The 213,162-nt window shown below is 40.1% G+C and overlaps 12 protein-coding genes and 1 long non-coding RNA gene across 36 annotated transcripts; 7 read left to right on the forward strand and 6 right to left on the reverse strand.

The window, feature by feature from the left end:
• The first annotated feature begins 22,045 nt into the window (after positions 1-22,045).
• Positions 22,046-27,797, forward strand: LOC105059150 (uncharacterized). 2 transcript variants are annotated; one of them, XR_012137598.1, is made up of 3 exons: positions 22,046-24,093; positions 26,795-27,379; positions 27,503-27,797. XR_012137598.1 is itself a non-coding variant. In XM_010942371.4 (2 exons), the coding sequence occupies exons 1-2, from the start codon at positions 22,444-22,446 to the stop codon at positions 27,158-27,160; spliced, it is 2,016 nt and encodes a 671-aa protein (XP_010940673.1). In that variant the 5' UTR covers positions 22,046-22,443; the 3' UTR covers positions 27,161-27,797. The 2 variants fall into 2 exon arrangements, 1 of the variants encoding a protein (XP_010940673.1); XM_010942371.4 differs by having other exon boundaries at positions 26,795-27,797.
• A 1,441-nt stretch (positions 27,798-29,238) lies between these two features.
• LOC105059151 (GDT1-like protein 2, chloroplastic) lies at positions 29,239-35,154 on the forward strand. The gene is made up of 10 exons (XM_010942372.4): positions 29,239-29,501; positions 30,249-30,408; positions 30,551-30,734; positions 31,724-31,771; positions 32,699-32,795; positions 33,149-33,309; positions 34,155-34,220; positions 34,435-34,485; positions 34,603-34,707; positions 34,824-35,154. The coding sequence occupies exons 1-10, from the start codon at positions 29,384-29,386 to the stop codon at positions 34,887-34,889; spliced, it is 1,056 nt and encodes a 351-aa protein (XP_010940674.1). The 5' UTR covers positions 29,239-29,383; the 3' UTR covers positions 34,890-35,154.
• A 9,250-nt stretch (positions 35,155-44,404) lies between these two features.
• Positions 44,405-49,204, forward strand: LOC105059243 (uncharacterized). 3 transcript variants are annotated; one of them, XR_012137523.1, is made up of 9 exons: positions 44,412-44,601; positions 44,703-45,156; positions 45,976-46,077; positions 46,364-46,429; positions 46,520-46,585; positions 46,717-47,145; positions 47,557-47,620; positions 48,548-48,709; positions 48,815-48,940. XR_012137523.1 is itself a non-coding variant. In XM_029268632.2 (8 exons), exons 1-8 carry the CDS (start codon positions 44,522-44,524, stop codon positions 49,000-49,002), a joined length of 1,449 nt encoding a protein of 482 aa, XP_029124465.1. In that variant the 5' UTR covers positions 44,405-44,521; the 3' UTR covers positions 49,003-49,204. The 3 variants fall into 3 exon arrangements, 2 of the variants coding, with proteins under 2 accessions (XP_029124465.1, XP_073106185.1); XM_029268632.2 differs by lacking the exon at positions 48,548-48,709 and having other exon boundaries at positions 44,405-44,601; positions 48,815-49,204; XM_073250084.1 differs by lacking the exon at positions 48,815-48,940 and having other exon boundaries at positions 48,548-48,798.
• A 2,757-nt stretch (positions 49,205-51,961) lies between these two features.
• LOC105059153 (tetraspanin-18) lies at positions 51,962-60,109 on the forward strand. 5 transcript variants are annotated; one of them, XR_834235.4, is made up of 7 exons: positions 51,962-52,300; positions 52,675-52,774; positions 56,777-56,857; positions 56,967-57,071; positions 57,808-58,002; positions 59,545-59,703; positions 59,847-60,109. XR_834235.4 is itself a non-coding variant. In XM_010942373.4 (6 exons), exons 1-6 carry the CDS (start codon positions 52,137-52,139, stop codon positions 59,922-59,924), a joined length of 723 nt encoding a protein of 240 aa, XP_010940675.1. In that variant the 5' UTR covers positions 51,962-52,136; the 3' UTR covers positions 59,925-60,109. The 5 variants fall into 5 exon arrangements, 2 of the variants coding, with proteins under 2 accessions (XP_010940675.1, XP_010940676.1); XR_012137452.1 differs by lacking the exon at positions 59,847-60,109 and adding an exon at positions 59,014-59,400 and having other exon boundaries at positions 59,545-59,689; XR_834236.4 differs by lacking the exon at positions 59,847-60,109 and adding an exon at positions 59,014-59,217 and having other exon boundaries at positions 59,545-59,686.
• A 2,685-nt stretch (positions 60,110-62,794) lies between these two features.
• On the reverse strand, positions 62,795-68,721 carry LOC105059154 (uncharacterized). Of its 2 annotated transcripts, XM_010942377.4 has the most exons (6): positions 68,482-68,721; positions 66,974-67,301; positions 66,189-66,268; positions 64,241-66,073; positions 63,728-63,881; positions 62,795-63,654 (listed from the first exon to the last, which is right to left on the reverse strand). In XM_010942377.4, exons 2-6 carry the CDS (start codon positions 67,101-67,103, stop codon positions 62,987-62,989), a joined length of 2,865 nt encoding a protein of 954 aa, XP_010940679.1. In that variant the 5' UTR covers positions 67,104-67,301; positions 68,482-68,721; the 3' UTR covers positions 62,795-62,986. The 2 variants fall into 2 exon arrangements, with proteins under 2 accessions (XP_010940679.1, XP_010940678.1); XM_010942376.4 differs by lacking the exon at positions 68,482-68,721 and having other exon boundaries at positions 63,728-63,884; positions 66,974-67,296.
• A 3,727-nt stretch (positions 68,722-72,448) lies between these two features.
• LOC105059156 (monothiol glutaredoxin-S10) lies at positions 72,449-87,071 on the forward strand. Of its 3 annotated transcripts, none has more exons than XR_834238.4 (6): positions 72,449-72,774; positions 72,865-72,938; positions 76,432-76,506; positions 78,475-78,501; positions 79,037-79,181; positions 86,849-87,071. XR_834238.4 is itself a non-coding variant. In XM_010942378.4 (6 exons), exons 1-5 carry the CDS (start codon positions 72,494-72,496, stop codon positions 79,120-79,122), a joined length of 543 nt encoding a protein of 180 aa, XP_010940680.1. In that variant the 5' UTR covers positions 72,454-72,493; the 3' UTR covers positions 79,123-79,171; positions 86,849-87,071. The 3 variants fall into 3 exon arrangements, 1 of the variants encoding a protein (XP_010940680.1); XR_834239.4 differs by having other exon boundaries at positions 72,454-72,774; positions 86,844-87,071; XM_010942378.4 differs by having other exon boundaries at positions 72,454-72,774; positions 79,037-79,171.
• Positions 85,921-94,409, reverse strand: LOC105059157 (uncharacterized). Of its 2 annotated transcripts, none has more exons than XR_012137574.1 (7): positions 94,082-94,409; positions 93,955-93,979; positions 93,337-93,465; positions 89,152-89,308; positions 87,054-87,314; positions 86,267-86,960; positions 85,921-86,168 (listed from the first exon to the last, which is right to left on the reverse strand). It is a non-coding gene; the product is annotated as an uncharacterized lncRNA (long non-coding RNA). The 2 variants fall into 2 exon arrangements; XR_012137573.1 differs by having other exon boundaries at positions 87,054-87,385; positions 94,082-94,408.
• A 1,831-nt stretch (positions 94,410-96,240) lies between these two features.
• LOC105059158 (CLIP-associated protein) lies at positions 96,241-121,250 on the reverse strand. Its single transcript, XM_010942379.4, has 21 exons — positions 120,709-121,250; positions 119,518-119,673; positions 119,326-119,388; positions 117,535-117,603; positions 117,214-117,379; positions 116,635-116,796; positions 114,466-114,563; positions 113,574-113,648; positions 113,418-113,486; positions 113,265-113,350; positions 113,058-113,175; positions 108,554-108,652; positions 108,105-108,465; positions 106,156-107,960; positions 105,960-106,061; positions 103,435-103,539; positions 103,224-103,298; positions 103,072-103,140; positions 102,890-102,958; positions 99,876-99,977; positions 96,241-96,721 (listed from the first exon to the last, which is right to left on the reverse strand). Exons 1-21 carry the CDS (start codon positions 121,039-121,041, stop codon positions 96,560-96,562), a joined length of 4,344 nt encoding a protein of 1,447 aa, XP_010940681.1. The 5' UTR covers positions 121,042-121,250; the 3' UTR covers positions 96,241-96,559.
• A 1,770-nt stretch (positions 121,251-123,020) lies between these two features.
• On the reverse strand, positions 123,021-134,946 carry LOC105059159 (uncharacterized). 7 transcript variants are annotated; one of them, XR_012137608.1, is made up of 17 exons: positions 134,715-134,946; positions 134,524-134,633; positions 134,307-134,406; positions 132,129-132,452; positions 131,936-132,009; positions 131,173-131,266; positions 130,846-130,888; positions 128,847-128,909; positions 127,785-128,014; positions 126,563-126,683; positions 126,377-126,477; positions 126,146-126,259; positions 125,793-125,963; positions 125,559-125,705; positions 125,333-125,478; positions 123,634-123,865; positions 123,021-123,473 (listed from the first exon to the last, which is right to left on the reverse strand). XR_012137608.1 is itself a non-coding variant. In XM_010942382.4 (17 exons), exons 1-17 carry the CDS (start codon positions 134,729-134,731, stop codon positions 123,714-123,716), a joined length of 1,926 nt encoding a protein of 641 aa, XP_010940684.1. In that variant the 5' UTR covers positions 134,732-134,946; the 3' UTR covers positions 123,021-123,713. The 7 variants fall into 7 exon arrangements, 5 of the variants coding, with proteins under 5 accessions (XP_010940684.1, XP_073106484.1, XP_010940683.1 ...); XR_012137607.1 differs by having other exon boundaries at positions 123,589-123,865; XM_010942382.4 differs by having other exon boundaries at positions 123,021-123,865; positions 132,129-132,302; positions 132,384-132,452.
• A 4,357-nt stretch (positions 134,947-139,303) lies between these two features.
• LOC105059161 (GDSL esterase/lipase At5g33370) lies at positions 139,304-143,303 on the forward strand. Its single transcript, XM_010942383.3, has 5 exons — positions 139,304-139,589; positions 139,772-139,899; positions 139,976-140,218; positions 141,743-141,995; positions 142,854-143,303. Exons 1-5 carry the CDS (start codon positions 139,352-139,354, stop codon positions 143,084-143,086), a joined length of 1,095 nt encoding a protein of 364 aa, XP_010940685.1. The 5' UTR covers positions 139,304-139,351; the 3' UTR covers positions 143,087-143,303.
• A 27,414-nt stretch (positions 143,304-170,717) lies between these two features.
• Positions 170,718-173,328, reverse strand: LOC105059162 (putative laccase-9). Its single transcript, XM_073250119.1, has 6 exons — positions 173,248-173,328; positions 172,796-172,947; positions 172,408-172,652; positions 172,031-172,159; positions 170,963-171,919; positions 170,718-170,848 (listed from the first exon to the last, which is right to left on the reverse strand). The coding sequence occupies exons 1-6, from the start codon at positions 173,326-173,328 to the stop codon at positions 170,718-170,720; spliced, it is 1,695 nt and encodes a 564-aa protein (XP_073106220.1).
• A 4,390-nt stretch (positions 173,329-177,718) lies between these two features.
• Positions 177,719-180,343, reverse strand: LOC105059244 (putative laccase-9). Its single transcript, XM_073250120.1, has 6 exons — positions 180,263-180,343; positions 179,807-179,958; positions 179,419-179,663; positions 179,040-179,168; positions 177,964-178,920; positions 177,719-177,849 (listed from the first exon to the last, which is right to left on the reverse strand). Exons 1-6 carry the CDS (start codon positions 180,341-180,343, stop codon positions 177,719-177,721), a joined length of 1,695 nt encoding a protein of 564 aa, XP_073106221.1.
• A 4,258-nt stretch (positions 180,344-184,601) lies between these two features.
• On the forward strand, positions 184,602-204,412 carry LOC105059163 (haloacid dehalogenase-like hydrolase domain-containing protein At2g33255). 7 transcript variants are annotated; one of them, XR_012137539.1, is made up of 6 exons: positions 184,608-185,035; positions 185,791-185,833; positions 186,473-186,533; positions 188,189-188,323; positions 191,936-192,208; positions 192,308-192,611. XR_012137539.1 is itself a non-coding variant. In XM_073250132.1 (5 exons), the coding sequence occupies exons 1-5, from the start codon at positions 184,660-184,662 to the stop codon at positions 195,658-195,660; spliced, it is 1,083 nt and encodes a 360-aa protein (XP_073106233.1). In that variant the 5' UTR covers positions 184,602-184,659; the 3' UTR covers positions 195,661-195,788. The 7 variants fall into 7 exon arrangements, 6 of the variants coding, with proteins under 6 accessions (XP_073106233.1, XP_073106234.1, XP_073106236.1 ...); XM_073250132.1 differs by lacking the exons at positions 191,936-192,208; positions 192,308-192,611 and adding an exon at positions 195,193-195,788 and having other exon boundaries at positions 184,602-185,035; XM_073250133.1 differs by lacking the exons at positions 191,936-192,208; positions 192,308-192,611 and adding an exon at positions 204,077-204,412 and having other exon boundaries at positions 184,603-185,035.
• The last annotated feature ends 8,750 nt before the right edge of the window (positions 204,413-213,162 follow it).

Genomic DNA, 213,162 nt, shown 5'->3' on the forward strand with positions numbered 1-213,162 from the left:
GAGGACTTCCACGGCTCTGATGAATATCGGGAGGAACTTTTGGAGAGCGGCTTCCTCTCGTATCGAGTGGGGTACAAGGATGCTCGGGAAGCCGTTCGAAACCTATACCCGGAGCTAGATCTCGGCAGCATCGTCCCCCCAGAGTCGGAGGGCCAAGCTACTGGTGAGGTGGCCGACCCGTCGTCGGGAGATCGCACTATCATGGTGGAGGCCGATGCAGACCAGGCTGCCGAAGGACAGGCGGCTCCGACCCCTGACGCTAACCCAACCCGAGTGGATACGCCGATCACCCCAGGTCTTCTCCCGGTAGAGGAAGCCGACTCCGGTGATTAGTCAGAGTATGTTTTGTTTTTACTTTTGTTTGATGTACTTGCAGTCGGGCTTCGGCCCATTTTTGTAAACTCCGTTCAAGCTTGAATGAAATCGAAAATATATTTTTCTAACTTTCTCTCTTACTTGAATTGCTTGATGTGCTTGGAATGTATGTTTCGCCGAAACACCTTTGAACGTATAAGTCGTAGGCCCGACGCAATAGGTAAGATCCCAGATAGCTAGCCGGGACAGTTGGTGGCACGCGCGCCATGTTAAAGGTGGAGCGAGCCCCGATTTTTGATCGGCCTCCCGACTGTCGTATGACCCGACAGTCGAGAGATTAAGTCGAGCGCCCGTTGCCCAGACATAAGTCGGGCATGTTCGTCGAGTCGGGCATAGTTCTTTGACCCGATTATCTCGTAGGGTCAAGTAGTTGAACGATGTCTGACGCGTTTAGTAGATGACAAGTAGGTCATCCATTGTCCGATTCTCTGTCGGGCGTATGCGTCGCGACGTGCGGTAAACGGTGGTAAGTCGAATACCCTTCGACCGGCCGTGACCTGGTCGGTGCGTTGCGAATGCGACATTGGTCGCGTTGGCTTTTTGCCTTTCTCAACCGGGGCCAAGTCGGCAAGTTAGCCGTCGCCTTGCTCGGGTGCTGGCTGAGGAAGGGGCGCGGCTTAAACTTAGGGGGGTTCCATCGCCATCGTCGGGCTTCCACCAAAGTAGATATGTCGGTCGTCGTAAGAGTCCGATGCACCGTCGACAGTTGGGCCATAGATTTCTAGTGGAATGCTGGGCTCAAGTCGCGGCGTCGAGGTTTGGACTACTAGCGAGCACCGACGCACCGTTGGAGAGTCGAGATTGTAGACTCCGAAGTTTTGAAGCTAAGTTTGTATTCTGAACAAGGGCACACAAAGTTTACTGGTAGTACAACTTTAGATTGTCGGCATTTCAAGTCCGAAGAATGGTGCTTCCTTCTAGAGTCTCCAGTCGGTAAGCTCTCAGTCCGTAGGTGTCCGCTATCTTGTAGGGTCCTTCCCAGTTCGGAGCCAACTTCCTCTGGTCTAGAGGCTTCGAAACTTCTACTTTTCTTAAGACCAAGTCTCCGGGCCTGAAAAGCTTCGGCTTAACCTTGTTGTTATAGTATCGGGCCACTCTCTGTCGGTAGGAAGCCATGCGGAGTTGAGCCTCACACCGGAGTTCGGGTAGGAGGTCCAGATCGGCTCTCCGACATTCGGAGTTACCCGATTCTTGGTACTGCTCGACTCTAGTCGATGGTAGCCTGATCTCGAGCGGGATCATTGCCTCCGACCCATAGGCCAGGTTGAAAGGAGATTCTTCGATCGAGACACGGGGTGTCATTCGGTACGCCCATAAGATGGAATTCAATTCTTCGACCCAAAGGCCTTTGGCTTTATTCAGTCGGGTCTTTAGTCCATGCAGAATAGTCTGATTGGTCACCTCGACTTCGCCATTGGACTGTGGGTGCCCGACCGAGGTCAGTCGGTGCATGATATGAAATCTTGCGTAGAACTCCCGAAAGTCCCGATTGTCGAATTGTCGTCCATTGTCAGTAATAATGGTGTGCGGTAGTCCGAACCTAAAGATGATAGACTTTTGGATGAAGTCTTCCATCTTTCGCTTGGTGATCTACGCCAGAGGTTCGGCTTCTACCCACTTAGTGAAGTAGTCGATTGTGACGATTATGAACTTCCTTTGGTCAGATGTCGGAGGGAAAGGATCGAGTATGTCGATCTGCCACTGGGCGAAAGGCCATGGGGCGACAATAGGAGTGATTTGGCTGACTGATCGGTGTTGTATGTTGATGTACCTCTGGCATGACTCACACCTCCGAACCAACTCAGCCGCGTCCTTTCTCATGGTGGGCCAGTAATAACCCTGCCGTAGGACTTTGTAGGCCAAGGATTTGCCTCCCAAGTGGTTTTCACAGATCCCTTCACATATTTCTCTGAGCACATAGTCCGCGTCAGTCGGTCCCCAGCACCTGAGCAAGGGAAGGGAGAACGACCTTTTGTAGAGTCGGCCATCCATTATCACGTATTGGGAGGCCACCCATCGGAGTCGTTTGGCTTCCATGGGATCTTCAGGACTGGTTCCGTCGGTCAGATACCGTACGATCGGATCCATCCAGCTTGGTTCGATCGCCAGTTGCAGCACTTCTTCGATCCTGTCGATGCTGGGCTGGTCGAGACTCGCCACCAGTGTCCGACCCAGGGCATCGTAGGCTGATGTCGCAAGCCTGGAGAGTGCATCGGCCCGAGCGTACTCCGACCTGGGAATATGGGAGATCTCGAAATACTTGAGGTGTGTCACGAGATCTCTCACCTTCTGGAGATATTTTGCCATGGTCGGATCTCGCGCTTCAAAGTCGCCTTTAACTTGTCCCACGATCAGCTGAGAGTCGGAGAAGACTCTGAGGCTGTCGATCCCGAGCTCCTTCACTACTCTCAAGCCAGCGAGGAGTGCTTCGTACTCGGCTTGATTATTAGAGGCTTTAAAGTCGAACCAGAGAGCGTATTCGATAACCACTCTCTTTGAGTTGGTGAGCAGGAACCCGGCTCCGCTCCCTCAAGCATTGGAGGCTCTGTCGATGTGCAACACCCAGTTAGACCCGGGGTCAGGTTCGGAGATTGCAACTTCTCTGAGGCTCCCGCCTTCCGATCCTTGGTCGGTTGTCGGGCACTCTGCAACAAAGTCAGCCAAGACCTGGGCTTTCAAGGCTGGTCTTGGTTGGTACTGAATGTCGAACTCACTCAACTTCATTGTCCATTTCGTCAGTCATCCTGATGTGTCGGGATGGCGCAAGATCGCCCTCAAGGGCTGGTCGGTGAGGACCACGATAGCGTGCGTTTAGAAATACGGGCGGAGTCATTGTGCGGACACGATCAAGGCGAATATCATTTTCTCCGTCTTTGAGTATCGGGCTTCGACTGCGTGGAGCACTTTGCTGGTGTAATATATGGGCTGGTGAACTCGGCTCTCGTTCTCCCGGACGAGCACCGAGCTAACCACCTCTGGGGAGGTTGCCAAATAGAAGTACAGTATTTCTCCGACTACCGACTTTACAAACAACGATGGGGAGGCCAGGTACCTTTTCAGATCCTCGAAGGCCTGCCGGCACTCTTCCGGCCAAGAGAAGTCCTTCGCATGTCTCAGGGTCTTGAAGAATGGGAGGCATCTCTCTGTCGACCGAGAGATGAATCGGCTGAGTGCAATGATCCTTCCGTTAAGCTGCTGGACCTCCTTCTTGGTGTCCGGGTGCCGCATGTCGATGATTGCCTTTATCTTCTCAAGGTTAGCCTCAATTCCTCGTTGAGAAACGAGAAACCCGAGAAACTTTTCTGAAGTCACCCCGAAGGCGCACTTAATCAGATTTAACCTCATCTGATGTCGTCGAAGAGTGTGAAAAGTCTCTTCGAGGTCTTAGATATGGTCTGAGGTCTGCGTATTTTTCACCAGCATGTCATCCACGTACACCTCCATGTTGCACCCGATTTGGTCCTTGAAGACCTTATTGACGAGTCACTGGTAGGTGGCCCCGGTATTCTTCAATCCGAAGGGCTTTATCCTGTAGCAATAAAGGCCCTTCGCGGTCATAAAGGCTCTGTGCTCCTCGTCTTCAGGCGCCATCCCGATCTGATTGTATCCGACAAAGGCGTCCATGAAGCTGAGCAGTCGATGCCCGGACTTCGCGTCTACCAGCTGGTCGATTTTTGAAAGTGGAAAGCTATCCTTCGGGCAGGCACGATTTAGGTTGGTATAGTCAATGCAGATCCTCCACCTCCCGTTGTCCTTTTTTACCATGACAACATTGGCGAGCCAATCGGGGTACGTGGTTTCTCTGATGAAGCCCACCTTGAGTAGCTTGTCCACTTCCTCGTCGATGGCCTTCTGTCTTTCAGGAGCGAAAGATCGCTTCTTCTGCCTCACCGGCCTCACTCCACGGTTGATGTTGAGTCGGTGAGTCATCATCTCCGGGGGGATGCCCGACATATCCACTGCCGATCAAGCGAATACGTCGGTATTGGCCTTCAGCAGCTCCACTAGCTGTCGTTGCTCGGAATCGGATAATTGGGACCCGACCCAGACCACTCGTTCGGAATTCTCTGCTATCGGGATGGGAACAAGCTGTTCGGCCGGTTCGCCCCATTCTTCCTCTCCCTGCTGGTCCAACTTGTCGGCTGTCAGGGAGTCCTTCACTTCATTACTTCGAGCAGAGATCTAGAAGCATCATTGAGCGAGTTGTTGATCCCCGTGCATCTCTCCGACTCCGCTTTTGATCGAAAACCGAACCAGCAGGTGGTACGTCGAGACTATAGCTTTGAGGGCATTTAGCCCAGGTCTTCCAAGTATGGCATTGTAGGCCGAAGGTACTTAGACGACCGCAAAAGTTAAGTGGACGGTGCTTTGTTGTGGTTCGGTTCTGGCTGTCACGGGAAGAGTAACTTCTCCTTCCACCGTGACAGCCTCCCCGACGAAACCCTCCAGGGGCGTGGAGACTCTTTCGAGCCGATCAGCCGACAGTCGCATTCGGGAAAAGGTCGAGTAAAACAAAATATTAGTCGAACTTCCATTATCAACAAAGATCCTTCTTACATCATAATTTGCTATTGTTGCTGAGACAACAACAGCATCGTAATGGAGAGTTTGGATTCTCCGAGCATCCTCATCTGTAAAAGTAATTACATCATCTTGGCGTAGCTTCTTCGTCGGCTTCCCTCCAATAGTCGTCCCTGGGTCCAGTCGTTTGGAGATCATGTTGATGACCCCGGCCGTGGGCTGATTGTTCGTCGCCTCCTCAGGTGGTTGGGGTCGTCGGTCGGGGACAGGTCGAGTCGGCGGTTTCCTTCAGAATTTTTTGAGATATCCTCGACGTATGAGGGCCTCGATTTCATCCTTGAGTTGGATGCACTGCTCGGTGTTGTGGCCGTGGCTTCGATGAAATCGACAGTACTTTCGTCGGTCGAGGTCCTTTGCCTTCAAAGGTGGAGACCATCGCAGATATTCTTTCCCTTCGATCTCCATCAAAAACTGCACACGAGGAGCAGAGAGAGGAGTATAGGAGTCATACCTAGGATGCATCGGCCTCAGACTCTGCCGTCGAGGTGATCTCGAGCTCCATCGTTCAGGTGAGACATGTCTGTTGGATGGGGGCCTGCTAGGCTCGACAGGAGCCCGACCTTTCCTTCGCTTCTCCTTCGGACCCTTGACTTCAGTCAGGCACCGGTCGGAAGCTCCTTCGTCTGCGCGCATATATTTGTATGCGCGCTCCAACAATTCGACGTATGTCCGGAGGAGGATCTTATCCAAGGAGTATGTAAAACGGGACCCCCTTAGCCCCCTCTTCATGGCTGAGATAGCCATGTCTTCATTGAGGTCCCGAACCTCGAGCATGGCCGCGTTGAATCGCGTCACAAAGTATCGGAGCGTCTCATTTTCTCCCTGCTTGAGGGAAAAAAAGCTGTTCGAGGTTCGTGGGGGCTTCCGGCTAGTGCTGAAATGGGCCACGAAAGCATGTTCGAGCTAACCGAAGGAGTGAATGCTTCCTGAACGGAGGTCGGAGTACCAGACCCTGACGGCCTTGCGAACTATGGCGGGAAAGCCGATGCAGAGAAGGGCATCGGTTGCCCCTTGGATCGTCATGAGAGCCTTATAGCTCTCCATATGGTCAACTGGGTCAGTGGAGCCGTCGTAGGGCTCCACATGAGGCATCTTGAACCAACTAGGGATCGGCTCGTTGTGGATGAGTCGGGAGAGAGGTTGGGCGGTCTGAAAGTCGACGTCGTTCGAGGACTTCTGTCCGTCCACCTGCATTTGGGCAAGCCGACGGTCGATTTCTTCGAACCTGCGTTCGTAGTCGTCGGCCCGTCGGTGCTGAGAGACCCTGGGGGTGGAGTCTCCTAACGAATCTGAGAGGGAGGCAGACGGTGTTTGCGGTCGCTTTTCCTTCCTTGCTCGCTTCAGCTGGGAAGGAGACGGTCGTCGGGACTGGTGGGAATCATGCCATGTCCGCCTTTCTCCCTCTCGGTGGGAGTGCTGTGACGGCTGCTCCTGAGGAGGGGACGGAGACCGACGCGGACGTCGGCGGCTGCTCCTGGAGGGCATCGGGTGTGCCGCCGGTTGCTCCACCGGCGAGTGCGGCAACCGAGTTGATTGTTGTTGAAGGCTCTTGACCGCGTCCATCAGCACGGTCATCTGCCGCACGATCGCCGTGATCTGCGCTTCCGTGGTCACCACAGGATGCGGAGAGATAGGTTCCGCCATGGAGGGTGGAGGAGAGGCCTTTTCCCGGCGGAAAGAGTGCCTCGTCGATCCGATGGCCCTCGATCGCTGAGCCCTGGTTCTTGTCATTTCGAAAGGGTGTTTCGAGTTCTGTGGGGGTCGTGATCCCTATCTCCCCCTACCTGACGCACCAAATCTGTTGCGGCCAATCTCTTCGTCGTCTGGTCGCCGGGAACGAGCACCTGCAAGGAAAGTCCGCACTGACCGGAGATGCCTCCGGCGGGGACCCTCCGACGGTCAATCAGAGAGGAGATTAGGCAACAGTAGAAAAGAATCAGGAGAGCTCAGCGAGAGAGAGAGAGAGCTAGAGAGGGGGAGAGTCAGGGGTTTTGAAAGAATCTCCTCTGCAGCACTGTTGCCTTCCCCGTTTTATAGTAGAGTGCGGCATGACGCCGTCATTAATGGCGCAGACAATTGGGGGAGTTGTCAAGTCGCCGGAGGCTGTCAGAGTCGCTGCGAATTGTCAAATCACCGTGAGCCCTCACATCGCTGGGATTAATCTATGTCCTTGGCAGGACAATGTCCCAGGGCGGCTATGCCGCATGTTTTTTTCAGGACGGCGGCCCTCAGCAGTCGTACGGTGTTTGGGAGAGCCGACCGACCATACGTCGGCATTTGGTTGTGGGATGTCGGGTGAAGACCCAGGGACCCTCCGACGGTCAATCTGACGCGTTGCAAGAGTCGGAGGAGACTCTGTCGTTCGGCCAGTCGGGAACGAAAAAGGTCTGCCCGACCAACATACCTTCGGTCGAACAGTGTCGGCAGTCATCGGTCGTTGCGGTCGGTAGAATCGGGCGCCGGCCAGATGGGTCCGACGGTGAGTCGGCGTGAGAGGGACCGATCGGTATATCCCAACACCTTGTACTTTAACAACCCACACCACAGAAAACAAGCTGCCTGATCCCAAAGATGAATATACATACAGAGGTTTAAAATTTTGTATCTCAAACCAATACAGCTGATTAGAGAGCGACAACATTATGCTACACAAAATGAAATATTTGGCTATGCTAGAAATTCCTTATAGGCTTTCTCTTTGATACATGTAGAATCAGATGCTCAATTGAAAACCATATGGGCATCGATCATGTTAAGCAATATGATGCCGAATAACCAAAAGGATGTACCTTCTGGTACTTGGATTAATGTAGAAATCATGAGGCTAAAGACATTTAAGGTTTAAAAGGTTTTAAAAAAGCCAGAGTTGAAGCAATATAGTTGATAAATCTGAGTTTTGGACTGAAGTGGGCTTGAGATTAAGCTCTCTTATAAAGTACACTGTTAAATGACAAGGGCAGAGTGGGGGTAATAATATTAAGGAGTTAAATTTGGTGTTAATGAATGTGTTACGAGAGAACAGGGTCTGCATCTTACGTTGTTGGTATTATATAGAAACTATTAACTTAGTTAGGGCCGAACTACATATAATTTCAAGCAGATTTATATTGGTAAGGAACAAAGTACACCATATAACTGTAAGAAATGTAATTAAGTTACCTCAACCAGAGCAAGATTGTCCATGTTAGGAGAGCTTAACACCTTTGCTGCAAAAGGTTAATCAGGTGTCCTATAAGGGAGTTAGTTTACAGAATGGCAAACTAAAAAAATCTAGAGATGTTCAGAGATGTGAGCAAGTTAAGCATTTGTTGCAATGAAAGAAAATTTCTATGGTGCATTTAGTTTTAAAAGTAATACCGTGTCTTACTCGGCAGCAGAGGTGGTAATTGAAAAACTTTTGTTGTACCAGGCTAAAACAGGTCTCAGAGCAAGTATGTCCTTTGGATCATTATAGATTTTGACAGCATATATTGCCTGTTTGTAGACTATAACAAAGAGAAGCATAAAACCTACAAGGAAAGTTACTCGCGGTTTGCAACTCCAGTTGAAGTAAGATCTATCTGACTGATTTGCAACTCTAGAAAATTTTACATGCTAGTGGTCTGACCCACTAGACCATGACATGTGGATTTATCTAGAAAAGTGCTGAGGCTTTAATAAGATTGCTGGTTTCGTACACTTGGCACTCAATGCATCCACCGCATGCAGCAAACGAAATCCCGACATACGTCCAAGGTTTTCTCTTATGACACAAACTATTTTGAGCCTTCATACGTGGTCTCGAGTCCTGTTGAATATACTATCCATTATTGGGGCATCCTATAAAATATATTATTTTTCATAAAAATATATATTCATTAGCGTTGCCCTTGCTTAAAAAGGGGCAACAAGAGAAGCATTGAGAGCTTGTTTATCAGAAGAGGATCAAAGCCATCAATGCTTTCACTTCCCATGATCATAATGATTCATGCTTCTGTTTTTGTGCATCATTACATGTGCTCTGTAGCCTGCACTAGTTGCAGAAACAAAATGAAAAGCAGCTCAACATGGGCAAGATAGTTTAGCTATGGAATGGAGGAAAAAAAAATTTATTTTATGTAAAATAATTCTCCACCTCAAAGTGCCAAGTTAATTACTTATAATTCCTATGATAATTCTTGCAGTCTTGGCTTTGACTCTCAAAAATCTGAGTTGTTGATCCCCGCTGTATAATTAAACATGAGCAAGAATGGAAAAGCTTGACAACAGATTGTAGATTATAGTCTTAGTGGAATAACTTTGGAAGCAAATTTTCTAATGGAGTATGTTGGGATATACCGACCGACCTCTGTATGCCGACTTATCCTCGGACCTGTCCAGCCGACGTCCGACTCTACCGACCGACGACTCCGACAATGACTGCCAACAAGGACAGCCGACAATATGCAGCCGAAGGTATGTCGGTCGAACAGACCCATACTATTTTCGACCGGTCGAACCCAAATCACCGACTCACTGTCGGGGGTTGCAGCCGACGTCCAACTTCCGCAAGGCACCATACCAGCCGACGGTGTCTCCGGGTCATTACCCGACGTCCCAGCAGCCAAATACCGACGTATGGTCGGCCAGCCCATCCAAACGCCGTACGACCGCTATGGACAGTTGTCCTGTCAAGGATATGCGGCATGACCACCTTGGGGCATTGTCCTGTCAAGGACACAGATTGATCCCAGTGACTTGACAACCCACGATGATTTGACAGCCCCCGACGATTTGACAACTTCTCAGTTGTCTGCACCATTAATGAGGGGATCATATCGCATTCCACTATAAAACGGGGTAAGGCAACAGTCTTAGTAAGTCCTGATGTCCGGAAGTTCTAAGTTTCGAGAAGCACCTCTAAGCTCTCGAGCTCTCTTTCTCTCTCTCCCGTTGAGCCCCTGATTTTCCACTGTTGCCTAGTCTCCTCTCTGACTTGATCGTCGAAGGGTCCCCGCCGGAGGCATCTCCAGTCTGTGAGAACTTTTCTTGCAGGTGCGCGACATCGGCGATCGGACGATGGGGGGATTAGCCACAACAGATTTGACGCGCCAGGTAGGGGTATTCGACAGAGGTAAGCCAGCGAGCTCCACAGAACTTGAAAAACCTCTCGAAATGACGAAAATCAGAGCTCAGCGATTGAGAGCTACCGGGTCGGCGAGGCGCTCTTCCCGTCGGGAAGAGGCCCCTCCTTAACCATCCATGGCGGAGCCCAGCTCTTCGCACTCGGTGGTAACCACAGAGGCGCAGATCGCGGCGATCGTGCGGCAGATGACCGTTTTGACGGATGCGGTCAAAAACCTCCAACAGCAACCGACTTAGTTGCCGCAACTATAGGCGGAACAATCGACGGTGCACCCTCTGCCGTCCAGAAGCAGCCGCCGATGTCCGCGTCAACTTCCGTCTCCTCCTCAAAGGCAGCCATCTCAGTGCTCCCACTGAGAAGGGGCGAGGCGGCCATAGCATGACACTCACCAGTCTCGGCGTCCTTCTCCTTCCCTACTGGAGCGGGCGAGGAAGGAGAAGCGACCGCGGACACCGTCCGTCTCACTCTCAAGCTCGTCGGGAGGTTCGACCCCTGGAGTTTCACAACACTGACGGTTGGACGACTACGAACGTAAGTTCGAAGAAATCGACCGCTGGCTTGCCCAACTCCAGGCGGATGGTCAGAAGTCTTCGAACGACGTTGACTTTCGAACCACCCAATCTCTCTCTCGATTTGTTCTCGATGAACCGATCTCCAGTTGGTTCAAGATGCCTCATGTGGAGCCTTACGACGGCTCCACCGATCCAGTTGATCATCTGGAGAGCTACAAGGCTCTCATGACAATTCAGGGGGCAACCGATGCCCTCCTTTGCATCGGCTTCCCTGCCACGCTCCGTAAAGCTGCCAGGGCATGGTACTCTGGCCTCTGCTCAGGGAGTATCTACTTCTTCGGACAGCTCGAGCATTCTTTCGTGGCCCACTTCAACACCAGCCGGAAGCCACCGCGAACCTCGGACAGTCTTTTCACCTTCAAACAGGGAGAAAACGAGACGCTCCGATATTTTATGGCCCGATTCAATGCGGCCACACTTGAGGTCCGGGACCTCAACGAAGACATGGCTATCTCAGCCATGAAGAGGGGGCTAAGGGGGTCCCAGTTCACATATTCCTTGGACAAGACCCTCCCCCAGACATATGTCGAATTGCTGGAGCGCGCATACAAATACATGTGTGGACGAAGGAGCTTCCGACCGGCGCCTGACCGAAGGTACGGGCCAAAAGACGAAGCGGAAGAAAAATCGGGCTACTGCTGAACCCAACTGATAAACGGGTCTCGCCCCGACGACGGAGCCCGAGATCGCCCCGACGTCGGAGTCCGAGACCGACGCATCACAGGTATGACTCCTACACTCCTCTCTCTGCTCCTCGTGCGCAGATTTTGATGGAGATTGAAGGAGCAGAATACCTACGACGGCCCCTGCCTCTGAAGGCAAAGGACCTCAACCAGAGAAAAAACTGTCGGTTCCATCGGGGCCAAGGTCACACCACCGAGCAATGCATCCAACTCAAGGATGAAATAGAGGCCCTCATATGACGAGGGTATCTCGAAAAGTACCGAAGGGATCTACCGGCTCGGTCCCTTCCTGACCAACAACCCCAACCGACTGAAGAGGCAGCGAATAATCAGCCACGGCTAGGGTCATCAACATGATCTCCAAACGACTGGATCGGGGGACGACTGCCGAAGAGGAGTCGACGAAGAGGCCGCGTCAGGATAATGTAATCTTCTTCACAGATGAGGATGCTCAGAGAATCCAAACTCTCCATGATGACGCTGTTGTTGTCTCGACGATGATAGCGAACTATGATGTAAAAAAGATTCTTGTTGATAATGGAAGCTCCACTAATATTTTATTTTACTCAGTCTTTTTCCAAATGCGACTGCCGACCGACAGACTCAGGAGAGTCTCTACGCCCCTAGTGGGTTTCGCCGGAGAAGTCGTCACGGTGGAAGGAGAAATTATTCTTTTCGTGACAGCTGAGATCGAACCACAGCAAAGCACTGTCCACATGACATTCACGGTCGTCCAAGTACCTTCGGCCTACAACGTCATACTTGGAAGACCCGGACTAAATGCCCTCAAGGCGATAGTCTCGACATACCACTTTCTGGTCCGATTTTCGACTAAAAACGGAGCCGGAGAAATACGCGGGGATCAACAACTCACCTGGTAGTACTTCCAAATCTCCACTCAAAGCAATGAATCAAAAGACTCCCTGACGGTCGACAAGCTGGACCAAGGGGAAGAGGAGGAGCGGGGTGAACTGGCTGAATAGCTGATTTCCATCCCGATGATCAAGAATCCTAAACAGGTCGTCTGGGTCGGGTCGCAGTTGTCCGATCTGGAGCAACGGCAGCTGATAGAGCTTTTGAAAGCTAACACTGACGTATTCGCTTGGTCGGCAGCGGATATGTCCGGCATACCTTCAGAAATAATAACTCACCGACTCAACATCGCCCCTAGTGTAAAGCCGGTGAGACAGAAGAAACGAACCTTCACCCCCGAAAGACAGAAGACCATCGATGAGGAAGTGGACAAGCTACTCGAGACGGGCTTCATCAGAGAAATCATATATCCCGACTGGCTCGCAAATATCGTCATGATGAAGAAAGCCAACGAAAAGTGGAGGATCTGCATCGATTACACCGACTTGAATCGGGCCTGCCCGAAGGATAGCTTCCCCCTACCGAAGATCGACCAATTGGTGGATGCGACGTCCGGTTATCGACTGCTCAGCTTCATGGATACTTTCACCGGTATAACCTGATCCGGATGGCACCCGAGGATGAAGAGCATACGGCCTTCGTGACCACCAAGGGCCACTATCACTTCAAAGTGATGCCCTTCGGTCTGAAGAATGTCGGGGCCACCTACCAACGCCTCATCAACAAGATCTTCAAAGATCAAATCGGGCAAAATATGGAGGTGTACGTGGACGACATGTTAGTGAAGACCGCACAGGCTTCAAATCATGTCCAAAACTTGTAGGAAACCTTCGCACTCTTCGGTGACATCGGATGAAGCTAAATCCGACTAAGTGTGCCTTCGAGGTAGCTTCAGGAAAGTTTCTCGGGTTTCTCATTTCTCAACGCAGAATTGAGGCCAACCCCGAGAAGATAAAGGCGATCATCGACATGCGGCACCTAAACACTAAAAAAGAGGTGCAGCACCTTAACGGAAAGGTCATCGTGCTCAGCCGATTCACCTCTCGGTCGGTTGAGAGATGTCTCCCGTTCTTTAAAATCCTGAGGCAGATGAAAGACTTTTCTTGGTCGAATGAGTGCCGGCAAGCCTTCGAAGGTTTGAAGAAGTACCTGGCTTCTCCGCCCCTGCTTGTAAAGTCAGAGGTCGGAGAAATATTGTACCTTTATTTGGCCACCATCCCGGAGGCTGCCAGTTCGGTCCTCGTCCGGGAGAACAAGAATCGAACTCACCAGCCCGTATATTACACCAGCAAAGTGCTCTACGGGACTGAAACTCGATACTCGAGGGCGGAGAAGATGATATTTACCTTGGTCATATCCGCGCAATGACTCTGTCCGTATTTCCAAGCACACGCCATCGTGGTCTTCACCAACGCGCCCCTGAGGGCGATCCTCCACTATCCCAACACATCAGGACGACTGGCAAAGTGGGTGGTGAGGCTGAGCGAGTTTGACATCTAGTACCAACCACGACCTGCTTTGAAAGCCCAAGTCTTGGCTGACTTTATTGCGGAATGCCTGACAGCCGACCAAATATCGGAAGGTGGGAGCTCCAAAGAAGCTGCGACTTCTGAATTTGACCCCGGGTCAACCTGGGTGTTACATATAGATGGAGCTTCCAATGCCCAAGGGAGTGGGGCCGGATTCCTGCTCACCAGCTCAGAGGGAGTGGTTACCGAGTATGCCCCTCGATTCAACTTCAAAGCTTCCAATAATCAAGCCGAGTATGAAGTACTTCTCACCGGCTTGAGAGTGGTGAAGGAGCTCAGGATCGACAGCCTCAGATCCTTCTCCGACTCTCAGCTGATTGTGGGGCAAGTCAAAGGCGAATTCGAAGCGCGAGACCCGACCATGATGAAATATTTCTAGAAGGTGAGAGATCTCGTGGCACACCTCAAGTATTTCGAGATCTCCCACATTCCCAGGTCAGAGAATGCTCGGGTCGATGTGCTCTCCAGGCTTATGACATCTGCCTATGGCACTTTGGGCCGAACACTTGTGGAGAGTCTCGAGCAACCAAGCATCGACAGGGCTGAGGAGGTACTACAACTGACGACCGAGCCAAGCTGGATGGATCCGATCGTTCAGTACCTGACTGATAGAACCAGCCCCGAAGATCCCGTGGAAGCCAAGCGACTCCGGTGGGTGGCCTCCCAGTATGTAGTGATGGATGGATGACTTTACAAAAGGTCGTTCTCTCTCCCCTTGCTACGGTGCCTGGGGCCGACGGACGCGGACTACGCATTCAGGGAGGTGCATGAAGGGATCTGCGGGAGTTACCTGGGGGGCAAATCCTTGGCCTACAAAGTCCTACGACAAGGTTACTACTGGCCCACCATGAAGAAAGATGCGGCTGACCTGGTTCGGAGGTGCGAGCCATGTCAAAAGTATGCGAACTTACAACCCCGGCCCGCCAACCAACTAACTGCCATTGTCGTCCTATGGCCCTTCGCCCAATGGGAGATCGATATACTCGGCCCTTGCCCTCCGACATCCGGCCAAAGAAAGTTTATAGTTGTCGCGATCGACTACTTCACCAAGTGGGTGGAGGCCGAACCTCTGGTGCAAATTATCGAGCGTAAGATAGAAGACTTTGTCCAGAAGTCCATCATCTTTAGGTTCGGACTACCGCACACCATCATCACCGACAATGGGCGACAGTTCGACAACAATGATTTCAGGAAGTTTTGTGCGAGATTTTATATCACGCACAGACTGACCTCGATCGGCCATCCACAGTCCAACGGGGAAGTCGAAGTCACCAACCGAACCATTCTGCATGGGCTGAAGACTCGACTGAATGAAGCCAGAGACCTCTAGATCGAAGAGTTGCATTCGATCCTGTGGACATACCGAACGACACCCCGAGTCCCGACCGGAGAATCTCCTTTCAACCTGGCCTATGGGACGGAGGCAATGATCCCACTAGAGATCGGGCTACCATCAACTAGAGTTGAGCAATACTGTGAACCGAGCAACTTCGAGTGTCGGAGAGCTGACTTAGACCTCCTGTCCGAGCTCTGACGCGAGGCTCAACTCCGTATGGCTTTCTACAGATAAAGAGTGGCCCGATACTACAATACTAAAGTCAGGCCAAAATCTTTCGGACCCGGAGACCTGGTTTTGAAAAAGGCGGAAGTCTCGAAGCCTCAGGATCAAGAAAAACTATCCCCAAACTGGGAAGGACCCTACAAGATTGCAGACACCTGCAGGTCAGACACCTACCGACTTGAAATCCTGGAAGGGACGGCCATTCCTCGGATCTGGAATGCTGACAACCTGAAGTCGTATTACCAATGAACTTTGTATGCCCTTCCTGCTCGGAATATAATACAATTTCAAAACTCTGGAGTCTACAAAGTTTGGCTCCCCGCCGAAGTTTGGCTCCCCATCGAAAATACGGGCCTCGATGTCCCGACTTGGTCCCTGTATTTCGATGGGAATCTATGACTCGATCGTCGAATCTACGACTCGATCATCGAATCTACGACTCGATCGCCGAATCTGCGACTCGATCGTCGAATCTGCGACTTGATCGTCGAATCTACGCCGAGCCTACGGCTCGATCGCCGAACCAACGGCCTTCACGTCTGAAGGCAAAGAGCTTCGACCAACGCGACTGGCTAACTTGCCCACTTAGCTTTAACTGAGAAGGGCAAAATACCGAGACAATCGTGACGTACCCGCCCGACCAAGGTCCGGGCAACGGATATTCGACTTACGATATACCGACTTGGTTACGATCGATCGAATGATATTCAGCTTGCCACCGCTTATCATACGCCATGATGTACCCACCCGACCAAGATCCGGGCAACGGGTATTTGATTTACGACATACCGACTTGGTTACGACCGATCGAAGGATATTCGACTTGCCATCGTTTATCATGCACCGCGATGTACCCGTCCGACCAAAATTCGGACAACGGATATTCGACTTACGACAAACCGACTTGGTCACGATCGGATGAAGAATATTCGGCTTGCCACTGTTTATCATGCATCTCGACGTGCACACCCGACCAAGGGTCGGACAACGGATATTCGACTCTTCATTGTTATCCTATCCGTATACGTCGGACACTACTCGACCATCTGACTCTACGGAATGATCATGCCAACGGGCTACGTTCGCCAATCGATCAACACTCGGCCTGACGTACATGCCCGACCAAGGTCCGGATGGCGGACGTTAGACCCTACCAAACATCCTAGCGAGATATGTCGGAGCTATGACCTATGCACTCAGAGATGGTTCGGACGATCAAACACATTCAACCACACATGGAAAAAAGTGTGAAAAGTCTTTGATTTTGCTAAGTTAAAGTTGGGCCGAAGCCGGATTACAAAATTGAGTCGAAGTCCGGTTACAAAAAGTGAGACGAAATCCGATTACAAATATCAAAGACTGAACAGAAAAAAGAAATACAAAGATAACGGGCAAATGCCCCGACTATTCGTCGGAGTCGACTTCTTGCATCGGGTGGACTTCGGGAGCAACCGGCGTGACCGCTCAGGTCGGGGAGGGACCAGGGGTTGGAGCCGCCTCATCCTCGGTAACTCGTTCCATCGGCAGTGGGTCGGCCTCTTCCTCTGCGGCTTGGTCCTCCGACCTTGGAGGAAAGATGCCGCTCAAGTCGAGCTCCGGGTGCAGACTCTGAATCGCATCCCGGGCATCCTCATACCCCACCCGATAGGAGGTGAAGCCGCTCTCGAGGAGCTCCTCTCGGTACTCATCCGAGCCACGAAAGTCCTCCACCGCCCGACTCAGTGCCTCCTTGGCCGACTCCGCCTCCACCTTCGCTATGTCGGCGTCGGCTTGGGCGGAGGACAAGTTCTCCTCGGCCTTGGCCAGGTTCTCCAGGCTAATGCGGAGCTGTTTGCGCTCGACCTCGAGCTCCCTGATGCAGCCGTCCCACTCCCACCGCAGTCGGTGGACGGAGCGGGTCTTGCACTGGATCTGCTCACGAGCCGACTGAAGCTCGGCCTCTGAGGCGGCTAGGCCGTTACTAAGTCGGGAGATCTCCTCCTCGAGCCTAGCCTCACGGTCGACCGACTGCTTCAGCTGGTCGACCAGCGTCGCCTTCTCAGCCTCGACGATCTCAGCCTTTTTCTTCCAGACTGCCCGAAAGTCGCCGAACCTCCGATACCTGGCCTCCAGCTCGGACATATTGTAAATCAGCTGTCGATAGAAGGTCGGTTGTCAAAAAACTGAACTGATAGAAAATAATAATGAAGAGGAAAGAGGAAGAAGAGGAGCTCACCTGGATCATAGTCGGATAAAAGGAAGAAAGCATGTCGGTCACCAACCGACTCTTCATGATCTCCCGATCGGTCGGGAGAATGGTTGCCTGGCACAACCTCCTGGCCAAATCATGGTTGGCCAGGGCCGACGCTCCTTCGGGAAGCTGAACGTCGGATGATGCGGCGCGGCCGGCCGACCTTGTGTCATCGCCCGATGCCATCGGAGCCTTCCCTCGCTCGGCCGCCCAGGCCCGAAAATCAGAGAGGGACGGGAAGCTCGAGCTTGACTGGGTCCCTCCCGAGGCCGCGACGGCCCTCGCCGTAGGTCGTTCGGGCTCACGTGCTTCAGCCCGAACCTCTTCAGTGGGTGGGGGAGCCGACGCTCCTTCGACTGCCTCCTCAGTCGCCCATTCCTCGAACGGTGCTCCGGGTGGCACCGTCGGTGCCGACAGGGTGATGATCGGCTCGTAGCCCGATGCACGTTCGGTGTCGGGCTGCACTGCCACCGTCGCAATGTTAGTCGGCGATGCTATCTGAGGCCTCTTGGGAGGCCGCGAAGGTCCGACCCCGGGCGCCGGTTTCTTCCTCGCCGCATGTTGCCAAATGTCAACGTCGGTCAGCCTCACTCTTGGCGGCATCCCTGCAATTTCAACAATGGGTCAGTGCAAGTCCAAAGACGGATAGAAAAGACAAAAGGACGACCGACAGACTGAGATGTACCTAAATGGAGAATCGAACTCAGGCCGACGTCGTACAGAGCTTGCTCGGTGACGAGCTCCCTCTGCTTCGGCACCAACACATCCTTCAGCCGGTGAAAGTCCTCTCGATCTCCGTCCTCCACCCGACTGTTTTTGTTCGACTGGATCCGAGGGTCGCCCCAACGGGAAGGAAACCCCCAAGGTAGCGAAAAGGAAGCAAAGAAAAATTAGTTCTTCTACCCGTGGATCGACGATGGAAGATCGGTGATGAACGAAAGACCCTTCTGGGGATTGAAGAATCACCACCCTCGGGCTTTTGGATGGGGTCGGAGGACGAAGAACGTCTGAAAGAGAGAAATACGAGGAAAGATCGGCAAAAGCCGACATAGCAGAGCAAAACTGATTATTAATCGGACTGAGTTCGGCGCCAGTTGCGTCGGACAAAGCCCGTAGTATTCTAAGACGTTCCGGACGAACTCCAGAATCAGAAAGCGAAGACCTACCCAAAGGTCCTCGACGTAGAAGGCCACCTGACCCGGAGGCGGATTGTTAACCCGACCCTTGATCCCAGGGGCGAAGAGTCCGAACTGCTCTGGGATACCGTACTGCTCCTTGAGCCGTTCAACGTTCTGCCCCGAAAGTGAAGAAGCCTCCACCTCCGGGGTCGATCGAGAATCGTCGGTCGGGTTTCCCGACTGACTTCCTCGAGGAGAGGTCCTAGCCATTACGCTAGCCCCAAAAAGAAGAACAAAGAGAAAAATGGAAAAGAAGAAAGGAGGCAAAGAAACAGGCACAGAAAAGAAAACTTCAAGAAGAATTTTCGAAGGGAGAGCACGGAGATAATTACTTGGAACTGGGGGACAAGTCGACAAGGCCTCAGCGATAGAAATGGATTTACAGCAAAAGTAAAGTTTTGGATGTAAGTGGCCGCATATATATAAGGCCCTTCAACGGTCGAGATGAAAGCACGCCGGACGAGGGCTTCCCAGATGCCGACATGTGGCAGCACCTGGGCCCTTCCTCGATCCGACGGTTCGACACACCTGCCCCCGGATCGAGCCACATCACCTCCATTTGCGTGAACAGTTCCGGCCCAATGGCCCCTTGACACATGGTGAAAAAAATCGCATCTCAAAATTCGTTAACCAACGACGGTTCGTGTTCCCAAGGAGACGGCGGTTCATGTTCCCAAAGAGACGGCAGTTCGCATTCCCAAGGAGACGGCGGTCCATGTTCCCAAGAAGACGGCAGTTCACGTTCCTAATGGGACGTCCGACACCGGATCGTTCGTTGATACGGTCGCCAGAGTCGGAGCATGATGTGATGGATAACTACTCCTTTTGCCTAAAGCCATCGCCCATGTGGAAACGCTGGTCAATACGACATCCGACTCAGGAGTGGAGGGGGGCAGCTGTTAGGATATACCGACCGACCCCTGTACGCCGACTTACCCTCGGACCTGTCCGACCGACGTCCGACTCTACCGACCGACGACTCTATCGACCGACGACTCCGACAATGACTGCCAACAAGGGCTGCCGACAATATACAGTCAAAGGTATGTCGGCCGAACAGACCCATACTGTTTCCGACCGGTCGAGCGATCGAGCCCAAATCACCGACTCACTGTTAGAGGTGGCAGCCGACATCCGACTTCTGCAAGGCACCAGACCAGCCGACGGTGTCTCCAGATCATTACCCGACGTCCCGGCAGCCGGATACCGACGTATGGTCGACCAGCCCACCCAAATGCCGTACGACCGCTATGGGCAGTTGTCCTGTCAAGAACATGCGGCATGGCCACTCTGGGGCATTATCCTGTCAAGGACACAGATTGATCCCAGTGACTTGACAGCCCACGGCGATTTGACAGTCCAAGGCGATTTGACAACTCCTCAGTTGTCTGTACCATTAATGAGGGGACCATATCGCATTCCACTATAAAACGGGGTAAGGCAACAGTCTTGGTAAGTCCTGAAGTTCGGAAGTTCTAAGTTTCGAGAAGCGCCTCTAAGCTCTCGAGCTCTCTTTCTCTCTCTCGTTGAGCCCCTGATTTTTTATTGTTGCCTAGTCTTCTCTCTGACTTAACCATCGGAGGATCTCCGTCGGAGGCATCTTCGGTCTGTGAGAACTTTTCTTGCAGGTGTACGACACCGACGATTGGGCGATGGGGGGATTGGCCGCAACAAAGTGCCTATTTGCAGTTGTCACATTCTATTCAAATACTCTACATTTCATAAAATTTTCTAGACATGACCAGAATGGCTACATGGCGAAAATGAAATGCACTGCAGGGGTGGTACCCAAGTTTAGGGTATAATTTCTCCCCTGCGCGAAAGCTCATGGTTCCATCATTTTCATAATTTTATCAGCACAGGCAAAATAACATTTTAACTAGTCCATTGTCATCCTACAATACCAATTCTGTCGCTCACGTAGCTCTGAAGACCCTTTTTTAAAAGAGAAAGGAGGAACAGTGGCATCTTTGACCCTCCCAGGAAAAGGAACTCTTTGCAGTCTTCCCCTGACTCGTCCCAATAATTCAAGTTCTTTTTATGCCTGCTCTTGCTTTCGGTCAGCCTCGATGTGAGGATGGAAAGAACCTTAACCAAACGGTTCAAGACCATGGGACTAGCAACGGTGGTCCCCGGGACACAATACTTCCCGCGCCCAAACAAAGTTGTGAAAATTCAAAGCGCGAAGAGACCTAGGCCGTCTGATCTTTGGATTCTGTTTCACGTGTGGAGCCCGAACAGCAGAATAATCTATTCACAAGTGCGCGACCAACACGTATCCATGAGTCTCTGGAAACGTCACCTCCTTTTAAATCGTTTATGTGACCGTACTACGGTGCGAGTACCTCCCAAGCTGGGCCGACACGTTGCCAGAAAATCCACTAGGCAGAGGACGGAATCCTCACGGACCAGCGTATCGAACATCAAACAGCAAATATTTTATTCAACACGTGTCGTACGGAATCCGAAGCGGATCCGTGTACGCAGGGACGTTAGAACTTGGGCGGAGGGAAAACCGAAAAATCGGGAAAATAATGGGCTGCCCCGTGAAACGCCACGCAAAAAGGAACGAACCAATTTACCCCGTTGTTTTGATGGCAAAGCTGTCGTCGATGGAAACCGGAAAAGCAGACGAGGAAGCACCGACCCAAACCCAAATGTATAGTCAAAAAAAAATTAATGTTTATATGAACAGTATCTATTTGAATTTATTTTTATATTTAAATTAATTTAAATATATATAAAAATTTAAAAATTTAAATAATATTTATATTTATATACATATCTATTGGGAATAAATAAATATGAATATAAATAAACAATCATTCAAATCATATTTGAATATTCGAATATACATATAACTTTATATATTTTTATATAAATTTTAATAATTTTTAAAAATAATATATAATTATATAAATATATTATTAATTAAATTTATTATGTATTTAATAATATTTTTAATTTTATAATTATAATATTTAATTATATAACTTATATTCGTAATTGCATCGATATTTTGTGTCTGAATTATATCCTCGTCAGTTTCAAATAAATATAAATATAAATTTTTATATTTAAAAAATATTTATATTAATATTTTATTGATTAAATATAAAATATAAATATGATCAAATAAGATAAATATAAATATGAATATATTAATATTCGATCTTAACCCAATCTAATAACAGGCCCAATGATTTGTATATTTTTAGCATATCTTAATTTAAAAAAAAAAAAAAGTACGTCTAGCAGTATTTGAAAATGGGTTGGTATCCCTTTGCGTGGCTTCCTGGGGAGCATAGCCCTCATAAAACTTTCCTCTGCGTCCCTTCCCGTCTCCCTCTCCCTCTCCCTCTCCGTCCCTTTTCCCCATGTCCTCCTTTATAAAATGAGCGCTATCATCTTTTTGTTCTTTAGCCACATCCAATTCCAGCCTCCGCCTCCTCCTCCTCCAAAGTCAAGAACACCAGACAAAGAGTAATGTAAATTTCTATCTCTAAGTTACCTCTTCCTTTTCCTTCTCTTTCCTTTAAGAACTTCCCTTATTCTCCCTTTCTTGATTCCTCTGTCTCTTTCTCTCTCCATATCTTCTCATATTTTGGCCTTCATCTCTATATATATTATGTAAACCCAGTTCTTGGCTTCAATCTTTTTTACTTCTTTCTTGGGGAAAATTATGTTATCATTGGGCTGAAGAGGAGAGCTTGTTGGTTCCCTCTCAAGAGACGAAAAGAAAAGAAAAAAAAAAAGAATGGCCGGAATCGATGCATCCAAGTACTTGCACAGCCCTGCCCACAAGGCCGTCCTGGCCCGCGACTACGACGCCCTAAGGTCCATCATCTCTTCCCTGCCCCGCCTCGCCGAGCCCACCGAGATCCGTACCGAAGCGGACTCCTTCGCCGAGGAGGCCAAGGCCGACGTCATCTCCGCCGCTCTCGACCGCCGCGACGTCCCCAACCGCGAGACCCCTCTCCACCTCGCCGTCCGCCTCGGCGACGCCACCGCCGCCGAGATCCTCATCGCCGCTGGAGCTGACTGGAGCCTCCACAACGAGCAGGGCTGGAGCGCCCTCCACGAGGCCATCTGCGCCCGCGAGGAGCACATCGCCCGCATCATCGTCCGCCACCACCAGCCCCAGGCCTGGGCCAAGTGGTGCCGCCGCCTCCCCCGCGTCATCGCTACCATGCGGAGAATGAGAGACTTCTACATGGAGATCACCTTCCATTTCGAGAGCTCCGTCATCCCTTTCATCTCAAGAATCGCCCCATCCGACACCTACAAGATCTGGAAGAGGGGCTCCAATCTGCGGGCCGACATGACGCTTTCCGGATTCGATGGATTCAAGATTCAGCGGGCCAACCAGAGCGTTCTCTTCCTCGGGGAGGGCTCGGAGGACGGCAAGGTGTCTTCCGGATCGCTGTGCATCGTCTCGCATAAGGATAAGGAGGTGGTGAATGCTCTCGATGGCGCCGGAGCGCCGGCGAGCGACGCCGAGGTCCAGCAAGAAGTCTCGGCCATGTCCAAGACGAATATCGTCCGGCCGGGGATCGACGTGACGCGGGCTGTGCTGCTGCCGCAGCTGACCTGGAGGCGGCAGGAGCGCTCGGAGGCCGTCGGCTCGTGGAAGGCGAAGGTGTATGACATGCATCATGTGGTCGTGAGCGTCAAGTCCCGGCGCGTTCCCCGTGCGGCGGCGGCCAACGATGAGGAGGCCGTCATCTCTTCTTCCAATGACAATGAGACGGACAACAATGAGTATGAGGGTATCTTGACCGCTGAGGAGCGGAAGCAATTGGAAATCGCTTTGAAAATGGAGTCGCTCGATACGATTGACGAAGATCTCTCCGATGACTTAGTCGGGCACCGGAGGAGTTGCTACGAGCCGAAAGAAATTCCAGTGGACAATGCGAGCAGCTGTGGCATTGATGGAAGGAAGCAAGATAAGATATGGTGGCTCGGCGACCAGGGAAAGAAGGGAGATCATAATCACCACAAGCTGGATTTGCAGCAGAAGATGGCACCGCCAAGAAGCTCGCTTTGTATAGATGAGAAGGTGAGTGACCTCCTTGGGGATTCTCCAGCCAGGACTAGTAGTAGGCAGGGAAGGCATTCCATAGAGATTGCCTGCTGTAGGGAGGACCTAGAAGAGGCAAGGGACAGGGATTCGAAGAAATCTTCAGCGAATTTAGCGAATGGGGGTCGACGGAAAAAGGGTAACCAAGAGAAAGAGAGCGAGTTCAAGAGAGGTTTGACTCCTGTTCTCTGGCTATCTCCCAACTTTCCACTGAGGACTGAGGAGCTTCTGCCGCTGCTTGACATACTTTCGAATAAGGTGAAAGCTATACGTCGTTTGAGGGAACTACTAACTACAAAACTTCCTTCCGGGACTTTTCCAGTCAAGGTATGTCATAAAGATATATGTTGAATGCGTCTTTTGATTATCTTTAATGACTTGCTCAGCAAACAGTCTCCGTATCCATTGTTTGTGATGATAATCCTTCCTGCATCCTTCTTTAATCACTAGCTGTAGTTTCATCATACTAGCTGTAATAGGTCATGTCTTTTGGGAACTTCTATAGATTAGTAACCGCCATTTCTGTATCTGCCAATTCTTTTTGTGATATATTGTATCTTTAGATAGATCTTTGCGTGTTGCTATCAGTATGTTTTAGTAGAACATGCGTGCTTCAAATAATCAACTTTTATCTTGATTTTTAGACAGCCTTTGTCTTCAGCGAAAATAATTTGTGACTTGCAAGACAAGTACTTGATCACACTGATTTGCATGCTAAAATGCATGCCTTCATGATGGTGCACATATATGCGGATGAGAGAGTTCCATTAACATCTTTCACATCATTTTGAGGTACCCTGAGTAGAGAAAAAGGGGAGATGTTTAAGTTTTTGATGGTTGATAAATGCTTGACTTTTCTAATCTAATTTTTCGTTTTCATAGTGGATCTCGCTAGCATGTCAATTTAAGATGGAATTCTAAGACAGCTATGCTGTTAATCAGCAAAGTATTTTGCATATTCTTCTCACTATGTATCTGCCATCTGTTCCTTATACAAGAAACTGCTTGTTTCCCGCCCGCCTTTGTATGCATAGCTTTCCATCCTTGTGTAGTCATTGATTTCCATACCTTTTTGGTTTAATCCATCTCTGCAGGTAATCTTCAAAAATTGGAACATCAGAAATTCCTCGGATAACAACATAAAGCTACTATTTGCACTTTCATGTCTGTTTTAATATGAAAAATCCAGAACAGTCATTCTCTGCAGCCTTTTTATATTAGGTGCTCTTCTTGATATGTGGATGACTCTCTTTCCTTGCTTCTATTGAACTACTTTGGAAGGAGGTGCAGCCAAGGAAATAAATAGCCTAAACAGATGCTAGAGAAATGCTAGTTCTAGGCAGATGGATTGGTCATCCACATGTTATGAACCAGTAAATTGACACGAACCAGTAATTTTCTGTAGGGCTTACCTGATAGATATTGGAGAACAAGGAAAAAGATTCTTTGTGGATGAACTTGGAAAAAAGATGCTTTGTTCACGAACCATTATTGGTTCACCTTTAGAGATACAGTGTTTGAACTTAGAATTTTGCAGCCGAGTTTTTATAGGGCTACGGACATAGATATGGCCAGAGCTATCACTGATTTCTGGTTTGGGGCAAATTTGTACTAAGTTTAGTGCAGCAGCACATGCGTATCATGTTTTTGTCTTCTCATGGCGGCAATATGTGGAATTTAAGAAGGCTTGTTGCTGTCTATCCTTGAATACAGAATTTGGTAAACCTGTTGTGTTTACCTTTGGTATTATTTTGATTACAAGATTCTAGTCTGAATCCATTGTAGGTCACCTTTATGTGGGAGAACTTTCTTTATGCCCTTATGATTTCTCGCATCTGTGGTCAAGCTGAGCAAATGATATTATTGGCTGGAAATATTTGGGAGGCTTTAGTCTGTCAGTTGAGTTGGTCCTCTGTGTTCTTTAGTCGGCTTCTCAGGTTTTGTTTACATGATCTTTAAATTTTGGGATTCGCTGGGGGTTCTGTTAGGGGTTGGAACTTGGAAGTGTCCTAATTGGTAAATAAATGACTTCAAGCATGCACTACCAGGCCGCAGGGAAAGGAATGAATGGAGTACCAGGTTCTTAAAAGGTTTTTATATTCTGTAGAAGGTTGTTATTGGGAGGTAGCTAACTAGGAATTTATTATAAGTTTTAGATATAAAGCAGGTTTGATGAACCGGTTTGTGTTAGAGAAGCATGGCTTGTGAAATCACACTGGGGTCCTTAACTGGGAGAAAAAGTTTGCTCTGTTTCTTGAGTTCAGAATTGGAACTAATCCACATTTGATGGCACTATTTGACAGGATGTTAGTTGTGATGGCCGGCGACCACAATTATGGAGGAATTTATTACATATAGAAATAACTAGCATGACAACAGTAATTTGCATTTTCAAAGAGTGCTACATTGTTAATAAGGTTAGGAAGAGACCTTTAGACCTTCCCTTTTTTGTAGTAAAAAATTTTTGCTTGGTTATTGTGTAAACGTTTGAATGGCTAGCTTATTTTATGATAGGATCTTTGTACGACCAATTAGAGGAGCTATTGATCACCCAGATTTTTGTAGTTGCAAAGTTTAAGTTATTCTTCTTTTGTTACCCTGCTTCAGGCCAGATTTTGTATTTAAATCAGGTTATCATTAGCAACCTTGAATATATGACACAAGTATATCAGTGGGGTGAAGTGTAAATGACTGGGCTTTGCTTATTGTTTGAAGTGGTATGCGTGGACTATTGGATGCTTGTGAACCCATGGTCAATTCGCAGTGCTATGTCTTCTGTATTGAATATTTCGCTTAATGTGGACTAGGCTTAAACCAGGCCTGTTATCTTTAATCGCATACTCCATGGCCTTTTCATCTAGTTTGATGCAGGTCATGAAATCCAGCAGTGGATTTATCATGCGTTAGATTCTGCAACTTTGCATTTCCCTTTGAGCTCTTTTTCTTCCTGTAAATTTACGAATCTCCCAATCATTTTATTTCTGATGTTCTTTCACGCAGCCCCTGAGTAAATGGTAGTTATTTTCAGGTTGCCATTCCAGTTGTGCCGACCATAAGAGTCCTGGTCACATTTACCAAGTTCGAAGAATTACAGCCATTGGAAGATTTCTCCACACCACCTTCAAGTCCTGTGAAGAACTACCCGAGTAAAAAACTACCCTCAAGTTCATGGCTTCAGTGGATGAAGGGATCCTCCCATCAGAAGAAATCGTCAAAATCATCTGGATCCAGCAACCATGTTGAAAATATCCAGGACCCTTTCCTGATACCCCCAGATTATACTTGGATATCACCTGAAGCAAAGAAAAAGAAGTTGCAGGAGAATAAAAGCAAATCTAAGAAGAGGCTAGGCAAAACGAGACAGGGGCCTGAATCTGTGAGAGAGGAGCGGTGACCGGACATGACCATGTCAGCTCCATGGGAAGATGCTAGTTGGAAGTAAATTCCTGGGCTATCTGTGTTCAATGCGAGATGAAATCCTTAAGCCTTCTGGGGATAGGTAATGTAAAGCATCTGGAAACTGATTTTGACCAACGTTAGTGAGATTTGTCGGCGCATTCTTTCTGATAATGAACGATTCCCTGCGGTGTAATTTTTCACCGGCATTGTTTCGGTGAGCGTCTCTCTCTTGTCCTTGCTCAATACGAACAAATTTTCAATTTTGGATACTTGGATTTAGCCATTTAGTCGATTTGCTCTGATAATTTGGCTAAATTATGTGGATCCTAATCTTCAGCACAAATACACGAGCAACCTTTCATCAGTGAAACTTTTGCACCCGTACAATTAGGAGGGAGCCATATGAGTGCTAGAAGAACTTGGATCATCAAAGTTGGAACAGACCACGGGAACACTGCAAGAAAGTTATTTTCACGTGAGGATGTTGTTGCGAGTTCTTGTATATTGTCTCACTTTAACTTCTGTGAACATTGATTTTCTTTTCCCAATCCAGTGTTGTTCAGGTTTCTTTCTCCGGTATCGTCGTCATGTGATCATTCTACTGCCAACCCTTTTTGGTCTTGGGTAAAATAATACCAACCTTTTCTATGTCGCAGTGTGCTGCATTTCCTCCATATTGACGTTAACCCCCGTCTCGTATGTGACGCGCAACCTCTCTCTCTCTCTCTCTCTCAAAAGTGATAATTATGTGTGATATGCGGTCTGGTCTCTCGTTCTTTCTCATGCGAACGCAATTTTTTTTTTTTGGGTAAAGTGGACTGAAGTTTATATTAGAATAAAAGAAACAGAATCAAAATAAAAAGAGTAATACACCATATAGAAAACACCCTCCCTTGCAGAATGGTTGCGTGACCGGGTGTCGCGGGCCTATCCATAAAAACAATGTCACGGGTCTAACATGTCTTCGAGGTTGCAGTTTGACCTGCCTCAAAGCCTTGCATGCACCACGCATATTTAAGCCATCAGGTACAACGGCTGCGCCATCATCATGGTCGCCACCACCCCATCACCCTTGCCCATCGTTATCGTTATTGTATCTCCACCACCACTATAGAATTTTATAATATTAATTATCCAAATATCTTTACTTTAGTATTTAGCCATTTCTAAAGATAGGGGTATTTTTGTAGTTCATAATATTTTCTAGTTATGATACCTTATATTTGCTTTTGATGCGACTAAGAAGAGGATAGAGAAAATCTAATTCAAAATTTTAAATCTGAATTTCTGAAAATAAATATTAAGAATTCTGAAATGAAAATTCTCACAGGTTTTCATACTTCAGCAGTTGATCCATATTTCCATAGCCAACTCTCACTCCTCTTATGTGTTTTTTGAAGTTTTAATTATATATATATATTTTTGAGAGAGAGAGAGACATGGTGACATGGATATTTGGATGTTTAGAAATTCAACTTTGTTAAGTAGAGGAGAGTGATCCATGATTCTTGAGGGATTAGAGAGAATAGGGGACTGCAGCTTTTGAGAGACTTTTTGTTCAAAATGTAAATATACTGATAAACGAGAAGAAAAACGATAACTCTGCTTAGCATGGGGAATAAATAAATAAATTCGAACCACGAAGTGGAATCCAAACAGAAAATTTTAATTATCATAATTATTAGTATTATACATGTACAGTTCTCCTGGTATGGAAAGAGTCTAAAATGCTAAAACTAAAATTGGCCCTCTCCTATCAGAATAATACTAAAATAATAGCATCAAAGGTAGAGAAGGGACTAATTTGGAAAGATTTGATGAGGATGATGATGATTAATAAAAGGCACCAGTGCGACTGGTGGGACAGATTGAAGTATGAGTGGCACCTAAACCGGGCACCGGTGAACGTATCTGCAACGTTTTTTTTTTTTTTCCAAAAAAAAAAAAAAACATTATCTTTGCTGTGCAATATGCAATTGAAATTTAGCGACTTAGCTTCATCTTTCCTCTCCCTCGTCCTTCCGGTTGCCAGTGGTCTCTTCGAACATATATTTAAGAAAAATAAAAATAAAATTCGCATAAACAAGATTAAAGGAAAGCAAAAAAAAAAAAAAAGAAAGAAAGAAAAGGAAAGAAAACAATAATGAGGGATAGGGTTAGAGTTGAGGGGGAGATAAGATAGGAATGCTAATCTAGGAAATAAGCCGAGAAGGAGAAGATGCTAGGCGGCAATCTCCAGTTCCAAGTGCTCTCCAGTGGGAGACCCCCTCCTCTAACCTTCTTCGGCTGGTCCCACTATCTTCTTGATCGAAGATCCCGGACGAATTCCATCTCCTGTAAGGCTACTCCTCCTTTGCTCTTCTTCCCCCTTTTTTTTTTCGGTAAATAATTCTTCTTCCCTCTTTAGTTTCAAATTATCAGTTGCGGAGTCTAAATCTTTTGCCATCTTAATTACTGGACCCAGTTAAATTCTTGTAACTTCTAATTGCTAATTGAGCTGAGCAAGTAAAATCTCCCAGATTCGTCATATGTATTGCTAAAAGTTTGTAATTCTACCCTCTTGGATAACAAATTTCTTACTGCTCAAATATAAATCTACTGTCTTTGCAATTCCTGACGCTATTTTAATTTCGTAACATGGATTTCTATGTACTAGTAGATGAAATAAAATAGAGAAGCTTGTAATTTCATCATAGATGGTGTCAAAAGCTCAAATCTTTGCTTTATTTGACAGCGTGCGTTTGTGTGTATTGAAAAAAAAAAAAAAGGAGAATCTCCGTAGCTTCTCTATTTTTACTGTCTTTGCAATTCCTGACGCTATTTTAATTTTGTAACATGGATTTCTATGTACTAGTAGATGAAATAAAATAGAGAAGCTTGCAATTTCATCATAGATGGTGTTAAAAGCTCAAATCTTTGCTTTATTTGACAGCGTGCGTTTGTGTGTATTGAAAAAAAAAAAAAGGAGAATCTCCGTAGCTTCTCTATTTTTTCTCCCCCTATATCTATATTTTGCAATGTGATAGCGGGTTATCGCTTCAGAGATAACGGTTGTAAATTAGTAAAAGCTTGCTTGTTTGCAGTAAGATATAGATGCATACCAAGGTCGAAATCAACCAGTCATATAATCAGAGCTCAAGCATCCAATGTCAATATCGGAGCTGGGAGCTATGGAGGAGAACGAGAAGCAGACAGTCACAGGAATCTAATGGATGGTTCCATGAGTGAGACTTCATCTAAACCGTGAGTTGTTCTTCGTTATTCTAAGTGCTCATCTTTTTCTTTTCATCAGCAGTAATTAAAAAAAAAAAAAAAGAACGTTAATCTTTTTCAGTAGTGTATACAAATGGCAGAGCAAGCTCACGTATAACTTATGAAATGGCAGAGAGAAACCTCTATCAGGAGTTCGTTACCAGCTATCTATTGCTGCTGTGCTACTTGTGTGCACAGTAGCATTTTCACTTGTTGTTTTCTTGAAGGGAGGCCATTCTGCACTTGTCGCGGCGGTTGCAAAATCAGGCTTCACAGCTGCATTCACATTGATATTTGTTTCTGAAATTGGGGACAAGGTGATCAACTCACATCAACTCGTTTCTTTCTTCTATCTGTTTTGATGAAACACTGCTTGACCTAATTTACCTCAAGAACTACTTGTTCATACTTACCCCTGCAAAAGCTTGCCATACTGTTATTGGTTCTTGAGTATGCATGTGTACTTCAACATGGATTATGTCTAGTTCATTCTCTAACTAGTTTCCTACAACTATTCTTATGTAAAGTATAAAAGTAATGTGCTTTTCTTGCCCATTCTCTTATAATTTTGAAGCATAAAATAGTGTGCTTTTATTGCCATGCACCTCCTGAGTTTTGGTTTTCACAAATAAAGAAATTTTCTTGAATCTTTCTTCATGAATATATAGATAAAAATTCATGGGCCATTTTTATTTAAAAAAAAATTGTAAATACTGAATCTTACATATAGGTTGAATCATATGCCTCTATAATGCTTGTAGTTGTAATCCAATGCTTAATGACATTTAGTTCTATTAAGCTTGTAGCTTTTTGCTTGTTGCATAGTTATCTATATCTGAATTATTTGGTTCAAAAACATTCAGAAATTACAGAAATCATCAATACCTTGACCCATGTAGTTTCAGATGCTCATATCACAATTCCAATGGGCATGGTCCATCTAAGTGCTTGCTCATCAATTTTAGGATTCCAGCTGGGACACCTGACTATAGGCACATGTTGAAAAATTTGTAAGCATTTTAAGTTGTATTTACATTGATCTGAATGTATTAAAATGCATTCCCTTGTGTTTGCATAATGAGGCGTTCCATGATGTGATATTATATCAGTATTTACCTTAAAATTTTCAAATGCTATCAAGACTTTAGTGCTATTGATAAAATTTTGGGATTTCTAAATATGTGTTGGATGGTAGTTTTATGGCCTGATATCTTGAGTATGTGTCTTTCTAAAATTGTCATAATTTAGATGATTATTTGTACAAAGAAGATCATCCTTATATCTTTCGTGCTTATTGTTGTTGCAGACTTTTTTCATTGCTGCATTGTTGGCTATGCAATACGACAAGGCACTGGTATATGATTCAACCTGTTAATGTTTGTTTTATCTTCTTAGTTGTGGTCTTGCTTTACTTGTCTATCCTTTTTTCCTATTTACAACCGTGTCTCTGTTGAGAATCTTAGCATCAGTTTAGTGTTTGAAAGTTAAGAAAAGCATCAATGATGAGATCCAACATGCAATTAAATTGTCTCTAAAACAAAATGATACTGTTTACATACATATATAGGCATACTTAGACACACAAGAACACATTTCATCATAAATAATCAACATGGAATCCCCTATTATGATTGTTTTCCACTGGCTATTTTGTCCATTTACCATGGTTGGTGGAACAAGGACTGCCAAAATCTAAACAATTCAATAATGGGAACATGTAATGTGAAAATATGATACTAAAGACTTTCTAGCCCCTCTGCTACTCCACAAAACTGGCTTACAGTTTGATTCATTGCTTTGGATTCATATCATGATCTATAAGCTAAATTCTTAATGCCTAAACAGGATACTAAGAATACTTATTTTGATTGCATCCCTTAATCAGCCACTTATTTTCAAGGAGATAATTATTACTCTTGAATCTCCTAAAGGATAGGATACATAAGGATCTTGTATTTTGTTGATGATAAATGAGACACCACACTCTGAGAAGTCTACATTTCAAGGATATGTAAACTATGAAAGAGGAGTGTGATACGTTCATCAGTTATTGCTAGTTCTAAGGCATGCCTTACCGTTTAATACCTCATCAACTAATTAAGAATATGTAGAAATAGCAAATCAGAAAATCAATGTTTTGCAGTATGGGAGTTCAACCATAGGTTAATATTCTTATACTGTTTGCTTTATCATGCTATCTCTTGCAAAAGTTTATTTAACTAATATTTTTCTATATTAAAGCTCTTTTTCTTTATATTTATGGTTTCTTGCCCATGAGCAGGTTCTATTTGGATCAATGGGTGCTCTTTCACTTATGACAGTCTTATCTGTGGTAATAGGACGGATTTGTCAATCTGTACCAGCACAGTTCCAGACAAGTAAGTTATGAACTATTGGTATATCCATTGAGGAATCAAGAGGATAAAAATCAATAAAGTTTGAAGTAAGAAAAAAAATAATTTATCAGATCTAGAGAAACCTGTTAATGGATATTATTTTTCTATATAAGTCATTCTAGAAGTTAACTAGATGCTTAAATATGACAAACAACTTTTCTGTCATCCAATTTTTGGTTTAACAGATAGATGCAAGTTCTTGAGCTCCTAATCCCTCCATCTTGTGTCATGGATTTTTATTTTTGTAACACATGAATTTCCTTATCATGTTTCTGTTTTGGTCAATTCAAATGTCTACTTACTTGTAATGTTGCTTACAATGAGAACCTTTTTAGCTTTGCCAATTGGAGAGTATGCGGCAGTAGCACTTCTTACATTCTTCGGTCTCAAGTCAATAAAAAATGCATGGGAACTTCCGTCAGATTTAAGTACTAATGATAAAGAGAGTTCTGACCTTGGAGAGCTTGTTGAAGCCAAGGAGCTTGTGAAGGAAAAGGTTAGTTGCCCTACAGAGCCTGAGAAGCGTTCCTCCCCTTTTCTTCTATACATACGCGCGCGCGCACACATAATATACATATATATGTATCCATATATATATATACACATAATATACATATATATATACACATACATATATATACATACATATATGCATATACAAACATACATATACATACATATATGCATATACATACATACAGATACATACATCCATGCATTTACATACATACATACATACAGATACATACATATGCATACATACATACATACATACAGATACATACATATACATACATACATGCAGATACATATATATATATATATATATATATATATATATATATATATATATTCAAGTGTATTTGTGGAAGTGTAGACGCCATGCTTGTGCATGTTAAATGATAACATAAATGCAAAACTCATGCTTCACTTTATCATGTATTCATTCTCAGTTAGCAAAATGGAGCCAAGGCCCTCTAAAATAATGAATTTTCCATATATGGCATACCCTACTCTAAAACTTATGTCAGTTACAAGTGTCTGTGACAGAGATTACTCTTCTGTGGTTTGACAAAAATATATATATATTTTTTGAGTGTTAACATGGGAAGAGTTGACTATGATAATCACCAGCTTACATTTAGTAGTTTGCTCTGTAACAACATGGATTATTTACCCATATGCTCTGTAAGTAAACTAGCCTACTTTTCTATGTAATCCTTGTTATTCCAGATTGACTTCACATAGCTAGTACCATGTTTCCTTCAATTGTTAATTGTAAGAAATTGCTTGTTGTAACATTTGCGCTTATATGATAGATGTCATGTTGAATGCCTTCAGGTAGCCAAGAAGCTCACTAATCCTCTTGAACTCCTTTGGAAGTCCTTCAGCCTTGTGTTTTTCGCGGTGAGCAACCTCTTTTAATTTTCATACATCATTTTCAAAAATCAAAATGAACAAGCATGCATTTATGTTAGCTCGAGCAGAACTTAGATATGAAGTAGAATAGGGATTAAGTTCTTGGCATGATGCCATGGTGATGCTAATGTCACAAATGAGCTTTTGGATTCATTCATTGATTATCATCTTCCAAACTTTAAATTATGAAACCATTTTTCAGGAATGGGGTGATAGGTCAATGCTAGCTACAATTGCTCTGGGTGCTGCACAGGTCCGGTCATGTGAATGCACCTTTTATACTTTATATATATATCATTTATTGTGGCAAGCATCATCTTTTTTCTGGTAGGACGGTATCAGTAACTTCAATTTCATGTTCTTTCTGTAGTCTCCTTGGGGTGTAGCTAGTGGAGCCATTGCCGGTCACCTTTTTGCAACATCAATTGCAATATTAGGTGGAGCTTTTCTAGCCAAATACATTTCAGAGAAACTGGTAGAACTACTAAAACCCTTTTTTTATGTTTATTACATGCTTTGTTTTATGCTTGCAAGTGAATGCTATGTTCTGGAAATGTGTTTATCTGTTCATATGGAATTTTCTATGATCAGGTTGGTTATTTTGGTGGATTACTTTTTCTAATTTTCGCGGTGGCTACACTTTTTGGAGTTTTCTAATTCAAAGAGTGCAAACAAAATCATTATTTAGCCTTCAAAGGAATAATCCGTGTTCCAAGAAAAAAAAAAAATGTTGCAGCACAGCAGGAGAATGGTTGGACGACCCTGAGGAATATGGTTTTCTCCAAGAATGCATGAGGTTGTACTTCAAAATATGTATGAAAAGTAGTTTCTTTATATCAGAATCTGGTTGCTACTGTGTTATTGTATTTGCCAAAGTATTGTATTAATTCTTTTTAATGGAATGGAGAGACATTAATCAAAAGCTTTGTATTGAAATGCATGAGCAATTTGGTGTCACATAAGTCGGTTTGTTATTGTTTGATATCTGACTGCTGAGTAGTGAGAGCCCATATAACATTTGGAAAATTGGGCACTACGTATTACTATAAATATTGAAACCATTAAAGGACTTGAATATCTGAAGAATGGACTGGCGCAAATCATCTTATATTTTTATTGCCCTGACTTTTTCGTAGAGTTGGTGCATATAGTCCCGTCCCTAAAATTCTGAATTCTGCCTATTTATTTTGACTGGTAGGAACGTGTCCCATGAAATGAGGATACTTCAGCTTGCATTCTGTCATCTTTCCGCTTGATTCAAGGATTCCACATAATCACCCCCGCCATTTGGTCCAGCTCCCGGTTTTTCGTTGGGCCTGTGAAGGATTTTACTGTATCGCACGAAAATACCAAATCTGGTCAATGAGAAAGGAAATGCTAACCCATATCTGAAAAATAGTGGAGTTTGAATGATTTCAAAAGAATGATCGTGAACAAAAAGTTAGCTGTTACATGACTGGTAACTTGTGTTTGTGATTCATGGGGTCTGGTGGATGGTAATAACTGTTTGGCAGGTGTAACGTCATAAGCAAACAATTGCTGGACTATAGTACAAGGGTTAATATCCTTGGCTGACACTATAGCGTGAGGCGGAATTCTTCTTTGTACACCAGAGCGGTATAGAACATCCGAAGTGGAGTACACCGTCTCATGTGATTGATCTATATAGTTATCATTTTTTAATACGTATTTAAGATTTACAGTTTGATTTTTTCATTAAAAAATTTTATACGGTAAAAATCTCTCTATCTTTTAAAAAAATTATGACATTTTATGTCCATATTATGACATCCTGCATCTATAATATGCACAAGATGTTATAATTTTTTCTAAAGAATAAAAGTATTTTCATCATTCAAAATTTTCAAATGAAAAATCCAACCCGCAGGCATTAAATATACGTTGAAAAATGAGTGGACAAAAATATTCTTCTCATATTATGATATTTGAGGTCATATTATGACATTCTCGGCTATATTATACCACAAGATGTCATAGTTTTTTTCAAAAGATAAGACTATTTTCGACATACAAAATTTTTAAATGAAAAAACCGACCTACGGACATTAAATGCACGTTAGAAAGTGGTGAATACATGGACTAATCGGATGACGCGGTACACTCTATGTCAGATTTTCTACTCTACCCACGGTGCACAAAGAATTTCTCGCAGCGTGAGTATTAATTTGGAGGTTTTTTTAGAGTGGATGCTGGAGTGATTTTGGTCTGCTTATTGATATATATATATATTTTTCTGCAATAGATAATGGGCAAGATGAATGCGAACATCTTCTGATTTATAAAATGTTTTGCTTGAATTTATTTTTATTCATAAATATATTTAGGGTACTTGGTTGGGAAGAATAGAGGTTTAGAACAAGAATTAGAATGTGTGACTCCCATTTTAATCATTTGATTAGAAAAAGTTTCATTCTGACTTTGATTTCAAGGTGGAATGGGAATGACTCAATTTATCTAAAACTCAATCTCCACTCTTCCATATAGATTCAAATTTTGATTTTGATTTTGATTTTGATCATGAATTAAATATTCAGAAGATTTGATTATTTCGATTTCCATTTCAATCCATTTCAATTTCAATTTTGGTTACGAACCAAATACCCCTTGCTTCTTTGTTAAGAATATGAATGGGAGTCAGGCAATGGACACTAAAGAAAAACTATGGGGCTTCTACCGAAAAAAAAAAAAAGAAAAGAAAAACTATGGAGAAGTATGTCAAAATAATATACCTTCAAACAAAAGTCAAATTTTTCTTTTTTATTTTTCTCATTTTTCCCGGTTAGGGTGTGCAAATCAACTCCATATCTTTTAGAAAGTTTATTTTCCCAGTTTGTTTAGTTCAATCGAGTTGTAGGGTTTCCATCAAAAATAGGAGACCACAACTCCACCAATTTTTTTTTTGGAGAGGGGTGGAGGAAGGGAGGGTGTTAGTTTGATAAGGGATAGTAAAATCAATCCAACCCAAATTCGGTCAAATCTGAAAAATAAGATTTGATCGGATTTGGATAAAACCCAAAAACTGTAACATGAATATAAATAGTACTGTTTTCTACCCAAATCTGAATCCAAACCTGACACGAATCTATGAATATGGATAATATCCAAATCCATATCCGAATATATATGTTTATAATTCTGTTTTGGTTGATAATATTTATAAAATTATTTTGATTATTTATATATTCTATATTGAATTATAATTTTATTTTTATGTTTGATTTTTAAAAATCTGGACTTATAAATTATGTTCCATGTTGAATTGGTAATTTTATTTTGATTGATAATATGGATAAAATTATTTTGGTTGTTTTTTTTTTTGGATATCGGATAGGCATGGGGTGGATATGGATTGGGTATGGAAAAATGGATTACTCGTGGATATGTCCGAATCTATTGGGTATGGGGATGTGTATCTCTTTTCTTATCCGATCGGGTATCCGATAAGATTTGAGTATAAGATATTAAGTTCGGATTTGAGAATGGATAGTATAATATCTGATCCAAATCTTACTCATTGCCATCCCTAAATTTGATATTGGCATATCAGTTTATATATACGTATATTTTTTTGTTGTTTGTTTTGATTTAGCTAGATATATTATATTTTGTCAGCTCATGGTAATTCAACTTCCAATGTATCAGATGTTTCTCAAGTCCCCGTGCTGCCGGCCATCACCGAAATCCAGAATCGCATACCGAGCAGCAAGAAAAGACGAAAATCACATACCCTTATAGCCAATAACAGAATCGATAGAGATATACTTTGATGCGAAAAGATAAGTTTTGCGGGGATGAAAAATAAATTGCCAAGTGGTGGAAGAAGGGAACGGCGTGCACCGCCTAAATGCCCGAAAAGGGACAACAGCCTGAGAGCCCCTAGCAAACCCTCTTTCAGACGCTCACAGCTTTACAATGTGTCTGATTTGCACGGACATCCAAGAAGATCACACTTATACATCCTGTGGCTTCCTTTACAAGGCCACCGCTAGAGTTCCTGTGGCAAATCGTAGGTTTTGTTATCTTCAAAGAGGGGCACAGGCTGTGACCTATACATTAAGTTAGGAATGGTAAATTACGACCCAATCTATCCAATCGGTCCGTAACTTACCTACTTTATATATATTGGTGTGACATAATTAAATTAATTTATCTAAATTTATTTATTAAATAATTTAGATTCAAATTTAAATTTTTGATTTATATAATCTATTATGATCCATTTAATAGATGAGTTGGATCATGATCTAATCTATTTAATTTATTTAAAATCTATTTAAATCATTTTAATTCTACTCGTTGAAGGTCGGTAGTTAACCAGCTCCACCTAACCAATTTAAACCATTTAACATCCATATAATTTATGTGACTGTTTGGTCTGATTTTTCTCATTTATTACATAGGTCACGCATAAAGCTGACCCTAACCAACGAGGGTTTGGTTGAGCAGCCCCACAAGGTCTCCATAACTAATATTGCATGTCATGTTTAATGCTCTATTCATGCTTGTATAAAAGATGTTTGATTCTTCATGACATTTATTTTATTTTAAAATATCTTGTTGATGCAGATAGGACAATAATTGTATTTTCTGGTGCAACACCAGAACAATTTACGAACCTGATTGGCAACAGGTGCGGTACATTCATCCAGACTACGGAGGTGGATAAGTAAAACATATTGGCTTCACTCATTTTGTACTATATGCTTAGCCCACCATTGATGCTACAGCGTCACGATAGATCAACACAGATAATTATATCTGTTGGATCATATTTCATCCATTTGATGATATATTCACTTCCGCAGACGTGGCAGATATTCGGTACCATGGTATGAGCGCCCAAAATACAAGATCAGGATCATATCATGTGGCCTAGGCGATACCATAGACATCAACGTCTAGCCGACCATTTGCATCAGGATGGCAATCTGTTTAGGACCGTTCATCGATGTCTCATCGATCCCATCTTTTTCTCTTTACAAGCCATCTATAAAATTGGACACTCTTCGAAATCTCGGACACACGAATCTTATGGGCAATAAGCTTTGCAGCAGTCTACCAACATCTACTGCTTCATCGGACGTAGGTGACAGACCATGCAACTAAACCTTCGACACCTATCATCTTTACTCTGACAGTCACTATCTCAAATTCGATAAATGCCAACCATCTAGCAAGTCTCCTCGGACAAAAAAAGAGGAAGTTAGGAGAAAAATGAAAGGTTCTGGACTCACTTTTACTCCATCTTTCTCTACTGCTCTCCCTTTTCGATCGAGATACTGAATTGATCATCGAAGGGTTCTTGCCGGAGAACCTACCACCTTCTTCTCCAATATTCATAGATTTTCTTTGTAGGTCTGTGATGTTCTAATCGTAGACCAACTACTCCAATTAGACAGAGGCCAATACCATCTGGTCCGGCTACTCTTGCCACACCATCTAGTTAGAGAGGCGCAACAATAATATCATTTGTTCCATAAATAATTGAATGAATTATGATGGTACCATGATCCTAAGCCTCAACTTATTTTATGAAAGAGAATAATTAAATCTTGAAGCGTAGCTCGTTAGGTAGTTGAGCTGAGTAGCTTCAAGCTTCGGCTTATTTTGTACAAGTCAAATGTGTTCAAGTTAGGCACATCCATGGGTCAAACTCTAAATGAATTTTTAGCTTCGCTTGCTTTCCAACAAAACAAGCATGTTATTAGGGTTCGCTTAAGGTGTTCGTGAAGAGCTTGATCCATTAGTCTGCAACCATTGAACACTATAGGAGCCTGAGCCTTCCCCCGACTTAAGTGTGCCCATCCTGTTTATTTGCTTGTATGAAGTATAATACTGAAAGTTAGATGATTGGCATCGCCTCTTGGTGTTTGATTTACTAGTTTCGTGGTGCGCAAAGCATGGTCCATAGGTGGATTGGCTGACGATAGCCCCTCTCTTTCGAGGGGGAGCATGGATTGTATGGCTGGGCACCATATCAAACATCTTGTCTCCTTTTATAAGCTATATTCATGTATTCATCTCGATGATTAAGATAGTGTGTTGCGGTCAAGGGCTTATAACTCGACATATCAGATATTATCCTTCAAAAAGTACTTCATATAGGAAGGATGATTTCTTTCTATATAAGCTAGTTTTTTTTGACACAATCAATATAGGACTAATGATATCCTCCCTTCTATATCACAACATAGCCTTCTAATCAAACAGGCATCTATGCATGAATGGAAGGTGTCCTCCTCATTATTTTTACTACAGACTGTGTACAAATAGAAGGAGTCTCACAGTTGTAAGGGTGGTCCCCTATTTGATACGTTATTATTACGATCAAAAGTTCGTGACTCCGCACGCAAGGTATTGTCGCTTTAATCCATGAAACTTACAATTTTATCCTTCAAAAATTATCTTACATGATAAGGGTGATCTTTTTTTATATAAATTAATTTTTTTTTTAACTTACAACCAACATGTTGCTAATGATGTTTTTTTTTTTTTCCTACGCTATAATACAGTGAATGGTCATGCCGGGATATAATTTCTTCTTTCCCAAAGGGTAGGAGGGAAACAAACACCAGGAATATTGAGCGGATAGAATGTGTTACACGCACACAAAAATAAAAAAAGAAAAAAAGAAACATAAAGAAGCGGATAGGACACGTTGCACGTATTCAAACCGGAAGCAAATGGCAGGGGAGATTACGCAGTTGCACACTACGTTCAACATTCCTACACGCGTCCGGTTGACAGAACCTTGCCTTCAGAACTTTGTCGTCCGATTCCCCATGCATACTTTCGTGTGCAATCAACGTTGCAGGAGACCGACGAACGCGCCCACAACCGTTCCCTCCTTTTCCGCCGCCCTTCCCTTCCCGTGCCTCATCCGCAAACGGATCACGGAACTTTCCCTCGCCTTGCACGGCGGCAGAAACGGCATGGCAGGTGTTATTTACAATGTAAAAAAGCGAGGTTCATGTCAGCAGCTGTTAAGATGAGCAATACGATCGTTGACCAGATGATATTGACTATCTAGATAATCATTATTATTTAACCACTACTCTAGCATAACAAATTTTGTATAATAAATATTAAAAATTTTATTTTACATTTTCATTATTTGTCTCAATAAAATTTTTATTGAAAAATGCTATGGAACTGATCATTTACACAAAAGTTTTCCTTATTGACATAATACTGACATCTCATTTTGGGTAAATTGACTACCATCTGTCAATGAATCCATTTTGGATTGAACCAATCTTCTGGTATCACGTTAATATAAAAAATTATGTGCCAGTAGTTGGCGCTATATAACATGTGCTTATCTATTTTATTTAGTAAACAATCATTTTACTAAATAAAAAATCCTCCATTTATTATTATAAAACTAATAACAATTTCTATAACATCTAATGTTTCATTTTTAATAAAATCATATGTCCAAACTAGTTTGACAAATAAGTGGAATAATAATTGACATTTTTACTATAATTATGAGAAATTTTCAAAAGTATTTTTTGTTTAGAGATATTGGCATTATCAAATTAGTATTTCAGTTATTATTGAAGCCACCAAATGTAAATCATATGCTCCAAAATTAATAGTTTCATTACAATTAACATATTTATGCACTTCACTCTTGAATTATGTTTATTTTAAACTAAATTATAGATTTACTATTGGAAAATGAATGGTTGTTGTGAGAAAAATAACAAGCAAACTAGTTTTGGCCCTGTATACCAAATAACAGAACTTTTCAATGTACAATATTCAAATTGGAACAACAAAAATATCAGTTGTTAATCATCATTTTATTATAATAATAGTGATTTAGTTACATGGTTAAATAATAATCATTTTTAATAAAACAGATTATAACGGCCCTTGGAATAATACCATGACGGCCGTTATTTCAAGCCGTTCTGTGGCAAATCTAACAGAAAACGGGCCCAGGTGATCTGATCCTTTGAATCAAGTCGGCTCGAAGAGAGAGAAGCAGCACTAATATAACAATAAAAGTAATAATAATTTAACAGCAAAAGTAGTGCAACAAGACTCCATGCTCCTTCCCAACGAAAATAAAGCTGACACGAATCCAATTCTCCTCTCTGATTTCATCTAACTCATCCATCTATCGGCCCCGTCACCCCTCTACCTTTTTCTACTGCTAATCTCGTGGTCGTCGTGTTTGGATATATATATATATATACACGAGCGCGACGCGCGCCACGGATACGTCCGTCCATCGAGTGTTTTATCCAATTAATTTTTAAAAAAAAGTTATTTATAAAAATATTTTAAATTTTAATTTATTTATTAAAATAATATAAATATAATATAATATAATTTTGAATGATGCTATATCACTCATCTTCTTCTTCCTATTTTTTACATAGATGATGAAAAAAAAAATCAAATCAAATCATATTTTTTAAAACGTCATTTGAAATGTCATTTTTAAAAACGTCATTTGATTTGACGATTTTATTTTTTTAAAAAAAATAAATAAATAAAAATAAAAATTTTAAATTTATAAAAAATAAAAATTATAATTTTGATTAAAATAAAAATCATCATTTCAAATTAATATCCCCATTTCAAATTATCTTTTTAAAAAAATATCTAAAAAAAATTGATGTAAAAAAAAAATATATCATAAAAAAAGAATTAAAAAAAAATAAAAATTATAATTCTAAATTTTAAGAAAATAAAAATTTTAATTTTAATTCAAATAAAAATCATCATTTCAAATTACAATCCTCTTTTCAAATTAATTTTTTTAAAAAAATATCATAAAAGAAGAAAAAAATAAGAAAAAAATAAAAATTATAATTTAAAAATTTTAAAAATAAAAATTTTAATTTTAATTCAAATAAAAAATATTATTTTAAATTATTTTCTCTATTTAAAATTAAATTTTTTAAAAAAATATCCAAAAAATCTTTAAAAAATAAAAAAAAGAAAAAATACCATAAAAAAGAAAAAATCAGAAGGAAATGAGAAAAAAATAAAAATTATAATTTTAAATTTATAAAAATAAAAATTTTAATTTCAATTCAAATAAAAAACATCATTTCAAATTACTTTTTCCATTTCAAATTAATTTTTTTAAAAAATATCTAAAAAAATCTTTAAAAATAAAAAAAATAAAAAATACCATAAAAAAGGAAAAAAATAAAAAAATGGGAAGAAAATAAAAATTATAATCTTGAATTTAAAGAGAATTAAAAATTAAGCATATTCTATTTATTTTCTTCCCATTTTTTTCAATTTTTTTATGGTATTTTTTATTTTTTTATTTTTAAAGATTTTTTTAGATATTTTTTAAAAAAATTAATTTGAAATGGGGAAAGTAATTTGAAATGATGTTTTTTGTTTGAATTAAAATTAAAATTTTTATTTTTTTAAATTTAAAATTATAATTTTTATTTTTTCTCATTTCTTTCTAATTTTTCCTTTTTTATGGTATTTTTTATTTTTTTTAATTTTTAAAGATTTTTTTGGCATATTTTTTTAAAAAAATTAATTTTAAATGGAGAAAATAATTTGAAATGATATTTTTTATTTGAATTAAAATTAAAATTTTTATTTTTTAAAAATTAAAATTAAAATTTTTATTTTTTTCATTTTTTCCTTCTTTTATGATATTTTTGTAAAAAAATTAATTTGAAAAGGAATTGTAATTTGAAATGATGATTTTTATTTGAATTAAAATTAAAATTTTTATTTTTTTAAATTTAGAATTATAATTTTTATTTTTTTAATTCTTTTTTTATAATATTTTTTATTTTTTTTTACACCAATTTTTTTTAGATATCTTTAAAAAGATAACTTGAAACGGGGATACTAATTTAAAATAATATTTTTATTTTAATCAAAAGCAATCTATTTTTATTTTTTTAGAAATTTAAAATTTTAATTTTAATTTTTTAATTTTTTTATTTTTTTGAAAAAAATAAAATCGGTAAATCAAATAGCATTTTTTAAAACATCCTTTTCACAAACGAAATTTCAAATGACGTTTTAAAAAATATCATTTAATTTAATGATTTTATTTTTTTTTTCATCATCTATTTAAAAAATGAAAGAAAAAGATAGATGATGTGGCATCATAAAATGTCATTCAAAATGATGTTTTATCATGTTTGCATTATTTTGATAAATAAATTAAAAATTAAATTATTTTTATAAATAATTTTTTTTTAATTAATTAGATAGAGCACTCTCCGTCCGCATCCCCTCTCACACTCTATTCTTCGTCTCCAGAGGACATGTCGGATCACTACTACTGCGTTGGCGACTTCGACCTCCATGACGACGACCATCACCTCCGCCATAGAATCCCTGCCTTGTCCGTCCCCTTCTTCTCCTAACCCCGCTCCAAATCGACGATTCTTTTTTTCCCGTGTATTTCTTTTGATTGGCTTCTCAAGTTTTTGGATTCTTTTGAAGGTTTGGGGACGATGTGCCCGAGCTGATGCCGCAGAAAGGTTCAGTGGCCCACCCGGTCCGCGGTCGGGTCTGGAAGAGGTCGCCGCCGGAGCAACCTGCCGCCGACGCCGGGGATATCGGATCGGCGGCAGTGGAAGCCGCGGCAAGGCATCCGTTGGTGGAGGAGGATGAGATGACAGCTTGGCTCGACTACCAGATCGGGGATGGCGGTGGCGATCTGTACAGAGAGCTGCTGGCGACCGGCGCCGGGGACAGCGGCGATATCCGGGCCGATCGAGGACACGCTCTGGCGGTACAGAAGCAGGGGGTGGGGGTGTCGAGGGAGTCCAGAGTGGTGGAATCGAGCGAGATGCTGGCGGACGGGCAGGCGGTGAGAAGAGGTCCGGCGAAGGCGCACGTGAGGGATGGCAGGAAGCGGAAGGCGAGGGAGGGCGACGACTCCGAGTGCCGCGAGGTCAGTTCACCCTCACCGGCCCCCACTTTTCCTATCTCTCTCAATCTCGTGCTCTCGGCGACCATAAATACAGAACGGCTTCACGTTGTATCTTTCGTGATTCCCGTCTTTCGCGACATCAACTGTTGGATCATGCAGTAGCTGCTTCGAGATCTGTGCAGGCAGATGGAAGAAAGGATTGGGGTGCTTTGAAATCTGTGCACGACGCGATCCAACGGTTGATTTGAGACAAATTACATGTCATTTTCTTTTTCTTTCTTTCTTCTTTTTTTTTTTCTTTTCAGGACAACGAGGTGGACCGTCCTGGAAACCTTTTACCATATACTGAGGTTCGAACATATTTATCAGTGAATTAAGCAAACAATTATCACAAAAATAATTTTTCAAACTTACTGGAACCAATATATCGGAGTTGAGGGAGCAGTGTGAATTAGAAGGGGCAAGGGAACGTTCTCTGCCTTTCAGTTGGAGAAGAGTGCATGGATATAACGGATCTCTATAAAAGCAAAATTATGGGACTTTGTGAAAATTAACCAATATAAGATGTCAATTTTTTCGTAGCCAGAGCATATAATTTTTGCTTATAGGTGCAAAAGGTTAATGCAACTGAAGAAGGATTCCTTCTCCCTTGGACAAAAGACAAGAAACTTTGTCGTTTGAATAAGAAGCATTTTAGATTATTCTAGTGCATTTGCTTCTAAAGCCAGTATTACTAAGTGGAACGTCATGTCTTCGGCTGTTAAAACAACAGTTGTCCTTGGAACTTCTCTTTGTCCAATTTGGCATTTATATTTTGTACTTTTTTTGTTTGAATGAAAGGATGCTGCGTTTGAATCTGGTGACAAAAGGAAAGACACTCACAGAAGTGCAGCATCCATGAAAAGGTCACGTGCTGCAGAGGTCCACAATCTCGCTGAGCAGGTACATTTACACTGCTATACCATGTGACGGTGCACGCCACCGATCACAATCGTTCATTCCTATACAATACATTAAGATGTATACTTATTGAATGGGGCTCATATAGACGATCTGCTGTGGTTGGATAGCAATGCACGGCTATATGGTGCATACAGTGTAGAAAATAATTTTTCTTTCTCCAAACCATTAATATAAATTATTTTTAGTTATTTTTCATTTCCATTTCCTGTTCATTAAATCTGTTCTTATTATCTGACATTGTTGCTATGTTTGACCCTCACTACAGAGGCGTCGGGATAGAATCAATGAGAAGATGAAGGCCTTGCAAGAACTCATTCCCAGATGCAACAAGGTCCTCATCCTACAGCTCTAATCTACTCAAGAGGCAACATTCAGCTAATCTTCCACTCTAAATTCCCATTTTTTTTCTTCCATTTTTCAGTCTGACAAAGCTTCAATGCTCGACGAAGCCATTGAATACTTGAAATCACTTCAGTTGCAAGTCCAGGTATAACTAAATTGAATCATTACTTTATTCCTGTTTACCATGGCTATGTTCTTTTGAAAAAAATAGAATGCAAGGATCACGCTTTGCAGTTGTTTGCTGGTTCTATCTATTACGACGTTAAACTGCTGCAGATGATGTCCGTGGGATGCAACACGGGGCCGGTAAAGATATTTCCAGGTGTTCAGACGTACCTGCCACATATAGGGATGGGAATGGGGATTGGCATGGGCTTGGGTACGGGACCAGCGATGACAATGGGTCGAGAGATTGGTGCTGGGGGCCTGGGACTTCCGGGCCTCCGTTATGGATCTTTCTTTCCATGTTTTCCTCTTGCTGGACCTGCTCCAGCTCAATTTGCCCCAAGGCCCATGGTGCCATCCTTTCGTTCACCAAATATGGGCATGGCCATGGCTGATCAAACCAGAGTGCAAGCACCTTGGCAGCAAAATCCGTCATCGAACTTGGTCAGCATGCACAGCACAAATATCGCTCAAATCCCACATGTTGGTGATCCCTATTGCCATTTTATTGGCCTCGATCACCTTAATGGATCATCTCAGGTATCTATGTTTCTTTATAATTATTCCTATCTTGCTACCATCGGATGTTTTATGATTGTTGTTATCTTTTATCCCAATGCAATGGAATTACCATGTATCCTATTCTGCAGTATATTGCTCATGTTTGCAGTTAAAATTAAGGTTTCGACTTGGTTTGTTTTAGGCCTATAAAAGATTGGAATTATGAAATTTTATAGATCTAAAGCAAACCTGGCATGCAGGGTGATGGCCCAGAAGTTGGTACTATTACCATTGTTTTCTGCGGTGACTTTTAGCAGCCATCTATGATGATTAATTACTATCTGAGAACTGTTGCCATTTCCTCATAAGTCACTGTGGATTTGTACTCTCTTATTAGCATTTTCTTTGATGCTACTTGTATATCAATAGATTCTTGCAATTCTTTGACAGTGTTGCGTAATGGATGAACCAGCAACCAACAAAGGAACTAATGCTGCTGAAAGCAACAAACTCGGTAGGATGATACACCTTTCATGTTGCTAGGTCTTTAAAATATATATCTTGCTTTCTGAATGATGATACTATCTTTTGATTTGCTTGCAAGCCAATTATACCCAGTTTGGATAATTAGACTTCACATTTTGCTCCGCGTCAGACATCATCATAAACCTAATTTTGCTAGTGTCTATGATCAATAGGCTTCTTTAGTGGATCAAAGCTAAAGTTTAGTTTAATCTTTCACATGTCTGCTCACCGGCCAGTTTCTTTGGATCAACTATGATTGAACTAGCCAAACAATGAAAACTGGTAAAAGATGTGCATCCAGAAAGATGCATGGATAAACAACATTAGTTGTATTTTTCTGCTATTGTGTATGAATTTAGTAATTGTTATTTGATCAACATGTTCGACACTTGACATCCTCTTAGGCTTAATTGTCTTTCTTCATACATACACATGATGTACACAAACACAAAGAATGGCTTTTGAGATGTTTTTGTACTGGGATCAAGAAAGGTTCTTGAAAATAATTAGCAAACAGCTGACTAGCTATAGCTTTGCACCATGACTAGCCATACCCTGATTTTCTCGAAAAGGAAAAGAAAATGTAGGAGGCGAACTAGCCATATCTTGTTTATATTGTTTAATAAACCTCTCATTATCCAATTAATAGAATCTACAAATAAGTGTTTACTTGAGGTAGACTTTGATAGCTGTGGCTGTCATATAGAGCTTTATCTGGCAGTGAGATCTTTTAAGCTTCGAAAACAAGATCAAATAAAAGGGCAATGTTACTTGCAAATTTTTTTCTGGAGCAATATCATAATGAGGCAAATGAACTAATTTGAGCCCACTTTAGTCTCTACATGTTAGTTGAGCTAAAAATTTCCGGTATTCTTTGTTATGGTAGCCTCATGTTTCATATGTGTTGTGCTTGCAGGATGATATTTTGAGGCATTTGTTGGCTTTTACTTGCTGTATCAACTAGCCCGAAAATAGAACGTGCCGAAAGACATAACCTACGTACTAGAGTTGCCTAGACATGCCTACTAAATTTTGTCAAGGATAGCACTATCCTTCTTGATACATAGAGTACATGAGGGTAGCACTACCATCCTAAATATATCAAGTTCATTTCTCATTTTATATCTTTCCTGCTACATACATATATAAACATACTACAAATATGTTGCTTCCTTATATGTAGATGAAATGAATGGTGATGGTTATAACAAAACTAGCAGTGGCTTGGATCATCCAAGAGAGGAAAACATCGATCCCTTGTCGCAATATGAAAGTAGAATCAAGATGCGTGCAATACTTTCATTGGGCACCATAGCAATAGAAATTGCTTCTCAGACAGGAGAGTCATGTGGCATCAGTATGCGGCACTAATCTAAATAGAGGTGTGCCAAATGTAGGTCCGATGTGAGCTGTGGAGTCACAATTAGCAATACATGAAATCCATATAGTTTTGCTTTGCAAGTCTTGTAACATTTTGATGTGAACCATGACTGAATCAGTGGTGTGCATTTCTTTTTTGGGTACTACGAGGTTTGCATGTTAATAAGTGTAGGAAAACTATGATTTGGCAAGATGTTTCATTTTTCTCATTTTAGGATGCAGAAGTTGCATTACAACAAAATGCACCATTGTTGTTTTGGGGTATAGCTGTTTTACATGACGACCGCTAAGCTTGTATTTGTTCATGTATATGTGATAGTGGAGAGTGGAGATACAAGGGAATCTGAGGGTCTGGATCCAGCATGCCAAATTTGATCAAGCCCTAAATTTACCCCATAGATTCTAGATCAGAATTCCACATCTAGCACTTGAAAATTAGATCCCATCTAAATGATATTTATCAAGTAAATGATCAAATTTGAATATAAAACTTAGATCCAAATCCAATGTGAACAGACTCAGTTTCACTGGACCTGGACCCAACCCATATGACTTGCACCCCGGGTTGGAATTCCAAGCTTGTATAAACTATACTGCACCCAACAAAATGTGGGGTTTTGCAACCAAGCAGCGGCATCTTGCAGCGTCGCATAGAATGCCAACGTGCTCCATTAATTGCACCTCGAGAGGAACTCAAAAACATTCGTCCACAATGATTACTCTGTGTTCCTGGTTGCCTGGCTTTCGGCTCTTTCCATCTTCTCTCTCACGGGCCACCCGTGGCTGCTCCTGCATCCAGAAGAAGATTTGTGCGCATGATCCTGAAATTCTGATAAGGATGAGATAGTCGATTGAAGGCGGAACTTCAGCGGATGTAATCAGAATATTTAAATTTTAAATTTATTTTTTTTATTAATCGGTCTATATCAGCAATAAGGTGGATAGTTATCTGTATGTCTGCCACTTACTTACTGTCAATGATAGGGATCGAAAATCTCAGAAGATCATCCATCTTTTTAGTGGTCCACTTATTGATCGGATCCTTGCTATTCTGATTTCCATTTATCCCATCCAGAACTTGAGAGTGTAGGGTCGGTCCTGCTATCCTAGGATTTTCTTGAGGAATTTATCTAAGATATGTAGGCTGGCAATAGACAGGAGGATTGAAACTATATGAATTTGGAAAGTGACCGTCCATTTTAGAGTGAATCTCTTTCTCTAAAAGCTTACTTGGGATCGACTTCCAATGTGCACTCTCCTCAGAGGTAGAGGTATGGAGATTCTGGCTTCATATCTGGTATGCAGGGTGGAGGATGAGTCGACGAAATATGCCATCCTACGTTGTTTGAGAGGAAGACTGATTTGGAGACGGACGGAGAGCCAACCCTGGGAGGTAAGTCATGGCCCATGGCTAAAGTCCTTTCTGAGCACGGTCTATTGAAATACGTTAGAGGGGGCAGCCACCACTTGGAAGGATCGGATGGCCTATATTGCCCATCATATTTGGCTTTCCATGAACAACTTGGTCTTCGAAGGTGAGATCGTACCTTCTCATCAAGTGCTGGAGAGAGCCACTTGTTTAACTATGGAGTATTGCCAGTTCAATACCGCTAGCCCATCCTTTAATATCCTCTATCTTGAGACTTCCATGCTACTCCTACAGCAATCTAGAGGGTTATTTTTATTTTCTGAGAGCCCCTCCCTCAGAATTTGTTAGGATGAATTTTGATAGCAAGGGAGGTGGTGGATTTGTCATCTGGAACCCCGATGCTAGGCGGTTGGAAGCTCTCACCTTTTTAAGCCTTCAATTCCAGAAGCTAAGCTTCATGCCGTCTAGGTAGGCATCACTTATGCCGGACAAGAGCTACAGGCAAAAAGGATCTTCATTGAGGGAGATTTTGCTACCGTCATTGGCTGGATCCGAGACAGCATGAAGCAGTTGGAAATACATCCGTTTCTCCATAACATCTGGATTTCTCTGCATCATTCTGCTACAATAATGATCCAGCATATTTACGAGAAGGCAAACGATGCGGCTAATTAGATTCCTTCTTATGTGGCGATCATTCTGGGAACTAGATCTTAAGACAAGATGACCCATGCCCATCAGACCTATAGGACCTTTTGTACCTTGATTTCATGGACTGCTCTCATACCAGAATGATGTGACCGTCCACTTGTACCAAAAAAAACTTTTATATAGACTCATTTGCGTACCCGTGCGTTTGGTGGATAAATATGATGGCAACATTGATTAATTTTTTATTGATCAATTTATTTAATACTTCTTTAAATAAATTAATTAATTTTTATAAATAATATTTATTTATAAAATAATAAAAAAGTCTTATCCTAAGCCATTTAACCATTAATCAAGAAAATAATAATTTTATTTCATTCTTAATATATCTTTAATCTTGTAATAATAATAATATAATATACAATATTATCTTATATATAATATACTATAATATTTAAATAATAATATATTATTATTTTAATATAATATAATATTATGGTATAATATTTTAATTATAATATAATATTAATATCTTATATTATTATAATATAACATAATATAATAATATATTATTTTAATATATATTAATATTATATGCTATATTATAATATTTATTATTTTATTATATATAATATAATTTATTATATTATGTTATGCATAAAACATATATAATTATATTATATTATACATAAAATATATATTATATAATATTATATATTATGATATCTGTAATAGAACATAATATATTATTATATATAATAATAATATTTATATAATAAAAATTATTATAAAAAATATGGGTAAAATGTTAGCAAATGTAAAAGGGATATGGATAATAAATTACTGAACTATTTTTTAATATATAAAAAATATAAAAAATTATTTTTTATCTAAATATTATCTTAAGTTGCCTGTTAACCGCACCTCTCTTTTCTCCAATTATCGCTTACTCCCTTCTTCTCTTTCCTCAGAAGAAGAAGAAACCGAAGGAGGAGGGTAGGTGCGGGGCTTCCAATTCAGCGGAATTCTCGAGTTCTTGGGGTGCTTCCGCCCTAGGATTTTTGCTACTGAGGGTGGAGAGAGAGGATTAGGGAAGGAGGGAAAGATGCGTCCCAGCTTTGGCCGGAGCTGCCTCGCCTTCCTCGTCAAGTTCTTTAGCTTCTTGCAGGCATTCGTCGGTGTCTCGATCTTGATCTATTCAGTGTGGGTGCTGAATAGCTGGAACCGAGAAGGGCTTGGTCTCGATGTCGAAGGGCTCCCGGCTCCTTGGTGAAATTCTTCTGTCTTTTTGTATTTTATGACTTTTTTTATCGGATTTGTTATTCTATAATGTTTAATTGAGGGACTGATTTCTCTCGGGGGTGGGGGGCAAAAAAGAAGAGGGTTTGACGCATGAGGATGGTTAAGAAGTTGTTTTCTTTTCGTTTTCTAGGACCTTTTTGTTTGGATTAGTTATTCTGTACTTATTGATTGAGTGATCGATGAATGAGATTTTTTGTTTAATGACAAGATGGCAAAAAGAAGCCATCAGTATTCACTGATGAATGGGATTTCGGTTCTATATCTATCTTTTGTATTTTGTTTTGGAATAGTTGCTCTTTCTTTGGTGGATTTCTTGATTCTTGATTTTGGTGGTGGGGCAGGTTTATATGCTCTATGATGGCTGTCGGGGTTTTGCTGTGTCTGGTTGCTTTCACAGGACACGTTGCTGCTGAAGTTGTCAATGGTTGCTGCCTCTGTTGTGTATCCTACACATTCATTGTTGTATCTTTTGATCTCAGTCTTAAGTTTCACACAACCAGCTTGAATGTGTAGAAAGATACTTGCTTGATGCTTCATGTGGAGCCCAATGGATCAAAAATGTGCTACCTAAAATCAGCTAAAACTTAAAGAATAATTTGGAAGTTGGATTATGTAAGGAAAGAGAACATCTTTCGGAGGTAGAATCTCATGCATTTCATTGCCTTTCCCTTCCCATGATCTTCGTTAGATTATGTTGCCAGCATATTTTGCAATTTATGCTTTTACCCTTTCCTCTTAGGTGGTAGGATTGTTTGTCCTTTTCATGTTCTTTTCATGTAAATGGTTTCTTGCAGATCATTTCTATTGGTCAAGGCCTTTATAGATGCTACTAGATAAATATTATTAAAATTTTTTACATTGAATCTTTGGTCTTCTAATTTTCATGTCTTTCTTTATTTAAAATATTTTATGTAGACACAAGTGCTGTTTATTCCTTTTTATTTCATTTTGTTATAAAGTTAAGAGCATAGTCACATAATTGATATATTCAAGGACCTATTTGAATAGCACACAAATTTGCATTTGGAAGATATTGGTGGAATTACATAAAATTGTTATGAAGTCCTGAAAGAAACAAGGAAGAAGAAATAACAAAACTTGATAAGCATTTGAATAAAAGGGAAGAACTCAAAATGGCATGAAAAAGCTTCTGAAGTTACCTGTAGATGGTCACACGTGATTTTTTTTTTTTACTTGTGATTAATGAAAACCTATTTCTAGATTGAGTGGGATATTGTGGAAAAATTGTCCAGTTAAACATGATGAAAGATCAAGCAATTTTAGATAATTTGGTAGAGATGTGTCATTTAACGAAAAAAGCTCCAATATTTCGTTAAGTGGCTTCATTATGATCTTTAAAAGTGATTTAGAGTTCAATTGCAAATGTTCAGATAATTAAGGTCCCATTGATTCCATGTTTGTAAGTAATCCACCCTAATTTGTCTGTTGAACTTTGGACCAAAGCTTTGAGAAGAATCTTAAGATTGCTGGAAGAGATATATGAGATGAAATAGAATCTTTGAGAGGGAAAATTTGAAATTGATCTGCCAAAAATTGAATATATAGCATGGCTTAAGAGAAACAGGAATTAGGCAGAAACTTTGGCCAATTTAATATAAAGGAGTTGATAGACACACCAAAGTTTTCCCAATGGGAGAAGTTGCAAATAGAGGTTGCAATACAATAATTTTGAGGACAAGAATGAGATCTGCAACGAGCTTGAGAACTTCATATAAGGAAGCATTTAAGCGATGATCAATTCTGATTGACTGCAAACTGAAGCATCTTATACGATCCAATTAATAAATGCATTAAAAGGAAACATCCCTTTAGGGGCAAAAGTGGAAACAAATGCAAGACAATCTGAAACTTAACCCTAGTCTTGTACCTAGCATGTTCTCTGAATGATCTTAATTTACTGTAAAAGGAGATGTGATGAAGATTCTGCTAACATTTAACCTACTGTCTGGAGAGTTGCACCATTCATGGGCCTTGTGGTGAAACCTTTTTGCTTGCTTCATTACCAATGTGCTTCTGTTAAGGGTTAATTGATTGCTAACAACTTTTTTTGGTGGTTATCAGTCACTGAGGCACAGCACAAAGGAGGGAGAACTTATCTTATAAACAAGGTCTTTGGACATGTGAATTGACATTTTGGTGAGTGCTTTTATTGGAAAAATGGTCTCTGGTTGTGAATGACCAAATGGGGGAAATGACATATGATCATCAGATCTTAACTGTTGTTTTTGCAGATAATGGATATATTGGCAATGAGCTAATGTGCGTAAAGGAATGAAAGTGTGTAGTCAGTTAAAGGTTCTGGGTGTACTTAGCTGGTGACTTAATTGTTCATCTAAATGATACCCTTCTATGTCATGATACCGATACCAATTTTTATGAGCAAAGATGGGATAGATCAGCCCTTCAGTTTTGCTTGAAATTTTTATGAAGAATGATAGGCTTGAATGTTACTCATTACAAAAATATGTTATTGCTACATGGATGGACGTTTGTAGGCCTCAAATAGCTGTAGTTTAATGGGATGCAAAATCTCTTTGGTTCGAGCTACTCTAAAGGATAAAAAGGACAGGTGGCTATTGGGATAGAAGCTTAATGCTGTCATATGAAGTGGGGGAGTTGCTTTATTTTATCTGCATTCCTGTTTGCATGTCAAATTTTAGCCTCTAACTTCCGTTTTAGTTAAATTAAGGGTATATGAAATGGTCTCTTACAAACAATAGTAGAGATTTGATTTGGCAGGGGCTTCTGTCTGATCAAGGTATCTTTAAGTTAGGAAAGATCTTGGTATCATAGGCTGCTGGAAGATATTGAGAAGACCAAGGTATTGAAGAAGGTACCATAGGACAACAACTAGGATGCTTGAGTGGTTGCTCTTCTTTCATGTGACCATAGAGGCATTGCTAGAAAGAACGTAAAGTTTCACATAGGTTCGATATAGGAATAGAGATGGAACAAGGTTTTACTGAGACAGGGAATAACTTGAGATAGAGTTCTAATTGTTGGACTTGTTGCTTTGGCATCTGATCAACACAATGTGGTGGCAATGTGAATTTTGAAAGTCAGCCGGGTGCTGGTCCTAAGTGCTTCATCACCCAAATGAGGAGATTTATGTGAGCAATCACATATTTATCTTTGCAAGATCAAGAGAAGGTAATCGATAAATAAAGGAAACAAAGCTGGAGATTTGTTGTGTCATCTGGAACAATTATATGCACTCCTGATGAGGAAGTGGCTGTGTCTTGATGATTGACCACTAGCACTCATTAATGGTGAACATGGTTTTCTCATCATTGGTGTAAGTTTGATATGTCATTCTGGAAAATATACATCTTAAGTTCTTCCACTGCCAAGTATTAGTGTGCACAAAATCTCGCCAGTCATGGGAAAAATAATCTGCACCCATAGTACTAGTTCTTAGTGAACTGATTAGTTTTTTCATAGTCACACAGCTTCACTTTCCGTATTCTTTCCAGGATGCAACTTGTGGTTCATTTTCAAATTTAACCTTATTGCATTCCTTTCTTATATTCACTTGCTAATGCTATCTGCCATTCTTCCACATATTATTCTTTTCACATCGAAAGCAATTATCAAGAGATTTTTGTTTTTCTTTTTTCCCCTGAGGAGACTTTTGTACAACCTGCTGTAAGGCCTTGAGGATTGGCATGCAAACACTCATTCTCATCCAAATGTTGGCACAAAATTGATCACATTCTTTTGTCTATACCTTGCAGGCAGACTTACTCTGCTGGTCCCCAGATTAGATTGCATCAACTTACCTAATTCAAATGAGTTCAAACACGTTAAACCTGCCAATATAAATCTCATTTATATAACGTGATGCAACAAATTAATTTGTGTTCATCAACTCATTCATTTTGACTTAATTCTCACCTTGATGCAGCATGGTACATACTCGATGTTACACCTTGCCACCTTTTATCAGCTGCTCTTTCTGGGTTGTCATTATCATCAACAACAATGTGAACAGCTTCTTATTACTTGTAACTACCATATGCGAAACACATTACACTGCCAATCAGGTTTTTCAATGTCTAGTTGAGAATTCTGTGGACAGAGGACAACACTTCCTCAATATAATGTGTCATACATGCTCTTCTTGTTGGGGCAAATCTTGCCAGGTGTTATGGCTCGGCTTGTGTGTGCTTATAATAAACAACCAGAAAGTTCTACATTTTCTTTCATTTTGGTTTTGTGTAAGTCACTGTCAGCATGTCATCTTGCTTTTTTGATGTTTCAGTCATGATTTTCCTGTTTAAAAATAAAAATAAAAATAAAAATAAAACACTGTTATGATATTATTACCTTCTTTGGATACAATGATCTTAGGCTAGTGTTTGCTAAAGTCATTGTTACTTGGAACTCAACTTTCATGTTAGTTTTTCTTGACTTGGATCACAGTTTGCAGTATTGATTACCATACTCATTTTACTAGAAGCAGCTTTAGTGGGTGTTCTGGTGTTGGATAAACACTGGGAAGAGGTTCATATCTGATCTTTAACATTTGACAGCAACAAGTTTTAATTTGATGAAGAATTATAGTGTCCATGTGTTGCTGATTGAAATCTTCTGTCTTATCATTGTTTCGCAGGATCTTCCATTTGACTCTACTGGAGAACTGAAGAGGCTCTGTGCATTTATAAAAGAGAATATGGATATATGCAAGTGGGTTGCTCTAACTGTGACTGTTATTCAGGTATGCGGCTTTTTCTTATTCTTAAAATGTTTGTAACCGCTGATAGGTACTCTGTCTCATATGATGACAACTGGTGTCAAGTGCCAGCTTGTATGATGTTGGTGTGATGCCTGAAAGTGTTTTACAAACAATTTGTTAGATAATTTTTCCAGTTTGCTATTTTCTGAAGGAGTTTGTTATCATCAGTCAAAATGTTGGCTCATCCATCAGATCCACTAGGTTTCATAATTTCTGCTTTGGTATCCATTTATTTCTTATGGTTTTAATGGGGGGATTGAGTAAGTAATCTAGTTTTAGTTTTTGTTGATGCATACATACATGCACATGCAATGCATGCCCAGAATACACACACACACACAAATGCATGCACATTGCACATCCATGCAAACATAGGTAGATGATACACCCAAAAAGAGTCTGCACTAACATGCAAGCATGCAGAAAGGGACACATGCATGCACAAAGAACAAGGCTTTCAAATTTTATTTGTAGTTTAGGGATACATGCATGCATAAACAAAAAAGGCTTTCAAATTTTATTTGTAATTTAATTAACATGCATTTATTTGCACCGTCTGAGCTAGCATCCACTTTTTCATGCTCTTAAATGTGTATGTTAATTAATGTATTAGTGCTTAAGAACTTGCTGCAGAAAGGGAGCAATTGAGTAAAAACGTCAAAAAGAATTGTCAGCAAATTTTACATTTTGTTGCATGTCCTTTCTGTTCTATGTGCAGGCACTCTCCCTTCTTTTGGCAGTGCTTTTGAGAGCCATGGTTCCTGCTGGAAGAGTAGACTATGATGGTGATGAAGATTTCATAGTTGCAAGGAGACCACTTTTAAGTCCACAAGGTGGCGCAACTTATCCTACAACCTCTGGTGAAGGCAAAGGGTTTCACTCCGACTTCTGGAGCTCACAATTGAGACAGAAGGTACTTCATTGTTTTAGATTAAAGATTTTTCCTTGTTTGGCATTCTCCTAATTATGGTATAAGCTCTATGTCCGAAATTTGAATATTGGACAGTTAAAAAGGGTCTGCAAACAGTAAAGAGTTGAGGATTTAAGGTGGATCTGTGAAAGGCTAATAAGTGTTCAATTTCAGTAGATTAGAAAAGCATTGGAAGTAGCACTAATAGAACACAAGTGACAATTGACCATTGAAATGGTTGGCACATGTGCAGCAGTGCCATAAACAGCCCTGGTGAGGAGTGTTCTGAGATGAATGGAAACGAGGAAATAAAAAATGACCTGGATAGCATGGTGAGAGATAACTTGATGGCCGTTCCTATTTTGTAAGTTTTGATCTGCTAGGATCAATGACAGTGTAGGTTCCATTTAGCCAAACCTTGGTTGATGGGATTAGTTTCCTTACTGTTTTATAAACTTTAAATGATTTGCTCTCGCTTTCTATCTTCCTAACAAAAGTAGAGCATGAATATGTCACTACAAGATCAGAGACGTATATGGATCATACACATGGTTCTATTGGAAACTAAAGCAGTACTGCCTTCAGATGGTCCATTGAGATCTCATGCTGCTTAGATAATTGCAAAAGATATAGAATTTGTGAGGTCAAGCTCCTGTATACCAGGCAGTTTGTATGTGAGTCCATGCATTAGTGTTAGGTTCCTGTTAAATAAGATGGCAAATAGCTTGTCACGGATTTACATTGATAAGACTGCCTATTGCGTAAGCAAGGTGACCGGTGCATTTAATCATATTTACAGCTCTTGTTGTTTCTGGTTTGATTGGACATGGTTGTCAAGTAATAATATATTAGTTCTCAAAGTATATGTAAAACTCAAAATTGCTATTGGCAGTGGGCTTAAGACTTCACATTCCGAAGTACTTTGCATGAATTTTTTTCTTCTACTTCTTTAAATTTCTAATGATTGTTGGTCAGGAAGTTTAGGACTCAAAATAACAAAATTGCTATTGGCAGTTGGCAGACACTGATTTTTGTTCTTGGTAAGAATTTCCTTCGAGCTACAATCAAATTGAGGTGAGAATTTAAGCTGCAAAATCTGGATCATGCCTATATTATGGTCAAAGCCCTTTTCAAACCTCAGATGGGTGTGATTAGATTGCCCTTGTCAAAATGAAGGATCGCCGACTATAACAACGTAATCTGGTTACTGTATGAAAGGTTTTTACACTCTTATTTTCACTTTCAGCCCTCTTTTGTTTGATCATTCCATTAACAGGCATATTGAACCGACATGAGTATGTAAGTGAGAAACTCTTACTCGTGGCATGTACCTCCACACTTGCCCTTATTCTGGAGGTCCCACCTCGGAAGCTATGGGGCTCACTCATGTTTTGGCAAGCTGTATGTATTTGCCATGTTCTTCACCTACACGAGCATGCTGCGTTAGCACAGTTCTTACATTAAACTTTTTAGCATAATTGTGCTGCAACTCCAATCTAACCTGTTCACTAATTTCTTGCATTCCAAATAATGTCATAATTATAGGCTTCTATGCCGTTGGAAAAGGGGAAAACCATTGAATGGTGTGTTGTGGAGTCCGATTAGGGCCCACTGACATTGTAATCACGGCTAGCGTTCCCACTGCAGTCTGTTGGCGATTTAATGAAAAATGGAAGTGCAAACAGTTTTATGAAATGCCCAAAGGTCCCTGTTCTCGTCATATTCTTTAATGGTGTTGCCACATGAATGTTATTGCAACATTTATTCTTTTTCACACACAACAAATTCACATACTGAAGCTATATTTCTTTATTTAGTTCATCTGATGTGCCATTTTCTTTTTGCAGTATGGCTTGAACCAGAGCAAGTCCTCATACAATGGCATAGAACCAAAAGACGTCAATGTCGGCAAATTGCAACAGTGACAGTGGAAGGCGATGCTCCCTCTTGTAAGCATGGTATACAAATCCATGAGTGTTTGCAAGCATCTTTTGTAGGTGCAACCGTTTGATCCCTTGTAAGAAAACCATTATCTATATAGCTGGGTATCTGGGGTTGTAAATATCATGCTATATTTTGTGGTGCTGTTAAATATTCATATATTAATTTCTGGGTGCTGCTGGGACCTTTCGGTTGGTTGGTATCACATGATATGTTTTCTAGCATCGATCGGGCCATTGAGATTGTTGCAGTTGTTGTAGGCCTCCAGAATAATTTGTGTGGCAGCGAAATGTGGCTGGCCTGTCTCTGGGACCATCGATGCTGGGGACCTTTTTGAAAATCACCTTTGTCTCCCAACGCTTGAACAGAGCTAGAGATTTTGTTGCAGTTAACAGCATACTTTTCATGCGGATAGATCATATTTGGTGTTTATATTCTGCCAACCAGCCTGTGGATGTTCCGGTGGGTGTAGATCTGTGGCATTCCCTTGCGTATTTGGTGGTGTTTGCCAAGTCCTTTCATAAATATTCATGAGGAAAAAGCCCATGCAGCCGGCTTCGCGCAGCTGGCTTTCGTGATGCTTCATTTACACACATAAACGCACATGATATATATATATATATTCGTTCCTGATATATCTCTCTACAGTGTGCTAGAAGCGAAAACGAGCATGTCATCATCATTGTTGTCGTCTTCTTCAAATAATTATTTGATATTTAAAATAGGATAGATTATTTGATATTTAAGTCAAAGTTCGAATGTCTTTTGGGTTTTCTTTAAAATAGGATAGATTATTTAGAAACGAAGAAAAATACAAAAGAAATTGCCAGCACCCCTCGTTCCCTTTTTGCAGGTGCGATTATAAATGCAGCACCCGTGAGAGTAAAAACTTCCGTTTTTGTGGAGGTGACGGTTATTTTCTCATCCTTTTCTGTCTTAGACTGGCTTCGTACATCTCTACCCTTTTAGTTTAGTCTCCCATCAAGAGGTCTGCCTTTTTTTTTTTTTTTTCCTCCATTTTTATTCATATTTGGCTGGTTTCGTGTATAATTCTACATTGCCGGTGTATTTTCAGTTATTTTGAAAATTACTTTGTAGGGTATTTAGTCTTTCTTCGGGTTTGAGAATGAGGTTTCAAAGTGTCATGTGCTAGATAGATTCTGATGGAAGCTCAGAATCTTGATCTGCGTAGCTCGGTGATATTGAAATAAGATGGTTGCAAAGAACTTTGCAGGTTGACGATAATTTATTGACTGCTCCTGATACTGAATTTAGCTCATGTATGCTAGCTATGAACTACCGTACGAAATTATTCCTAACTAAATTGCCAAATGCATGGTTATGATGCAAGGGTTTTACTGATTCAAACTATACTAAATAGGTATTGTTAGCTTAATTCTGACTTTTAGACCCTTGCTGCAATGCAAAAAATTTTGGCCATACGATCGGGACCTATAGCATGCAAATAGTGAGAGATCCATGGTGTCAGACGGTGGTCTACAAATCACAAGATCCATTGTGATCAAAATAAACATGCTCCAAACCATGTTATAAGCTTGCAATATTAGCTCTACGGAGGTGAACGAGCAAGGATGGGCAACGGTCGGCTGTCAACCTGACGTCAACCTAGCCCAAGATGGATAAGCTGGCAATATTATTTGCTCAGGCCAGCTGCAGAGATGGTGGAACACAGACCGAGAGGGTGGAGGTGCAGGACCAGATGCACAGTATGAACAAGACACAGCATTGGTGAACAATAAATGCGACGTACTGTCGATCAAAGATTCAAACTTATAGCCAAGATTTCTAAGGTCTATCGAATTAGACGGCTAAACAAACCTATCCTATCCTATCCTATCCCTGTTGGTGTCTCCCATTTTTGCAAGTTGGACCATCCCAGGGGTGTATACAATGCCTACTTGCCAAGTTACTTCCAAGTAGAGACGGGCACATAAAACCAAAGGAACCTCACCACCAATAGGCCAGACGGAGACAGCTTTACGTTGCTGCTATGTGTAAGCTGCTGCTTGATATCACAACCAAGTTGGGAAATCCATAAAGCATCTTTGGACGCATCTACAACTTTATTTTACGATCCAGTGGACGCATTCGTAACATGCCAATACAGGAACACGCTGGCCATGCTGCTTCAAAATTCACATGCCAAGTAGACAAACTGTGGCTCTAAACATCCAATCTTCGTTTGGGAGACGAAGCATGCAAACAAACTATTCCAACGAGGGATCCATACACGATGGCCTGCACCATCATAATACTAGAATACCACCAATATTTCAAAGACTAGTTTATCCTCATTCCCAAGAATGTCGATTTGTGTCACCCGTGGTAAGATTCCTATGGTTCCACTTCTAACTCGCCTCGTCAGTTTTAAAAAAGTATCCCCTCTTGATCCCCAACACAAATGCTGTCACATTAAGGAGAAAAGAAAACAAACCTCACCTGTCTTTATCAGTGGTAAGCACCGCCCACGGTACAGGGCCTGAAATTTTTTCTTTTTCTTTTTCCTTTTTTTAATCAAGCCCAGTACACTAGTTTCACAGTCGAAAACCGTAGTTCGGCAGATGACACATTTCCTGCTTCAGTTCTCGGCATCTACTTTTTTGGATCACCTCCCAAGCTATCTCTTATCAATCAACAGTATGCTGGGATCTCTCTCTTGAGCATATATTTCACAAGAAAAGGAATACCGTGTCAGCTGGTGAAACCAAGAAAAAGAAATCTGAGTGGAAAACCTTGGCAGTATCTGTATGATGTGGACACTTGGAGGGAGGAGAGAGAAAAAAAAAAAAAAAGACCTTAATATGAACATATGTATATGGGTCACCTTCGACAGTTGAAGAAGCATATACCCTTCATTTATGAGAAAACATCCAATAGCAAACAATGCACATACAATACAACTTGGGAATTATATAGATATACTACAGAATATGAAGCCACCAGTATCATCGCATGGATAACAAAAAATAGAACGGGCTGTTAGGAAAGAAAAAGGGAAAAAGAGGAGAAAAGCACCTCATTTCAATCACCCACAAGTAAAATCTGACAATGCCTCCTCAACCAACTCCTCCAACACCAGACCACCAATCTCCTTGCTGAACTCATACATTTCCAGCCACATAAATTCTGCCCATCCCCTTCCTGCTATTTCTCTTTTCACCACTCTATCTACCACAAGGTTGATGCTACGAGGCTCACTTGGCAGAGACTTCTCTTCACCAGAGTACCAATTTCTCACAAGCTCACATACTTCCTCGGTCACCGAAGCACCAGCTGTACCATCCTTCCAAGCCCCAGAACATGCTCCAGCCCATGGATATGAAGCCAATATGGCACTTTGACCAACGCTCAGCAATGCTGCATTGACACAATCGAATAGGAGCCTCTGGTTTGATCGCCTCTCCCTGCACTTAGCCTCTTCTTCCTTCCTGTCCAAATATTTATCCAGTAACATTGGATTCAAAGGGCTCTCCAGTGAATGCCATCTTGTGAAGATCATGTAAGACTTCTCATTTTGCAAGCCAGCGGATGATAGTAACTTTTGGACAAGCACAAATCGTTCTTGTTCTTCTTCTACCTTGGGCACAAGGCTGGAAGGTTTTAGGGGATTCATCAATATTCTTCCTAAACTGGAGCCATCACGTGATAAGGAACGAGCAATTGACTCAATTGGTGGAGACCTAGAGAGAGCTTCTGAAAGCAGGTAAAAATACTAGTTAGTGTATGGAACTTTAAGATCTTCAGTGGTAGCTATGACTACACTTACGTGGACATCCAGCGATGTGGCATGGAGAAGCTTGGGACATATTATTGTTGACATCATCAACAAATGGTGCTTGTAGAACTGACACAGGGCTGGGGTGGTCCTGGTTCTCACTGGAGTTTGCGCATGTCATTGTTTTTTCAAGAGAATAAGCACCCTGCTAATATGTAAACACCAATTCTAAATAGGAAATTGGAGAAATAAAAGGAAAAAGAAAATATCGAAGAACAAATATATGGTAGTTCAGCATGCATTAGAAATTTAAGGTTCAGAATTAAAAGTCTCCCCTTCAAATGTGACTCTATAAAATAAGGGGAAAAAACAGCATTAATACACTGAAAAAAAAAAAATCAAAAATTGAAGAAGAAAAAGGAACAAAATATGGCTGAGACAGGAAATGACCACCAAGCAGCTTATACTTGTTTATCTTTTTTCTTGTATGATAGATTAACAGACAGAGAAGAATTTCTATCAGATTCATAACAATAAAGAACTTCAGGGAAAAAAAACCAATACCTTAGCACAGAAGCCCCGATTTGGTCCATCATCACCAGAACTTTTTTTACACGAACTAACCACTGCACTTTGCTTAGGTCGATTGTCATTGACAGAATGTAATAAATCATTTATTTTACCATCAACCTTAATGCAACCAGGTTGGAGCCTATCATCACAACCCGCTGAAGATGGAATAGATTTCCCTTGAACATGTTTCTTATTTCTAGAGAAGAACAAACTTGAAACTTTCCCTTTGAAAGATGACTTGCCACTCTTTGGCTTAGCAATGTCCTCATGAACAATGGCTTTGCTAATTGAAGCATCAGAAACCTCCACATTCAACTCAGGGGCTTCATAAGCTGAAGAAGATGGAACAGATCTTGACCTTGACAAATTATTAGGGGAGAACCCCCCACTACATCCTTCCTTTACCCCACCTGTAGATAAACATGGCGACAGTAATTGAAGGCTCGTATCATCACATGACCTGCTGCTCGAAACAGCAAGTCCCCCACTATTCTCCTCTTCTTTCTTTATCTCAGGAATGGCAAGCATCTCACCCAAGGTACTTGAGCTTCTCCGTGTTTGTTTTTGTTGTTGACTATTTGCATTCGATGCCACCAATGCCCACCTCTCTGAGAGCCGTTTTCTGGCCTCCCTGATTACTGATGACTCAGGTGAATAAGATTTTCGACTTACAGATGATATTGAATAAGGACTGCCAATTTTATTGATGTGATCCCAACAGTGTCGTGAAGTCGGAGTGGCGGTCTCAGAATCACTTAAGTTACCACTCTCTTCCTCCATACACTCACTTTCTGACCTATTGAATGAGCTCTCATCTCCAACATATCCATTCGATAAGACCGAAGACAACAAGGTTTCATCCCTTCGGTTACTACTCAGGCTTTCTCGCATCTGACGCGTAATTTCCTTGGCTATTTCTCTTGACCCTGCTACTCCATCAGTTGCCAAAGCTCCATAAGAATCTCTACTTCCAAGCTGTTCTACTGAAGATGCTGGGGATGTCATTGTGGTCTTTGTGTCATGGAGCTTTCCTGGGCTAGGCTTTAAAACTACTATCCTGGTTGGTTGAGATAAATTATAAGCTTTTGCATGAGAGAAACGAGGGGACCAATCATGTTTATTCACATGACATTTGCTTTCTTCAACAGAGGAGTAGAGTTGTTGTTCCTCAAACTTTGCCCCATTAGTTTTTGATGGTTTCAGAACAGTTATGTGCTTTGTCTGAGAAGGTGGAGAGATGGCCTGGTGTTCATGCAGATGCTTTGAGAACAGAGAATTTGGTTCTTCTAGAAATTTGAGGAATAAATCTCTGTTCGAACTTAGAACCTCAAGTGCATCTTGAAACTCTTTGGACTGAAGGAGCTTTTCATCTGTTGCTAAGCGTTTTGCTTCAATGAACTTCTGGCGAACAAGAGTCATTCTCTTTTCATATGAGTTCTCATCATACCTTCCATTCTGTGGATGCTGATCCTTAATATGACTAATCTTTGATGGTTTCTGCCAGATTTCATATACATCTTTGTATTCATGCTTTTCATGAGGAATTTCACACTGAACTGGTTTGTGAAAATAGTCATCTTCCTGCAGATGATAGCCCCTAAGTGCTCCTGCTAAACTGTGTGAATAGCCATCTTGGGAGCTTTTTTTAGCAGATAACACTGATTGATGCACTGGCAAGGTATCAAGCCCCATGAGTCTAGCAACAACATTTGGTGGCTTCTGCTTTAACTCTGCTTCTTTCCACATCTCTCGATGTATAAGCATCTTCATTGGTGTTCCACCTGAGTTCTTGTTAGAGGCACTCTTCCTTGATTCACGGGTTATCTGCAGTGAATATATAAATCAGAATATATGATGCAGTTCCACTGCCAACAAAATTTTTCACAATTTCACAAAACATGGAAAGGTTAATTTTACTGTAAAAGTCTAGAGTGCTGACTTGTTTGTCCTCTACTGGAACTAAGCTGGGATCCCTAGGCTTCTTCAACGCATCAGACTGATTTTTACTGATTGGAGAACCTGAATGTCAGTTTACGCCATGTCAATAGCAGCTGAATTGCATAAGAATTTATACAGAAGCCAAATGCCAGTTCCACTAATAAACAAACAATGGAAAAATATGGAGAGGTTAGAATTATGAAATGGGCATAGACGGAAAGAGAACTGCTAAAAAAAAAAAAATCATAAAAAGTGATGAAATCAGACAATTAAATTTGCAACCCCAATCCTTTTCGTATGAAAAATGCGAAAAAATCTGCAATCAAAAAGGAAACTGAAGAATAAGAAGAAACTACACCTAACCTATATAGGATCCAATTACCAGCCCCCAGGAGGAATGCAATTATGCAGGTCGAACTAACATAGACAGCAGACGAAATCTAGTAGTTTAAAACCTGCTAAAGAAATGTAGCATTGTGAAGAAAAAAGGAAAAACAAAGGGGGATTAAAGTTAGATATCTTGGTCAAATGACATGAGACTCCGCCTTGTGTATAACAAAAGTTACCACAAAGAAGAAACCTCTGAAAACATAATCATCCAACAACACCCTGATCATGTCTATTGCTTCAAGGTGCCTCTTACCTCTCTTATTAAAGAAAACTAGTAAAACAAAGATAACAAATTATGATTCCAATTATTCTATAATGCTTCATCAACAGCACAAAAATTTAAACTAAACCAATAAAAGAGACCCAAACTGTATTGTTTTTAAGGATAATGAATACCATCTCTGTGTGCTTTGTCAGTGAGCAGCTTGGTTCCTGCCACGCCAGTACTCAAGTCAAATATGTTGATCATCCTTCCCATACATCCCAGTGAAGGGTTCTGAAAATTTTGCCCCCTTCTATTGTTCATCTCGGCAAGTTTGAAAGAAGTGAAGATGAACCCATCGAAAAATTATTATTTTCGGTGTCTTCACTCTGTCACAACATCAGCAACCAGCCTTAAAAAGAATCACCCACCAACGTTATGAAGCACGACATCATCACAGGCACGAAGAAGAGAGATGTGACCCACGAAGAAGAGAGATGTGACCGAGGCACCGCCCTCATGCTACAAAAGGAAACCGGAACCAGATGAATATAATATGACTACCCATAATCAAAAGAGCTGGCATTTGGCATAATCCAGGATAACAATGCAGAGATCTTGCATTCATAATCTGAGATATCATCACTAAAACATCAGAAGCGATTATTACTTACAGAGTTTTTTTTTTTTTTTTTTTTTTTGGGAACGAACAGAGTTCGATGTTTAACTCGAAAAAATTAACTGTAAAATCTTATACTGACATCTTAACTATTCCTCATCCAAATTATTGTATGGGAAAAAAGGATTTGAAATAAATTTCCGATTCCGAACAAGAAAAAACAAGCAACTTTCCAACTTCTGTATAAAAAAATCGCAAAAAAGAAAATGGGACTTTACGATTCTTCGCAGCAAAATGAGGAATCAGATCCACGAGTAGAGAAGATATGCCAATGGGAAAGGATAAACAGTGTGGAAACAAAAAGAACATTAAAATAGCGGATTCAAAAGGAAGGAGAAGCAAGAAGAAAGTAAAAGCTAACAAAACAAATATAGAAAAACTATAGGTTGATAAATAAAAACAAAGGATTCAACCTAACAAAACGTACCCCAGTGGGAATCTCACAGGAAAAAGTTGCACTTCTCGGAAAGATGGGGAAAAAGTAGGGATAAGAAAGATTACTGCAGCGATGTTATGGACGCAATCGGTGCCCATGAACCCTAAATTCAAAGAAATGAACAAAGACAGCAAATAGCACAGTAAAAAAAAGTGGGGTCGAATCCTAGAAAAGCTTTTACCTTTTCACAATATCAAGCGAGATCAGCCATCCACGCCCAAAACCAAAAAGCCAACACCAAAAACCCATCTAAAATGAGCAGAAATTCCGAACAGAGAGCACTTGTTCCACCAAAACGCATCAATCCATCAATCAAACGAAGAGAAAAACTTGAGCATGAAAGATGCAAGCAGGTTCATCAAAACTCTATATTTCAGCAGACAAAATAAACCCAACTCCAAAATCAACTTGGAAAAAAAAAAAAAAACTGCATTCCAACAGAGAATGCGATAGCCCAAGCTCCGGGAATCGAGATCGGGGAACACATTGCGTGGAAAAGCAAACTAACCAGCAACACCTAGAATCTGGCGCGAGAAAAAGAAAGATAGAAAACAAACAGCGAAAAGTGTTGGAGATCCCTTTCGCACCATTTCTCTTCGTGAAGAAAGCTTCCATCTTGCTTGCTCCACCGCGGGCTACTGGGATCACGCATCCGCGGCCGTGTCACGCCGGAATCCTGCCGTCTTCGGCGAGGCGTCAAAGCTCTCTCAGGGGAAGTTCCAGTGAAGGAACTGATTCTGGGGCGCGATAGGGGCCAGTGGTCTCGCTCTATTCTCTAACCGCAGAGAGTGAAGGGTAGAGGGTGGAGTTGTGATGGAGGAATTCGACCCCACCGTCCGGGCGGACGTGATGGGAATTAATTCATTTTGGTTATGTACTCCTCCTTTCGATCACGAACGGAACCGGGGTGGTAATAATAAAATAATATGACCATAGAGAAAAAAATGCGTTTCTAAATGAGGAGAAATATTAAAAAGTTTGCCATCACCACACGCTTTTAAACCAGAAAATCATTATATATTGTTCTGATAATTTAACTCGATGGATTCTTAGTTTATAATTTGATAAAAAAATATAATTATAACTTTTTATTATTTTGCTAATTGATATATTTGCGTGTGGCATCATGTGGCCGTTGGTGATTGGAGCATAACAAAGCTTTGCATAGGCAGCATACGAGTTGTGTTATGACAGCTTACCGCCATAATGTTATTTCCATATAATTTGATAATAAATTATTGCAAAAAAAATAAACAGCATGGTGATGATGCTCTACATAATTGGATCTCCTGATTTTCTTTGTTGAATGACGAGAAGTTGTCCCAAGCTGATGGATAGAAAAAATTATGAAAAAATTTAAAAAAATAAACCGATCATTGTACCTTTGAAGCATGTGAAAAATACAAAACCTACCTGCATCACAAGCACATAATATAAGATTGAAAGAGAGTTTAAGAGCAACTCCATGGAAAGAAAATAGATGCTTTAAAATTGACTTCTAATGCTTAAAAATCACTTTGATATCAAGATGTAATGTATTATAATTTTTTCTAGTCAGCTAGTAATTTTTGTATGCCAAGAATTAACATGTTTCTACCATACAAAGAGCTTTCTAAATTGGATGTCAAGAAAAAGAAATCAACAAACATGACCCAGCATAAAAGCAGGCCTAAGGTCATATCAGTATATAGCCACTATAATTTTAGATATATTTATAGGTGGCATCATCAACGAGAACTAGAGGGAAAAAGGAAAAATAGTTTACAAGAAAAGAAAAAAAAATGGAAAGAACAAAGAAAACAAGAGAAATAGTCCTAGAAAAATTAGTCATCCATTGTCAAAGAAAAAATAGATGGAAAGTGTTTACACAAATTTTCGATGCTGCTTTAACCTACGAGGAAGCAAATAACTTGATACCTTATAAGACAACAAGTGAAGAGAAGTATATAATGAATACCCTCTCAGGCTTATTAAAATACCTAAAAATACCAAATATAAGACAATGCTCTAGTATTTTGAGCAGATGATCGGTAAAATTTTCATAGACTTGCTTAGCTGCCTATTTTAAAACATTAAAATACTCGAGAATTGACCCACTACAAGAGTATTTTTGTACTTCTTTTGTAGCGATGCATTTCAAATTTCAAAGTTTATCGGAATGGTTCTTTACCCCCCCCATATTATTGAAAATATAGAATATCAGAGCAAAATTTTCATGAAGTATTGCTATAAAGCATGACTCCGTCATTAGAGAATTTTATCATATAGTCATTTTTAAAATATTTTAAGCATCTAAAATTTATCAAATTATTAACCGAACCAGATCTAATAGACCATCCCAAATCCCACGGTAGATAACATGCCACATTATCCCTTACATGTCACCAATTCCCGATTGCTCGTTATCCATTGTGCATATGCTCCGAGATTTATCCTAGTCCACTTGAATCTCTGCCCATGTGATAATTTCTCTCTAAATTAGATCAAAAAGGAAAGATAAGTAAAAACTAAAAACACTCAACAACATAGAGGAGCTTTTATTCTGCCTTTAAGATCTTTTATTTCTACTATTCCCAAAGCTCTGATTAACTTAAGCATCGGAGGATCCTCTACTGGAATATCTTCGATGAGTATGAATTTTCTTTGTAGATATTCTCTAATATCATAGATTTCAACTGCCATCTAACTCCTACCACATTAACATTTCATCGGAGCCTTTCAGCAATACATATAATTTTTTTTTATTTTTTTATTTTATATTTTAATTTTTTTCGATCTAGCGGGAAGCATATACTTTAGGGTAATGGTTGTATCCTTGGCCTTTGCACGCATCCGCAATTATATCACCCACCAATATCTATGTAGGCAGATTAATGATGAGTTTGGAGTGCTTTAAGAGCTATGCGGTGGGTGATCTAATGATGTTACAGCAGATTTATATGAAAGATACAACCATGATCCCTTGATTTATTGGATGCAATGGTCCAACAAAGCGAAACTTGACCTTAGGGAACTCAGTGGGGGCCATGGGAGGGACGAGGGAGGCAAAAAATTATAAAAATATTTTTTTAATTTTAATCTAATTTTATGTATATTTTTTATACTTGAAAAAAAATATCAAATAAGTCCTTCAAATTATCGATACATTCGAATATGATCCAGTTGTTCACTTACCAACAAACGATATTAACTTTCCTTCTCAATAGATGAAAATGCCCTTCGCTTATAGATAGACTTAAAGGAGAGAAAAGGATAAGAAAGAGAAGTAGATAAAGAGAAAAGGGAGGAGTGAATAAATATATTAGAGCAAAAAAAGAAGGATAAAGAGAACTAGAGAATTAGGAAGAATGGCAGAGGAAAGGATGGATTGCCGATAAAAATAGATGGAGGTGGAAAGGATCACCATGGAGGGAGATGAGTTATGGGCAGCTTGAAGAAGGAGAATGAGGAAGAAGGGGAGGAGATGGAGGAATGGATGGAGGTTGAGAGAGCCGTCATGGAGGAGAAAAAATGAATGAGGAGAAAAGAGAGAAGAAATGATAGGTTGCCAGTAAGAAGAGATAGATATAAAGGAGATCATCGTAGAGAGGTAGGGCTCATAAGTGGGCTTAAATAAGGAAGAAAATGAAGAGGAAATGTGGATGAGAAGGAGAGAGGGAATGTCGATGAGAAGGAGAGAGGAGAGGAGGAGGACAAGAAAGAGATAAGGATGGGAAGGAAGGGGAGAGAGGATGAGTTGTTGGTGAGCAAAGATGGAGGTAAAAGGGGCTACCATGGAGGGGAATGATTTATTGACGACTTGAAAGAGTATGAGGAGGAAGAAGAGAAGATAGAAGAATAGATGGAGGTGGAGGGAGTTGCCATAGAGGAGGAGAAATGAATGAGGAAGGGGATGAGGAGTAATGAAAAGGGAGAAAAAAAAGATGCTGGCGATGGAGGAGGAGGAGATCAAAGAGATGAGAGAGGAGGTGAAGATAAGAATTTTTTCATCATTTTATAAAATAATTATATTATATGATGGTTATATATGATATTATTTTATTAATAGAGATAGATGGTTGGATCATATTAAAAATATATCGATAATTAGAATTGTCAGTTTGATATTTTTTAAAATATAAAATATATAAATAAAATTAAATTAAAATTATAATATTTTAATAATTTTTTTAAAAAAAATATTAGGATGACACCAACTGTTGTACGCTTGAAGTGTATCAGGATCCATCAATACCTGACAGAATTTGACGAACAACCCAGAGTGAGTCACCAAATAAGAGCGATGTGCACCTGCCTTCGTTTCCCGTCTAGATCCACAAACTTGCTTTAATCCACGTTACATCATACCATCGTCTAGATATGTCCCTCAGGCCCGTACTAGCTATTCCATGGACTAAATCACCACCGCCCATCAACAATGATTCCGACTGCATTCACCGGATCCATCAGTCATATTGAAATACAATGATTCCATGGACAATACCTTCTCGACAAGGCAGCGCGTTAAACGCGCTCCGCCGGACCACCAGACCCGAACCCACTTTAAAAGCCGGGACGAAAGATCGAGAAGCGGGGAAGGCTTTAGCCCGGAGAGGATCCATGGCGGAGAGATGTTATCTGATGCAAGCGAACGCGGCTTTCTCCCCGGCCCTTAAGAACGTATGGTGCCATCACCTCCCGCCGCTCGCCTCTCTCTCCTCTCCTCCCCTCTGCCCCTCCCTGCGCTCCGCCGTCTTCCGCCGCCGCGCCGGCGGAGGAAGAGGCGGAGCCCTCGCCGTCCGATCCATGACCTCCGCTTCTTTTGGTTCGAGGCTGGAGGAGTCCGTCAAGAAGACGATCTCGGAGAACCCCGTCGTTATCTACTCCAAGACCTGGTGCTCGTGAGTTTTGAGTTCTCTCTCCCTTTGGTTTCTTTGATGCCTTCGACTGATCTATTGATTTGCTTACGTTTTTGTTGATGGGGAATGGAGGTATTCGATGGAGGTGAAGTCGTTGTTCAAGAGGATCGGAGTGGAGCCTCTCGTCATAGAGCTGGATCAGCTCGGTAAGTCTTGTTCTTGATTCTTTTCTTGTCAACTTTGGGTTTAATTCGAATTGTGATGGTGGTTTCTTGGTACTTTTCTTATTGATTTCGGGTTAATTTGAATCGCAATGGTGGTTGGAATTTTCCTGATCGGTATTGTCTGTTGTTATATTTCTTGGCGGAGAAGGAATATGTGAGGCGATTTGCTTTCTAAGACCGAGAAATTGGGATCTTGGCTGCTGATGTTTTGAGTCTGACATCGCTATAGATTTGTGGTGTTGATAGTGGAATTCAGGTGTTGTCTTCAAACATTGTACATGATGTAGATGAGTATTACGAGCAGTGCAGGAGCGATAGGTGTAGGTTTGAGTTGAACTTGAGGTACACATGACTTACCAGAACGGGTTTCATCATTTCCCCCCCTCTTCTTCTTCTTCTTCTTCTCGAACTTGGAGCTCATTCTTGAAGTCATAATATTTCTTGAAGAAGATTTGAAGAATGTTGTCATAACACCTGAGGCAGCTCTTCATTGGACAGGTGGCAAATATATTTTCATAAAACCAAGCTTAACTGTACAAACTAGACAAAGTGGTTTATGCTTGAAATTTTGTTGATTAATACTATTAAGTGATTTAAAGAGGGAGTATGTACACATTCTCTCACTTAAAGAGAAAAATGTGGAGGGTTATTTAACAGACCAAGGAGGCCCAGTTGGGAGACAAGTTAGGGATCAGGGCTTGGAAAGTCTTTAGAAGAGTGATCTCAGATGAGGACATGATTGTATGAGAGAAGGTGACATGCATTGAGTTATGAACTCATCAATAGAAGGGATTTATAACCATCAAATTTGATAAATCTTCTGCCTAGATGCGGGAACTGTGCCAATAGAGTGTACACAATCTCTTAAGGAAGGGGCTTTGTGTGTTTATGAAAGCAAACTAGAACAGATCAAGTACGTCTTACTGTGAAAAGATGGTCATGCTCCACACAGAAGAGATTTGAATTGCGTATCATTCTCATTTTGTGCCATGTGTGTTTATGATGTATCATGTGTGCAACAATGTCTCTTAGCATGCATTGCTTAAACATAAACATTTTTCATAGATGTAAAATATAGGGAAAGTTATTGTAGAAAAGGATTTTTCATTATACTTAAATCTTCCCATTACTTTATAACAGCAAATAAACATGTTCTGAACATCTAGAGAATAACTCATATCAAAAAATATTCTCTTTACTGAAGGTAAAGCTAAAGTGCATGTTGTTTTTCATGAGCGATACCTAATTAACAAAAAAATGTTGTATTAGCTTAGCCGATATACAAGCATGTGAAAAAAAATAAACATATAATCAGATGATAAATCCCAAGCATTTGTTTTTACCCCAAAATAAAACTGAGTCATTTGGATTTATTTGGTTCTCAATCTCATAAATTCTTTAGTTATAACAGGCCATGAGCTTGGTGGGCCATAGTAGTACATGGCATTAACTAGAAACTTTAGAGGAATATGGACTCAAAAGGCAGCATGCTAGTTTTGGGGAATTGCATGATGCTTGACATTTGTCACATCAACTGGTAGTCAATGTGCAAAAGCTGCATCAACATGCAAAGCCTATGCCAAGCCCTTCACTGTCTTGCTATCATCTTATATCACCTTTATGGTGTCTCCTCATCAACAAAGGAGTCAACCTAGAAAATTCAAGTGATTAAAGTGGTTGGTCAGATGCTTGTTGAGATGTGCTAGTCTCCCTTAAGCTACCCAGATAAATCGAAGCTAGTGGTACCAACATAAAGTGTTGGTTTTAAAATTTTATGATGTTGCAGTTTGGGTTGTTGGGTGTGATTCTGCTCACATGAATTGGATCCTTGAGTTAAATGGTGTTTGCAATGAAATAATCTAATGTAGTAATAAGTATTGTTATAGTAATTAATGATCAAATAGTTATTAAATTTATCATCAATCTTTAATCAGTATTTTACTAACACAATTTCCCTGATTTTTAGATTGTCTTTTAATAAATTTTAATAATTTTAGAGATTGGAATTGTATTTAAGCAATATATGACTGCATATTGTCTTGCATTTTGCAATATGGCCCCAATATTACCACATGAACAAGCCACTCTAACTCCAGCACCTCATACATTTCCATATGTGCTGGCAGCTGCTTTCAGACTGTGTGTCTGTGGATGTGGAAACATACTGTGGTCTTTGGAGTATCCTCAACTTATATAGTAGTCTCATCACTTCACCCTGTTATCATTATATAAGGTTATCATCAAACCTGTCAATCATGCTCGCATAATAAAGATTTGAAAGAACATTTTTTCTTACCCAAGAAAAGAACATTTTATAATTTGACTGTTCCTTTCCCTGCGATATACAAAAGGTAAGAACTATTGTGAAGGAAATGAACTTACTCTAGGTTTTTGCACTAAATACCACTTTGCACTCTGTAAGAAAGAAGTCCTTTTGGTTCATCGTATCACCTAAAACTTTCAGTTACATTCATCTAAATCCCCTCTTAGCTTCCTTAGTCTCCGGGTTCTGATTTTCATCTCCCATAATCAAAACTTTAGAACATTATTCAAAAGCTGAACTAGGCAATGCCTTGGACTCTGGCCCAGGAAAAATTTTTCCTACTTAAGAAGTGGAAAGCAGTCAAGTCAGGTAGTTTGAAGCCTGTTTATTTTACTTACTGAATAATCTAACCTTGAATTGGGAGAAATTTTGCAAGTTACATCTACAATGGTACAACCCCTTTGGCATTCTATATGCTAATTATCATAATCATTTAAAACTACATATATAAGTAATTGGATTACTTCTAATATTCCCACTTAACATTATGTCAAGGCACAAACATGTCATGATATATGTATGACCATGTATTTTGTGCATAACAACCAAAGGAGTAAGATGACATGAAGAGGCTTGAATTCCAGTATGAAGGAGCTAATAGATTACAAAATTCAACTCTTTAATTTTTTTTTATTTTTTATTTTTTATTTTTTGGGCTCAGAAAGCAGGAAAGGATACCTTCTAGAGTCCATTTTACTACATAAAAATCTGTATCTGTAATTGCATAATAGTCTTGTTCACTTGAACCTGTTGAAGAATAAAGTTATCGCATTAAAAGCCCCATGCAATCAACTCTATATAAAGCCACAATGGCTGTCTCAGTAGGCTGTCGTTGTTAATTGCTAAGTTGCTTTGTTTCTTTTTTTGTTTTATTTGTACCTTGTGTATTTGAGGTTTATTTGTTTTGTTATATAAAGTGATAAACTCTGTTGTGTGAAGTGAATGGCTTAATTGGAAATGTATCCACCCAGGCACAACCCCCCCACCACCCCACCCCCTATTTTCTCTCCTTTTTTTTTCCTTTCTACATATAGTTGAACTGAGCTATTATGAATTGTGATGTATATGTCACTAAAGACTGGCATTCCTTGAAACCACGGACTGCTAAAAATTTATCAAATCATCTAATCAATTATTGGCATTTCATTTCAGGTCCCCATGGGCCGCAACTGCAAAAGGTGTTGGAAAGACTGACAGGACAATACACAGTTCCAAATGTTTTTATTGGTAAGCAACAAAGGTTGAGTTTTTCCAATTCACGGGATATGGAAAATTATGTTACATTCTGCATTGAAATATCTGTATTAGATTCAGTTTTGTGCATCACATTTTTTAAGTCAAGGTCATTTTTCAATTTGAGAATGTTATACGGCAACTAGTTCTCAACAGAAATTGTGTATGAATGAAAGAAGATATGCTTATGGTGAACAAACATCTGGTACAATAACCCTATGGACATTGAAGTACTTGTGTTTTGGGGGAAATTCTATTGTTTTATGAAACATAATTACAATTTTTTTTTTTGTTTTATGAAACATAATTATAACCGTAACCAACAACTTATTTGATGGCATATTTCAAAAAAAAATATTTGTCTATTTGTAAATTTATAGATAAAATATTGGAAGTCTGGAAGTGTTAAAATAGGTTGCTGATGGTCCAGATTTGAAGTCTATTATGTATCTGCAGGGATTCTTTAATTTCTAGTGCAGTGTAGTTTTAAGTTGTTTATTAGTCTCTTTAATTAGTCAAAGCATGCTTTCTTCTAGGATCAATGGGATTTCTATTCTAATGGGTTCTAACAGATGGTCAACAATTTGCTTGCGTCATATGACTAGGATGTGATAGACCAAGGTGTGTTGTGTTTTGCTGGGAGAACAGTCCTTGTGAAATTACTGAATGGTTGGTGAATAAACAGCTTTCTGTTTTAGGAACCTGCTTATGACCTCAACTTTAACCTCGCCAGCTGGCTGTTCAACAGGACTAAGCATTCTGATACTTGTTCGGTTATCATGTCCTGTTCTTGAAGAAGTTGCCTTCCTTCAACGAGTTCTACAGCTATTTTTTTGTGATGAAATTTGTTGCATTTCTAGAGAAATGTACTGTTGATTTATGAGGATTAACTGGAAGTCTGTAAAAATACTATGTTAGAAATAGTTCAGTTATTTTCTTTAAGGCCGTAATATGGAATTTGTTGTAATTTCTCGATGGGATGAACTGCTTCATTCTATCCAATACTGGATTATTCTTTTACTTATTAAATCAACAGATAGTTACTTCTACCTTCCAAACATGGTTTAGGAGTACATCTTGAGAGTATTCTAGACCCCACCATGCTCCACAGTGATAGCATTGCTGCTGCATCTGATTTTAATCTAATGTTTGTGATGAGAGCCCTTGGATATCAAGAAAAAAATGTATTGTTGATTTATGAAGACACACTGGAAGTCTGTAAAAATGCCATGTTAGAATAGTCAAGTTGTTTCTATTTAAGCCTTTAGGGTGCCTAATATAGAATTTAATTTAAATTTTACTTGATAGGATGAACTGCTCCATCCTATCCAATATTAGATTTTTTTCTTTTACTTCTTAAATCATCAGATGCTTCTATCCTTCCAAATGTGGTTCAAGTGTAAAGCTTCATGGTGTTTGTAGGTCCCAGCATGCTGCACTACGATAGCATTTCTTGTGTATCTGATTTTACAGTAGAAAACAAAAAAATTGCTGGCACAGGCAGGGGTGTGTACGTGGCATTGGAGCATTTGGGTAATTTTGTTGAAGGAAAGTCAAATCTCACCTATATATGAGATACCACAGTCGGTTTAAAATGTAACTCACCTTGTCAAATTTTTGTGATCGTATATTTTCTGGCCTCTCCAATACTTTTGACTTATCCTATCCTCGTTCTCTTCTTGTTAAAACCATCAATGCTGGCATCCATTAATGTAAATAGGCCATGTGTATGCCTCGTTTGCTTACCACTTGACAGGTGAACATATTTTTCCCATGATTCTTCTATATTACTAGATTTTGCCATTCTGCTTAATTTAAGCTGTCATTTGTGTTGCTATTAATTGAGGCCTTTTGCATATCCATCCTTATTCTACTGCAAAGAAACTTCAAACTTCTATTGGTCGTTTAAATTACATTGGTGCAGTTTTTGCATTTTAGTAATCGTCCTCTCTTTTTATGCAGGGGGCAAGCATATCGGTGGCTGCACAGGTACCCAACTTTTCTCTATATTGCTGTTCATATATATCATACATGTTCTCTCTGCCTGCCATCTGGTCTTCCCAAAATTGCGGCTGGTCCCTCTCATGTAGGAAGTTAACTTGGCCTGAAAGTTGGCACATATTCTGGAGAGGGTTGAGACCTCTATTCAAGAGCTACACTTATAACAAATTCTCAGACCTTGATGAATCATAAATTTGATCCCTGCTACCACCTGCTATTAAGCATCGAAAGAAGGTCACCGGTAGTCATTTTTGCCTTAATGGTCTGGAGAAACTTTTAGCAATACTTGGAACACTTGTAACTCACTGTTAACATGATTTAAAAGATTTGCAAGTTGAGTAATCCAGAGTGCAAAGTTCATGTTGTTCAACTGCTATCTATATTAATGTGTAACGGTATCCTGGAAAGGTCATTTTTATATGTCCAGTCATCATTCTTATACAATGCAGATACCGTGGAAATTCTATGTACAAAAGATTGCATTGTTGTTTCTGGTTTTAATGCACACCCTTATTTGATGCAGATACTGTAAAACTTCACCACAAAGGAGAGCTGACTACTTTACTATCAGACCTGAATATTGGCACCAAGAGCTTGCAGCAGCCTTGATATTGTTCCCCAACGAATGTTATTCTCCAAGGACATCTTCAACTTGATGGTTAGACGTGGTACCTTTTTATCCTTTCCCCTCCATGCATAACCTGCTTTTCTTGCTCTATAGTGCGAAGTTATTTTAGAGTCAGAACTTTGTTTGCTTGAAAATTGATGTTTTCTTGGTGATATTGTTTGTATACTTGAACAAATACTTTAGTATAGTGAATCCATTTTAATCTCACTTCCTAATGCTTCAACAAGTGAAGACTTCTCACTAATCCCATAAATGTGCTACTAATAAGGAACCCTGTACGTGTAATGCTTTCCAGGGGACAGATTTTTTTTTTTTTTTTTCAAATTATAAATCTTGCTTCTATGTGTTAGATGCTCCACATAAACTTATCCTCTTTTGTATCCGATTCTGACTGGATTCATAATTTGTATCTGATCAAATCTGGATATAGGATGCATAACTGCAAGTTTTGGTGGGTTTGGATCCAGATCTTGAGGATTTGTTTGGATCCCATTCTGGATCTTAAGGTTGGTTTTTTTTCCCCTTTAAATAAAGATTTGACCTGGATATCCATATAGTACCCAGATCTTAGGAATAAAGTGTTAGAAAAAATGCCTCGAGATTCGGTCCACAAGGAGTTTATAACAAAGTCCGCGACGACGAACAGAGTCTAATGAGTTCAAGAACAGTACAAACGGAGTCCAGACGGTGAAAATACGCACAAAAAAAGTCAGCACGAAGGCTGGTACGGTCCATGGGCTGTCGGAGAGGTCCATGGGATGGCGGAGGCTGCGGCGGAGCAGGTCAGGCCCAATGGTGGAGCAAGTGTGTGCGGGCCGACCCAGCCAGTGAGCGGGCGTTGGGTACCTAGGTCCATCGTGGATCGACGGTCCATGGCTGGAGCTATGGATCGTGGCAAGAGTGTTTCCTAGGCGCTTCTTGCGGTCCACCGTGGATTGAAGGTGGTTTTCTTGCATGTCTTGAGGTCTGGTGCACGATCGAACGGCCGTCATCGTGCGCGGTCTTGATCGGACGCCTGGGAGGACTTGATTAGGCATGAGCGGGTACAACAGAGGCACGCTCGAGCGGCCAGAGTAAGTCGCGATGAAGATCGAACGGTTAGGATGAATTGTGGACTTCGATCAAAACTCTGATTTCGATCTGAACACGATTTTGGGGCTTTAAATAGCCACGTGGGCGAATAGAGACATGGGACAGTCGAGAGGGGCTGAGGGCGAGGGGTGTTATTGAGCTGAGTTGAGCTCGAGTCGGTCAAAGCTTGGCTCGATTCTCTTTTGAGCCGGCTCAAAGCTTGGCTCGGGCTCGACGAGCCTATAAGAATCCGGCTCAAGAGTGTAATAGGGTGGCTCCAGTTCGGCTTGGGCTTGGTTCGGTTCAAAAAATTGAGCCGAGTCAAGCCTATTCAGAATAATTAATATTTAAAATATATATATATATATATATATATATATATATATATATATATATATATATATATATATATATATATATATATATATATGAAAGAACAATAACATTGCAAATTATAATCAAAAATCAAAAATTCTAAACAAATTACATTGAAAAGTATCTCAAATCCCGAATACATCAACATTTGACAGAAAATACTTGTTGCACATCAATGTTTGATAGAAAATAAAAAAAAAGAGCAAGATACACATCATTTCATCGGCTTGATAGAAAACAAAAAAAAAGTCAGGTGCACATCTTTTCATCAGCCTCAATGAAAGATTAACTCCTTCAGGTTTTTTATCAAAATCTATAAAATAAAAAAAAAATCTATTCAGTTCAACAATATACTACTATAACTCTAATTAGAATTTAATATCAAAATAAAAAATCACATATACTAATAATAATGCATCATAAGGATGCAGTCTTCATGAAAGATTAACGACAATAAGGAGTGGGATGGCAGGGTGCAGCTGGGACGAGCGACGACACGGCTGGGACGGGGACGGCACAATGGAGGGTGGGTTGATGAGCTGCAGGCTGAGGTCCTGTCATCTTGAGGGTGAGGGAGGCAGGGGGAAGAGAAGAGGGAGGTTGCTGCTGCAGATTGAAATGAGAAAAGGGATAAGGATACTGAAGATTTTAGGATTGCAATCGAGCCGAGCCAAGCTGATTCGAGCCTCAATCTTATGGTTTTGGCTTCGGTTCTTAAACCCAAACGAGCCTATATTTTGGCTCGGGCTCTAGTTTGGGTTCGATTTAATCGAGTTCGAGCCGAGCTTTTAACGAGCTGAGCTCGAGTCGGCTCGTTCGTTAACCACCCCTATTGAGGGCTGAGACAATCAACAAAGAGCGTAGCCCAGAGGGGTGTGCAGCAGCAGAGAAGCCGAGGGAGCTCAGGCAGCCGTCGGGAGAGAGTCTGACAGAGCGTTGAGCGTGAGCAGTAGGTAGAGCAGACAGAGCCCAGCAGAGCATTAGGTTGAATAGCTGGAGAGAGGTATGATGTAGCGGTTCGTTTCACAAAAAGCATCTAGGGGCGTCAAAGATTCTGGTAGTGGCAGACCTGTGAGAGGGTCTCCTTAGAGGATTTTGACAGAGCTTTTGTAAAGATAGCTTCTAGTTGAGAGAGGTGTATATATGAGAGTGTGTGTGTTATCCTCTTGTATTGTTTTCTCTTTCATATTGAAGTTTGCATATGCTGGAAGTAGCACTTGGGCTGTTCCACGTACTTGATTGTGTTCTGTTTTATTTCTTCTTTCTTTCTGCTGCAATGCATGGTATCGAATCCTGCAAAACAAATGGTATCAGAGCAAGTGATATCACAACACTTGGTATCAGAGCCGGATTGATACCAGCGCAGGTTGCGGCAGTGGTGGTCAAGATCGAAGATGGAGAAGACGGATGCAATCAAAATGGAGATTTACTGCGAAGGATTGATCGATGCTCTCAGGAGGAGCCATCTATATGGAGGATGCCAGTAGGAGCCCAATGCGAGGTGGAGCTCCAGGTGAAGATGGATCGGGCATGAAATGGGAGACTCGAAAGGATGATGAGCGACGTCGTCAGGAGGCTACCCCGAGCAAGCTCAAATCAAAAGATATGATGGAGATGGGATTGAGCAATCTGGCTCGACTTTTATGTTTGTCCATCCATGAATAGTAGGCGATTATCCCAGGGGATGGGGGCGAGAAGATCCAAAAGCTCTCGAAGTCAAATGGAGGTCGAATATCGAGTCGAGGTGGAGATTGTTAGAAAAAATATTTTGAGATTCGGTCCATAAGGAGCCATAACAAAGTTCGTGATGATGAATGAAGTCCAACGAGTCCAAGAACAGTCCAAATGGGTTCCAGATGGCGAAGATGTGTGCGAGAGAAGCCAGCACGGAGGCTGATATGGCCCACAGATCGTCGGAGGGGCCCATGGGCCGGCGGAGGCTGCAGTGGAGCGGGCTAGGCCCGACGACGGAGCAAGCGTGGGCCGGTCGCGGACGTGCGCGAGCCAGCCCAGCCAGCGAGCGGGCGTTGGGTGCCCCTATCCATTGTGGATCGGTGGTCCATGGCTGGAGCCATGGGCCGCGAGAGCATTTCCCAGCTCTCACGGTCCACCATGGATCGAAGGTGATTTTTCTGCATTTCTTGAGGTCTGATGTGCGATCGAACGGTCGACATAGTGTGCGATCTCGATCGGACACTTGGGAGGACTTGATCAAGCTTGAGCAGGTGCAACAAAGGCGCGATCGAGCGGCCAGAGTGAGTCGCGATGAAGATCGAACAGTCAGGATGAATTGTGGACTTTGATCAAGACTCTGATTCTGATTTGACTGTGGTTTTGGGATTTTAAATAGCCTTATGGGCGAACAAAGACATGGGACACCGAGAGGGGATGAGGGCTGAGGCAGTCGATAAAGAGCGCAGCTCAAAGGGGCGTGCAGTAGCAGAGAAGCTAAGGGAGCTCAAGCAACCATCGGGAGAGTCCGACAGAGCACCGAGCGTGAGCAGCAGGCAGAGCAGACGCAAGCGCAGTCCGACAAAGCATCAAGTAGAGTAGCTGTGGAGAGGCATGATGTAGCTGTTCGCTTTATAAGAAGCATCCAGGGACGTCGAGGATCCTGATATTGGTAGGTGTGTGAGAGGATCTTTTTAGGAGATTTTGAAAGGGCTTTTGTGAGAATAGCTTCTAGTTGAGAGAGGTGTGTAGATGAGAGTTGAAAGTGGATATTTTTTCTTATATTATTTTTTCTTTTATAGTGAAGCTTGTATGCCCCGTAAAAATAGTATTTGGGCTGTTTCACGTACTTGATTATGTATTCTATTTTATTATTATTTTTTTTACTGTAACGCATGGTATCGAATCTTGCACAGCACAAAAAAAAAATCAAGATAGCACTGGAGCTTCAAAATATCATTGTAGTTGGAAGTGAATCTTTTTGTTTGGCTAACAGTTCTTCAACAGCTAAAATAACATTCACTATTGTTTTGTAGTGATGATTTATTTACTTATTTGAAATTTATAAATATTATTAAATAGAGTAATTTGAAGTATGCTCTGATATTTCAATAATTATTTCTTTTTATAAAAAATTCTGATATTTCAATAAGTTATCATTTTTACTAAAATTCTTTTTTCTCTTTGATAGAAAATGAAATGTCAACATATTTTATTTTATTCTTTATGATATTCTTTATATTATTCTTTACGATATTTTCAAAATTTTTCTATCTAAAAAGGAATAAGAAAATATCAAATAAATTATTACATTATATATATTTTTATTTTAAAAATTAGATGGTTCATAATTATTTTCTAGTTATGCTGTAATTAAAGAATAACATGGGTATAAATCCATGTAATTTAAAAGTTTTGATGTTTTATATATAAAAAATTTATTATATTTTTATTTTTAAATAATTAAATATTCAAATAGATCTTCCAACAACCCTTTTTTAGTCCTTGCTACCCAATATAAAGGTCCATTTTTGAGAAAGAGTTGTCTCAATTAATCTACACATCTTAATTAAGTCCTAGTTTATTCAAATTCTAAATAAATCCATTCTTAATTTTGAAGAAATAAATGTCAAATAAGAGATTAGAAGTTTTACTACTTAAAAATTCAACTTTGTGGGTAACTTTCTATATTATTACTTTTGGTATTAAAATTGTTTAGAGTCCTATAATTAAAGTTGCATTATAACTTAAATCATATTGCAACTTGATTAGTAATGAATGACTCGCAAGAAAGCTCACTTCTTGTATTTGGAGTTTGGAGAAAAAGAGATGAAATGAGAAAAATGGAGTGTGGTTGTATCCGTGGCCATAGCAGTGCATTCGACAAATATTCCATTGAACACCTCACGTGTGGATGCCAAGTTCGAGCATCAGAGCACTTGATGATCATGAAAATAAAAGTATTTTAAATGAGATTGGTATCAAAGCATGGATGGCAAGGAGGCCTAGGTATGGATCGAAGCACCCATGAGGGGAGGAGTGGGGAGCCATGTAAGCCTCGAGAAGGGTGGAGAAAGTGAAGAATGGTCAAGGCATGGTGGCTTCGAGGTGGAGGGGTGGGTGGTGGCGGCCTAGGAGATGGAGCAAAGGACAATACAACAATCGAGGGTGGTGTGAGGATGGGTTTGGTGTGAGGGGGTGGGGGCTTGAGTGAAGATGAAGAGCAAGTAGATGTGGGTGGGGATGCCATGGTCGGTGAGGCGGTGGAGGAGACAAGCAACAAGGAAGCTATTACAATGAAAGTCGAGATATACGAGACTGTTATAGGATCCTTAAAGATGGCAGAGGCAATGGCACTGAGATTGGTGGAGCACTTGATGAACATGAAGATGAAAGTATTTTAAATGAGGTTGGTATCAAAGCTGCTGATGATAAGAGGGCCTAAACATGGATTGAAGCGCCCATGAGGGGAAGAGCGAGCAGCCATATAAGCCTCGAGAAGGGTGGAGAAAATGAAAAATAGTTAAGACATGGCAACTTCAAGGTGGAGGGGTGGGTGGTAGCGATCTAGGAGACGAAGCAAAGAACAACACCGCTAATGTGGAGGGTGTGAGGATGGATTTGGTATGAGGGGGTGGGGGCCTTGGTGAAGATGAAGAACAAGTAGAGATAGATGGGGATGTCATGGCCGGTGAGGTGGTGGAAAAGATGAGCAACAAGAAAACTATTACAATGAAGGCCAAGATATATGAGGCTGTTGTAGACTCTCTAGAGATGGCAGGGGCAATAACATTAGCCTGAAGGGATTTGAAAATGAGGCATGAGAGAAGAGAAGGGGAGGAAGGGAGGTTGGAGAGAGGTCGGGTCGGGCATATTCAAAGAGACCCAAGTTTGGAATGGGGAATCACAGATGAGAGAGGTGATAACAAGTGGTAGCATATTGAGGTTTTTGATTGAGGTGGAAAAGTGATTTTTTTTTTTTTTTAATCTTAAAGTTAACATACAAACTCATGTGGTCATAACTCATTTAGCTATCATTTTGACCTCAAGTCAGACCAATCACAAGATAATCTTAAATTGCAACCCAATGAGTAAACAATAAATAAAACTCCAAATAACCCTTTATTATATATCTTTATCAATCAAAATCATACGGACCGTTACTTCTTAGTAATATGCTAACAATGATATTTAGAAGAATTTTCTTTTGGGTGTGGTAACACTGGCTTGCTTTTTATATGCCCACTCTCTTAGATAGCTTAATTGACATATTCTTTTTATGAACATTTGAAAACATCAACATTTCTATGATTTTGATTTTAGCTATGATAATCTGTGAGCACATTTTTGAAAAATTTATTTTATTATTTATAAACCTGTACTTTATGTCAATCAAAACTTTAGTTACCCTTTCATGTATTAAGGGGTAATTTTCCTGGTAAACTATGTATCAGTGTTAAATGCTAAAAGAAGCTTGCATCAAATAAGAGAACCAAATAAATCTGGTAAACTACAGATCACAGAGCACATATGCGCTCCCCAAGTCGGATAGGTAACTCTATTAAACTTATTAGATGTCATCCTCGCGAAGACGTTGGCAGCCTCGTTTGTTGTCATTAACGGGGAAACACTGCAGCACCAATAACAAGCAGACACGTTACAGTTAACACAGAGATGTTATAGCATACTGTACACAACGCATTTGCACAACTGAAAAAGCAGATTTACCGTAAAACAGATACTATAACCAGATGCGGGAATACCACCTACCAACTCCGACTTCAGAAGAAACAATAGCCTTACGGAAACCTGTCGCCCAATCAAATCTATCAGCAGCATGATCATGCAGTGCTGACCACAACCATAATAACCACCGTGCATAGAGGCTACAGCTACGACGGTAGCTATTCAACTACTCAATTCCGACTGCAACATATCTCACAATGCGGTTAACCATTCAATTTGACTTAATGCTGGAAGAAAAAAAAATTATTAAAGAAACGGAAACCAGATAGAAAAGCAGAACGGCCAAAACAGCATTAACGTTCGAGAGACTGCTATGTTTTGATCGTGCATTGCACTTGCTTCTTTGCTGATACAAAATTTTGTTACTGGCATGATGTGCAACCAGACAAGAATTAAAGTTTAGACGTACATCTAGTTGCTAAGCATCAGTCAGTACAGTTTTTATTAGTTTCAACGGGCAATGATACCTTATACATACATACTAGCCTGTACATTAAGCATATTATGCTGTTGTTGTAAGAAAATTAGAAAATTAACTTTCAAATTTTGTAAATGGAAGAGCAGGTATACCTTTGGCTGCACCATAGCGAAGATCCGGATGGTCCTGCTCCAAAAGCTTGCCAACATCTACAACCCCCTCTATTCCAAGCACTGGAAGCTATTGTATGTTCTGCATCTGCAGTTTGAGGTATGTATAGCCGTGGGTTACAAAAAGAGGAAAAACGAGCTTATTGATATTCAAATAAACAAAAATCACGATAGAACGAACCTTCAAGGTATTCTGACTTATTTGAGCCCCGATCCTCCGAAGAGAAAAAGAAAAAATAAAAGCCAGGTATGGTTAAAGTTTCGGCCAAATCGATTGCCATGTGATTTTTCACCAACTTGTAGTGGGGAAAAAAACAATAAAACCAGCAACGACGCCAAACGGATCCAAAGGTACCTGGTACAATTCCCTCTTCAACGGCGCATCGGGTACCCCACCCTTTTCCCGCCGACATCCACTTCACTGCCTCTTCTGCAAAATTTACTGCCACGACACATTTTTAAAGAGACGCTGTAGAGCCGCACAATTCCCGCCATTTGAGAAAATAAAGATTGCTGCATCCAGACATGGTTTATGGCTTGACTCTTATTTGCTATTAAAATAAATAATAAAAAAAAACAGGCACCCACATAATCAAGTGCATATATGATGATCAGGCTATATCACGACATGGCGCATCAGAGATGGTGCAAGTTACCTTTAGCCAGCAACCACACCAAAAAGCTTTGCCACTACTTGCAAGTTGACAATGGCAACTTTAGATGCGGAATGAAAAAGGGGCATATGCCAGCCATCACAGCTATTACCAGTTCATCAATAAGTTGATTATAAGCAGAACTGGAACTTAACGTATCTAATTCAGAAAACCATTGGAGCACTTTTAAAACGTTAGGCAAGCTTGCTTGTCAAAATTAGCACAATCACGCTTATCTTGGAACGTCAAAAGTAGACAGCAGAAGTGGATCTGCATGGTGCATTTTAGTTTCAACTTGAATTATAAGAAAAAAAAGAAAATACAAGTACTTTTTCCTAAAATAAACACAGTAATTACACTTAAAACAAGTTAAGTTTTTATTGACCCAGCTACATTAATTGCATTAAACCAAATCAATAGAAACTACCGCAATTCTTAGTAGTTATTGACAACTAAACCTAGATCATACAATGCATGAAACAGATCAAGAAAAAAAAGTTTAATTTCATTAAGCAGTAATATGTGGAGATTTTTATGTGCGGGAAGGTATACAACACACAGTTAATGCATATCACAAGCCATACAGTGAAAGTTCATATGACCAACAACCGTATTTGTAAATTGATTTATTAAGGATGCATTTGGCTACACTTTTTGATTTTTGATTTTTTTTAAAAATATTTTTTTTATTATTAAATAAAAATAAAAAAATAAAAAATATGTTTAATAATTACGTTGCTATAAAGTAAAAAGTAACATTTAGGAATGACAGATAAAGAGTGCGACAAGAAAAAAAATATTTAAATAGAGAGAGAAGAGGGTGGAAAAATGAAGAGCTCAACAAGGAATAAAGATTCGAGCTCTTTATTTTTTTGATTTAGCGTTTTAGATGTACAGAAGCAAAAAAATAAAAAAATAAATTTTGAAAAACAAAAAATTTTTATTTTGCATATAAAGTAATTATTTTAATTTTTTTAATTTTAATTTTTTATTTTTCATGATGTTACCAAATATTATTTTTTTGATTTTTATTTTTAAAAATCAAAAAAAAAAATTTGTTAATAGCTAACCAAGCGCACCCTAAATCTTTTTACATACCCCATGCATAGTCACCAAATACGTGGACTCAACTTAGAAACTGGTGTTAGATATAGAACATAACATTAGAAGTTCAGAGGAAAAAGAGAAAGAATGAATCAAATGCTATGTTTCAAAATTTAAAATTTTAAATTATGGTTTCAAATTTTTTTATTCAAACTTTCAGATATTAAAAATTGAGATATTTTTTTCCCAGGGGAATGATTGGTTGCTTCAAGAAAAAAGATTTAAATGGAAAATTATAAAATTATATCATGACCGGAAAAAGAATAATTACAGAAAAATTCAAGTCAAGATTAAAAATTACGTTTTCATGATTTATTGTCTCAATCTGTTTGACACAGCCAAACTTGGATCTCTAGAATAATGAATTATAGGCCTAATCTTTTCTTTTCCCCTGCCCCCCACCAAAAAAAAAAAAGAATAATAAATTATAATTCTAAGATACAAAATCATAATTTTAAAATGCATTCAAAATTCCAAATGCACCCAGAATGCAAAATATCCTTGCAAAGATCAAAATCTTACCATCACCAGCAACATCACTAGCTGCATTAGCAACCTACCGACAAGGCTGGCTCCCATGTTCTACTCTGTCCTTGAACTCATCGCTCTTTGTGACACTCGCACCATCTTTTGTAACTTTTGGTGCACCAAAGCTTTGCTCCAAAACAACATTACGTCGCTTCAAACCAAAAGAAAGTAGCCATCACTAATTTAGTTTTCTAACTGTTCTACACAACTGGCATCACAAAAGGGTCAGAAGAAAACTTGGTCATATCAACAAAAAGACCAACATATATAGTAAGAACAGGCCAACAGATATGGTAAGCACACCATCTTTCTGATTGATAGATTTGGAAGGTGACGCTGGGAAATGCCCTATTACCAAAAAGACGGTTGGCAAATTTATGTTTAAACCAAATAGAAGAACGTTGCAGCTACCATTAAACTCCTAGAGAAAGAAATTGGCTTCAATAAGCATTCATAAGAATCAACTACTGAAAATGAACTATCCCAAACTATTTTACCAACAAGATTTGGATGCACCAGCCAGACGAAATATAATAAGCTCCGAGAAAAGAAATACTGGCTCATCAAAAATCCTTGATCCATTTTAACACCAAATCCAAGCAGCACAAATTTCCAAAAATCATAACTAATATTTGAACATCTTAAAAAACAAAACTCAGCAAACAAGCACAGTTTATTGAACTATTAATTTACATTTAAAATCTAACAAAAGGTGATTGGACTTTGTTAACCAAGTATAACAGGTCCTCTATTATTTTCTTAAGGATACAAATTGGTTATACTGCTAACTAAAGAAATACTCAGATCTACTAACAATTTTCGAATCCTAATTTGCAATATAAGGGTCATTGTTTGGTGCAATGGTAAAAGGTTGGGCAAACATATGCAATGGTGTAAGTTTGAGTCCTGGGACAGCTAGCAAAAAAGATGCCAAAGGTTACGAAATCAACACCCCCCACTCCCCCCTTCTTTTGTTTTCTAATTTGCACTACAAAATAAATGCTTTATTTAACATGAACTTTGTGAATTGCATCCCACCACCGGAATCCATCTAACCATCCTCGCTGCAAGGTAGTGATCAATATACAACATTTGTTCCAATCTCTTCGAACGGCATCCATCTAACCATAGAGTTGGACTACACGCTTGACATTAACTCCTTGTAAAAAGAGCTAACAGTTTTAACATAAATGAAAAACCACCCAAATAAAAAATCCAAACTGTTGAATATGATCTACTCTACAAAGTACCTACAAATCAAATTGATATATTTAATATTTTGGTGATCCCTAACCTATGCATCAAGTCAATAAAAAAAAAAGAACAAAATTAATTGCACTAATACAGTAAAATATTCGACAACACACATAAATTGAAGTTCATTTTGTGGATCATCATAGATTATAGCATACATACATCATACATAAATTTTGATGATTAGATCTATTTTGAATCATCAAGTCCTTTTTTACACACTAAAAGATGCATAGATTTAAATTCACTAAATTTTGATGATTAGATCATAGCAAATATAATATCATACTATTAAAATGTCCATTTTGACATCTATTGATAATTAGAGACCACCAAAACCATATGAATTTTGGTTTTTTTTTTTTAATAATGTAGATAACATTCAATAGTTTGTACCTTGAAACTGGATAATCTATCATCATAGATTATAGTGTACATACATACATAAGTTTTGATGACTAGATCTAGTTTGACATGTTAACTCCTTTTTTACACACTTAAAACATGCATAGATTTAAATTCACTAAGTTTTGATGATTAGATCATAGTAAGTTACAATATCCTGCTATTAAAATGGTCCATTTTGATATCTATTGATAGTTAGAGACCACTAAAAAAATATGAACTGTGGTTTCTATTTTTTTTTTTAATTATTTTTTAAGTGTAGATAGCATTCAATAGTTTTATCTTGAAATTGGATAGTCTAGCATCTATTTCAAATCACCAACTCATTTTTATTGAGTTAATGTACATACACATACATATGGATGTAAGTACATAAGCTAAACTTGGCTACATTCAAGTAGATCTCCACTGAGATCCAATCAGGTCTTGATTAAACGATCAAGGTTTCACATCGATGATTCAAGCCACTGAATGTGATTTGCTATCTTTAAATTACGTACACCAAAAAATCATGTGAATTTGGAGGCCCTAGCTTAGGCATCAAATGGTCAAAAACACATGTATTATTTCATATTGTTCAAACCAATGTTTGCTATACCATCTCGTACTATCTGGTATGGAGCATACTGTACCGACACTATCGTATCGATCCATACCGCATATCAATATTATAAAAGGATGGCACCAATACAAGATCTGATATCGAGATGGTGAATCTTGGTTCAAATAGTCCAATTTTTTGACATTCAATATATATGCTAGGAGTCTTTAAATCCAGTTGCTCACGATTTTTGGTGTCTAAGCAGCTTAGAAATAGTAAATCACATCCAGTTGCTCAAATCATCAATGTGAGGCTCCCATCATCCAATCTAGATTTGATCAGATTTGAATGGAGATCCACTTGAGTGTAGCCAAGTCTCTCTCTCAACATGCAAACACATATACATACACACACACACACATACACACATAATTGGTTGACTATCAGTTCAGATAAAATCGAAAGATGGAGGTCCAACATTGATGAATCGAGCTACCAAATATGATCTACTACCTTTAAACTACTTGCAAGTCAAAAAATCATCTCATTTGGAGATGCTTAACATACATATCAACTGATCAAAACAAACAATTTAAAATAACAACATCCAATGCTCATTCTTGATCACTTTATACATACACTAGGGATCTTCAAATTACATGATTTTGATAGTATATCACATTCCACAACTTGGATCATCAGTGTCAGATCCCCATCTTCAAATTTCACTTGATTAGAACCAGCTTGAAAGCCGATCGACTGGATTATCATCTACTTCTCCCTTCATATATATAAACACACACACACATATGTACATATATACATAAATATATGCCTACATATATAGACTTACATACATACATATATTAATACATTTTATAGCAAGAAAGCCACAACAAATAATATTCAATAAAAGAGGTAGCACATTTGTGACCCTATACATCCATGTTAGGAATGTAAATCAAATCACCCTGCGCTGTCCCACATGCCCAATTCTAATTCTGGAAATTATGCATATTCTGCACATATATTCAAATCTGTTCTAGTTCCAACAAATTGATATCTACATGCAACAAGGGCACATGCATTGATAATATCTTGACCCATTAATGATGTACTGAAAGATACTAAATAAACTAAAGAAGGAATCATGTTGTAATCTTTTTATATCACTCCTGTAGCTTCACTCTCCCTCAAGCAACAAAAGTTGAGCACAACTTTGCCTCTCTTCCTCTCTTTCATCTTCTCCATTGTCAGTAAAGATAAGTCAGCCACATAGGCTTATGGTGATATGGATATCCGCATACTTAGTAAGGGATAAAATTAGTATTCATCCTAGAGGGTTCTAAAATGTCGTGAATTAAACCTAAAGGTTGTAAGCTTTACCGACTATTTAAACTAATTTCGGTTAGGAATGATTGGATCATTTACACCTTACTAAGATTTTAGCTGAATTGGCCTTTGATCAGAAACAAATCAAGGTTGGAATCAATAATAACCCAGAGGTCTACATTACTGATTAGTCAGTCAAAAGCAAATCAGGCCATGTCCTATACATCATGGAAATTTGCAGTACATGCTAATAGCAAGCTATTGACACAATAACTTCTCATTTTAGTAAAGAATATGGTTTGAACAGAGTATGCCTGTCAACTATTTTTATCTCAATATGACGACTAGCTATTAGATATAATGGCTGGAATTCTCACCAAGTTATATCACTGTCCAATAACATATGCTGTTCTCATACATTCATTTAAAATGAAATAAAGAAAAAGGGAAAACAAAATGAGGACACAACAAGCAGCGGAATATATAGTTTCTCCTATGCAGATCAGCCCAGCAAAATGTCACACTAAATACAAATGGTCTTTGTGGGCCTGAACATATCATTCTACAAAATTTACGATCGACACTTAACTAAAAGATGACAGCATTTTTATGATTCTTTTGACACATGGCAGAGAGGAAGCTAATACCTTAGGCGCCATCGACACCTTGACCGCATCTGCAACTTCTTGACACCCTTGAGCATCAAAGCGCGAGCCTAACTCCAAATTTCATGTCCTTCGCCGCATAGTTTCTGCTCCAGCCAGCCTGCTGCCAATCTATAGATGCAGCTCTATAAGCATTTATAACACCTCAACTATTATTTAAACGAAAATCAACATAATCACCCATCAAGAATGGCCTCCAAAATGGGTCATAGAATCGAACACCGATTATTCCTCTCTGTTACTATATCTGGACGCTAACGTGTTGAAGAAAGAAAGAAAATTACATGATGAAAAATCAAGAATCGCCACCAATTTTTGCTCTCTGTTACTATGTTTGGACGCTAATGTTTCCAAGAAAGAAGATTACATTATCAAAAAAATCAAGAATCTGCTTCCATAAATCATAAAGTATAAAAACAAAGAGGTTGCCCGATTGAACACAATTTCAGCCGTTTTTGATCCGACAGTGGATCTGATAGCAAAAATCAAGAAGTCATTTCCAAGAATCTTGAGAAAACCCAACCAGTCTCATCAGAGAACAAGAATATAATGCGATGAACCGAATAAAATCCATCAGAAGAAACGATTTCAAATCCTCACCTGTTCGCCAATTTTGCCAGCAATCCTACAAAAGATAACCCAAAAGAACGGAGGGATCATCAGCGATCAGCAGCAGAAGAATAGACAAAGACCAGAATGCAAGCAAACCAGTGCTGAAGCTACAAACCCGGAACCTCAAAGAAAACCTAAGAACGATCCGCATTTCTTGTTCTCGCGCCAATTCTACCGCCCATTTCATCGGGCTTTGGAGGCGAGACTGGCCGCCGCTCTGTACATGGTCGAATGCTACGAACTAGGGCTTCAGATGGGAACGAAGGACAGAGTGGGGTTTCTGGATGTTGCTCGGGTTTCGTCATACAGAAGACGGAAAAATAAGGGAGGAGAGAGCTGGGCACGCAAATAAAAGAGGAAGAGCTGGGCGGGAAGGGGAGACATTCCCAGAAAACTCTAGAAGCGCCTTGTGGTGTCTGGGGTCTTGGGTTCTTGGAACGGATGAGATCAGGGGGATCACCAGTAATAATGATGAGCCACTTACATGGATGGTCCGTTGTAACGGTGGTGACGTAGTGGGGTTAGCGTGTTTCGTTGCTCCGGCGGAACACCTGACCATTGGGAAACATGCTAACGTTCCTGTTGCCGGCGGCCGCGGTTTTGTTTTTAAAGCTAGAGAGAGGCGCAGATTAGCCATACGGACTGCCCGTGATGTACGATGGTTTGCTGCTGCGAGAGGAAGGCACGTTTGATGATACCTTTTGTGATTCCATCAATCATAGTTATTTATAAATATAAACAAGATAACGTTCATGCATTGCATAATTCGTGCACGCACGATAAGGAGATGCAGAGACGAGGTATAAATTACTGTTGATGTTTTGCAGTCGAAGCAAATCGATCACGTTGACACATAAATTTTAGAAGCAAGGTTGCAATCTTTGGTAGAAAAATAAGTGGGGAACGAAGTCAAAAATAGAAATATTTTTACTATTACACGTCGGAACTTGGAAGTGGTAACTGGTAAGTCCGCTTTGGCCACGTAGCATGACATTATGGGAATTTGACGTGGAGCTGCACTTGTAAATTACAGTTATTGCCAAATAAAGAGAGACTGAAACCGCACCTCAGGTGACAAACACTGCTTCAACCATACGACCATACAATAGAGTGATGCAAAATATGAAACAAGTTATAAGCACCGTTGATTCGGCTGCACCGGAGATGGTGGGTCAGTTTTGAAGGTGTGATTGCCCTGTCTGACAGTATAAGTGGAGGGATAAAGCGGGCTGAAGTATCTACTGATGGCCGATAAAAAGCATGATGTCTGAAAGGACACTGATTGATGCTATATAGCTAATAATGTGAAAAGATCCCATCCAAATCTCCTTCCAATAACTACCCCGAACAGCCGGAGATAAACTGGGAGATGTGGGCTGTTCGACAAGGATTGATCCAGTTTGAATCTGGCTTCAAAAATCCTGAAACGGGAGCAAAGGTTATGGCCGCAGGAGCTTGCAGACTATTCGCTACTCTAGGTCCCCTAGTGGAACTCAGTTGAGCCTGGAGGCATCCGATATGCTTGAGGATGGTGCAGCAAGCTGAAACGTTAGTGCCACAACCGTGGGAAATTAGTTGAACTCCAAGGTCTAGGACTTTAGCAGACACATTAACAGTCCATCATGATACTGTAAGAGTGGCTGAAGGAGAAAACATATGGAATCAATCTGCAGACAAGATTACAAGCCTGGATCTACAATTGAAGAACACACGATATGGTATCAAGACACATAATACAACTTAGGGACTCGGCACGTGCGGATGCTCAGGGACGAATTTACATAAGAACAACGTAGCGGGCTTTGACCCTTCAGAGTGCACACATGATCAAAAAAGCCACAAATAGAAGGTAAAAAAAAAAAAAACTATTTTTTCATATGGAAAACTGTTACTGTCAGCTTAAGCTCGAAATATTTATGCAAGGATGTTTATTTACCTTCTCAGGTCTACCGACCCTAACGTAGCGTCTTTTCATAGATTTAATCCAAGACGAACAGGTTTCTTCCATTAGTTTGAAAATTTCAGTCCTTGAATATTCTTCATGAAATTAGCAAAGTGAAGTCACCAACATTGACGATTGAAATCTTGAATAGCAATCAAATTGCAGAATACTTATCATGATCACATTTTAGCATATCCATTGACCAATTTTCCCTGGTTTAGCTCCGAAATGGGAAAAAATAGCAAAAGGAAAAGGTTTTACGAATTTGACATGGCCATCTGAAAACAACAGTACATTCATTCAATAATGTACCCATCAAGACCATATACATGGGTTAAAGCACTCAACTGATATTAAGCAGCAATACCTGGGCGAGCCATTCATAACAAGTGTAGTTGAGGTGAAACTTGAACAAACTCAAAAAACCAATATAAAAACAAAAACTGATATCTGGATTCTTGTGGCAATGGGTTTTACTTCTCATGCACCACGATTGTTGACCATACCCATAGAACCCCACCTATAGCACACTAACTTCAGCTACCAACCTACTGTGTCAAACAAACCCTCTCCACACACAACATTCAATACACTATATAAACACAATAATGGATACAGAAACAAAAAAACACATCTACACAGGGAAAATGATCATCCATGATTAGCATTTATTGTGGCACCAGATCTTGCCTGTGAAATCCGGTTTGCATAAATAGTTACCAGCCGCAATTGCGTGCTCTTAAGCCGCTCCAGATATGGCAAGAATGCTTTGCCGAGCATGATGTAAATATCCACCAAACAGAGCACCACCGTCTGCAAAACAAAAAGAGAGAGAGAGAGAGAGAGAGAGAGAGAGAGAGAGAGAACAGGAAAATCAGAAAAATTAAGTTAAAATTCTTCCAATATCTGTTATTGTATGTAATCACAGGCCATTAAAATGATGAACTGTGAAGAAGTTGCATCATGTTCATGCAAATTAATTTGTTGTTTCTTGGAAAACGAGACTCAGAACCGTTGGGTATGGAAGGTAACCAGTCAGAATTTATCTAATTCATTCAACAAGGGTAGCATGAGCGATTTTCATAAACCAAGTTAAAAATATTATCAAACAGGAATGAAGTTTTGGGCCAAAAAACACTTCCAGGTGATTAAGACGGTAAACTTTCTCAATGTATTTTTAATTGCTGCTATCTATTGCTCAAGAAGAAAATACCAAAACCTAAAAGCCAATGCATAGTGAGTAATTATGTGTACTGTTGCATAATTCAAAAAATGCTCCCATAAATAATTTATAAGGGCCGATGGGTTTTCAAAACTCCACTATCTGAAATCTCTACTGGAATCCAGGATAAGGAGGATATATCAATGGATTAGTTCTTGATTATAAGAACTGCAGTCCAATGGCTTAGCTTAGAGATTGCTTCGATATGCAGTGCAAAGGATATGAAATCCCAGCACTGCATTCTCACTGCTTAGACTGCTTGGGTTTATTCCAGTACAAAAATTTCATGTTCATGCTACCAAATCCTGCAACTCATGAGAGAATGACGATATATGTATCACTACACACCTTTCCTTTTGTCAATAAGAGGGACAATGCAGCAGAGCGATGACCAGAGCTGATTGCCTACTAACCAGCAAGAGGGCAAGGGACTGCTTTTTCTTTCAGATGCAGAAACTGGGATTTTCCCTTTTCATATTATCCCTTACAATGAGAAGCAAAGATTCCCTTTAGCCACTCCGGCAGATTGAAACTGAGAAGGATTGGAAGTGGTCTGGAGGTTATGATTGCTTCTACACAAGGTTCACTAAACAGGTACAGAGGCTCATACCAACCAGCGATCGGTTCGGTATGGTACTGATACATACCGTAACGAGCCGAGATGTACTAAGGACGAATGATTAGGAGAAGAGGGAAGAGAGAGAGTGTGTGTGACCCTCACCCTAACCCTAGGAGGAGAACCACGGAAAGAGAGAAGACAAAGGGAACAAAGAGGGGGAAGAGAGAGGAGAGGGAAGGAGGGAGGAATAGAGGCATGCCGAGGAAGAGGCATCACGATCAAGGGCCTAAGAATTGTCGAGGGAGAGGGCATCAACATCGACATTGGCATTGAATGAGGGAGAGACCATTTGAATCGTCAATCAAGGGAGAGGGCATCAGTGTCAACATCCATCGACATAGATCACCAACACAGAGATTGGAAAGAGCAAGAGAAAGAGAGAGAGAGAGAGAGAGAGAGAGAGAGAGAGAGGCTGCTTGCCTGCTTACCCACTTTTATATTGAAAAAAAAAAGGCTCAAACAAAAGGCCAAACCTTGCTGGTTACTGACCAATATGAATCATTACACCTCAAACCATCTAGTTTGGCATGGTCCGGCGAACCTTAGTTCTACATGTTAAGACTAATGTAGAATAGGAGCACCCTTACTGATCCCACCTGTTCAGGGTCTAACAAACATCTGTTTCAGTTTCTGAACAAGTATGAGAGTGCAAGAGGGGACTTGGACATGAATCTGCATCAAATTTTCACTTTGGACTTCTTTGGGTCAAAAAAAGGATTAAAATTAGAAGATCATAAATGCAAGCCACAAGGTTTGTGATAATCAAGATACAAATGAGCTTTGACATGGAATGAAGAAACATGCTTCTACCTCAAAGGATCACTTTCTCTATGTTGTTCCAATGGTAGCTCTAGATTAAGGATGGTTGAAACTGAACTTTTGAAGGGGCCTACTCCTCTATTTGAAGGAGGTGATGGACGCAAATTCTGTCAAGTGCTCTAGAATTTTTTTAATTATTGAAAGCATGGAACCATTAGATCCTTGAAGCATGCATATAGAATGGGTGCTCTGGGGGCTAGGAGGGAATTGTGTCTAGAGCTGTCAAAGAGACCTTTGTATCAAGCTTAGAGGCTCAATTAACAATGACGCATCAGAAAGGGAGAGGCAGAGGAAGAGAGAGAGAGAGAGAGGTACTCAATTCTCACGAATGAAGACCTCGATTGTGGTACCGTGTTTTTGAAAGTATGCAGGCTACTTAGGTGACGAATCATATTGGTTGCATCATTTTTTTCTTACATTGATCCTCCGTGAATTTATACTCTCCAAATTTTTGGTGAGATCAATAACCAGAGAGTATCTGCGGACAGGCAAGATAAAGGAAAGCAGACCAAAAGTATTGTAGAACATTAGTTCTTTCTTAAAGAAGTAAATGCCATCTCATATCGGCCGCGACAAAATTAACTGTGCTGGGTAGGACTGGAGAGAAATAAGCTCCACTAGTAGAGGATGACATGATAGACCAGGGCCTAAGATTTGTGTTGACACATGAAGAAGTCAATAATTTAATGGCAGAACTCACAAGAGTTAGAGGAAGCTTTCATCAATTAATAGACTAGTTGAAATTATACCACCAGCCATGAACCCAGTCAGAAAAGACTTATAGATTATCCATGCACATACAGTGGCTCAGATTGGAGGATATGAACCCCGATGGAATTGGCAGCAAGGTATGCTGTAACACTGGTCACTCTGATAGAAGAGAATTTACAATTAACAGAAGCATCTATTGTAATAAATGGAGGATGCAAACATTGATACGATCATAGCAAAGCATGATGCAAGATTACTAAACCCTCAATTAAATAAATGGCTAATCAGATCAAACGACCATCCTGAAATAAATAATGTGTGATATCGATGGTTGTCGACCTGGTTATCTTTCCACTTCAGAGAACTTTAACATGGTCACTTATAGCTGGTTATTAGAAGATAGACATTTGTCACATTTTGACGTCCAAATGTCTCTGACTCATAATTGATTTGCTATCTACATTAATAACATTAACATCTTAGTCCCGTATGGAGAAGAAAGTTTTTTTTTCTTTTATTGGTTATCTTCACTATTTTTCTTGATCAAGATTATAGATGCCAACTTAATACTTAGCTGGGAAAAAAAGAAGGCGGACCTTACGAACATCTGGACTTCGGTTCCCAAATGCTTCAAAAAGTGCAGGCAGAAATGAGGGTAGTTGTGTCATTAGTTCCTCTTGTGAAAGCCGACTTAGAAGCTGTAGAAATACAAAGTAACATCAGCCTAAGCACGATGCCAACTACAAGAAAACATGGTAACAGTTAAGTTGTCTTTATGAGGTGCTCAAAAGTATTTTACTAGGCAACAAGTAACAGTTAAAGCATGCCATCTACAAAGCCAATCAATCAACAATCAACAAGATGATGAAAACACCCATTGGCACAGGACTCTAGTCTCTTGAAATCACCCTAAAATTTCATTTTTACAAAAATCCAGATTACCGTTGTTTGTACAATGATTGATTGAATGACAGTAAGACAGCAGAATATTAATATCATAACAGGATGAAGCACAAGGATAAATCTTTTTTTTTTTTTGAGGAATAGCACAACAATGAAAATCACAGCTCAAGAACTAAGCAGAAGCACAACAAAGGGAAAAAAAAAATGTTGGAGTCTATGATACAACATAAACTGCAACTAACAAAATAAAAGAAAAACAAAATTAACCAAGAACCAAAGCAATACCAACTAAAAGTTTCTAGGTTTGACTAGAAACCTTTTATGGGAGATTGGTTTAGGGATAACAGTATTATTTCAACAAAGGAAAAAGAAAATGTAACCAACAACCAAAGCAATACCAACCAAAAGTTTCTCGGTTTGACCAATCCCTTTTCTAGGAGATTAGTTTGAGAATATCAGTATTATTTCAAGAAAGAAAAAAATTGTAAGCACCAAAACAATACCAGTCAAAAGTTTCAAGGTCTGACCAGATCTCTTCTGGAGACTGGCCATTCAAGAGCAGCAAACATGACTGAACCAAAACAATACAAGTATAGATGGTTATTTATCAAAGCTATTTTGGTAGAGAAAAAAGGGAAAGTACCCATCTTCTCCTTTCAGTCCATCTTTCCCATCTTCTCCTCCTTTGACTCTGCCTTTCTATTCCTACCATATCCTCTTACCCTTACCGTAGGATTTGGACAAGATTGTGAATTGTGGTTATCTGAATATGTGAGAGAGGTGCCATTAACCTGTGTCCCTCTGTTCTTCACTCTTTTTTGCATGCTTTACAAATGCCAGCCATGCATCTCTCTCATTCAATGCCAGGAGAAATGGTTGGTGGTGCTGTGTGGCAATGACTCTCTCTCTCTCCCTCCCTCCGTGCCCCCCCCCTCCTTATTGAATGTGAAAGAATATCATTATGAAATAAACAAGTGAGAAACCAATGCAAGCTTGCTTCTCAGTGGTTTCCCCATGATTTTCAGTAGTTTCTCATATATTTCCTATATGATTTCATATTTTATAGAGTCGCTTCCTGAACCAGTTTCCCAACATGGCAGCCGTTGACTGAACAACTAGGTCAATAAAGCTATATTACAACAGTACCACCCTTCAAAATGGATACTCTCTCCTCACACCATTACAGGGAGTAGATATGTCTCCAAAGCAAGATTAAAACATTACCATATGCATATTTAATTTCAGTAGGGATATCTCACCACACCGCATAGATCCTGATATCCAATTGATGGCAAGATTTAGCAAGAAAAGATGAATCCTGTAAATAGCATCTGTCCAGAAACCTTTGCTAGACTCATGGACGTCAATGTGGTCTACCAAAAGAAATGAACTAAAAGGTTGATGTGGCAATATATATGTGAGAGCATAAACATGTGCAAAAGTACTAAGTTTACAATGAACAAACAGCAAAACCTATTAAGCAACAATCATGGTGGTCTTATACCAAGGACCAGCCTTAAGTCATTTTCCATATACACTTGTCAAAATGTAACAATATTCATGCAAGTTCCAAGAATAAGTTCAAACAAAACAACATCCTTAAAAGGTCCATGTAGATAGATTATGGATGAGGTCAGACAAGAATTAAGAGCATGTTGTAAAATAACTTAAAGCAAATAGAGCGGGACAGGTAAGTAGGCTATGTGCTTCTGAAGTGCTGGGAGATGTTTTCACATGCTAGTGAGACTTTGAGAAAACATTTGAATAATGTTAGCGAATCTGGCAGTATCCTACAAGTTGAAAAGTTGGACACCAAGTGAACACACATAAATGAGCACTGGACAGATGATAATGGTCAGAATGGTAGACTTAGGATTGAGTATAGGATGAAGCTCTAGTGAAGAGTCAAGCAGAGACCTGATTTGGGTACATATGTATGGAATAGTGATGGTGCTAACAGAACGATACAGTGGAATTATTTGTAAATTAACAAAATGGGAAGTTAAAGAGAGCCTAGGATATTTATAGTAAAATCATTATCAAATTCTCTGGCAATGGTGTGTCACCGATTAACTGCATCTGGCTAGTTGGCCCAATTCTAGAGATATCCCACCTACTTAAGGTGCCAGACTTAATATCAGTCAGATAAACAAAAGCGGGGATTGATTTCTCTATGTTCTCAAACAATTCAGCATGCCCCTGAAAACTAAGTTATAGAAATGAATCTAAAACGTTACAAATATTGTCCCTAGGTTCAGACATTAGAGAACTATTTCATTAATGTCAACATACTAGATGCCTACGTGGTGATAACTGTGAAGAAAACATTTACCCAAAAGCCTTCAACCCTACCCCAGTCAGGTTTTCTTTCCATATATAACTCTTAAGATCTCTACAAGTTTTATGGCCATTTTGATCCACATAACACATGGTAGTTATTATTTTGTCTGAAGAGTGCAATATATTATACCTAAAATAAAATTGATTGTATGTAAAAACTTGACATCACATAGGATGCTCAAATCCAGTAATGAAATATGGTAGGCAGTCACTGCTCTCTGACAACCAGTGACAATGAAAAAGAGCAGCTTGCAAAGGACATAGATCTCAAGTTTCTGCTAGGATGCCACCAGAAAGTGATATTTGAAAGCCAAAATCTGAAAAAAAAAGGAGCTGGGAAAAGAGAATTTGCAAAAAAGATCAATACCTTAGTTAAACAACTAATGCAAACAACGAGGATCTTTTCATCATCACTAACCAGCAAAGGCATGAGAACCTGCAGAATAAAAAGGAAACCCGACATTTTTTAAAAATATTCAAACCTAGAATCTTCTTTTGTTATTTCTCAAATTAAATGGAGTACACAAGTAATATCTGAGATTGACATACATCAAGGCATCTAAATGCATCATATTGAGCGAACACAATTGTCAAACAGCGGTGTGCTACATTGGAAACCTGCAGGGGCATGAGAGGAACAAGAAATGCATAATACAAAAGCAACTATAGCAACCAAAGCTGAAATGATGATAGTTCAATACCTCTACAACCGCATCTCTGGTTGCATGAAGCAATTTTTCAGCAACAATTTCAATAGTATCTTCCATTCCTGCTTTCTGCAAGTAAGACGAAAACCTTAGTTGTCACCTAAATAGTAAGCAAGAAGTCTTGGAAGGCTTAAAATATTCAGAATTTTGTGTTAACACTGTTGCATCCAACTAAATCAAACAAATTTTATAGGAGTACACAGACCTGATGGTTCAGCATTTCCATGATTAAAGAAAGAGACAGTCCTCTAATGGATGAATCAGGATCATCTAACACCTCAAGCACCATGGTTAGAATTTGGTTGAAATACTGTTGACAAACCATCAGATGTCACTGGCGACATAAATATATATACCTAACATTAAGAACTCGATCAAGTCCCTAATGCTAGTTAAAAACTATATGCTTCAGTAACAAATCCTAAACAGAAACCTACTCTAACATGATAGCAATCATACAATGCCCTTAAATCTATGATGATGATTAAAATAATCTTTCTTTTTTCAGGAAAAAATACCAAGGAACTTGATAACAGTAAGAATAAGTTGCAATAAATCTATTCAAGGAAACAAAAAAAGAACACCTACTGTATCTTTCATTCAAGAAATCTTTCAGATCAAACAACTAATTGAGCTAATACATACACATGTAACGTCCCACCATGATATGCACTTAGACATCATGCTCATGTTCATGATCTATTTTCAAAGTTTGTTCAAAAAAAATCCAAGTAGCCTTATTGCTAAAAGGTGAAGCTTTGGTAATTAATTTAGAAAACAAAGAAATACTACATATTCATTATCACTTTTCACAGTAATTTGTTGCTCAAAAAACTTCCAAGTATCTTACACTAGGACAAGGCCAAGCTTGCGAAGTCATTTAGGAAAAACAAAGTATTAATGCTCTCATCAATGATTAACTTGAAATTCAATCTGCATTCCGTATGAGAATTATGATTTCTCTACACACTGCTCAAGATCTACACCAATTAATAAAGCTAAACCAGCAAAAAATGTTTATTTCTAGAAGCAGAAGAGCATTAGCAGCAGTACCAAAGGTAACATGATATTCAAAGAAAAAGTGAAATCAGAGACAAACCTTTATCACACATCCCTACAAAACAAAGGTTTTATAGTCATAATTCAATTGAGCACGTCGATTACCATGATTAATAAGCCTCAGCTGAATAGTTTAGTTTTAAATTATGATCCATAAACCATGACCACAACCATCCAGCCTTTTCGCACTATTTGGGGAATTATGATCCTTCATTTCAAATCAAGCTCAGGCAAATGCTTAGTCGAAGCAAGCTTCTCTGTACTCAAAACCTATCTAAAACCAAAATCTATAGTTTCTGAAGATTTAACCTTCTTAATTTGACTCTCCAGATAAAGTTAAACCCCTCAACTAGTTTTTGATTCAATTGCAATTCTATCTTGGTCAGTCCATTACTTTATCCTCCGTTAATTTAAATCCATATCTCATGCAATAAGATATATCAGTATTAGCAATCATTTAATATTCAAAGAATCCAAAAGTCAACCTTAATTGAAGCCACCTATAAACCAGCTACATGGAAGTCAGTATTCATTTAATTACCATAACCAAAAAACCTATACAGATATTAAAGGTTTATGTTAAATCCTTCTTTTCCAATCATTCTTATCCAGGTTAAATTCTCAGTCAAAGCTAGCTTCTTCAAATTCTTTCTTGAAACTATTATGTTCCTAAGACTTTAACCTCCTTACTGCGAATCTTTACCACAACTTCAAGCTCTTCTAGTCTTTTGCCTTTTTTATTTGTAGTACCATCTTAGTTAATCTATTACTTTGTCACTTCTTGGTTTGACTCTAATGCTCACTCAATGCACCGCTTCTAACTTCATTGCCAATTTTACCACAAAAAATTATCCACATTTATCTCCACAAAAATCAATGTCATGTGCATATACCACTACTTTTGCTTAGATTATACTCCACAGAAATTTCCAGTTTGCAGCTGTCCATGTAAAATGGCTTCATAAATCTGATATGGCTGCCAAATGGCATTCTATAAGCTTCTTCCAACATCATGTTACTATTATAATAATGATATTTTCATCTGCCACCCCATTATTTTGTATTATATGTTATATGTCAATGAGACATACATACCTTTGCTCACAACTTCATATTGCATTTTAGTTTTTCTTCATTATGAAGTGGTCTTACCATGAAGTATTCTAGAAGTCACAAACACACAATGTCCTAATGAAACGTATTTTGAAATGCTATACTTGCTTGCCAAGTCCACTTGGTGTTGAAGCCTAGGTGCCATCCAAGACCGTTTGCACAAGAGCTTTAAAATAAGCACTGATGGAGATTGGTGTAACTAGAAGATTCGAATATTAGACTTTTTTCTTCCCCCGATTTCAAGCCTCATGCAGCTGGTCGCAAGGCAGCGTATGAGTGAGCTTGGTCCTTCATGTGGGCCCTATTTGAAGCTTAAAGGTCGACAATGGAAATATAGGCACATTGTTCGCAATTTTGAATTTTGGAGAAAAGATGGGATGCAAAAGATGGACAAAAAGGATTATATTATTTTCTTGTTTAAAAGTATAAATTTGAAATGTGAAGATATTGTTGTCCTGAATCACTACACTTATAGGCAGTCTATTACTATCCTAAAAATGTTAAAATTCTGTTGAAATAATTAAAGCATTCTTAAACATAAAGAACAGGTATTCATACCTTGGCCCAGATAGAGTGTTCATTGACCTTAGAAGCTTCAACCAATTGATGCAGAGCCTCACGCTTATTTAGACTTGAGTTTTCATCATTCCCAATGCAAATCTATGAAAAGATGTTGGATAAAACATAGCATTTTACATGAGTAAAATGTTGAAGTTATGCATGCAAAATATAGAAGAATAAATTTGACGCTAACTTGATGAAGAAGTTGAGGTATGCTGGCTCCATTTTTTTTGTTGGGGTTGTTCTTTAGAGAATCCATATTCTCATTAGTGACCTCCATCTCACAAGTGCTTTCATTACCAAGGTTCAATCTATTGGCCTTGCACCCATCAGAGCTCATCAATCTAATTATATCTAGACGTGGGGTTGCTACCGAAGTCTCAAGGTGCATGCCAGAATCAGAATTTTCCAGGCATTTTGCCCTTGATCTGGTACTTTTCACTACACCATCATCTTTGTACTTCAAGTCCTTGCTTTTCTGTCCAAGACTGACAGAATCAGAAACAGGTTCAGCATTATGAAACAAATGCTGCTGAGTTTCAGCAGAAGTGACCTGACTGATGGATTTGAGTGATTCTTGCATGGAACTCAACTTACTCAGACCTTCATTATCAACAGAACCTGCTGAATACCTTCCAAACAAGTGATCTTTCTTTGATGTTCCACCATACCCTTCCTCAGAAGAGGTTAGAACAACATCTGACTGCTCATAAAAGGATTTTGAACGTTGGCGCTCTTTCCTACTCTGCAGAAAGTTCACTAAATCAACCTCTATACGAGGGGTGTACTGCTTAAGTGCCCGTCTTAATGAATTCTGTTCTTCAACCGACAAACTGAGTATAAAATTCAAGACTGATGTGGAATCATAATGGGAGTAAACTGATATTATTCCAGAAATGGCAGCCTCTTTTAGTTTAATTTTTTTATCGTTAATTAAAGGATGTAGCTTAGAAAGCCATAGCTTGAGGAAACCATTATTGCCATAACCATCAGAATATACTGGATGCTTGCTGAAGGAGCTATTGGTAAACTCGATAACAGCCAATTTTGCCTTAGGAGACCTTTGTTCATCCAGTGAACGGAGAAGGGCAGGTAGCAAAGATTCGATACCATAGGTTCTACCAACAATTTCCAAGGTTGTGGAAGATGACTGCCTAACTAGCTCCTTTGGGTCAATCAACCGAGAAAAAACATGTGGCATGATCCTCTCCAGATAGCTTTCAAAAGGCTTTCTGCAAGGTGGAATAATCTCTGCGAGAGTTGACAAAGCAGCTTGGGCAACTTTATGGTGAGGATCATCCAAATGCTGGGAAAAGAGCTTCATGATCTTCTCAAAATTTAGTGCAACTTCTTGAATGCCTTTTGGCCCTTGCTGCAGCAAAGTTTGGATATAATTAAATGCAGAAACCCTAGCAACCCAATCAGAACTAGGACTTAGACCCTCATTGAGTGCATCATTAAGGGATGCTGGACCATCCAAATAGCAAGTCATTTCACTCAGTGGGAGTCGACCATCATCAAAACTTTTTCTACTGCTTGCAGTAACCCTTCCAGTTACCAGCTTTCCTAGAAGTGGCCTCTGAAAATTTGGAACATAATTATTCTGTGAATCCCTGTATCCAGCATCCTTGTATAGCATGTCAAACTGTTGCTTCTCGACCTGCATATTAGTAAGCTGCCTAGCTGATCTAATATCAGCCTTATCTTCCTCTCCCTCTTGAAACCTGTCTGACACTCTCTTTGAAATGTAAGGCAACGATAAGGCTGATAAAGAACCAGATGATTGATTATTAAGTTGAGATAATTTCACAGCATCTCTTGAAGCTTGACTCTCAGAAGCAACAATGCTAGTCAAATTTGAAACACTATTACTTACACCACTTTTTGCAATGTCAACAGTAGCTGCATCAGACGACACTGAATTCTGTAAAGAAAGATGATCTGTATCAGGAATGGCAGCAGCAAATGGTGGATCATGAGCAGATGGAGGGTCAACTCCTGCACTAGCAGCAAAAAAATGAAAAACAGAAAAAGGCACAGAGTGGAGGAAAGCTTCAGCCACCTTCAGACAAGTGCAATACTCTGCAAAACAAAAATTTTAGCGCAGCCATCAAAAATCTAATCGACCAACTCATCAGGTACCTAGATCCAAGCTGCTTGAGTGTGCAATTGAGGAATTTTGCTTCTCAGATATGCTTGCACCTCTCAATAGACTCTCGATGGCTGAAACCTTTTGTATACTTGCATGGAGTACACTTTCAACACTTCTTTCAGAAACCTTTCCAGAGGGTTTTGTTTGTGATGGGAGCAAGCTTCCTGAAGCAAGAGATGTTCCTGAAGTGAGACTTGCACTCTTGTCTACTGCAACAATAGCAGAAGTTCCAAATCCAGGAATGTTTGTGGTAGAGGTATGAGATGGAGCATGTGCTAACTGCACTCCTCTTTCACGAAGTGAAGGAGAAGCATATCTTTTCTGGAACCCTCCCCCTTCTTCATTTATTATCTACAAAAAATTACCAAACATCTTAATTGAACTAGAAAGATCCAAGTGAAAAAAAAAAAAGAATACTTCATTCCAGGAAATGGCATACCCTTTGTATGGCAGGATCAAATGATAAAAAGAGACGCCGAGAACGCTCCGGCCAAGTTTTTGTGAACATCCGATAGCAAGTTCGAGCAGTTGAGCGCACCTTCAGAATTTCAATAATTAGCAATTCAACTCTAATTGCATAAATTCACCGATACAGGAAGATGTAAAACATAAAAATAAATTTATTTGGGCAAATAAAACAAAATAAAGTGGTATTAACAGAAATGATGCTTTAATTTAACTCTTTATAAGGCACCATAGCATACTGAAGGACAAAAATACATGCGTGTGACATGCTACATAGATATACACGCACATGCAACTTTTTCAGAAGCATTTATATGTGGAAATACCATTGCCAAAAACCTTTTAAAGGTGGTTTGATCCACTTCTAAAATATAGGACTAATTGATCCATAAACAAGTCTGCCAGTTCTTATTTAAACTTTTGTTAAAAATGATAACACAAATAATTGAAAATTTGAAATCAAATGTCACCTTCTTTTCTAAATGATCAACAAATCATATATGATGGTTTTTGAAATATGTTCTTCAATGTGAAAGCACCTGCGAGCCCCCAGAACCACAATAAAAGGAGGGACATTTTGCCTACTTACAAATTCTGTATTTCAGATGATCAATCCTGTTCAGTGATCTTATTAACCATATCTTCTGATGACCTGAGCATAAATTTCATATAAAATAGTTACCCCAACAATATTGCTGAACTGTTCTGCTTCTGTGAATTTCTGCAGACAGGCCTTTTTTTTTTTTTTGTGCTTAGGATGAGGAATAGGCTTGTTGCACTGTTCTATAGAAGGTTGTGAATCAAAAATTCCTTGGAGGAAACAAACCACATTGTTTTTTCTCCTAGAGGAAAGAGACACACAGACATTAAAACACTTTTGACTGGGTACAACAGCAAGGTATTGGGATGGCATAGGTCCTCTCAATCTCCATACTTCGTCTCCCACCATGGTTGCTTGGTCACCCCCACCCCTTGAAGTACCAAAAGTTAATTTCGGTGTGTCAGGTGTGTCAGGAGGCATTCTGCTGCAGGAGCTGGATTTCTCATATATGACTGCTATGGGAAGCTCATCTATTGGAGGCTCAAGAATATTCTAACTCTTCTATTGGGCTGGAAGCCAGGTTGATTGCTGAATTGTGGGGATGGGGAGGGGGGCTGGAGTCATAAAATCATTTTGAGTTGTCGGTCATAAATATATATATAACCCGTAGGTTGGCTGGACAAAGAAAGAGGAGAGGGAGCACAGACTAATACCGGGGCATCAAGTCGCTGACCAACTCGAAAGATCACCCGATATAGTTGAAATAACTGAATTGGAGATTGTTTGGTCAAGTAATGGAAACTAAATCAAACTCAGATCTCAATGTAATTTGTTGAGTGTGGCTTGAATTTGATGTGACCTGTGATACGAATCCGACTCGTTTTGGACTTTAATTAGCCCGTTTGGATATTTTGGTCTTTTTTCTTTGTTTTAAGATTTGGTGGCTATATATATATATATATATTGTAATCATGTCATTTGTTCTTTTGGGGGCCATCTTTTGTTATTTAAGCTGCTACATACTCTTTGTACTCCATTTTCTTGATATAATGAAATCTCTCTCCATCTTCGCCTGTGAACTTAGGCCAAAAGCCAAACCACATAAATCATTGTGTCCTATTTTTTCTGCTTAAGATTGTTGTTATTTCAAATTTTACACTAATTAATAGGTAATCTTGCAACATAATCTTTCCCTTCTATCTTTCCATCCTAATACTCTATTAGAGAGTTATCAATACTCATCAAATCTGTTCCTATCTAATGGAACACCATTAGATCAAATGACAAATATTTTTTGAGAAGAGGTGGCTTTTCCTAGATCAAATGAAACATATGGAAGTCTTTTTGGAATGGTGATTCCTCCAAATCGCTCCTTATGGTGCTGCAGAACCATCGCAATTAGGATCTCACCTCACTCTCTTCTGTTGATCGAGACTGACTTCAGCCAGACAGCCACTATTGCTAGAACAGGCTTACTTAGACTAAGAAATGGAGGTTCTTTCTCCACTATGCTACTTTTCTCTTTCTTCCCTGAGGGCATTCCTTTCCTTCCAATAGAGCCAAACAATCTTGTCCAGAACCGTGCTGCTCTTTATGTTCATCAAGCAACTTAGATCCAGGTGGAAGGCGATTCTTTAACAGTTATCAATTGGACTAGTGGCTTAGGTTCCCACAACACCTTTCTCTACTCCAAGATATTTAGCAGATCAAAAAAATTTTCCAGTTTTTTATGGCTGCTCATATAGAGAGAGAGGGCAACCAATTGGCTAATTGGTTAGCCAGTGGGGGTCTCGATGGAGATGCTACTACTCCAAATATGGATCTCTTCCTTCTGATTTTTGTTCGCCCCTTCACTGATTCTCTTGGTTTTACATTTTTCAAATTTTGATTTCTTTTAGGGGCAAGCCTCCTAGCCAATGTTCCAAGAAAAAAAAAAAAAGGAAAGAGAGACTTGTCTCACACTCTTCAGCAATTAAAAAACTTATCAATACCTCAAAGAGCTGAACTCATTAATTATCTATAATAAAAATCATTAAAAACATCTAATCTCAATCAATGTACGCAATATTGGTTGACCGGCTGTATGGCACTATTCTGACACATACCGAACAAAGGAAAATCGGAGAGGAAGGAGGAGAGGGAGGAGAGAGAGAGAGGGAGGAGACGGAGGGATACAGAGGGAGGGAGTGGGAGAGAAAGCAGGAGAGGGGTGGAGAGAGAGAGTGAGAGAGAGGTGGAGGGCCAAAAGCCCTTGTCAGCCCTCCTCCACGAGGGTTCTCCTATTTCTTTCCCTTGTCAGCCCTCCTCTATGAGGATTTTTTTTTTAATTTTTGTAATTTAAACTGAAATCGTAAACCTACAGGAACCCTATGCAAAGGAGAGCCAATGAGGGCTTTCAACCCTCCTCTCTCTCTCTCTCCCTCTCTCCTCCCTCTCCCTTGTTTTGCCAGATTTCTTGAACCAATGGCAGTAGGGATGGCAACGGGCCAAGTATTGATCTGGTCGGCCCATACCAGTACCTATTCTGCAATTAAAAACCTTATACCTATACCCGCCTGTATCCGCCTCAGATCGGGACGGATCGAGTCAAGTAGAGGTACAAATCAGATGGGGTCGAGTAGATAAGTGGGGCTAGGTTGGGTCGAGTTGGGTAAGAAATTCATCATATAAATATTATAAAATAATTATAATTTTAAAAAGAGATTTAGATTAAGATTATATCTGGTCGAGTTCAGGACGGGGCATATCATTATCCATACCTGATCCGAATCAGCTTTTGATATTTTTTTCTAAAACCCATACCCGCCCCAAATTCTAATAGGGTCGGATAAAACCCTTCTCATTCAGGTCGAGTCGGATAGCTAGTGGGTCAGCTAAAATTGCCATATCTGATTAGCGAAACCATGCAGGTCCACCCTCGATATAGCTTGGTACACTCTGAACCGGGCAGTTTAATGCGGCATAGCATCCCTTGATCTCAATAATAGATGCTTTACGGTGTATTGCAAGAACACAATTTAAAATAGTGCTTTGATAATGGTTGTGGAGCCTCCACCCACAAGGGGAGGGTGATCATATTTTATTCATACATATGCCCAGTATTTACAATGAGATAATCTAGCCATTGTTCCATTATAACTAACATTATTTTACAATATTTAAGGATCATTTGATTAAATAAATATTTTAAAATTTCAAATCTCCATGCTAATTTAGATAACAACTTTTTATTCTGCACATCTATAAACAAAATCATTACTTTTTTGCTATTTCCTGTAGAAACCAATAATGACCAACATTATAGCATCAATTCTTTTATTTCAAAAAGAAAAATCTACTTGAAGACTTGATTGTGCAAATGGCTGTTATTTTTTGTTAAAAATAGTCAATACCAGTTCCAGAGGGGATCCATAATTAGACAATATTGGCGCTACTAAGAGATCAAGATGAGGCTGTTTCAAGAAAGTCCTCAAAAGTGAGAAGGTTAATGGAAAAGCTTAAAGAAAAAACAGAAGCTTTGATATGTAGCTGATACATGAAACGTGTATTTTAGATTCACGGATTAAGGAAAATAAGTGAGAAACTCATCAAACATTAGCATAAAAGGGAGCTTGACATGAAGATATTCTTAGAGGCAAAAATTTTCAATATGTCATTTGCTCAAGAGAAAGAGAGGGAGGGAGGGGAGGGGGAAGAGAGGGAGGAAAATATACTGCATTCATATAAATAAAAGGAACCCTTTTATCTTTTGAAGAGGAATAAAATTATAAAATATCTTTGATTGGGCTAGAGGATCATATTGCCTATTAAATTAAATATCTAATTTTAAACCTCTTTTATTCATTCCAAGTCAACTGAATATCCACCCTCAACCACCTCCACTTTTCTTATGGACAAGCTGCTGTATGTATATAGTTTTTTCAATCATATCACGTACCTCACTCATTGCATCTGCTGCACAGCACTTTATAAGGTCTTCATATAGATCAGCCAATCGTTGTATTTCTGGAGAATCAGCCCAGTATTCTAGTACTAAAAGAGCATACTCACAACACCTGCAACAATATGATACATACATTTTAACAGAAGTTAGCCACAGCATATCATTGACTTAGAAATCCTTTATCTAGCAAAATGATCCTACCTAGCACGAAGAACTGAACTTCGGTCATTCTTTGCACAATCAGCAATCTTTGGAAGGACCCGTGCAACCTTACAGTTGCGCAACATCTGGAAAAGTCGCTATTTATTTAGAACACGGAATGAAATTGTGCATAGAAGTGCTAAAGTTTCATACCGTCTTTATGCAGTTGTCTGCTGACTCCGCAATCACAAGAATGGTTACAACAACAAGCTTAAAAAGCACCTAACGTGTTTATTGCCATGAAAATTCAGTAGATGCTTTAAACCTCAGACCATGTTCTGGAAACAGAAAGATAAACAACAAATTTACCGGAATGAACACCTCAGCACAAGCCTCAAAGTCTCCTAAAAATTCCTTTGACAAGAAGCTCAACACATGGCAGGCCTAAACAAAGCATATAGCCATATACAATTAGTAAAATATAGAGGTTGAATATGAACCATCATCTTTTAAATGCAAGTAGTCTAGGAAACTTACCAAAACGTGAAAACTTAATTTCCAAAGCAAGTGTTTGGGAAATGTAAGTCAATGGATTAATGACTTGTTTACAGCTGAACACATAGTATCTTAACATGATATATTGTGTTGAAGTGACTAATGAAAACCTGATCTAAACTGTGCTCTGGCATAGGATTTGGGACCAGATTTTTTCCCTATCCATTGTCATCGCTTTCAATTCAGTTGGGTCATGAACTATATTATCTTAATCCAAACCATGTTACTATTTGTCACAGCAGATGAATACATAATGTAGCAGAAACATAACCTTTCATGACTTAAAAAATAACATGTTCAATCTACGTGTGCTACCAAAATCTTACAGTACCCGATTGATCCATATCATAGATTATGCCTTCATACAATCTGTATGCAACCAAGCCAATGCATAGCACACCAACGACATTTTACTAGTAGCAGTCATATTGTCAGAATGACTCCAGCAGGACTAGCAAAAATTCATTGCCCAAAGCAAAAACTCCACAAGAGGACACAATATGGGAACCCCAAAAAAATTTCAGTTTAGCAAAAGCTTTTTTTTTTTCCTTTGACACTCAAATGATCATGAGAAAAATAAAAGAGTACCATAAAATAACCATAGTTCATTAAAAAATTAAACCAAATAACGTGTGTCTGCTTAATCACCAACATAAGAAAAGGGTCATCATGATAAACGAACCATGATAACTGGGGCCCGCTATACCTGTTTAACTATACTTGATCGTCGATCAGAAAGCTGAGTGCTTAAAGGAGTTACAAGTTGCCTTAAGAGCATGAGGAATGACGGATAATCCATGGCACCTGCTAGAATATAAATCAGACTTGCAAAGGAGTTTACATGAGATAGAAGAAAAAAATGAGCACATCCAAATTTCAAGAATAGTATCTTCATTAGATATAATTCATACAAGGAGACAATCTAAAAGTGAGAATCAGCCAAGAAAGCCATGAAACAACAGTCAGCCTTAAAAACATCCAAAATAAAAAAGCAGGTGACTATAAGTCCTGTTAACAAATGTTATCTTATGAATAACAGAAAGATGGAGAAAAACACTTGCTGGACATTCATTCAAGTATGCTCTGCATATGCTCATTATAAGGTTGCTAGCAAAAAGTCATCAGTTAAGGGAAGGAATAGATGACCGCCTCAAAAAATAATGAAAAATGATATTAATAGTCTTTCCAAGATGACAGATATCGAACATATTGCATTTTCCACTTCAGTAAATAATCATCTACTTGTGGCTATAGCTGGACATGAACTTTAAAAGTTTAAATCCAAAAAGAACATGTATTTCATGAGAGCAAAGTGAAAGTGAGAAACAATATGTTAATTGCCAAAACTTTATCAGAACTGAAATCAGCAACTAACCTCATGTAAATTACCAATAGACATAATATAAATCCTAAGCTAAACCAAATTCCATGTGGAAGTACCATTTCCATTTGCAATTACAATTTTGAGATTCCAAAATTCATCCCTGACTTATGCATGAATTGATTGGGCTAATCTAAAGCTCTGCTTCTGGTGTTTGACTGCAAGTGCCAGACAATGCAGATAATAATTAATCATGCAAGAATTAAACCCAAGACGATCTTACAAGAGAGATTCATTCATGCAACATCCATGACACACAGGCATCATATTCTGATCATGCATTATTAATCTAAGAGTGCAAAACAATATCATTGAAACCACAGACAACCACCATAACTAACCAGCAAGGATGAGATGCATCTTTCACTATTGATCTTACATGTGGCTATCGGAAAATGGGTGCAAACTAAAATCTTACAGTAAAATTAAAGTCAAGTTTATGGGGTATGTACAGAATCAATGAAAAAGAATTAGATTTTGTTTTACCCAAGCTTTTAGTATCTTGGGATTTATAGAAACTATAGAAAATAAGAACCCCCAAAGAGTCATGATTAGTTTAAAGCTTCTTACACCCAGGTCTATATTTTTTACTTATTCAGGAATATAAGTTTTTCTAGAAAAGCAAAGTTCATCTCTTTATGAGTCAATTCCCCTCATCCTCCCATCAAAGAAAATTTAAAAGAAAAGGTAGTTATTGTTGCAGTCCTACTAAACAAGATTAGAGATACATGTCCTTGGTTGAAGATAGGTTGTCGAAAACCCAGATCTGAAAGAACTTTTTTGAGCGATATTAGAGCAGCAAATGTCATTTTTCTTGTAGAACTTAATGAAGATCTAATTTGCAGTTTGAATAGTTATTCAACAAGTAGCCCTTGATTGTTTCATTCTAAATTTTCCAATTGGCCGACGGTTTATGACACAGCACCCCCCATAGTACAAGAACCCAAACAATGCCAATGTTCAACTAGTGGAATGAATGATTGTTTATGCTTATGAACTTCAGAAATGTAAGAGCAAATCAAACACTTCACTATGATGGAAAAGGTAGCCCATGGCCCATTTTAATTCATAAGATCATGTTCTCTTCACTAATTATTTTACATCAAGCACAGAAAAGCATCCAAACAGACAAAAATATGATGCCAAGAATATCGTAACTTCTAGAAAGTAGGGCATGAATACTAATCCACAAACGTGAAACCAGAGCAATACATCTTAGGCATAAAACTGCCCATTTCTAGCATAACATCATCAATCCAGCAAAAGATGAACCCAACAAACAGCATTTTAAATGAAGCTACCTTGAGTAATTCAAATAAATTCACATACAGAGAAGGAGCAAACAAATGAATGCCTAATGGAAATAAAAGTATAAGCAATTAGTTGTGCAATGCACTACAATCAGAGACAGCAGTGAATGGAATCCACCAAAAGCTTCAAGAAATTTCAATCTGTATGCACGTGCACAAGAATAAGAAATTGAGTCAGCAAAACCTCCAAAAACAAGGCCTTCAATTCTTTGCATGGCAGCTATTCGAACTGACCAGTCTTTCTCTGGTACAAGTGTAGATGCAATTTTCTCAATTTCCCTTGCCAATTCCTTCTCGGTATACACTTTAATGGGGTCTATTGGCTTTTCAGTTATGTCACTCTCTCCTGTAACCCAGCCACAAGAACCAATTAGTGTTAGTTACGCATCATCCAATGCATGATAACAAGGTACACGGTGAAGATTGCCACAAAATGAGTATCAGTATCATGAAAGATTTTAACATAACTACCTAAGAAGCATTGGACAGTAGTATGATCCTCTCATGAGAGTAACAGCTTTGCAGGGTATATCACTCAATAGCAAATGCATGCAGAACATAATAGCAAAATGAGCCTCCTTGTCAAGGAAATATAGGAAAGGTGCATAAGTCACCACTCACCACTGTTGATATGTCAGTCATCAAGCCACTGATATAACCAAAACATCAACAGTTCCTCTATTTGGCCCAGAGTGCTTGTATATATTTTTTAACTCGAACATTGGATACTCCAAAGCATTAAAGTTATAACAGTAAAACTGACCTCCAAAGAGTGAGCTTTCCCTTGTCATGCTCTTAGTCCTTGGACTGCTCCTTTTATGGCCAGCATGTAAAGCTTTTGCTTCTGTAGGGATGAAATTACTTCCATGCCCATCTGAATGGTAAGCCTTTGGCTCTAGTTTCTCCAACCTAGCATTAATTTCTTTCATCTGCAATATCATGCATTAAGTCAACAGATAAATCTATCATCTCAACTATCAAGCATAATTGTAAGTAGTCAAGAACATCAATGAGACAAGGCAGTACTGATTGTCCCAAAAAGGAGGCATACTGACATAAACATATACAATTTTCAAATGATTACCATAGATAAAGGGAGATTTTGGTGCTGCAATTCATCATGAATTTGAGGTCCAAATTGTGTGTACATCTCCTACAGGGAAGAACAACACAAACTTTTATAGTCAACAGGCTCACATCTTTTAATAAATGGATCAAAAAAGAAAGGCAACCTAACTAGCAATGACTCATATCAATGTGCATAATAAACTATGTGACAAGAGTACCCTGGAATTTGCATCTACCATGTCTGACATGCAACCCAGGGTCAGATTTTTTATAAATTATTATAACCATATATAACCTTTCCAGTTTAAAGCTGTCATATACGAATATTAACACATATAAATGCTCCATGTAGGGTTGAAGGTCAAAAGAGGCAATGGTCACATCATTAAGCAAATGATACAAACCAGAAAGCTATTCAATCTAGCTATACCAAATAATAAGGTAGTAAACAATGATCAAATAATTTGAAATATTAAATGATTAATGACAGCATCATCTAATCACCTATTGATGATATTTTGGAAGAACACATAATTCAGACTTGCTGTACGAGAAGTAAGTAACAGGAATAATACATAGACAAGCATAATACAATTGTTTACATCCTAATATCAGGCAATTAAGCCAACTTGGCTTCCTAGATAAATAGAGTCCTTTGTTTCTGCCAGGCTGGGGGGGAGTGTGGAGTGGATGCGAAGTGGGGGTTGATGGGCAAATGAAGAAGAATTAAAATTGGATGATCAAAGGATAATTGTTAGTGGAGCAAGAGAGGCAATACGAACATTTTAGTCCATGAGAGCAAGTGCCTCAAAGATTGTAAAATATCATTTGTAGCTCCTAAAGCATCTGTGAGCTCAACTTCCCTTGGAACCCTCACATAGAAATATTTCAACATGAAAGACAAACACAGCTGGATGGTGAAGTTAATTGGTACAAGGAAGGTTCATTATGAAGGAAGTACCATAGATGTAACAAACAATGAAGGTAATTAATGGCCAATGATGCGGACAACCGAAGGCTTAGTAATGGAATTGAATTTATTTTAAGAAATATGAGAATATAATAAGAGTTCTGGGATATGTTGGTAAATAGGATATCTTGATTTTCTAAAGAGTATGGGAACATTTTTTAAAAAAATGACTTAAAAATTCAAGACATCGAGTCAAACAGGGAAAAAGTTGGATTATTAAGTTTGTGGATTGCAATCCGGTTATCATTTAGATTATCCAGGCATTTGATCTAAACAACTAATGGATGATATGATTACATAATTTGAGCAAAAAGAAAATACAAAACAAATAGAGACAAATGATGGGGAAGTTCCGAACAAGGAAAAGAGAAAGGTCATAAGCCATCCAAAAAGATAAGAAATACTACTCAACAATTCAATCTTAAACTATAATATCTGAATCATCATATAACTCTATATATAATGAAACCAAGACCACTCTAAGGGAACTAATGAATCTAGGACTCCTGCTTAAGCCAATCTAATAGCTATGCAAATTTTTGCACCTGTTATTTTACCTTAACAATGCTATAATATTAACTTTATGATGAACTGCTGTCATATAACAACATTGTTAAAGAACTATATTATAGCACGTCAACAAGAATACAACTTATATCTTGCTTGTGCTAGGGTCAGCCAACATGTGATGTAGGCAGACATTTACTAAAAAACATGGATAAAAGCCATAAGTAAGCATACAGTTGCCCTTGGATAATAAATTCAGAAAATAAAGGAAATAATTTTGCAAGGTATAGCTACCAATAAACAAAAATAGAAGTGTTTGTATTTGCTAACCTCAATACACAATGTAGCAGCTTCTCTAACACTAAAGTTTGAGTCATTCAACAACTGCAAAATCTGGTAAAAGCCAAAGCAAAATAATTGATACAAATTGGGTTTTATAAATTGTAACAGGGGAAACATAAAAATGCATATTGAAAAAGCCCTACGAAAGGCATGAAATCAGAAATCAATAGCCACACATACAGGAGGAAGTAGAACTCGCTGAAGAGGGAGCTCCATGGAACCAAAAAGGCCAACTGCAGATGCAACTGTACGTGCAAACTCTTCCCGGACTCTCCAACTTTTGTGAGTCCAAGCATAACTCCCAGCTCTTTCCACAATAATTGTCGCTGAGGAGACCTAATTTGCATATAAACTTCCATGTTTTATTTTATTTTATTTTGCATTTTATGTTATGGTTTCTTTCTACAGAAAATAGCAGAAGAATAACATCTGCATGAAATATTAGGTACAAGAAGCACCAAAATAGGCTACTACAAGGAAAGAATAAGTCAAAACAAAACAACAGGATGATATGGGGGAAATCTGCCCATAACAGAAGGATAGCACAACCTTCCATCTCAACATTCTTGTAATTTGTATAAGACTATCAAAGAGATTCCATTGAGCATGACATCAGACATCATGGAAATTCCTAATGTACATCTTAAAAAAGATTAAAGTACCAACCAAAAAGCAGCACTAAGCAACAAAAGAAGTCATTATACGAGTACAAAACTGAAAATTCTGAAATATGTGCAACATTTTTATGGACACTGCCAAGATTAAAATCACTTTGTACCTTTACATGACCTTAGATTATCATTCTTGAAAATCCACAAATCATTTTCCTACTAAATTTACGTGTTATCATATTAGATTGCATATGTGGCTAACAAATCCAAGGGCTGCCACAGGATTTATTATTTGAATTTTTAAGATTCATACAACTGCTTGTTAGCAGTTCCGTAGGACTTGTGTTATTGCTATTGTTATCCAACTACATGGATTTATGGCTGAATAATCCAACCAGATAAGGCACTTTGATTGTAACTATACAAAAGATGACAATATTTATGTCATGAACCATAAAGCTACCCACAACATTTTGTCAACTATAGAGATATTTAAAAAAAAAAAAATCCACTCATTTCAAACAAGAACTTCTTAAGTAGATCGATAAGAATATACTAACAAGAACATAGCAATCCATTGTTTCAAGCCCAAAAGTTGAGCAGTTCAAGAAAATGCAAAGTGGTAGAGGAAGAGTTAGAAAATTACAATGGCCTATTCCCCAAATCTTCCTCCTTTCTTGTCTAATCCATGTTACTCAGAATCAAAACTCATACAAAGAAAATGAAATAGACCAGTAGAAGACCTCAGAGAAGTCCTAACCTCCATGATGGTGATCAGCAGCTGCCTCGCCGCATCCCGGACGGGCTGCTTCCCGTCCCCGAGTCTCTCCACGATGGCAGGGATAAGTGCATTGAGGTGGAGCTTGAAGTGTTCCCCGGAGAGCACGGCCGCCGAGGAGAGGGCCTGGAGCGCCCCCTGGGAGACCCGGAAGTTGCCATCCTTAAGGAGATCCATGCAGCAGTCGACGAGGGACGCGACCTCGGCCGGGGAGAGGCTCTTGCTCGACGCCTCCAAGAACTGGTGGAGACGCTCCACCCCGGCCATCCGCTCCTTGGCGTCCTTGGCCATCGCCAAGTCCAACGCCTCCTCCATTGTGGCCCAGAGGAGAGGGAGAGGATCTCTACGATTACGGTTTCGGTAATCTGGGGAACGAGGGTATGTCTCTGGCGGTGGATCGCGGGGGCGGATTTGGCGAAGGAGAGAGAAGGGGGGAGGGAGGAGTTGAAGGAGGAGAACAGAAGTGGAGTGACAAAAGGGTAGAATAAAATTTTTCTTTTCTCGGTAGTAAAAGAACGGAGATCGCCGTCGCTAGATCGGCGAAGGTATAAATAGACCGATGGACGTCGGTGAATTAGCCACTAGGTTTTGCAAGGATTTACCAAGCATGCCACTTTGTTTTTGGATTTTTAACTTTTGATGGTTTTACCTGGAAAAGATACGCCCCTTTCGCGGACCTGATATTACAACATTGCCACTGAATTGGTGGGTGATAACTCTCCGGGTTGGGCGTGGAAGCATCCACAGAATAGATGAGCACTTTTCCAATGAATCGGATGGCAGATATAGGCGAAACACTGAACCTGCTTATATCTCTTCTCTTGAATGGATCACAGAACTCGATCATTCCACAAATGACAAAATGAGAAGAAGATTTCGTCCTGTTTACGTATAAATTAGTCCAGCATCATTTGGCATTCATGTATCAGATATAATGACTGAAAAAAAAATTGGCTTCTCTTTTACCAAAGGAAAAAAAAAAGGCTTCTCCAAGCCGAAAAAAAAGAAGAAGAATGGTGTCTCATCAACCACAGCTATTCCTCCGCTCCAATTTTACATTAGGTAAGTGTTAAAAATGGATATATAGGGAGAGGATATTTATTTGTCTTATTCTATCCAATCATTTATTATATTGATTTTTCTTAATGAATATAGAAGATAAAACCTTGCTAAGATTACAATGCGGAGCCCAGTCTTTTTTTTTAATATAAAACGTAACCCAGTCTCTTCGGAGGCAAGTAGACAACGGATAACATATGGTATCCCAACCTGGACCATCGATTGGAACGATATAGTGGACTTTTTGTGGGAAGTTGAGAGTGCCATTTTCAGCGGAGGTTGGCTTGTTAGGACGTAGCATCATCGGCTGGTTGGTGCGGTTCGGGAACAGTTTTTTGGAATCCAAGATGTAGATGGATACATTATATTACTATGTAAACATATGAACCTAATAAATGTGATAATGAGTCGCGAAAAGGACGTCCTCCAACTGATAGCATGTACGTCCGAAACCGCAACGGGTCATAACGGGGAGGTCCACCTGTTGGACGGCCACGATAACTCCGAATGCCGCGTTCGCGAGTCGCCCTCTGTCCGTGCCGCCGGGGGACTCGGCCACAGCGGAGGTGGTTGGCACATTTGAAAACGGAGAGGATAGGCGATGTCACCATCCAAGCACAGTTGCGCTGAAAAAGCCGTTCCAACGGTACAAAAAGCAACTACGACCAAACATAAAACAAATTCCCCCCAAAAAAATCTGTTTATAGACGCAAACAAATACTACTAAGACCAAACATAAAATAAAACCCCAAAAAAACAAAATGTTTGGAGACGTGTCAGCTCGTGACCGAACAGCCAAGATTCGCATGCCGTTTTTGTTTACTTTTTGAATATAACCTCGGGCGCAATTAGCATTTTCTTTTTGATAACATCGGCAAGTGCAACATGAAAGTAAAACATTAGAGAACTCCTCGAATCTCATGCGACAGAAGTTCAGATCCATGAAAATTGGGAAAAGCATATTTTAACTGCTTGGCTCCCTCTAAGGATATTCATCTAGATTGCTCATAAGCATCCTATGTTAATCCATGGTCCAATTCAGGAAGATGAAATATCTTATTGAGCTCTCAAATTGAACACCATTCAACAGATCATTTTGGTAAAAAAACCTGTCATGCCAATTGACCTTGGATCCTGAAATATGCACGATGCATGGACAATTAAATAAACAAATAAAGGATATTTCATAGAATTCCCTGCAGTACAGCTCAACAATTGCCACATGCGATTTGCAATTGCCATTAAATTTAGCTATGATATTCATCACATCTTGATTAGCTGGATGCTTGCTTTGCTTAACTTTAGCAAATTGCACACCCAAATATCCATCCCCCCTTCTACAAAGATAACCAAGTTTGATACAGATGAACTACTTGGTATCTGCTACTTCTCTTTCTTGCAGCATTTTATGTTTGCTAGTCTCTTTTTTCTTTATTAAAAAAAAAAAAAAAAATCCTCCAGATTGAGGCCAAGCAATACATTATGTTCTGTAGTATCTAAACAATATCGGCCCTATCAAAGACTAAATTCTAATCTTCCCATACCGGTGAATACTTGTACATGTAAGCCTTTCCATACTCTATCATGTTCCTCATTCATTGCTAATGGGTCATACAAACTGATTGCCCGGCCATCCGTTAAGCTCATCTTCTTTTGTGATTGCATATACCAAAGTCCATGTGAGCTTTCTGCATAGTAAATTAAGTTGAATCAGCGCCTGAACATCCAGCTAAATAGAATTAACAATAACTTCAATGGGCCCTGTTGACTGAAAAATTTATTCCAGTCCTGGGGAAAGTTCACCACTGCTGTATGATCAAACAAGCCTCGCCATCCAGATGGGCACACCTTTTGACTTCCCTGCTACGATAAGGGTGATCCTGCTCTCAATATTTCTCAATTTGCAACCATTTGACTTCAAAGACCCGCTATGGATCATCATCATAGGGTGCATCTGTTGTTCGCAGTGATGGAATGACTACAATAGGTTTTCCGTGGCAATGAAATTCCAGAAGCACGGAAATGTAGCTAGAGTGGCATAACTGAGTGTTTCCAGTAAAGTCCAATCGCTCCAGTTTACCTGAAAAAATGCAGGCATGACCATTTCATCAAGTAAATTCTACAAGTAAAATAAGCATCAATCCTTAAAGATGAGGAAAAATTTGATGATCTTGCAAATAACATTCAATAGAACATTCGTTACGCACCAGAATTGCAGATGCATGCCAGATAATTCAAAGTCTCATACTCAAAACCATGATAAAATAATTAATCTCTTATTACAATACTGGGTGATTAAGCATATCAAGGAAAAAGAATGCCAGTTCATGAATAAGATGCAAAATGCGTTTAACAAGTCAGCGTTGGCCGTTGGAATCGGTATCATATTGTACATATGACCTAAACTGAATATCCAATTAACCCACTACATAATATAATACAAGGTTCGCCGTCTTAGTGCCGGGCCCCATACCAATGCCAATCTATTACTGTGTCAATACAGGGCCAATTCGGCAACACCAAGTGTCGGTGCAAGACCGGTCTGGTGTACCGAGTGTTGGATACCCCACTTAATGCATTGCCGGTACTGAACAAGTATGGTATGGTATACCCCATACCGTTTGATTTGGTATGGTACGGCAAATTTGCAATATATAATGCCCGTGTATGTTGAAGAACATCTGTACATGCATGTTTGTGTGTTTGGTGGTGCATGCACACTGTGTGCTTGCATGAGTGCTTCATGCAAGCACATGTGCAACATGTGCATTCCTTAAAATGAAGTTCGCACCCCCCCCCCCCCCCCCCCAAGCAAACAAACAAGAAAAGAAAAAAAGGCAGTGCAAAGAATGGCTAAACTTTCTTTTTGGTGTATCTATGAAAAATATGGTCTAGATTCTAGAAACAGATAAGAGAATTGTGCTTAGGCTATTTATGAATCAAAATATATGAGTATTTTCAAAAAAGGGCTTCCTTGTCTCGAAGATGAATCAGAAAAATAGCATTTGTAATTGGATTTGCATGGACAAGGAGTAAAATAACACGTATTTTCCACTTTGACCACAGTCTAAAGCCATACATCTAAAATGATTTTTCAATGTACCAAGGATCATTTGATCTCTCTCTATGGTTGCAAGGCTCACAGCCTCCTTGAAGAAATATGCTACTCCTGTGACCCTGCTACTGCACTCAAAACTATTCTAGCCACCTTGGTTATTGGAAATTGCTCCAAAGTAATCTCCCATGAAAAATTCAATTCGTCATTATAGTTTGCCCCTTCCAGACTATTTCCAAAAATATGGCATTCTCATTCTAGTTAACAAGTCAACTAGCACATAAGAACAAATTGAACTAAAACAAATGATAGATCTTAATGTTGAGTGGAGGATTTGATTGATGACTCAAATTTAATGCATAATTTTTCGCCCTTCAACTGGCTCGTGACTTTGTGAATCTAAATGGTCTGCATATAGGTCTTACCACTCAAGAGTTTGAACATTATAAACTTTAGAAACAACAAATATTTTTGCTAAGAAAGAATGCATACCTTTTGACTGTTTCAATGCATCATAAATGACTTTCACAGACTCAGGAGGCATGATATTACCTCCTGCATTTATTGATACAAGATCTGGAGCTTGTAAAATGACTTTGGCAACAAAATATGCAGCTCTGATCCCACCCCGATTTTTGCTACAAAAAAATATGTACAAGATTAATTTTAAACTTCAATCATTTCACAGATGCAAACATGTGAATATACCAATGATAACCTTATGTTGATGTCAAAAAGAGCCATCTTGTTAGGCATTTCTTTCTCAAGTTCTTGGAAGCCCAATGGTCCCAACTCAATATCTTCAATGTTAAGTACTCTTACACCAGAGTTCCCCAAGAATTTTGCCAATGGTGCTGCTACATAACTGAAGTTGCATCTAATAAGAACATTTGCTTCCAACATATATAAAGCTGGAAAGATCTATTAAAAAGATGAAGTTGCATAGACTAGCCTGCCAAGGTCATTATCTGCAAGAGAGAGTGTTTTAAGTGGTTCCTTCAAGGTCGGGAGGTTTCCTAAAAGTTCAGACACTCCCATGCCTGAAAGATTGCAATTCTCTATCTTTATATCTGAAAGGGGATGAGCTTTTTCAAGAGCCCTGATAATGTATGGAATTAGATTCCTGCAAAAAAGAATTTTTTTTTTTTAAAAATGTGATATTTAAAAGTTCAGTATTGAACAAAAAAATTACAGTTAGTATATTTGATTACAGCAGATGCACCAAAAAAAAAAGTACATGAATTTAATGATCTCTTTTATCTACACAAGTACATAACATCAAAAGGCACATGAAACTGTAGATACCTGATTCCATCATCTGTTAATGGATTGTCACTCAAATCTAAACTTCTTAAATTAGGCATATGAACCAAGATACGATTAAGTTCTTCAGCATCCTCCTTGTGCAAATTGTTTCCCCTGGTAAACTAACAATATCAATAAAATCATAAAATGAACCCCATAGAGAAAGATGGAATAAAAATGGTGACAGATTAAAAAACAATAAATAATTCTAAAAGATGAAAAGAGTGGCACCTAAGACTGAGAACACTCAATGATTTCAAAGACAAATTTGATCCTAATAATGATGAGAAATCTGTGGATTTCTTGTCAACCTTAGAAAGCCAACCTGCAATCTACAAATAAAGAGGAGTTTTACATGGTGGACTAATCACAATAACAGTTGATAAAAAAACAAGGAACTTCTGAGTAACTACACACATTGTTATCCGATATCTCAAGAGTCACTATACCAGATGAAGACTGGAGGAGAGTATCAAAAATTATTGTTGCAAATATTGGTTGCATCTTAGTCTCACAAAAATGTAGTGAGACCAAGGACCTGAAAGATGAAACAAGTATCCGTTAAAGTTTTTTACATTACAGGAAATACTAAATGAACACAAATATGACCAATGCAACATTTAGCATACAAGATAATGTCAAATCCCAAGAATTGCATGGATTTCAGAAATATCAATATATGGCATCTATTCCTTAAAATAGCAAATGTTTGCAACTCTTGTTTGGGTACAGTAAACCACCAAGCCAAGATATTGGCCAATAACAGTGGCTTAAGAAGGGATCGAGAATTGTTTAACATGAGCAAGGCCAGCCAGTGCTTTCTTTTCAAGTAACCAATATTTCATACCCAAGAATGGTGGAAGATCATGCAAAACGCAGGACATAAGCATTGTTTGGTATGCACTTAAATGGTGGAAAAAGGAAATCAGCATAGCATCCAAGATTCAAATATCAATAATCATCTACAGGCAATTTGATTTATGGCACCCTGTTCGCTTAGCATACAATAACCTGGTATCAATAACCATTCTCTTGTCCTTTTGAACTATCAATATATTGGAATGAACACTGATTGTAGCTGACAAAGCTAAATGCCAGAAATTCTGCATATGATGAAAGGCAATTTGTATACAACAACCCTCAACAATATACATTTTGCGGTGACCTATTTTACACCAATGAAAAATTCTGGTATCCAGATAAAGAGCCAGAATTTCAAAAACAGTTCAGAATTTCAAAGCACTCTCCACATCATGAAGAAACAAAGAAATTCCCCACCCATTCATTTGCCTATCACCCTGGATTCCAATGCTATAATGTAGATATTGTGCCATTAGTGAGTAAACACAAATTCAAAGTTACTGAACTGAACCTATCAGCACAAGAAATGCAACACTAAAAGCAGTTTTACTGAATTTTGACATCTAACATTGGCATCTCTTCAAGGACTAAGCTTCTCATCTGATCATTCTTGACTTGTACTAAACAAATTTCCCAAATGTACCATACACTTAAAGAAACTCTTGAGTGCTTCTTATGGACCTCAACTCTGATTCTAGCAAGCCACAAAATGAAACATTATTTCATACAACTACTCATTTTTCAAGTGTAGCAAGCACAACACAGGAGTGAGATGTACCTTCCTGATGATATAAAAGATAAAAGACCAGGTGGCATGGAAGATGACTTGCGATCAAAGATGGTTGATGATCTGACACAGAGGTGTTGGATCCCATGTATTCGAGATCCCTCTTTGCATATAGAATTGCAAATCTGGTTGATGGTATTAGGAGGAAGTCGACAATAAATAAACTCAAGAGATAGCAATGTCTCCCAATGCTGGTTCAGAAGCATGCACAATCCATTAACCTGCTTTTGACATTAAGAAGACTTACTAAAGATCTGTGCGACACTAATCACACAATATTGCATGGTAATAATATAAGCAAACCAGGAAGAACTTATAAAAACACAGGATTTGATATATTACTTAGACGAGTTCATGGATTTGGTTACCAGAAAAGAATGGTTTGTTCACAACATGGAAGTGAAGGGATTACAATAATGAAGAATGCTATGGAATATAACATTAAAATTCAGAATACTCATGCAGGATTATGTCATGTTTTAAAGTGTTATGCAGGAAATCAAGCCAGACCAACATAACAAAAACCTTCCAATAATTAGGTAGCATATTAACCTATTATTGACCTATACCGCTTTATATCATGGAGCTTCAAATGATGCCTGTTAGACACTTTTTGGAAAAGTTTATTTTGCTTCCCTTTCTCTCTCTCTTTTTTTTCTTTTTCTTTTTTGTATTAGCTTGTGGCTTGGATTTGTTAAAATGGTGTAGTACGTATTTTCATTGTTCAGTAACTTGTTAGAAACAACAATGATATCACCAATGTGTTCATAAGAATCAAACATGTACTTTAAGGATTTAAGACATGACCCACATATACTCTAGATTAGAACATGGTGTAGGTTTATGTACATTTGAGTAATTGTCAACCTCATGCACATCTTTCTATGCATGGCAAGGGCTATGTGCTGCAACAGCATGAATCGTGTTAACAAATAAATAAATAATATGAACAATTACCAATACCTAAACCCTGAATAATGTGAAAAACATCCTGATGTTGATTGTAATGCATGATTCTTCCCTGCAAAACGAATATGTAAATGTGAGAATTACCTGAGCACTGGAGATTATCCTTCTGAAAACCAGAGCTTGCAACTTGCTGCCTCTCAACAACTCCTGCAAATGAAACATTCTACAATGATAAAAAATATTATTCATGTCCATTGCATAAACTTTATGCCCAAAAGTCTGCATTTAGAAGCAACAAAATAATATGGACTAAATTTGATTGCAAAATATAAAGATGTAAGTCTTCAAAAAAAAAAAAAAGTTAAGTTTCAAAATGGAAACCAAATGTATAAGTTACTAAAAGAATAATATCATAAAAAAGAAACTTTTTTTGTGGACTGTTTTAAGCACCGAATGGAAGATTAAAGAAAAACTTCATTTAAAAACAAAAATGATAGAAACAAGTCCATGCTTCAACTGTTCAACATATGGATTATGTGAAGGGGATCACCAAATACTCCCCAAAGAAACTTACCATAATTACAATAGTACTGCTTTAAGAGGATCAAAGGATTGGCATTGTCTTTGGACAAAAGCTAAACATGTAATCAAAATAATGACTGCAAAAATTAAAGAAACACCATAGCATGCTCGTGAGAACTATGGTCATCCAAGTTGTCATGTTGATTTGGTCCATCAAGATTTAGATCATAAAATGGAAAAAACAATAGATGCATACATAAGTTGATTAATTCATGTCTACTTGATTTGGGGTTTGTAAAGTATCAAAGACTGTTAAATGTTGGTCTGTCCTCTGAGAGGTGTAAATCATGATCAACAGTGTGAAATCTTTGCATGGGGCCACTGAGTATGCTGGCATAATTGAAACATTGGCACATCTATCTTGTGTCCACCAGATGCACAGATAATTAAACCTCTAAATGAGTTGAAGCTTGATTTGGAGGCATTCTAATCATTGTAGATCATGACAGGTAATATGGAATCACAGTCATTCATTAGCCTACTATGGTAATGCTGTACCAGTCATACATGTCATCACAACTCAAATTTTCCCTAAGATCTAAAAGACTGGGGAACATACAGAAAACAAAAGAAGCTATGACATTTGAGGTTGAAATAACAACATCATTGGAAACACTTTATCATGTTTTCAATGATATTCCATATGTTCATGATTTATTATCTGACATGTAATACCAGATCAGAAAGGACATGCTTGGAAATTTATATGTCATCAGTGTGGTTAAATATGAAGGTTGTACGAGTATGCTACCTCCTTCACAAAGTGTACCTGATTTTCTTTCTTTTTTCTTCTTCTGTAGTTGTTAGAACCTGATGTAAATATAATAATAATAATAATAATTACTGTAGTAGTAGTAGTATAGTAGTAGTAGTAGTAGTAGTATTGCTACCGCTACAGTAATATTGCTGTAAATGTTATAGCAGCATGACTGGATCAGATGTCCCATGTGACTGTGTCAGGCTACTTGAGGTATCCATGTATCACATGAGAAGTATGACTTAGGAATGAACACATTAATGAGGGGCATAGAAAGCAGAGTGAACTAAGACATTTCACTCACATGCAACATAGGCAAAATGAGGCCCTAAAGTGTGAGAGTCCAGAATCAGGTTGAAGTCAAAAAGATAGTAGAGGGCAGATGAAGACTGAAATTGGAAAAACTGAAGAATATCTCGAGAGAATTTTCAGGGGAGTCCAGGCCTTAAGTAGTGATTGAGCACAGAGTGGCATTATGCTAAATTAATAATTTACATGTTACTTTTTAAAGGTCTGCAAAATCACAGTAGAGCCAATCACAAGTAAATCCAGGGGTAACACATTCAGTGAACTTAGAAACCGATAATACAAGGGAGCAGCAGCAATACATATCTAAAACAAGCACGACCATAAAAGATGGTCTCAAAAAAATTCCCAAAGAAGACTGTGTAACCCTTATGTAGTAAAAAAGCAAATGATAATCTAATGCTAAATGAAGACAACATTCAATATCTAGCTATTCCAACCTAAAGTAAGACAAGCTAGTCCATCACCATGTATAAGGCAATTACTTGTCATACTTACACATATTTCCGCAACGCAAAGCACATTTTGAAGTTTCAGGCATCTGCACTTGCAAGAAAAAGTTGATTTCAAAAAATTGTAGAAATGAACATTCTAGAGTGGCTATCGAGGAAAAAATGACACAAGGTTAACATTTAACATTTAAAAAAAAGGGCAATTGATGTCATTTGTTGGCCTGCCCAAGTTCCTAGTTTCCATCATCTTACACAAGTTAAAGCAACCAACAGGTTCTTGAACACAAGAATCGAAATATTTTGAAACTTCGCCTGTTTTTCAGTAGGATGGACAACAACCACATTGCAACCAGAAATTCAATTAAAAGGATACCTTGCATAGTGCCCAAATTTGTTGCAATGGTATGATAATTTCAAGCAGTTACAAGCTATATTCCCAGTATGACCAATTGCATTCACAATGCTATCTGCATTAAACCAGATGAGTTTTTTTAAAAAGGAAAAAAATCTTACACTGTAGCAAATGTAGCAGGACCCAAAGTATGTTTAATTATAAAAGAAAAGATGGATTGAAATCAAGCAATCAACATCACCATAATTTCTAAGCAAGCAAAGCTGCACTTAGAACCAACTAAAAGCATAATATGCCTACCAACATTCCCTACCAAGATGGAAATTTTAAGCACAAAGATAATAATCATTTTATGTAATCTATTGAAAGATAAAATAATTATAAAACAAGCTTGTGTCATAAATTCATAATGCATGTGTGCATAAGCACTACTTACTAGCATTTAGCATTAAAAATCCAACAGAGAGTTGGGGTGAAACCAGCATAATGTATTTGGAAAAGAGGTTTTAGAAATGATGCTAATTGTTCAGGATGATATTTGGAGCTAATGGAAATAACATATCATTGATGTACACGCAAACATACAGAATTCACATTAAACTTTAGAATTAATAACATTCTTCACTGTTGCTTATGACGTCAAGAACTACTATGTTGACTGCCTACTTGAAACATTGAAAAGTGCAAAACAGCTTTTTCATGTCGCTTGTCCAAGATGCTACCTCATAACATCTAGTCTATATATGCTGACATAAGAAAAGGAAAAAGATACATCACAGTTTACCTGAGATTCTTAGTTCACCAATGTACCCATCAAAAGCAGGAAGCAAGGCTATCTCTGCAGCATCATCTAAGCAACTATTAAATAAATAAACTTGGTCAAAAACAACCAAATGGCAATTTTATTGTTTTTCCCCATCCAGCAAATTCGTAGACAAAAAGCACACAATAATCATATGCTAATAAAATTTCCATACCTCTGAAGATGCTTTTCCCAGTACAGCTGCTGCCAGTCAACACTTTGGTTCACCAAGCTGCACATTCCAGAAGCGTATTGTGTTGTTACACAGTTGATTGGTTGAATCTTCTTGATGTGCTCAGGCCAGCGCTTCTTAAACAACATCTTCCATGCTGTATTAAAATCTCCATACCTAAAATTATCTTCTCTTTTAGTAAATCTCTTTTTGCAAACTGTATTTGTTTTTTTAATAAAAGACATGACTCCATGAAACCTGCCACGTTTTCTTCCATCATTGATGCCATTACTTGCAATTCCTCCCTTACCACAACCATCAACAGATCTGTCATATGATATTACCATGAATTAGCATAAGAATGAATGAGCAGGTAGTAAGCTTCCTCTCTTTACCCAAAAAGTTAACTGCTAGGCCACATTTTCTCCCTCTGCTCACTCTAACCTGATTACCCAACCTTATAATCACCTCCTCTCACCTTCAACTCTTTTACTCGAATAAAAGAGTTTAATCCCTACATATTTTAGACATCCATGAATTTGTGAAAAGTACCACCTGATTTTCTTATAATCAATCTGATTCTCCCCACCCAGCCACATAACCATAAAAGAAAAAAGAAAAAAATAAAAAAAAAGAGTGTCATTTTCTAAGACAAACTTTAAACAATAAAAAGGGTGCCCATAATTTAAGGTGCATTTTGAGTTGTGGCAGTTCTGTAGCACCTGAGTAGGACATAATTGTAAAATTTCAAATGATATTCAGTCAAAATGAAATTGATTGTACTACAGAAATGCAAACTCAAACTATGGCATATATCCAGTGCTTTACTAACTAGTCTATTGAGATTCTTATCACTTATTTTTGACCAGTACAAATCATTGCCTTGTTCCCTTTTCTTTTGCTACTAAACTTTCATGGAACAGTCTAGCCAAAATATATATATATGCAGTAAGACCCTCTCAAGTTTGCCCGAATTATACTTGGACCACCTCCTCATCTATACATGCTTAGTAAATGGGTTGATTCAAGTTGAGATCTTTGGTCCATTTAAACCATTTTGACCTCTTCAATAATTGCGTCCGACCATAACCTGACCCATTTAATACATATTTAACCTATTTAAATCCTATTTAACCTGTTTCTGTCCCATTTAACCTAGCTTGTTTAACATTTTGACCCATTTATATCTGTTTAATCCATTAAAACCCTACTTAACCTGTTTAGCTTGACTCGATTTGTCTAGTAAAGGGTTATATAGGTTAGGCCGGGTAACCAATTCAATAAATAGGCCAGATTCAGATCTAAACTTTTGACCTATTTAATAAATAAGTTGGATTCACGTTGACAAATTTTTGACCGACATCCCTTCAACCCCACCTGATTAGCACCTCCAGCTAAAGGAGTGCGTGCTTGGGGGAAGCCTTCTTAAGGGGGGCATAGGATGGAGTTGGAGAGGAGGAAATACTAAAGATGGATGTCACCATGCCAATGTCTGCCTCCTTATCATCACCTTATAGTTTGTCAACATGTTCACCCTCATCCTCCATTGTTCCACCCATCACATCCTCGCCCTCACCTCTCCTACAAGCTTAGCCCCATAGGCACTGCTAACTACATCGTCTTTGCCTTACAATGAAGCTTGTACCATCATGGGAGAGGTTGAAAAGGTCATCAAAGGAGAGATGGGGGGTGGAAGTGGACATGGTCTCGAGTTTCCCCACATGATATTTAAACCCTCAAAAGGACAAGGGAATATTAGGAATTAAGACATTTTTAAAGACTCATGATGATCACATGAGTCTTTTAGTGAAGCCCATCTTGGGGAGTTGGATGGAAGGCACAAACTGGAATGGAAACATAACTTAGTGAACATGTTTGAGACTTTTTAAAGAGGAGATTGTACAAGTGTAACTCAATCAAACTTGTCAAACTTGAGTGTGTGTTGGTGTATTTTGCCAAAAAAAAAAGAAAAAAACCTAGAGGATATGAAAGCAAATGAGCATATTATTTCGGAAAACAGATAAAAATAAAATAAAATAAGCCATATGTGTGTGTGTGAGTGTGTGTGTGTGGTACTAATGAAAGGGACGCATCATGGAAGGGAATTGGTGAAATTTTAACATAAACATCAAAATATAACAGTTAATTCATTTTCATAAGGCCAGCGAGAGCTGGACTGACAGTTCATATATATTCTGCAACGCCAGCGGAGGTAGGTTCAGTATTATGCAATCAACCAAATCTGATGGAAGTTCAAGTATGTCTTGCGCATATTCATATCCTGCAACGCATATACTGGTCTCAGTAAATATCAACCGAATTAAGACAAAAGTGTTCATACTCCAGGACCCTGTCTGAAGTTCATAAGGCCTAGAAATAGAATAGTTTCTGAGCTCACCATCCAAGACTGCTATTGCGATCTCCTGGACGCACAGAGAGAACAAAGTTGGAACCTCTGGCATTTTTTTTGGTATTACACCGATGATATCGTAACCAACTCGAATCAATCTGGCAAAATAATGACTTTTAATATGAACGACGATAAGAATAAAGCCTATGTTCTAAGAACTGAGGCATTTGGGAGCTCACCGACGATCGGGGTGCATCGAGGATTCGTTGCCTCCAATCGTCCCAGAGGCCTTCCTCTGGCGCCACCGAACGTCCTCCAGCAGATGGCGCAGAGGAATGGACGGGATCAAGGCGGGAGTGAAGGCGTCCAGGGTTTCGCGCGAGAGGGAGCCCAAGGTTCTGTTTCGTATCGGCTGATTGCCCTAGTATTATGTAGAAGAAAATTACTAAAAAAGGTTCCTGATCAAGGAGTCGGGAGCGCGCCGGCTTTAGTTATGTGGAATAAAATTATACCTAAATTCCTATTTAGACTAAGGAATTTATTTTGAATAGTCTAAATAATCTTAGTCTGGATGGTAATTTATTTTTTCAATGGAAAAAAATTATTTTGACGATATCATTTAACAAATTATAATAATTTTGAGTATTGTTGTCTCTAAAAAAAATAATACTCAAATTTATTATAATTTATTAAATCATATATTCATCAAAATAATTTTTTTTTACTTAAAAAATAAATCTCTATTTACACTAACATTATTTTTAAGTTCTCAACATAAAAAATAAAAATATAGCTGACAGATAATATTATTTTTATTTATATATATATATCAACAAAAGATACTTTTTGTTGTTAGTATTTTAATAAAAATTATTTTTGATTGGATATATGATAAAGGCAAAACAATCGAAATCTAAAATTACTTATTTAATGTAGAAAGACTAAAGACATATTTGGTTAAAAAAAAATATGATCTATAATTGTACAGCATCATATTCACACCTTCGTTCCAAAAAAATAGTAGCACAGCACATAGCAGTGTGGCAAATATAGTTATTCTTTTTTTAAAATCATCTTGTCGTCTCCTAGTGAGCCGAAAAATTGATTTGAAATGAAAATGAGAATGAGTAATTTTTCATTCCAATTATTTGGTTGTAGAAAATTCTATTCCAATTCTAAAAGCAAATAAAAATATCTCAATCTTTTGAAATCCAATTTAGACTCTCATCTAATATTCATATCTCATTTTGATTGTAATTTCAATTTTAACCATAAATTAAATTTATCAGGCAATATAATCATTTCGATTCTCATTTTAATTTATTTCAATTCTAATTTTGATGTCGATCAAGAACCAAATGCACCCTAAATGTATAATAAAGTCGATAGAAAGATGGCATGTCAAGCTTCCTTTCTTTTAAGTTTGTGGATGGATCTATTTTATATTTGATATTTGAGAATTAGAATAGTTATAATTGTATATTTTATTTTTTCAAAAAATATATCTATTTTTTAAAAAGATGGATAGTTTTATATCATTTCTTCCGGTAATATCTACTATAAATAGTAGGAGTTTGAAGCCAAATCTCACGGTCTATGTTCCAAAAAAAAAATACTAATTCTCTCTTTCGCTTGTGTGTCCTAATTTATTTTTGTGTCTCATAATTTTTATAAAAATAAAAGTTAGTTTTCCAACTTTTCTTTCTTATTAGAATTCTTATATATTCAAAATTTTTTAAATTTTTTACTAATCTTTTTTAATTAAAAAGGCTCATAGCTAAAAATAATATTAAAATATATATTATTTAAAAAAATTTCTTACACGCCAATGTCCTTAGAAACCTCCCATCCAAAATATAATTTGTTCAACAAAAGAATAATTCCACAACCCCTATCCTCTTTCTCTCGGGTTGCTGTATTTTGTAAATAGTCTTTTAAGAATAATGTATTGTAGTTGTTCATACATGCACGTGCGTTACTTAGTGCTGTCGTGCTTGAACCCAAAGGATTAACAACGGATGGGTAGACTGTCACAGCTCACTAAGTCTTACTTATTGAAAGAACATAACATTTTGTAGGACATTTAGATACAGACCCTGTCGCTAAAGTAGCAAGGTTATTGGAATGGATAATTTATCTACTTTTCTTTGCTCCCTTCTCTCAAGAGTCGAGACACATTACTAACATATTGACGCATCAATATGGCACTTGGTAATGGTGTACCAAACTCTTAACATTACGAGTCCTGGATTGCCTCAAGATACGAGAAAGATTGCTCGTTGGATATTAACTGAGATTTTGAGAGTTTGGAATTTTCAAACTCATGCTTTACCGACCATGTGGCGGCTTCATTTTTCAGACTTACAAGAGACGCAGCCCACAAATAACAGCAAAAGACTTCGTTTTGGAGTCCAATGAATACATAGCAGGAGTAGATATCGTATAAGAAAAAGTACTTATATAGATTGCTGGTTAACTAGTTGCAACGTGCACATGAAACCAGCAGCGTAGATGAAGTCAGCAAAGCCTACCGATTTCAATTTGTATGGATCAAATCAAGAAAAATTATATATAGTCCCGGGTTAGAAGATAACTCATTTATAAGCCTTTAAATTATTATCTTTATAAGCTGACAAAGCCTGCCAACCTCTTACTGCACAGTAGGCCATGGTGTAGTACTGGTCATCATATATGGAGATACTAAAATATTATGAAAATTTATAATTTTCTTTTATCGGTATGTCTTGGGTAGGAGTTTTGTATTTGAACTACTTACAACTCTTGAAATCTGATCGCCGATATTTGAATACAATTAGTTCTCTTGAAAGGAATTTGCATGTAGTTCTCGAACCTAGGGGTCTGGAAAACCCACAATTAGTTCTAACATAGGGCTCTAGCTTTTTGCATAAGACCCCCAGCCAATGTTTAGTATATGTGTTCCAAGGATTAAGTTAAAAAGGAAAAAATAATGTATAGTTTGAGTTGAAAGGGTTATGTATCAAAATAAAAATTTAGCATATCTTCTAAATTATATAAACTGCTTACGATGTCATCCATTCATCCCCCCCTCTCTCTCTCTCTCATCAAGAAGGCATTTATTGTTTTTTATTTTTTTGATATTGAGGAGTGCATTTATTATTTATTGTCTAACATGAAAATATCATGAATTTTATAGTTACAATGGTCCGCGTGCTAATTCTAATGTGCATCAAATGTACAGTGCTAGTATCATAATGCATACATATTTTTCAGCATACGCTTTTATAGAAATTTCACCTTACGTGCTTAAGATGTTCAGTGTAAATGATTCCCAGAGCTTGGTTTAATTGCCTTTTAACAATTAGGACAGGATCATGTTTTCTTTAGCATATATTTTTCTTTTTGATGGAAATTTAGCATATAATTTTGGTGTGACTTATACCATAGTGACAATAAAGATCAATCAGGCAGTATAATTACCATCCCAGTGGACCGCTGTGTAACATTTTCTGTTACATCGATATGTTTGACAGGAACGGTGGTTCTTCACGAAGTATTTGATCTCAAATAGCTCTGAGAATTTATTGTCATGTTTAAACACTGGGAAGGGAATTCTACCCCCCCAACCCCACCAAAAAAAACGCTAGGAAGGAAGCACAGGCATTGGTGAGAGGTGGATTCAGCTGCTCCCTTATAAATGACGAAACCTACCTATTTATGTGTTTCACATGGATATGAGCTCGTTGCTCATGCATCCATCGCTGACACCCTCATTAATGTAGGAAAGTTGTTTGCAGCTTCTCTGCTTTTGACTAAAAACAAAGTGGGCGTTTGTTAAAATAAAGCCGATTAATCTCACTGACATTTTTCTGACATAACATTGAGTGGGGACAAATTAGAGATGGACACAAAAGAAACCAAATAACCTCTGTCGAGATCTCATTGGGCAGGCTGGAACATTTACGTTCAGTAAATTCTGAACATTTACTTCTTTTTTGAATGTCAAGAATTTAATGTATATCTTTGTAACCACTCATATATATATATATATATATATCACCATATCCATAACACTAATACTAGCATCAGTCGCTGCTTAAATTCTCCAAACCAAAACAAAGGTTCTGTATTCTTTCTTGTTCGGCCCTAAGAAGCTTGGAAATAAAATGACTATAAAAATCTCAGTTATTTTCACTTTTCCGTTCACTCTCTATGACTTTGAAAAAAAAAAAAAAAGCAATCAACGATTGCAATGCGATATTGTGATTTGTATCTTTAGAACTTCATGGATCAACCGGAAAGGTAGTACTATATTCAGTAGGATAAACCTGTCAATAATGTGGCAATGGACTAGAAGAAAATGTAGGTCTGTCAAAGAGTTCTATTACCTTATATGAGATGTTCTCTACCGTGCACATGCTTCTTGTTAAGTCTCAAAAATAATGGACTAGAACATGTCTGTGATGCATGTTTGGGATGCAGATAAGAATATCAATTATCATCAACGTCATCATTATGGTGTTGTTGTCAAGCTCGTAGGACATCAATTAAATGGCATTGCAACACTTCTTTTTGCAAGAACAAAACCAGAACAATGCATTTATGAGAAGGACCCCAACTTAGAGCAATTCATAGATGCGGCTTCATACTCTCCGTCATGGCCCGGAAAGAGGCATGAGATCCAGATCATCTTGGAATCACGGATCTTCACCAACCAACTTGAAGTGTAAAAATGAGGCAATTCCTCCAGCAGAAACTCAAGTTGGCTCGCTTCTGTGGTCCCTCTGAGCTCTCACAATGGACGCTATAAAGTCACCTTGCACAGTCTTCAGGTCCATAGCCATCCACTCCAAGCTCATTTTATTGACCATTTTATTATCCTATTTCCACTGGTTTCATGACAATGAATGCCTCTGCTATTCTCTTCTTCTCTCTGGCTGTTCTCGGAACTCTCCCCGTCTCCTCGAAGGCAGCCCGTGCCTTCTTCGTTTTTGGTGATTCTCTCGTGGATAACGGCAACAACAACTACCTCGCAACCACAGCACGAGCCGATGCACCCCCTTACGGCATTGACTCCCCGACTCGCCGACCAACCGGCCGTTTCTCCAATGGCCTGAACGTCCCTGACATAATAAGTTCGGTGTTTCACTTCGCCAGTGTGTCCATAATTTAGTTTGAAGTATTATAAGTAGATGCTCTATCCTGGCGTTCAGCTAATCACCTCATGCCTCGTGGTTCTCCTGCTGCTTAGATTATGTGAGTTTTTAAGTTCCTTATATTTTCTTCTAATTAACCAACGATTTGAACAACGTTTCAGGTGAAAATCTGGGATCTGAACCCTTAATGCCGTACTTGAGTCCCGAGCTCCGAGGGGAGAAGCTACTTGTGGGTGCCAACTTTGCGTCAGCAGGTGTTGGAATTCTTAACGATACTGGAATTCAGTTTGTAAGTGGACTGATGCATGGTTTGTTTGATAGCAATGCATATGGTGATCACTGATTAATTTGAAAAATCTTTGCAGGTGAACATAATTAGGATATGGAATCAATTGCACTACTTCCAGCAGTACCAGCAGAGGTTGAGCTCTCTGATAGGTCCAGAGCAGACGCAGAGTCTCGTGAACCAAGGGCTCGTTCTGATCACCCTCGGGGGCAACGACTTTGTTAACAACTACTACTTGGTGCCTTACTCCCTGAGATCTCGACAGTTCACCTTGCCTGACTACGTCACCTATCTGATGTCCGAATACAAGAAGATACTCGCAGTATGTTTCTTTTTTTTCTTTTTTCTTTTCTTTTTTTTCTTTTTGATGGAATTGCAGTCTTTCGTTTCAGTTTGATAGGTTCATCTTTTCAAAAAAATTTGGCAAATAAGTAGATATTGCTGCTAGCACAGTTTGGTTTTTCACCAGTGAAGACACTGCATCAAAAGCTCAATTTCATGGCCGATCAGTGAAGACAAAAGTTCTTCATCCGCTCTTTTCTTTTACATCAGCCTTTTTGAGTTGTGTTGCAGCCTGGCACTTTGTTAGTACTTGGTCCTTCTCTCACAGATACATAGTCCATATTTTGAGCTCTTAAAGAGCACCTTCATTAGCTACCAAAAAACAAAGAAAAGAAGAGCACGTTCATTGCAAATAATTTGCTTTACAATGTAGTAGACTTTCCAGTAACATGGTAGCAATGCCTCTGTCTCATTGAGAAGTTCTCGCAGTGTAGTCTGTTTTCCCTTGGGCAGAATGATTCTAACAAATTAATCACAGATTACTCAATTACTCATGAACTTGATAATCTCCTCATGAATTACTCTCCATTAGTTCAGGAAACCCTCACACATTATGATGAGATCTTTTTTTTCTTGCTATTATATATTTTCTTACATCTCTCATACGTCTTACCACATGAAGAAACATATGGACGTTTTAGCAATTTTTATTCTTTGTGGTCGCTGAATTTTTTTCCAGTTTTTAGCTGTCCAACTTTTGGTGTTTCACAATACTCCTGAATTACGTAGCTTCGCCTCTAGCGGAGTTGTTCCTTAATAACTTGTAAGCATGGCCAGTAGTGCATTTCAGGTTATGTTTCTCGCTTCATTGCTACCTTAATTAGAATCGATTAGCGTGAGGGACCGCTTTCCCTTCACGGTATTCAATTAAATGCTAGGAACACAATTTATTATGGGTTGGTGCATTTGTACACCCACGTGGTCTGCATGCCATGAAACTGCTTCCGTCACGGCTCACGGGCACTGCATCTACTAGTGGAGACAAGGCCAGTATAATAATCAATTCTAGGGGAAGGCAAATAATTGTGCAAGATCCCTTGTCTGTGAATCTTTGTGGATGATTTAGAGCCCTTTATTTTCAGACATCCAAACATGGCTGAAAAATCTAGCTCAAAGAAAGGACAAAAAAAAAGGAAGGAAAAAAAAGGAGAAAATACTGAAAAATAATATCTAGAATTGTCTTATCCAAGGAATTTTACACAAGTTTGATGCAAATTAATACACATTTTACTTATGACTCACTGGAACCAATAATTAAAGTAGTTCTGTTAACAAATTAAACAAAAGAAGGAAAAGAAAATCACAGTTTTGCTCCAAAGAAAAGAGTTTTGTTCGATGCAAATTGATGCATGCTTTACTTATAACTTTGTCAAAATTTTTGTGCTCAATATTTGAACTGGCATCTCAGTAGAACCATTAAAGTAGCTTTGTTAGCAAATTAAACAGAAGTGGGAGAGATTCCACTTTGCGCCAAAGAAATGATTGTTGGAATCTAACATTGCAGGGCCTGTATGAATTGGGGGCCCGTCGAGTCCTGGTCACTGGGACTGGGCCCCTTGGTTGTGTCCCAGCTGAGCTTGCATTGAGAAGTAGGACCGGGCAATGCGACCCCGAGCTTAATCGAGCCTCAAATCTATTCAATCCCCAGCTGATCCAGGTCTTGAATGAGCTCAACGGCCAGATTGGCTCCGATGTCTTCGTCTCAGTGAATGTCTACACGATGCACATGGACTTCATATCCGACCCGCAAGCATACGGTAACAATTAAGTGTTGGATTTAACCTTTATTTATTGTAACCTGGCAGACATCCTACCTACGTGGGGTCAAACTTTATGGATCAATAATTACAACCAACCCACTCTTACGGAATTAAAAAAAAAAAAAAAAAAAAAAGGGTCAACCCTAAGCATCCTAATTCTAGCACAAGCTTGGAAGGTTTTGTAGTCTAACCAAGCTCAAGAGCCACTTGGGCCATATTCCAGGTGGCTCTTGAGCTTGGCATTGAGCTAAAGGAGTAACTCAAGAGCTAAATGCTTTTTTACTAAAGGAGTAACATAAGCATTGAGCTAAACAAGTTATTTATAAGCAACTCTATTTTTAAATGATCAAGGATTCTTAGTGGTGCGCGTTTTGCATCATATAAAGCAATACAATCTTGGATAGCTAGCACGTCATCCGATCGTAGAGACAAATGGCTATCAAATAAAATACAATGTATTACACACAAAACATGCTGCATATGACATCCATCTTATTTGATAACCGCCCATTTTCATGATCAAATGATCAGTGGTACCCATCTAAAATCATACTACTATTTATAGTGTAAATCATGCACAAACTCTTCTTTGATTGGTCTATCCTCTGCTATGGCATTCAGAAAAGAATAAAACAAATTATTGCACACATGCATGCACACATAACAGAGGAAGGAAGCAAACTTAAAGGACCAATCTCAAGCTTGCAAGAATGAGGTTGTGTTGGAAGGAAAGAGAGGGGCTTGGCATGGAAACTAGATGAGTAGGCCACAAGAAGGAATATTTACTTGGATACATTTTCTGGTACTCAATGGCAGTTTACTTACTAAAAGGCGTTCATATACCATATTTGGCAGGTTTTGTCACATCAAAAGTTGCATGTTGCGGGCAAGGCCCTTACAACGGCATCGGTCTTTGCACTGTGTTGTCCAATGTATGCCCGAATAGAAACATCTATGCATTCTGGGACGCATTCCATCCCACAGAGAGAGCCAACAGGATGCTTGTGAGTCAATTCATGGCTGGAACAACAAAGTATATGAGCCCCATGAACTTGAGCACCATCCTGGCCATGGACTCAAGAACCTAGGCTGTTCCAGATCATTTTCGCCATGGTGAGCTTGCATGCTTCTATCTTCTCGTTTTCAAGCATATTGCTGTATTTAGGTTGATTAGGATTTCATCTAGAGGAGCGTCGCGTGTGAGATGGAGTTTCTCAGTCATGTTTACGTCGGTTAGAATTTCGTAACGAATGAATTTGTATTGAGGAAAATACCCATCTTTTGTTTGAACTTAGTTAGAGATGTCGGTGTACTGCAATTTAGGAGGCTAACGAGTTTCTAACGTCTCTAGCTGTTGCAGTGGATTCGTTCCACGTTTAGTTGGTTAGACTTTACATTCAGTTTCAGAAATGGAAATGGTCTTTTTTTTTTTTGGTAGAAAAATGGAAATGGTCTTTAACGTCAATATCTCAGAAAGCAATGATGTGGTACTGGCTACCAGCTTTTAGTTAAGTAGATTATAGGAATGTGAAAAAGAAAATCACAAAATCTATAAGCTTCCATAAAAATATAAGTCAAATTAAAATACAAATCAGGTTTCTTTGTATCATCAAGCCTAACCCTATGTTTCATACTAAGAATGGTTTGAAGAAAGTATTGATGGAGTAGCAAGGATGGATGAGTGAGAAAATAGACTAACGGAAGAAGAAGAATGGATGAATCTTTCATCCATCATTAGTGAAACATAAAAGATTGGATGAAAATAATTTTCTTCTTTCTTTGATATAGGAGGAATGAAAAAAATGATGGATAATTTTTATATAATATTTTTACTAAATTATTTTTTGATAAAATATTATTATTATCTATTTATAATATTTATTTAAATAAATAAATAATGTATAAACTTATAATTAGTATAATATATAATCATATAAAAATTATGTAAATATTTAATTTAATTTTAATAGATAATTATATAAATTAATTATTAATAAATTAATTATATAAATAACTAATTCATTTATAATTTTTTTAATTTAATTTAATAAATAGTTTTGTACGTTGATTATTAATAAATTAATTATATATTAATTATTATTTATTAATTTATAATTTAATTTAAATAGTTAATTAATATAATAAGTAGTTAATTAAAAATAATAAATAAAAACAGAGAAATAGAAGATTATCTTAATTATTTAATTATAATTATCAAAATTATATGCTAAAATTAAAATAATTAATAATAAAATTTAATAATATATGATTAATAATATATATAAAAATATATATAAATAATATGAATGAAAAAAATAAAAAAATATTATAATTTTATCAAAAACATTATTGAGGGATACTTTGTAGATGTAAAAATCCATTCATAATGCTCCATCTATTCTTTCAAATGCATCCATCTATCCTCTCGTACTCTCAACTAAATTTAAGATAATTCCCTAGAAAATAGCCTCTTGGAGTTCTGCACTTTTCCCATAAAACTACAAAAAACGGCATTTTCGTCCAGTAAATCAGCCGGCAATACATTGCCTGTCTAAAGGCACTACATCGGCTTGAGTTTCAATTAATTAAGAGTACCAAAGCGAGACACGGCACATGATAACCACCATTACGCAGCCCACAGAGACTTCAATCGAGGTAAACCATATCCCGTTGAACTGAGACCTTCTATTTGCGAAGAAATTGCACGCAAGTCTGACTGTTAAGAATGCTGAAACAACAAGACAGCAATAAAGACATAGCACGGTGAAGGTAATAGTCATGCAAATCTATCAGACACATGACTTTATCATTGTACACTTGTCCACCCCATATACGGAATACACTTGTCCAGCCATACAAAAATCACCACAAAGAACTCGGTAATTTTAAACGTGCTTGGAAACTTTCGAGCAAAACCTGATCACGGAATTGTCACACACAAAACACAAAAACTTCCAACCGCGCATAAATCTGAAAGATGTGTGGACAAAAGAAAGGACGAATCAACCCCTCGAAGCCTCAACATCAGTGAAAAGAGGACCGTTACAATTATAATGGGTTTATAAAGAGTACAACTCATCTTTCAGACCAGACTAGAAGAGGCTCTTACACTTCCAAGTTCCCAGGAATAAAATTTGATACATTTTCAAAATGAACGTTCTCTAACTCTAAATATTGTTCCTGAGCAAGAATAATTTTCTTATAACCCAAAAATTATGGACAAGTACATGCATACTTGACTAATCATCTGTTCTGTCTCCTAGAATGTCACAGTTGCCTGCAATGGAAGCAGAGGAACAAGACCTTCATATACGAAGCACATAAAAGAAGGAAACAGGAGGGTACAGATAGAGTATGTACCGTAACATCAAAGAAATGCATGGCCCAATACAGCATTTCCATTTTTAAGGCTAACCTGAAGGAAAACAATGGAAAGACAATTGACCTGTGGCTATTGTAAAATCAGCCACACTTGTGAGATATATCCTCGAATCAGGAATTCTGGAACTGTTGTTTGAAAATAACAAGGTAACAAGAATAAGGAACAACATGAAAAAGTTATGTCCCCAAAATAAAAGCTTCTATCTCTGACCAGCTAGATGTTGTATAAAGAACGCCAGACAACCCCTTCCAGATGCATGGGTTTTTTCCATTAAGTTGCCTTTGCTTATTTACCAAACCAGGGAAAAGTGGAACAAAAGAAACACCGAACTGCTTGCCAACTCTCCGTAAGCTAGTGCTTGATCCAATCACAATGCCAACATCTGCTTCCAATAAGCAAAGCAATTCACCAACTGAATCTCCTATATACACAGATAAGCGCCTGTCATTGCTTCCAAGGTCGCTTAAGATACTTTTGAATGCTTCACCCTTGTCCATGGGTGATTCCATCTTCCTAACAATCTCACCCGTTGAAATAGATTCTTCATAGTTGAACTCATTGGAGTGTATGTTCAAATAATTCAGGCAACCTACTGAACACATGAAGTACAAATTCATGTCAAATTCCAGCAACGTCGTGAACAGACCATAATTAGCAATCTTGCTCTACAATTTCTTTTAAAGAGTCAGTGACATGATATCACCAGAAACATCATTCCCCTCACCAATCAGACATTTTCGACTGGAAGGGGGGAAATGAAAATTGCAAAACAAATTTTTTGCTGGTCAACATTGAACATGATCCAAAGTAATGAAGATTCAAGTTGGACCATGCAAACTTCATGATCCTTCTGTTTTTCTCCCCCCGAAAAAAAAAAAAAAAAAAATTACTGGAAGACACATTCCATTCCGTCTAATTGCACATTCTATGCTCTTCATACATGAGGAATACTAAACATGCATGATAGCCTGATAAATTTTCTACAACAAACTTCAGAACAACAAAAGGTGGCAATGAAACTCTCCTTAGAAATTCAACATGTTGACCTGGAACATCTATAAGCTATTTCAGACTGTTTAAATGAGCAGAACATATTTTATGGCTCAGCCAATTATATTGAACAAATTGACCTTTTGACAAAAATTTTCACTGGTAATATTAACCAGGACCCCACTTGATAAAATATATCACACTGACCTGCCAACTGGATCTAGAGTCTAAACCTTAATCAGATGATCTAAATAAACGGTTTATAGTGCCTCAAAACCACAATGCAGGATTGTTATGTCATAAACAAAAAGTGTATCAGCAAGGTAAACCTGGGTTCATTGGCTAACTGATAATCTGTATATTCTGCATATGGAACAAGAAATAATAACAGTGGAAATGGAAGCAGTTATAATCTCAGACAGGTTTTTTGATTGGCTTGGAAGCTAAAAATAAAATGTTGTATTAGGCACGTAATCTGATTTAAATAATGGAAAGTATGCTCTCCAACTAAATTCTCAAGGACCATACCTTTTTCCTCAAGCAAACTGAGTTTGAAGTCCAAGCTCCTAAAGAATCCTCACAGTAGGGGTGAAGGGGGACCGGATAATATCAATCCGGATCCAATTTCATATCCAAATGCATCCGGATATGGATATAAATTCCAGCATCCATCTACTATTCATATCTGTATCCATATCCGTCAAAGAAAAATGGATATGGATATAGATAGATAGATAGATAACTATCCGATCCATATCCGAATATCTGATTTTGTTTGTAATCTTATTTAATTTTATATCACACTCATAAAATTTTAAGAAAAATATATAACCACATTAATATGCTATTGATTTGATTATCATCCACTTAACAATATCTTCAATTATGTGGTTATAAAGTTTAGTTATATGACTTATTTCCCTATTTACATCCATACTTCCGGTATCCGACTTATATCCATATCCGTTTAAAATAATTATAGATATAAATTTTTGCATTCGACTAATATCCACATCCATATCTCTATTTGTTAAATAAAATAAATATGGATATGGATATTGCTAGTACCCAATCCATATCCAATCTAGTTTAAGCCCCACCTCACAAGCTAGCATATCTATGTGCAACACGATAAGACAAAAGTCTTCATTAACCAACAAGCTCTTAGCAAAAACCACAATGAAAAACTGATGGACATTTCTTAATATGTAACCATTGTGTCTTGACAAACAAATTTATATACTGAAGAGTTTTGTTTTGAAAATTAATTAAAAAAATGTAACTCCTAAATTTAATTTACACCACTAGAATATTCATAGAGCCCCTTAGAGACAGGGTTGCCTATGTCAGCCACCACGCTCCCCCTCAATGCGATTGTACTGAAGATTGCCAACACATTGCAACATTTGGCAAACAAATTAATATCCTTGTTAGCCTCAGACTCTTGTACTGGCATAGCCAATGATTTGCTCCTTCACAGACTGTTGCAACGGGAAAACGTGCTTGGGAACCTCCATTGTACGTGGTTTGATTGCTTTGAATAACATATAGCAAGCCCTAGCCACCTTCCACAAGTCTTGCTGAGAAAAAAGTCTCATCCATTTTTATATCCACACATATTCTAATTTTCCAGCAATATATCCTACTTTTCATGAGCTTGCATACGCTACCATCCTCCAAAGCTCTTTGATAACTCCAACCCTACCTGGGGCAGAGACAAGCCTTGTGGAGTTTCCTACCATGATTTAAAGTCAGTTTCATCATGATCAAAATTTTGATGATTAAGGCGTGAAACAATGACATGATTCTTAGATAGGAAGCATGAAAATAAGGCTATTCTCTGTTAAGAGTTCTGCCTTTAAGGAAATCAGTTCTCCATCAGCCATTAAAATGATATTGTTTCCAATGGTACAGAAGCCTAAGGCAACAGAATTAGAAGGTTGGTTAGCTACTGACTCTGAAAAACTCTCCAATGTCATGACATCATGCAGATATAAAATTTTGCACATGAACTTGCGATTATGGTCCCGATCCTATTGGAATGGCATGTTGCCGATGTTGCCATACCGCTCTGCCAGGACTTAAATCCTTGCTTCCTATAGTTTGAAACATTTAACCCCAGGAATTTTTGGGGGAGAAAAACCAAAATGAGTTCAGCAATTTTGACTAATTTCATTTGTTTATGTTTGATCTGTTCTAGTTACACACACACACAAACATAAACTGCTTTCATAAGGAATTAATGAGCTTCAAGCAAAATTGTAATGTTTAGGATGTATAAAACAATGGAAGACCGAGATAGTGCAGGACTCAATGTTACTTGGAGTCTGGAGCAATCTACATTTAGATTCTTTGACATAGCAGATACTTGGATACCTGGGACACTTCATGATCCTCCTTAATGATTCATCCATTACAACATAATAATGACATCATCACTACATATCGACTTTCGGCAATTCTACATGAAAGTTATTAAGTTTAACAATAATTAGCAAACCTTTATCAGTTTTGTGAAATAAAAAAGCACTAGGTCCAACTCATTAACCAACAAAGACACAAATCAATATATATATTTACACAAACATGTATAATATATAAATGTGTTCTTGTGCCTTATTTTTCACAGGTTCCCACGTTGTTAACTCTGGACTGTCGATCATGTGTCTGAGTAACACTGGTAGGACTTATTCGACATTGCAATTTAAAAGGCCTATTGAAAGTTTGAGATGTTAAATTTCACAAGATGTTAAATTTAAGTGACATTTCAAAGAAAAAAAAAAAAAGCATATAAACATAATTTTTCCCATGCATCAACAAACCAGCAGCCATGGTGTAATACCCCGGCCCATTTGGACCCTGGATCAAGCCCAAAACCCAAAGCCCATATATAAAAAAAAAAGAAAAAGAAATAGAACGAGAAGAATGGGAGTCTTCTTCTCCGATGAATCCCGGATGGAGAGGAAGTCCTAGGACCACCGGAGCCCTAGGGACCTCTATAAATAAGCCTCTCCCTCTCTCAAGACCCTCCACCGGTGATCTTCGAGCCTGATTCCTCTCCTTTTCTCCGTAGAAGCCGCGGCAACCTCTTCTGTTATATTTGGCTCCAAATCTTATTTCCTTTTCCGTCTCCCGTGATATCAAGGAATTCTACACCGATTGAAACTCTATTTTTGAGAAGGTTTTCTTCCTTTATAAAGAGGCCTCTGGCATCCTTTCTTGGTGAACAGAGGTAAGAGCGCGCGGAGAAATTTCTAGGGCTTCTTGTGCGGGATTTTTCCTTGCTTTCTCGTGTGCGCAGGCTTTGTTCTCGGGTCGACCTCTCACCTGTGAGTCGACCTCTCACCTGTGCCTCTTGTGCGCGGGATCTGTTCTCTGGCCTGTGTCTTGTCTTGTGCGCGTGCTTTGATCTCTGGCCGATCTCTCTTGCTTGTTCTTCGATGCTGGCCTGTTCTCTGGCCGATCTCTCGGCTGTGCCTTGTGCGCGGGTTCTGTTCTCTGGCCGATCTCTCGGCTGTGCCTCGTGTGCAGGTGTTTTCTGGCTTCTTTCTGTTGGCCTTCGGGTGGTGATCTACCTGTCTTCTTCTTCTCGATTTCACAGATACTTTGTGCTGCTACGGCTGGTAAGGAGGTATCATCTTGATTTTTTGCCGAGGGTTGAGGAAGGTATCTTCATCAGGTATTATTTTTTACCTTGATCTATTGCCGAGGCTGAGATTGGTTGATCCTTTTGGATCTTGGTTGCCTTCTATTCGATATATTGTTGCCTTCTTGTGGGATTCGAAAAAAGATATTTTATACCTTATATTGTACCTATTTTTCGGGACGGATTTATAGTGGAATTGCTCCTCCTCCCCGTGGATGTAGGCCTTTTGTGCCGAACCACGTAAATCTTGATTCTTTGTCTTTGTTTATTTATGCCTGCAATGTGTTTGGTGAATTGTCTCAAAGAAATTAGATATTAGATCACAAGCCCAGATCGATCCAATCCGGTGCGCGTTGTTCCAACAATTGGTATCAGAGCATCTGGATGGCTGGTGACAAGAAACCAAGTTTCTCAATGGCTAATGATCCGGTGTCTGTCTCACACTCCACCACTGTCAGGCATGAAGTGGCCGTCTTTGATGGCACGGGAGATTTTTCACTATGGAAGGTAAGGATGAAATATCTGTTAGTTAAAGAAGGTGTTGCAAAAGCCCTTAAGGGTATAGATTCAATTCCGGGAGATAATGAAGCAGTTAAAGAAGAGATTAACGAGAGAGCCCTAGGAACCTTGTTTTCAGGTTTAAGTGATAAAGTCCTTCGTAATGTTGTGGAACTAGACACAGCCAAAAGTGTATGGAAAAAATTAGACAGTTTATACATGGCAAAATCTCTGACCAATAGATTATATTTGAGAGGAAAATTACACACATTTCGTATGACAGAAGGAACTTTACTTAAAGATCACTTGGATGAGTATAATAAGCTCCTGCTAGATTTAGTAAATGTTGGTGTCGATGTAGATGAAGAAGATAAGGCTTTGATTCTAATTTACTCTTTGCCCAAGTCATTTGAGCATATTACCACTACCATGCTTTATGGAAGAGAAACAATAAGTCTTGAAGAAGTAGAAGCTACTTTGTTATCCAATGAACTTAGATTAAAAGTACAGCTTTAGCATCAGGCTCAGATTTCAGCTCAAGGTCTTGTTGTTAGAGGTAGAGATGAACAGAAAAAGAGTGGACAAGGTAGGAGTAAGTCCAAAAATAGATCAAAGTCTAGGCCTAAAAGACCAGGTATTTGTCACTACTGCAAAAAGCCAGGTCACTGGAAATCTGAGTGTAGACTTCTACAATCTAAAAGGGAAAAGGAACAAAAGGATAAAGGAACAATCTCTGATACAGCATCAATTGCAGTTTCTTCAGAAAGTCATAGCAGTATATCAGATGATGCAGTATTCACAGCTGCCTGCAGTGTTAGTCATACTGACACTTGGATAGTGGACTCTGGAGCATCTTTCCACATGACACCTCACAAGGAATGGTTCTCTTCCTTTAGATCTTGTGAAGGTGGTACTGTTCTTCTTGGAGATGATGGTATCTGTAATATAGAAGGTATTGGAACAATTCAAATTAAATCAAATTTAAATACCATGGTGATATTGGATGATGTTAGATATGTTCCTAAATTAAAAAAGAACCTTCTCTCAATACATGCCTTTGACAGAGCAGGATATGAGGGCAGATGGGGTAGAGGATCTATTACTATCAATAAAGGGGTATTAACTTTATTAAAAGGTAAATTAAGTGGAACCCTTTATTACTTGGATGGCAGTACAGTTGTTGGTCAGGCATCAGCAGTACAATCTTCTCTTGAGCAGTTGACACACTTATGGCACCAGAGACTAGGACACATTTCAGACAGAGGTCTACAGGAGCTGAGCAGACGTGGTCTGCTGAGAGGTCAGAAGATTGGTGCACTTGGATTCTGTGAGCACTGCATATTTGGAAAACAACACAGAGTCAGCTTCACTACAGGCGTGCACAGGACAACTGGTATATTAGACTATATTCATTCTGACCTATGGGGACCTGTCCCAATTATATCCAAGGGTGGATCAAGATATATACTCACTTTTATTGATGATTACTCCCGAAAAGTCTGGATATACACCATTAAAAATAAGAGTGATGTATTTGAAACATTCAAATGGTGGAAGTCTATGGTCGAGAGGCAAACTGAAAGGAAGGTGAAAACTTTTCGGACTGATAATGGTTTAGAATTTTGTTCTACAGAATTTGATGACTTTTGCAAGACAGAAGGCATTCTCAGACATAGAACAACAGTGGGTACACCTCAACAGAATGGTGTGGCAGAACGCATGAACCAGACACTATTAGAGAGAGTCAGATCTATGCTATCTAGTTCAGGGTTAAGTAGAGATTTTTGGGTAGAGGCCGCTCACACAGCCTGCTATGTTATAAACCGATCTCCAGCATCAGCATTAAGTATGAAGACTCCCGAAGAGATGTGGACAGGAAGACCTGCAGACTATTCGAAACTCAGAATCTTTGGGTGCCCTGCTTATGCATATGTAAAAGATGGGAAGTTGAACCCTCGGGCTAAAAAGTGCATATTTATTGGATATGCATATGGGGTAAAGGGCTACAGATTATGGTGCACAGAATCTGGATCTCAAAGATTTCTAGTCAGCAGAGATGTGACATTCCATGAGACAGCCATTGATTCAAGGCAGCTACAGCCTAATTCTTCTCAAAGTGATCAGGATCGGGGTCAGCAGGATAGGAAGGTTGTAGACATTGATCAGACTGTTAAATCACAACAACAACAGACAGATGCACAGATTCAGACTCAGGAGGAGGTGACATTACAAGATCAGGATCAGATTGAGAGTATTGCCACTCACAGACCAAAGCATCAGATCAGAGCACCTCAAAGGTATGGTTTTGAGGATTCTGCTTGTGCTGAGTTAGTCTATTATACTCTGAGTGTTGCAGACACCATTGGTGATGAGCCGACCACATTTCAGGAGGCCATTAGTAGTTCACGAGCTGATGAATGGACCATGGCTATGGTTGAAGAACTTCAGTCTCTAGAAAAGAATCAGACTTGGGAGTTAATCAAATTACCAAAAGGTGAAAAGGCAATTGGCTGCAAATGGATCTTTAAAAGAAAAGAAGGAGCCACTCTCCAAGACTTAAAATATAAGGCCAGGTTGGTAGCAAAGGGATACAGTCAACAAGAGGGTATTGATTACAAGGAGGTATTTTCTCCTGTAGTCAAACACTCATCTATCCGGGTGTTACTTGCTTTTGTAGTTTCTCAAAATCTGGAGCTGGAACAACTAGATATTAAGACAGCCTTTCTTCACGGTGATTTAGAGGAACAAATCTATATGCAACAACTACCTGGTTTTGAGGTTCCAAATAAAGAAGATCATGTATGCCTACTCAAGAGATCATCAAGCAGTCTCCAAGACAGTGGTACCGCAAATTTGACAGATTTATGGTCGACCATGGATACAGTAGATCTCCATATGACAGTTGTGTGTATCACCAGCAGCTTTCAGATGGGTCCTTTTGTTATTTGTTATTATATATGGATGATATGCTAATTGCAGCCAAAGACATGATAATCATCCAAAAACTGAAAGCCGAGCTCAGTACTGCATTTGATATGAAGGACCTTGGACCGGCAAAGAAGATACTTGGGATGGAGATTATTCGTGACAGACAGTCAGGTAGACTCTTCCTTACTCAGCATAGTTATATTGAAAAAGTCTTGGACAGATTTGGTATGTCTACAGTCAAGCCTGTCACTACCTCCTTTGCCAGTCATTTTAGACTTTCTGCCAGAGACTCTCCTCAGACTGAGGATGAGGAGAAATATATGTCTAGAGTGTCATATGCGAGCGCAGTTGGTAGCATCATGTACGCGATGGTCTGCACTCGACCTGATATTTCACAAGCAGTAAGCGTAGTGAGCAGATATATGGATAAACCTGGAAAGGCTCACTGGTCAGCTGTGAAATGGATACTTAGATATCTGAAAGGCACTTCTAAATTGGGATTGATATTTTCTACACAGAGTAATTGCATAGTTACAGGATTTTGTGATTCAGATTATGCTTGTGACTTGGACAGGAGAAGATCTTTGACAGGATATGTGTTTACTCTTTCTGGATGTGCAGTCAGTTGGAAGGCTACTTTGCAGTCTACAGTTGCTTTATCTATCACTGAAGCAGAATATATGGCATTGACAGAGGCAGCAAAGGAAACTATTTGGTTAAAAGGGTTAGTACAGGATTTGGGTCTCAAACAGGATTGTTTAGACATTCATTGTGACAGTCAAAGTGCTTTGCACCTTGCCAGAGACCAGATGTATCATGAACGAACAAAATATGTAGATGTCAGATATCACTTCATCAGAGACCTAGTAGAGAAAGGTGATGTCAGACTTCAGAAAATATACACTGCCCATAATCCAGCTGACATGTTCACTAAACCAATCCCTGCAATTCAGTTCAGGAATTTCCTGAACTTGATTGGAATAAATATTTGGTAATGCCCTGCGGGGCTTGTGGTGAGGAGGAGGCTATAAATTTTTTTTATATGATATAAAGGTACAATATTTGTCGCAAGGAGGAGGATTGTTATATTTGGCTCCAAATCTTATTTCCTTTTCCGTCTCCCGTGATATCAAGGAATTCTACACCGATTGAAACTCTATTTTTGAGAAGGTTTTCTTCCTTTATAAAGAGGCCCCTGGCATCCTTTCTTGGTGAACAGAGGTAAGAGCGCGCGGAGAAATTTCTAGGGCTTCTTGTGCGGGATTTTTCCTTGCTTTCTCGTGTGCGCAGGCTTTGTTCTCGGGTCGACCTCTCACCTGTGAGTCGACCTCTCACCTGTGCCTCTTGTACGCGGGATCTGTTCTCTGGCCTGTGTCTTGTCTTGTGCGCGTGCTTTGATCTCTGGCCGATCTCTCTTGCTTGTTCTTCGGTGCTGGCCTGTTCTCTGGCCGATCTCTCGGCTGTGCCTTGTGCGCGGGTTCTGTTCTCTGGCCGATCTCTCGGCTGTGCCTCGTGTGCAGGTGTTTTCTGACTTCTTTCTGTTGGCCTTCGGGTGGTGATCTACCTGTCTTCTTCTTCTCGGTTTCACAGATACTTTGTGCTGCTACAGCTGGTAAGGAGGTATCATCTTGATTTTTTGCCAAGGGTTGAGGAAGGTATCTTCATCAGGTATTGTTTTTTACCTTGATCTATTGCCGAGGCTGAGATTGGTTGATCCTTTTGGATCTTGGTTGCCTTTTATTCGATATATTGTTGCCTTCTTGTGGGATTCGGAAAAAAGTATTTTATACCTTATATTGTACCTATTTTTCGGGACGGATTTATAGTGGAATTGCTCCTCCTCCCCGTGGATGTAGGCCTTTTGTGCTGAACCACGTAAATCTTGATTCTTTGTCTTTGTTTATTTATGCCTGCAATATGTTTGGTGAATTGTCTCAAAGAAATTAGATATTAGATCACAAGCCCAGATCGATCCAATCCGGTGCGCGTTGCTCCAACATCTTCCCATGCTCATCGAAAATTAGAGCCGGTGACGCTGCTGAAGCATGAGGTAAACCCGTCTTCTTTTTCCCCTCTTCCTTTCCCTGCCTTCCACGGTGCGGTGCACCCTCGCCGGCTGTCAAACTCGTCGAAAAATTCATGAAAAACGGAACCTCTGTTTTGCTCTGTTTTGACCGGATCCTTTCCTTCCCTTTTTCGATCACCGGCATCACCAGTTGCGGCATCTCACCACTAGGATGGGACCTTCACCTCCCAGCCTTCCTTCCCTATGGGTCTTGGCTGCCGGCAACAGGCCAATGACCGAAAAACAAAAAGAAAAGGGTGGGGTCCCTGTTTTTTCAAATTTTTCTCCGCCGGTCGAACCTCGCCGCCGGCCTTCTCTTGCCCTATCACCATCAACCAGGTGCCACCGCCCCTCGCCGGAGCTCGAGCTACCAAGCTCCTCCCTCGGGTCCTCCCCTACTCAACCAAGGAAGAGGAAGAAAGATGAAAATGGGAGAAGGAAGAAAGAAAAGAAAAGAAAAAAAAAGAAGAAAAGAAAAAGAAAAAGAAAAAAAAAATAATAATGAGAGTTCTCTCTCTTTCCTCTCTCCTCTCCCTCCTTCCTTTCTCTTCCTCTCTCCTCTCTCTACCTTCTCTCTCCAATTCTCTCTCTAGAATCTCTCTCTAGACCTTTTTCTCTCTTTTTATGGATTTTGTCTAGTCTTTCTCTCTCTTTAATTTCATCACAGACTCTAGGATAAACTTGAGATAAAAATAAAATAATTTGAGATTGCTCCGAAATTCGTGCAGTAGATCTGATTCCAGCCCGATCCTATTCAAAATTTATAACATTTGATTTATATTAAGTCATCCTGATATGATCTTTGATGATCTCGATCATGATTGCCTCGTTTGAAGGATACAAAAATTTTCTCTCTCCACTTTCTTTCTCTATTTTCTCTCTCTAAAATTTTCTCTCTCTTCATGAATTTTCTCTCTCTAAAAGTCTTATGGATCAGTGGAGGATCCAGATACTTAGATAAATCCTAATTTTAGTTAATCCTGAGAGAGGTCCTAGATTTGTGTTATTAGGATTGATTATTGAGTAATTTTCTCCATATATGATTTTTATATTTGATCAGGATTATGAAGAGATGATTGTCTGTATATGATATCGAGTGAAATATTTTGTTAAAGAAATTCATAAATCAAAGAAGAATATTAATTTCTGTGCTTGGATCAGTCACCGGTAAAAGTAAGAATCCCTATACATGATCATCATTATATATATGCTATTTTACTGTTGGTCTTGCATCATTGGTTTTGCATCGTCGGATTTGATATCGATGAATTTATTATATCTGAGATACTGTTATTTGATTTTGAACATGAGTATGTTATGTCAATATATATGTATCAGAGATTGATGGCATGATTATATGGATATGACATATCTGAATTGATCATAATGCAAGACAGAATTGATTTGATGAAATCAACACATAATGATTAAATGAAAAGAAAGAGATATATGGTATGGACTAGTCTTATCATGTGGAACAGCCGGCCAGGAGCTTATGCCTGGGACAGCCCGCCAGGAGCTTATGCTTGGGACAGCCCCCACTGGCTTACAGGTGGATCAGCCGGCCAGGAGCTCATGCCTGGGACAGCCCGCCAGGAGCTTATGCCTGGGACAGCCTCTCACGGGCTTTCATACATGGGACAGCTGGTCAGGAGCTCATCTTGGGACAGCCTTGAAAGACTTTTATGTGAAAATTGATTCGGATGATGACTGAGGTATAGACTTGGTTAGTCCAGAGCCAGAAAGAAAATGTTAAAAATCATGTGATTACGAAAAGAGAAATGAAAGATAAGACATGAAATAATTGTTAAATAAAAGTGTTTCATCTATTAACGTATGATGATGCATCTATTTTAACAAGACAGAAAATTTATAGATATTTGCATTATTCTGGATATTGAACATCAAATTTTATATTTTATTATTTATCTTTATTTTTAGATTATATTATTATATCAGTGTGATATGAAAATTCTTACTGGACTGTAAAGCTCACACCTCTTCATCTTTCTTTTTCTTTTCAGAGTTACAGGACGTTCATGATTGGCTATGGCTTAGATTTATGGGAGAGCAGATGGATAGATAGAGTGTCATAGTACCTGATCAGAGGATTGAAGAAATTTAATTTATAATTATGCAAGATTTTATGAATTATTGTTGAAATTAATTGTTATGGATATTAAGATTGTAATGATTTATTTTGGCCTTGCATATTCTTTAGGACTTGCTCTAAGGAGCGTGCGGCCATCACGTATCCGACCCGGATGTTGGGTTCGGAGCGTGACACATGGTTAGGAACATATTACTATACTCCAATTAACAAGCATTATTTATGTTGGTGCAAAAATTCGCTTGCGCCGGAGAAGCTGGAGTCGAAGAAGTCGCGGTCGCCGTCGGGACCTGCAAAGGAAGTCTAAATCGGAGGTGGGGTTGCTCCGGCAAGACCCTCCGATGCTCAAGTCAGTTCTCTGCCTCAACAAGAATGGAGTGCTCGAACGGAGAATTTAGCAGAGTTTTTAGATAAAAGATGAGAGCTTATCGAATAACGTATCTGGAGCCCCCTTTTATAGGCGGAGGGGGCAGTAGCCCGACAGCGACATCTGTAACCGTTTGGCAGTGGGCTGCCCAGGGTCAGGCGGAGTTTGCTGCGAAGAGTAGTGGAGTGGACCCGTGGCTATCATCGGGGTGTGCCATGTGGAGTCTGTCGCGGGGAGTGGAGCGGCGTCTGTTGTCACGACTTGCCAGCGGATGAGAGAATCGCGCGGTATCCATCACAGCAAGTGGAGCAGGATCGTGGCCGTTATTGTGGCCTGCCAGGGAGTAGTGGAGCTGTGCGGAATCCGTCGTAGGAAGTGGAGCAGAGCTGCGACCGTTACTGTGGCCTGTCAGGGAGTGATGGAGCTGCACGGAATCCGCCGCAGGAAGTGGAGCAGGATCGTGGCCGTTATTGTGGCCTGCCAGGGAGTGCAGATCCGTCGGCTGAAGTTCGGCAGTGGTCGGAGTCCGGCTCCCGTAGGGGTCCGGGCGGAGTCCTCCTTGCGGTTGGGGTCGTGGGTGGAGCCCGGCTCCCGTGGGAGTCCGGGCGGAGTCCTCTCGGAGTTGAAGTCGCGGGCGGAGCCCGGCTCCCGTAGGAGTCCGGGCAGAGTCCCCTGCAATCAAAATCAGGTGCGAAGTCCGACTCCCGTAGGAGTCCGGACGGGTCTTACCGGTAGTCGAAGTTGGCAACGAAGCCCGGCTCCCGTAGGAGTCCGGGCGGAGTCTTCCTGCAATTAAAGTTAAAGGCGAAGTCCGGCTCCCGTAGGAGTCCGGACAAGGCTTACCGGCAGCTGATGTTGAGGACGGAGCCTGGCTCCCGTAGGAGTCCGGGCGGAGTCTACTTGCGGTTGAGGTTGTTGGCGGAGTCCGGCTCCCGTAGGAGTCCGGACGAAGTCTGTCTGCAGCCGTTGGAGTCGAGGACGAAGCCCGGCTCCCGTAGGAGTCCGGGCGGAGTCTTCCTGCAATTAAAGTTAAGGGCGAAGTCCGGCTCCCGTAGGAGTCCGGACAAGGCTTACCGGCAGCTGATGTTGAGGACGGAGCCCGGCTCCCGTAGGAGTCCGGGCAGAGTCTACTTGCGGTTGAGGTTGTTGGCGGAGTCTGGCTCCCGTAGGAGTCTGGACGAAGTCTGTCTGCAGCCGTTGGAGTCGAGGATGAAGCCCGGCTCCCGTAGGAGTCCGGGCGGAGTCTTCCTGCAATTGAAGTTAAGGGCGAAGTCCGGCTCCCGTAGGAGTCCGGACAAGGCTTACCGGCAGCTGATGTTGAGGACGGAGCCCGACTCCCATAGGAGTCCGGGCGGAGTCTACTTGCGGTTGAGGTTGTTGGCGGAGTCCGGCTCCCGTAGGAGTCTGGACGAACCTTACCGGCGGTTTACGTTGGCGACGAAGCCCGGCTCCCGTAGGAGTTCGGGCGAAGTCCCCCTTGAGGTTGGAGTCGTAGGCGGAGTCCGGTTCCCGTAGGAGTTCGGGTGGACCTCCTGGAGCTGATTCTGCTGAGGACTTCGGCTGTGGGTATTTTATACCCAACACCAGTCCTCCTACTTTCGAGTTTGAATTTCGAACGAAGAAAGTACAGAGAGAGATGGGCACAGCCGAAATAGTCCCCTCGAATCCTACACACTGCCGCCCCCAGATATTTTGACATTAAATGTGCACGTGCTGGAGTCTTTTCGGATCGGGGCGATACGGAGCGACCCTTCAAAATTTTCGTCGGTACACTGGCCCAGGTACGGCACCATAATGGCCCTGCTGATTCATCAGCCACTTTTAGCCGCCTACCGGGAGGAGTGGGACACGTGCTGGGTGTTGACTGGCTTGGGGGGATTCGTGATCATTATGGCGCCGGATCCCAGGGTCTATTTAAACCCGTCCTCCCACCTTTAGGTGTCCTATTTCATTCCAGAGTTTCTATCAGTGTCTACCTTCTCTTCGAGAGCCCTGTTTCAGTGGGCATCTTCTCGAGCCGTAGGTGTCTTCCAAATCGTCCCTGTCTTCGTCCCTCTGGTCCCTCAGAGCGATATAGGTTAGTTCCAGCACCTTCAACCTTCTTTCCACCGTCTAGGGACTTCTTCTCTGTCATTATTTTTTGCATCCCTCCGAGTTAGTTTCCTATGGCCTCTCGTCCCCCACCCTGTCCGTCTTCTTAGGGACCTTTAGAGCCCTCCTTCGAAACTACTCGAAATGTCATCCGGCTCTTCCGCTCCCTGCAGTTTCAGGAGCTCTTCCGCCTCAAACCCCCAGGTCCCCTGCTCTGTAGACGAACCCGCGTCTGGGGCTGGGCTCCGCCCGGTTTTTGCACCGGTCGCCATTCCATGTTCCCTGACCTCGGAGGAACTCCTTCTGATAAGGGTTCAGTATGGAGTTCCTCCGGAGTACGACCTGGAGCTGCCCGGCCCTTTTGACCTGCCCAGCACCCCCCCATCTGGTCATTTTTATCTGTACCAGGAAGCGTTCCGTGCCGGACTCCGGCTTCCGCTTCCTTCCTTTGTTGTTGCCCTCTTCCGCTTCTTAGACATCTCCTTGGCTTCCGTGGCCCCGAATTCTTTTAGGTTTTTGATAGTATTTCTCTCCCTTTGCCACGTAGTCGAGGTCCAACCGTCCCTCTCCCTGTTTAGGCACTTCTATACTTTCAAGCGCCATCCTTCGGCGAAGGACTGGTGGTACTTCTCCCCCCAGTTCGGCAAGAAGGGGTTGCTGAAAGGCGCCCCTTCTTCAATCCACAATTGAAAGAGAAAATATCTCTTCGTTCACTGTCCGACCTTGAGACTGGGCCTGCCCCCTTGGGGCTCTCTGAGGGATTCTGTCCGTCGGGCCCCCAGCCTGGGGGAGGATGACCTCCAGGCTGCCCGAAAGCTTCTAGCTTACTCCGCTCCTTCCCTTCCTAATCTTCTGAGGGAGCAATTTCTTTTCAACATCGGCCTGAGTCCCCAGGATCCAGCGAGTATTTATCTTTTACCTTATCTTCTCTTTTCACTCCTTTCTCCTTTCTCTTTTTACCTCTTCTTCCTTCTCTCTCTCTTTTCCCTCTATTTCTTTCTTTCTTCCCCTTTCTTCTCTCTTTTCTTCTCTTTTTTTTTTTTTTTTGGCTCTTTGACTGATTGGTTTGCTTCTTTTTCTTCTTTCCTTTTCTCTCTCTCTTTTTCTCTTTTTCTTCTTCTTTTTTTTTTTTTAGGAATGGATGCCGAAGCAGCGCGGATGCTTGCCAGGGGCCTTAGGGCCCACAAGAGAAAGGGCGCTGTGACCTCCAGATCGGCGAAGAGGGCCAGGGCGGAGGAGTCGAGCTTAGCTGCACCCGTCCAAGTGGCCCCGGCCATCGACATTCCCTCGGATGCCGAGCCAACGGCTCCCCGGGCCTCCTCGAGGAGTCCGCCGACTGGGGCCCCCATTTCGGGGGTCTGCTCTACGGAGGCGCCCACCGTGGGGAAAAGAAGAAAATCGGTGGCCCGCAGGGCGAGTAGCCGTCGAACTGCTGCGGACGAGTTCCTCTGCTCCGAAGAGGGGTCGGAGAATCTCTTCAACGATAGGAACTTGATCAGGCGGCTGATCGACGGCTGCATTCTTCTTGACGTCGTTGAGAGGATCGACCGTGCCGATCCTGAGCAGCGGGCCTGGGACTCCTTGGGGTCCTTTCTTGAGGTAAGCGGATCTTCATTTATACGGCTATTCGGCCTTTGTTCTAATTTCCTAGCCGCCCTTGCAGATTGGGCACCAGCTCCTCGCCTATATCGAGGTGGTGAGCCGCACGAGGAGGGACATCCTCCAGGTGGAGGAACGCTGTCAGGCCGAGGTTGCTCGCCTCTAAGCAAAGATGGCCGAAGTAGCCGCCCTCCAGGAGGCCCTGGAAAGAGAGAAGCGAGCCCGGGAGGAGGAGAGGCAGATCTTGGAGGAATCGGCGAGGAAGGCGGAGGCCGAGGTCGCCAACTTGGTCGGGCGCTCCAGGACGCGCTGCAGAAAAGGGGAGAGCTAGAAGAAGAAATTGAGAATCTAAGGCAGTCCTGGTTAAGGGATGGAGTAGATAATTCTAGGTCGGAGGGAGCCGGGCCTCCTTAGAACTCTTTTCGTCTTTCTATCTTTTCATGTATTTACTTCCCTTTTTGTCGTTTTGCCTTTCTTTCCTTGGCCTTCCGGGCTTTGTAGCGTGTATATCGAAAATGGAATGAAAAGGGTGTTTTGTGTTACCTCGTCCGCGCGTTGCGCTAAATTGTCGTTCGTCGAACTTCTCTTGTCGTTTGACCTGTCTGATGTAGACGTCGTTGGGGGGCGCCCGGTCGTCGATGCGTTAACTCGCCTTTCTCGTCATACATGGCCGCAAGCCCGAGCTTGACCGTCTGGGCTCCGCATTACTTCGGGGATGTCGTTGTCTTCCTAAGCGGTGTCGAAAGTCTTTTCGGAGGCCGGGGGTGTTCGGTAGGAACCCCCCGTTTCAGTTGAGATGAAGTCCTTTTTTTTTTTTTTTGGTGCGGTTCATCCTTCATCTGTTCCCGTCGTAGTTCGTCATCCTTTCTTTTTAATTTTCCTCCTCTTCTCAGAGTGAGGGCCCTCCCCCCACTTTTCGCGGGGTTGCATAGAAGCGAGGAGGTGCCGCTGAGGGGCTTTTTTCTTTCATCCGATCTTGTTGGGCGGTCGGGTTTCGCCACCATCAGCCCTTGCTGCAGAAGTCGCGGGTAGAGCCCGGCTCCCGTAGGAGTCTAGGTGGGGTCTTCCTTGGCGTCGTGAACGGAGCCCGGCTCCCGTAGGAGTCCGGGTGGAGTCTTCTTTGACATCATGGACGGAGCCCGGCTCCCGTAGGAGTCTGGGTGGAGTCTTCCTTGGCGTCGTGAATGGAGTCCGGCTCCCGTAGGAGTCCGGGTGGAGTCTTCCTTGGCGTCGTGGACAGAGTCCGGCTCCCGTAGGAGTCCGGGTGGAGTCTTCCTTGGCATCGTGAATGGAGCCCGGCTCCCGTAGGAGTCCGGGCCTTTCACTTTGCTCGAGCCAGGGCGAGGTTCTCCTCCCGTTCCCGGCTTGGCTGTGGGGGCGCGTTAGGGCGCTGTAAGGTCTCTCCCCCCATCCGATCTAAAAGAACCGGGCCTTTGACTTTGCTCATGTCAGGACGAGGTTCTCCTCCTGTTCTTGACATGGCTGTGGGGGCACATTAGGGCGCTGTAAGGCCTCTCCCCCCATCCGGTCTAAAAGAATCGGGCCTTCGACTTTGCTCATGTCAGGACGAGGTTCTCCTCCTGTTCCTGACATGGCTGTGGGGGCATATTAGGGCGCTGTAAGGCCTCTCCCCCCATCCGATCTAAAAGAACCGGGCCTTTGACTTTGCTCATGTCAGGACGAGGTTCTCCTCCTGTTCCTGACATGGTTGTGGGGGCACATTAGGGTGCTGTAAGGCCTCTCCCCCCATCCGGTCTAAAAGAACCGGGCCTTTGACTTTGCTCATGTCAGGATGAGGTTCTCCTCCTGTTCCTGACATGGCTGTGGGGGCACATTAGGGCGCTGTAAGGCCTCTCCTCCCATCCGGTCTAAAAGAATCAGGCCTTTGACTTTGCTCATGTCAGGACGAGGTTCTCCTCCTGTTCCTGACATGACTGTGGGGGCACATTAGGGCATTGTAAAGCCTCTCCCCCAATCCGATTTCGAGATAGTCGGACTTTCATTTTAGGTATGTTAGGACGGGGTTCTCCCCCGTTTCAAACATAACTTTGCTTCAAGCGTTTGGAGGGGTCATATCCAGTCGTAATAAATCCACACCAGATGGGAAGAGTATGTCAAGTAGAAAGAAATTTAGATTCAAGGTAAAATCGTAAGTGATACATTTACAGATTTTCCGAGTTCCATGATCGCGGGTGGTCCGCTCCTCCTTGAGGCCCTCCGATGATGGAGTCGATGGTCCCGATGGGAGGTCGGTCCCCGGATTGCTCCTCCCTTTTTGGCGGTTCAGGCTGCGGAAGGGCCTTTGGCCGATCTCCTCTACCCTCAGGCCTGCGTCGGATGAACCTGTCGAGTCGACCTCGCCGAATGAGCTCCTCAATCTCGTCCCGGAGCTGAATGCATTCCTTTGTGTCGTGGCCGTGGTCGTGGTGGTAGAGGCAGAACTTGTTGGGGTTGCGCTTCCCGGGGTGTGTGCGCATCCTCTCCGGCCTAGGAAGCTGCTCCCTGACCTCCATCAATACCTGGGCTTTCGAGGCGTTGAGGGGGGCGTAGTTGCGGAATCTCCCTGGTGGGGAATCCCGCCGAACCCCGCGATCCGGGCTTCTCTGCCTGCGCGCCCGGGGTGGAGTATGGGCGCGCTTATGGCCAGGAGGGGATCGAGAATGCAGTCGGGCTTCCTTTAGCCTTTTTTTAATTGCGGGCTTACTCGAGTCTCCCGCTTGCCGCTTCCTCGCCGTCTCTTCATCCTTCATTTTGAAGGCTTCTTCCGCTCGGGCATACCCTTCGGCCCGGGCCAGCAAATCAACAAAATTCCTGGGATACTTCTTCTCCAAGGAGAACAAAAGATCATTCTTCTGAAGGCCACCCTTCAGGGCGGCCATTGCGACTGATTGGTCCAAGTTCCGGACCTCCAGCGCCGCGATGTTGAAGCAGTTGATGTAGGCCCGAATGGACTCTCCTTCCCTTTGCTTGATGTTGATGAGGGATTCTGAACCCTTCCGGGGGCGTCGGCTGCTGACAAAATGGGCCACAAATTGGTGGCTCATTTGATCGAAGGAAAAGATGGTACTCGATTTCAAAGCCGAGTACCAGTTCCTCGCCGCTCCCTTCAAGGTGGACGGGAAGGCCCGGCATAAGATGGCATCAGGAGCACCGTGAAGCAGCATCATCGTCCGAAAGGCCTCCAGATGATCAATCGGGTCCGAAGTCCCGTCGTAGCTTTCGAACTGGGGAAGCTTGAAGTTTGGCGGGATTGGTTCCTGCATGATCATTTGGGAGAAGGGAGGGTCAGTACAAATATCCTCACCATAAGCGGGGGGCGCATGGCGGAGTTCTTCGATCCGTCGGTTCATCTCCTGGAGCCTCCGGTCCAGGAAATCCTCTCGACTTTGAGTCTCGAGGGTCCTCTAGCAGAACGGGGGCAGGGATCTTCCAGGGGTAGAGTCGTGGTCCGATTGAGGGCTCTCTACCCTCGGGTTCGTTTTCCCAAGAAGGACGGGGCGGCTGGCCCAGGTGGCCCGCCCCGCCGCCAGATTCTGGTGTTTCGGGGATGCCCTTTCCGGGCGTACCGATGCCTGTGGCTGCTGCTGCTGCATAGCTTGCACAGCCTCGGTGAGGTCTCTGACCTGCTGCGCCAGCAGGTCAAATTGCTCCGCACCGACCGCCGCCGTCGGAGGAGGAGGAGGAGGTTGAGAAACAGGAGGGGAGGCTGGAGCCTGGGATCTGGCCGCGGAGGTCGTGGACCGTCGCGTGGATGCCTTGCGAGGAGGCATCAAGTATGGATCCCGTGGAGGAAACAAGGAGTGGGTGTCGGAGGAGACGATCGGGGGCGGCTCCGTTGAGCGCTCCTTTAAGAACAAGGGTATTGCGAAGGTTCACCCCTTCCTCTAGCGCCAATCCTGTTGGTGCAAAAATCCGCTTGCGCCGGAGAAGCTGGAGTCGAGGAAGTCGCGGTCGCCGCCGGGACCTGCAAAGGAAGTCTAAACCGGAGGTGGGGTTGCTCCGGCAAGACCCTCCGACGCTCAAGTCAATTCTCTGCCTCAACAAGAATGGAGTGCTCGAACGAAAAATTTAGCAGAGTTTTTAGATAAAAGATGAGAGCTTATCGAATAACGTATCTGGAGCCCCCTTTTATAGGCGGAGGGGGCAGTAGCCCGACAGCGACATCTGTAACCGTCTGGCAATGGGCTGCCCAGGGTCAGGCGGAGTTTGCTGCGAAGAGTAGTGGAGCGGACCCGTGGCTATCACCGGGGTGTGCCACGTGGAGTCTGTCGCAGAGAGTGGAGCGGCGTCTGTTGTCACGACTTGCCAGCGGATGGGAGAATCGCACGGTATCCGTCGCAGGAAGTGGAGCAGGATCGTGGCCATTATTGTGGCCTGCCAGGGAGTAGTGGAGCTGCGCGGAATCCATTGTAGGAAGTGGAGCAGAGCTGCGACCGTTACTGCGGCCTGTCAGGGAGTGGAGCTGCGCGGAATCCACCGCAGGAAGTGGAGCAGGATCGTGGCCGTTATTGTGGCCTGCCAGGGAGTGCAGATCCATCGGTTGAAGTTCGACAGCGGTCGGAGTCCGGCTCCCGTAGGGGTCCGGGCGGAGTCCTCCTTGCGGTTGGGGTCGTGGGTGGAGCCCGGCTCCCGTGGGAGTCCGGGCGGAGTCCTCTCGGAGTTGAAGTTGCGGGCAGAGCCCGGCTCCCGTAGGAGTCCGGGCGGAGTCCCCTGCAATCAAAATCAGATGCGAAGTCCGGCTCCCGTAGGAGTCCGGACGGGTCTTACCAGTAGTCGAAGTTGGCGACGAAGCCCGGCTTCCGTAGGAGTCCGAGCGGAGTCTTCCTGCAATTAAAGTTAAAGGCGAAGTCCGGCTCCCGTAGGAGTCTGGACAAGGCTTACCGGCAGTTGATGTTGAGGACGGAGCCCGGCTCCCGTAGGAGTCCGGGCTGAGTCTACTTGCGGTTGAGGTTGTTGGCGGAGTCCGACTCCCGTAGGAGTCCGGACGAAGTCTGTCTGCAGCCGTTGGAGTCGAGGACGAAGCCCGGCTCCCGTAGGAGTCCGGGCAGAGTCTTCCTGCAATTAAAGTTAAGGGCGAAGTCCGGCTCCCGTAGGAGTCCGGACAAGGCTTACCGGCAGCTGATGTTGAGGACGGAGCCCGGCTCCCGTAGGAGTCCGGGCGGAGTCTACTTGCGGTTGAGGTTGTTGGTGGAGTCCGGCTTCCGTAGGAGTCCGGACGAAGTCTGTCTGCAGCCGTTGGAGTCGAGGACGAAGCCCGGCTCCCGTAGGAGTCCGGGCGGAGTCTTCCTGCAATTGAAGTTAAGGGTGAAGTCCGGCTCCCGTAGGAGTCCGGACAAGGCTTACCGGCAGCTGATGTTGAGGACGGAGCCCGGCTCCCGTAGGAGTCCGGGCGGAGTCTACTTGCGATTGAGGTTGTTGGCGGAGTCCGGCTCCCGTAGGAGTCCGGACGAACCTTACCGGCGGTTGACGTTGGCGATGAAGCCCGACTCCCGTAGGAGTCCGGACGAAGTCCCCCTTGAGGTTGGAGTCGTAGGCGGAGCCCGATTCCCGTAGGAGTCCGGGTGGACCTCCTGGAGCTGATTCTGCTGAGGACTTCGGCTGTGGGTATTTTATACTCAACAATTTCTATACTCCAAGCAGAGTGATACTGGTAATGGGATTTCTCATATTCTTATCCGCGGTGCTGTATGTTGTGTCGAAAAGGGTTGGGCTGCTAAAGTTGCAGAGGAAGGTGCTTGCAGCCATCAAGGCGGGTTCAAAAGGACATGAAGAGGTGGCTGTGGAAATCCAGAGAGTGGCAGTTGGAGATGGCTTGAATCATGCACCAGCTCATGGAAATGTAGTTCCACAAACAGAAATATCAGTGCCACATGTCTATAATGAACTTTGAAACAATCAATCCTACAGCTTTAAGTTTTATTGTTCTATTTTACTTGTGTTTAGTACGGTAATCCTTTTCAGGCTATGCTAAAAATTGAAGATTCCTTTCTGTTCAAAATTTAATTATGTCAATTGATCAAACACTGCATGCTTATCATATCTGAGAATGGAGATGTTTTTCATTGGATGGGTACATCCTATTGGTTGTCTACTCAATGTATGTTTTTTTTCCTCCTTGCTGTCTATCTTTATCTTTTTGATGATTTCAGAGCTTGAGTATTTGGGAATATACAAATCAAAGGCATTCTCTGACTTTCGAATGCGATGATCTGTGCAGCACATACATACATACATTTATATATATATATATAGACACACACACATATACACACACACATATATATAGATACATATGTGTGTGTACACATATATATATATATGTGTATGTATGTATGTATACATATGTATATATATATATGTATATATATATATATGCATATGTACACATACATACATACATACATACATACATATATATATGTATATGTGTGTGTGTTTGTGTGTGTGTGTATGTATGTATGTATGTATGTATGTTTGTATATCTATATATTTGTATGTATGTATGTATATCTCTCTCTCTATATATATGTATGTATGTATGTGTGTGTGTGTATAAAGGGGGGAGAGAGAGAGAGATATTAGCGAGACTTAAATATTATTCCATAACATGTACAACATGCACCTTACAAAGATAAGAATTTTTTCATCAGATCATCCAATGATGAAATACATGATTTTTGCCATTCTGTACAGCTGTCGTAAATCCAAGCCAATATAAACTGCTTATCGGAGGATAGTTTTTGGTTATTAGACAGGTGGAAGTCATCTAATTTTGCTGTCAGGTGTCGGAAATTCAAATCGGAGGCTACTTATTTGCAGCGGCTATTTAGGCTCCCTTGTTTTTTCGTATTTTAGCTGTAGTTTTGCCGGTGATGATCTCCTCCAATCTTATATAGATGCTAAGCTATTACTGATTCACTGTCGAATGTGAGTGGAATCAGCTGAGAGCAAGAAGTAACAAGGGGTGGGGTGTACTTCCATCTTTTTCTCTTTCTTTTCTTTTTCTTTTTGGGATATATAGAATAAATCAAATCACCATTTGCCAGCTAGCGATAGTGAGGAAGATTTCATTTGTACTTTAGTAGATGGAATAGATGCTTCGCAAGAGGGAATCAAACTGTTTTTTCTTTTTCAATTTTTATTAAATAGGCTACACATCTTAAATGGACCACCGATTTCATAGATTGTCCTCCCTCTCGATTTTTTTCCTCGTGAAAAACATCAAAACTCCCTAAACTATAGACAATGAGATAGTAACTGATGGAAATAGAAGTGAGAGAATGGCTCTTCACTAAATTCGTGACACAAAGATGATGTCGAAGATGTTACAATTATTTTATGTTTACAAAAAAAGTCTCTCCTACAGCATAGATTTTTAATGCAATGGGATAATGAGATATCGATAACTCTATCACCTTCCAATCAGCGACAATCAACAAACTCAATAGGTAGCCACCAAGGAAAGACAAGCCTGATGGCTAGTGATTGTTGTGAATCATCGTGATGATCGCATAATCTCTAAAACATCCTCAAGTATGTACCATCAATCAATTTTTAGTTTCAGAGAACACATATACCGGCTGGGAATGCTTACCTTTCACCCTTACCCCCTTACCATTCATCATGCCAGAGAAGGTCAAGTACCTCCATCTTTGTATCTTTAAATTTGGAATTATAGCAGAAAATTGGCTTTTTGATGACTCAATGAAATGACCGTCAGTTTATAATAATTCCATTATATCTATATATATTTCTACTGGCTACTACTGTAATGCAAGCCCCTTTAAGCCTTATGCTCACTAAACCGGCGAAACTTTCAGAATTTTTAGTTTGTAAGCCCATTATTATTTAGCTAAACTATATGGCCATAGGTTTTTAGTCCGTTAGAAACATCTTGTTGGGAGTCCTATGCATCCATGATCTTCTCGTATGCTCAAAAGTCTGATCTTAAAAGGATGATATTCTGCATTACATTCTTAGATCTTTATCTATAGAATCTTGTTTAAATAAAAAAAGTAAAATAAACAAGTTTAGGCAAACAATACATATATATTTTTATGGACTTACTTTAGAGATTTAAATTAGAAAAATTTTCATTTTAATCTAATAAATTGTTAATGGATGAAATTAGAAAACTAGCACTATAACAACATGACAGAAAATTGAAACTTTTCATTGGCGAGTCAAAAACTCGTAGCTTTCTGCAATGTTGAAAAGTTTTGATAGATGCAATCTCTATGTTGGTTGAGTGATCTATGTCGATGTGCCATGCTCCAAAATCATGCTAGCCATAACACCAATCCAAACTAAGGCCTTTGATAGATTTTAGTTGCAGGTTAGGATAAAAAATGTCAATATTTCTTACCTCACTAAAGATGCCTGCTGCTCGGAATTTCTCGGAGTATTAATTTGTTAGTCAATCATAGGGCTCTAATCACAATGAGGGGGTTTCTTTGAGCGAATATTGCCAACATCAGGGTTGAGGCCTATTTGAAGCACTGATCATTTTTTGATCTGCCAAATCCTAAGTGCAAACTAGATATCATTAAAAAGTATATTTTTCCTTTTTGGTAAACTGTCAAACACTAGATGTTTAAATAATAATTCATCTCATGAATAAGTTTTGAGACATTATACCCCAATTAATTTTCTACTTTGGGATAATTAAGGCTGCTTTTGATGGGACCTTCGTGTCGCCAAATATGCTCTTGAAAGGACACCTCTTCGATCTATGTGCTAATAGCTAAATTGCAAGTGTTCATAAAAGTAATTCATATTTCGAGCTAAAATGATAACGTATTGAGATAATGCATAGAGTTATGAATATCTTAATTATAATTGAAATGATGAGTGAATGGAATGATAAAATATTAATGAAACAAATTCATCTTCAAATCCCCCATGTGAAACAGAAAGCATATCGCTATCCTTTTATTTATAGTCTTCTAGTAACATGAAAAGAAACAAATCTTCATTGCGGTACCTAACTTGAATAATATGAAAGAAACTAATATTTCTAGACCTATGATTTGTATCAGATCTTCTAACAAGGAGGCATGTTTGGAGGTGGAGGCAGCAACCGAGCTTGTGGGCCAACACCATTCTTTACTATGAACACAGTGTCCATTCCCCAGCTGAGATGGCGTTCCAAGTGGCAGTGCATGAACCATACACCTAAACAAATGTATTCAAAATGGATAAATAGAAATATGAAGAAAATATAATTAAAATTATTTTCACATCTTTATCTAAGAAAATGAACTAAGAAAAGAAACCCAATTAACTCACCAGGGTTTGTGGCCCTGAACCTGATGGCGGCCCACCCATTCTTAGGCACTGTAACAGTGTTCTCAAATGGGGGGTCTACCAAGTTATATTTCGCCGGGTCCTTATCCTTGTCATAATTTCCGAACCCCCTTCCCACCACGTAGAAGCTGTAGCCATGCAAGTGAATGGGATGGTTCAACCCTGCCAAAAGGTTGGTCCCCTGGAGCACCATCTCCACGCTAGTATTGTACTCCAGGACCCTGACTTCCGTCGCGGTCTTTGGAAACAACAAGCTCTTGGGCAAGTTATCGCCAGTAAAGTTGAAGTAGAATGGCGGCTCACTCGGAAACCCTGTCCCATATACCCCGTGGATATCCCGATAGTAGGCCTCAAGGACATCGATCCGCGGGGCGACAAAGCTTATGTTGTTAAGACTAGCGGCCAGCCGGTTGCCGTCGGGCCCTTGGCATGAGTGATTCGGGCATAAAATCTCGTTGACGGCTATGGTGATGATGATCCGTTCGTCGATGGTTTGGGGGACATGGATCGGGTGGTCTTTGCTCGCAAGAGATCGGAGTTTGGCGGTAAATTTAGTTGCCGAGTCGGTGTCGTTGGAGGCAGGGAGGGAGGGGAATTGTGGCCGCGTGGTCGATGAATTGATGTATTCTATGATTGCTGTGGTTGTGGTGTTATCGGAGGCAACGCCGTTCGCGCTCGCATAGGCCGAAGCCGCCATGTAGTAGCGATTGTTGGTAGAATTATTGACTGATTGTTGGTTGGCCTCTAAGAGGAGGTCCATGGTCTGGCCCGGTGTGATCATAATGAATTCGGTAGTGAAGGGTTTGGTGTAGCTCGCATCGGTGCCGACCACCGTGAGCTGGTGTCCGGCGATGGCGAAGAAGAGCTCCTCGTTGAGGGCAGCATTGACCACTCGGAGGAGGTAGGTCTTGCCATACTCTACCAAGGCCTTGAATGTCCCTATATATATACACATATATAAAGAGAGAGAAAGAGAGAGAGGTAAACAAATTTAATGTGAGACAAAAGGGTAAGATCTGTAGGAATGACAGGTGGTATATAGGGATTTACCTGATTTGGAGCAGTTATAGAGATCGCCTGGTTGGCCGTTGATGGTGAAAGCATCGGACAACTTGGGGCCACCGCCGGTGCGGAGAGCATCTTCTATGACTTCACTCACGTTGGCCGTCCACCATTCTCCTGTTAGTAATTAATTAAGTAGTATAATAATAAAATGATCTATCGATATTTTGTCACGTCCCCGTGAATCAAATAGAAAAAAGCCTACTCATTGCTGCACCCATGCAGGCATGAACGTCACACCCTACTGTGGCATTGCTGCACGCGTTAGTGGGCTAGGAGTTGGCAAAAAAATTTGCATGATATATATAGAGCATATATACTACTTGAATAACTAGAGAGACATGAGGATGCATGTATATACGCACCTAGAATGATGGGGATCTCCTTGTAGGGCTTGGGGAAGGGGTAGGTGGTACCGCGCCGAGGGTGCACTATAATGGCTCCATGTACCGTTGCCCGATTCCAATCGCTGTGGGCATGCCACCAGAGGGTCCCTTCCTCTTCAGAGAAGAGGATCGTGTACGTGAAGTTAGTTCCGGGTTGGATTGGACACTGTGTGATGTACTCTGGCCCGTCGGACCAGGGGTTCCTAGGCTGCTCCACGCCATGCCTGAAAATATAATGTAGTCAAAATTATTTAATATATGATGTCGATCGATGACGATCCATTATATATTATATATAAGAACTCGGTAGTTCATTTAGTGCATGCAATTTCAAATATTACAAGTGCTCGAAGATTTTGATACGTACCAATGGATGGTGATGTTATATCCTGCAAGATTGTGAACTCTAACCAATATAGTGTCACCTTTTTCGGCTTCGATGGTAGGCCCCGGAAACTGACCATTTACCGTCAGAATTTTTTTTGTATGACAAAGACGCGTGTATGAAGCTTCTTTTATCTGCAGCAATATTTAAGCAATCATCATGCACCATGGGAAAGTTATACGCATGATTCAAAACTATCTATCATGCATCATGCAGCAATTAAGCCAGCCCATCATAGTGATCATAACGTCGACATCCGTAAGCTCTGATCATGCAAGAAAAAATCAAAAAAAAAAAAAAGGAGAAACACTAAACATAACCTAGGCATATGAGCATGTGTTCAGATTGTATATATGTGAATCTTTTCCCAAAAAATTTATGTTTTCGTATATATGAAAAACCTCAAATGGCAAAATTAATGGAGTTAAACTTACGACAAAATCATAATGGCGAGTCATAGCCAAAACTGGGAACGCAAGTAGACCACATAACACCACAAACCCGAACAACTGCATGATGGAGAACCTTAGGATGCCCATAACTTGATAGGAGGGAATGGAAGAGTGTGAAGTTTGCTTTGTGTGCTGTCTGGCCTTTGAGATATCCCCCATCGGGTATTTATAGAGGCAACCGCTTGCATGCATCGCTGCAGATTTTACGTCAGGATAAACACCCCAGTCATTCGCATTATCTAATTACTCCATGTTTGGATATGTGTCACATGCTATCAAAGGCATTAATGATTTTTTTTTGTAAAGTCAAATTATTTTAGTATCAATTGATATTTTCCAAAATAGAAATGTGCTTTGTGTTCGCTCGAGCTATCTCTTGTAGATATATGTTATGAGCGGACGATAGAATCATATTGGGCAGGTGATGATAGACTTGATGAGCGAACGATTGGCCTAGTCACGAGCAGGCTATAAAGACAGCGAGCAAGCGATAGACGTGGTGAATAAGCAAATGACTTATGGACAGAAAAAGAAAAAAATTTGTATGCTCGGAATGTACTAGAAAGCTCATCATTCTCTTAGCAAAAAATAAAGAAAAATGAAAGCTCATCATTCGCATCATAAAACAATAATCGTTACGGTCTTCTATCAAACATAATCATTACAGTCACTACATATAATAAGGTTCAAGTATGATTTAATACATGTAGAGTAATGCAAATGATCTGAACCTAGGGTATTATTTGGAGGACTCTTCCGAAACCTTTTCCCAAAGAACAATGAAAAGGAAAGAAACTCATTCCAAGAGGAGTTATAATTTAGGAGAGGGAATATGACTTGAGCTTAAGGCCCATCACTATGAAAATGCAATCTTGTAGACTCCGTGAGATTTTGTGCATAAGTATCCCCCCTTTGGTGATGGGGCATGAGCCTTTGCCTTGATTACAAATTTGGAAAGGCAATTCAGATTTTCTTTTGCATTTGTAGATGTAACACATATACTTACATTATTGCATCATTATGTTATTAACAGTAGAATGTGATGTATTTTTCAGAGGAATCAACAAGTGTTCTAAAGAAAGCTGAAGGTGAGTACAAAGGACACCGCTCTTTGCTGATGCACACTCGTCGCTTGCTTTCCACAATGCAACGTCAAGATGTTACCGACAGGTAAACATCTATCCTTATGGTTGCATAGCTACCAGGGAATGCTATCAAACTATTGTCTTAAAAGAAAAAAACCATTTTGTCTTGGATGAAGCTTTTAGCAAGGCTACTGGAGATAAGGGATGGTGATTTCTTTTAGTCCAAACTCCAATTAACATGCATTATTTCTATACTCCTCGCAGAGTGATACTGGTGACGGGATTTCTCATGTTCTTATCCGCGGTGCTGTATGTTATGTTGAAACGGGTTGGGCTGCTAAAGTTGCAGAGGAAGCTGCTTGCAGCTATCAAGACAGGTTCAAAAGGACATGAAGAGGTGGCTGTGGAAATCTAGAGAGTGGCAGTTGGAGATGGCTTGAATCACGCACCAGCTCATGGAAATGCAGTTCCACAAGTAGAAATACCAGTGCCACATGTCTATGATGAACTTTGAAACAATCAATCCTACAGCTTTAAGTTTTATTGTTCTATTTTACTTGTGTTTAGTATGGTAATCCCTTCCAGCCTATGCTAAAAATTGAAGATTCCTTTCTGTTCAAAATTTAATTGTGTTAATTGATCAAACACTGCACGCTTATCATATCTGAGAATGGAGATGGTTTTCACTGGATTGGTACGTCCTATTGACTGTCTACTCAATGTATGTTTTTTTTTACCCTTGGCTGTCTTTCTCTTTTTGATGATTTCAGAGCTTGAGTGTTTGTGAATATACAAATCAAAGGCATTCTTTGACTTTCGAATGGGATGATCTGTGCAGCATATATATATATATATATATATATATAAAGGGGGAAGAGAGAGAGAGAGATATCAGCGAGACTGCAATATTATTACATAACATGTACAACATGCGCCCTACAAAGATGAGAATTTTTCCATCAGATCATCCAATGATGAAATACGGATAGTTTTCCATCAGAATTATTCCATAACATGTACAGCTGTCGTAAATCCAAGCCAACATAAACTGCTTATCCGAAGTTAGTTTTTAGTTATTAGACAGGTGGAAGTCATCTAATTTTGCTGCCATGCGCCTGAAATTCAAATCAGAGGCTACTTATTTGCAGCGGCTATTTAGGATCCCTTTTTTCTGTATTTTAACTGTAGTTTTGCCAAACTTATATGGATCTCCTCCAATCTTATATGGATGCCAAACTATTACTGATTCACTAACTAATGTGAGTGGGAATCAGCTGAGAGCAAGAAGTAACAAGGGGTGGGGTGCACTTCCATCTTTTTCCCTTTTTTTTCTTTTTCTTTTTGGGATATATAGAAGAAATCAAATCACCATTTGCCAGCTAACGATAGTGAGGAAGATTTCATTTGTACTTTAGTAGATGGAATAGATGCTTCGCATGAGGGAATCAAACTGTTTTTCTTTTTCAATTTTTGGTGAATAGGCTACACATCTTAAATGGACCACTGATTTCATGGATTGTCCTCCCTCTCGATTTTTTTTTCCTGGTCAAAAACATCAAAACTCCATAAACTATGGACAATGAGATAGTAACAGATGGAAATAGAAGTGGGAGAATGGCTCTTCACTAAATTCGTGACACAAAGATGATGTCGAAGATGATGCAATTATTTTATGTTTACAAAAAAAGTCTCTCCTACAGCATAGATTTTTAAAGCAGCGGGACAATGAGATATCGATTAGTCTATCACCTTCCAACCAGCGACAACCAACAAACTCAATAGGTAGCCGCCAAGGAAAGACAAGCCTGATGGCTAGTGATTGTTGTGAACCACCGTGATGATCACATCACTCCTAAAACATCCTCAAGTATGTACTATCAATCAATTTTGAGTTCCAGGGAAAACATATACTGGCTAGGAATGTTTACCTTTCACCCTTACCCCCTTACCATTCATCATGCTAGAGAAGCTCAAGTTCCTCCATCTTTGTATCTTTAAATTTGGAATTCCAGCAGAAAATTGATTTTTTTGATGACTCAATGAAATGACTTTCAGTTTCTAATAATTCCACTATGTCAACATATATTTCTACTGGCTACTATTGTAATGCAAGCCCCTTTGAGCCTTATGCTCACTAAACCGGCGAAGCCTTCAGAATCTTTAGTTTGTGAGCCCATTGTTATTTGACTAAACTCTATCGCCATGGATCTTTAATTCGTTAGAAATGTCTTGTTGGGAGTTCCATGCATCCATGATCTTCTTGTATGCTCAAAAAGTCCGATCTTAAAAGGATGATATTTTGTATTACATTTTTAGATCTTTACTATAGATTTAAAAATAATAATAATAAACAAGTTTAGGCAAAAAATACATATATATTTTTATGGACCTGCTTTAGAGATTTAAATTAGGAAAATTTTTATTTCAATCTAATGAATATTAATGGATGAAATTAGAAAACTAGCACTATAACAATATGACAGGAAATTGAAACTTTTCGTGGGTGAGTCAAAATCTCGTAGCCTTCTGCAGTGTTGAAAAGTTTTGATAGATGCAATCTCTATGTTGGTTGAGTGATCTATGCTGATGTGCCATGCTCCAAAAGCATGCTAGCCATAACATCAATCCAAACTAAGGCCTTTGATAGATTTTAGTTGCAGGTTAGGATAAAAAATGCCGATATTTCTTACCTCACTAAAGATGCTTGTTGCTTGGAATTTCCCAAAGTATTAATTTGTTAGTCAATCATAGGGCTCTAATCACAATGAAGGGGTTCCTTCGAGCGAACATTGCCAACATCAGGGTTGAGGCCTATTTGAAGCACTGATCATTTTTTGATCTCCCAAATCCTAAGTGGAAACTAGGTATCATTAAAAAGTATAATTTTCATTTTTGGTACACTGTCAAACAGTGAATGTTTAAATAATAATTCATCTCATGAATAAGTTTAAAGACATTATACCCCAATTAATTTTCTACTTTAGGATAATTATGGCTGCTTTTGATGGGACCATTGTGTCGCCAAATATGCTCTTGAAAGGACACCTCTTCGATCTATGTGCTAATAGCTAAATTGCAAGTGTTCATAAAAGCAATTCATATTTCGAGCTAAAATGGTAACGTATTGAGATAATGCATAGAGTTACGAATATCTTAATTATAATTGAAATGATGAGTGAATGGAATGATAAAATATTAATGAAACAAATTCATCTTCAAATCCCCCATGTGAAACAGAAAGTATATCGCTGCCCTTTTATTTATAGTCTTCTAGTAACATGAAAAGAAACAAATCTTCATTGCGGTACCTAACTTGAATAATATGAAAGAAACTAATATTTCTAGACCCATGATTTGTATCAAATCTTCTAACAAGGAGGCATGTTTGGAGGTGGAGGCAGTAACCGAGCTTGTGGGCCAACACCATTCTTTACTATGAACACAGTGTCCATTCCCCAGCTGAGATGACGTTCCAAGTGGCAGTGCATGAACCATACACCTGAACAAATGTATTCAAAATGGATAAATAGAAATATGAAAAAAATATAATTAAAATTAATTTCACATCTTTATCTAGGAAAATGAACTAAGAAAAGAAACCAAATTAACCCACCAGGGTTTGTGGCCCTGAATCGGATGGCGGCCCACCCATTCTTAGGCACTGTAACAGTGTTCTCAAATGGGGGGTCTACCAAGTTATATGTCGCCGGGTCCTTATCCTTGTCATAATTTCCGAACCCCCTTCCCACCACATAGAAGCTGTAGCCATGCAAGTGAATGGGATGGTTCAACCCTGCCAAAAGGTTGGTCCCCTGGAGCACCATCTCCACGCTAGTATTGTACTCCAGGACCCTGACTTCCGTCGCGGTCCTTGGAAACAACAAGCTCTTGGGCAAGTTATCACCGGTGAAGTTGAAGTAGAATGGCGGCTCACTCGGAAACCCTGTCCCATATACCCCGTGGATATCCCGATAGTAGGCCTCAAGGACATCGATCCGCGGGACGACAAAGCTTATGTTGTTAAGACTAGCGGCCAGCCGATTGCCATCGGGCCCCTGGCATGAGCGATTTGGGCATAAAATCTCGTTGACGGCTATGGTGATGATGATCCGTTCGTCGATGGTTTGGGGGACATGGATCGGGTGGTCTTTGCTCGCAAGAGACCGGAGTTTGGCGGTAAATTTAGTTGCTGAGTCGGTGTCGTTGGAGGCAGGGAGGGAGGGGAATTGTGGCCGCTCGGTCGATGAATTGATGTACTCAATGATCGCTGTGGTTGTGGTGTTATCGGAGGCAACGCCGTTCGCGCTCGCATAGGCCGAAGCTGCCATGTAGTAGCGATTGTTGGTAGAGTTAGTGACTGATTTTTGGTTGGCCTCCAGGAGGAGGTCCATGGTCTGGCCTGGCGTGATCATAATGAACTCGGTAGTAAAGGGTTTGGTGTAGCTCGCATCGGTGCCGACCACCGTGAGCTGGTGTCCAGCGATGGCGAAGAAGAGCTCCTCGTTGAGGGCTGCATTGACCACTCGGAGGAGGTAGGTCTTGCCATACTCTACCAAGGCCTTGAATGTCCCTATATATATACATATATAAAGAGAGAGAGAGAGAGAGAGAGAGAGAGAGGTCAACAAATTTAATGTGAGACAAAAGGGTAAGATCTGTAGAAATGAGAGGTGGTATATATAGATTTACCTGGTTTGGAACAGTTGTAGAAATCGCCTGGTTGGCCGTTGATGGTGAAAGCATCGGACAACTTGGGGCCACCGCCGGTGCGGAGAGCATCTTCTATGACTTCACTCACGTTGGCCGTCCACCATTCTCCTGTTAGTAATTAATTAAGTAGTATAATAATAAAATGATCGATCGATATTTTGTCACGTCCCCGTGAATCAAATAGAAAAAAGCCTACTCATTGCTGCACCCATGCAGGCATGAACGTCACACCCTACTGTGGCATTGCTGCATGCGTTAGTGGGCTAGGAGTTGGCAAAAAAATTTGCATGATATATATAGAGCATATATACTACTCGAATAACTAGAGAGACATGAGGATGCATGTATATATACGCACCTAGAATGATGGGTATCTCCTTGTAGGGCTTGGGGAAGGGGTAGGTGGTACCGCGCCGAGGGTGCACTATAATGGCTCCATGTACCGTTGCCCGATTCCAATCGCTGTGGGCATGCCACCAGAGGGTCCCTTCCTCTTCAGAGAAGAGGATCGTGTACGTGAAGTTAGTTCCGGGTTGGATTGGACACTGTGTGATGTACTCTGGCCCGTCGGACCAGGGGTTCCTAGGCTGCTCCACGCCATGCCTGGAAATATAATGTAGTCAGAATTATTTAATATATGATATCGATCGATGACGGTCCATTATATACTATATATAAAAACTCGATAGTTCATTTAGTGCATGCAATTCCAAATATTATAAGTGCTCGAAGATTTTGATACGTACCAATGGATGGTGATGTTATATCCTGCAAGATTGTGAACTCTAACCAATATAGTGTCACCTTTTTCGGCTTCGATGGTAGGCCCTGGGAACTGACTATTTACCGTCAGAATTTTTTTTGTATGACAGAGACGCGTGTATGAAGCTTCTTTTATCTGCAGCAATATTTAAGCAATCATCATGCACCATGGGAAAGTTATACGCATGATTCAAAACTATCTATCATGCATCATGCAGCAATTAAGCCAGCCCATCATAGTGATCATAACGTCGACATCCGTAAGCTCTGATCATGCAAGGAAAAATCAAAAAAAAAAAAAAAAAAGGAGAAACACTAAACATAACCTAGGCATATGAGCATGTGTTCAGATTGTATATATGTGAATCTTTTCTCAAAAAATTTCTGTTTTCGTATATATGAAAAACCTCAAATGGCAAAATTAATGGAGTTAAACTTACGACAAAATCATAATGGCGAGTCATAGCCAAAACTGGGAACGCAAGTAGACCACATAACACCACAAACCCGAACAACTGCATGATGGAGAACCTTAGGATGCCCATAACTTGATAGGAGGGAATGGAAGAGTGTGAAGTTTGCTTTGTGTGCTGTCTGGCCTTTGAGATATCCCCCATCGAGTATTTATAGAGGCAACCGCTTGCATGCATCGCTGCAGATTTTACGTCAGGATAAACACCCCAGTCATTCGCATTATCTAATTACTCCATGTTTGGATATGTGTCACATGCTATCAAAGGCATTAATGATTTTTTTTTGTAAAGTCAAATTATTTTAGTATCAATTGATATTTTCCAAAATAGAAATGTGCTTTGTGTTCGCTCGAGCTATCTCTTGTAGATATATGTTATGAGCGGACGATAGAATCATATTGGGCAGGTGATGATAGACTTGATGAGCGAACGATTGGCCTAGTCACGAGCAGGCTATAAAGACAGCGAGCAAGCGATAGACGTGGTGAATAAGCAAATGACTTATGGACAAAAAAAGAAAAAAATTTGTATGCTCGGAATGTACTAGAAAGCTCATCATTCTCTTAGCAAAAAATAAAGAAAAATGAAAGCTCATCATTCGTATCATAAAACAATAATCGTTACAGTCTTATATCAAAAATAATCATTACAGTCACTACATATAATAAGGTTCAAGTATGATTTAATACATGTAGAGTAATGCAAATGATCTGAACCTAGGGTATTATTTAGAGGACTCTTCCTAAACCTTTTCCCAAAGAACAATGCAAAGGAAAGAAACTCATTCCAAGAGGAGTTATAATTTAGGAGAGGGAATATGACTTGAGCTTAAGGCCCATCACTATGAAAATGCAATCTTGTAGACTCCGTGAGATTTTGTGCATAAGTATCCCCCCTTTGGTGATGGGGCATGAGCCTTTGCCTTGATTACAAATTTGGAAAGGCAATTCAGATTTTCTTTTGCATTTGTAGATGTAACACATATACTTACATTATTGCATCATTATGTTATTAACAGTAGAATGTGATGTATTTTTCAGAGGAATCAACAAGTGTTCTAAAGAAAGCTGAAGGTGAGTACAAAGGACACCGCTCTTTGCTGATGCACACTCGTCGCTTGCTTTCCACAATGCAACGTCAAGATGTTACCGACAGGTAAACATCTATCCTTATGGTTGCATAGCTACCAGAGAATGCTATCAAACTATTGTCTTAAAAGATGTATATATATGTATGTGCATATATATGTATGTATATTATATACATAAAGACAGACTTGGATAAAGTTGACTGGATTTGCGCTCAGATCTAATTAGTTCAAGAATCTTCAAATCATATGATTTTTTTGTACGCAAGTAATTTTGAGATAGTAGATCATATTCAATGTCTGGATCATCGATCTAGGATTTTTATTATAAAGTTTTGATCTGACCGGATCTAAGTTCAAATTTGATTGATCTTGTTCTAATTTGTTTATATATATATATATATATATATTATATATATATATTGCCATCGGTTTACTTATATTTTGTCCTACCTCTATTGATAAGGATAGCAAAATATAATCCAACCTGTTTAACCTATTAATATTTGGGTGTGGTTCAGTTTTTAAGAGTCTGACCTATTTAACCTATTTAATATTTGAGTTAGGTTGGATCATATTAAATGGGCCTATTTAAATGGACCGATAAATGTGTTGATGGCAAAAATAAATCCAAAATTTATGATTCCAAAATTTAAATTTGCGATGCCCCTTATCTCTCCCATTTTTCATTTCCCACAATCCCATCTACATACCCACCTCCCACCATAACGCATCTCAATGATGTTTAAGGTTTTTCTACTTTTCCTTACTCTCCTTTTGCTTGCGTTGCATTCACCCCTCTCCAGCACCGACAATCCAGCTCCTCTCCCTGACCATCCTCCCCTCCCCCTCGATCGTCATTAGTGGTGTCATCGTAATGAGGCCATGGCTTTTGATCCCAAGCCTCGGCCATCGTCTTGCTCCTCTAGCTTCCAAGTCACCAACTCTAGTAGCCATTGCCACACCATTGCATCCTCCTCATCCGATCCTCGTCCTCCTCTTTGCCGACTCTAAGGCCTTCTCCATATTTCTTGCTGTCCTCTGTAACTCTCTTTAAGAGATCCTCACACTCTATCCCTTCTCTCTCCTCTTGCTTGCACCATATTCACCCCTTTTTGGCATTGGCAGTCTGGGTCCTCTCCCGAGACGACGATCGAGACTTGGGATTGGAGGCCACGACCTCATTGCCATGTCACTGCCAATGAAAAGGGGCGCCAAAAGTTGGTGCCCCCTTTTCATTCGATGATTTGCATGAGTATACGAGAAAATGAGAGAGAGTAGGGTGCCAGAAGGAGGAGTCGTTCTGCTTTAAGGTGTGGAAAAGTCAACGACTTGAAGCAGGACTCTAGGGTTTATTTAAATCCAATTGAGATCTGATCCCAATTTAAAATGCCAAAATTTATTGTGAAATAATTCTTATGCCAACAAATATCCCACTCCCTCTCTCTGTGCTCTCGCCACCTCTCTTCCTACCTCACGTCTAAAGGAGTAGGCATTTCCATTGTTCACATGCCTAAGGTGTTGGGCAGATCCAGTGATCCAAGAAGATCGATGTAGATCCAAGCTGATCATGTTCAGATCTACGTCCAGGAAGAAGAACAAAAGAAAGATCAGCTGATCCAGATCAGATCTGAAGGCTGATCACGTGCTTTTAGAAGATCCGACTTAAAGAAGAAGGATCTGAAGGAGGAGCATCCGAGATCGAGTTCTGAGTGGATATCCATAGAGGCCGGACACATATGTGGCTTCAACAGAATCAGAGGCATTCTCAGATGCAGATCTGAAGAAAGGAATAGCGATTCAGATAGGTGATCTGATCGCTGTTATCATTTTAATCTTTGAAATCAGATGTTATATGCATGTTTATCTTCATGAGATATGAACTAGATTTGTAGGTGTATGCATGTGTAGATTAATTGTTAATCTAGTCTTCCACTATTTTTGATTTCGAAAATATTTTAAAATCTGCATGCTTAAAATATATTTAATCCAACATTGATTCATTTAACCTATTTAATATTTAGATTGGATTAGATCATATTAAATAGGCCCTTTACACCGACTGGGAGATGCATTGATGGCGGAAATGAATCCGAAATTCCCCCTTCCAACACAGTCAAGGAATTGGAGTAACCATGGCTTCAGATGTCCCTCGTATGCGGAAGGTGTTATTATGACTTGGTTACCCCCTCCCCTTCGTGTGCTATAGATAAATTTAAATGAGTCCGCCTAGCAGCTGGGGTAGGTTTTATCATTAGAGATGTTCATGATCGGTTGATCTATATAGCTGGGAGAATGCTACCCTTGTTAACAGTTCTTTATGATGAACCTATAGCAAACTGGAAAGGTCTAATAGTGGTGGTCCTCAAATGCAAAGCCTCTCATATTTGGCTTGAAGGGGATTCAGTCACTATGATAAATTGGATTAATGGTGGGATTAAAGGCCTTCTTTCATCCTTTACTAGAAGAATTCTTGCAAGTGAAGGTTGCCTGTATGTGGGTTGTGTTTATCCTTCTTAGATATGGGCTAATGCCTTCTGTGCAACTACCAAAAAAAAAAAAAAAAAAAAAGAAAGATAGCAAATCAAGCCATCCATTAGATACACTTTGCCCTTGCGAATACGTGTACTGTGATCTGTCATCATCTTGATGACTCAACCATGTCAAATATAATTGGCTAAAGTTATGGTACAGGCAAAAATGATGAAGATAGGATCCCATTATGATTAATAATTATTAGTGAGAAAGAGAGAAAAGACATTAAATTAAATTAAATATATAATAGGATGTGTTTGTGAAAGAAGAAAAATATATTAAATATATAGCAGTTCATGTTATTATCCAAAAAAAAAAAAAAGTGAAAGAAAAGATATTAAATTTTTTGGATCTATTGGGAATCAGGTTCAACCAATAAATTTTTCATTGAAATGTTCTTTTGGTTGTGGGTCTCAATCTCACACCCACCACCGTAAAATTATTGGTTGGTATATACACGGTCATTCGATAAAAAATTATCATCTCATCAATTTTTTAAATTAAAATAGTAAAAATTGTGAGCTAACTAATTATGATTATTATTGTATCTTTTTTTCTTAAATTTTTTAATCAAATTTAGATAATAATAATTTTTTTTTTCAACAATGAATGGTATGGTAATTTTTTACTGGACAAGCCAAAATACACGTGTTGGAACGATTGTAACCAATAATTTATCCCTACCACCGCCACATTACAAGGTTGGGGGCACCGACGGCGACACTGGCCCCTCCCAACCGCCATGCTCCTCACCCACATCGGACGCTCTTTAGCCACTTCCCCCTCTCTCTTCCTCTCCCTTTCCTCCTCTTCTCGTTATCATCGTCGGGCGGCGATGGCGGTGAATTTCTCTGGCGGCGGCGGGGGGAGGGCGACGCTGAGGGGCGTGGTGTTCGACATGGACGGGACGCTGACGGTGCCGGTGATTGACTTCGCGGCCATGTACAGGGCGGTGCTCGGGGACGAGGGCTTGGCCGCCGCCCGCGCCGCCAGCCCCTCGGGCAGCGTTGACGTCCTCCACCACATCGAGAAGTGGGCCCCGCCGGAGCAGCAGAAAGCCTACGAGATCATCACCCATTTCGAGCGCCAGGGCCTGGATCGCCTCCAGATTATGCCTGGTCGGTTGGTCTCTCCCCCCTCCTGTCTCCATCTTGAATCCTTTTCTCCTTGTAGTGCTAGAAAATGGTTGATCATTTCTTCTTGATGAGTGATTTCTTGTGGTTTTCTTTGATAGCATAAAAGTATTGGTGATTTATTCCCATTCCTGATGGGGCTGTTGAGTAGCATTGTATTGATCTGACAGTAGATTGAAGGAAAATGAGACTATTAGGATGAGGATAAGGAAAAAGATTGGATCTCTGATGGGCGACGCACTTTTATATATATATATATATATATATATTTTAATGCGTTTCACATTAAAGATCCATCCAACAATGCGGTTCCATTTTTCCCTTTTCTTTATCTCTCTCTCTCTCTTTTTTTTAGATGCTTTCTTTCGTATCTCTGAATCAATAGCGGACCTGATGTGAATGTAGCTTTTAAGAAAACACAACTTGGAACAAAACAAGATATCCAAACTTATAGGAAAGATTTGTCACAATATTAATGACAGATTAGTTTAACTTAATAAAACTTGAATACAAATTGATCATGATAACTAACGATGACCTAAGACGACGCTCAGCTACCAACTAATTTTTGTTATCATTTGCATGACTTGTGGAAAAAAATTATCAGAGTTTTGCTTTCTATTTAATCAAGATTAAGTTCCCATTGATTCTTGTTTATATTATCAGAGGTAACCTACCCAACCTGCTTTGATTGTTTGGCTGCAACTTCCTTCTCTGATAGAGTTGAACCTACTATGCAGGTGCCACTGAACTTTGTGAATATCTTGATTCCAAGAAAATTAGGTGAAGTATCAATTTTATTATGTTTCTTTTCTTTTCTTTTTGTTGCTGTCATATAGTCTAGTATACTTTAGTTGCAAGCAATAATCAACATATTCTTGCCCAAGAAATGTATATGTACTAGTTTCACTTCATACCTGGTTTAGGAGGACCATCATCATGTTTCTTGACTAGGCTATGTCAAGTAGTTTTATGTAATTATTCACAAAAGAGCATGTGCATGGCAGTTCAGACATGCAATGCTTTATGACCTCTCACTTTTAGGTCTTGTTTGTAGCTTGATTTCATCTGCTTTAAGTTATAACCTATATCTTCAACTACCAAACTATTTCCTATAGTTGTGATTGAATGTATTGATACTACACTATGTATGATCAGGTTATTTTCTATGCTTTATTTTCAATTTCCAAATACAGCCAATATGGTTCTTTCAAGTTTTCCTGTATACACTATGTCTAGCTCATTAATCTATGCATAAGTCCTCTACAACTTCAAAATTTACATTCTTTCATGTGTTTTGTTATATTTATTTTGTTAAATCTCTACACGACTTGACTTGACATTTTCTTCATTTTGAATATCCTGTGGCATAGTAGCTACATTTGCTGCTGCAATTATTGCATCTAACTTAAGGTTTTGCAGGAGGGGTCTAATTACTCGCAATATCAAGGCTGCAGTTGATTTATTTCATCAACGATTTGGGGTATGTAGTTGTAACTTATTGTTGTTCTCTTAAGTAGGTGCCTTACCATATGCTTACATAGGAGATAGAAATAAACACATAAGAGGAAGCATATTTGTTGCACCAATTGAGGTAGACAGATGGAGAACTAACTGACATGGTGCGGGCATGTCTAAAATTTGGAGAATGCCAAATGATGAGATAGGTTAAATCAAGGTTTTCCATCTTGGTACTGGATTATGTATCGGTACCGGATTATGTATCGGTACCATCCTATTATAATGTCGATATGCAGGGCGGTACAAGATGACAAGATGTACCGAATGTTGGCATGGTACAAGATAGTGTACTGTTTTGATATTGGTATGGTACATCCAGTATGGTACCGACTGATATAGCGAACCTTGGTTTAAATTTTGCATAAAAAAGGTTAGGAAAGTGAAATGAAATATTGTTAGTAACATAGATGGAGATCGTGAGGAAGGACTTGGAAATAGTGTTGGGTTATGGAATCCAGAGTTCCTGATAATAGTGGTTTTATGGTTTTGTCAATGCTTTACCATACCAAGCGTTCAATGATTTTGGTGTTTGTAGGTCAAGCTTATGCAGTCCTTACTTTGAATTGTTTGCACTTATCTGTTATTCCCTTCCTTTAGTACACCAACGATACTTTTTCTTTTTCTTTTTTCTTTTTTCCCCCTTCTGTGACATCAACAGCCATACTTTATGGAACATTATTTGATTTCAAGTTCCATAAGCTGCTAATGTCATTGTGTACCCTGGTGTTTACTGTATTCGTTCTATGAGCCATTTTGATTCTGTCAGATGGTTTCCTTTTTCTATGTTTTTACATGCATGCATGCATGTAAATAAGATCTATGTATGTGTGTATGAGTAGGCATACCGACACAAGCAAAGGAAGGAAGTTCGTGTACCCTTGCATGCCTGCATGTGCATTTGCAGGCATAGATGTAAATAAGCACTTTCAAGTTTCAACCAACACACCTTATTTCATTCATATGCGGTTGAGATTGTATTCAAGGACAGACCCCTTTGAGTGACAATCACTTCACAAGATGTTACAGAAATAAGGGGAAAGTTTTACAACTGAAGCTTGCCGCAGCCCTTAACTGAAGCATGGAGTTTATAGGTAACTATTGCAGTTGTTCAGTGGAAGGCTTGCTGGCAATTTAAGATCTTAAAAGTAGAAGATAATCTAGTAAAGAGGAGGGATGAGAAATCTTGTTTATGACTTTAAAGGTTTTTTTCAAGATTCAGATCTAGTGGAAGCAAAGCTGTTAGAACCCCACAACTTTAAAACAATAGATCCTGCTTTTTTTTTTTTTAATGCCTTTATAGGATGTTTCTTGAGCTCGAATACCCAAGAGTTGGACTCACAGCAATTTTGTGTTTTGGTTAGCAGTATACTGACTTAACTATACTGATTCAACCACCAGTATCTTGTCACTTTAATAAATATGTTCTGGATTGGAAATCATGCTTGGTTTAATAAAGTTATCCTATTGATATTTGCTAAGTTGCCATTTTGCCCTTTCATTTTAATTGAATACCACTAAGTCATATTGTTATCTTATGAAAATACCTCATGAATGTCTTTCTTTGTATTAATTCTAATGACCTTTTGCTCTTAAAATATTCTTGTTCCATGAATGTAGATGAAGTTCATCCCTGCTTTGAGTAGGGAATTTCGCCCTTACAAGCCAGATCCAGCTCCATTGCTACATATTTGTTCAACTTGGGGAATTCCTCCAAGTGAGGTCATGATGATAGGAGACAGCCCCCGAGATGATGTAAGTGGGCACCATGTAGTGTATATATTTTGGCATTTATGTCATATAGATTTTAACTTTTAGCAAAAACTAAAGCATACCAGTAATTTTAGTCTTCTTTTTTATTGTTCAATACTGCTTTTATTTTGCAGTTGTTTCTAAGTGTTAACTATTTATATGGATGAATATTGATAATATTACCAATTCTTGATTTTGGCTTGAAATGAACAGTTTGCTGTACTAAAATTTCAAGAGAAATTGCACATATATACAATTAACCTATATTGCTGTATTTTCAAAAAGGTTTTAGACCTAATCAAATATGATTTTATTTTATTTTTTCCTAGGAAAAATAGGGGAGAACACCACCTAAAATCCATAAAATAATTAAAAATGTGTAAGGAGGAAAAAGAAAAATAGAGTACAAGACTAAGGAGGCACTAACCTAACAACCAGGAAGGCTTGACTGGTACACGACTAGGTAGTAGTAGCCCAATCCAAACATCACAAATCCCTAAAACTCCATCCAACTGAAGTCCACACAACTTAAAATTCAAATCACACCTCTATACAATCAATAAACAATTTTTATTTCCAAGTTTTAGATTGTCTTGATGCTAGAAGACTTGCTAGAAATCAACACATTGGGAAGCTCACTGGAAATACGTTGTTGAAGAGTGCCAGGAGCCCGTTCAGACCATTGACATCAGTTGAGCACCTATTGTGAACACAACATGAATCATGCTAGACCTGGGGCACATCTAGTCTGAGGATAGGAAGGAGAGAGGAAACAGAGAGGCCAGAATAGGCTGGATTGAGGCACTTCTAGCCAAGAGAGAGGGAGGGGGAAAGCAAGGAGGTCAGATATAGGGCACTTCCGGGAGTGAGAGAGAGAGAAGAGGAGGGGGGTGGGGGGGCATGCGCATGAGAGAGAGAGAGAGAGAAGAAGCAAGGAGGATGGATAGGCCGAGTTGGGGGCACTCCAGCCAAGACAAAGAGAGAGGGAGAGAGGGGAAGCAAGGAGGCCAAATCAAATAGAGAGAGAAAGGGAGAGGAACTCAAATACACATGATTGGTGGCATCTGTATCTGGCTAGTGAGAGCTGGATCAACCAATAGCCAAAGATGAAAATCAGAGAGGAGAGAGAGGGGGGGAGAGAGAGACAGAGAAGGAGAAAGAGAGCAAGACATCATTCAAATATCATCTTGTAATACCTTCCATTGATGTAGCCTAAGTAATGACAACATGCATTTATGGGTACCTTTATTAAAACATCCACTTGGATGAGGATTTTTATTCCAACATGGAGTTGGATTTACAACTTTATCAATGGAGATAGTTGCCATTTTCAACTTGAGGTGTTCATTCCTTCAAACAATTGAGTAGACAAGTATCATGAAGGCAGCAAACTAAAGATCACATTTATTGCATCCATACAAAAGTTGCTTGTATAAACTTAGTGTGCATAGCGTTTTATGTGGAAACGAGGAGATGATGCAAATATATATTTGTGTACCTACTAGGATCAAAATACGGATATTGAAGGTGGTACCAGTTTTTTCCGGTAATGGTGCAATACTAACTTATACCTTACCAAATCTTGGGATGGTGGTGCATAATGATACACAAATTTGAGAATTTTTTTTCTTTTTAGTTTTTCAATATTTGGAATTTTGATATGTGATATGGATATTTAGTCGATCTTGTTTTGCTTTTTTGATGTGCAACATGGATATGGAATGAATTATAGTTCACTGGATTGTCTACTGTATTGATCTAATTGGCATTTGTTGTCTTATAATACAATCAACTATTGGAGTTAATTATTTCTATCACAAGGAATAGATTTGTTTTGTAGTCCTTAAGCACTCATGGTCAAAACCTATATCTATTTAGATAGATGGATGCAAAGTCCAAAGAGTCACAGTTGGAACTTTGACAGCTCAATATTTAATTTTTATTTTCATCCCATGATTGAGCATGTGAGCAAATGGAATTTAGGGGTTTTTGGCCAAAGTCCTAGAGATTTTTTATTAGAGCTGGTATTAGTTTTCACCGGATTTTCATATTTTTGTGGTTGAATACTCTTTGCATGCTTGCTTTCATTATTGAGTCAAAAAATTCTATTTCTAGCATGATTTTGTACCATGTTTGATACCTGATCGATTTGTCTTCCCTACTTCACTCTGGGTCCACTAACATTTGTTCTCCACCTTCTGGAAAAATTACTCTCCGTTGGCACATGCTAAACCTCGTATCGATTGGAATGGCCCGTTCATCCTGTTCCCATCTTTAAAAAATAAAAGAAATCTCTTCAAATCAGGATGGCTTTATACTGGCTTGATATTTGTTAGTACCAATCAAGTCAGCTTTACATCCCAATTTCACCTGTTTTAGCGACTTGGCACCTGTCCTGATGCCATTTTCATGTTAGAGTGGTATGAAACTGATGGTACTGTCCTGTTTCAGGATAGTATTAAAATTCACGTGTGTGTGTGTGTAGACACACACATGATAGACATACATATATATACACATGATATACATACATATACTTATATATACATATGATACACACACACACACACATATGTATGTGTGTGTGTGTGTGTGTGTGTAGAGAGGGAGAGAGAGATGGTTCAAGATCTGCTCTTGTAATGGGTCATGAGGTTCATATGTGGCTTTGCAATGGTTCTTCTTTTTTCATCACAAGTGGGATATTGTGAAGATTTGGACAATGTAGCAACTGCTACCTATGTATAAGAGAATCATTGCAAGAACACACAACTGTTTGGTGGTCATATTGCACAGGAAACTGCCTGCTTTCTGTTGTCATGTCACCTTTAGGTGGTTCAGCTGCTGTTTACATCTTAGTCAACAAGAAAGAAACAACCATCCCTATTTATTACACATTATATCTTAAGGATTTTAATCAATATTAAGTTTGAGTTTCTGAATTCAAGTTTGGCAATTGAAAGCTGTCTATGCTTGGTAGTCTAGTTCCAAACTCATCAATCATGGACCACATATGCTTTTCATGTTGTATGGAGACATCCACCAATTTCTGACCACCACAAATTCTTGGCAATAGCAATGATGATTTTCTATTACAATTATAATGAAAGAATTGGCAATGATAACTGTTGTTTCCATTTCATCAACTGTGGTATCATCATCTCTGTGTATTACTGCTTTATTTTAGTCCATCATTTAGATAGATATATTGCCTTGAAATGGGCCAATAGAGTAAACATATTCTTTTCATACTGCATCTGGCACAATACTCTTAAGCATGGATTTGGCTTGTTCTCTTTAAGCAATGGTTTGAAAGAGATAGTAGCATCAGTGTGGGACTGTGGGAGCTGAAAACTAAACTAGTGTGTGGTTATGCTTTTCATACTTTCTAGCAGTCATGTGACTAGTTGGAAGTGTGATGTTGAAAACTAATAAAGACACGGGATCCATACCGCATTCAGAATGCTTACCTTCTAACTTGTAATTTCCACTATCATACTGTCTTTGATACTATGGGTTATATATCATTAGCTTCCTTAAAATATGCATGTGGAAAACATCTGCATGTAAGGTGTATGTTGCTCTGTTAACAACTATGTTGATTACAACCCCTTTCAGGTGGTTTGTGGGAAGAGAGCTGGAGCCTTTACATGTTTGCTTGATGAAACAGGGAGATATTGCTCTCCTGAATTTCTCGCTGACGATCAAAAACCTGATTTCAGAGTGTCTTCTCTAATTGAAGTGCACTCTCTTTTGGAGACCCATTTTGATTTGGTGCCACAATCTCTAACTTGCTAAAGAATCTCAAAATGCAGTGTTTTAACTTCCATTTGAAAAGTTTGAGCCAATCTGCATTCATCCACCTGTGGCCTTGGCTGATAGGCATAGATGGTACTGGATTCTCTTGTTATCATCTCCATCAATAATTTTTTGCAATGGGAGCCAAGTGATATATTTACTATTTTAAGTAATTCTTTTTGAAATTCTTAGGTGAAAGTAACAAAGCCGCTCTTCGTCCGTTGGTCCTAGGGATTTTGTGTATCTTGATTTTTTGGGCTGCTATCGCACAGGACTGGTATGATTTGTTTGTAAAAAAAAAAAAAAAAAAAGACAAGAAGAAGAAAGAAAGAAAGAAAAGAAAAGAAAAGAAAAAAAAAAGAAGCAGCTCTTCACGGAAAGGTGCAGAGTCATGAACGTGTATGATCAAATGTTGCATCTCTAAGGTGTGGTGCATTTGTTTTTATGTCCAGTGCAATGATATTAAATCCATGATATGTGCGGTTTGATGATGATAGATGGCTACTTGTTTGGATGAGCTACACTTTAAGTTTAGAATTCATGGTTTTTTTTTTTTTTTTTTTTCTTTCAAGGTCAGCTGCAGCTGCACCAAGACCAGGTGCAAGCGGAGCGCATCTACACATTTGCACTTGACAGCATCAAATTTATTTCCAATGCTCTTCAAACATCAATTGGCTAACTGGCTTGTGATTTACACGAGAGCTCCAAATAACCAAGATATCCGAGGCCTACTTTAAATTTGAATTAGCAAGCTGGTGGCGTTAGCTCCCAATTCTGTCAGCTACAATGTTTGATGCTAATCTTCAGGGCATCTTAAGATAGGGAAAAATAGGACTCCTGTTTAATATAATCACATTGCATGGCATGCTAAATTTGCCTCACCTCAGGCTGCATACTTTTGGAATTGTTTAGTAGCGAGGCATCTGATAAACACAGAAGAATGTGTTATTACCAGACAATGGTATCGGAAGAGAGGTTTTGAGGTCAAGAAAGTTTGCATCATATTCTCTTTCAGATTTCTGTTCTCCAGGCTACAGCATAGCTCATTCTCTGTTGTAGCTCCGAGGGCCTCGTTTATACTGGTTGCTTTTCGGTATATGAAAAATGGCCTCTTAGCTTACTGGTGCCACAGCTTTTCTCCTCTTCCTTTCTAAATACCTTCAGTGTTTCGGTATTGCTCACAATATAATGATACTGAGCTGAATCGAGAAATTAATGGCTATATTCTATGCCAGCAGGGGATTGAAATGCCGATGGTTGAACCATGGGCCAAGATTCCAAAGGAGACCAAGTGGGGGTGCAGAATAAATTGGATTCAGAGCTGAAAGAGGGAGGAATGAGGACAGGCTGCAGAGAAGCGGGGAGATGGGTTTAAAGCAAGAGAAGATACATTGCAAATGGGAACAACGAAGATCTACCAACAAAGCTAAAATCCTTCCTAACGCTCTGTTCTTTGCAGCATCCCTTCAACATTCCAAAACCCCTGAAATGCCTTGGTCCTTTTTCTCTTCCATCTTCAATCCAAGCCTAGGCATTTATCTGAAGAAGAAAGGGAGCACAACAATTAAGCTGCGCCGCACGTAGCTGGAACAACATTTGTGGTTATCTCATTATTCAGATTCAGTATCAAGAAGTCCATTACAAGAACTTTCCAAAAACTTTTGTCGCTACATCCTCCTGCTCTATAAGTTCTTTTGGAGGAAATAACTATAACTAAAGCCTCTAAATTCACCCTTGCCATCCATAGGCTTCATTAGATCATCTGAAAAAATGACCCACCACCATCACTATTACCTTTTTTTACCACAAAGGAGACTCCTAACTTCAACCAGAGGAACTATTTCTACCTGTCTCTCATTAAAGAAACTATTTCCACTTGTCAATTTTTACGAACATCCAGTGATTTTCCCAAAAAAAATGCATAATATTTCAATGAAATATTTACAGCTTGATCGTTGTCTTAAAATAACCTTTTCCAAGGAAACGGTGAAACTGCACCGCCTTTTTTTTATTGGGACAACGGAGATTGTTGAGAAAGAGAGCTTTAACAATTAGAGAGAAAGAGTGAAGAAGAGAGAGCAAGAGACAGAAGAGAGAAAAACACTATCTTCTTCTCCCTTAAAATAGGGGAGAGCTCATCTCTCCCTTCTCAAAGGACAAAGCCGGCGACCCACGGCAACCCCTCGATGGTGGAGGCTGTGGCAACGGCCCGCGGCAATGGTGGTCGGTGGTCGGCCGGACGGGAAGAAGAAGAAAATGAAGATAGGGGAGGCCCTGTTCAACCAAATCTGACGGTCAGTCGATCCTGATCCAAGCAGCAATGGCAACCTTAGGATGGTGAGAAAGCTGGGAGGAGAGATTAAGCGTCCATTACCTTTGTTTCGGGCGAGGTCTCGAGGCCGGATCGATGGGAAAACCCAATGGCGACCCAGGGAAATGTTCCGAGGCAGCTGGAGGTTGGATTGCGTACGTAGAGGAGGGATGAAGCTTCTTTTATAAAACAATTGTAGGGCTTACAAGAGAAGACGGTGGCCCTGGTTGTTCTTACGCCCGCCGGAATTAAGGAGAAGACGGACTCACGTGCGAGGCTGGGCGTTTACAGGCCAGTCTGACTGCTTTAAAACCGGTTTCTACATTGGAAACGAAGAACAGAGGAAATCCGAGAGCGCGTAGAAATTCCTCTCAAAACGTAGAGCGGCAATGTTTCCATATATTAGGGTTTTTTTTTTTCCTTTTCTGGTAGAACGTCCCTTTCCTTTTTATGTGAAATTTGTCTTTACAAAAAAAAAAAAAAAGGAGTCCTACTCCTATCATAACTCGTGTTTCCTTGCTCCTTTACTCTATAAATCACACCCTCTCCTTCATCAACAACCCGTGCAATATTTCTTCCTCCACTTCTCTTTTCCAATCACGCCTTCTCTTTCATCAACAATAACTCGGTGGAGTTCGTGTCCGCGATTTTTCACATCCAAGCATGGTAAATACTCTCTCTCACGCTCTCTTTTATACATCTAAGTTGCGCTCTTCTTCCATCTTTTCATATTAATTTTTTTCCGAATAAATTTGATATGACACAGGAGAAGATATTGATGAAGATTTTAAAGCCAAGTGATATGAAAAAATTCCTGATACCGAAAGTTGCCGAGCATGAGTTCCCATGCATGTCAAACAAAGTCAGATTTTCTGATCGGGATGGCGAAGCATGGGAATTTCAATATTTATTCTACAACAATAAATGCATAAAAGGCCAACGTATTTACAATACAACATGTCGTTTGCTTTCTGCAGGATGGCCTAAATTTGTAAAACAAAAGGGCCTGCAGCCAGATGATATGATTATCTTCTACAAATGCTGGAGCCTGGGAAATCCGTATTTTTTGATTGATATTCGATACAAAAATCATATATATAGCATTTACACCTCTTTGACTCATACCGAAGAGGAGAAGGGGGAGACTAATAGAAATACATCCTCTCTGACTCACATAGAAGAGGAAAAGATGGAGAAAAAAAGGATCAAACTGTTTGGTGTCTGGATTGGTTAGAGAAGTTTTTATTTCCTCTAGTATATTAGTCTTTCTTTCGAGTCATGTTGGTAATGCTAGTTCTTCCATTTTAATATTCATGTTGGAAACTAGTTTCGTATAAATAAAGCGATTTTTTTTCATGGATCTCCTCTCTCTTTCTCTCTCTTCTATTTTATCTTTTGAAATACAATGAGATTGCTGCTATCTGGTTTTGAACTGGTTAGAACCACTCTCCAATGCATGCAATAGGAGAGATTATGAAGCAAGCCTTTATATGTGTGCTACATGGTTATTAGTACAAAACAGCAAGAGAGAATTTGCAGCTTTTTCTCCCTAAATTGTCTTAAATTAAATATTTTAATTTGATGTCTTCGCATGAGTTGCCGTACTATTAATTGCAAATTGAATTAGCATTGTACGTCTTATATTATCATGCAAACGATAAACAAGTCTGGCCCAAGGAGGATGCTTTTGGATTGCCTCGTTCCCTATCAAGTTTCCTAATATGATTCCAGATAAAGTTTTCTAGAATGATTCCGAATTGCTGTGCATGTACCTCATCTTCTTTGCGAGAAATTAAGGGCGAGTCAAAGCCTGGAATAGAGGGTAAGGATATGGTTTTGGATGTGGCCAGGATCCCCTTACGGTCAAGATTAACGAGAGGGTTTCGAGCTAGCAGCCCAACCAGGCATGAGACCATCTCCTTCGGTCCATTACTCTACTTCACCTCATCTTAAATATTATTAGCTGCTCCCACCCACCTCTTAAATTCCAACACGTGCAACAGTTCCGTCAAATACTTCCATGGTTCACTCTCGAATAACGGCCCTTCAAGTCATATATAAATCCCTACACTACCTAGCTAATTCCCTGAACCAAGTGTTAAGGCGTGAGAGAGCAGCAGCAGCCGCCTCCTTTTTCATAATTATTGACAAACAGAAGTATAAATAGAAGAAGAATAGAAAAGAGAGTGAAGACGAAGATTTCAAAGGAAGAAGGATTACTTCTCTAGGACCAAAAGGGCCATTTTTATTAATTTTCATGGGCTCAATTTAGGAATTATACAAATATATTTCTCTCTAATTAGACGATTGCATTCCTAATCAGAGAGATTCAATTTAGGAATTATACAAATATATTTTCCTCTAATTAGACGATTGCATTCCTAATCAGAGGGATTCAATTTAGAAATTATACAAACATATTTCCCTCTAATTAGACGATTGCATTCCTAATCAGAGGGATCTACAACTCATTAACACACTCCCCCTCAAGATGGGTTATAGATATCATAAAGACACATCTTGTCACGAATAAATGAAAAAGAAGACACACTAAGACCTTTGGTCAAAATGTCTGCTAGTTGATTAGCAGATCGCACATAAGGCATACAAATGATTCTGGCATCAAGCTTTTCCTTGATAAAATATCGATCGATCTCGATGTGCTTTGTTCGATCATGCTGTACTGGATTATTAGCAATATTGATTGCCGCCTTGTTGTCACAATATGGCATAAGAGGTGATGATTGATAAAGATCTAGTTCCAATAACAAGATCCGTAACCATAGAATTTCACATACGCCATGTGCCATAGCTCGAAACTCTGCTTCAGCAGTAGATCGAGCAACTACATTCTGTTTCTTGCTTCGTCAAGTGACTAGATTACCTCCGACAAAAGTACAGTAATCTGAGGTAGAGCAACGATCATCAAGTGATCTAGCCCAATCAGCATCAGTATAACACTCCACCCGTAGATTGCCATGACAAGAATAAAGCAAACCTCGACCATGACAGCTTTTGAGATAACAAAGTATCCGTGTCACAGCATCCATATGAACTGAACGTGGATCATGCATAAACTGACTTACCACACTAATGGTGAATGCAATATCAGGCCGTGTATGAGATAGATAAATCAAACGCCCTACCAATCGTTGATAACGTTCTCGATCAATAGGGACACCGGTATCGGCTACTAGTCGATGATTTTGCTCAATAGGAGTGGCAATAGGTCGACATCCCAACATACCAGTTTCTGTAAGAAGATCTAGAATATATTTTTTTTGGGAGAGAAAAATCCCTTTTGAAGAACGAGCAACTTCTATCCCAAGAAAATATCGAAGATGTCCAAGATCCTTTACTTCAAATGCCTATGCCAGCTGAGCCTTCAAATGAGCTATCTCCTCAGAGTTATCTCCTGTGATTACAATATCATCAACATAGACAATCAAAACAGCAATCTTACCCTTATTGTGCCGAAAGAAGAGTGTGTGATCTGCATTGCTCTGTTTATACCCCATCTGAATGATTGCTTGCCGGAAGCGATCGAACCAAGCATGAGGTAACTGCTTCAAACCATAAAGAGATCATCGTAACTGGCATACTTTGCCCACTGTTTGAGCAGTAGCAAATCCTGGAGGAACATCCATATATACTTCCTCCTGAAGTTCTCCATGAAGAAAAACGTTCTTTACATCGAGCTAGAACAGATCCCATCCGAAATTAGCAGCACATAATATAAGGGTTATAATAGAGTTCATTTTTACAACAGGTGCAAAAGTTTCATCATAGTCGATGCAATAAGTCTGAGTATATCCTTTTGCTACCAAGCGAGCTTTATACCGTTCAACAGTACCCTCAGATATCTGTTTAACTGTAAAAATCCATTTGTATCCCACAGTTTGTTTACCAGCTGGCAAAGGTACAAGTTTTCATGTATTATTTTTTTCTAGTGCTTGCATTTCTTCAAGCATGGCGGCTTTCCACTTGGGATTTTCCTTAGCAACCTTCCAGTTCTCGGGTATGGAGACAGAGGACAAAGAAGCTATAAAACTCTGATAAGATGGAGAGAGAGACTCATAGGATACAAAGTTAGTGATGTCATGTTTGTACCCTACTCCATCCTTAAGTCAAGTAGGAATACCAGCATGACGAGTAGGCTTCCGTAAAGCAATAGGAACATTTAGATCATCATTATCTAATGTAAAATGGATGGGAGGTACAGGAGAATTATCATTGATCGTAGAAGATGAAACTGTTGGGACAGGAGAGGAAGACCTGGAGACTGGAGAATGCGTAATAGACTCTGAGAGAGGAGATGAATCAGATAAAACAGGCTGTGGGAGAGTCTCAGATGCAGTTTCAGATGCTTCTCCTTGAGTGTCAGATGCTTCTCCTTGAGTGTCAGATGCACCATTTGTACCAACATCTATAGTAACATCCACAGTAATAGGACTCCCTCCAGAGGACTCCCCCTCTCGATCAGTTCCAGAGGTAACGGGAGAGGAAGAGGACACAGAAGATATATAGAATGGCTCAAACTCTCGAAATATTACATCAATACTAATAAACATCTTTCGCTCAGTCGGACACCAACATTTGTATCCTTTTTGAGTAGATGAATATCCTACAAAAATGCACTTGAGGGCACGAGCGTCAAGCTTGCCAACCGAAGGTCGATGATCCCGAACAAAACAAACACAACCAAATACCTTGGGGAGAATTATAAAAGAATTAGTTCCTTGCAGGCATTCAAGAGGAGTCTTATAGTCCAAAGTTCGAAGTGGCATTCGGTTAATCAGATATGCTGCAGTTAACACTGCTTCTCCCCATAAGAACTTAGGAATATTCATAGAAAACATCAAACATCTTGTCACTTCAAGAAGGTGTCTATTCTTTCTTTCAGCAACTCCATTTTGAGCCGGTGTGTCAACACACGTCGTTTGATGTATAATTTTATTATTATGTATATACTCCTCAAATTCTTTATTAAGATATTATGTTTCATTATCAGAGCGAAAAATCTTAAGAGTTGCTCCATATTGAGTACCAATCATTTTATGAAAATCTCTAAATGACTGAAACACTTCATTCTTATTTTTCAATAGATAAACCCAAGTGCAACGACTAAAACAATCAATAAAAGTGACGAACCACCGATGACCAGAAATAGCGGTGGTCCCACAGGGTCCCCATACATCAGAATAAACTACCTCAAACATTGCTTTACTACGTCGGCCTGAGTTTGGATAAGTACTTCTAGTGTGTTTAGCTAGTTCACAGGCATCACATACAAGCTTCTCTTTATATGTTTCAAAAATAGTTGAAAATATACGAGCTAAAAGAGTAAATGAAAGATGACCAAGCATGCGGTGTTGGAGCAACAGATCTTTCTTTTGTGAAGATGAAACAGTCAAACTGATTTTTGAGTAGCCTCCAGACACTCCTCCCTCCAAATAGTAAAGCCCATTATGCATTATGCCAGTCCCAAATTTTCTCCCTGTCTTTGGTTCCTGAAAGACACAATGTATTTTGAAAAAAGTTACGACACAATCAAGATCATTTGTAATAGCACTAATGGATAGGAGATTTATAGAAAATCTTGGGACATGTAGAACAGATGATAAGGGTAATTTGGAAGTGCATTTGATAGATCCTTTTCCAGAAATAAGGGTAAAGGAGCCATCAACAAGATGAACTTTATCACGATCAGAACAGGGAATATAAGACACAAAATCTCTAAAGGATCCAGTCATATGATTGGATGCTCCAGAATCAACAACCCATGGAGAAAAATTACTACAGTTAAGAGCATGAATTTGATCACTGATACCTATTTGGGCAAAATTACCCTGAGAACTGGCTGGTTGATTTGAAGAATCTTCTGTGGAAGTGCTGTTTTCAGAAATATTTACACCAGATCTGAATTTTTTCAAAAGTTGCATTTCTTCAAGTGATAAATCTTCCATAGAAGAAAAATAAGCCTGATTATACTGACCTCGGCCTCTACCAAAACGACCATCTCCACGACCACGGCCTCTATTTGGACGACCATGTAGCTCATAGTAGTAAGCTTTGATGTGGCCTGATTTATGACAGTGGTCACATATTTTAACCCCACGAGGTCGAGGCTGAGTTTCTTGAGCAGAATTAGGAGACGAGCTTCCAAGAGTATTAGGCTGTACCACAAATGCAGATCGTATAGCTGTGTTCGTAGAAGAAGATATAGTGGTTAATCGAGTTTCTTCACTAAGAACCAAAGAAATAGTTTCATCAAGAGTTGGCCACTCCTGTGTACTAAGAATAGAAGAGCGTCGATACTCAAACTCTGGGTTTAGTCCATCCAAAAAATTCACAAGTCGCTGTCGCTCTATCCATTTGCGAAACACATCAACATCACCAGGATGATTAGGGGTAAAGGGACTATAAAAATCAAAATCATTCTACAACCTTTTTAATTCTCCAACATACTCTGTTACAGATCGGGAACCATACTCTGTTACAGATCGGGAACCCTGATTAAGTCCTCGAAGCTCTCGCTGGATTTTATGGGCATGCATATTATTACCTTTATAAGAATAAGTTATGGCTACAGCCTGCCATAACTCATAAGTATTCGTTAGTGCCTCAACCGTATGAGCAACACTTGGTACCATAGAGGCAAGGAGCCATGCTACCACCCGAGAGTTATTAAAATTTCACTGTCTAACAGCTATCCCATCTCCTTCTGGCCTTTTTGCAGTACCACTTATAAACCCCTCAAGATTGTGAGAATCCAAAATTAGACGAACATGTCGCGTCCAACTTAAGTAGGTACCCGGCCCATCCAATTTGATCGGATTAGTTTCTAAGGTGATCTTTGAAAACTCACTACCCGAGATACGAGATTCCATCATCCTAACCATTAACTTTTCTAAATCCTCCATGGTTAAAGGAGTTTTATCACCCATAATAAAAACTTAAATGATCAGGTAAACAAGAACAATCTTGAGGGAGGAAATTGAAGTTTTCTCACCAACGATCTGAGATAAACTCAGATGACGAAAAAATATCAAATCTCTGCTTCCATGAAAGGTGCCTTGATAATATTCAGAAACTCCAAAACAGGACGCTCCATTGTTGCTCTAGAAAAAACAGCATCTACAATTGGAGACACATGTGACAGCAGTAGAGTTTTTTTTTTTTTTTGATATTTAAAAAAATACCTAATAAGGGATGAGAACCGTTTTCAACCCCATGGTTCTCGAATGGAAATGGTGGTGGCGTTGATGGCAGCGGCGGTAGCAGCGACGGCAGCGGTGGTAGCAGCGTCAGCGGTGGCGATTGCAGCGGTGATGGCAGAAGCAGCGACAGCAGTGGCGGCGGCGACGATGGCAGCGGCAGTGGAGGCGGCGATCATAATGGAGAAGGCTCAGGCAGTGGCGGCGGCGACGATGGCCGCGGCAGCGGAGGCGGCGATCATAGCAAAGGCGGTGATCATAGATGAAGATGACGGTTCCGGGGAAGAGGCACCGATGATTTGAAGGGATGCGAGAGAGAGAGAGTGAGAGATTTAACGAAAACAGAGAGTGGCTTTCAAGGTTTGCAGGGATCCACAGAGAGAGCAGCGGCGATGGTTTGAAGGGGGAACAGATCCCACTCTGTTTGAGAGGAGAGATTTGAGTTGTGGACGATCGACGGTTGAAGAGGTTTAGGGATTGAGATGAGGCGGAACAGAGCACTCTGTTTCCTAAATATGCTCTGATACCATGTTGACAAACAGAAGTATAAATAGAAGAATAATAGAAAAGAGGGTGAAGACGAAGATTTCAGAAGAAGAAAGATTACTTCTCTAGGACCAAAAGGGTCCTTTTTATTAATTTTCATAGGCTCAATTTAGGAATTATACAAATATATTTTTCTCTAATTAGACGATTGCATTCCTAATCAGAGGGATTCAATTTAGGAATTATACAAATATATTTTCCTCTAATTAGACGATTGCATTTCTAATCAGAGGGATTCAATTTAGGAATTATACAAATATATTTTTCTCTAATTAGACGATTGCATTCCTAATCAGAGGGATTTACAGCTCATTTCAACAGTAATTTTTTTTTTTTTTTTTTGGTTAAGAAGCGGAGCCACTGGCTGTATATTAAGGAAGCTGAGAAAGGTACAAGTATATGTCATTACACAAATGAATGTCAAAAGGACCAAAACCTCCTGTAATTGGAACACAGAAAGGAGAACAAACCTAAAATAGGAAGGTAATGATGCAACAGCTTGTAGATGATTACCAGACCTCTGTAGATAAAAAAGCGTGGAAGTTCCAAAGTAGATCCTGTATTCGTCCAAGTTGAATGTAGGTATGAAACTACAGCAGAATCTTGGGATAACAGCTGAACTATAGATTTTGACTTGGAATATGGAACATGAATGAATACCTTTGCATATCAAATAATCTATACTAATCCAGCCTGTGTGATGTATCTGTAGTTGAAGATATCCATGAAGAAAGAAAGTAACATATATTGCACAGCCTTACAATACCTGAGTGTCTGATCATGAAGAGCCGTCAAAAGGTTGTATTTATAGCTTAGAACTCTGTGACCCCAAACAAAACGTCCAGGGGTACCTGACAGCCAGCCAGAATACGAAGAAAAGTGAAGAGAAAACCTGTAGCAAGGGAAGAATCTGTAAGTTGTGACAGCTGAAAGCATTACCGATAAGGAGCACAATGGAAGGTCACCTGAACAATTATAGTTGATAAGAAGTACAGCTAAAAGAGTATGAGGTTTAAAGAGTGTGAAAATGGTGTAACAGCAGCTAGCACTGAGGAGAAAGGCGCCCGTAAACTGATAACTGAAAACGCCTGTGTCCAGAAAAGTAAGATAGCCCAATGCATTAAAGTATACAGTAGAAACATTAATATGAGAGATTGCCTTGAGCCTGCAGCATATGGGAGGAGCACAAATCCACTACATAATCAGCAGGTGAGACACTAGTATAGCAAAGGAGGGACGAGAGGTTAAGTTCCCTTCAATCCAGGGTGATGAAGTAGGCCGTTGCAACCGCAGAAGAAGGACCAAACATTCAAACCGGCACATAAATAGAAGGCAAGGTGAAAGATGTTCATTAAGGCAGAAGCAACCAAGATAAACATCCATGTAGTTTAATATCCTGATATTGACCAAGTGAAGACAGTTGGGCAGACACTGAGAAGGTGGATGACCCCCGGTAGCTCCAACAACCTGCATAAAAAATAAGAAAAAGAAGGAAACAGGAAAATCATAAACCGGCATAGCTAGTGCCAGTAGCATGGGCTTGGAGAAGAGCATAGAGCTTAAACAGACTTTCCCTCGCATGGAGAGGGTTAGGTTGGTTTTGCTTCTGCTGCACTGCGGTTGACCTAGCGATTAGATTTGATTGATGTCTGACCGTTGGTGGTGCCTTTTTATTTGTGCAGGCCCAGGCTGCCCAAATGATTCTTCACTGCTGGTCCCATGCTTCCAACTCTATTATCTAATGCAACAATGCTTTGATTATTCTGGGTTAATTATATCAATCCTCTCTGTCTTGCACTCTCTCATGCACACTACATTTCTTTCCTGATCTACATCAGTGTGGAGTCCATATAGTTTCACAGGATTCAGTGACATTTGATTTTACAGGGAGTATTGCTGACACAAAGGTGCAGGATATGGTGGGAGATGGACTTTCAATTCAGACCAGTTGCTGCTCCAACATCCTATCTTATTGTTCAGCAAACCCTCTCAAAAAGACATGTCACAGAGTTGAATGCGGCATGCCTCTGGATCAGCTCTGAGGATAGGATGAGGCCAACAATATTGTACCGGATGGATGATCTTATACTGTGTTTTCAGAACCATAACCAAGGGCTCCAACTGCGAATTACCATGCCCTCCAGAGATAGGGATGGGATAAGTGCTCCCTCACTATCCATTCACTCTGGTTTGTATTTTATAAACTGATTTTTGTGGACCAATGTATTCATTGTTTTGAGGATGCATATCAACGCCAGTACCTATTGTTGGGGAATACCCACCGACCGACCGACCGATGGCCGGAGGGACCGACCGACCGACTTACGGTCGAAGGGACCGACCGACCAACTGACTGTCGTAGCGACCGACCGACGGACGCCATGACCGGCCAATTGACGGCCCACAACCGACTGAGAATGTGTCGGTCGGGCATACCTTTTCCAACCGGCTGAACCTGGAAGTCTGATGGCCGACTCACGTAAGACTCGCCGATCAACAGAGGGGCCCGACGCCTCTCAGCTGGCCACCGACCTAAGGTCGGTCGACTCCTCCAATCGCCGTACAGCCACCAGAGCTTGTCAGTTCTGACAGCCGCATGCGGCGCTGCCGCCTAGGGGCATTATCTCACCTAGGGCATTGTCAACCCTAGCGATTGGACAGCCCCATGGCGACATGACACTTTCACGGCGACTCTGACAGTCTACAGTGAGTTGACAATTCCTCACTTGTCTGCGCCATTAATGACGGCGCCATACCGTGCTCCACTATATAAATCGGGGAAGGCAACAGTGCAAGGGATCCGCTCCCCCCACTTCTCGACTCCAAAACCACAGGCTCGCTCCTCTCTCCTTCTCTCCCTCGATCGAGCTCTCTGTCTTCATTTTACTGTTGCCCAGTCACCTCTCTGACTTGACCATCGGAAGGTCCCCGCCGGAGCCGCCTCCGGTCAGTGTGGACTTCTCATTTTTGCAGGTGCACGTTCTCCGGCGATCGGACGATGAGGCGATTGGCCGCAACAGATTGGCGCGCCAGGTAGGGGGGGCAGAATGACAAAGACAATAGCCCAACGATCGAGGATCACCGGATCGGCGAGGCGCTCTTCTCGCCGGGAAGAGGCCTCCCCGCCACCGCCGGCGGCGGAGCCCAGCTCTCCATACCCCGCGGTGACCACGGAGGCACAGATCGCGGCCATCGTACGGCAGATGACCGTACTGACGGACGCGGTCAAGAGCCTCCAGCAACAACCGACGGCCCATCCGATGCCCTCCAGGAGCAGCCGTCGACGACCGCGCCGATCCCCGTCGCCTCCGCGCGAGCGCCCCCAACAGCGCTCCCACGGAGAGGAGGAGGGACGGTCATGGCGCGACGACCGACGGTCCCAGCGGCCCTCTCCTTCTCTGCTGGAATGGGCAAGGAAGGAGAAACGACCGCGCACGCCGTCGGCCTCCCTCTCGGAATCTTCTGGAGACTCCACTCCTGGGGTCTCCCAGCATCGACAAGGCGATTGGCCGCAACACCTATAAAAGAAGAAGACACTATCACTAGATGGAGCCAGGACTGACTTCAAAAACTCCACTGGGACAACAAGGAGGGTTTTATCCAGGATGCTGGCTCCCTCCTGTAGGTTCATCGCACGAATGCCCTGCCATATTTCTCTTAATTGCAAAATTGCCATTTGTTGTGATGATTTAATTGCTCAACCCGGCGTCACCTAGTTGAGTTGTTCATTTTTTAAGAGAGATTTTATTTCTCGATCACCTTTTCTTTAGGTGGCTCTCATCATCTTGTTATCATCATTATTTTCCTTAAAAAATTGTAGATTTGGAGCAAGGCGCAATGGATGCGGTGAAGAATGCCACCAGAAAATATGGGATATGCTAACAGCGGCACCATCACTAGTTCCACCACGATTACTATTGGATGGATGTCTAATCAAGACACCACTTTTCAAGATCTTTTCGGTACTGCACGATGCAGCAGGAAAAAAAAAATAAAAATAATAAAAATACGTAGATCAGTCACAAAAGGACTCGCCTCCACAGGACATACAAACTTCACTATGAAAAAAAAAATTTACAAGAGAAGATCTCACCCTCAACCTTCGTATATCCAATTTCTCTCTCACAGAAAGTTTCTCTCACAAAAGCTCTCTCTTGAAAGACCCCATGAACCTCTGAAGCGACTGCTGTCCGCTATCCAAGAGCCCTGCTCCTTCTCTCTCTTCTTCGGGTTGTATTCTGAAGCCTATGCGCTCATCAATGAATCAAACGGGTTGCCTAAATCTTTTCCCGTGAGAAAACCAAAACCACCACCCTCTTTCCACTGTACACATGCCTTTATAGGCTTAAAACACATGTTAGATTAGGTTTAACACTCTTAATCAAGCCTAAAAACGTTTTTGCACCGTTGGATCATCACCGAGACGTCCTAGAGTCGTTCGATCATGATCGATCTACGAAATAGTACTGTGGACCGCGCAAAATGCATGAGAAACGCCCACGCGGTCCATGCACTGGGCCGTGGACCACTCGATCTACGATGGACCGAGGTATAGGCCCCAGACGCGGTGCCTAGGCCTGGGCCGGCCCGTGCCCGCACCGGGCGTCTGGGCCTGGGCCGCACCTTGTGCCTAGGCCACACGCCCCGCGCCGGGCCCGTGCGCTGGCCGCTCTTGGGCCGCATCCCGCCGCCTGCGACTGCACCACTGTCGCTCCACCGGCAGTCTTCCACTGTTTCGAATTTCGTGTCGACTTTAAAAGCACGTATCTTTTTCGTCCGAGCTCCGTTTGGGATGATCTTGATCTCGTTAGATTTCGTTTTTTGTTGCGGACCTCGTTATAAGCTCAATGTGGATCGAATTTTGAGGTGTCAAATCTTAACAGACTATAACCAAAAAGCACTAGACTGCTTCCACTTTATGTTATTTTTTGATGACCAGTTGTTTTGTACGTCGTGTCCATAACCTAACCAGGAGAGTTCAAGTGTTGGTTTATAGTTTTTTGGTCATTGATTCAATTGTGCTTCCAGCAATTTTCTCCAATATAATGCAACATCCATCCGTATCCTTCCTTTATTCCACATTTTAAAATTAAAATTGGTAATCTACTTGTTAATCAGAAAACATTATGTTCGTGCATGCATGAGAAAATAGTCAATGAATTCAGAAAAGGTAAAATCATGTGTTTGGGAGAGAGATGAGAGAGAGAGAAGCATGTCCTTGGAGAGGTCCTGAAAAGGAGCTTTTTCATAGGTGCATCATGTAACCTAAATAAAAAAGCCAAAAAGATATATAGGTTGAAGGGAGACTCAGCCAGTCATTGTGTATCCTTCTGCACAGGCATCCGACTGCTTGCCTAGAGATTTCGTACTTGATGTTCTACTCGCTCGGGGCTTTCCTCAAAGATGGATTTCTTGGATCGGGTGCCCGCTGTCTTCTGCTTGTATGGCACTTCTCGTCAATAGCAAACCTGGAAAATGGATCCGATGTAGAAGATGCCTCCAACAAGTGATCTTTTATCCCTAGCTTTATTTATTCTCACTATTGATATACTTTCTGGACTGCTTCATCAAGCAAGTGTAATGAGATTGATCAAGGGGATTGGTTTGTCAAAGATTTTTCACAGCATCAACGGCCTTCATTTTGCCGATGATACTCTTCTCTTCTCTGCTAGTAAAAGAGAGAGTTTGCTTGCTGCCAAAGCTATTCTGCTTCCTTTGAGGATGCTTCGTGGCTAAAAATTAATTTTCACAAAAGTTCTCTTGAGTGCTCGAATATATTAGATGAAAAAATCTTTAACTTTGCTTATATGATGATTTGTAGAAAGAGTTTCCTACCTCGCACTTATCTTAGGCTCCCTATGTGTGACAAGAAGCTTCCAAAACAATGTTGGATGCCTTTCATTGATCGAGTCAGTGCAAGACTTGCCTCTTCGAAAGGATGACTCTTCTCTTACAAAGGGAAACTTGCACTAAATAATTCTGTTTAAGCTCATTCTCCTCCTACAACATGTCTATCCTTAAATTTCCTAAATGAGTGCTCCATTCAATTGACAAGATGTGAAGAGTGTTTTTTTGGAAAGGATCAGATAAGGTGAGTGGTTTAACTATCTTGTGAACTGGGATGTGGTGTGTAAATCAAGAGCGCAAGGTGGCTTGGGGATAAGTAACTTAGAGCTAGCAAATAAATTTGGCTCTTCTGGCTAAGTGGGCTTGATAGTTCACTATCAATTTTGACTCATCTTGGGTCAAGCAAGTCAAGGATGCTTACTACCATAGAGGAAAACTTGGATTCAGATTAACAAAATACTTTAATCATTTCTCTCCAGTTTGGAAGGGTATTAACAAAAATTTGGAGGCCTTTTGGAATTGCCTTTCATTCAAGTTGGAAAATGGAACTAATATTCGATTATTCTAGGAAAATGTTTGGCTAGGTAATGTTCCCCTTTCCCTCCTTTTTGATGAACTCTTCCCAATGGCTCTCAAAAGAAAAACTACTCTATAGCCTCCCAATGGTTGTGGCAATCCATGAGGTGGAGAGTTTCATTGAGGAGGCCACCGACTAGAGACCAATAAAATCAATTTCAAGCATTGTGCAATATTCTATCTTTGATCCATCCCTCGAGAGTTTGCGATACTCTATCTTGGACACTTACCCCAAAGTGGTGTCTTCTCTGTGAAGTCCTTTTATGATTTTTTGAACAACAGTGGAATCATTTGGCCTTTTTATAAGATTGTTTAGAAAGCATGCATCTTGGATAAAGTTAAAATTTTTCAGTGGCTTACATTGAAGAACAAGATGCTCATAGGGGAAGTGCTAGCTAAGAATGGATGGCCGACCAATAGGAGATATATTCTAAGTGGAGCTTCATTTAAAACCATCCCACATTTGCTGCTAAAGTGTTCTTTCATCCGATCTATCTCGTATGGAATCAAAACTTAATTGAAAATTTCAGATTAGTTAGCCACACTTAGGGACTTTTGGCTGCAGTGGAGAGTGAATAAATTTCTTATTTCTCAAAGAAGGGCAGTTGAACAATTGATGGCAGCGCTGTGTTGGAAAGTTTAGAAAAAGAAAAATAAGAGGGTTTTCCTTAGAAAGCTAAGCTCTATTTTTATTACTCTCCAGAGAATTCTTCACCTGTTATTTGGTGGGCAGCATTTTTATTCCGTCAAGGATCGAGACAAACACCAAAACCTCTGGAGGTTTCTGATCCCACTTGTGTAAATCGTGCCTTCATCATGTGCTGTACATATTGTTGGTCTTTTTGCTAACACTTCTTGAGCCTATTGTTAGCCTTGTGGTCATTGAAAAGAGTACGAGTGCTGTTGGTACTTTGCAGAATTTTTTATTTTCTCTTGTTCTGTTCTCCTCTATATTTTGTTGTTTGCTTTCTTTCCCCCCCTTTTTATACATACTTGATCAATAAAAGCTGGGTGATCTTTCCAGGCCTCCTTCATCCATCAAAAATGTTAAGATTTAACGTCTCGAGATTCAATTTACATTGAGCCCACAGCGAGGTTCGCGATAAAAAATGAAATCCAACGAGATCAAGATCATCCAAAACGGAGCTTGAACGGAGAAGATACGAAATTTTTAAAGTCGGCATGAGATCCGAGGTGGTGGAGGACGCCGGCGGTCGGCGGCGGGCTGGCAGAGCGGCCGCGCTCGGTGGGGCGCAGCCCAGTGCGCGGCACCATGCAAGGTGCGACCCAGATGCGAGCGCAAGACCCAGGCGGGGGCGCGGCCCAACCCACGTGCGCACGCGAGAGACACGGTCTGGACTCAGGCGCCCGACGTGGATGCGGACTGGCCCAGGCACAGGCACATGGAGAACCATAGTGGGCTGGCCCAGTGGAATAGTTATTTAATTATTTAACCTTTGGAGAGATGGAATGGAGACTATTGGTAGAAGGAACAAGGAAATCTCATTAGAAGAGAATGGAGAATAGAAGAATAGGAGGAATAGCTTGGAATAGAGAGACGAGCTAGCTCTCAAAGGAACGGAAGCTTTGTTTCCAAAAACTTGGTCTTTACAAGGGAGGCGACCTACTATTTAAAGACCCTGGTACAAACTTTTATGCCGGGATGCGCATATACCCTTCAGAGGTTCGTTGTAGCCTTGTCCCACCACCAACCTGCTGGAATGATTTGGGTGATTTGAGGTTGAGGAGGTGAGAAGCAAATATGTGAAACTTCCATGGTTTAGAGTTGGGCTCACATTCTGTTTTGACCCTAAAACGAACCCCCTCCCCCTCTTTTTTGACCCTAAGACTTGGAAAGTGCATTACTCTCCAACATTTGCCCTTAATGCACTTCCCCTACCACTCCTACTGACACACTTAGGATACAAGAATTCATCTTCGGTGGGGACCTTTGCATATATATATATATATATAGACACACACACACACACTAGCTGCTCGCTTGTCCTGCAATGCTCCAACTTTATCAGCTTATCTTCTACCATCTCTGATGAAATGATATTTGATAGATGCACATTTGGTACAGTCATGAGTACTGATCGGGTTCTGGCCCATTGCTATTGCTGATCACCATTTAGGTATCTAGCATGTCCATGATACAATGTCTGCCAACCTTCATTTTAAGTCCACAGGGACTGATGCAGTAATTAGGCCAGGATGCGAAGCTGGACATCAGACAACCAAATGACAGGGGAACAGGAAAAAAGAAAGAAATAAAGAAAGCGAGAGATCCACGGTCAAGATGCGATTCTTCACTCACCAATCATGCATGCCACAAGATTCCTATATGACATTCCTAATTAATCAAGGAGAATTTCCAAGTGAACTAGCTAATAATGATATCTTAATATCACACTCCACATTTGTTCTTGTCATAGTTTCACCTAGATAAGAGAAATAAAATGAAACTGTTGGTGATGATAATTCCAGGGAAAATGTAGTACTTTTTTTTTCAGTACATGCATGGAAAATGTAGTACTTAAACGTTCACCCGTTCATTGAGTTTGCTACATTTAATAAGCGACAAAAAGTGGCTAGTGAATGTTGGGACATGGTTAATATTTTCATTGGCTACATGAATATTATTCTTTATACACATCCAAAAAAAAAAAAGAGTAGAAAAAGGAATTAATATATGGCTGCCTATTTGATCAGATTCAGTCCACTACTTGCATAGTTGCAGTTAAGAGCAGCAAATGCAGCATGCCTAACCTAGCTGTATTGAATGAGAATCTCACCAATCCAGATGGTCATTGAGTTCAGAGTTGCGTTACTCCTCAGGATGGTTACAAGTAGAGCTGATCATGGGTTGGACCTAGACATAAAAAATATCAAATTTTTAGATAAGTTTGACCCGAAGCCCAACTAAAAATTAATATTATTTAAGCTGAGGCTCTGCCCATAATCAGCTCTAATTATAAGTACATCCTTGGTCCTCCACAAAACAGTTCCAAAGTGCCTGTGTTAAGCAAATCGGTTTCTTATAATTATCTTACTCTTGGCTTAAAGAAGGTTAGTCTAACACCGAGATTGCAGCTGTAGGAATGAAGAGATCTACAATTCGTACAGTCTTCCGAAAGAAACACATCAATAATAATAATTGCATTTATGGCAGCACTTGCACCCTGCAAAACATGATAATTAAGGTTTCTCTAGCAGCTATTTTGAATATAAATCAAATAAGAAAATAATCTAGCTAACTCCCAAAATTAGCTATGTGCTAAGTATACAATTGGGAAGCATCTTGAACTAAGTAACTTGCACCGAAATTCTTGATTAATCTCTACCATGATATCTCAGAAAACATCCGAAGTCTGTGGTTACTTTAAAATCAGGCAGACTCATAATTTATATTATCCAGAAATCACTGGGAACCATCAGCACTTTAGAGTAAAGAAATGTTGAGTTGGAAAAATTATTCTAGTAAATGACCCAGTTTCAAGCTTAGAGATAGATCCGCAATGTGATCATATTCTCCCTGCAATAGGCAACCATATAGTTGGGCAAGTTTATTCAAAGTTGATAACCTGTATAATATCCCATGGAATCGATCGTCATATACACGGACTCTGTTCAACCGCTGCTGGCAATCCAAGTGCAAAGATTTTTTTTTATTTTCGAATGATATTCCAAGTGCAAATATATTCATGTTCTCTGCTTCTAGTTCATCACTTTTAACATATGATATGAAGTGAGTCTATGCATACATGGGACAACTTTTTTTTTTTTTTTTTTATTGGTATATATTGGACACCCTTTCTCATTTCGTCAGACACCACCAGTCTCCTGCCTTGCCAGAAACAGGACACCCTGATGCATGTTCTGCTTCTTAAAAATATGGTCAAAGAAGTGAAGCTGTAGATTCTGAAACGTAGCTGCCCAAATCTTACTCTTAAGCATCAAACCTCGAAAGTCCAAATCCTAGAAGCGTTTTTGTTCTGATTTGTTATGAATCTCATGCTTTAGACTTTGACATTGCATCAACTGAATTATACCTGCCCAATCAATCATCTAGTTGTCATCCATGTTTCTTCTTAGTAGAAAGTTTTTTTTCCTAATTTTTAATTTAGCTTTCGTAGAGACACCTTGCACATGTATATGTATAGACCATCTGAGCATCTTCTGCAGAGATTTCCAAAGCGAAAGAGTGTCAATATTTGGTTAGGGAAAGTTGGAATACTAAAATTCCATCAAATCAAATTTTATTTTTTTCTACCATTCTAATTCTATTCTGATTTTCATCATCAATCAAATATATCAAAAAAATGTAGCCATTTCAATTTTTATTTTAATATATTTCGATTTCATTTCTGTTTCTACTTCCGAACCCAACATGTCCCTCCTTACTATTAATTCTCTTTCACATGGCACACATGACTTTAATATTGCTGGTCCCCTCATGGCCTCTTGAAGCAAAAGTAATATCGAACCCATAATCCTGGTCAAATCCAGTCAGATAAAACTGCATTTTTCATCGCCGGTGGTTGCCG

This window comes from Elaeis guineensis, chromosome 16, assembly GCF_000442705.2.
Source record: "Elaeis guineensis isolate ETL-2024a chromosome 16, EG11, whole genome shotgun sequence".
NCBI classification, from domain to species: domain Eukaryota; kingdom Viridiplantae; phylum Streptophyta; class Magnoliopsida; order Arecales; family Arecaceae; genus Elaeis; species Elaeis guineensis.

Bases quoted from the DNA above. Each gene is read 5' to 3' on its own strand.
- LOC105059150 (XM_010942371.4), top strand. From the start codon at position 22,444: ATGGCCGGAATCGATGCATCCAAGTACTTGCACAGCCCTGCCCACAAG. The intron at 24,094-26,794 runs GTATGTCATAAA...AGTTATTTTCAG, and splicing joins CCGGGACTTTTCCAGTCAAG to GTTGCCATTCCAGTTGTGCC.
- LOC105059151 (XM_010942372.4), top strand. From the start codon at position 29,384: ATGCTAGGCGGCAATCTCCAGTTCCAAGTGCTCTCCAGTGGGAGACCC. The intron at 29,502-30,248 runs GTAAGGCTACTC...GCTTGTTTGCAG, and splicing joins CCGGACGAATTCCATCTCCT to TAAGATATAGATGCATACCA. The intron at 34,708-34,823 runs GTAGAACTACTA...TTCTATGATCAG, and splicing joins AATACATTTCAGAGAAACTG to GTTGGTTATTTTGGTGGATT.
- LOC105059243 (XM_029268632.2), top strand. From the start codon at position 44,522: ATGTCGGATCACTACTACTGCGTTGGCGACTTCGACCTCCATGACGAC. The intron at 45,157-45,975 runs GTCAGTTCACCC...TTTGAATGAAAG, and splicing joins ACGACTCCGAGTGCCGCGAG to GATGCTGCGTTTGAATCTGG. The intron at 46,078-46,363 runs GTACATTTACAC...CCCTCACTACAG, and splicing joins TCCACAATCTCGCTGAGCAG to AGGCGTCGGGATAGAATCAA.
- LOC105059153 (XM_010942373.4), top strand. From the start codon at position 52,137: ATGCGTCCCAGCTTTGGCCGGAGCTGCCTCGCCTTCCTCGTCAAGTTC. The intron at 56,858-56,966 runs GTTCATATCTGA...ATTGTTTCGCAG, and splicing joins TGGATAAACACTGGGAAGAG to GATCTTCCATTTGACTCTAC. The intron at 57,072-57,807 runs GTATGCGGCTTT...TTCTATGTGCAG, and splicing joins TAACTGTGACTGTTATTCAG to GCACTCTCCCTTCTTTTGGC.
- LOC105059154 (XM_010942376.4), bottom strand. From the start codon at position 67,103: ATGAACAATAGAAGGGGGCAAAATTTTCAGAACCCTTCACTGGGATGT. The intron at 66,074-66,188 runs GTCAGCACTCTA...TATTCACTGCAG, and splicing joins TTCCAGTAGAGGACAAACAA to ATAACCCGTGAATCAAGGAA. The intron at 63,885-64,240 runs GTATTGGTTTTT...TTTACATATTAG, and splicing joins ATCGGGGCTTCTGTGCTAAG to CAGGGTGCTTATTCTCTTGA.
- LOC105059156 (XM_010942378.4), top strand. From the start codon at position 72,494: ATGGCGGAGAGATGTTATCTGATGCAAGCGAACGCGGCTTTCTCCCCG. The intron at 76,507-78,474 runs GTAAGCAACAAA...CTTTTTATGCAG, and splicing joins AGTTCCAAATGTTTTTATTG to GGGGCAAGCATATCGGTGGC. The intron at 78,502-79,036 runs GTACCCAACTTT...TATTTGATGCAG, and splicing joins GCATATCGGTGGCTGCACAG to ATACTGTAAAACTTCACCAC.
- LOC105059158 (XM_010942379.4), bottom strand. From the start codon at position 121,041: ATGGAGGAGGCGTTGGACTTGGCGATGGCCAAGGACGCCAAGGAGCGG. The intron at 119,389-119,517 runs GTATGTGTGGCT...GGCTTTTACCAG, and splicing joins AGCGAGTTCTACTTCCTCCT to ATTTTGCAGTTGTTGAATGA. The intron at 116,797-117,213 runs GTCAGTTTTACT...GCTGGGTTACAG, and splicing joins GGAAAGCTCACTCTTTGGAG to GAGAGAGTGACATAACTGAA.
- LOC105059159 (XM_010942381.4), bottom strand. The intron at 128,910-130,845 runs GTAAGTATGACA...TTTCATTTGCAG, and splicing joins TTTGCGTTGCGGAAATATGT to GAGTTGTTGAGAGGCAGCAA. The intron at 123,866-125,332 runs GTATGCATTCTT...GCATTTTTTCAG, and splicing joins TGCATTGAAACAGTCAAAAG to GTAAACTGGAGCGATTGGAC.
- LOC105059161 (XM_010942383.3), top strand. From the start codon at position 139,352: ATGACAATGAATGCCTCTGCTATTCTCTTCTTCTCTCTGGCTGTTCTC. The intron at 139,590-139,771 runs GTTCGGTGTTTC...ACAACGTTTCAG, and splicing joins GAACGTCCCTGACATAATAA to GTGAAAATCTGGGATCTGAA. The intron at 139,900-139,975 runs GTAAGTGGACTG...AAATCTTTGCAG, and splicing joins ACGATACTGGAATTCAGTTT to GTGAACATAATTAGGATATG.
- LOC105059162 (XM_073250119.1), bottom strand. From the start codon at position 173,328: ATGCAGTTGTTCGGGTTTGTGGTGTTATGTGGTCTACTTGCGTTCCCA. The intron at 172,653-172,795 runs GTACGTATCAAA...TTATATTTTCAG, and splicing joins TATAACATCACCATCCATTG to GCATGGCGTGGAGCAGCCTA. The intron at 171,920-172,030 runs GTAAATCCCTAT...GTATATATATAG, and splicing joins CTATAACTGCTCCAAATCAG to GGACATTCAAGGCCTTGGTA.
- LOC105059244 (XM_073250120.1), bottom strand. From the start codon at position 180,343: ATGCAGTTGTTCGGGTTTGTGGTGTTATGTGGTCTACTTGCGTTCCCA. The intron at 179,959-180,262 runs GTAAGTTTAACT...ATATTGCTGCAG, and splicing joins CTCGCCATTATGATTTTGTC to ATAAAAGAAGCTTCATACAC. The intron at 179,664-179,806 runs GTACGTATCAAA...TTATATTTCCAG, and splicing joins TATAACATCACCATCCATTG to GCATGGCGTGGAGCAGCCTA.
- LOC105059163 (XM_073250132.1), top strand. From the start codon at position 184,660: ATGCTCCTCACCCACATCGGACGCTCTTTAGCCACTTCCCCCTCTCTC. The intron at 185,036-185,790 runs GTCGGTTGGTCT...CCTACTATGCAG, and splicing joins TCGCCTCCAGATTATGCCTG to GTGCCACTGAACTTTGTGAA. The intron at 188,324-195,192 runs GTAAGTGGGCAC...GATATGACACAG, and splicing joins GAGACAGCCCCCGAGATGAT to GAGAAGATATTGATGAAGAT.